Below are 215,612 nucleotides of genomic sequence, written 5' to 3' on the forward strand. Positions count from 1 at the left end.
CGTCCGATGACCCCTTAACCATCCTACATCCCATCAGATGAATTAAACAAATAATGCACTGACATACTGCTGGACAGGGCCACTTGTCACATGGTTTAGAACACTGAGAAGAACCTGGTCTATGCAATAGTTAGATCAGACTGTCAACAGTTGGATGTATATCCTGCAGTACGTATGGCAGTGCCTAGCAAACATCAGAATAGGATGAAGTGGAGAGGAGAGCTGCAGTTCTCACAATATGCAGAAAATTAGAGTGTCATGACATGTACGCAGCAGCAGATTTCTGCACTAGAGTCTGTATTTTGTGCTGTTCTCAAATATACATGTTAGAACGTATTACATACATATTAGAACTTAACATTAGAACTTAAGGGTTTAAACAAACGTTGCCCACATCTAAAATAATCAGCAACATTCCTTTTAGAATGAAAGAAAACTTTATAAAAACATCTTCCTGAAGCATATTCTTCCCAAAACCTTGGTGGTCTGAAAAGAGAGGAAGTGTGAGACATCCTTCCCATGAACACATGCCAGTGAAGTGGGCCTTTTGTGTATAATACACATAGGCAAAAGTGACAGGTGATTGTGCCTAGCAATATCACATCATAGTAGGTCTGCATTAAATGAATCTGAGGTTTACAGGAGTAAAAAGGAGAGTATGTGTTTCAGTTTCTTATTAGCAATGGAAGCATGCAAGATTGTGAATGGACAACGGATTACATACATAGAGAGCAGACTACATGCTGAGCTTTTCCAAATCTCTCTCTTCCCCATGTGCTCTCCTCACAGAAATTCATTTTGAAGAATTTAGAGATAGGCATATCATGCACAGTTTTTGGAGAATGAAATTTTTCATCTTTGACCTTCATAAGAGGTACACTGGCAAAAGTAAAATTAAATTTCTACAATACTCATCATCCGAGATGCTCTCACATGGTCACACAAACCAAAGAGGACTTCTCTCATCATGAAGCAAATTCAAAATCCAGTGGGAACTCTGCATTTACATTTTCTCACTACTCTTATAAGAAATAAATAAGCCTTTGACCAAATGTAAATCACCAAAGATATTAACATAATTATTAATAAAAATAATAAATAATCAAGGAGTTTGGCTATTCAAAAGCTCTTGTGCTTGAAAGAAATTACAGCACAGATGGCACAAAACAAAGAGCTCATTCCTGCTCCAATTAAAAGCTGAACTCTTGACTCACATAACTGCAGACAGAGTCACTCCCAGGTACGTTGACAGAAGATTATTTTCAGCTCATATGGATTTTTGAAGCACTTGGTATAGCACAGTCACGTATCTGACTTTCACAGCTGAACTGGAAATGCTGTCTCTTCTTGACTATGACAGTATTTCTCCTGCATCTTCACAGAAGTGTACACAAAATTAAAGTCAAGTAATTTATGGAAACCAGACAACCTTTTAGTGCTTTCACATTTCAATGAGGCAGGACATTTTAAAATGAGAAAACAGATAAGTATAATGTGTTTGATCCATCAAAGCGTTTTTTGCTTTAGTGGGTGCTCACATGTATTTGCTGGGATTTATTTCTATTTAAAGAAAGGCCACAATCTACTGTTTACATGCAGAAAAGGAAATGCAGTGGGGAAAAAGCTGTTATTTTACCATTAGTGCTAGAGAAAAAGTTGAAAGGCAACTTGCAGCACCAGTAGTTCTTCGCTCATAAAATGCAATGTATGTAGTATTGTTTTAACATCATGTCACATTTTCTAGGATTAGAGATAGTCAGAGGCAGTTCCTAAAGCAGCAGATTGCTAAAGGGCAAGATGGAACAAGAAGGGGTGAAAAATGGCAATGCTCTCACTGCTTCCTTTGCCAGTAACAGAGTCCTGAAAATCAGGTTGGCTCCTGCTGCTGCTGCTGCTGCCGGTGTTACAGACCATCTGGAACTGTGGTGGGAGCTGTTAGTCCCAGCAACAGCAAAAGCTCACCCTTCCCCAGCAAGAAGCTGCAGCTGCTTCTCTCCTGCCCTATTCCTATCCTTTCCCAGCTGTAGCAACTTTTCAAATCTGCTTTCAGTGCAAAGAAGCTAGATTTGATGTTTGCCATAAAGAAATACAAATAAAAGTCTGAAAAACATTTACTACAGCACAGCCCTAAATGGAGAAGCTGACCGTTTAAGACTGATCAATATCTTTTTTTTAATTCCAGAATAAGGACTTTTGCAATGGCAAAATGGAAAATGGTACCATGAATTCTTGGCATAAAACCATGCTGATGAACACAAAAGTGTATATTTACATGCAGAGAATTTTTAATTTATCTGTTTTTCCATAGTTTAGAATACTTAGATCTGACATGAAAAGCATTAGACACACAAACTATATACGATTTATACTTATGATAAATTATAAACCTTGTGGAAAGTGCTGGATTGACAGTCCTAGTAGTACATAGTCCCAGTGAACAGTTTTCTCCTACAGTTTCTAGCTGTATCCTTCAACCATGACCAAAGTGGAGGGTCATCTTGTGATGAAAATAATAAGCTTTCCATGGTGCATTTTGTCACATCAAACACAAACAGTACTGCACTGCCCTCTATGCTAACAGTTCTGTGTTGTATACATGCAGCTGTGGGGAATACATTTATTAAAAATGCTTAAATAAGATCACATGACTACTTCTTAGCTGAGCAGGATTTAAACTGCTGTCCCAGAAATGAAGTTATTTTATTGCAACAGCAGTAGCTTTTAGTGTGGCTTCTGATATGTCATACAGAAAGAGCCTCTGTCCTGAGGTTATAAACTATATGAAGAAAATGCAACAGGTGGATTAAAATAGCATGACCAGTAAACCAGAATAAAAAGGACTGGGATAAAATACATCAGTTGCCCATCCTCTGTGTCATTCAGGCTTCTCTCTAACATATAAGCTTATCTTTCAGTAACTTTCTCATGATACATGTAAGGCATTTGCAATTTTGAAATTTGTTCTGAAGTATTTGGAGGGATTCCATCTTACTTGTTAATGGTAAAGGAAAGGAGATATTTCACATCATGATGCCAGATGAAGGCGTTGCTTTTAAGAAATTAACCAGGTTGCACTCAGGCATCTGAGAACCTCTTCATTCTGCTATTTGTGCTAAGCTGCGGATCTTCAGCACCTCCTTTTCATAACCTCCAGAACACTAAAAATCAAAAAGCAAAGAAAAATATTATATTTTTTTACATACCTTGATTTGCAGCCTTAAACTGCAGTGGAATACTAGAGCATTAAGTTTGCTTAACTAGCATTTTTAACTTAAGCCCATCAGTGCTCTTGTTAAATCTTATTATGTTAAAATTATAAAATTCAATAAAATTTAATGGCAACATTCATTCAGCTGGAGGTTATCACAGCACTTGTGGAATCAAATCTTATCAGTGGACTGGAACAAGCAAAATACAGATTAATGCCAACAACATGCTCTAAAAAAATGCACAAATTGATTGGTGTTACATGGAATTTTAAATATACTTTTGTTAAGGCTGGCCTTATAGTAAAGATAAGGTACTTTACTCTTGATTAGAGTCTGAGATAGGCTAACAGAGTTACAAGACACCTCTGCAATACAAATAAAGTTATTCAGAAATTGTTACCTCCATTTTCAAAGCAGAGAGGAGGTCTCAGTCCTTCATCCTCCCATGTTACTGCTAAGCCATCACTATTACATGTGATATAAGTCTCTGTTATAAAGATCCCTCCAACTGAAAACATAACTTACCATAAGCTTAAGATTCATGGATTTAGAAAGGCATGTGCAAGTGTGAACAAAGCACACAACCAGATGCTGAAGCTGCTCAGACTGGGAGCACCTGAAAAGCAGAATGCTTTATGCTTTACTGTCACAACATACTTCAGACTCGTGCTATCCTACCTAAGCCAGCCCAAAGAGGTGTAGCAAATTACAGCATTTCAGTCCTCCTATTTACATTTAGCAGCTCAAAAGATGACAACATTTGGAATGGTCAACTTCTATGCATGGCTCCAAAGAGAAGCATTTCATAGGGGTAGTATGGAATAATAGATATAGTAGGAATAATGAATGAGAAACTCAAGAACTCAGGTGATCTTTGCCCAGAAAACTCCTCCTTGTGGCATATCTACACAAAAATTGTGCCACGTGCACGAGAGATGTGGGCTGACAGCACAGGTCAGCTGCTTCCAGTAAGATCTGCTTTAATTTCAGCAAGGGCATGGTAGCAATTTAGTCCCCCTTACTCCTCTTTTAGCACCTCAGCATTCCTCTCTTTTCTTCAACATCTTATCTCTTGCTTGTAGTAGTGGAAGGAATAATATTTGCTGTCTGATAGTGATAATTTCTCAATGCTGGCTTGACTGTATGTGAACTATCACTAACTGTAAAACATCCATATATACTAAGCAGCATAACTTGCCCAGTATAATTTGCAATATGAAGAAGTAATAAGTTAAACCACTGGAGCCTAGGCTTTTTTTCCCAAAGAGGATGGGAACAGCAGGGAAAAGCAGAGCCCTAGGTCCAGTTTGGATAAAGGTGCTGATCCGCCCCAGTGCTACCTCCTTTCTCATTTGCAGCTCAGCCAACCAGGGCCCCGCACTAAACTTTTAAGGCAAAGAATATGGGAAAGAAGAACTGGGGAAAGCTCACTGTTTCAGCCTATCTTTTACACAAGCTATTGCTTAGCACAGTGTCACCCACTAGCCAGCTGACAGTTTTCCTTCATTATGCTGTGGGTAAATCCAGCAACACCCTTGTAATTCCTCTTGGTCAGGCACATGATTGGTAGTAGGAGTTAAAGCTGATTACAAAATTCACTCTAGCCCTCCTTCACAATACAGGTGTGATCCTGATGGGTGCTGAGATGCACGCTGCACTGATGCACCAGCACCCTCCCCTCTAAGCAGAAGTGGGAAGTGGCTGTACTCACCACCTGGAGCTGGGGGTCGCCTCGACAGTGGTATGCAAGCTGTGGTGGGTGCCTCTGGGCTGTTGGTCCTGGCTCCATCCAGTGCCAGCTGAAGGCTCTGGAGCTGTGATGCACTCAGATGCTCACGCTGTGATTCTGTAACCATAGCAGCATTTTCAGGGCCCAGGTTTGCTATTTGTTCTGGTGACAATGCCTGGGAGTGAAAAAGCCAGAAAAAATCATTTAGACTGCCAATTACAGACAGGTAAGGAATGAGGAGAAATAGCCTTCAACATTGTATTTCTATAGGAAAACTCAATAAAGCTTAGAAAAAGCTCTTTGCTAATTTATTTCACTGGCCATTTGCTGCTTGGCTGTAACAGCCTGAGAAGCTTTCTTTGATAACACTATATTGGACACTGCTTCAATATGTAAAAGGAGTTTCATTTTCCAGTCACTTTTCTGACTTGTGCAAAGACAAATGACACTGTGCCTCTTCTTGCTTTTTTGTGTATTTCCTCTTACATCTGCTCCCAAGCAACCTCTCTTGCATCTATATTTAACCCTTGATTGGAGGTATCAGTAGGGAAAGCAGTACGTTGAAAAATAATATGTTTTAATCTCATTATTGTTTCCTCTTTTAGACTGCAAATCCTCCAAGTTTGGACATACTGAAGTTTGTGTTTAAAAATGAATATGGAAATTTTAATCTTACAGTACTTATGTTACACAGAAATTAACCTGCCATGCATTGGCCATGCTGGATGGCTTCTATTCCAGCTAACAATCTGCAGTCCCAAGAGTTGCAGCCTTCCTGCACAACATGCCATCTCTGCAGCAACAGTTCTGCATCCAGGTTCTACGTTACAAAGGATTATATTTTCCCCTTCCAGGTAGGTCAGACCACAGAACAAATCCTTCCTAATTTTTCATTGTCTAGCAAATGATATGCTCTTTTAAACCTCATAAACTCATGTAAATGCCTGTCATCCAGAAATGCTGAAACGAGCCACTTTTAAACTAAATTAAGGTCCATTATACAATGTAGTTTTTCAAAAATCAAAATCTGAATAATGTATGTAGCACTAAAATAGCATAAAAGCTATGTAAACAAATTCTGCTTTGAGTCTTTCAAATACAGCAAAATGTTCTGGGAAGATCCCCTGTTGTTTTCTAAGTGCATTTTGTATTATCATTACCACTCTTACTAACAAGAAAATATGCTCTTCGCAAGAAATTCTGTAGGATGCCATAGACCTTCACTTTCGCCTGTGTTCCAGACAGACAGTTTGGCTAAGAACATCTCAAGCTTATCTAAACTATCGGTGGTACTGTGCAAAACAGTAATTGTTCAAGGAGTTATTCTCATTTATGGATCCTGACACAGTTAACTATCTGTTTAGCTCATCTGGCCATAAATACATCATTTGACTGAGCATCTGAAAGAGACCAGACTAGGCAGAATATTAATCTTGTCATTGAGTAAAATAAAGTCTGGGCCGATGACCTCAAGATCCACGTTCTAATTTCTGGTCCACATTCAGAATGGCTGTAATTAGATGTAATTCCTTTCTGATCTGTATCTGCTTGTACAATCTGTTCCTCAGAGCTAACACAGGGAAACGTTGCCAGATTTCAGGATAATAAAAAGGCTCTTACCTAAGTCAGCACAGAAATCTGTAGTTGTGATAGCATCTCTGCAAATGTTAATAAACAGAGAAGAAAACTCAGATCTGAATACAGTGCGAAAAGAAAGAGTCCCTTCTGTGCTTTCTGACCCCAGGTCTTTGCTTTTTCTCTGATATGCATTCCGAGGAAAAAACAAAGCTTGCTTAACATGTTTTATGCTCATCACAAGTACAGATAACACAGTTTAAAGTTAATGTTTTAGATCCCTGACTGTCTCTCAAACCATAGAAAAAATTCTTACTGAAACCTCAAACCAGTTCTGCAGTTTATTTATACCAGAATTAAAACAATAAAAATTCAATTACTTCTTCACTAATAAAGCTCTTACTTGGAAAATTTCAGCAGGTATACTTCTTATTGCTATTGGCTGGAAATACGGCATCAGGTTTTTATCAAAAGCTTTTAATTCATCCTCACTCAATCCACCTGCAAAGGTAATATGTTTTTTTTTATTAGATTGACTTTTAGGGTAACACTTGTGCAAAATATCTAATAAATGTATTTCTTCCATATGTTTCATTGAGGAATACTGGTTCTTAATTTGTTGTTCCTTACATTGTGCTCAAACATTACAAGTCCTTAGCCATTGGTATGGAGCATACTCTATCTGAAGGACCACTAAATAATTCTTGTGCTTGTAAAAGAGACAGTTGAAGGGAGATATGATAAAAATCTATCAAGTCATAAGCAGTGTCATTAGAGAATGCTTCTTCATAGCCTCTTCTAAACCAGGAAGATTTAGGGAGCATTAAGTGAAATTATTGGAAGGCTTTAAAAAAAGCGCAGCGGGAGGTACCTTATGGAGACTACCACAAACCTTTCCTTAGTGCTTAGAAATTGCTGAATGCCCACCCCAGCAGGGTGACTCCTCTCTGGAAAAAATTCATTTTGCCAGTCTAGAAAAACACACCGTTACATGAACCTTTCATTCAACACTTAATAACACTGCCTCACAACTATCACCATCTGCAGTCTGAAATTTGTTACCTGCTATAGTACCAATTTCCTGTAATACAGAGCCATTCCAGCTGGTCGCAGTTCCAAACACAGACTCTGTTATCTTCTTAAACTGCCTTAGAACGGGGGTGCTACACAGCAAGAGGCCAATTCTTGCAACAGCAGCACTGCAAAAGACAAGGTTAACATGAAATGCTGCAATTGCATGCAATACTGAAAGTGCCTGGAATATCGTCTGCAGTAGCAAGAATGTAAACCCATTTCTGAGTTAAAATATATGTACAAACGTTGCAAGCAAATGTTGAATGCTTGGAGCAAAAACCCAGGTTTTACAGAATCATAGAGTTCGGAAGGGACCTCTGGAGATCATCCAGTCCAGCCCCTTGCTAAAGCAGGTTCCCTACGGTAGGTTGCAAGGTCTCTGAGTGCATTACTTGAGTGGTGGGATACAAATGGCAAATTTAAAATGACTGTATTTTAAACAGCCGCTGTATGCTTTCTGTAACAGCTACTGCCTTTCTTAAAGCATTTAGAATGCAAACAAAAAGAGCCATTTAGGCTCTGTAAATCTTCAAGGAAAACAAGTTTGCATTTTATCAGTAGAGATATTAACAATTCTGTTATATTTCAAATGCAGTACCTGAATTCAGCTGTCCTTATGGACATGATTTCTGTGGAGTTCAGAGCACAGAGAATAGCTCCCAATCCAACTAAATCAAAGCTTTTTAGTGTACTCATTGTTTGCCCAGAATCTTCTAGAAAACTTTGCAAAATAGATCTTGCCTGCAGAAATAAGATAAAAGGTGTGAATGGAGTAAATATAATTGAAGATTTTGTTACCAGCAGCCCAAATTCTTACTGGAAGATACAGAGTGTTACAGACGGACCATATGTAATCCTGAGATTTCCAGTGTAATTAATAGGAGTTCTGTCATAGCCTTCAGAAGGAGTGCTGGCATCACCTATTTGAGGTACTTAAGCAGAGCATTTTATACAGCCATTTCCCAAATGCAAGCCAGTTGAAAGAATTCAGTATGTCTTCTCTTGGTCACAAGTAACTACCTCCCTACAAGAAACAGGCATTGAAGTGCCTGACAGAGCTGCCAAATTCAGTTAAATTGCTAGAAAGAAATGCAAATTAATTAATGGGATTGATATGAATTATTTAGGTTTTCTAATATCAGGTTGTCTTGCCTTATATAACTGTCACTTTCTCTCAATTTAATATGAAAATCTATTGATGTAATCAGAAGTTATTCAAAGAAAGGAAGATGAAAGGAACATAGCATCCAAATGGCATACCTGCTATCAGCTTAGGTTTCCAGGGCCATGAATGCTAGGGCTGGGGTGTACACTACCTGTTCAGTGATTACTCTCAGTGAGGAAAGGCCTGCATCTTCCATCAGCAGCATCTCTTCACCAGTGTGAGAGGAGCTGCTGACCTCTTTTATTACTTGGTAGGCAAGAGCTAAGGAATACTGGTCACCACCAGAATTAATACTGTTTGACCACAATTATTACAATTAATAGCGAATGACATCCTCTTGGCCATCTCATTGGCCTGGCAGACATCAGTGCTGACCTACCAGTTCTCATTTGTGGTGACCTCAGCTGAAGGCGACCAGCAGGCAGTGGTAGGGGTTGCTATATTGGTTTCCTAGACAATCCCAGGACTTTAATCCCAAAGGATATATTCAGTGGTAAATTCAGTAACATGCTTACCTGGGCAAGAGTCCATTCTGCTTGTTGACTGAGGACAGAAATGGTGTCAATTGAATGTAAATCTAGCTCTTCAATTTCATTTTCAGTGAGTGCCAGTGCAATACGTCCCAGAGAAACAATATGGTAGCTCTTCCAGCCTAGCAGCGACCCCCAAACCTTTAGAACAGATTCATTAATTTATAACATCTGTTAAATCATTGTGAATCTTTCTCTAGGTATGCCATTCCTCAAACACTTCTTTTTAAAAGTCCCAATACCTGATATATGCTTCTTCACACACAAAAGGCAGAGATTAGATATTGTGAGGGTAGGTACGGAAGTAATAATGGTTACTTTATCTAAAATATCAAAATCAATGTACTCATATTGATGAGTTCCTCTTCTAGCTTTATTTGTGGCACAGTTACAGTACAGATTCAAAAACTGTCACAGACCAGCCCCAAGAAAGTTGTAATTTCAGGAAAAGATCTGCCTGAATAAGGAATAATGAATGGCCATCAAGAGCTAAACCTGCAGAGCTCAGAACTATTGACTGCATTTAGTTGGGAATTACAGAAGATGGGAGTCAGTGGTCAGTATCTCAAAGGCCAATTGCCTTTGAAGAGAAAAGACAGTGGATTTTGGCTGATGGAAGTAATTTGAACAAGACAGCTATATGTTGGGAAAAAAAAAAAAAAAAAAAAAAACGAATTCCCTTGAAAGGTCTCAGACACCTGAGCATCTTTGCCTGATGTCAGTCAGCACAGGAGAGTTTTCTCATATGAGATTGTGTGAACAACTCCATATAGAGAAATGAATGTAAATGCACAGTCCTGGGCTAAGCTGCCCACTCCATGCAAGTATTTTTTCCATTTTCAGAGAGCTGATGTTTGCCGTACAACTCACAGAACACAAAGGGCCACATCTCTGGAGTAAGGTGCTCTTCCCCAGAGTTGGGGGCTGTGTGCTGATTGTGCCACACACACCCTGGAGATGCCCCAGGACTGTGGAGGTGTTCTGTCTCAACTATAACTCTCAGGGTAAGGATTTGTTTAAGACAGTCTTTGCCAGACCCTCACCTTCTGACTGAGTATCCATTAGATCTTTTATGTCAGTTTTACAGTCTCATAAAGAAACAGAAAATAGCCCAAGTCTGGGAAATTTCAGTCTTCTCCAAAGAAAAGACACAGCAAAAAGCATTAGCTCAGTTTAATGCTACTAATTCTCTAGCTTAAGAGATACACAAAACACATACAGTTAAAAATGTTGTGTGCCTGTTTCCTGATATAGGTCATAAAATACAGAATCTGAGCAGTTTCATAAATAGCATTATTCGTGCTGAAGCAATCTCAGACATAATGGTATAAATAACACAGTGTATGAAAACCGAACCTCTCCTTTGTCCTTATTCACCTAGAGACTACAAAACCATACATCTGTTACTATCATGGAGCCTGGAGACCTTCCACTTCCAAGTGAGTTAAGCTGCTTACTTCCATCAAGACCCAATCTGATAACTAGAATTTCTGAATTAGTTTGTAGCCATGAGTAGAATGCAGTTTATTTTAGAGGAAATAAATCAATTTAGGAGAAATCAAATCTGGCTTAATCAAACCTTTAATCATAGATGCTCTTCGGTTAATAATAAAACAGCATCTTCTGCAAGTAATTTCAAAGAGCTGTAGTTCCTTTGCCTGTACTGATTTCTCATGCTTGGTGTTGAGTGTAATAGCATGTTGCATCTGACAGATTAATATACAGTCTGTCCTTGTCTAGCAGTAGTCTGTCGCACCAATACTCACAATGACCAAATATACAAAATTCAGAGCACTACAAATCTGTGCATCTTTGAGTTGAATATAGGAGCATATCAACCTTGCTGACAATTTCTCCAGAGCAGATAACACTCTGCAACCACACTATTATGCTGCACTCTGTAAAATAGTTTCAGTTTCTACCACGTCAGACGAGCATTAGTTTTATCATGCTCTAGAATTATTTTTACTTTTCCTTTTCCCACCCACATGCCTCCATGTTGACAGAGGGAGGCAGATGGACAAATGTATTTGATGCAGTGAGCTGCAGAGACACAGCTGCAGAGTTACAGTCAGACACCTGGCTAGTGCCCCTTCTTTTCACACACCTGTAATTTGGGAGTTTTAAAAGATGTGCTGCTCTGCTAGAAACAACTGCACTTTTGGATTATCTACCCAAAGCTCCACTGCTTTGGCTGCAACTGCCACTGTACAAAGATGCTGTCCAGGCTTACTTAGGCACAGTCTTCAGATCTCCAAGCATCTGCACTTGTCCTACTTGCAGCTAACTGCACTTGTAGACACTTCCTAACCTTGTTCTGTCATAACAATCCAATGGAACCTAAAAATGACTTCTAAAATATTGTATCATTTTGACAGAATGGGATTCAGGAAAAGCTAGCCAGGGAGAGATGGAGGCAGAGAGGAGACAACTTCCATCAGATACTGGTGACATGAAGCTGGAGACAGCCCGGGCACGCTAACCTCTTCATCTCTGGTTCTTCTGAAACCAAAACAATAGCTATGACTGCATCCTAAGGCTTTTCCTGGCTAAAACACGTCTACTTTGGAACAATACCAGCAAGCAGAAAAAGCAGGTGACCTCCAGGAGGAATGCATCGCCAGTCTTAGCAGTGGGTAAGGTCTGGCTTCTAGGAGCCCACAGCTAACCAAGTCAGCACTGCACAGAGCCCACACACTCTGCTGGTGCTTTGCCCCTAACACAGGATACAGTGCTGGCAGCACCCAACTCTGTCCTATGCTCTGGCATGCTCCACTGGCACCACACACGCCCAAGGCCCAGGGCAGAGACCTGTTGCTTACCCTCCAAAGTATCCTCTCTTTCAGTCAGTTTGGTTTTATTACACTGTAAACTGTATTTAACGTGGATGTAGACACTTGAACGCTCTCAGCTGAATTCTCAGCAGGCTAACCAACAACCTACAGTAAAGATTGTTGGTTTTTTTTTTTAATTATAAAAGAAAAGGGAGAAGCAAGCAACTGAAAAGCCACTGAAAAGCAAAACTGCAGCCAGTAGCTCAGAAAAACTTGCCTCCTGACTCTAAAACAAAGCAATAATCTTCTCATGTTATTTTTCTAATGAGCAACATATATTCCTGAAGCAGTAGGGATATCAGCATAGCACAGTTACTTTAGAACTGCATAGTTCAGTAGCAGAAAGATCAATTATGGATTAAGTTTTCTTTTACATACAAGACAGTTACCTGCTTGGCTTTTTCCTTCAAGGCCATAAGTTGGGAGTTGTTAAAACCAGAGACAGTCCCAAGAAGTTCCACATTTTTGTCAAAAGTCCCTGCATCCATGCATTTCAGTTCCTGAGCTGACCAATAGACATTTGCTTCTGCTAACTTGATAATTTCATCTGAAGAAGGGGCTCTGGTTCCCAGGCAATCTGAGGGGGGAAAAAAAAAAAAAAGTCAAATAGTAGGAGTATTTTTCAAAGAGACCAAAATAAAGAAATTTAATAGGAAAATTTAAGAGTTAGCAGGCTCATGGACTACGAATTAACTGCAACCAAGGTAATATTAATTATCTCACAATGAAATAATTTCCTTAAATATTTGCATCATTGATATCTTGGATATAAAACTATAATTTGCCTAGTTTGTGAGGCTTAACTACATTTTTTGTCCTTCAAAGGCAGTGCATGCTGGAAAAGAAAAGTAGTGCGTATTTCAGAGCTGTTACAATACAAGATGCTATAATAAAACTAAAATCTGAAGGCACACAATGCTGAGAGCAGCCGAGATCTTCCAAGTTTTTTTCAAGACCAGTTGCCTAAAGGAATCAAACTCAGATCACTGAGATGGCCTCAGTGGAAGTCTCCATCCAGCTCCAAAGCTGCTCAGAAAAATTAAAATGTATTTATAGATCGTGGGTGAATGAACTCTTCTACATTCAACCAGTTTGTTTCTGAATCCAGTTCAGCAGGAAACTATTGGACACAAGAGATCCCTTCACGCTGAAGTACCCTGACAGAGATATACAGCTTGTAAAACTTGCCTGACATTTAAGCAAGGTGGAGACAGCAACTGGATGTGTCACAGAAGCATGGCGCTTGTTCTCCATGTCAAGCGAGTTGTTAAAATGTCAGGAACGAGAGAAAGAGTCTCACTTACAGCAGAACTGTTTGAACAGTTGACCTGCATTTTAAGATTTGATTTATGGGCAACTTCTGGCCCCATGCATGATCAAATGAGAGATTTTCCACTGTGTGTTTTAACAAATCCTGGTCTTTCTTGGTGTAATCTACCTCTCATTTTGATGGAAAACAGAAATTAGAGTCGTAAGTGCTTGCTTACTGCTCTCACTCTCCTGGCACTAATTTAGGAAAACCTTATTAAACGATTATCTAAACCAAACCTGAAGATATGTAGAGATTATATGGCCATTACCAGTAAAATGCAAGAATTCCACAGATGCTGCATCAGAGCTAAGCTCCCCGAGATAAATAAATTGAAGTGAGGATGTATAAAGTAGATTTGTACTATGAAAGCAGGCAGGAGGGATTTATTTGCATCAAAGGAAGCTGCAGTAGTGGGTAGAACATTGAAAAGACTGAATCTGTTGAGCAAACGAAAACGTTGTTCAGTTTGCACTGTACCAGCTGACGTTCTGCTCTCCCTGTACATGCCTCCTGTGAAGCTGCATTGTTTCACTTTCCCCTTCTGCAAAAGGTCAGCTTTTCTCATCTAAATACTGCTCAGTACAGTTCCTTTCCCCAAATCATAAAAACCTTGCTTTTTTTTCTTGGAAAAATAAAACACTGATTTTATTATTTGCAATGCACAAGATACACTGACACAGTTTACAGAGGGAAATACTAATTAGAGTCCTGGCTTTGCTTCCTGTATCTGATGCTTCTTCATTCTTTCTTCTGCTCTACATAATTATATTTAGTTTGATGAAGAACATATTACATAGATAACATATTATAACATCATCTGTTAGTTAAGCGACCTGAATTCTTTTTCCACTACTGCTGCTGCTTTCTGGTAGCATCTCAGACATGCAATTCCTGAATTTTCCCTCATATGCTCCAATTTGCCTTAAGCATCACCTTTGTTTTTCCCTTGGTATAGGCACAGATGTATGAACTGTCACTAGCAGTTATTGCTGTTATTACTATTTGCTCACAACCAGTAGGAGATGTTAAATAGCAGGTTGGCATCACGCAGAGCATCCATGTTATCCTAGAGCCATTCTTCTAATACTGCATTTTTTAATAATTTAGAAACTAGCCATAAAACTTCATTCCTTACTGAAACTATGATGTGAGCTATGTGGAGATTATGCTTGGCAACAGTACTTCAACACCACGCTTGAAGAGCAGAAATATTTCTTGTTGGACCAGCACAAACAATTCCTTCATTTTCCATCTTCTAGGCCCATTCCAGCTGCACACTCTGAGTGCAGAGTGAGCAGCCTTGGAACCCTATTATCTTTTGACAAAGGCCATTAGCTGGCAGGTTTATATTGGCCTTACAATGCAGATGAGACAGCTCTGCAACTGCACTGGATGTGAGCTTGATCAGAGTGTTTGGGATTAGTGGTGTTGTCATCAAGTTCTAGAGAAACATCTGTAAGGACATAAATGTCTTAATAATTAATGATTTGATGGTTTACTACTTCAGAGAAGAGTGAATTTGATCCATATAGCTGGACTCTGATACTCTATTAGCTTGATCCTGCTTTTTTAGAGCATGATAATTTGTAATTACTCCTCTGCTCAATAGAGGTCATGGTTTTGTTCAGCCCATGCAGAAATACAGCTCTGTAGAACACTATCTCCTGTATATGAATACAGAATTGTAAGGGATTTCACAGCCATCATCCAGAGTTGCTGTTATATAACTGGGAGGATTTCCATGGAGGCACAGGGGCCTGATGAGAGATTGGACCGTTAGGCAGAACTGATAGGTAGGTTTTCAAAGGCAGTCAGTACCAGCCTCCCTGAAACTGCTGGGTGCTAAATGCTAATCAGTGCTTGCAGAAGCTTCCCCCACAGCAAGGTCATTCTCCACAGCACAAGATGATATGGCCTAAAAATTCTGTCTGGGTGAATTTAAGATATGGGAAGGAATTGTTGTAACAGAATATAGTCAAAGTATGCACCTTCTACAAAGAAAATGATCCATTTGTCACCAGAGATTCTAGTAGATTGATTGTTAATAAATTTTAGATTGTAACAAAACAGAGTGCCACAACCAATGTCAGATTTCAGAACAGCTGAGTCAACATATGCTTATGTCTGGCAAAGGATTAACTGTGTGTAATCTTTTGGCACAACAGTAACTTGTCACCTCCACAGCTTTTTAATTCAAGGAGCTTCACTTAGATTGCAAAGAAGCCAAAAAAAGGTAAAAATCAAGAAAAAAACCAATTCAAATAATCTTTTCTTCAGTACAAACATTCCAAGAGATACTTAACCTTGCAATGCAGTACTGAAATCAAGTGTTTCAGCAATTGGTCAGAGCATCAAATGACTATGGGCAACAGAGTAAAGACTCACCATGTATGCAAGTAGACTGTTAAATTACTGAGTGCTTTCATTTTTATTGTCCTTGGAATGCATATGATGATCAAGGCAAAACAAAAAGTCAGTTTGAACTGCAAATCTGGCACTTTGACACTGCACAGACATCAGGTAAAACTCACCTGGTGTGGTGAGATGTGGTTCCATGTTGGCAGTGGCATTGAAGACAGATTCAAATACAGTTGATAGAAGCTCTTCAGCTGAAGAAAGTGGTCCGACTGTCTTTGCTATTCGCAAAATGATATCTGGAAACTTCAAAAGGAAAGAAATAAAATAAGACATCTTTCTCTTTTTTAAAATAAATAATTTTGGAGAGAGATTTGTGCAACCATTTGTGCAGCAAAATGGAAGTTAACAACAGCTCAGCCTCCTTCCACTTTATGCAGATGTTTAGCGAGGTTAACTGAAAGGTTAACAAGCAGGTGTTTAAGAAAAAAAATCAAAGTAAATTCTGAGAGATTCTCCCTCTAACATGCCCTCTCAGACTCTGGCAACATTTGTGCACTGCCTGATAGCTGACTGTATAGCAACAAATTCCTCTGACTGTAATGTGCAGCACGGAAAATACCTTATTTTCTTTGTTTCAAATTTGTCAAATAAATATAAAAATTGAGGATAGGGACCTGTTCATCTTCTTCAGGGTTTTGTGATGCTTTGGTATTTCTTCTCTGCTCTGCTGGAGACCTCCCTTTCAGTTATGAGTCCTATTCTATTTGTCAATTATAAGCATTAATTCCTGAGAAAAAGTTGATGACTGTGGTCACATATTTCTGCAGAATAATGAATTCCTCACTCCAGCATAGTTTACCCTTAAACATAAGGAGTTGTAAGATTATATGAACTAAAGAGGGCAAAGAAACTACAATACACAGTGCTGAGGTTATTAGTTGTTGTTATGTGTGCTAAACTGGCCCTTGGGTAAAGGCCACAGGAGTAAATGCTGATCTGATCAACGTGAGCCCATTATTAACAGGATAAGAAACATAACTTTTCTAGTTGAAAGGCAGAGGAATGGGGGAAATAATGCTATACAGAATACAGTTCTAAAAATATTTGTGTCTGCATAATTTTAAACACAGCATGTTTTTTCCTACATGACACTGTGCAATTATCACTGTATATGTGCAAATAATTGCCTACAACAGAGAAGAAACCTCAGAAATTCTGATAAAGTCAAAAACATGTAAGTGGATAAAAGCATGGTTACTTGCCAAAATTATTATTTACCTAGTTTAACATTCAGGTTACATAATCTAGGCTGCTCTAGCATTCATAAACTCAAATTCAAACGTAATGTTTAATACATTTAAACGTTAAAATAAGAACATACCTTTTCAGCAAGGACATTTAGTTCTCCTTTTGACAACTGAGCTATGAATGGTCCAACATCTAATGTTGTTTCAGCTGTCCAGTTCTTTGGAGAGCTGAAAAAAGTATTTTTGAAAACTTTATTAATGAAGAATGCTTGCAGTCAAAATCACACTGAAACTTCAGAGTTTTTTCTTATACTGTATCATATAGTAAAGACAGATGATCCTACACCAGTGTGATGATTCATGCATATTGAGCAACCTGGTCAGTGGGAGGTATCCCTGCCTACAGCACGGAGGTTGGAACTGGATGATCTTAAAGATCCCTTCCAACTTAAACCACTCTATGATTCTGTAACATCAGACTGCATTTTCTCATCTCTCTCAGACATGTGGAGCAGTAGTGGAATTCTCAGGACATACAGAGAAAGCCTTCAAACATTGCTTTGCCCTCTCTCTCCCTCAATGTTTGTAACAGTCTTAGCACTACAGCGTCCAAACAAGGAGAAACAGTTCTTTTCAGAGCAATTAAAGTTTTCCATTTTCTATCAGATTCATACTGCAATAATATTCTGCTAAATGGAAACCAAATAAGAACCATCGTAACCAAAACTGAAACCATCCTTTTCCCAAATCCCTTATCCTAAGGATCACCTTGGCTAATAGGCAGGCAACACTTACAAGTACTTGCTTCTCTAAGTTAAAACAAAACCAAATCAAAACAACAAACAAAAAATATATTGCAATATTGAACCATTTGCATGTTTACATGCAGTTTTTTCATTGTTGTTGGGCAACTGTAGCTTTCCCTAATGAAAATGGGAGCTGGGGCATTCAACGTTTCTGACAAACAGGCCCATGAACACCTAGGAAAAATGGACAATTTCCCTCTCATTCTATAGAGATCAAATTCACTAAACAAATCAGGAGGGTAACTCAATCTTTTCAAAATGAAGGGACAGAAACAAGAAACAGATGATGACACTGAAAAATTAAATAAGTACCTTATTAGCTCCCTGTTCAGCTGTCAGAGCTACCTCCTTCATCTGTAAGATCCAAGAGTAGATGAAGGCAGCTCTAACACTTTGGAGAGCCAGGTCTAATGACACCTAAGCCATTTCTGTATTAGAAATCCTTTCTATGATAGTTACTATAGCTCCTGAAATAACATGCTAAATTATTCAAAGAAATATGTAAGAATTTCAGTTCTGAGTGATGCAGGGTTTTTCAAAATATATGTTGCTTAGCACTGCGCTTATTTGGGCTGTTTGACACAAAACTGACAAATGTTAGCCAACCTGTTTGGGGGTTAACTTAAGACAGCACTTGGATAAATAATTTTCAGCATGGAAAATTCTGCAGAAGGTAGTTGTATAACCAGCCTGTTAGAAGTCTGTGTTCTCTTAGAAAACTTTGTTGCATTTATTGCCCTGCTATGAGAACATCTGACTAGACATTTATTATATTTATAATAAAGCGAAGTATTATTGACCACAGTGTATCATTATTCATCATACAAATGAATCTGTATCAAGATTGATGCAGGGACAGCATCTGTTGGAAAATACAGCGACAGCATCCCCAGAAAAGTCCTGACAACTAGGAGAAAGCTGAATGAGCACCCAGTGACAGACTTTGGGACTAAAGGGATGCATAGAAACTAAGTGGTTAGTCTCAGCCTTCACAAGCAAGATATCTCTAAGAGAGCATGCAAAAGAGAAACTTCACATTCTTGCCAGAGGACAGCTTTGCTTTTTTTGCATGACTGATACAGCAATGTAGTTCAAACCAGACTCCTAATCTGAGTCATTAACGATATCTAACACACTCTCTCCTTTGTTGCTTCAATATATCCCCCTGCTTCTTCATCTGGCTCTCTTCAGTTACCACAGGTGCCTGCAGTCATCTTTTTCTTCTCAAACCAGTGCACAAGTGTGAGAATTCTTCAGCTCCCTGTGCCATACTTCACCAGTAACCCCCAGCTCTTACTACACCAGAGATTCCTACTGCCTGCCCTTCCTCAACCATTATGCTTTCTCTCTTTTTTCCTCCGGGATTTAACTTGTCCAGGGTGTCCCTTGGGCTGTAGTTTGTTCTGCAGTTATCACATTACACACTTAAACAGAAATGTCATTCTAGTAAACAGAGAGCACTGCCTTAACTGTCAGCAGAAGCAAGGTACTATACCTAATACCTTACCCATATAACTCAAGGAGCTTGTATTTAATTTCAGTCTTCTGCTCATGGCTGAGCTGTCGACAGAGTTTGAATTGATGAAGGGCTGTTGCCATTGCCTTCAGGGACATTCTGCCATGTAGAAAAGCTGGAGGTAAGTGGCAGATTAGATTTCCAAGTAGGTCAACATCATATTCATCAGCAATGGAGCCATTCTGAAACAAGAATTTACTTTGTTGACTGAGCTAATCTTGGCTCTTGTCCTGTATCACTCAGCTGCATCACAACACATTTAAGCTTGGTGACCCTTTAAAGAACAAAGACTCTATAGTTTGCATCAGCAACTTAATCTACAGTTTCTATTGAAGCCAGATTATACTTCTTGCTCTTACCACAACTGGTGATATTTAGTAAGCATTTGTTAAGCTCTAGTGCATTCTTTATTTCATATTGAACCACACATAAAAAATAATGTAAAATGCCTGCCACAGGCTCCAGGTGACCATTCAGCACGTACAGAATCAGTGCAGTTCTGCCTGCCAGGAGAGTCCTCCAATGGCTCTGAGGGGCCAGAAACTCTTGTTACCACAAAACTTCACAGAGTTTCTCTAGTCAAAAGACGAGGGCAGGGCTGGTTCATGTGCACAAGGACATGAATACTCAAAGCTGCATCAAAAACTAGCTTTCCTTAAAAAAAAAGTGAGCAGAAATCACAAAATCTTCCCAGTACAACTGTCTGTGCCACATGCAGGTCTGAAGGAGTGGCAATTGTTGGAGCAAGAGGGAATAATTTCAGCTGCAAATGGGTCAGCAGGGTCAGGCTGTTCCAGCCACTTCACTGCGGTCAAAGACATTTCCTGAGAATATTTTTTAATGCACACAGAGGCAAAGAAAAATGTTTCCTAAGGCAGATAACAACAAAATCAAAACAGTGCATGAAGAAAATATAAGAATACAAACAGGTAAGACAAAAAACTTATGCAAACGGTGACTGGCATCTCTGTATGAAATGCAGTGCAAGCAGAACCACAGGATGGTTGAGTCTCGATGAGCTGTAGAGATCGCCTGGTCCAAACTTTGGGCTCAGTGCAAGCCAGCAACAGCCAGTTGCCTGCGGCCTCATTGGGTTTTGCACATCTCCAAGCATGGAGACTCCCCATGAGCAACCTGTCCCAGTGTTCAAAAACCCTCACAGTAACAGAAGCCTTTTCTTTATATTTACTTGTGATTTCCCATATTTCAGTTTGTGCTCCTGTAATCTTATATTGGTAAGATCCCACCTGAGCCTTCTCTTCTCCAGGAGAACAAATTACAGACAGAGGCATTATTTTGATCTACATGAAAAATACATGAACTCTCTATGTTGATCTATAACAAATCCTCACTGCAGAGCTGTTTCAAAAGCAACTCTGGGTAGCTCTGGCATAATAGGGATCTTTGAACTCTTACAGACACCAGGCTTCTGTTAGGAATAAATTAGGAGTTTGGTAAAACTGCATCACTGCCTATACATAAATACAATCCAGAAAACCACACATTGTTTGCTGTACTTTAAACAAAGACAATAACTGAGTCTTAGGATTCATCTCTACTGGTATTTCCAATGAGTTACATTTGTAATTTTTAAAAAAATATTTAAATTAAATGTGCATTTTTTCCAGTATTTCTAGGCAGCAAACCTAATTTGGAACCCTGTACAAAGGAGTAAGCACAGTTTATCCTAAGCAAGAAAAGCATCTTTGTTGAAATATGAATATTTTTGGAGTTTCTTTAAGTGACCCTACAGTCTTAAATTGCTGCTGCTAGTGATGGTGAAGAAATTGCCATGCTGTGTTACTGCCTATTGGTTTGCCAGGGCCATCAGCTACAGTTTCACTGCACCAACACAGAGCAGGAGAGCCACTATCTCCACCTGATCTCCAGTCTATCTACAGGAGACTGTGAGCATCCTTGTGTACCTGGAGACTACAAGCAGGCAGCATGACTTTGTGATTGACCATATGACAATAAACAAAGCGAAAGCTAATCACACACTCTCACTGAGTTTGGAATTTTCAGCAGGTTCTGTGCAACTCCCCCTCCACCACTGACCCACCTAACCGTGCCTACCAAGCATTCCTGCACTTTCTGCAGCACAGTTTCTTTTTTGTGAAAGCTTGGACTCAAGAGGTCCATCTCAGTCTTCCCAAGGCTTTCAACGAAAGGGAGACACAGAGGGCCTGAAATGTACTCCAGGTACTCAATCCTGCAAAAGAATTAGAATGGTCTCAGAATACAGACCTGACCATCAGATGCCAATATCCACGCCCATAACATCTGTGGAGACAGAAAATCTCAGAGATGAGTCTGAACTGCAAAAATTATAAATTGTAGTTTATAAAAAAAAATGCTCAGAAGAACAACTCAAAATGTGCCGCTACAGATGTGGTAACTTAAGATACAGTAAGATGCAACTTACGGAAGCACCAAGAAGAAGAAGGGAGGAATAGATGCATTGGAGACTTTCCAAAACTTCCAAGCCAAACAATTAACCTAAAAGCAACAAAAATTAAGATCTTAAGCATTTGTTATTTTTGAGGAAAAATGGAAATACAGCTTGTAAATTAGCATATAGAAAACTGTGTGTGTTATCTTCAGTAGTTTAGAGTTTACTTTCTGCAGAAATCAGAGATGAAACATTCTATGTTTGGGCACATGAGAGTGCTAGTATTTTTCCAAAAGCTATTCATACATTTCCAAAAAGATTACTTACAGATTAGCAAGTTGGAATGACTATAAAAACTTCTTGCAATTCTTAAATGCCAAATGAAATTGCCAAAATGAAGTATGATAATGAACAAATTAATGCATATAAGATTTAAATGAAATATGTTAACAGACAAGTTCACAAGTACAAGATTTGGAAAAAAAATCTGACAAAAGTTTGGATATTGAGCACACTTATGCACACAGTCTTTTTCTGGTTTTACCTGATACGGGGAAAGCAGATGAAGATTATTTTCAAAGATTTTGAAATGGTTTAAAAAAGAGGCTGTGCCCATATTTTCAATCAGCTGACAAGTCACTCCTTTCAGAAGCTGTCCTGTACTGATAGGGAAAGCAAAGTTCAATCTTTTCAGTATTTTTAGCAGAATCTAGTCCTTATTCCCCACAACCAAAGGTTAAGTTTCTATGACTACCTCTCCTTTCTTGTAATCTAAAGGCTATCAAAACTTAAAAATAAATAAACAAACATAAAATAATACAAAACAGCCACATGAAGTTTACCTTAAAGTTGCTCTGGTAACAGAACTAGACTATTATCCATACCTTAGGAGGTCAACAGAAGAACTTTTCTTAGACAGTAATTCATACAGATACAAGGCCTGAAATAAAAGCCACCACATTTAAAGTAAAACTTCAGTAATACAGCTGAAAGATACAACCACCACTGCAAGGTTTCTGTATGTTTAATACTATCAGGTGCTCTAAAGACCATTCCAGTGTCCAGAATGGTCAGCCACAAGGTTTGGTACCCAGTGGTGAACCTACTCTTCGCATCAGTGACCGGCACTGTGGGATGATGTTAAACACATTTCTGGCACATGGCCATGGAATAATGAAGGTTTGAAGAGAGCTCTGGAGGTCACATGGTCTAACCTTTCATATCTGGACAGAGCCAAAGGACTGGCTGTGTATGCAAGCATCTAGTACACAGTACTGGAAAGAATGCGTCAGAATCTTGAAGATGTTTAAACTGTGCACATTAACACTTTCTTTTTCACAACATTGTCTCAGAAACCTGCCATGGCTCTAAGTGACTGCTGGCTGCTTCCATGAAAACATGTTTGGGGCAGTTCCTTTCTTCTGCCTCTGTTCTTTCAACACATATGTATTACAACACTTTTCCTGTTCTCCCATCATACTCAACTGCAGTGGACTGGAAAATTCATTGTTATTGTTTTTTTCTTTTTACCTGGCTGCTTCTTAGCTCTTTTTCTTTCATCATTGAAGAATTATATCCATTCTCCTTCCATAAATCAGAAAGAGATATTTCTCTAAAGAAAGCTCCTTGTATATCTGTGACCAGTGAAGAAGAATCTGTAGATGAAGCTATCTAAAAAGTGTGAGAGACAAATACATGACACTTCAGAACTGATGCTTAGATTTACAGGATTTATCTTTCTATTCTGTGTAATATTTCTCTGAAGAGTATAAAAGAAAAACATGTCAGGATTAAAAAAGTCTTGGAAGTAAGCTAGAGAGAGCCTTCAAAACACACTTAGTACTAAAAAAAAAAACAACCAACAAAGCACCAGAAATATTAACCACTGAACTTATTCCAAGTCTTGGTAACATTTTAAATCACACTCTGCATATCTGGTTATTGTGCTTTTGTGCAGAGAGAATCTGCTACACACTGCAGTTTGTAATTACCTTCCTGAGGATCCCCTGCTGTTGTGCAGGAGATAAGTCTGATGAGTACTGGGATGTTGTGCCTCGAATGACCTGAGAAAGCTCTTTCGGGTTCATTCTGTAGAATGACTCAGTGCTAATACCAGTCACCAGTGCACCCATTTGGCTAACATTATAAAATGATAAAACCTGCAGAGATAACAGAGCAAACAAAGTCTTCTGGATTGTACATAAAATACTTATTTAAAATCAAACATTACTAAACCAAAACGATTTTTTTTGAGTACTTAATAGCTTTTCTTGCCTAGGGATGCACTTGCTGCAGACATCTTTCAATTCAGACAAAACAGTTCTGGGGAAACTGTCCCATTTATTCCCTGAGGTTCCTTTTTTTGGAAACTTTAGAGGGGACCCCGACTCATTACAGTATATCAGAATATTTAGTTTGGGATCATGCAAATTCAGCTGTGTGGGGCAGTGATACAAACAAAATAACACACAATTGCCAATTGCAAATATGCATTCTCCCAATTACCAGGAGAATTCAGGAATGTTTTTCTTTGATTTAAACAAATTTTTCAGACCACTAACAGTTCTACAAGTCTCACACCAGCCCTAAACCTTTCAAAAATTACAGTTACTGGGAGGAAAAAGTCTCTGCTTTCAAAAACAGAAGATAAGAAAGCTGTATCAGAGGTACCTTTCCGTAAGAGAGGTATTTACTGGATAAAATCATAACTTGGCTTCTTGCCCACCCAGAGACTTGGTTTAGTGTCGCAATAGCATTATGCACTGCTTCAGGTGACAAAGATTCCAGCTGGCCTGAAGTCAGCCCAACCACAGCATCTGACAGCGATCCAAGGGTATCATTCAATGTCTGGTTCTGCACGGCAATATTCAGGAGCTGAGATTTAAGCTAAAGCAAACAAACAAACAAAAAAATAGATGGGAAACAAATCTGCCAAGAACCAACTTCCAATTACTTCAACTGGAGTTTTTGGAATAGACACTGGCAAGCAATTAGTGGCCACACACTTCATTAAATCCCACAGTAGAATGACAGTTGTCAAAGAAATATGGAAGAAACAGAACAAGAAAAGAATGAGTATGGTGAGGAAAAAAAAGAAAAGCTTTTATATTTTGCTTTAGACACTCAAGAACAATTTCATTATTTCTTAGATCCCAGTAATCTTTCACTCTTATCTTTCTGAATTCAAAAAGAAAGTCCTTTCCCAATCCTGACAACACAGTAAGAGGAAATATGAGCACAGTACCCACCTTCTGAACCTTGGCCTGGAAACCTTTTAATTGATTGCATTTAATCATTTGATGAAGTAAAGCCCGGGCCACAGCAGCATCCATCTGTTCCATGTCATCATAAAAGCAAACCAACAAACCTAGCCTATAGGAAGAAATACATTAGCTGGCTTCTGAGATAACAGCTGTCACTCCCAAGAAAGTGAAGAATGGTATGACATACCCTATGTGCTCAAAACTTGAATGATTTGTTTGTCACTGATGCTTTAAAGCAGCATTTCTAAAACTCCACATGGCCTTAAATTTGGATATGAAGGACATACAATATTCTCTTTATTCATCTAAACTCCACCCAGATTGACTGTGCTGTAAAAAACTTTAAGTTTCACAGTTCCGTTTGACCATGCCTGGATTTTCCCAGCTACCAGATTCCACTGCCTTTGGCAGAACTGGCAGTTATCTCTGCCTGGAAAAGGATAGAGGGCTATTAGGAAGTCTTGAAGTGGCGTCCTGAGTTCTTATCCAGATTTAGCAAATGTTTTGTACTCTTATTTCAAATCCTGTTTAGATTTCATTTGTAAGATTAATATGGTGGAGCAGCAGCAAGAGCATTACATTATAGTCACTCTGTAGTTTCAGGCTTAAACAAAGCCTGCCGCATTTCCCATCAAACACAGTTCTTTATCCCTACAACAGGGCCTTGGCTGGATTCAGTGCTGGTTAGGAGGAATGGTGCTGTGGTTCACCGTCTCAGTTGTGCCAGCACAGCACGGGTGTGGCATGCAGCACTATCACAAAGATGGTAAAAATCTGCTTTGTACATAACCTCTGCTTTTAGTTCCTTTAGTCCCTCAGCAACAAGCAGCTTAATGATATAACAACCTACCACTTTAGCAGCCCATCTAAATTCTTGGGACGTCATCAAACTAACACACAAATCAAAGAAACATCTACAACTGCACTTTTATACCAAATAATTACCTCCTGATGCATTATTCCATAACCACCAAGAGCTCTTCATCTCCTCTGGGATTAGCAGCAATGAATAATGCTACTTCTTAAAAGTAAAAATGCATTCAAACAGTCAGAGTGGTTAAAGTGAGTAATATAAAATAAGTGTGTTGTGAAAATGGAATACATTAAGGACTATGGAGCATGGTATTTCTCTCACTGATTAGAACCTGGCACCTCTCATGAGCGGTAAAATCATTTTTAAGATTTTTAACATTGAAACCTAGAGTGTGGGCATAATTCTGTCACTTACATCCCCAACAATCAACAGTACTTCACAGAAGTCAATGAGTTACATTGCAATAATGATAGAAGCTCCAAAGCCACATTCTTCGTTAGTTTAAAACTCTGAAGCATTCTCTGAGGAAAGTACAAATAACTCCAGACAGTGGTGTCTTAGGACTAAATACATCCACTTACATGACAGTGTAAATGTAAATGTAGAACATGGTGCTTTCCTGCAGGTAGCTCTTGCTCACTACATATTTATGAATAAAAGCAAACTGCATATGTATATATACATATATGTATTTGTTAAAGTCAGTTCATTGCTGATTTGACAGCCCTAGAAGCACAGTTTTCCTCTTGCACACATAAAGTCACAGGCTCCTAACCATAACTCATCTCTGCTGTGCAAGACTACCTGTAAAGAAGACAGCAGGATGGGCTTTAGACCTCTCCACGTTGTGACCACTCTGGTGATGTTATCAGTTGGACACCTTCTGCAGCCCTGATTGACATGAGCTAAAATTTTTTCCTTAAGTCCTAACCATAATGTGATTTTCACTTCTCTTTTCTGCAATTCAAACAGCTAACAGGGCTTGTGTCCTGCTCTCCCAATTTGTTTAGCTGCTGTACTATACAGTTTGATGGAGCTTCGATTGGGTCCCACACACACTGCTGTAGTCCTCTTACTACTGACAACTCCTCACTGCAGAGCCAGAGAGGAAGCATCAGCTAATTAGGCACACCTCCAAAATTCATAAAGCGCAGTTCTTCACCGTTGCTAACCAGGGCTGGATTTCAGCCTGTATTTTTCTGCTGGAAGAAAAAAGCTATGCCAGATCAACAATCTCAGAAGCTACTCATTGGTTAGACTCTCTTTAGTTCTCTTCTTATTTATTCATTCTCCCCATACACAGCAAGAACAAAAAAATCAGTCTTGCCTGTAGACAGTTGAAGTGTTTCTCACATCAAATCCCGATGAGTTTATTCTGTCCAGGAAGGCTTGTGCAAGCTCTGGTGTGATATCATACACTGTGTCCAACTGCTTTGTTGCATTGTCGTAGCTAATGAATAGTCTTATCTGATCAGTGCAAACAAAGTCATTCATTAGGATTAGGGAATAACTGCATCTAATAAAACATGTTTGACACTATAAATTAACTGACTCAGTGTATGCTTTACAGAAAGAAAGAAGATTTGGATAATACAGTATTTTTGAAGGTAATACTATTGAACTGTCCAACAATTTGAGGGTCTTCTTTCACTGGTCCTTTCAATACAAATCACAGAAGCCTGATACAGATAAATAACTACATATCACTGATAAGTCCTTTTGAATTACATAAGAGAGGAATAATTGGTTGACAATGAATTTAAATTCATGTCACATTTAAGAAATTTAAAATATATAAATTCCTCTTTCACGTTTAAATTTGCATTTTGTTTACACCTTTTGTAGAGGACATCATTTGACAATGATACATCCAATGACACTCTTCTACTTACTTCACTGAGACTAATTTTCAGAATTTCTTCCAAAGGCAGATGGACCATGTATCTTCCTAAAATCCATAAATTTTCTGCACTGACCCATGAAGCTGATTCATTGAAATCTGTTTTCAACAAATAGTTAGTTACTACAATGTTTGGAAAGTCATTGTTTTTAAAAAATATCATGCCCAGTATGTTATTATTGGTAAACAATCAAAAAATAGCTGCAAATCAGAAAAATCCTTTGCAGACAGAATCAGATTCCCTCCATTAGCTAGCTCTTAGCACCACATTCTTAAGAACTCATTCACTTTTTAATGAAACTGAAGTATTGCAACTGTCTCAAATTTTCTCATATGAAGACAATCTTTTCTGTTGTAGAAGAGAAATGGATAAAGTACAGGACTGGCAAAACTATACTAATAGTATTAAGTATGAAGCAACATTTTTTAAACTTAGGTTTTCCTAATCAAATATATTATTTGTATTCAAATCAGGAAGGCATAGTATTTTGTAACTCTTGATGTATCTCATATAATATTATTGATAATACCAATTATTTCTGTAATATGGAATACCAATATTAGAGAAAATTGATAATTATTCATATACTCATATGGAAAAAGATTAGAAAAAATACAAAATACTGCCTAACATTTAATAAATGTCATTTATCTGGTAACATTCTCAAAAAGTATTTTAAATGAAATCAGGATCCCTGAGAATAAAGTATTTACAGACCATAATATGATAATAATATTAATAATATAATAATATGGTAATAATATAATAATATGGTAATATGAACTAGAAAGACAGTGTTTTCCCAAAGTGTCCTAACTTGACTACTCAGCATGATATCATATCTTCCCCACACCTGCACTGTTTTGCACGTGCAAGAGCAACAGGACAGAAGAGAGGCATGGCAGTTCCCAGTCCCTCCTGAGCTGGGTGATCTTTCATTAACTGAGGGCTCACTAATGTTCCAGGCATGATGCCTGATGCTGTGGGACCTTCCTAGGATTGCTGAGCACCATGAGGTGAGTCTGCCCACGGTAGAATGCATGACAGCAGAGTGGTGATTTTCCCCTCTACAAGTTTACAATTTATGCAGATATTTTGAAGTAGTTGTGGTCCCAGGAGCCAGATTTTGCTACGCTGAAACGAGGGGGCATTTTGCCTTTCATTTCCAGAGGAACAAGAAGAACACACACTGGGATGTTCAGTGAGACGCAGATGCGGCTTTGATATGTTGGCATTACAGCCCTCTCGTGGAGCATCCCCTGCACTGTCCCAGCGTGGTATTAAAGATATATTAGTCAGGGAAACAGACATAGGAAAATGCATACAAATAGATTGATTTTTTTTTCTTTAAATAATAGGCTCTCAGACAGGTCTATTCTAGTCTCAGCAGGAGTTCAGAAGTAAACAGTACATATCCTATTTAAATCTTAGAGAAGGAATTTGAGAACAGAGGCTTTGAGTACATCTCTGAGCAGAAGAGGTGAACAACAAGCATCTCTGGGGAGCTATTTGCTGTGATTAACAGATCTTCTATGCTTATTGCAGTCCACAGCAAAGGCATTGCAGAGAGCTACTCATAACAGTCCTGTGTTAAACATGAGAAACAACACAATACAAGAGAAGTCTTTTGTTGACTGTTTTTCTCTTATGATAAGCAAGAAGAACAGGTAGTGCATAACATACCACTTCTGTTATAGGGTTTCTGTAGAATCTCCTTCATCCAGCCATACAGAGCTTTCTGTGTATTTGCTGAGGTTCTGTCATAAAGGTCCTTAAATACAGTTGATCTAAGTGATACAGTGGCATATTAATTCACTAATGAGTATGCAAAGAAAAAAGCACCCAAAAAACACATGTACAAATGTTTTTAGAAACAGCAAGATAAAAGTGGAAAGCTGCAGCTGATAAAATAGTGAGACTGGTAATCTACTAGTGAGAACAGTAACTTTTTTCTAAGTATACAAATCCTGAAGAAATACTACATAGTACTAATTGTGATGATTGTGATGACTGGAAAATAAATGGCTTACAAGTTTCTGAAAACGTCTTCCTGCAGATCACTTGGGAGACTCCCAACGACATCAGGTTGGAGATAATTCACTGCTGACATTCGCAAAATCTGGCTTAGGATATCTACACAGTCCATAGCCCTCAGAGCCAGAAAGCATTTCTCCAGTGTTATAAGAAACAAGGTTCTGTTCACTCCTGGAATTTGGAAAATTCGCTCCCGAGTTTTTTCCCAATCAAGAATAACATTTCCAATTTCCTGCAAACAACACAGGGTTAAAATAACGTCTTCCCGATTAATTCCATAAACTGTTCATTTTGAAGCCTCATAGAAAGCACCCCACAAACAATATGGTGCTGTTCTCATGAAAAATAGCTGCAAAACTCTGCCTGGTTGCATTTCTTCAGATAATTCCTGTTTGGTGTTGGCTACAGACCAGCTTGAATCTTTATAAAAAAATCAAAATGAAAAACAGAAAAAGCCAAATGGTTCAAGTTACAACACGTACTCTCACGAAGGAGTTAGTTACTTGGAAAAATGAACAGATACTGGAATAGAATGAGTATTATTTCATATGTAATTTAGTATGTAGGCAACTCTAGAATGGATCTTTTCCCATGCAGTATTTCAACAGCTGTTATTACAAACACCCTCTTCAAGACACCATGCAACATCAAAGAAACAAGCGCAGGTAAAAGACAGTCTGGCAGGGGACAGAGCATTGGGTTGTTCCTTCTCAAATATCAACGTCTCTAGGACAGCAAGGTCAGAGCTGATAGTCCCAGGCTTGGTTATTTGTTACTGTAATTATTACCCATTTCAGAACTACATCCATCACTTGAGAAGACAAAATTTACAGCTTATTGACAGGGTTTATGCTCTATGCACCTCCTCCCAGTACGCACTATACAACCATCTGGTTTGCTTCAGCAACAGAAGCTGCACCGCTGTTCCTCGGGAAGTGCTCTCTGCATTGTCCAGAGTCTGTCCTGGGCAGTTACCTCACATGGCTGGGGAAATGCTCTGCCTTTGTTCCAGGTAATCTGCACCCCTGCAGTGATGCACACGCTGGAAGCCCGCAGGAAGGATGCAAAGTGCTGTCATGTACCAGGATACCATCCCAAACAGGTGGAGGCCATCCCCACTGAGTGGCACTCGCTGGATTTGAGTGAAACATATAAGGTGGGTCACCCACATAACCCATGCAGCACAAAGGCAAGAAAAAACACCATGCTGCTTCCCCTCCGAATTGCCTAATTATTTGCTTGTATGGTGCTTTAACAGGATAATTAATTTCACTTTCTTCAGTCATCTTGCCTCTTTCTAGTCCATGTGAAGAAACAGAAACTCAAAGAGAACAAGTGGTCCTCTTTGAGGACCCACCCCACAGAAGTGTTCTCTGGACATGCATCTTTCTCCAGTGAGTAGACAGAAAATCCTGACTTGGGGCTGTCAACCAACCTCTAGACACCGACCTACAGAAAGGGGCTCCTGCAATCTGCTCCAAGCCAGCCAAGTAACAGCACAGCATGCATGGTGAGAGCCCAAATCTGGTCCTTTTATCTAAGCTTTGAGAGCAGCTCTATTTCTCAGAGACTTACAAGATAGTCCTTTCTGCTGTTGAAGAGATACTTCATTGCAGTCTGGAACTGCTGTTGATCAAGTTGTTGAAATGCAGACAGCAGCTGCCTGGGCTGGTATAAAAGGTTCTTCAAGTAACTCTGTATGGATGTCTGAAGTATTAAAAAAATATGCATTATATACATAAAATTTATGGTATCCCACTAGATGCATCTTTTAGTCCCTGAAAATCACCACATAAGGAGGAATAAGTGTTTAGCTTCCTGTACTGCCCATGTTATCAGTGACCAGAATAACTACAATCAACACAAAATGGAAACAAAAATCATCTAAGTACAATGCTGGAAGACAATAGCTATTAAATCCAATTCCTGGTACCATGAGCAAGTTCTCTTCAGTGAGACGTGTAACAAAAATACCTTTTTTTCCTTTCATAAAAACAAATATACTAGTGTTTTTCTGCTTCATGGCAGAGCTGCACAAGTAAACTCTTTAAAGAGCTCTAAACATCAGGTACTGTGGGCATACAATTATTACTTAAAAAAGGAAGGAAATGTGCAATTAGACAGGAGGCACTAGGTCATAAAGCAAAACTACCCTTTCTCACATCAAACTGCATTAGCAGCTAACAACCTCATGCCTGTTTTAAAACTCCGAGGGGAATTCTAACATAGCAACAGAAAACATGATCAGGTTCATTAGCACTAGACTGGAGAAAATCCCTTCTAATTCCCACCAGAATTATTTCAGAATTGGTTAGGAATTTGAGTTGACACTGCTTTGTTGTCTTTGCATTGCCACCACCACCTATTAACACAGCTAGGTCTTTGTTGTCCAGGGTGTTCAGGGCTGATTACAGCCTTAAAATGTTAAAACTCATTTGTGCAAATGAATTCTGAAGACACTGAGAGCAAACAGAAAGAAGTGGGGTCACTCTCATGCAGGTTTGGAAGAGTGTGGCAGCAAAGCGGGGTTTGAGGAACTGCAGGGCTGTGGGCTTTGGGTCACACGTTTGACGCTCTCAGAGTGCATGCAGGCAGGACTCCAGATTTGGGTTAGTGGCTACAGCTCCACTTCAGTTGGCGAGGCTGTTGGATTTGGCTCCTAACCAGTCATCATGGCACAGGGTAAAGGAAACCAGCTTTTTTCTATGTCACTTCCCCAGTGACAATATAAAAAAGACATCTCAGAGGAGCCTTATAAGGTGAAAGCATTTTTTTAGGATGCTCTGGAGCCTCTCATTCCATCTGAAGTAATGCAAACTACAGCCACAGTCAAAATCTTGAAGAAATCTGCAATTTTATGGTGAAAAAGCATGTGCATATGCTCAATTCAGAAACAAACGGAAAACTGCAAATTTTTGCTTACCATCAAAAGAGGTACAAAAGCACCTTATTGTTTAATCTTTGCATAATGTTACAATCTTTAGGCACAAAAAAAAATAATAAAAAAAAAATCATATTTCCTACATCTCTGCTACACTGCAGAGCTATTAATTACTTCTATTATTGACAACCTAACTTTGGCTACAGACTGAGTAGCTTATTTTAATTGCCTTTTAAATAAAAATTTTGATGCATTTTAAATGACACAAACCTGTAGGCTGCGAAGAGTAAACTTAACCTCTCGGGCATGGAAATATGCCATGACTTTTATAACCATATCTGCTGTCCATACATTAGAACTGCAAGAGAAACCAGGACCAAAAGTGCCAGCAAAATAACATAGCCTATAAAATAGCTGATTTAGTCAAGACAGTAAGAGAAGCAAACACTATCAGTAACAACTAAATGACACAAGTATCTTTTGGCCTAACCAGATTAACAGCCAACACATTGAATGCAATGAATAATTAGAAGAGGAATCTATTAGTAATGTTTTTTTTTTTTGTTTGTTTTGTCTAAATCCATTTCCCCTCCCTAATAATATCAATTTTCTGACATGCTGCCAGTCATGAGATGAGCTGTGTGGTGGCTCCTCGTAATACCTCTTCTGATCTGCTTATCCAAAGTAAGTATGGGGACTAATTTTTACTGCCTTTTCCCCAGCAGAGTTATTAATGTCAGTGTTTCTTCTTTACCCTGCCAGATTTTCTCAAAATACATCAGGGTGGAATTGAGGCTTTTACTCTCTTCCATATTTAGACAAAATTGGCGATAAGTACAAAGTCACCAAGAGCTGGAGATAGAGGGATGGATGGAGAGTGAAGCAGGACTGGAAACTGACTGCACACTGGAACTGCACCAGTAAGAAGCCATGCTGAAATACATGAACTAAGTTAATTGTCAAGGTTTTTGATAACTGTAGCATGCATTCAGATTCTCAGCCTCATCCTATGCTTGCTTTTTGCTTTATCATGAAAAAACAGCTTTTTCCTCATTAGGACAAAACATTCCTCATGGTAGATCTAGACCAAAGTAATCATGTAGCAATTTCATAATGTTTCAGCTTTTGTGGAAATGAAACAGATCAGACGTGAAGTGCACGATGATACAGAAAATCAAGATGGTGAGAGTAATACATTACCTCTGAAAATGAAGCATATCGAGGAGAGCTACATGTAAAAAATGGAACAGAAAGAGTTACAGCGAGATACTGAGTTTTAATTCCTTTTAGCAACGTAAATGGGAACAATTTTGCACGTTACCATTTAGGTATTTCCCAGTCATTACTTCCTCCTTAAGAAAAAAAAATAAAAATGTGTGATAGTTATTTTTAGATTATATTATAAATGTTACTAGAGAGACCAAGTAAAAATACTAACCGCAGCTTTGTGTAATAACAGAGGTAAATCTGTAAAAGATTATCACGTTATTAAAAGTTGGTTTGACATTTTACCATTCAATTGCTGTACAAAAATGTTTCTCATGCAGCTACCACAACTACATACACACTTATAATTTACAGTCACACATTTACTGCAGCTTTGATTAAATGTTTTTACAGAAGAACACTGAAAATAAAAAGCTATTAAATAATAAGTAATTTTGTCTAAATTCTTTGCTGGTATAATCCCTGAGGCCAAGAGAGCAGAGAATAGCCTCCTACTTACTAAACAGCACTGAATCTACCTTGAATCTACTTACTAAACACAGCTTTTTCCATCACATAGAATACATTCCCAACATAGGATTTCTAGTCTTACCTTCAGAATTCTGACTGTGAGTAATCTCTGCAGGATTCATTAATATCAATAAGAAACACATCTTCAGAAGTCTGAGCATTTCTTCTAGCATTTATTAGATTCAGAAGATATTTGGATTGAAAAAGAAAATAAAAAGAGCAGTCAAAAGGCAGCATTTGCCCCAAACTTCCATTGCTGTAAGTCAGAGCCAGTCTAATCTACCAAGCACAGACTGAAATCAGAATGATCTGCAAGTGCTTGCTTCCAAGCTTTCAATTTAGATCTTTTTCCAGGCTAGAGACACACTTTATGCAAATACAAGTCCACCAGGTGTCTGTGCAGCCAGGGATTGTTTTTCCCCCTTTTCAGTAAATACTTTTTCCTTCCTAGCTGCACTTTACTAAGCCACATTCCAACTAAATATGACTTAAATGCCATTTAGCAGTAACAAACAAACAAAAACTGAACTTTTAAACTCGGATAAAATAGAAAAGAAATAGAGAGATTGAAAAAAGAAACTCTAACCAGTCCTTCAGCCTTCCTTAGCTCATGGAGTTGCCTGCACAACCACTGCAGCTGTGCCCTGCCCGGCACTGGGCATGGCCTTCAGCATCAGTTGCTGATGGGTGCCCCAGGCAGGGGGGAGGAGCTCTCCCTTTCCTTCATTTCAAGGGCTTAACTGCACCATGCTTACTTTCCCCATTTCTTTTTGTTGCTGAATTTGGATCTGTGCTTTCCCCCCCCTCCCCCCCCCTGCTGTTTTACTTTGTCATGGATTGAATTACAGATTTGAACATTTGATAATTAGAAACACCTTTTTCAGACTGTTTAATCTCACCTATCTGTTAGGTACCATTTTACAAGAACACCTGTCAACAGCCTCTAGCAATATCTCAGCCTAATGCAAATACATAACTCCAGCCTTGTTACAGGAGTGACTCAAACTGATGGATAACAACACACTGAAACACTGGGCTTTAGGAAACCAGGCCCCATCCTTTCCTTGCACACACTGAAGAGCTTTTCAACTACTCCTCTGGGAGTGCTGCACTACACCTCTCATTCAGATGTATCTGGTTTCCCAGACAATGAACTTTCTTGTGTTTGTTTCTGCTATTGCCCTATTAATTTTGCAGTAAGGTTTGATTACTCTGCATGGTTTAAATCATACTATCAATGTCAACCATGACTTTTTTATTCCAACTCATTCACTTTGATCACAGAGAGTATTTTAATTAAGGCATACCAAATTAATATATAAGGAGATTAAATGCTAAGAGAAGTTCTCTTCTATCCTGACTAACTGCAGCGGACAACTAGCAGGTGTATAAAGGATTTGCAATGAAACAGCCCTGCTTGATAAGAATCTGTGAGATTAAGTATTTCCTTTGTCACTGAAACCAGTCCATTTGCAGAAGTTCCCTGGAGCTTTTAGGCAACCCTAAATCAGCCTGTAGCTCTGCAGCTTCCACCCAGCATCTCCCTGCAGAGTTTTCCTTGCAGTATGGCAGCACGTGCTATGAGCAGATCTCTGAGAAATCTCTTGCTGGACTCTCAGGTTATGAGGAGCTTGCAGATTGTCCCTGCTCTTGCTCCCAAAACACACGCTCTTACATGTCAAGAAATCCTAGATCCTTTATCACCCACCTCTTCGATGCAGCTCGTACCTTATCTGAAGCCTGATAACCAGAAAACTAACCTCATAATCAGAAGTCTTTCTGATAACCTCATGCACGAGTGCTTTCAGCATCTCCACAAAAAAGCCCTAACGTGCAGCAGTGTGGGAACACTCAGGGGGTTCAGGCTGCAGAGGGAGGAGGGAAGAAAGCGGAGGGCAGAGAAGAGAGCTGCTGAGTTCTTGTGGCATCAGTGGGGACAGCCAAGCACTTTACCTGCTTCTGCCACGTGTCTCCTTCTCCGCACTTCACAGTGCAAGGAGCTGGCGGCTGCAGCCAGAACCCCTGAGAGGAGGGTAGAGACTGCCCTACAGCTTCATGTGCCTACCCAGCCTTCAGTCAGAGGGTAGGGGAAAGGTCCTGCTGTGGGAACTCAAGAGGGCGAGAGATCCTACAGCAGGCAGCGAAGGACTCGTCTTCTCATCGAGATGTAAGAGTTTTCAGTAGGATGTGTGAGGGCAACAAACTGGGCCAGGCTGGTATGGCCCAGTACCTCCCACCTCCCCACGCTGAGCTCCTGGCAGCAGGGCTGGAACTGACTGTACCTGGGGCCACCCAGCCAAGGGGGCTGTGACTTCTGTGAGATGATTCTCTGCCAAATTTCTGCTGAAAGCTCCTGACCAAACCATGCTTTTGCACTGTGTCTTTTCTCCTGCGATGCAACACATCCAGTGCTACCCTGACAGAACAGATAGTTCAGTTATTTCCCAAGGCAAAGTACTGCTCACTTTCGTACTGCTAAGAATTGACTTACACATCACCATACCCACAGCAGGACAGGGATAGCAGAGGAACAGTAAATCCAGGGATAAAGTATCAGGACATCAAACTGGCCACACTTGTCCCCTTGGATGAAATCTCAAATAATTTCAGGGAATTTAAACGACTGGACTCAAAATGGTTTCTTCGCATGGGATGTGGAAGCAGTTTGCTGTACACAGAAAGGCTCATGAGGTCATAGAACACATAGAAGTCCCTGAGAAGTAGGGGTATAGGTACCATCCCTCAGGGCTACTCTGCACAACAGGTCTAAGGGGGTTTCTGAGGATAAGTACCAAATGCATAAAATACTTTGGGTTTACCTTAAAACAAAGCAAGGGCAACTGTGCATATTTTCTGCCTAGGCTATTATCTCTACAGGACAAAGTTACTAAGCATTCTTATTCTGCTGTGTGACTGTGTACTTAACAGCTACATTATAGAAAGGAAAACAAGGCAAAACTATCAGAGAATTTTAAGAACAGGATTGCAGTGTTTTGATTAATATCTACACTCAATATATTTGTGGTGCTTTAACTTACTTTAACTATATTGTGTGTTGTTTTAACAACACGACCATACAAGTGTGTGTGTGACAAGTGTCTCAAAGATACCCTGACAGATAGTAAATAAGGAAGCTGTCACAGAGCTTCCAATGCTCCCAAAAACTGGGAGTACTTATGGCCCTCTGAAGACCAACACTGATCCTGCAAGGCTCAGTCCTTTAGACCTTAATCTTTGGTTACAGATTTTCCCTGTCACCATTCACATTTCAATGCTTTAATTTTGCATCTCAAGCTTCACAATACTTGTTTAAATTGAGAAAACAAAATAGGAAATTAAAATACTTTTACACTGTATCTTCTGACTCAAAATATCCCAAAGCTATTACAAACAATTGTCTTAAATTACAAAACTAAAAGATATGAAAGACATGCAAAGTCTCCCACCTGATTATAACCTGTGAGAGCAAAACTTTGAAGTGCCGTTTAAGAATTTGCTAAGTGAAGCTAAATTCATTGCATGAGAATTGTATTTTCCCATTACTGAATAGGTCTCAGTAAAGTAAAAGAAAAGGAAAAAAAAAGGATTCATTCTGAAGTATATAGAGTTCATTTTTCCAAGAGAGAAGTTTCACTGCATGCTGTGCTGAAATTCAGTAACAGATGCTGAAATCAGAATAACGCTGAGCCTGAATTACTGTTGGGAAAAAAAAACCCACCAGTGAAACCTCTCACCCCTTACTACAGAACACTTAATCTTTCACAAAGACTAAGAACAAAAGGCTATTAACTTTGCAAGAGAAATCACTAAACATCAGGAAAAGGAAGTCAAAGATAAATCTAAAAGGACAAGCTGAAAATCATACCTGGCATGAGATCACCAACTGTTAAATAAATACCTTGTTTATACTTGAAAAGCAAAAGATAAGTCAGTTCTTGCTTCACTTACCAGCTGATCTACATGCTGAAGTTTCCCTGCTGTCTTACAACACTTACATCCCAAGCAAGACAAGACATAGGCCTGCCAGTTCTGTACTGCTTCCTGGTGTTGCCGTTTGTAGTTTTAAAGGAAGGTTTTATCCCGACTGCCAGAAACTAGGCATTTTAACAGGGGTTTTTAAAAGAAGACATGTTAAAACAAATACTTTGTGTTCCTGGAGGAAAAAAAAAAGTTCCAAGCTATTTAAACCTTTGAAATCTGGTCCCCTGAGGTCAAAGGCTCAGAGGCAGTTTTACTTACAAAACATCTGCAAGAAACTGCCTGCAAATTCTTTAAGCTTATGGGAACAATTCACTTTGGAAGTTTATTATCAAATCCATCAGTTTAAAGTGTAGTTTTGGCAAGCTCTACCATAACCTCTTTAGCTGGAAAATGGCATATGCAAAAGCAATGAGTATTTATGAGGCATTGAGAAGAACATGAAAGAAACCCAACCAAAAGTGATACAGTTTTTTTGTGGACTGTTATCCCTTTAAGCAATACTTAAATACTGTTTTAATGAACTCAAGGTTGTGTTGCCACTGAGAGCTCAATTCTCAACGCAAAAAGCTGTTGCTGTGAACAAGCATGACTATGGTTACAAAAATGAACACAAAAGTTAATGCAAAAAGTCATCTCAAAAAAGTTTATTAGCATGAATAAAAACGTGAAGAATGACAGTAAGAGAGAAAGTAACTTAGCATGGAAGAATATCCATTTAAACAGTTTATCATCAGCAAGGTTTGAAATAAATGGATAACTTTATTGCCAGATTTCAAGTGATTTCTTGAACAACAATTTGCGTTGCATCAGATTCCTCACTAGAACTATTGCTTCTGTTTGGATCTGATCCCTATTGCAGGTAAGAATTTAAAAAATATCCCCTGTTACTGCTGGACTGCAGAATGCATTGTTGGTTTAAGAGCTGATAAAAAAAAGAAATTCTCATCCGAAGTCTCCGTTTAAAAATTAAAAACAAAATTTTCCTAATCACACTACAAAGAAATACATTAGTATTTTGGCCATTAAAATTCTTACATGGTACTTATTTAGCATGGCAATCCCACAAATTCCCTCCCTTCACGTAACCATAAACCAAATCTCTCTTTCAGAGGCTGCTTCTTGGCTTTGATTCTGGAGATTTACTTCATGTACTTCATGTATGCTTACACCGGCTTCAGGACAAAGACAGCATCATCTAGTACATAGTAGTCATTATACATATCACCTTCACATAGGTATGGCAGTCTGGTGAAAGCCTCTATGGCAAAACCAGCTTTACCGAAAACTTCTGGCAGGCTATTAACCTGTTCTTCCCAAGTATGCCCTTTGATTTCCAAAACTTCTGAGGGCTTTTCCCACTTGCCACCTACTGAGAAAAAAAAACAAGTTTTGTTTCAATTATAAAGTAAACTTAATTGTGTGTTATATTTTCTTTCAGAAATTATACTACATAGACTGCAATCCATTCCATTCAAATACAAGGTTGACAAGCCATTTGTAAAGATGCTGATGGATCAATTCAAGGTTTTTTCAGAAGCAGCTCCTTTTTAAGGTGATCTTATGTTACTTTTTTAACAAGCAGCTCCAAAACTAGCTGAAAAGGACCTTCCATCACTGAGACTGGTGTTCAGCAGCCATGGACAGACAGACAATTTAGCAAAGATCTTTTCCAGCATTGCATTTTTTTCTTTATGCCTACAGTTTGGTCAAAAAATTACCATCAAGTAATTACATACATAGAGATAGCAAGTTGAAAAATCATGATTTGCTGAGAAGTTTTCAGTGGTAAACTATCTTGCTGGATAGATAAGGGATGGCAACAAAATCTGTTGTGGCAATGGACACTTACAAGCTGATGTAACAAAGACAGTTTAAGGCCACGTAAAATTAAGAAACTGAATAAGTGTACTACGCTGAAAAATATGTTACTTGCTATATACAATGAATAAATCTGAAGTATTACAAGCACAACTCTCAGTCTGAAGTTAAGAAGTGTTCACTCACTTTCAAAGTAACGTAGAAATATTTTCTGGTGTGTGCTGTACACTTAGCATGTTTGCTAAATGCAATAGTAAAACCTCTTCTAAACAGGAAGTCCTAAATCTCGTGACTCAGAGCGTTCTGCAACTCCAGATATTTCCTAAGTTCCTCTTCCTTCGAGCAGAATACTTTCCAGAAAGATACAAGAAATGGCATCTGTCAACAAATTCCAAAAAGTGCTAGTGCTGGCACTTGACTGGATTCTGTACAGTGTTGGTAAGACTTTTTTTTTTCTAAGCTTCTTTCTACCTTTTCATGTAACAGAAGATACGGGATTAAAAACTGTGGTTATGATCTGCAGCATAGCTGGAAGTATAGCAGAAACTAAGAGTTGAGTTCTCTATTCATGCAACTTCCAAAACAATCGACTCTTTACAAATGTCTTTTCTTCCAAAAGTCTGAAATGCTTCTGTAATCTACGATTTTCGGGTCAAATCCTACTGTACTTCCCTGCAAGGAATGCTCCAGCAGCAGCAGCATGGTTTCAGTGCTACCGTGCTTGTTTGGGAGGAGGGTTTAGGCAGCCTGGCTACTGAAACTGTGGAGTTCTGCCCTGTAAGGTCAGAGCACAAAAGTAAAAGGAGATGATCAACTGCTGGAGCACAGCATTCTCCTTCACCACACAGAATGTAACTGACGACTTACACCACCACAGTCTTCAGATTGCTGCAGCTGCTGTGGAATGGCTCTGATGTTGATTTGACAGAGAATTTAATTTCATTCCTGTAGAAGTAACAGACACTGAATCTGCTTGAATCTGGTCCATAAAACATTCAGTGAGAGAAATGATAAAGGGACTGTGTTGACTGTCCACAGTAGAGCCTTACAGACGGCATATCAGCATGCTCATTAAGACAGACATCAGTTTATTTTTATTCTAATTTGTTACTTTCTAGAGAACAGGAGAGGATGCTGGTAAGCACTATTTTCATTTTCACTGCCTAAGCTCAATTCCATTTTTTAAATAATTAAACAACGTGAATAAAATGAGATATACCAAAAGTATTTAAATAATGTTTCAAGTTTTTATTGAACTTTAAAACAAAAGTATATCTGCCAGACCAGTCATATTAAGCCTAACATTTCAGTTCCTTAATTAGAATTCGCCCTGATTAATCTTCCTGTTTTCTCTACACATATTCTTAAATGTCAGAACTAACAAGCAATATTGTTGTCCCTAGAAACCCAGAGTCAATATGTGCAACGAAGTGGAATAATGCCTAGGAATTATTAAGAATTCTTTCCAATGTTACAAAAGTGCTAAGTTTTAAATGTCTCAGTTTCTGACATTTCCGCTGCCTCCATCAGGCAGTCTCACTGGACTCCCAGATCGGGGAAAAGAGAGAAACCCTTGATGAAATACATCACTGAGTATTTATGTGTAAGTCACCCACCTCATCTTAAACATTCAAAGTCTGGAATGCGTTTTTCTCCATTTCCACCCACCTCTCTGCATGAGCCATAAGTAGCTCTTTTGTTTGTTTTAAATGATGCTTTGCTATCTCACTGTCCCTCACATGGTTGTTTATTCTCAACAGGTGCTACAGATAACTGCCATGTCACTGTAACACAGCCCGGGTTTCAGGAAGCTGAACACTCTGAGCACACTGCACTCCTAATGTGTGCTTTCTCTGCCCATGGATGCTCCCCATCTCAGCCTCAAGTTCTGTGGTTTCGCGTTTTTACTAACAGACACGAGGATCTGTGCACTCCTGAATGCACGAATCGCCAGAAGTTCCAAGTTTCTGCATCATCAGAAAATAACTATTGGCTTCAAATCAACCACCTGACTGTAAACGACAGTGCTATTTATTTCTGTGGGATAGCATTTGCAGATTCAGGCTCACCCCATTCTAAGCAAACAGGAGATGGAACAGTGCTGACAAAAAGAGGTCAGTTCATTATTCATTCCTAATGAAGCACGGTCAAAAGTACATTTTCTTTCCTACATACTCTATTTAGATGCTTAAAGTAGCATTTAAGATAGAAATACCAACCAAACCGTTGGAGGAGTAGGACTTAATTAAAATACTAATTGTGAGGCTACAGAGGGATTCTACAAATAAGCACTTCAGTGTCATTTACTTACTAGACTGTTCTGTCACATGATGCAAATGACTCTAGAATTCCACTACAGAAAGAAATTTGCTACCTAGCCATACTCTGCACACTCTTACATCAAAACTTTGATGGCTACTACAAGGATGTAGCAAGTGAGAAGTAGAGAAACTGACATTTACTGAAAATACATCCGACAGAGAACAGGATTTCAGGACTGGGGATTCACAGTGCCAGCTCGAGCCAAAAGTTTTAGTCCTATACCTCTGCAATGTTTGCCATCTAGTTAAAAGATGATACGACTTCATTACACTTCAATTTTACATGGTTAAACAAAAGAAAACTAGCAGGATTATTGTTTTTCCCTCTATCCTTCCTTCCCCAGCCTAGTTTTATTTCTAATTCCTAAACAGTTTTATTAAGATGTTCTTTAATTACAGCATAATACTGAGTTTTATTCTCAAACTATCCCCTAAGGAAGTGTTTATAATCAGAAATAACAAGTCTCCATTGTCCTTGCAGGTGATCTTACTAAGAAATTTAGATTGGAAACTAATTTTAAAAAATTACATTGATATGTATTAAGCTTTTTAATTCTACAGTTATATATGCAGAGTTATATATGCAGAGTTATAAGGAAATTATATGACTCATAAAAACTGTTTGTTACTCTTAACACTCACTTCTAACTAAGCAGAGAGGCACAAGACTGAAGAATTCAACTCCATGATCATCATCTCAACATTACTGCTTCTATACAGCATTACTGTATTCACAATCCTTGCAGTCCACAAGGTAGGCTCAAACTGATGTTGTTATTTAACTTTAAGCAGTCCTAGCACCTCCACAAGAATGAATTCCCAGCTTCCATAACATCTGTAGTTAAGTTCTAGCAATGTGGTTGGTTGAATGAAGTTCGTATGTTGCACATCTGTCTGCAATAGCAATCACATTTTCTTTTTTAAATGAAATGCCTTAATTTTTCTTTTTTAAATATAAAGCTAAAGTTTTACTGAGTGCTTTAATCAGCAGGTTGAAGACTATTTATTAATGCACACTCAAAAAGTAGAGCTAGAAATTACCACCGCAAGTCATTAACTCTTTGGATTGGTTTCCATTAGAAGTAAAATAACTTAAATTCAATGCCAAAATATTTGTGAGCTGAAAAGTTAGTAAAGTGACTTTACTCACATAAAGAAATTGTCTTCATCCATTGTGCAAACACAGACATTAGTAAAACTGATGCATATAGGAGCATGACATGTGAATATGGACTTTACAGCTGCATGTGGTACAGCGTGGCTCCTGGCTGTAGTGACAGCTGTCTAACCAAAGGCAGGAAGACAGGAAGCTTGTTGTTGTTGTTTTGTTTTCTTTGCCTGAATACTATAGGGGGGGAAAAAAAATCAATTGCCTTTTTAACCAGGAGAAAAACTGCTATCTTACTTTTGACAACTAGGCCATGCTTCGGGCAGGTTCTGTTGTACACAAAATAAAAATATTTGTATCATCTACTACCAGAAACCAAAAAAGGCTGTATATGTTTGAAAACTCTTGATTTTTTCAACGTTATATAAGCAAATCTATTAAGTTGACTTTTATATATTCTCTGTTGCTAAATCATCCCCTTGTTTTAATCATTTTTTATTCCTTCTCCTTCCAGTTAAAACGAAAGCTGCTAAATAGAAGTGGGAATGAAGGGCAGAGAACAGAGAACTGTGTACGTCATCACCGTCTGCTTTACCCATACCTTATAGAGTAATAAAAAGCCATACTTGCTATTTAAATATCCATTAAGGAAGGTACATATGTTAAGAGATGTAGTATTAATCTAATTTAAACCCTTTGAGCTGCCAAATTGTAAGTTCCTAGAGCATTATTTAGTAACTCTCTCAAATACATGCATAGGGAAAATAATCAGAACTATAAAAATGTAGCAAAAGATGCTTCTCCCAGCTGTAGCACTCAACTGCAGCACTAACCTAACATGTTTTAAATCATTTACAGAAAATCAGAAGTGGCCGAATAATTTTTCGAGCAATAGCCCAAGAACTTCAAAAGAAGCGGTTTGCTGAGCACTGCCACCAGCCTGTAAGTTTTATCTATGTAGGAAAAATAGACACATACATAATCTTTTGTATTTTTATATATAATACATACAAAATGCACATATATGTACATTTTAAATGATGTCTCTATCAGCTTGTATTTTGCCAAGAAGTTGCTCCAGCAAGTTTTCTGGACTTTGATAAAACAAATTTATTAAGGTTCATTCGTGAAAACATTTCATTTGCAGTTCCTCTTTTGCCCTCAGGCCAGGGTGGTTCAATGACAGAACCATAAGAAAATTGTTTCAAAACACCTCTGTAACATTCTTACAGATGTTTCCCCCAAGTCAACATGTAGCCTAAATTAAGCAGGCAGTACCACTGGATAAAGGCACACAACTTACTTCATCACTCCAAATTTCCAGCACTAAGTCTTGAATGGCAATATAACAAAAAAATTTTGCATGTCGTCAAAGTTACGGAAGGCAATTCCAGAAGTCACATGTACTTGCAAAAAAAAAAAAAGGCTTCAAAGTGATCCTTCTTCTGATTCAGCTTCTCTTGAGAAACAATATAAATTCTTCCCTATTCTAAGCTTACACTGAACTATTTCATGCAAAAGAAAAAGGAATGGAACAGCAAGTCAAGCACTTCTCCTCTAAACATTTTCACTTTACCTCTGTACCACCTTAATTGATGTCCTCTGTGATTATCCCTTTAAAGACTTCAAGTCCCTGCTGACTTAATCCTTGGTTTGAGTGTCAGATATGAACATAATGAAAATACATGGTATGTTTTAATGCCTCTGTGCCCTCTGAAGAGTAAGAGAAGGCAAGAGGAAAAAAACGCTTAGAAACCTGTAGGTACCATACAGCCAGATAGGTAACTTGATAAACAGGGAGGGAAGGAGTTTGCTGAAACAGTAAAGGGTGGAATTCACCTCAAAAAGGAAGTTCTGCGTTTTAAAAAAGCCAAAAACATTTGCATCAGTAAGTAAACACTCATACATTTTTCCCTAGGATCATATGGAGGATGACACTGTTTATCAGAACAGATGAGTGTGTGCTGTGTTTCCAATCTGTTGGATGTGTTTGATGCAACCGAAGGGGCTGATGAAGAAGTGAAGCTTTTTCACAGACTTACTTTCCTTTAAAACGCAAGGAGAAAACTGTACAGAGCAGTGTTCTTTGAGAGTGTTTGCTAAACACATCATCAAAACCAACATTATGTCTTCTACACATTACTTCCCATTCCACAAGAACAACAACAGTGGGAGAAGGCTTCATCTTTTAGAAGAGAACTGCTAATGCTTCATAAAAACTTCCCCTTTCAATTTAGATTTAATTCTACACATTTTTACATGAATTTCAATGCATTTCTTATATGTGAATTGTGCATTTGTGTAAGATGTACATTAATCAACAGCAACAAAATAAACTCATTGTGCAGTGACGTTCAGTTTTCAGTCATATTAGTGTGGTAGTTACAATGGATATACAGATGAAAAACTACTGAGTCTTACAGCAGCTTTAACAGCAAAGCAGATGTATTCTGTAGATAGGCAAGCAGGAAAAAAACCCACAACAGATAACATGAATGCACATACTATCATGCTAAAGCTCATTTGGGATGGGAACTTCCCCCTAGCCTACCTAGGAAAGGAAGATGGCAGTCACTGTGAAAAGGCTGCTCTAGCAACTTTAACATTCAATCACCAGCAAGACAGCTCCTTTCGTCCAACCCTACCATCCAAAGGCAGGATTATCTGGAGTGCCAACCTTTGCTCACAACAGATGCTGGCACGAACACAGAAATGCACAGAAGTTACTAACCAGCTAATGTACAAAATCTGCACTTTGAGAAGTGACCTGCTGATGCCAGGCATACTTACTGCTCAGGAACAACTACATCTATCATCATTTAAATGAAGCAGGGACTGAAGTACTACTTCTCATTTCAGCGACATGAGAACTGACAGATCAGACAAAGCAAGGCCCCACCTAGCACAGTACTGTGTTTCCAGATCTACTTAATACCAAATGCTTCAGGAAAATGAAAAATGCACCTTCCTCTTCTTATCCCTATCAAGCAATGAAATAAAAATTAATGTGTTCAACAAGAACATTTCACAATCCCAGGCTGATAGTGTTGATTTTTTTCTGAACTTTGGTGGTGACTTCAACATTTTTATTTTGGAGAAACTTAAACCATTCTAGTCTATTATTTAGAACTGACTTTATACAAATGCAATGTCTGTATTAGGAAATACAAAGCATTTCATAGTCACCCAATGGGATACCTACCAAAATTACCAAGTTAGACTAGTCACACAAGCATGTTTTGTTATGATACCATATAATTCATATAGCTTACTTGACAAATTTATACATGAGCAGGAAGTGCATTACTTGTTCTACATGTTGAAAATAAAACTTTTGTGAAGAGCTTAATTTATGATTTAGCAACTTCAGACTCTAGGTGTCACTGTAATTCCAGAAACAGCACAGACAAAAATGTTACCTCCCACTCTACCTGGCTTTGTTCTCTTTGAGCAGGCTTCGCATTGACAGTTTCTGCAACTGCTGTCAAACTATGCTAAGTGTAGTAACCCAGATATGTTTCATATCTCCAACTCTAAAAACTGATCCTTACCTGACTCATCCCTGCTCCATTTGTTTCCCACTTTAAAATTCAGAAATCTCCCCAAGCAGGTCCAAACTTTTAAATTAGCTGATACAAGGAGCAATCCAAGATCCATACAATTTTTTTTCTTATCATAAAGCCTACGTACACATGTGACATTTAAGGTATCATCTTATAGAACAATTGAATGAAAATCTGAAATCTAAAATCTTTTGTATGTGATGAACACAGAATGGCTCCTTACTGTTTCTTTAGGCTATAGCTGAATAGATCTTAAGTTGGAAAGCTTCAGTGGAATGCCAATAACTTGAGCATTTAGTAATTTGCATTGTCCAGAATGTTTATATAGGCCCATATCCACAACAGAGGTAAACAAAGTAAAGACGTTTTGAAGTTTCAGTAGATATTTACCAACTGGAACGCTGGAAATGGTAATGGCATACTAATCTGTAACGTGTTTTGTGGCTGGCTGTGATCTGCAACATCATCACTGCACTAGCTGAAACTTATGACTAATCATTTACAAGTTGTCAGAATAAACCAAAGTTTGACTTCAGTTTACAGGCTATCTTAGCTGTTCTTGTTCGAAGTTGAAATCCATTCTAAGATCAGCAACCAGAGAACAGGTTTCTAGTCTCTCAGGATTTCCAAATTTAATATCCTATTCTATTCCCAGTATGCTGCAGGCAAATAATGATGGATTATAAACGGGCTTGGAGTATTTTTTTCTTTCTTAATCTATCTACCTCCTGGTGAGTGAGGAAGTTACACGTGGTCTAGCGTGGTTACCCAACAACATGCAGAAGAGTAGATACTGGGCGTAACAGTGATTGCAAAACACAACGACATATAGTTTTTAAGGCACACAAACACACAAATCACTCCTCGATTTCTGCTTCTAATACACTCATGGAAGACTAGTGAGACAATGCTGTTACTTGGAATTTAAAATAATTTTAAGTTGCTCAGGGACATGATTTAGTGGAGGGCTGTTAGTTAGGGTAATATGGTTAGGTTGTGGTTGGACTCGATGATCTTTAAGGTCTTTTCCAACCTGAGCAATTCTATCATCACATGATTCTAAAGAGAGGAAGTGAAACAATCCTACATTATAGGAACACAGCTGCAACCAAATCTGCTTGAAAATATCATACAGATGCATAAGTCAAACTCTTATCTCATTTAAGACATATTACTTTTTAGAACAGCTATCAAACAACATGCTCAAATACCATGCTTTAAGTAGCTCTTCAAATTATCTTATTTTTAGACTTAACTTTCTTTTTTCCTTTGCCTCTCTCAATCCCCCTCCTTCCCCAGTGTTAATGGCATAAAGAAAAATAGATTCCTTTTGATTTATGATTTCCAAAACATTAACATTATTAGCTCTGTACTTTCTAGGAGCACATATACTTCTGCTGACAATTCTTACTAGTTGAGGACAGCCAACGTCCAAAGAATGACTGATGAACACCAGCCTTTAGAACTTAAACTTCCTTTAGCATGCCTCAAGTTGAATCCCCACAATCACAGGCACCTGAAAGAAGCTTCTAGCCTCTTCTGATGTGCAGTCACAGAGAAAGATTCATTTGAAATGATTCTCATGCATTTTTTTAAAATGCAACTACAGAAAATAATGGAATGTCAGCAATAAATTTTACTTCTTATTCCAGTTATTAGTACACTACTAATAATGGTTGGTATTTCACATTAGTACATGGTCTATATTTTACTCCGAGAGCTCGTATTGGACAGCAAACATTATCTCCCTAGTAATTTTTAGGTGTAGTTCATCTGGAACGCTTGAAACATTTTGAGCTAAGCTGCTCTACTCAATACTACAGACAGTTCTGATGGATTTGTTCAACGGTTGCTAGAGACAACTGGGGTTACCTATGTGACAGCAGCAGAGGGCCCTAATCAGAGATCAGTTTTCCCATGTTGCTCCAACACAGCTCAAATGTGGCAACCTGCAGAACAGGATATGTGACTTCAATATCCGAGCTTTTTGTTGGTGCCAACAATGTATGCTGGGGAATTAAGAAAACAGCTCTTACCTCGTGTGTCCTATTTACCTATCATTCCATACTTCTCAACAAGCACACTACAAGTTAGTTATAACTAAGTCAAATAAAAACATGTCAATTATTTTAAAAATGTCTAATTCAGAATATTGCAAACTATAAAAGCTTTTAGCTGCCTAAATAGCTACTGTCCATGTACTTACCATTTTCCACGTATGGGTGAAACGGCAGAACTAATGCTAGAATGACTCTGCCTCTAGTTGGCTCCAGGACACTTCTAATATCTTTTAATACAGTCAGTGGCTGATCACAGCGATCCAGCAAATTCAAACAGCTGATAACATCATACTGAAATCCTGTGTTCTGCCATTCATTTATACCAAGCACCCTACAAAGAGAGAAAGAGATAAAGAACCAAGCTCACAGGGAATCACCGAGCATAAAAATTCCCAGTGAATGTGCTGGTAGCACATTGCCAACCAGGCAATGAGGAAAGGCAGACACTTTTTTCTAGTCTAAGGAATAGAAAACTACTCAACAATAGGCATGGCTATATATTCAGCCACACCTTCATAATGCCATATAAACATCAAGGTATTATTAGTCTAATGTCCTAAATTAAAACTGAACATACTTATCAAGTAACAACAAAGCTGAAATGTGATTAATGGTTTGCAGCATTTTAACCACCCTGACTTAGCAATGTGCAAACCCAGTTGCTATTAATTTTCCACTTATGGATAGGTAAAGAAAAGAAATCCACAGTACCTTCATTCTTTGCGTTGAAGTCTAGGGATACTAACCATTATTCAACAAGACAAGATCTGCTGCCTACAAGAACTTCCAGCCATTGTGACCAGAGCACAACTAAGTTCTGAAAGCGATGAGGTTTTTGTTACTAAGTACTGTTCAATCTTAATAGCAAGAGCTAAATATAATAAAAGATTCTTTACAAAGCAGTCTACAGTCATAACTTTGAGTGATCAGATACAGATACCTGAATAATCTGTGTCTATAACCAGGATCCAGTTTGCTTGCTTTGCAGTCCCATCACTTCCTCTCGTAATTTTAGACTGTTCATTCATCAGCATCCAAATTTTGTCTCTCTAATTGTCTTGTTTAAAGCAATTTACACAAACTATGAAAAAAGAGACTTCAAAACAGTTGCTGCCAATTTTGTCTTAACTGGTAACAGGGGGCATTTGCATAACAAAAGCCCTGGTAACAAGGAACATCAGATGTGTTTACTTTCTTGTTTTTGTATAATTCAATCCTTTCCATAAAGATCAAACAATAGAAAAATTGACTAAAAATACTGGACGTTTATAAAATATTACAAAGATTATTTCGCAGTAATGTCTGGTATTTACAATGTAGGGATCATTCAGAACAATACCTGTATTTTTTCTTCTGTAGCTGCCATATCATAGTTTCAGACAACTCAGTGGCATAGATTTCTTCAAAGTGAGGACTCATGACTTTAGTAACCTCTCCATCTCCAGCTCCTAAATCGAGAAGTCTGTGGGATTTCCACTCTGGATTTATTTTAAGCAGTCTTTGAAATTGTTCTGGGGAAAACACAAACATTGAGCCCCTTCCCAGCAGCCTGAAAGGTAAAGACGAGAAACATTCAATTGCATACAAGCTTGAACAGAAAGGACAATGAAGTAATTTAAAATGTGCTTTGGCAGCAATCAGTCACACAAAATAGATAAGGTCACTACTCAGATAAATTTACAAATCCAGTTCAACTTGCCTTCTACTTGTCAGAGATCACACAAACAGCTACATGCACTTTTAGTGCTAAGACTTCAGGAGGGATTTGATCAGGAAAAGAGCTTGCAGGCTGCAGAGCAAGAAAATGATCACACACAAAAAAGCAGGGAGGGGGAAGATAAAGACTAAGCCTTATTTGTCATGTTTGCAGATCTGAATCTCTCCCACCTACCTAAAAAGGAGAAAGAAGGCAGAGCAAAGGGAACAGCAAAACAGCTGCAGTCAGAAGCATGCACAGAGAATAAGGGATAGAATTTGGAATTAGGAGGGACGGCAGGGAAGAGATTTAAAGAAAGCATGGGGATAACACTGCTGGAGTGGCAAAAGCAAAGACTTCTTAATTGTGTGTTACAATGGCTTTTGCTGCTATCTGCAAACCCTGCATTTAACACGAAGAGCTGTCAATCAGAAAATAGGTAACTCATTAAGGTACTGGGCAGAGGTGACATTTGGATTCTTTATGGATCACGGCAATGGCACACACACCCAGAACTGACTGAAGGCTACACAGTGACAGATTTCTGCTGCCATAGCAGAATTCAGAAGATGAAAGAGTTAAGAGAACAAGCAGAGGAAAAAAGAACGGGTCAATGACAGACTAAAGGTAGTAAAAAATATATATTATTTAAACTCATGTTGGATAGCATGTTAAATTTAAGAAAGAAAATGAACAGAAATCTTACGATCAAGAGGAAAAAAGGTAAACAGATAAAAAGGATGAAAGAATAAAAAAATCTGAAAAATAAGAAATATAGATAGACTATTAAAAACAAACACCACCAACATAAGGATAGGCTGTACAGGTGTGTAGAAGAAACTAAAGTAGGATATTAAATATATTAAAAAACAAACAGAACACAACCAGTTTATGTAGAATCCCTTTGCACCACATTCATATCAGTCTGCACTGTCTAACTGGCTCATGGCTATTATGCAGAACAGCACTACGAGGAGTTACTCAAAGCACTGAAGAGCTTTTGGGGAAAAAAAAAACAAAAAAACAAAAAAGCAAGAGAAAGGATTATGAGAAGACCAACGGAACCTTTATTTGTAAGCCTACAAATACTAATAACACCACAGGAAGCTCAGAGACATCTGGTTAGAAAATAAAGAAAAAGATTATTTTCCTAGCCTTAGTAGCCATCTATTGTCCTCAAATCAGACTGTACTGAAATATGTAAAGATGTGAGGACGGTGGAGAAATGGGGCAAATGCAACAAAATGCATTCTTGATAGAGCCAAAAGTGCTAAGCTGTTACACACGTCTGAGCAAAAGAGAGGTGAGTGAGTAGAAACTTTGACTTTTTGGGGGTAAAACATGAAAGTAGCCACGACCAGCTAATCTCTCCCACAGCCAATCACAGGAGGGACCGATGCAGTGCAACCAGGAGAGTGATGGTTTATAAAATTCTGTGTTCCCACCTCACTGACGTTTCATCAGCCAAACGCACCACACCAGAAGCTACCTGTTCATGTATGGCTCCTACACAAACCATGATGAAATTAAGTTTTAACGGATAAGACAAAGGATAGAATCCCTTTCCACGTAAGTGTTACAAGACTTCACTCAGCAACTTCTGCATCATTTGGAAATCTGCCTAATTTTGCATCAGGTATGTTCATAAACCTTAAATACAGTGCAGAACTAACTGGACACAGCCACCTTCAGTGAGGACAATCACAATGGGAAATGCTACAGATGTGGCAGCAGATAAAGGGCAAGGAGAAAGGAAAAAAAAAGCAGAGAGGAGGACATCATCTAGCACAAAGAAAATACTCTCTTATTTAAGAGAATAATCAGAAGGAAATTAAGTAATGATTACAAAATACAATTAGAATACTCTGCCTCTCTCCTGACTAATTGCTATCACTCCTTCTGCCTTGCTCATACTGGAAATTGTGTTGTTTAATTAAGAGGGTTCAGGGGAAGAGCACAGTAGGGCTTTGCAGATGTTAGTCTGCCAAAGGGGAAAGCACAGAATCTTAAGAAAAGCCGACAGATGAAGAAGTAGGGCTGAACACCTGAAAAACCTACATCCAAAATGTATGTAGTTTACCTAAGATTGACTTTTCACTTACCCATTGATAGATGTTCTAGACATAAAAAGGCTAAAAATTGAGGACACAAAAGAGTGATAGAGCTGGATAAACAGCCAGCCTGATTTTTCAATGCTGTTGTTTAAGAAGATCTGCGTTCCTTGGTCAAGGTAACTCTGGACAAAAATAGGCTGAAGGGATTCAGACAACTGTTCTGTGTTGCAGACATACCACTAGAGAAAGAGACAAAGGATCATTAAAAAGTTCAGCAATATAAAAATAGAATCGTTAAAAAGAAATTGAACACAAAGAGAGCTATTATCAGTTTCTATAAATATAAAACTTTAGCTTTCCCTCAAGACTTTTAAACAGGCTTCAGGATTAATTAACTCAGATATGAACTGCAATCACATGCGGACAGACGACTCTATAAATAACACTTAAAATTTTATCTTAATCACTACATGGTACTTTAAAGAATTTTATAAAACAGCTTCACCAGAAAGCTAACACAAGTGCTATGGAACAGTACCACACTGGTAAAACAGTATGAAGTGGGACAGGGTTGTTTTCTGTCTCTGCTCTTAATTTGTCACTATGTATTCCCTGGAAAGATATCAGGAAGTGCATTTGAAATATTTTTCCCAGGAAGAAATAGAAAATCCCATCAGTACTTTGAAGAACAGCTCATCTGTCATTTTGCACTACTGGCCTACACTTCACTTACTAGTGCCAACAAGAACATCCACAAGCCTTTCACAACCATTTTGTCAATAAAGCTTATCCTCATCATCTCTACTAATAAAATAATCAGGTTCTCACATCTAAGAAATCATCAGTATCAGCTGAAAGACAGTTCTATACCTTCTTATTTGCAGAACGCAAAGCCCAAGTAAAAATGGGCTCATGATTACTTTCAATCTGTGTTACCTGGTAACAACCAGTCCTATACAAACTTATCACCCCCTTAAACCTCACAATAATGTTCCCTAATCTGTCTGCCTGTGTTTATGACGCAGATAAAAAGTCACAAGTATGCTAAAAAGGTGTGTAGATTTTCATCAGAAACTTCTTAAAGTGCAGTGCTAAGGACAGCACATGGCCAGCTGGGCTAACTGCATAATGATTCTCATCTAAAGCAGTGTCTGTAGCCATTATGAAGAATACATCCTCGTCCATTCACATTTGTAGTATGACAGAGAACAGTCAGTTACTGCATGTTTACCGTGTTGAGCAGCACAGTGGAACTTCCAGTCACTAATGTAACACGAATGATAAGGGTACAGGACTCTCATTTCAGTATCCTGCTGTTCCACACTAACAGTGCTGGCAAGCAGAGGGAAGCAGACAGCTGTAACAGGTCCGTGGCACTGGGTTCATTAACAGAGGCTCCACCAAACAGCACCAGCGCAGCAAGGTGTTCCAAGAGCCTCCAACAGAGGAGCAAACATACTCCAGCTTAAGTCTACTCTGAACACTATTTGCACTCTGGCTAAGCTTCTGACTGATCCAAGCCCTCAGCAGTACTTCCAAGCACACGTCATCTTTTCCTCTCAAGCCCAGATTGTATGAAAGCCCGCACCGTACTGCAGAGCCAGGCACAAGGATCCTCAGGACTGCTATCTACCAGTTTGGGTCTTTTCTCGCTGCAGCACAGACTAGTGATTCCCAAAAGGAATCCATAGCAAATAGTGAAAAAGCACTCGAGCAGCAGCCCAAGCATACTTTGCCCATCCATCTGCAGATGGCAGGAGTGGACAGTTTCATGGAGCTGAGGAGCAGGATGGGATGTGTGTCAGCTCCAGCAGTTATTGTGAGGCTGCTGCAGGTGCAGAGCAGTTCCTCACATTGACATTTTCAATGGAGAAGGAAATGCATCCCAGTACCAAAGCTGTGGGAAACACAGACTTTGATCCTCAAAAGATATGAACACCCATATGCAGTACCTGAGCTCACACAGCTGGGTTCTGCACTCACCTCTATTACTGACAGTTTCAGGATCAAACACAGAAACCAACTGCCCTGCAATTCCTGTCCCTAAGACTCCTGAACACTGTCACCAATGCTGGTGACAACTGTGAGAAGAGTTATTTCCAGGATTTAGAGGAGGGCTGTGAACAATGCCCAGTTCCTTCATGGTTAAACTCGCAAATAACAGTACTGGCTAAAACACCTATAACTATATAATGTTAGTGAGTATTAGAAGTGATACCAAATTACAGGGAAAAAAACTGACAAAATCCATCCAAAATTCAAATAAAATCAGTGGTGAAAAACAGCTTAATTCTGGAACTAATTCCTCAAAACAGAACTTGCTTTTGTATTCCTCCATGTTCAATTCCTCAACAGTTCTTTTCATGCCACAAGTTTCGTAACAGAAAGCACATCAATCTGGTACAGCACAATGGCAGAAAAACTACAGCATATCAAAGAAATCTAAAGAGAAGTTTTAAGTTACACAATAAAAAATACTATTGCCTAATACTGAAAGAAAACAAGAATATATGTTTTTAAACTAACTTACGTAAAACTAACAAAATCAGTGAGACTGCTGAGTGCCAGTACCAAGGCCCTCAACATGCTGTCCCAACTCATGAATAATGCCAGGCTGTAACCCTAAATCTTACTAAGCTCACCAAATGATCAATTAATAATCCAATTCAAATCCAGTGAAGCAGAAGCATAGGCTGCTGACAATTTACCTGTGAATGACACCACTGCCTTCACAGCATGTTTTCTTGATCTACTTATCTTTCTAGTACAGTTTTTTAACAGGAAGCACTTGCAAGTTTTCTTTGTTCAGCAGAAGGAAGGTTCTTTTTGTAAGCCCAGCCTCAGTTTCTGTCATTCAACCCATCCACTGAATGACCCAAACGCAGCTGAGCTCCCTCACCCCAGGACCGGGCTCACTGGCAGCAGGGCTCCGGCTGTCACTGCCCACTCAGAGCACGAAAACCCTCCGGTAACGGATCAGCCCGAAGAACCATCATGTACAAGTGCTCGTTCTTCCTTTGTACAGCAATCCTCGAGTACTTACATCACATCTTCTTCACTAGCTCAGCTATGCATATTTGACTTAGATAAAACATCTTCCTTCAGCTCTGCACGAGTTACGGCCGTCCTGAACTCCTGCCGGATTTTCAACAGCAGTTCAGCAAACCGCAGCACGGACCTGAACGTGCCTGAACAGCGATCCCACCTCAGAGCCCCCGAACGGCCTCGGCGCGGCTCCGACTTCCCCGCAGGCTCCCATCGCTGACCTTTCACCGCAGTTCTGTCAGCCCGCAAACTCCACAGTGTCACCTACCGCCACTCAAGGCCTCCGCGCGCTTCGTCGCTTTTCGCACCCACAGGAACGACCTCCCTCCAGGACACACCGGCACTGACACGGCGCCCGCGCGACCGCAACCCCACCGCATCCACCGCAAGGCGCGGACTGGGCTCGGGCTGCGTTCGCTCAGCGGGACGAGCGGCACGGCGGCTCGGGCAGCCCGGCACCGCGACGCGGCTCCCCCGGCCGCCCATCCCCTCCCGCCCGCCGCCTCTCAGCCGAGGAGCGCACGGCAACTTTCTCGCCGGGAGGACGCCGCCGCTGCCGCTCTTTGTCTCGCCCGGGCCCGCGGCCCCTCAGCCGGCACACGGCCGCCCTCCCCCCCCGGTAACTCGGGCCGCCCGGCCGCCGCCTCCCGCGGCGCCGCGCCGCTCCTCCAGGGCCCGGCGGGCGCGAGGAGGGGAAGCGGAGGGGCGGGCAGGGCAGGGCAGGGCAGGGCAGGCGGAGGCCGCTCGGCCGTACCTGGTGGTTCTCCCCGGCGCCCGGAGCGGGTGGACCGTGGGTACCCATCATATTCGCGTAGAGAGACCTGGATAAAGGGCTCCGCAGGTACCTGGCGGGGCCAGCCCACATCCTCCTCCTCAGCGTCCACAGGAGCAGGGTGTAGCAGCCCAGCCAGAACGGCCAGAGTCTCATCGGGGGACGGGGCGCGCAGTCACCCCCTCCCGCGGCCGCCGCCTCCCCTCTCCATGGCAGCGGCGGCGCGCAGCCCGCCGAGCTCGGCGCCCCGCCAGGGCCCGCACGCGACACCTCGGGGCGGAACGCGGCGCCGCGGCGGCGGGGCCCGGCCGGACCGCTTCGCTGCGACACGCCGGGCCCTGGCGCGCACCCGCTCCGTCCCTTTCTCTCGCCGACCGCGGGGCGGGCGGGGCGCCGCTCTCAAACCGCAGAGCGGCGAATGGCGGCGTCCGATCCGCGCCGCTCCCACAAAGGTGGCGGTCCCACCCCGAGGCTCGCACCGCCTCCCTCGGGCGCGCACGTGCGTGGCCCCGCCCCGCCCTGACACCCGCGCGCGCCTGCGCAGAGCAGCCGGAGCGCGAGGCGCTGAGGCGCGAAGGAGCTGAGGGGAAAAAGCGGGGTTCGCATTGCCGGCATTAAATCACCCAATCATTCCTGTTGGAAGAGACCTCTAAGATGGCCATGTCCAACCCCAAACCATCCCCACCGTGCCACTGACCACGTCCCTCAGTGCCACGTCCCCGCTGTTCTTGAACACCTGCAGGGATGGCGACCAGCCCTCTCTGTGCAGCCGGTGCCTCGCTGCTCTTTCTGAGATTTTTCCTAATATCCAACCTCAACCTTCTCTGGTGCAACTTTAGCCATCGCCTCTTGCCATAGCACTGTTACTTGGGAGCAGAGGCCAGCCCACCTCACCACAGCCTCCTTGCAGGGGATTGAAGAAGGCTTTTCATACAGCAGCACGTGCCCTTGCTGGAACAGAAGCCATAGTTCCTGTCGGTTTGGGTTACGTTACACCATTCTTCTCACTTATGTTTAAACAAACTTAGGTTATTTGTACTAAGATAGCGAGGAATACCACATCCAGTTGAAAATAAGTGCAAAGCTAGACAAAGCCTCTCTCGTTAGTTGAAATTCCTTCTGTGAATGGTATCGGGGCTATTGCTTCTGGTCTCTCAGAACGTTCCTTAACAACCTCTAAAAAAAGCAATCTCTTTCCCTTAGGTCCAGTTTGAAAGTCCACCACCCTCATATCCTGATAGAAAGATGTGGGAAGTCAAACCACCACAGGACACAGCATCTACCTGGGAGATCCTCTGATCAAGCACTAATCAAATCCAGCCTTGGAAATCAACTTATTTTTCCCTTCAGGAATAAAACAGCTTTATAATCAAAATCCAAGGTGACAAAAGCTAAATTTGCTGCTTATTTAAACAAATATCTACTTGCAGTGTGTAAATGAATAAATAAAATTACTTCGTACATGTCAGTGACAAGGAAACATTTTATCAATGTAAAATACAGATAATTAATTTCATACTGAATAAGAGATACACTAGCTTTTGCCTTTGCATTGTTAATATAGAAACTGGGTATGTTTTAATAAGACATTTCAAACTTCCTGCTCAGGGTTACATTTGTTATTAATATTCTGCTGCAGTAGCTGGATCCTAAGCATATTTTTCTCTTAGTAGGGCATAAGGAATGCACTATTTGCACACATTTAGGTAGTAATTCTGATATGTTATTTGCACATCTGCTGGTGGAATTGTACCCTGCATCAATTACTGGACAATCTAAGAAAACTACTCATTGTGTAAGTGTATGCATACATCATTCAAAGCAATGAGCATGCTTGGAGAGGATCTTTTTTTTTTAAATAATCACTTCTCCTTTTTCCTTAAGTTTTTAGGTGGTATTTCTTTCTTTCTTTTTTTTTTTCTCTGTAGGTGGAACATTTCTATAACTGATTTAATTAGGGTGCAAAAGGTCCAAGACGCAGAGGTTTTGAATACTTACCTAGAAGGGAGTGTTTTTAAGACATTCTTAAGTATTCCAGGACATAAATCTGCAATTTTCCCAATTAAGCACAGAAATATACAACTTCATCTACTATTACTATTACATGTAAAAAAGTGACTGCTAGAAAGAAGGCTGTAAGAGAATCAAAATTGATACCTTTAGGAGAAAGGATTTTAGATAAGGTAATCTAGGAAATCCAGTTCTTTCACAAATGCCTCTTGGTGTCTGTGGGTCCATCCAACTTTAGACTGGACACAACTGAGACTCCCCCAGTCTTGGCTGTATGTTCCTTTACAAAACCTTCTTCCTGAGCTGATAGGATAGAGCTGATAATTATTTGTGGAGATGTGGCTTATCTTAACTGTTCCTTTCCCTTCCTTCTTGTCTTTCCTGACAGCTCCGATTAAGATACACAACTCTACTCTAATGTAAACATCCCACTAGCCATATCAACCTAATGTATTCATGAATTACTGAGCAGTTTCAAAGTCACAGAAGGATATTAAAAAGGCCATTTTGTACAAAACAAGAACAGAGCCAGCTGTAAGCTCCACAAAAAAAGAATCTGATTTTTTCCTACCTAAATACTTTTTCACATTATTTACTCTTTTTTTCAGATCATAACTAATCACACAGTAACATTTCTTACTATTAAACAATATCACTTTAAATTTGATAGACACCTTTACTTATCAATTTTCAATAGATATTATATTACAGTAATATTGTGTATTATTGTGTCATATTGTCTATTAAGATCAAAATTCTCAGAATTTATAAAGAAATTCTATGAAGTAATGAGATTAAAGCATTACACTTCCAATCCTCTGAACTTATCAAAACACTTCCTATTCTATATTATACATACTTATATTTCCATTATCATTATGAAGCTATTTTAAAAAATGTTAAACTATCGAGAATAAATTGTGGCATTTTTCCAGCAGTAAGACTTCAAACTCAGATACTATGAGCTAATAGGGAGAGAAAGCAGGCAAACCAGCTGTTAAAAGACACTGAACTTTTGAATTGGATCATCCCTTACTTGATTCACAGCCAAAAACAACCATGTTGGTTTAGCAAAGGATAACAAAGTTTAATGAATGACAGAGAAATGGAGAACAAATTATGTCGATCATAAAATACTGTCAACTTCCTATCACTATTTCTTGTAGTAAGACTGCCACCTCAATTAAAGCCAGTTTTTCACTTTTTTTTTAGACTGATTATGGGTGTGATTAAATATGCTTTCTTTCTCCTGCCCTCATAGCAAGAGTATTAGGACAGCATGTGTGAAACAGAGATAGGATTCAGTGTTTCTGAAATTGTATAAAAAACTTTATTCTAGAAAAATCACAGGATCCATTCAAAAACTTGCCTGAAAACATTTTTGTAAGGCTAAATCAGAAATTAACATCAACTGGATGAATCATTAATTAATTAAATTCAACCGTGAGCACATCAAACGAATTTGCCAAACTAAAACTACTAAGCAAGTAGAGTTTGACTTAATGTGTGTACTAAGATTTGAACCAACTAACTGAACACTGCTATATCCATATGCTAACGTTTTTCTTACCACACTGACATTTTGTATAGGCTAACAACGCTGTACCTCAAAACAATTTTCCCATTGAAAAAGCCAGGAACTTCATCTACCTGCCACCAAGTGCAGACATTTTGAAAGCCAAAGAGGAAGTATGGAGCCTTTTCCCTAACACCTAATTGAATAACATTTTAATCTAATTTAGTTTTACAGATTTTTTACAGGACCTCTTCCTGTAGCAGCTGGCAGATTTGAGTCGATACTGGTGAGCTGGACATCAGCTACATCTTCATCTCTCTGCCATCCCTGAGGGATGTCCCTCTGGGCTCTTATGGCCTAACCTCAGAGAGCTGACATTTTATCAGGTATGACAGAATTCATCCTCCACCTTTCAGAACATACATCCCTCAAATTCCAAGTGCTGAGTTGGGATTCTCTCACCTGATCTGCCACATCCATTCTTCAAAGCAGGTAACAGTGACCAGTATATACCAAAAATGACCTTAGTAGTAATTAGGGATAAATCACAATACATTTAAATAACTCAACTCAAAAACCCCTCTATATAGGCTCATCATTAAGGCTGAATGTGAATTGTTATATTACATTACAGAGAAGGGTGCAATATTATTGAAGTGGCTCAAACTATATTTGGTCTAACAGTCCACTTAAGGCAATCTTGCTTTTTCACATTTAAAATATGCTAAGTCTTTTGTGGTATGGTTCATCAGATGATTTAATGACCAACAGTTAAATATTTAGTATGCAGCTGTCATGTGACTATTCTGGATTGAAAAGGGAGTCCACGTCAGGATCTGTAGGACTGCAATGCAAAGTGGAACCAGACAGATCAAATAGAACATGGCATCATGAAGACCTAAAAACAGACTGGTAAAAACATGAAAACATAGCTTTCAAGATGAAGAAGACAAACAATTGATTTCTACGGTCATTTCATAACAAATTATTTTAAAGCATTCATCTTAAACATTCACATACACATTGCTGTGAACAATCAATTCTAAATAGAAGAAATATCTCAGATATCAAATATATTTCAGTTATATTTTCTGATTCTACATACAGATATATATTTTATAGTGTTTACCTCTCATAATAGCTGAGAGGAAATGAGATAACTACTTGACTACACATCTGTGTTATTTAATACAGAAAATAATTTAAAGCAATGTGATTCAATTATAGAACAGAGCATCAGAAAAGGTTTAGTGACACTGAATGTTCTGGAAGAGAAGAAAAACTGTAGTAGAAGCAAACATTTTAATATGAAATTATTTCACATCTGAACTACTAGCTATCCACATAGTATGTTACTACAGTTGCTGAATGCAAGATGGGAATTATGATTAATGCACAAAACTCAGGTATGGTGTGATAAATTGGTTGCTTGAAATAGAAAGACTGATTTCATTTCATTGTTTTGAAATAAATTTTTACAAGATAATGGAAACCACTAACATAATACACAGATTCTCATTCATTTTCCTGAATGAATGGTATTTCTTGATCTAAATCTTCTTAAGGAATAAAAGCATCAATACCTATGAATCAAAAAGGAGAATAAAAGAGATAGATAACTCTTCTTGTGTTATCCAGCATGGTTTGTGACATCTCAAAGCACACATTCTGGCATTCGTCTAGTAACTAGAATCATCTACTGACATTCTGTTCATTATTGAATTTTAATTACTTAAATATCAGGGAAGTCAACTCAAGCTGCGAAACAGGGCCTAAATTATCTTTCAGAAAATCAGTTTTTGTTATTTACTTTTTTCTTAGCATTCAGGGATGAAGATTGGAGACTCAGAACAGCTATGGACATGATGCAAAAAGCCTTGAAATTTGTGAATGAAAGTCTTGTAAAATTGAGCAGGGTTTTGAATAAAATCTAAGCATTTATCTAAATCATAAAAGAATGAACTCATCTCTCACTGTATTTAACAGAAGTATGCTCCCAATCTCCAACATAACCCCAACATAACCTAGATTTATTCCTTAGTACATACATACACACACCCACACCGATCACAGTTTATCTCAAATCATGTACATGCTAATGCTCTATAAGGAAACAAAAAACCACAGGCTCTCAGATGAATTACTTAGTCACTTAGGCAATCACATTTAAGAAATGCAAACTGTTAACTAGCAGGTCACTGGTCCACAGCCAACATTTATTGGCAGTGACAACAATTTACCACTTGGAAGTTGTTTACTGGCCTGAATTCAATTGCATTTTCAGCACAACTAAACAGGGGCCGCATCATGCACACCACCATCACAACTGCCAATGGTTACTGATATCAGCAGTGCTGGCAGGGATGCCTTAGACAGATTTCTTACCCATTGAAGTTGAAGACAGACACAGTTAACAGCATGGTGGGGTTTGTACTCTGCCGGCTCTACACACTAAAGAGGACTGCAGTTTTGAACACTAAATTCTTCCGTGTTTATACAAAAGAAGGGACAAAAAAGAAAGAACATCTGCCAAATTACTGACTTTCACAAGTGCAATCCTGGTCTGGTTTCAGTGGAACAATTCTGGTTTATGAAAATAATAATAATATTGTTGTGTTAAAACCTCAAGTTATGACAAATATCTATAGTAGAGAGAACAATGAATGGGGAAAATATTTCATTAAGGGGTTGGGATAAATCAAGAGCAGAGCTCATGTTTTCTCACAGTAATGAGTTGTACCAGTAACTAACAAAGTTCTCCATCTTCAGTCATTTTTGCACATGCAGGAATAAAACACAGTCTGTCCCTAGGCTTCCCTCGGTCTGAACAGAAAGTGATGCAGTCCAGCAATTCAATACAAATGCATCAACAAAGTGCCGCTAAGAGCCCTTCACTGAAGGACAAATTGAAAAGCAGGTTTGCAGAAGTTAGCTGCTGTTGCAGCAGCTCTCCAGATGAGGGCGTTTTTAAACTACGTATCTTTTTAATTGCATAACAAAATAAAGTGATAATGAGTTTAAAAAAAAAAAAAATCAAGCCATAGGGGATGGGTAATATTTGATGTCACAATGTGGGATTAGAAGTAAAAAACTGGCAACTACAACCACTCTGTCTACAAACTCTTCCTCAAGTTTTGAGGATATCACATTAAAAAACAAAAGCAAAAATAATTCTGAAGCTAATTTTCACTACAAAATGCTCAACTTAAGTGGAGCTACAGCATCCCCTAAGAATGTGGTATAATTAATATATTAATGTAGAATGCATTCAGAATCACAGAACTGGATTTGTCCTAAGGAAGAAGGCATTACTGCTGTCTAGGGTACTGTCATTGAAGCAGAACTGAATACTGGTACAGGTAAGTAAAAAGGTGGTGGTGCTGATGGTCAGCTGAAAGGTTTCAGCACGAGGAAGAGCAGAACGGACTAGGTCTCTGAAATGCTTGGATAAGTGAGCATATAATGACCAGCCCAGAAAGTTATATTTTGTAATATCATATTTTCATTTATTCTTCCCCAGAGAGGTTACAGGATTTGTGAACGAGCTGGTAGAAACGTCCAATTACTAAGATCAAATAGGGATGGACAAATTTGGAGTTCAGGGCTGATGTGCACGTATGCATTGATATATACAGAGAATGCATGCAGACTGCTTCATGCCTGAGAAATTCTTTTTGAGGGGATAGGAATGATGATAGACAGACAATATATTTGTGATGTTCTTTGAATCTCAGCTTTGTACCTGTTTCTTGCACTTAAATAAATCAAATTTCAACATCACTCATTGGAAAATACAGATTTCAGAAAGTGAGCATTCAAAGTATTTTGACTTTATAGTCAATAAATGTATTGTTCTTGTAGTCCAGACTCTACAAATTGGGCAAAAATTTAGAATACTGTGATTTTGAATCATTCCTCTAATTAAGTTGGATCAGATCTGCAGTTTTCATGCTTCAAATCTGAACTTCTCTGAACCTTCCAGATTAATATATTCAGCCCTCTCACAATCTAACATCCACTAACTCACATCGCTCTTCTGCAAAAATCAGTAATCTAATTTGACATTATAATGAGATTCGTGTCCTCTTCACAACTTCTTTCTGGTTGGCTATCTTCAGAATGCATCAAAATCAAAGGAACTGTTCTCAGGCATAGTCTTAAACTTAAGCCTTCTTTATGCAGGATGCTTTTCAGAAGACCACCTGTTGTCCTTTTATGCTGTACTTTTCTTCTTTTTTATTTTAGAAAATTCCTCAAATATAAAACATTTTCCCAACATTAGAGGACACAAAATCAGTCTCCTCTCCTTGGAGACCTACCTTCGCAGAAGTCTGTACACAATTGTCTTCTATGCATTTTTTAAACTCTCTACACAGAACTTAGAGGAGCTATATAGTTCCTAGGATATCTATGTTGTTCTTTCAAGCAAATCCCTATCAGACTGATTTTTGCCTTTTAGTCCTGGCTCCAGATATTCTTTATGTTGTCACTTCTTCTTGTTGGTCATAAAAGTCTATGACCTTTTTAGTGTAAACCCTGATAATTTGTTTTTATAAAAGTCCATGCATTTATAACGTGTTAACTAGCAACCACAGCTTTATGCTCCATATTAAGGTCTCTAGGGAAAGCAATGAAATCATTAGCATTAGAATGGTAAGTAGTACTGAAGTCAAAATGATACTCCTTGATGGAAATTCCCTCCCTTCAGTGATTAAACTGCTTTCTCTCAAATTTAAAAAAAAAAAAAAAAAACAAAATACAGCAGCCAGGACTGCATCTATCTTAATAAGAAATATTTGGTAATCTCAAACATTTCTTTTTATTTTTCACAGAGAACCAAAACTGGCTAAATATTGCAATGTATCCTTTTTTCCCCCCTCAAAATTAGGTAGGTATCCTCAGATGTGTTGCTTGATAGAAGGTTATTCTTAAAAACAAACAAAACAAAAACAACAAACTAGAAAATATTTCTATTTCTACCTAACAACAAAAAATACACACAGAAAACTTTTTATGAAGTGCAGCTGATGAAAATTAACAGCAGATTAATGTGTTTTTTATATGACAGGATTATTTCCCTTTAGTTTCTCTGATTTAAAGTATTCCTTTTGAACTCACCTTGGATCAGGCTGAGCAACTTCATTATTCAAGTTCTCATAACCAAATTGATTCAGTATTGTAACCACAAGCATTGGAGCCAAAGACTGGGCAGGCTTGGTAAATAAAGCATTGGTACCAAAAACCATAGAGGAAAGCGGTGATCTAGATATTTCAGAAAATAAAAATACACAATTATAACAGTGATACTTCAAATCCTGTTAATATGCAAATGCTAGCTTTGTCTTTCATACATTTCATACGCTGACCAGCTATCATAACAAAATTTCATTTTCTGTGGAAATAAAAGGTAAAAAACCTCTGGGCTTCTTACAACGTGGCCCCAGCTCTGAAATGACTTGCACTCAAGTTCAACTGTTAGCTCTGAAATAAAGCTAACCTGAACAGCACCTGGAAAATTAGTTACTCTTTAAGAATACACTTGTGAGGCCAAAAAAGGAAGTGCTGCACCAGTTCTCACCTTGAGGGTGAAGTCCTTTAATACCCTTTCACCGAGATTGAATCTGCACTAATGCAATCATTGATGGAACCAGCAGGAAGTTATTTGCACCTTGATATAAATCCCAGAGATCTATCAGTTGTCATATGCAAGGTCTCTGCAGGTTTTATCTTGGATTTCTTTTCAGAGAGATAACAGCAGCCACTTAGACTTTGAAATTTGCACCCTGAGTAGCACAGGTTAAACTTTCTAAAATCTTTTTCTGTGTCAGAAAGGCGACAATGGATGCACTGGATTACAAAATAATTCAATTTAAGCTGACATGAATAAACACACAAAAAAAAAAAACATGAAGAACTTGGTGTATACAACAGTGCAATTAAAACTAGAAACGGCCTGATAAATTGTTCAAATTACTCTGCTGAAATAACTGCAGGAAACTTCATTCAAGTTCTTTATTTGTGCTACGTTGTTCTCACAGGACGTGCTTCTGTGACAAGCACCCAGATCACTTGCTGCCTCTACTTTGACATAATCCAATTTACTGAAGAGTAGCATGGCAAATATACAGCATCTTTCAAGAAAAACAGTTAAGACTGACATACCTTCGCTTGTGCTTGATTAAATCTGCATCAACAATATCTGCCAAAGGCAAATTGAACAAACTAAACGAAGCTTGTACAATTACCCTAAAGGAAGACAGAACATTTAAAATTTTTTAAAAACACATTTTCATAATACAAAATGGTAATTGATGCCTAATCTGACATGCAGGCACATACACCCAACCACACTAACAGTCCTGCAAACACACAAAGCTGACACTAAAACATGGCAATATGTTTTGAAACAAACTCTGAAAGCAGAATCACAGAATGGCCAGGGTTGGAAGGGACCTCAAGGATCATGAATCTCCAACCTCCCTGCCACATGCAGGGCCACCAACCTCCCCATTTAATACCAGACCAGGCTGCCCAGGGCCCCATCCAACCTGGCCTTGAACACTTCCAGGGATGGGGCATCCACAGCCTCTCTGGGCAGCTGTTCCAGCACCTCACCACTCTCTCTGTAAAGAACTTCCCCCTGATGTCCAACCTAAATCTCCTCTCCCTCAACTTAAAACCATTTCCCCTTGTCCTGCAGTTATCTACCCTTTCAAAGAGTTGATTCCCCTCCCCTCCTGTTTATAGGCTGCCTTAAGGTATTGAAATGCTGCAATGAGGTCACCCTGCAGCCTTCTTTTCTCCAGGCTGAACAAGCCCAGCTCCCTCAGCCTGTCCTCATAGGGGAGGTGCTCCAGTCCCCCGATCATCTTCATGGCCCTCCTCTGGACCCTCTCCAACAGCTCCCTGTCTTTCTTGTACTGGGGGCTTTTTTCTACTGAGGGTTTTTTCACCCCTTCTTTTTCCTGGACACTGATGAAAAAAGTCATAAATACTTGCTGGATGTTATCACCAAACATTATTTAAAATGACACGAAGAAAAGAAATGCTAAAGAAAGAAAAACTGCAAATTTCCTATTGAAGTCTGAGAACAACTGGAGAGGACTGGAAAGATTAGATGTAAGACAAACTTCAAAGTAGAATGAGAACAGTAAAAAAAAAAACTTATATGTATTCCTATACACATTCACATTTTGCATACATATATATGTATGTATGTTCATACATACACAAATCTGATCTTAGTAAAACTGCTGAACTGAAACTATATTCAAATAATAGAATTTCTTCATTTCATTACATTTTGGCTGTGATTAGCTTGTACTTACAAGAGGCTATGAACAATTAGCACTGTCAACAGCCTTTAGGTACCTTATAAGATTTTCCTGGGGAAATCCAAATATATCTTCATCATTTAAAGTACGCAGGTAATGAAATGCAATTTATTGGCCACACAGCTCAGTGTTACAGTAGCCCATGAAATACTGAAAATGAGAATGAAAACAGGGGGAAAAAAAAGGGTAGAAAAGAACATGTAGAAATGCAGCAATGTAACAGGAAACACAGAGAGAAAAATGAACTGATGCATACAAGCAGGTCTTCATTTTTAATTAAATTTTTAATTAAATTTTTGCATATGTAATAATATACTTCCCCACTATCACTGAAAATGCAACTTAGTACTGGTTATCTAATGGATACTTGACTTATTGGTACTTGTTTTGCAGTGCAACCCACAAGTGTTCATTCAGTATCAAATGAGGTCTGAGGCTCTCCAGCAAACACTGTCTGAAGAGAGTTTCTCTACTGAGATCTCTGTTTCTGTGATTGAAAAGAGGTTCTGCTTCTCTTGAATTTGAATTTGCCTCATGTTAAAACAGAGATATGGCTGAAGGGATTTGGCTGCAAACCTTAGTTACTTTTCATGGGTTTGGGTTTTATGTGTTGCTTTGTTTTTTTCTTTGGTTGGATTTTAAGAAGAAATTAAAAGCTGAAGTGAAAGCTGAAAGAAGTTTTCAGTTTCCTGACAGATGAAACAGACCAGAAAGAAAGAAGAAAAAAAAAAGCAGCGTTAAAATCTTTATGCTACAGAAACAGGTGTCCACTCTGTTGAAATTATTTAACTGGTATGTATGAAAAAAGAAGGGTACTTACTTACATGTTTGTTGTGAGATAAAATGCCAAGAGATAATAATGTCCTGGCCCTAGAACAAACATGACAGCAGCAGCTACTCCTTCAAAGTAAAAGGAAAATAAGATGATTCTGTAATAACCAAACTTCTTCAATGAAGCATGACTGAGAAGAACAAGGCACTGAAAAGAAATACAAAATATATGAGGCAAAGACATAGTACAGTATTTCAGCATTAGGAGACCTTTCAAGGACAGAAAGACACAAATAAATCATTACTGCACGTCAAAGGAGAAGGAAAAAAGCTCCCTAAAAAGTACAAACCAAATAAAAACATAAGAATTGAACAAAGGGAAATATCTAGTGGATCACTGTCTGTTAGCCTTACCAGGTATGAATGGTCCTGTCACTCCAGCTAGATAGAAACGATCACATCCCCAGGAAAGTACTACTCCCTACATTGCCTAACTATTATTTAATGCCCACATTAACAGCGAGGGAAAACAAATCTGGGGAGTTGGTATAATAAGAAGATCTGATTGTAAGAAACTAAACATACTGTCCCCCAAGGCTGTTCTCTGGTTTTTGCAGAACTGTGCTCATACGATGCATTCTAAGATGTTGTGTGTTCTTGTAAGAACCACGATCTTCTCTCTGTAACTGAGAAATGGCCTGGTCTCAGGAAGCACCATTTAGCACCCTTCTTACCTGCATATTTCTAAAATAGCACGTTTCTAAGAAAAACAGTAACTTAGTAATGCCTTACATTTAAATTTGTTTGCCTTTGTTTCAGCAACAGGCTGACCCTGAAAGGCAGGTTTTACTCTTTGCACCCACTGCTACAAGGAACCTCAGACAGAAGCTGTAGCCCATCGCAGCACAGAGCTCTGGAGCAGTCTGTAAGAAGGTGCTTTGTTTTACAGGGGTTGGGTGCTCTTCCAGTAAGTGAAGCTCAGGACATTGCCACCAGAGAATTCTCTTATTATATCTTGAACTCAAAGGGACAAAACCTGAGAGAAAAAGGTCACAGCACATACTATGGTTCAGTGACCGCCGAGACAAAGCGTCTCTGGGGAGCAGAGAGAAATGCATCTTCTGAAAGATTGTTTGCTTCACACTGTCACACTGATTTCACCCACACTGGTGACTGCTGTATCTGAGTGTATTTCAGCTTTCCTTACTTCTGAAGTTTCTGATTTACTTTCAAAGTTCGTACTTGTTTGAGCTATAGAGAAAAAAAAAAAGAAAAAAACACCCTAAAACCTGTGGCAAAGATTACAGTTGGGATGATTAATATTCAATTTATAGAACAGAAAAGATATGCATAAGATTCTGAGGGAAAAAAGTCAATGACTCCGTGTTATACATGCAAAAGCCAAAAAAGTAACCGAAATAGAACTGTGAATTCCAATTGCTCCTTCTTCTAAGTTCTTCCTATAGAAAAGCATTACAACTTAAAGAACATTAATTTTCAGAAATTCCCAGCACCATCAGTACCTGTGCTGGACGTCTACATTCTCAGCTTTTGAGAAATCCAGCAAGTAAACACAAGGAAAGTTTTAAAAATCCAGTGCAAGATGTTAGAAGGGAAGAAACAACAATTTTTTTTATTCACTGCAGACAAGAGTGTTTGCACTCTGTGGGACACATTTTTGCTGCCTTTCTTTTGCTCACACGTTACTACTGGTTTGGGTTCTCCTTTCTTTTATGTTTAATTCCTCCTATCCCCATCCCATGCTGGAGTCATGAAACCATCTTTCCCCAAACCCAGTGTACATAGCAAGACAGCAAACAAAAAAAGGAATGGGAATGTATTACCCCCCAAAGCAGCGAGTTTTGTTTTGTTCCTATGACTGAGATACGTATTTCAACAATGCCCTTAATACCCAACAATTTTTCCAGTGCTTTGTTTCAAAAACTTACCAAAGAGATTATTCTTTCATCAGATACTGCAAATCAAAATCAAAGAGAGAAGTACTCCAAATTCTACATATTTTGCTTATAGAAACTTTTTATCTTGGCCACGTTTTTCTTCAGTTACACTTAGGTGTTACGAGCCCCGTAGGACTCGCTGTATGCTCACATTTCACCTTCTTGTAAAATGATTTTCTACTGAGACAAGCCTGCTTGTCCCTTCTCAATAACCCAGCCTTCCACCTGGTTAGACTGTACCTATGGGTATTCTCTTCTTTTAGAGCATTGGTGGACTAGATTTGCTTCTCAGTATGGCCAATCGTTCATGTAGGATACAGCATTTTTTCAACAAGCAGTGTAAACGGATACCTTAATCTAATGAGGACAGACAAAACACCACATTCTTGTATTCTGAAATTCAAAACATGATCCTGCCTACCTGAGGACAAATGAAGCCTGCTCCATACATGATGCTTCTTATAGAAGAAGAAAGGACATCCTGAGGAATGAGACTATCCGCAAAGATCATCATAAAATTGTTGCAGAAGGCTAAGTGGAAAACTTGGAAGAAGTTCATAGTAACAAAAAATAAGAAGTTTTTCTCTGTCATAATCTGTTTGGTTAATGAGATCACCGAGGACCAGGAGAGAGCTCTGTCACCATCTCCTCGATCAGCATTCTCGGCAAGAATTCCTCTCTGCTCATACTGACTGGTACTGTATTTGCCTGTGTAATACATACAAGCTGTTGCTAATGCTGCAATCAAAACAGCAAAAGCCTGAAAATAAGCAAAATTTTCCATATTATCTGATATCAGGCCACAAAAGAGAACGCTTGTTGACCCGATTAATGTTGCTACTTGGTTGTATTTTATAAGCTGAAGCCTGCTTTCATGTCTTGTTGAAATTTCTGCAAAGAGCGCGCACTGTGCGAGCAGCACAAAGGTAAGCAAACCATCAAAAGCACATAATGCAACAATGAGGTGGAGCCCACTCAGCCAGTCACCTTCTTCATAATGTCTCCAAGGAAACCAAGGAAGCAAAAAGGCTAACGCGTACAACGGAGCTCCGTACAGAATTGAAAACTGGCGCCTGGAGCAGCACGGCAACTGGGAGTTGTCTTGAATATAGCCAAAAAGTGGATCATTGATGGCGTTCCATATCATAAATACAACCTGGGACAAACACAGCACAACTTATCAGCAGTGTGTTTTCTGCAGAGGTTATACAAGCAAGAAGTAATAAACACCATTTTATTTACAGAATCTCTATTTAAAGAATAAGAGATGAAAGAGCAAAAACAAACTTGAGATCAAATTATCAAAAGTATTTAAAGGTTTACAGTGATTATGAAATAGAATAAAAAAAGAAAGCATAAGGAGGCAGCGCCCAATGCCAGGTGAACCCCCATGGCTACAACCTCACTCCTCTGAAGCTCCTACTTGCACACTCATTGCAAGTGATGCAGAACATGAGCCAGCTCGTTGCCTTCTGGAATTTACAGCAGGAGCTGCACACCCAGCTAAGGACTTGCAGAACTGGGGCAATATCTAAGTACTTGAACAAGCCATAGGAAAGCACTAGTCAAAAACGTACCTCTGGAGCTGAGATGCAAGATTAGCTTAAAAGATTACTTCAAACTAATCTTCCCAGCAATTAAACTTTGAGATTTTTGTCCGCAGATTGTATACAATGTGTTTCATTTGTACATATACTTGCATATGCAATAACAAAATTTAAAAGGAAGTACTGTATTTGCTTTGCATTCAAAAGGAAGTAATAAATAAAAAAAACCACCACAAAACAAACAAAAAAACTTCACCTTTGTTACAATATCACAGATGCAAACACGCCATGAAAACCAACACATCCATTGTACAATACCTGTGCTTGATGAAACGCTACTTCTGAAATTCTGTATCGGTTTAGGAAAAGCTTGACGTAGTAGAAATTAAAGATACTGTTCATCATCCCAGCACCCAACGTGGTCATGGAGTATGCCAGAGCATTGGGGTGGATTTCCAAAGCCAACTTCATCTTCCCAACTGTGTGAGCCTCTTCTTCCTCAAGGTACAGGAAAGAATTATAATAGTTGGTTAAATAATTTTCCAAAGTCAAATGATGTGGGAGATTCATATCAGAGGTGTGGAAATGGATTCTAGCGGGAAAATCACATCCTCACTTCCTCGTGATAAGACACTGGGCACAAAACCACACAGGTGCAAAATATCAACTCAGTGACATTTCTAAACCTCATCAGTGAAAAGACAATAGAACACATAGGCAAAATTTTAAGGGAATAATTTCTGCACTGGGCACATAAAAATTAGCTGTTGCAAAGATTAATTCTGGTGCAGAGGTCAAAGTAATTGCACACACTTTACATCTTGCTGGCTACGTAGTTTTAAAGCTACGAAGCTCTGTGCAGGAATGAAGTGAGTCAGCCCACAGCCCTACACGTTCCATTGCTGCGAATGTCAAAATGCAGCGAACACTTGGAGAAGCATTCCTTTCAAAACAAAGTTTTGGGTTTGTATTTTTAAATGCTAATAGTTAATGAACATGGAAGCAATACTTACACCTAACAAACAAATCGGACATGAACAGAAACCTCAGAGCCACCCAAACACTTTTTAACAGTCTAAACATTTTCATACTAGAGGAGACAGCATGTAAACAAAATCCAGAAAGTGACTCATGCAGAGCAGTCCAGCATTAAAGTATGTCCAAATAACAGAGATTCTTTAACTCAGAGCTCTCTGATAAATCAAACAGAGCTTCAGCCAACAGCTCTCTGAGTTGCTGACTTCTTCCACGTGTCTCCAGCAAGTAAATGAAATATGACTGCTGCAAAGCACCCTGCGGAGACAGCCAGCTCCAGGGAACCCCCCCTTCTAAAGCAAAGATTCCCTTTATGGTTCTTGACCAGATTTGATTCCAGAATCCCAATACAAAAATGTTTCTCTCGGGTCACTCTTTCTAACCGAGGCTTTATCCATCTTAACATCTCTTTAAGAGCAGCTATTTGCCATTCCTTTGGAGACACTTCAGGCTCACATTTCAGCCTTAATACTTGCTAACTGCAGAGCTGCACAACCTGCTGCCAGCAGTGCACCCCTTCCTCCTCCGCACCACGCTAACAAGTTTATCCAACGTGCAATTTTCAAACAGCCATCCAAAGGTCATTTATTTGTAAGAACATGACTCAATTTTCAGATAATTGAGTGTGACTGTCACGCGTGTCATCAAATTCATTTTCCAGAGAATTTTCCATTTCCAGGTGATTACACTTCGCACCTCTGTAACAAGTTTGGTTTCGTAAACTGAACTGAGGAACCTACGTTACTGGAAAGGTGCCCACGTGAAATGTTTATGCTTAAGAAGAGGGATATCAAAAACTGCGAAAGGTGATTATGGATAACATCGTGTTCTTTTTAAAACTGTGTATCCACATCTTCACAAGTACGCTTAACGATGTCGGTGTGAGACCTCGGGGCTTTTGGAAAGCCACAGCCCAGCTGTAACCCTGTAGGTTTCCAGTGGAGAACTGCGGGCCTCTCCTCGGATTCCGCGAGCACTGAGATAAACGCTCAGCATTAACATTCTCAAGTCGTATTTGACTCAGTTCCTTCCTACGCACAAATAAGAGAGAAATTGCTCCCGTCGCTCCAAAGAACTTACAAGTATCATTTCTTCTACAACAGCCTCCTAACAATGCGCCGACCCGCCTCCAGCGCCATGACTCAGTGCAGCGCAGGATCCGACGCGGCTCCTGCACTAACGCTACGTCTGCTCCCGCGCCTGGCGTACGAATCGGCTCAGCGGGAAGCTGAGGTTTCCCGCTTCCCTTCCCCAAAGATGTGCTCTTTAATTGTGCAACAGTGAAACACGCGTGAGCCTCCCGCAGAGCCGCAGATCGCGCCGCCCGCACCACCTCTCGTGCGGCTCCTCGCTGCAGCGCGGCGCCGAGGGCAGAGCGGAGGAGCGGCGCTTCCCGCGTCCTCAGGGGGAGCGCCGAGGGGAAGCGCCGCCGAAAGGAAACCCTGCGGGTGGCAGACGCTCGCAGCGCTCCCGGAGCTCCCGAACCCGCGGGGATCCGAGCTGCCGCCCGCTCGGAGCTGCCCGGCGCCGAGGGGCGCGGCTCTCCGCCTTGCGGAAGCGCACAGCGAGCGCCCTCCGCTCCGCGCCCCGGCGCAGAGCCTTCCCTCGTTCCCCGGGCAGCGGCGGGAAGGCGGTGAGGGGCTGCGCGCGTGGAGAGCGGGAGCCGGGCACCGCCTCACGGGGCACCGCGGGGACTCCCGGCACGGCCGATGAGGTGCCGCGCCCTTCCCCGCGCCCGGGCGCGCCGTGCCACCTCCGCCGCACCGGAGCCCCCCCACGGCGACCGCTCCCCGCCGCGAGCGCCTCGAGCCCCCGCCACCACCGCCCCTTACGCGGGCACCGACCGACCTCCTCCGCCCGGAGGCTGCGCAGCGGGCCGCTGGGGCGGGGCATGCCGGCCAGGGCCAACCCCTCCTTCTCTCTCATTGGCCGCCTGCCGCGGGCCCGCCTCCTGGTTGGCCGGCGCTCCTTTCGATCTGCCCGGCGGGCGGCTCCCCATTGGCTCTCGGCAGAGGAGGCGAGGGCGTAGTGTTTGAATCGCGGGCCGACGGTGGGCGGGCGGCTGCAGCGTGCCACGTTGTCGCCGGCGGCTCCGCGCAGCCCGACCAGAAGGGGGAGAGGTTCGGCAAAGTCCGGAAACGCTCGGCAATGGCCGGAGGCGGCTTTTAAGGCGAGGAGCGGCTGCCGGCTCGCCCTGCCCCGCTGCCGCCCGGCGCGAGGTGAGCGCTGCGCCCCGTCCGCCAGGGAAGGGCGCGATGCTGGCCGACAGCCTGGTGGAGGAGTTCGAGATCCGCGAGGATGAGCCGTGGTACGACCAGCAGGACCTGCAGCAAGGTGAGCGGCGGGGGGCGTGCGGGGAGGGCGGGCGAGGGAGCGCGGGGCGGCGGGAGCCGGAGCCGCGGCGGGGCGGACCCGGGGGTCGCGCGGGAGGGGCGCGGGGCGGCGGCGGAGCGCGGGGCGCCCGCGGGGCGGGAGGTGGGGACCGCCGGTACCGGCGCCGCGCGGCCGTCTTTGTCTGACGGAGCGGCGGCTGCGGCCGTGGCCGGGCCCCTGCCGGCAGCGGGGCGGCTCCGGGGTGCGCGCCCGGCGGGGCACGGCCGGGTAGGGGCAGCGCGGCCCCGCGGGACGGAGAAATGTTACCGGTGGAGCCGCGGGCGTACAGCGATGTAACTGCGTTAAAAGTCATCTGCGGACGCGGTGACGGAAAGGACGTGCCGTTTCCTTCGGAGCTCGCTGGCGTGCGCGACGGGCGTCCGCTTCGTTTGGGCGCTAACTCGGGATCCGCTGTAAAAGGCAGCAATGAGTCCCGAGCGGCGCTCCGGAGCGGCACGAACCGCCCCGACGGCAGCGCTGGGCGGGCAGGAGCCGCTCCGTGCGTGGGGCGTATATGGGGGTGTGTGGGGTATCTGGGGTGCGTGGGGGGTATGTGGTGCATATGGTGCCTATGGACGGCCCGCAGCGCGCAGGGATGCTGTCGCGGCCACAGGTTTTAAAGAAATCCCTTTAAATGAGATCCTGGAGCCATTGTTTGCTGTCAAAAGGATGAGTTGAACATTTGAAGGCAGGGTTTGGTATTTTTACCGCGTCGGTATTCGTGGTAGAAGAGCTGCAGCGCGGATCCGTGCTGCGCGGTGCCGGACCTTCTGCCCTACTGCTTTAACTCCGCTTCTTCCTCCCGTGAGTGAATGCTCAGCCTCGGCTCCCTGCCGGAGCTGCCCGTGCTCCTTCCAGGGTCGGTGTGCTCAGAGCCCACTGACTGCTCTCCCAGCACCAGAAGCATCTCTTCCTAAGGATGAGCTTCTCACAAACCCACATAGAGCAGCCTGCCAGAAGGGAAAGGAGGAAAATGAGCTGATGGGCGAGCTGAAATGCAGATAAGTTCCTTAAGGGAACATCTGTAAAACGTTCTGTTGGACTTTTACAATCTGGAACATCCTCCTCGTTCTAAAACCAAGCAATACCAGTGCGTGTCAATGGAGCAGTAAGGTTGCTTACTGGGCACAAGTGAAACTTGTCCCAACCCAAACAATCAGAGCACATTTGGAAATCAAGGAGTGTGTTTGTGAGAACACTTTACTGAACAGCCAGGCAGTGCAGTACCACAAACCTGCAGCCTTGCCAGCCTGTCCAGGAGCTCAGGGAGTGCAGCAGCTGGCCAAACTTCCACTGCTTCTGTATGTAGCAAAAGGTTTTGCCTTGGCAAGAGGTGAACATCTCTGGCATGTGTCGGTGAAAACAGTGCTCCTGGAATTCGTGTAAGGATGGGAGCAGCTTTCCCTCCTGCAAGGTCCATCTTTTGCAGCAGCATGCTGACATGTGGAAAAGAGCTGTTCTACATGACTGCTCTTCTCTGCATCTTGCTGCTACCTGCTTTAACAAAGCAGAGTAATCTGAACATGGAGTACGAGATGCGTAGCTCGGTAAAAAACTAAGGGTTTAATTTTACAGTTAAACTTCAACATCCTATACTACTAAGGCATTCTCCTGTTGAAAAGAATAGACTTATTTTTAGAATAAAAATCATCTCATTTGCTTTGCTAGGTGGGTTATGAAAGCATAAAATAAGAGTTTAGTACCACGTTCTGTCTTTTTCTCAACTACAGAAACACTGCTGAAAGGCTGCAGAGAAATGCTTGTAAGTGAGGGCTTAACACATGGAAGATCCATCACCAAAATCATAGTTTGTTTTCTGATGGAGCTGTTAGATGGCACAAGTAAGACTGAACAGGTTTACTAAATTTGACTTCTTGCATTACTAAAAGCCTCTTTGCTTACATCTTCATGGTGCAAAATTGTTGCTTTACATAAAAGTGCTGTGTGCTTCTAGTATCGTACAGTGATTCTAAGACAAATGAAGTTTTCCTTCTGTATCAGGAGAACACATTCTACATTTACTTAAAATTTGTTCTTTGTAGGGAGTGCAGGCACTCTACTGTGCACCCGTTTCTCTACATTGTAAACTGTTAGCTTCAGAACAGGTCAGATTGGTTCAGTTCTTACCTGTTCCAGGGGTAGCAGTTAGGGTTTCATTGCATGTTATTGAACTGTTGTCTTCTCCCTCTCAAAACCAAATTGCCATAATTAGCAAACAGTGGGCTTCTCCCATGGTAATCCATCTGTGCTTCAGTCATTCTAATGAACAGAATGATTATTAAAGTGCAATGAAGTGAATTCTGTTATTTGCACTGTATTCAAAGCACCATGTGGCTGTGCCTCTCGATTTAGTAGGTGTGGGGCATTTAAGAGTGGCACTACCTACTTCTCAATGTATTTAAATGTAAAAAGAAACTTTCCCTTTGGGAAGGGAAATGGCAGCAAGTGATACCATCGCACAGTACGTCTTGAGAAGGATTGAGGATTACATTAAAGCTCTTTAGATTCTACTCTGTTAAAATAAAAGAATGGTCTTGAATGATTCCAATATTGTTGATGGACTTTAAAGATTGTGGGCACTGGTGAAGATTTATGTAGCATGAGAGCTTTGAGTCAGTCCTGGTTCATGGGAGGGCTGGGTGGGTTTGAAGACTCCAGTACTCCATAAAGCAATAGAACAGCGTGGTGTTGGGCTGCTTAGAGGTGATCCATCCACGGATAACCAGTGTATAAGTTCTGTTTTAAAATGGGAAGAACTTAGGGTTTCTTTATCCAAACACTTTAAACCTTGGGAAAAAGCTCTGAAGTAGCTGTGTTTCTTAGCAAGGGGTGTTACAACAAAAAGCTACGTGAGGATAAACTGCTAAGTAAGTGTAAAGCAATGAGCCACGTGGCTCCCAGCTCTAGCAAGAACTTGTGTACAGGGTGACTTGTAAATAAATTCCACAAACACTGTTCAAAGAGTCTGACAGCTACAGCCCGTTGTTTCCTACCTTACAGAATGTGTAATGACTACCACAGCTGTTGTTTGTCCCGAACTGGACATCTACAGCTTACAGAGACAAGTGAACAGGAACATTTGTCTGTTTGGTCTGAATTCAGTCTTTGGTTTATGTATCTGGACCAAGTACTCACTTCAGAGGCTGCCAAACTGAAGGTTAGCACAAAGCAGCCTGGGAACAGCCTTCTGTCTGCTACAGAAACCAGCTGATAAGGGGACTGGGAAAGGGCAGGAAAGAGACAAGAAACACCTTAAAACAAGGGCATCTTAATCACATGAAAATTGAAAATGTTTTCTTGTCTAACTACAACTGCAGGTGATGCAGTATGTCTTGTATTCATTTCAGGCTTCTTGAAGAGAATCTGGGTTTTTCTTGAACTTCCTTCTGCCTCTTTCCTGCTAGTGATGCTATTCCTACCCATATGAGAACTAACAAGGCTGTCCTGCATGCAGGAGAAACCTGGTCAGGCCCAGGTGATGGGAAGGAGGTGAAAAGTAAGATGTTAGTAATCGTGTAATACCTACACAGAGTAATTACTATTTTAGCAATAGCACTGGATTGATTTCATCACGTTACGTTAGATTTTAAATTGCATGCATCTTTAAACATAATAATATGAAACATCTAGCAATACTCCTGTTGCTTCCCTTGAGAAAGGACCCAGGTCTTCAGATTACTTATTTCTTAATTTGAAACAACTACAGTCACTGTACCCCGGAGGTGATTAAGTGAAATAGAGATTAAGTGCCTGTGAACAAATTGCACTTAAAATGGTGTTTTGGAGCACATAGAGCAATTGCTGTCTCCTAGGTTTATGAGCTTGAAAGGCACAATAGCTGCATTTCCTTAAGTTTTGTCTCTGATATTACTAGTTTACCATCAAATGCCTGGACCTTTCACTTTGCTCTTGATCCTGTGCAATCCAACCTCCTTGGTGCAGGGGCAATGGGGAAGAACAGCACAGTAAATGAAGGTGCAGTCAGTTTTGGCCTCAGTCTAACCTGATGAGCACTTAAAGAGTACTTTATGCTTATTCTTCTAAATGTGATTGTTGTAACCACAGTGAAACAGTTAACGGATGCTGTGATGAGAGGTGCATGCAGTACAGGGCAGGAGGAGGGGAACAAAGGGAAGGTGGCTGCCTGCATCTGCCCCAAGACTGCAGCACCCAAGGAGGACCCCAGGAAGGGCCATGAAGTTGGAGCATCTTCTAAGTCTCAGGAATTACTTAAGTCTTTGTCTTACAGACAGTATCTGAATGGCCAATGCATCTATGAGCTAACTTTGCTTTTGGGTACCGCAGTCATTTTAAAAAATAATAATTTGGTTAAAATACTTGAAAAGCAGGTCATGCTTTTGGGTCTGTACCTTATGGGCAAATGACTTCTTTGTTTAGATCTTCACCTTGCTGCTGAGCTTGGGAAGACACTACTGGACCGCAACACCGAACTAGAAGAATCTTTACAGCAAATGTATGCAACAAATCAAGAGCAACTGCAGGAGATAGAGGTAAATATTACAGGAATCCAGTCATGTAGATATGTAGAATAGCACGTAAGTTGAGAGATCTGATTTCTTAACACCTGATTGTTCAGTGTTTCTCTTGAATGTGTCAGCCTTTAGCTGCCTCAGAAACTTACACAGGCTTTGATCCTTGTTAGACCCATTTGTCTCATTAATGGAGTCTTTGTGCCACAGAATTCCTGTTGGATTCGGCTTGTATAATGACATGACTGATGTTTTTTCTTATTATACAGACAAGCTATTTCAGGATTGTTATAGCTAAATTTTGCTGGTCTTGTCGGGTAAAAATGATATGAAAATTATATGATGAATAAATTAACATCTTCATATTATTTTAACTATTAATGATTACTGCACTGAAATTTAAATGCTTGACAAAAAAGCGCAATAAAGATTTAAGTAAAATGGGAGGATATGTACTTCTACTGGGGGTAAAGGGAAATACAGTTCAGTTAAAAAACAAAAATCAACAAGAAAAAACATGTAACTCTGCCTAAATACAGGCTGTGGTGGGTATGTTCTTATGTCTTTTTGGGGGGAGAATCAGAGCTGCACTTTTGGAAACACTCATCTTCGTTACTTCTTGGAAAGCCCTAGCCATTTTTGGCAATTTCTTTAATGGTGCTTATATTCTTGCAGACCGAACATTTGCCAATGTAATGATTTTTTTTTTTTTTTTTTTTAGCTATTTGAGGGCAATGCATGGCCTCTAATAATTAAATTTATTAAATATTCAGTACTTCTCCATTACTCTGGCAGTGTTATGGAAATGCAGTCCAGTGTTTCAGTTTGGCTCTAGTATGAGTCACAGGGAATAGGCTGTGACTGGTGTGTGCTAAATTCTTACAAAATCTGAATTCACTTGTGGAAGCATTACTTACGTGGTTACAGTCAGAGTATTTTTGTACAGCTGCAGCTTAGGACTTAAACCTTCATCATTGTTGTAGCAATAGGCAACTTAAAGAACCTAAACTTGAGGCTTAGAAGTATATAGGTGTTTTCTAAAATAGTCACATTGATATAAATAAGCAGCTTTTTGTTTGTTTTATAAAACACTTCTGTTTTATACCTTGATGTTTTCACTTAATAGTGGAAAGACTCAAACTGTGTGTATTACCACACTTGTTCGATGACACAATGGCTGGAATGGCCTGTATTATTGCCAATGCTATAGCTTTTTTTTTTTCTTTAAGTATTCACTTATGCAGACACTTGACTCATTGAGATGAGTGCTTTTACAGGAAAGATTGATTCTTTAGATCTAGAGAGCACTTTATGGTGTATTGTATAGCACACTTGAAGGTGTGCTGTACAAATACTGTCCTACTTCAGGTTCAACTCCTGTATGACAGCCCTGTTTAAGGAAGCATTTAACACAGTTACAACATATTTTGAAATAACACAGCCTAACTCTGCAGAAGACAACTAACCTGGATCTTTGAGCAGAGCTTCTTAATCACTGGCTGTATTATAATGCCATCTTAAAATATGGAAAAAGACATGATTGCAAGTTGCATTCATTTACAGAAATCGCCTGCTGCTGTTAAGGATGTGGTATCTCGTTTGGTTTTAGACAGTTTATTTGACTAAGATCTTGTTTCATCTTGGTTTGGGTTGTTTTTTGTTTGTTTTTTTTTTTTTTTTAAAGTTCTCTACATAGGAGAGCTCTAGCACAAGGAAGTGGTGAGAAGAGCCCCTTTAGAAGTGATCTGTAGTTGGTGTGTGGCAGGGTCATGTCCTTATATGTTCAGACAGACTTATTTCTCTTAACTTGGCTTAGCCATTGGGAACCAGGAATTCCCCACTGCACAGGATAAAAAATGTGCTATTTCCAGGGTTTATGCTCGATGTTACTAATAAAGTCCTTGTTTCTGCAATACAGGTGTTCTTTCAACTGCTCTTGTAGCTACTTTGCCAGGCTTTGAGCAAGCATTTTCAGTACAAAAAAGCAATGACTTTTTTCCTCCGACTAATTCATATCTTACAGGTAGCAAACTCCCAAACTTAGAATGCTTAAGAAAACCTTTTTGCAATGTGATACTACGTTGTCTGCACTAAAAAAGGAAGGGTCAAAGGCTTTGGGATGCTTAAGATTACAGTTGATATGTTAAAAGTTAACATATTACATGTTTTACTGCCTTGGATCGTTATATGTGACCTCTGTGCTGACACGTGTTCCACAAACTGATCGCTGCAGGTGTAATAAATGCTGGATTGAAAGGGCAGCTTTATCTCTGTCTGCATCTTAGCATTTCTCAAGTTGGAGTGCAGAGAACTGGCTCTCCTTTCATTGTGTGGTACAGTGCCTGAAGTCTCTACTGCTACTTCATGATAGGCACTCAACTGTTGTGCAGGATGAACAAATGTGAACTCCTAGGGTATTATCAGAGCCATACTTTGTTTTGATGTCCTGGTTACACTGGGCCAACTTGATACCAGAACTGAAGATGCTGAAGACACAAGATGAAGAAAATAGCATGTAATGTCTTCATTCAGCTAAAACTTCCACTAAAGCCCACTGTGAAGTGGTGACATCAAATTCTCCCCCCAAAACCTTGGTTTCTGTGTTCAGCCACTCCTGTATTAATGAAGAAAATATGAAGAACTCTCTAGCTCTTTCTGAGAGGACCAGTAGGAAAAGTTAATCTGGAGTGGGTCATGCTGAGATTCTGCAGCTAATCCATGTACTATTTCTGTGTAAATCCTGTCACGTGCACACAGGCTCCAAAAGGATCCAGCCAACTGCTATCCTGCTGATCTTCTGGAAGTCTATGCAGCAGTTACTAGTCTTAGATTAACTTATAATCTGTTCTTAAATTGCCTAAAATATAAACACATCAATCTTTTAAGGAGGTAAAAGGTTAAGCAGAATGTTAGAAGTTTGGAGTATGTAACAGTGTGTACTGAGATGTAGTTCTGCTTGGAAGTCCAGTAGGCGTTCATACATTTAGTATGTGGTAATACACAATTTATTTTATGAACTTCTATGTAACAACTAAGTATTTAACAGTTAAGGGGTTGGGTTTTTTGTTTTCAAGTCTGTTTAATACAAATTCTTGTTGTTTTATTTATTTTTTGAAACTGGCTCAGTCCTACCTAGATGGGACAATATAAGGCACTTGTACTGAGAGTCTTAGGTGATGGTTAACTTCTTGCATGGGGAATTCCAGGCTTTCTGAAATAATTCTAGAAACTTAACAGGTTATTTTGTTAACCATAGAACTAAAGGGAATTAAAATGAGATCACTTTGTGTGGAGCTGTATTTAAAAAAAATAAAAGTGCAGGAGACTTTTGTTCTGTATTACAATGACTGAAATAGTTCCTCGTATGTAATTACAGGCTGAATCTAATAGTTTGGTTTTACTTCCTGACACATAGTAGTCCTCAGAATCTCAGGTGTGACCACATCCTAAAATGTGTTTTGCTGAACCTAATGCTGATTCAAACATAGGCAAGCAGAAAAAAAACAAGATAGTGCTACCCAATACTGCAGTTTAAATGCTAAGAAAATTGTTGGGTCAACATTATTAAAAAAAATTATGATGGCTTTCACTGCAACTTTTAGAAGGACTCTGTGAAGAACTGTGTTGAAATCCAGGTTTGTGTGGTGACTGCAGTACAGACAAACCCAATCCGGATGGGTTTGTGGTAGAACTGGCAGTAGTTTAACTGCAGCAAGGATAGCTGAGCAGATAAACACAGTTTGCACAAAACAACCCAAGTCATCTGGATGAAGGACTGGTTGATCAGCCTTCACTGACCTCAGTGACAAAGGCGAGAGAGGTAGCTAAGATACTGATTACACCTTTTCAGCTGAGTAGTAACCAAAGCAACCACTGGAACCTATACATTTCAAAAACATAGGAGTTATTTAATGAATGTGAACAAAACTGCAGCATAGTAGCCCTATCCTATGTTTCTAATATAAACTTGTAACAGCAGTGCTGTCTTGCAGTATCTCACAAAGCAAGTGGAGCTCTTGCGTCAAATGAATGATCAACATGCAAAAGTTTATGAGCAGTTGGATGTGACAGCAAGAGAACTAGAAGACACTAATCAAAAACTAGTTGCAGAGAGCAGAGCATCACAACAAAAGATACTAAGGTAACAAACCTAAGCTACATCCTCTTTTCTCCCCTCTACTCAACTGATAATACAAAAACCAGTAATCCGAGCGTATACACGCACCTTTTGGTGACTCTTAAACTGAAAGATTTATTTAAAGTGTTTGTGGCTGAAGAGCAATCTTCAGAAGAGGATCTGGAATGTGAGGGGATGGGACCTAATTTGTCCTTGATTAAAAAGTCAAATGTTTTAACATTAATCCTTCCCTTTTAGCTTGACAGAGACTATTGAAAATCTGCAGACACACATAGATGACCTGCAAAGGCAAGTAGAAGAACTGAAAAAGTCTGGACGAGGCCGGATGAACCATGAGAGATCTGACCAGCCAAGATCAATGCACAGCTTCTCATGTTTGAAGGAGCTGTATGACCTTCGCCAGTAAGACTCTTACCTTGCATAACAAACAGAATATTAAAATTATTTTAAGCAAAGTTTCAAAAACCAGATACAAGCATGGGTGTTTAACAGAGTAGCAGAAAAGCATTTTAAGTTTGCAACTAGAAAAATATCTGTACAGTTGTGCAGTGTGTGGTGGTGGTGTTGCTTCTGGTGTGCTCTGGCTGCAGACCGTATTGATCTTTGTGGGAGAACAACAGTATGTTCTACTTAATATCTTAACAGGTTCTCCCACAAAGTCTCCAGCTGTATGAAACTGTAGCCTAGAAAGCCTTCAAGAATGCAAACCTCCCTCTTTTCAGTCAGATAAAGCACAAACACAGATAACTACCAAATAAATTATCCTAAACAATATTTTCTGTAACTTACTTTTTCCTGGGACGTCTGTAGGCACCTTCTTTTCAAGGTGGGCTTGCTGTAGTAGCTTTGAATTTAAGCTGGATAAAACAATGCTTAAGCTGGTAAAAACGGTGCCTCAAGCTTTGGGCTGCTTTCTAATTTAGAGCAGTTCTACCCAGCTGAACTGCATTGTATGCTCATCAGGAATCACCTGGGGTATGGTCCCAGTCTGTCTCTTCTGCTAGAAGCTAATAGAAGAAGTGAAGTACTTCTGCAAACAGGGAGAATGGGATTTGTGTCTGGGCTTCCAGCAGTATATGCAAGTAAGACTGAGGAATTAATCTATGCAAGCGAGGAATTACGTGGTGACAATTCAAAAGATAAATGGATTATTTCAAACTGCGAGAGGTTTGTGGAATCACCACTCTGCAGAACTGCCTTGTCCATTCTGAAGTATCACCACTGATTGTGGAAACAAACAAGTTGTGAGGGATGTGGTACAAATATGAAGGTCAGGGTGTATCACATAATATGTGAAAGCAATATTCTTTAAAACTGAAATTATAGATCTCGTTATTCAGTAAACTTATCTGTAATTTGAGATTGTTAAAAAATCTGCCATCCTGCTTGAGCTGAGAGGCTTGATGGCATGTGAAGTATCTAAGATTCCAATCATGATTATCATCTGAACTGTTAGGTTGGCAAAATGACTGCTATGTATACTTTCAGATATGTTAACATAGTTTAAACTGTCATTAGTTACCAACGACAGAAAACTTTAAGTGTGGTCAGCTGTATTTCCTATTAATAACCTCACTTCTGTTTCCTCAGGTATTTTGTTTATGATCACGTGTTTGCAGAAAAGATTACTTCAATGGATAGTCAGCTAAATCCTCTGGAAGAAGAAAATGAGAACTTGAAGAAGGCAGTTACGGTTCTGCAAGCCCAACTAAACCTAGAAAAAGAGAAGAGGGTAACAATGGAAGAGGAATATAGTCTTGTGGTGAAAGAAAACTGCGACCTTGAACAGAGGCTTGTTGATATTGACTTGTATCGGGCTCGTGCAGAGGAGTTAGAAGTGGAAGTAGCTGAAATGCGACAGATGCTTCAATCTGAAAACACACTCCACAATGCAGAGAAATTGGTGCCAGAATCCTTTTTCATTTCATTTAAAGAATCTTTAGAAAGGGAGCTTGGTCAGAGCCCAGCTGATGATGGGCTTCTGACTGTCCCTGAACTTGAGAAAAAGGCATTGAAACGGAGCAGTAGTGAAAATTTCCTGAGTAGTGCTGCAGGGGGAGACATTCTAAGGGGCCATGAAGAAACGTGCATCAGGAGGGCTGAAGCTGTGAAGCAACGGGGAATCTCTGTACTCAATGAAGTCGATGCTCAGTATAATGCTCTGAAAGTGAAATATGAGGAACTTTTGAAGAAGTGTCAAATGGATGAAGATTCTTTGAAACACAAGGCTGTACAAACACTGAAGCAGTATTCTAAAGACAGTGTGGGAAATACCCAGTATGATCTTTCAGCTAACAATCAAGAATTCATGAATGCAGGAGAATCACTTAGCTCCACAAATACTCTTCCTGAATATAAAGCACTCTTCAAGGAAATCTTTAGCTGTATCAAAAAAACAAAGGAAGAAATAGATGAGCACAGATCTAAGTACAAGTCCCTTTCTTCTCAGCCATAATGTTAGATGTTCTGATGACTGATTTGTTGTTGGGGTGACTAATTTGTTGTCCGGAAAGGGGGAAAAACTTTATACAAATGTCAGAAGACCCCTTGCACAGATGTTTCTTTTAGCACTCAAAAGGAATGTTTTCAATTGGCTCATAGACACGTAGTTAAAAAGCTAGTTAGACTAGCAGTGTCCCTGTACCTACGTAGCAATAGATGTAATGTTTAGCACTGTCACATGAACTAGTGGTTGTAAGGGAAACAAACATTGTAGCTTAATACTACAATGCTACTTAGTACACTTGATTTCTGGCAGAAACTGACCATAGTTTTCCTAGTCCACTTCAAATTAACAGAGCTAAGAAATCTGTACACTACTTCTCACAAAGAACTAGGCAAAAGCTTTTCTTTAATTTGCATGTGATCATCTAACCCTGTAACTATAAAAACAAACAAACAAAAAACCAAAAAACCCCAGGTCAGTATCACAGGCAGCCTCTCCTCGAGTCCTGAGAATGAAGTTAGTGAATCTAGCTGAATTTGCTTTGGCATGGAGGTGGAGAGCTAGCATAGCAGCTTGTGCTGTGCTTGGTAAAGTTAATGCCATGTTTTCACATGAACTAGGCTCTTCTATGGATAAGTATAGATGTCTTTGTACTGAGAAAGAATTTGACAAGTAGTTTGTGTGACTATTTAGGTATGGTTTCTTAATTAGGGACTTTGTCTTATGGTGAGGTACTGTGAATTGATTATATGTTATTTGGAACTGTTTTTGTTTTTTTTTTTTTATGGGAGGCCAACAAAGTACCTACTAGTGTGTATTTGGCAAGACAAAGTTGCAATTTAGTCATTTAACTTTAGCAGTAGAATTGATACAGTGAGATAGTGTTTAAGCTCACATACCACAAACTCCAAGCACTTGAAGGAGATGGGTCAGGTAAAGCCTTATCTTACAGGTTTGCCTATTGCTTCCACTGTCAGCTTCAGTGAATCTGTTCCATGCTGCCTATGGGGTGGTGGGAGGCTGGATGCAAGACTGCTGGAACATATCCTACTGAAAATGTGGGGCTGTGTTCCTGTTCATACTTTCCTTCTCCACTCCCTAATAATAGCTCATAGGTATTCAAATTCTGAAAAACAAACATGCAGAAGTACATTCTTTAGAACTGCTTTGAAGTGTGAAGAATGAAAAACAAAGGCTAAGCAATTAAGGAGAAAGAAGGCACCAGGAAAGGTGACATCCTTCTTACACAGGGTCTCATAGCTTAATTTGGTTAGCTCTTCTTGGGAACTTCCTTATTGCCTGTCTGAGTTGCTGCAATATACCAAACAGCTGGAAGAGTGTTGACAATTTCTCAGCTTTAGTTCAACTGCTGCTATTACAGTTGTCTGCCTTATTTATCCTGTTAAGCTTGTGTATAGTTGTCCTTCATTTGCAGTATTAAGACTCCATATTGTGGGAATTTCTCAAAAATATGTATTGCATTCTTAAGAACTATTTAAAAATGGGAATCCGAATGTTGTAAATATTTTTCTAAGCAAATAAATAAGCCAGTCAAGCTCCACGTGTAACTAGTAATTATGCCTATCTGTGCTTATCTTGAAACAGTAAACTGTGCAGATGGCAGCTGCATTATCTGGTCTATCCTACATAGCTCAGATGGAGTTCCCATTAAATTTTTATTCTAAAAAAGTTACACTAAGTAGAAAAGAATAGGCCTGTCTGTGCTAGAAGGCCAGAGGCAATGAAGTAGTTTCTTGTTTCTCTCTTGTGGTGTTTGTCAGTGTTGTTCCAAAAAGGGTGTTGGAGGGGTGGAAGGCAGGAGAGCTGCTGTTCTGCCATTGTCACTGCTTCCCTAGCAATTGGATTGTCATTATCTAAAGGCTTTCTACTGCAAAGCAGTAACTTTAGATAAGTGTTCTGGCTGTCACAAGCACTCTATTACTAATGCTATTCACTTTGGGGAGTGGGGGATCCACACCCGTGGGACCAGAAGTTGTGTAGAAACAACTTTAGAATTTCTTATTAAATATGTGATCTTCAGTGGTTTAATACTGTTGGTTAACAGGGCACTTTCTATGTATTTTTTACCCTTTAAAATATCCAGAATGTTCTCAGATTTCCACAGAAATCTTCTGTAGCATAACCTGCCTTTGACCACCTGTGCCATTGTTAAGCTCTGGCTGTACTGTAGTGTGCTTTAACACTTAACTGTACATACCCTGTAATAAAAACCTCCAAGGCTCTGCTGTTTTATAACCTCTCTCAGACTGTGGCTTTCTCAGGGATAAGCTTTATGGACACAGCTGTAGGCAATGCTACAGCAACAGGGTCATGCTAGGTGAGCGACAGCAATGGGGACACCCAGCACAAAGGTTGCAAAAGCTGCCTGAACTTGAACACTGCCTGATTACAGTAGTGAATAAACTCAGTGTATGAGTTAAGGTAGAGTTTTAGCAGTTTAGAAATAAGTACTTTCCACAGAAGTTCAAAATGCTCTAAGTATGGCACGCTACTCTTAGGCCAATCTTAATCTGCTTGTTTTAGTAAAAAAAAAAACCAAAAAAAAAACAACAAAAAACCAAAAAAACCCCAGCCCTTTCTAAGCATAAGTAGATGAAATTAATAGAATCTACTTGAGCTTCTCATATGATGGAAATTACAGAAAACAAAACCCATGAACAGTAACTGCTCTAAAGCTGCCAGTGGGGTGTTCCTTACCTCACTGCTGTGAAGCTTGAGTGACAAACATAGAACAGAAGCAGCTCAGTTATCATTTCTTGAGCAACAGGCTGCAGCTTGACAACCGTCCTAAAAAATGTGATGCAAGTAGAAAAGTACAGCAAGTCAAGAGGCAGTTTGTCATCTACCTCAAACATCTGCAAATATTCTTTACCTTTCCTTCCTCTGTAAGCCTTTAGGCTCAAAAAGGAGCAAAGATCATTTCCATTTCTTCCTGGGCAAATACGAGGCAGAGTACAGCAGGATGCCACAGCTGACCTTCAAGATAAAATTTTATTTTTAAAAAAGTTACACAAAATAGAGGTTTTACATTGTTGCCAAGTGTGATAACTGCAGCTGGATGCCTTGGACATGGTGCACTTACCTTTGCACACAGTAAGGCAAAAACTCCATCAACCAAAACCCACATCAATAAGACATCCAGTAGTTGTTCCACATCTATTTCAAGTGTAAGTACTTTTTCAGACAGTTCATTTTACAGACACCAGGTGAGAACAGTTGCTATGTCATACAATGTTTAAAGACAGTGATTTTGTATCCCCCCCTCCCTGCCCTGATGTGCCCATGAACATCACTACCCTTGTTGTAAGGAAGGGCTGTTGTAATGCTCAGACTAATGCATGAGCATCTAGGTATTTAACAAAACCTGGGATGTTTGTAAACAAATTTAATTTATTGGCATCACTTACTTACAAAATAAAATATTAGACCATGATTTTCCATCATGTCTGTGTCAGTATATGGTTTTTATTTTACTATAAGGAAAGAGAAGGAGAAGCAAAATACATTAGAAATCCCAGACTAATCAAACTGCAGACAGGGTCCCGTGTTGTCTTCCTAGTTGCTCTCTGCACCCAGGCGGCCATGCAAACATATGTGTGAGTGTGCTGTGATGTCAGTGACTGTCTGCAATGCCACATGCCCCAAAGTAGGTCAGCTCCTGCCCCACACTCCTGAGGCCACAGCATTACTGTCTGTGCCGCCCACCGCAGGTTTCCTCTTTCATCCAGGAGAGCATTTGAAGCACAGAAACCGCCACAGCTGCCGTCAAGACTGCACAGTCCCTTTAAGATACCACATTCCACCATAGCTCACACAGCAGTCCTGGGGAGAAAGGGAGAGCCCATCAGTGCCTGCAGCACCGCCCCGCGTTTCCAAACCGCAGGGATCACACACTACGAGGTGAGCCCTGCTGGAACCATGATTCGGCTTTGCAACCTTCAGTGTGACCAGAACATCCCTCCTGTGTACAATGAGAGCCAGAGCAGCAGGTTCTCTCTGCCCTGAAGCTTAACACAGCAGACAGAGGGGAAAGGCTGAGAGCACAGGGAGGATACACAATGGGATGGTGGCAGGAAACCAAGGTTTCTGGGAGGAGGAGATGGGAAGAATGGTGAAGCAGGTTAGGACAGGAAAAGAGGTGAGAGCCAAAAGAACTACAGACGTGAAGAGAAGGGAAGACGTGAACAGAAGGGAACAGAAGAAGCACGCAGGCAGCCCCAAGCTGGATCCTTTTCATCAGGGTTCTGTGGCAAGGAAGGGTCAAACCTCAGAACTGTACTCAGGTATTCTGACCGTGTCTGCTACACTCACAGCTGCAAGCTCCACAGCAAAGGAGTTCAGTCTGTGGTTCCTTTTCTTATTTCTATTCAGTGAACACCAAGTCTCATGAATTCTAAGCCTAACAGCTCCTTTAGCTCCAACCTTCCCACTTAGGTAACTCAACAGGAGCTTAAACACTGCTACAGAACTGATGTTGTGGAACTAAAAAGAGAAAAAAAAAGTATCAATAACTATCACTTCTTAACTCTTGGGACTTATTGCTCTACAAAGAAATTAAGTGCAGAGCCTCAAAAGAGAGTTTTCATTCTGGATCTGCAGATGCAAAAATACATTCCCTGTCAGTCTGTTCTTTCCTGTACAGGACAGGAACACATGCAGATGGGGAAATAAGAGTCAATAAATGCTATTTCATTCAAAGTGGAATCAAATCTCTCATGGTTTAAAGAAGCCAGATAATCCTCCTACTTCATTAAATCATACTTTCAACATTTACTTCAGAAACAATGAAAGTTTCACATGCTTCTGTGACAAATACATTCAAGACAAAGTCTGACACAACACAAGGCCACAAGGCTGACTGTGGAATGACTTAGATTTTACAAAAGTAGGACCTGGTTTGCAAGGGACAACGATTCTTTGTTCCCCAGAAATGATTTATTAAACATCAACAACAATGTGCAAACGAATGCCAGTGCATTATCTAGACATCCCCAGAGAGCTGCGATGTGACAAACCTCCTAGCACAGGCAAGCCAAACCAAACACTGCATAGGAGGCAGAAACGTCTCAGTTTATTTTCATACTAAGACCAGGTTCATTCAAGCAAAACCAGTTTGCTTACCGTCACTGCAACAGATGTGTAATTTTTCAAGTAGGTTATTATTCTGCTTACAGATCCCAGAGTAATAAAGTACTTAAGCACTTGTCTCATTGAAGTGGGTGATGGTGAGCAAAGGCTCAGCAACAGTGATTGAAGTACTACATGAGCTGGCAGCTTTCTCCTTTGTCAATCACAACCTGCGTGGTTGGTACTTCATACCTCAAACTTGTTTAGAAAGTAAATGGTTCATCTTCAAAGACAGAGATGAAAGGATTCAAACATTCACTATGAGATGTGCTAAGTAGGACTCTATGCTTGTTTTAGTTGGGGTTTTGCTCACTACACTGCTTTAAGTCCTACTATAGAATATAATGCATTTCCCTCTGAACATGTGGCACCTGTTCTTCAGCATGAAACAACAGCAGGCAGCTCAGTAAACTCAGAACGCTCCCACTGCCTTAATGCTTAACTCCATATTATTTAAAAATAACTCTGAAGTGTGACATTTACTGTGCTCTATTCCTTTCTGGTCCAAGATGAAGAACAAAGATTTGCTGCAATAACACCAAATAACAGGGAAGTAAAAATCACTGCTTTGGAGAGAAACAAGGTAGAATGAGACGAGTGTTACTTGAAAGAAAACAGGCTGGAAAACAAGCCCTGCCTGTTTTCCCACAGCAACTGCTCTACGATCACGATCACTTGTCAACTCAAGGCAATACATGATCCTTCAGTTAAACCAAAACGTTAAAAATTCATGCATTAACTGAATCAAAACCCCAACTGAGCAGAAACTTACCTTTAGCACTCTATCCACCTCCTGCTTGTTGAGGTCTTGACTCAGCTGATTCTGAATGACATTTCTGCGCACTCGATAATTTTTCGAAAAAATTTCAAGCAAAACTTGGCGATGCTTTAGAACAAGAATTATTAATACAAAAACAGTTACTTTTAGCTTTCTATAAAAAAAAGCTATATGTGCATTAGCCTGTACAAAACATTCACTGAGCTGCATTAGAGTATTGCTTCAAAACCCTGAAACTGTCCCATTTCAACATGCTCTCATTATGTGTCCTCCCATTATCTCGCAGCTCTGCAGGGATCTCTCCATACCTCATGAGCACATCTGCCCCATCCTGATCCTGTGACCCCAGGCACCTTCACAGGTACAGACCATACTAAAGAAGGGGCTATGACACATTTCTCTCACATACTTCCCAGGCAGCTCACGTGGTCTGCTCCAGCCAGGAGATCGGATGCTGCTTATTCTCTAGAACAATGCTTAAGACTTTCCTATAAACATTCATTTAGGTCACAGACACAGCACTTGCATTGTCCATCTACATTCTGTTAGGCTGCCTTTCCTTCCACTTCACTTACTGCGATACAAATAAAACTGAGGAGATACTCACATATGCTGTAATCATTTCCTGTTCTAAATATAAAGAGACACACCAGGTCCCATCATCATATAACCACTGGTTAACATTGCATTTCCACTGCATTACCATTAGCAAAAAAAGAAAAATGATTTGACTGGATCCCAACCGAAGATCTGCATTGCAGAATCCTTTCTCTTCATACAATTGATAGTATTTACACCCCACTGAGTTAGTTGCCAATGTCTCAGTTTCTGTTCACACCACCTGGTCCTGATGTGGTATAACCACCCTATGGTCTGAGAGCTTTCTCTCAGCCTGAAGCTGGCTGGTACTGAAACCTGGAGTCTTCCTTAGAGAACGGTGAAAAACTGCTGTACTGCTTCCAGAAACACAAAGTGAAGCAATGCCAAATCCTCACTAACAGCGTATTTGGGACTGTCACTTATTTTTGTCTTTACCTGATCATAAATGTCACCGGCTTCCCAAAGTGCATAAACCTTTAGCTCATCTGGTGAAGCAGCAGTCTGTGGAGGAAACTGAGAACAAGAGGCTGTTAAAAATAACTATCTATTTAATGAGTTCTACTTAATGATTCTATGATACAGTTTCCCCTGACACCTATTACTGAATCAAAATGTTGTGGCCACTTAATGAGAAGTGCTTCTCTCCCACCCCACGCTCAGGAAGGTGACTGTGCTGCAGCAGCCCCTGTGCCTGCATTAGAAACACAAACCCCACCAAACCTGCTCTTCTGGGTGATGCTGCAGCACCCAGACCCTGAGTGAGGGGTAAATATTGCCTGGGGAATGGGACCACTGCTCCAGCAACCTGATGCACACATGGCATGCCCAACAACATTTTAATGATGCTTCTGGTCACACTGGAGTGATGGCAAGCAGTGCCACGGGCACAGCACCAACCACGTCAGAGCTGTACAAGGGGATCCCATGACATTGTATGGGGACTTGGAGGAAGGGAGGACAACCACCAAGTGCCACAATAATCTCAGGATGTGGACTGTGGACAGTATCTCATGGCACAATGTACGGACTGTTCCTGCCTGCAGCTTGTGTCTCCAGACTTCCCAAAGCAGAATTCAATTAAGTATGAAGCGCACTGCAGGGTTTTCTGGATGTTTTGAAGTCTCCAGTGGCAAGTTTTAGATATTTCAATTCTAACCGAATCTGCTTTGCTACACCCAAGGCAGCATGACTGACCAGCACAGTGCTGCTGCTGTGCGTGTGATCCCTGGAGCAGCCCACGGGACTCCTGGAGACTGAACACTGATGGAGAGCAACCACACACCAGCGCATTTCAGGCTCCCAAACTGAAGCAGTTTTTGTTCCTACAAGATCCATGCTAGAGGAACACCATTTGTACTTTCCGAGACAGAGGCTTTGTGCCTCTGCATGCAGGAAGGAATGTAACTGTTCCAAACTCCTACAAAAATAAAATGATGTCCATTTGCCTTAATGCTTTCCCCTGGAGCAACGACTAACAAGTTATGCTGGATACTTCCCCCTCCTGATGTGTGCCTTCCTGTCACCGACCATTCATTCCATGCTAACCACCGACCTGCCAACCTCAATCAATCCTCCACACAAAGCCAAGAGGCCTGTCTGACTGCTGCAGTTCCTCACTGCAGTACACCTCCCACCTTTTTTCCCAGCCTTCCGCACTACACCGAAGGACTGCACTGCAAAGGGCTCAGCCCTTCCTTTCAGGGGCTGCCTCTGATCTCGCAGCAAAGGGAAGCGCTGTGTCCAGCAGGAGCTGCCTGCTGGAATCAGCAGCTTCAGTTCCACCGTGGTGCAAACTGCTGATATATAGCAGGGCTGTGCACCTGCTTTAGAGCCAGGATTCAGGTTTGTTGGGCTGGCGACACCCAATATGCTCCTCTTCTCATGAGGACATGCCACACACAGAGGAACACTCTCCTGAGCTTTCATTCAGCACAGATAACACCAAAGCATCAGCCTCTTTCCTGACAAGCTGCAGCAGGACAGGCAACACAGGGCTGCAGGAGCAGAGCCCCAGTGAGTTTGCTTGGGACAGACCTGAGCACTTGCTGCTGCCTTGGCCACATGCTGAGCACAGCTACACTGCTGGCTCTCAGAGAGGGAACTGCTTCCAAACCAACACAGTGTTATTTGGGAGAGCACAGAGAGCCTCCCTGCATTCACATCACTCTGAAAACTGCCAGGCACCCTGCTCACTACTACACTGCTACAAAGCACAAGCAAAGCACAGCACCCTGCAGGCAGCCCCTGTTCACAGCTGGAGCACCTTCTGAGGCCCCATGAGCACCATTTATCTGCTACCCCAGATGCAGCTGCTCAGCTTTATAAATCTATGCTCCACCAGTAAGGTTTCCACTGCTGTTTTCAGCAACACATTTTCTGTAACAGGGGAACGTGAAAGCCAAGAGTGTCTTCACCCCCCATAGAACATCACTTTAATTACTTCAGATCATTGATTTTTATCACCAAAGCAGTTTCAATTACAGAAAACTAATGAGTAACTATGAAATCTCAGGCAAAACATCCCTCCAGGGTTCCAAGGAGCTCAGGCAGCTTCACTGGGTTCAAATAAAATTGTCCAGAAAAAACAATGAGAGAAAGTGAAGTGTACGAGCTCACACAAAAGGCACAGCTGGCCCACAGCATGAGGCACAGGCCTGGGAGCTGACTTACATTTCTGACAGGCTTATGCAGGCTGCTGCAGAAGATATCAAATTCTGCAGTAAGTTCTAGATCAGCAGAACTCAAACATACAGCAGTCTCCAGCAAACAAGTCCCAGACTCAATTAATACAACAGCAGTGACTTCAGCTATTTACCACCAGCATGGCAAATGCATATTCTACACCACATACAACAAGAGTATTTCCACCACAAAGAAGCAGCTCCAGGCAAACATTTCTCAGGGACTGGAAGCTGTCAGGAGAGAAAGCAAAGAGCACAAAAAGCAGTGGCCTCCTGTGTGGCATCTCACATCTGTCACTCGGCTCCAGGTGCCACAGGACGTACTTTGCACACCACTGAACACGTTATTTCCTGAAATAAGCTCCCTGAAGCCCAGCTAAGGCATGACTATCGCTACACCTCCTGTGCTCCAGACTCTCCCCAGCCTGCCTGCTCTCTGCTCTCCCAAGCAGCTCACACGTCTCTTTGCCTCTCTCTCTAACAGCACCTGACTCTCAAACTCCTGCTGGTTGCAAACCGATCAGCACCAGATGTCTTGTGAAATTATTTTCCTTTTGGGCTACTTTCCATGATGCCAAAATCCCTTTTCTTTCTTAAGCAATCTGCTGGCTCTGACTCACGCATTCACACATATAATTTCCATAAAGACAAATGAAGACATCTCTGATCAGCCCAGGAGGAAAAGGAGTGACCAACAGAACTCTGCAGATATGGTTTGCTGCTTCCCAGAGAGCTCTGCTGGGTGTGCCACACCGGTTCCAGGCAGCAGCCATCGTCTTTATCCCAGCAGCATTCCTGCAAGGAGCTGCACACTGCAAAGCAAGCTGGTGGGACTGCCCCAGGGTAAGTCACTGGAACAGGAGCAAGCAAGCACAATGAGTCCCTGCAGCCCAACAGCCCAGAGGTGGAAAAGGAGCCCCAAGGACAACTTTGAGCACACCACAAGGGCAAAAAGCAGATCACAGGGCCAGCCAGAAGCAGGAAGGCAGACAAGCCTTCAGCAGCTTCAACAGCCCAAACACTCAGAACACAAATGTTCCTCCAGTCCAGCCCAAGGTGTAAACATTTCACAGCTCCGATATTTAACTGCCCCCCTACCTCCCACCCAGATTGTGCCAAAAGGAAAAAAAATACTTACAGGCACCAAAATCTGTTTGCAGCCAATGTCTAACACCATGTCCTGTAACATTTTGTCTGAAATGCCACTGAACAATATATGTCCTGGAGGCAGACTGGCTAAATGAAGGTTAAACAACCGTTTAAGCTCACTCAAGGTGAGCACAAATTGTTTCTTAAACGTTGAGGACACAAATGCCTTCAGTTCTTGGGCTACCCGATCGCTGCAGCCTCCAGGCAAGTGGCCATTTAGGGAGTCTGTGGAGTCCTCCTCTGCGTGGAGGCCGTTGACGATGCCGTTGTTCAGGCCTTCATACACCGAGGTGTCCATGGGCTCCTCATCACTCACAGGCTCCTCTTTAATGTGGATATTGGAAACGTCTATCTTGGATGAAGTGTCATTTGATTTCAGTTCCGCCTTTTGCTTCTGGAACTCCTTCTCTAGCTGCCCATAATTCTGCTTGACTTTTGCTTTTGCCATGTTTACTCTTTGCTCCCCAGAAACCAGCAATGGATGGCCTGATAAGAAATGAAGCGTAGCATAAAATCCCACCATAAACAAGACTCCAGTTTTGCAGAATGTTGCTTGAATTGCTCACAGTGAAATAAAGCCAGGAAACAACATTACTTGTGGAACCTAAGGAATAAACCTGGCTTACTGATTAGATTTTACTTCCCTCCCTGCTACTATAACTTAAAAAAAAAAAAACAAAAAAAAAACAACAAACAACCAATTAAGCATGTTAATAATTGTAAGCCAGGTGCTTGTGGAAAGGTCTTCCAGTCAAGGAACCTGAAGCAAAGACACTGCATTTCTCCAACAGCTAGGGCTGTGCATGAGGTGCACAGTATGGAAATCTGGGACTCTTCTAAGTACTATTACTCAGTGTTGGGGAGAAAGGGGCAGAAGGGAATCCTTTCCCATGCAATCCTGCACCTCAACCCAAAGGCAAAAGGGAAGTGTGTGTTGGCAAAAGAGAAATTCAGTCTCAATCCCATTGGAAGGAATGCTGCATTTAAGGCAAAAGCCCACACAGCACTCATGCTGTTACCTTCTTTACTACCAGGCCCACTAATTCTCTCCGAATAACCCACACCTAATCCTCCCAAGCAGATCAAACACACGGTATTGAAATGGAATTATATGCACATTTGTCAGTTCTGCTTATTCTCCTCAGTGGCTCCAGAGTCTGGCAGTGAGCCAAATGCCTAGCTAAAGCTCTCCGGAATCTCAGGTTTTCACAACCTTTTAGGATTATAGAACAGCTACTTTAATATTCTTTCTGACATCCGTGGTGGAGAGGAATGGCAAAGAGACAACTTCACACCTCCTTGCAGCTCCCCCAGCAAATACTTTCCTCATTAATTGTTTAGCCCTCAACCACACCACAGAGCCCACAGCAAATCAGAGGAAATAAAAAATCCCACCGTTTTATTTGGAACTGAAAAGGGAATGACTCAACCTCATGCATGTCAGCCTGAGAACCGAGAGGTAAGAATCACTCATGCTCTGTCCCTGTCCTCAATTCAGCAGCTGCTTACACCACTACACCTTAAATGAGGAAGTTGTTAACATATCCAGCTGATTTTACACTATCAAATAGAGTCCCCAGTGCCAAGGAGTCCTTCCATGCTCCGCCACAGTAAGCTTGTGTCACCACTAACATCACTGATGTTAGTAAAGACCAAGTTATCTTAAATAATGCAGAAGAAATTACAAGAAAGGGGTAATATCAAATGCAAGACCAATACCCACCACACTCAAAAACAGTGAGAAACAACAAAATATCACCCAGAAATACAGAGATGCATGTGTTTCAAGGTGATCCAAACAATTTCATTTACCTGATTGTGACTCTTGTTTCTTTGGTGTCAAGTGTTCCTTTACAAGATTATAGACTTTTTCTAATCTGAAATACAAAGGAAATCATACCAGTACTGTTTCTGTTGTTATGCTTGCCTGCAGCCACACCAGCTTTAACTTTCAGCCAGAATATTTAATTTCTAGAAAGCTGTCCTCAGGAAGCCAAAGAAAAGGTGTGACTTGAATGATGCATCAACACAATCCCCATACAACCACACCCCCTGAGAGAAGTAAACCTTACAGGCAATATGGATCAAATACAGAAACTTCACACTAGATCATTCTTCATTTTTAGCTTACTCCCCAAAATAAAGCAAGTCATTTACTTGGCCTGAATGCCCATCCACAGCATACGTTGCCTCTGAACTATATCTGGATGCTTCTTAACAAAGTCTTCATCATAAGGGAGCATGAACTCCCAACCTTTGTTTATTCTTGCCACAGACATGTGCTCTAGGAAGTCTTTCACATCTTCAGGGCAAAGCTAAAAGAAAAAGGAAAATGATATGGATGTCAATTCATATAGGGCATCTGCAGCCATGAAGCAATGAACACTGTTCCACGCGACAGGATGAGCAGGACCGATTTGGCGTACATGGGGCACTCCCACAAACACATGCCTAAGTCAGTCAGATATTTATCCTTTGCAACACCAGCTCTTTCACACAATGTTAAAGGCAGAGCACGTCAGAGCGCAGTGATTGATCAGCTGAGAGTCAAATAGCTCATGACATGTTTTGTAAAGAAAAGGGAATTTACTAACTGAGATGAAAAGACTATTGTGCACAGAAGCATGTCCTACAACTTTCTTCTTAGTTCAGAGCTCCAAGTCAGACATGCTGCACCTACACGTGCATGGCTTTTGAACAGCACTGGATCTTAAATTCCAAAAGTAGCCAGTCTGTACATCAACTGATTTGTGCTCTATCATTTTATTTTGTTTTAAACAAATAATTTTTTTCCTTCTGACAGAATATTCATGTGCCTGAGTTGTTTTAAGGCTTTTATTCAATACTGGCAGCTTTGGCAAATGCCATCAGAAGTGTTGTGCTTCTGTAATGCACTCTGCAAAAGCGGAGTATCAGTGTGGACTGCACGAGTTCTCATCTACTTCGGTGCTTTGTAAGCTTAATTCAAAGGATGTTCAGCTTTCCACCAAAACAGAAGAGGGGACAAAGATACATTCCAGTGGCTCAGCTGCAAGGACAGTCATGTCCTGTGGAACTGTAATTGTGGGAGCTGCTTGAAATAATTCTGTAAAGAGAATCTATACCTGTTCCAAAGTGAAGATATGCCTTGGCTAGCAACACTGCAAGTCAGCAGTAATGCAGACACTGTGAACCTGAAAGAAAAGGCTTGCAGCAGCACCTCTTACTGACCTGCAGACAATGCCCACAGTTAGCACCAACCTCTGTGTTAGGAAGAAGTCACTCACTTTTGTAACTGCCGCCACTTCCTTTCGTACAACCCAGCGGTCCTGTGTGAACTTCCACATCTAGGAAGGAAACAAAAGAGAAAACCCTGTTAACTATATTTAGGAGTTGCATTACTGAAGTCATAGAAATAACACTTTTCAATGATGTTACCAGAAAAATGGAAGCTTGACTCCTTTCAAGGATGTGGAAACAGGTCATGCTCACACAGACGGCAGGAAAACAGTTTCTGACTATTCCTTGCTCAAATGGCCACACACACTATCAGAATCTTTGAGAGTCCATGGTTTCCCTTGGTGAACCTTTGACTACAAAAGCTCTTAAGAATCTCTCAAACCTCATCTAGCTTCCAAAAAAGCCCTTCCACAGCGGTGATGCTGGAACTGCAGGAGTCACACCCCATGCCCAGCATTGTTCACTAACCTGAAGAAACTTCCAATTCTTTGGGTGCAGTGCTAGTAGAAGCTGCTGACTGCTGCATTTCTGCAGCTTACAGCCTCCTAGAAAGTGTCTGCTGCCCTTTCCAATGCACATCACCACAGTCACTTACAGTCGTGCAATGATGGCAATTCACTCATGTATTTGTCTCTGGTTAATGGAAAAGCCAGGTACTCTGCTAAGCAGCTCCCAAGGCCTAGCATACTGCGAGGCAGCTGCTGAGAGCTGGCTAATGGGCACAGGAGCAGAACTACCACTGTCCGAAAATAACCTTTGATTTCTTCCCATCTCCATTTAAATAAATTACAATCTCCCTTAATATGTGTTTATTAATAGTGTTGCAAATAATTCAAAAATCTCATTATTGTCAATTTCCTCTTGTGCTTCAATGCCATCCATACTTCCTTCTCTCTGACTCAGCTTCTTTTTTCCTACAAACTCAGAAAATCACCACACTCACCTTACAACACAAGGACAAGAAGCTGCTGCCTAAAGGAAACAGATCTGTCACCTCTCCTTGCACACAACTCTGAGACAGACATTTCTCAATAGGCACTTTATTCTAAACTAGAAACTGAAATTATTATGAAAAAACAGTAGCTTTGAAAAAGGCAAGAATTACTTACCTCCCTTAAAGTACAGCATAGAACAATTGAACACTGAAGCCGCCATTGGTCTTTTAGAGTATTTAAAATAAGGGTAAAATACTTTCCATTATTAAACACTTTATCTTTACATTTTAATCACCAAGCATTAGCACTTACTTAACCAAGCATAATAATTTCTGGTCCCTAGAACTTCACACATGACGTGTCACATAATCTGCTGGGTCCTAAAGACTAATGTCACCGGGTCACACCTGATTGCAGAGCTCCGTATGCCAGTGTCTTGGGCAGACATCAAGACACAGTAAAAAGTCAGTTTCAATCACCATCATTTTATCTTATGCTAGTGCTGCCATATCCTTAAGTTCTCCTTCACGGTGTGCTCCTATTCAGACTAAATCTCATAAACAGGCTTTGCAAACAAGGGGAACTCTTAGATCTAACTGAAAAACATGAAAGCAAGGCACTCGTTAATTTCTTTTCAATGGGGTGGAAGCCATAAACTGGATATGAACTTAGGAAGCACTCAGGAACCTAATTCTTTCCGTGGTTAGCAAAAACAAACACGAAACAAAGCTGTTCCTCCCTTCTGTGGTTATGTGCATGTTTATGAGACCTGTACTCATTTCAACTTCCATACGCAGCTACCACTCACAGAAGGTGCTTAGGAACAAAGTCCTTTCACTGATTAGCAGCTCAGGGGAATAAAATCCTTTTTAAAGATCAACAGTGCATGCTCCGGGAGCACAAGGCTTAACCACACTGCCCTCCTGAGACCTTGCAGTCCTGAGCCCACGGAAATGTATCTGGAGAAACAAACACTTCATTATCCAGTCCTGGCTTCGCTGTCAGCCCTGCATTGTGCAGGCTACGTGATAGCAGCTCTACAAGTTCTATTACAAAGAGATGAATACCACCTACTGTTAATGACCAGCAATCTGAACTTACCAGACAGCCACAATGTCAGTCCACACAAACACTCCCATGCCAGACTTTTAACACCACCACCAGGGTTACAGCGCAAATAATTTCTCTGGAGCAAACATCTTATTGCAGTAGTGGTGGATGTGAAACCAAGTTTGATAATGCCACGGCTCTCAGACAAACTTCAACAATATTTTCCTTTAGCAACAACAAACTCTTTTGTACTTACAACAAAGTCTCTCCCTCTACAAAGCACTTCTGCAGGGACTCCACTATGCGGACTGGAAGTGTCTTTAGGGTAGAGCACGTCGCTGTTAATTAAAAAGGAAGATGGATTAGCTACTTGGTTCTCCAAAATACAGCATTGGTGAAAATTAACATAACAAATGTGCTCCCAGCTCTGCAGTTAATTTACACCTTTATCCAAAGCATCGCTTTCATTAAAGGAACGAATATTAATGCAATTACTCCGCTTCAATTACACTAGTACAAGAAGTGCTTACACCAGCAAAGCCCAGCCTTGTGACTGGTAATGTGTGCAACACAGGTACATGCTCTGCTTTGTTCTTGCAAAGCCTTTCCTTCCTTGCATGAGTGTAAACAAGACCAACACGATCCTAAGAAATGCTGAGACTAACCTAAGCCTTGAAGGTAGCATTTAGCCAAAATGCTGATCTATAGGAATGAGTTTTTGGTGTTGTGCTTTTTTTTAATTCCTTGTCAGCAATCAAAGATTAAAGAGAACAATGCTATGAGCTTTCATGCTCAAACCAATCAGACCCAGGACTACCACCACCATGGTGTCTTGATCTGCTTGCAAGATCAACTAGATGACATTCATTTCTACAGACTCCAAAGCCTTGAGGCAACCCAGGCTCAATCCTCATCTCCTCGGCCTCCTCACTTAAAGCTCTGATGTGCGCAGACACTGCTCTGTGCACAACTATCCCTAACAGGCTACATCTACAGACACACAAAGACTCCTCAGACAAACAGCAAAGAAACACATACAACATAAAAACACCCTGAGTGCTATAACACTTTTAATTTGCACCCCACTGCCTTCTGGAAGGGACAGCAAGGACTGAAGCAGCTCACACAGCTAGCTCAGGCCTGTATCACAACAGCTGACGAATCCTGCTAACAGGCTGGTAACTGGTGCTACACATCTCAGTGCAGAAAACTACTCCACACACTGTAATTCTTTGCACGCAATGCTCCACCCAGGCGAAAAGAAAAAAAAATAAATCATACTGCTCTTCAGACTTAACTCCCAGTGAGATGCTTTGTTCTAATAAACAGGAGAACAACACAGCATCCATTTCATGTGCTACAGTCAGTACCCCACAGGTAGTGCCATTTTATGACAGGTAGTCTCTAGAAGGCAGGTAATGCTTTCAGCAGACAAGAGCAGCATCCCCTGACAAACAGCAAATAGACTGCACAAAGATCTTTCTCTGACTGAATTTAGCTAAGAAATACTAACGGTTGGGATTGTTTCATTGTATGTATTTATATTTGACATTAATCTCTGAAAGGATTCAGGAGTGTCCCCACACAAAAGAACACGAGTGAAGACAACAAATATCTGACAGCTCAAATGCAAATACAGGTTACATCACAGCTCCACCACAATTCTAGCTGGGCTGGGCACGGCTGTGCTGGCATCTGCCATCACCTGTTTGAATTTTTATTATCCTATTGCAGAACAAAGCAAAGAATGTTGAATGAGTATCTCACAGTACTGAGAATTGAGAACACAGATACACAGTGAAAATGACAACATAAAATCCATTGTTCTAATTCTCTTCTTACAGCAGAAAATCACATCTCAGTAACAAAGACAAGGCATACCTCTTCACCACCCAGTTTCCTTGGACCAGCATCGCCACCTGCTGTATGCAGCGGAGAACTGCTGTAGAGTCTGTCCCAGAGCCTAGCAAACTCATCAGATTCGCAAATGGCATCACCTTCACTGAAAGGCAAAAGAAACATTAGATGAAGGGCTTTCTCAGTATGCAAAATAAAAACGGAGTTTCAATTCTAGGATATTGTGATTTATATTTATGTTGAAATTCCAGGTCACAGCTGTATCTGAGGGGAAAATAAAAATTCAAAGCCTGAATTTTAGAAGCCATAGTCAGTATCTGTTGAAAAAATACACATTCATGTTGCAACAAAGTTGATTAGCTTAACTGGCCCTAAATTAATTCATGGATTAAAAAAAAAAATCTACTCCTTTGGCAATATTTGGAAACAGAGATACCTGACAAGACAGGAAGCTCCTAAGGTTCTCAGGATTTGCTCTCATTAGATAGTAACTCAAGAGATAGAATAAAGCTTACAAAACACTCAAGAAGCATATCACTGAAAACTTTCAAGGGAAAAAAATGCCAAAGTGCAGCCTGTTGCATTAACTTTTAAGCCATACTCAGACTTCACATTCCAGGAGATAACTGCAGAAATAAATGCACTCTGAAAGTTATCATCAAGATCAGAAAATATTCTAAGAGTGAGAGCACTGCAAACATACAGAGCAGCTGTCAGTTCCACCTAGTGCTCTTCTCTTTCCCAAAGAGCACTCTCAGCCTTCTCAAGCAAATATTCAGCTTTTAACTGCTTCACAGAATCTGAGATCCAGACACTGTCTGGAAGAGCGACAGAACTGGTACTACTAGGAAAGGTATTTTATCTGAGACAATTAGAAGTCACAAGTGCAAATGGATTACAAACCGTTCTTCATCAGGATCTTGATCTGATCAGCAAGGGGTAAAGTTCTCAGCTGGGCCATAGAAAGCACATTGCTTGGAGCCACCGGTTTGCTACTGCAAATAAACAACAGCTTTGTGAGTTGCAGCTCATGAGAGAGCATCCAGACAATGTCAGTGTTGAACATTCTGTACACTTACTTCTCTTCCTCTACGCTTGGAGACATGAGCATCATTAAATATTCACTACAAGAAAAGAAAACACATCCTTATAATATTTGTCTTGAGATTTCCCAAGTTTAAGTACAGTTATTTTTTTACTTAAAGCAATCCTACTTATTAGAATCTATAAAACAAACACCAGCCTGAAAAGAGAGCCCCTCCTCTTTCCTTTCTCATCTTCCTCCACAAATTCAGTGCTGGTAAAAGCTACTGACATTCATCCATTTAAAGAAAAAGCATGAAATAGACGGGAGTCAGAATCCTTGCTCTCCTGTACTCTCCTGTGTCCAAATAGAGGAACTGCAAGAGTGCAAACATTAAACGTGGTACTTTGACACAGAGCAAGTGGGGCCACACGAAGTCCTGCAGTTAGACCTGCCAATATAACTGCCAGTGTCTGAGAGGAAAGAATCAAATCCAAAAGACTTCTCATCACACCTGGCACTGCTCCACTGAGATGTTAAATGTTACAAAAACACACCCACACCAATAAGGAGAGAGGCAGTCCACCACCTTCCTATTACTCGGACCATGGTCTATATGTTTACAGCAAAACATTATTACTGTCTGCACCACAGAAGATTCCTATACATAGCTGCAGTCAGCAAGAAACAAAACCAAACGTGTTTCAAGTAGTATCAGGTGTCTCTTAAAAATCACCAAAATAAAGTTCTCTAAGAGTTTCTAACAATGGGAGTCGTTGGCTTCAGAGTTCCCATTATTTTAATCAGGAGGAGCTTTTGTTTTACTTCTCCCTTACAATATCTGCAGTCTCAACAACGCTGGGTTGTGATAACACAGACAAGGCTACAATCACAAGTGAAAGCAACTGAAGTTGAAGACCAGTTTGTTTCTATTTTTTAAGCAATTGGACTTCTACCATGGATATCAGTATCAAAGGTATGATTTTAAAAGAACAAATTTGCTTATTACTCTGAAAGCAATCCCAAGAAATTATTGTACCTTCTCTAGAAAAGCATCAAACCTTTACCTGGGAGATTTTATTAATTCCGTATTCTCAGCGAGGCCGTGACCTTGGCTGAATAAATACTGGCGCTCGTGTTCTGAACGGCTATCCTGGAGACATGGAGAAAAGCACAAATCACTGACATTCTGAACACAAAATTTCAGATAGACTCCTTATTCTGAACTGAGACTGCTCCATTCTCCCAGTGCTATTCAAGCATTCCATCTCACTGATGCTGTACTGTAAGCCCTCTTGAATGATGCAGATATGATGTGGAAACGTTTCAGTTGATGTGACTTCAAAAATCTCCTGACATGCATGCTGTGTCACAGAAACAGGATTTATGGCACTTAACTGACTGGCTTCCCTGACTGTTTTACAAAGCTAAGACCTGAGTGACTATTGGACTTAAACACCCCCTGCCTTAAATTTGTCCAATTCTCAATTTTAAAGCTTTTCCAGTGTGGAGATCCCAAAGCACTATCCGGTGGCAGAGGCTCACAGCACTGTGGGGTCATTTCAAGCCTCAGATCAACTTTTCTTCACTGTCTTCTGACGACTCCCCGATTCCCACATACCCAGATTTAATTTGGCTGAGCGATCGCGCCCAACGCTTACCTTCAAGCCATAATAATGGAGATGAACCCAGTGCTCTTCTGCTTGTCTCTTCTGCAGGAATTCATAAGACTGGACACGTCTCTGACGAGCTTGCTCAGTCTCAGGGCGGGAAAACCGTACCTAGAAGATTTGGGTATCATTAAATACAGCTCCAAAACACCTGAAACAAAATACCTCCATTACCTATTTGGCAGAATGAGAACAGAAGCTAGTGGTCCTAGCTCAAATTAATTGTTGTCATCTTTACACTTGTGCAATGCTTTTCCCCTCTGAACCCAGGGTCACCAGAACCAGATGCGGTTTCCTGTTCAATTATTTGGGTGTGAATTGACATGCTTTCTTGTGAACTGTTGCCTGAACTACCACAAAAAGGAAATCTGGACGTACAGTAATTTGCTTAACGTCATCTTCAGCTTCATCCTGGGATGAATCACCACCTGCCAAAAAAAGCCAACAGGATAAGACCACGACTGCAATAAAACAACCAGAGCCAACAAGTAACTGTCTGGAGGCCTATTCTGGAAGAAGGCAGAAATAGGAACTACAGCTTGCTAAAATATGCAGCATATGACAGTGCCACACCACTCATGTAAGAGGAGAAACTGCTTCCATGAACATGGCACTAATGCTTTTCAGTGGCTGTTGTGGCACTTCCTACTGCTGCCCTTTGACACTACCCGCTGTCTCGTATCTCTCTGCCAGTTCCCTACACCTTTCCACAAAAACCTTACCGCAACTACACTGAAAATATGATCAGAGACAAGAACTGGCTGAGAAATGGTTTTATAATCAGTTCATTGTTATATTAAACACCTTTGAATAAAATTATAGAGAGAATTCGTATCCTACCTCTCAAAAGGAAACATAACTCATGCAGTACTTACCTTCATTAGCAGCTTCTCTTTCGCGGTGTTTTGCATCAGCTTTGTCCAAGTAGGTGAAACTTGGCCTCAGCTGAAGAATTCCATGCAGTGGAGTCAGGTGAAGTTCACCTAAAAAAGAGAATTGATATTGGTTAAAAGTATTTGTTTTCTAATGCACAGAGACAGTACTTTCATCACCTTGCTACCTCTGCAACAGCACAGCTTCCAGAGAACACAAATATTTAATACAGTAAAAAGAGATTAAGTGATTCATCCAGTGCATAGAACAACAAAGGAGTATGAAAAAAATCAAGATCTTCTCCTGCTACCTTCTTGATTAATGTTGGAGCCAGATATTACAGAGAGCCCCATTTTGGCTTAGATCTGACCTATCTGTCAGGAGACTACTAGTGAAACAGACATCACTGTAGGCAATCTATAATGATCCTCTCATCAAAACTCTGCAGTAACAGTAGGAAACAAAAGAAGGGCAGGAAGTGTTGAACAGGCAAATAAAACAGCCATGCCTAGACAGAGATAATAATACAGAGTAAGTAAGAAAAATAATTTTTTACTGTAAATGTATGTTTCAGGCCATTGTGGACCGTTAAGATCTTGGAGGCACCTACAGTGCCATGCTATATTATTTAAAACTGCTGGAGCTCCTCGAGGACTCCAGGGACACTCATAAGGAAAGCTTTCGCTTTATTTAGAAAAGCTTCAATTAAATATGAGCCTATGCTATTGGAAACACAGAACAAACAGCTCTTATTTAACCCAGAAATTTATATGTTTCACTGATGTGAGGGGTAACAAAACAAAGTCACCTTTTCTATAAACAGCAGCTGCATAGCGGGAAACATTACTTGCAGCTTGTGAAGAGCAGAAAGTTTGTTTGTCCATCAGCTTCCTGCAAACAGATGAATGCTGTAAGATTATATTCTACAGGCAATGTGGCATATAGATGTTAAAAGGCCTGAAATCACCAATTCCCAAAATAGTCTATCAGCAAATGCTTTAAATACAAAGCTAGTTTTGTTTAACATTTTAATCGACAACCTGCATGAGGGCACTGAGTGCACTCTCATTAAGTTTGCAGACTACATCAAGTAAGGCAAGACTGTTGATCTGCTTGAGGTCAGGAAGGCTCTGCAGATGGACCTAGATTAGATGAATGGGTCAAGCCCAGTTACATGACATGAACTAAGGGCAAGTGCTGGGTCATCAACAACCCCATGCAGCAGCGCAGCCTTGGGGCAGAGTGACTGGAAATCTGCCCAGGAGAGAAGAACCCGAGAGTATTGTGCTGGTCAGCAGGGAGCTAACATGAGCCAGCAGTGTACCCAGGTGGCCTAGGTGGCCAATGGCACCCTAGTCTGCATCAGAAATACTGTGGCCAGCAGGACCGGAATGTGATTGATCCTTTGCATGCAGCGCTGGTGAGGCCACACCTTGAGCACTGCGTTCAGTTTCAGGCCCTCATTACAGGAAGGATATTGACTTGACTGAGCATGTGCAGAGAAGAGCAATAAAGCTGGGGACTACAGAACAACATTAGGAGAAATGACTGAGGGAATTGGGGTTGTTTAGTCTGGAGAAAAGAAGACTAAGGAGAGACATCATCGCTCTCTACAACTGCCTCAAAGGAGGGTGCAGTGAGGAGGTGTTGGTCCCTTTTCTCAGGTGATGAGTGACAGGACACAACAAAACAACCTCAAGTTGTGCCAGGGAGGTTTAGATTGGATATCAGGAAGAATTTTTTCATAGAGAGGGTAGCAAAGCATTGGAATGGGCTGCAGAGGGAAGTGACGGAGCCCTCATTCCTGAAGGTATTTAAGAGAAGAGTGGAAGGACATGGGCCTAATGGACATACACATATCTCTGCCTAGCACAGAAACAAACGAAAGCAAATAGGACACCTACGAGGAATAGGTATTTGTTTCATCTGTACAAGTGCCATCCACATTGAGAGCAATCTGTTCTCCTTTGCTGCGACAGTAGTTCGGATTCAAAGTGTCAATGGCCATTTCCAGTTCAACCTAAAAAATGTGAAGGAAAAGGCAAATAATTACAATGGCAGAACTCCAAATGAATCATCAATCAAACTTATCAATTACAGTCATCACCTCGCTTTTTTCCCCTTCATGTTACTTGTAAACGGAACTAGTGACCAATCCCTGGTTGTGATGGTAGATTTGTGTCTGCACAGGGCCTAAAAACGTAAATGTCTGCTAATTCTAATAAAAAAAATCCTTAACATAACATACACTAACTCCAAAATTCACATAAGCACTCTCCTCAATTATTTCCCAGAAAAATATCCTGCTATCACAGACCTATTTGTGTTCTTTTGTATTTTTTAACGTGAGACATTTTCAAATCACAGCTACAGCTTTGGAATATGTCTGTAGGCAACTGCGACAATTCTGGCTTTGCTTATACTTTCACCACCCCACTGATTCTCAAACAGGACTGTTGATGGTTCATAGACATGCAAGAGAAGAATCAAGACACATGACTCTAAAAGACAAAGCATGCCTTCAAACCTCAACCTTCATCCAAATACTGTGAAAGTCTTTTAAATCAATCTTGTACAGACTGAATAATAGTAGCCAGACTTCCTGAATGATTCTGTTTTTATACTGCTTTTTCCATTGTGTCTTTAATTCCTCTCTTAATAAACCATTCTTCTTTTCAGCCCAAGCACAGAGATCTGGTCCCACAAGCTGCACACTTACAACAGCTTAGCAGCACAGTGTAATGATCTGAAGCACACTGCGGACAGTATAAAACAAGTTTCATAGACTGGACTCAAACGATGACCAACCTTTTGCTGCTTTGGTTTTATCTTCGCTGATAAATGTGTAACATCATCATATGTCATAGAAGCTGGACGAATTGGATACTGGAAAACATATCAATTTTATAAAAATTCTTAATTTAAAGACAACAGAATTTCACAGAAATTAATTAAACCCCGCCTGCCCCTTCACATGTAAAGCCACTTTCCAGATGGTTATAAGATCTCAATAAACGAGTTTTCTAATCTCTGAGATCATCAGATCTCAGAGTATGGTTACAAAGCCTTCCCCTCCACCCTCTGTCACTCACTCTTTTCTATTTCCTGCCTTCAGCACATCACTATGTGCTATAAGACAAGAAAATGGTACAACATATTAATCCAGCTGAAAAAGGATGTGATAGAAGCCATGAGAACCCATTAACTGATATTACCTCTCTGGAGATTTATTTATCTAGAAGTAAAATACATGTGAGTTTTCACCAGTAGTGTTAGCCTACACAACCTGGTCCACACACAGTCACATTTAGCCACATGATCCTCTGTTCTGAACTATTTGGGGATGCTGAGATCACAGTGTGGTGCCCAGATGAAGTCTTCCAGCAGCCTGCTCAGAGCCACCATTTGTCCAGAACGTGCAGAGCAACCCCTCATGAAGCTGCACATGCTGGGCAGAAGACCTGGACAGGAGGCTATGCCAGAGAGCACCACTGGCTTATAATTAATATCTCATCCATCAGCCTCAAAAGACCTACCTAGGAAAAGTGAACCACAAAGATAAAACGATGAGAGAAATTCAGTGAACAGAATGGGAAACAGACCTTCAAATATCAAGCATATTTCCACCTTTAATCACTCATCAGTTTTATCTCCACAGCATAAGGGGGTCTCTCCTGATGACTCACACTGGTTATAAATACTGATGGCATTGTCTTAAACAGGACGGGTCCTAAATAAATGTTCAGTAAAGTTGACAGAAACCAACTTGGCCGTTGGCAGAAAATGGCCAAGAGACTGCAGATTTATCCAAACCACAATAAGGATATTACCTACTAAAATAACTCCCTGAGGGTGGCTATAGGCAGTGATTTAATGACAAGTCAATGCCATAAACAATCACTCCTCTCTTACAAATAGCTTAATACTAAATGTTTCAACTGAGATGCATGCAGGTTTGCCTGTTCCCTGTAAGAGGTAAATAAAGTTATTTCTCTTTCAATTAATTTATTTTAAACAAATTTTCACTAAATAAAAGCTAACTGGAATACCTGAAACAAATACAACTTCTCCAGCAGACTTCTGGCCAGGAACACATCGATCTAAAAAGCAACACAAACAACCTGCATCAGTTAATAGCTATGTTGGATGGAGCCTCAGATGCAAGTTCAATCCCTAGAGCTCAAATACTGTCAAGTTTTGCTTCTAATTATGAATTGTATATAAAGCTCACTCATGACTTTTGATAAAGGTTTCATCTCTGCTGATTTTGACTTGTAATATAGCAGCTGGCCTCTTAGAGAAGAAAAACAGCACAACTATGATGAGGCAGGAGACACTGCTGCATATTTTTGCCTCTGAAATGAAACAAGAAATTTTTTTATCTGTGGGCCTGAAGTGTATCTATCATCACAATCTGAAAAGAAGAGGATGTTCTCTCTTTGGCAGCATGACTGAAAAGTTAACTTCCTTGCTGGTGTTTTGCCATGAAAACTTTCTAAGCTAGACAAAACACACCCACATGCCAAATAGGATTTAATACAAGCACTTTGCCACCAACACCTAAAATCCACGGATGTGTCACAACAATCACACACACACGTTTCCATCTTAGGTACCTTCTGAGACACTTCTGTCAAACCCCACAGGCTTGCCCTTGCTCATACCTCTGGTGCATGAATTCATACACAAAGTGAATGGGACACCAGGCTACTGTTTGGGATGGAACAGATCCTTAAGGAAGTCCAAAACTGGAGTACAACTGCTTGTTTTTAGCAGAAGGTATGAAACCATTTCAGCTTCATGTATAGCAGATATGAATTCATCAAAATTATAATTAGAACAATAGAACAGAAGTTGAATAACACAAAAAAAGCTGCACGTAGAACCACTGCTGACACAAAGCACTTTTACCTCTTGTATAATTGGATCATCTTCTTCATTTGCCATGCTAGGATACAAAAAGCTTTTCCTTGGCTTATTCCTTGGCACAATCTGAAAGAAAACAGATATGTCATATGAGTCACTACATCTGCGCCACGTACCACCTGGAGCCCAGACTATTTGTTCAAGTACACCACTTTCTTTTCAGTGGCAATGCACTCAGTGTGTGCTGTGAAGGAGTGTACGTGTTGGCACAACACGGCCCCTCGCACCTCACCATCTCTACCAACTGCCACCAACTCCAAAAACAAACAGGAGGTTTGTTGAAGGTAACTAAGTTCCCGTAACCTTGATGAAAGTTAGCATCAGAGAGAGCACTAAAGCTGAGCTCTGCAGAGGGAAGGATAGGCCTTCAGTACTTGTGTGAAGCACACCCTTTATACCCTGTGTGACTACTGCGCCCCAGCAGCAGCTGGTTTGCAGACAGCATGCCCGAGCTCTGAAATAGCCACAGCACTTGTCACAGTCACTAAGGATGGTGCCATGCAGTTCACCAGCCTTCTTCCCTTCCCAGAGAAATTTCCTTGAAAGTAGAAATGGAGAAAGCTTCTGGTTTAAGAGCTCGGAGAACAAAAAGCCTGTGTCAGCCCTGTGCTCAGGACTAGACAGCATTTACACCTGCAGTGTGCTGGCCCTGCCTACAGCTATGTAATATATCACAGCCTTGGCTCCTGACTGAGCACAGACCTACTGCTCAGCCAGGATGGCAGCCCTAAGACACTCCTCTGTTTCCCTCAGATCCTTCAAAACAATGAGAACAACAGAGCTTGCTTCAACAGATCTTACTCTCACCACTGACACACACTCACCTCTTAGCTGGGCTTCCTACAGAAAGGAGCCAGTGACAGAGGTTTGTGAGAGGCAGAAGCATCCGTGCTACATCCCTAAATGTGCTGATTTTTTTCAAGTACACAATTCACCTCTTAACCATCCCAGTATATGTCAACACACACCTGTTTTCTCAAATCATCAACATACAGTTATCCGAGAAATGTGTCACTGGGCTCAATAACCACTGGGCACTCTGCAGCTCCCAGAAGCACAACCATGGCTGCATTCTTTTCAAGCAGTGAGATGGGTCAGCTCCAGCTCTGCGCACCCCAGGTGCTCAGTACAATATAGCATGCAGGCAGCTTGGCACAAAATGGGGCCTTTGTTCAGAACAGAGCAGGCCCTGGGAGCACACTCAGCAGGTGTGCACACGGCAGACCCAGAGGTGGGAGCTGCGGGTCTGAGTGCTGTCCTTGTCCTATATGGGGATGGGGAACCTGCTCCTGCCTGGCAGCCCACAGGCCGGGTGCGTGCTCACCTGCTCCTTCCCTCCTGAGAATATTATTTCACTTTCCCAAACAGAAATTCAGATTTCCTGGGCCAAGGTGAGAAAGAGAAACCCAACCTGAAAGACCTGGTTTCTAGTCCTTCACCCAGTGCTGCTCTTTCCATTTTACATGAGATCTTGGGAATCCAGCTCAGTACTTACAGAAAATGTCAGATCACAAAGATTATAATTGTTTTTCACCACTTAAGAGTAAAGAATGACTGCAGGTGCTTTCACTGAAGTACCAGAGCGACAGACCTACACAACATTCATGTGAGGAATCCTCTGATCAGGACGAAGCTTCCACTGAAGGCACACAGACGCAATTCTGCATCTGCAGTTTGCTGTATGCATGGCAGATACAGAAACGAACCCCACAGGAATAACAGAATGGAATTAAGCTCTAGGAGGTAGCAAGCACGGCCACAAGAGCACTTGTTTCACATTTTCTTCTGGCGAGATCGCTTTCTTTGTAAAGGGACTTTCCTGTGCATGTCAGCATCAGTGCAAGTTGTCAGTGTGAGTCATTAGACCTCGGAGCACAGGAGGGCAGGAGATACAAATCTCAGCACGACCGAGGCTGGGCTGCCGTAACCACCCTCCCGCTGCAACGAGAAGAAACACTGGCGAAAAAAGCGTAAAACCGCCACGGAGTAACCGAACCCTTTTCCTCTCGGGTTGAGTCCAGAAGGGCGGCCGGCACCGACCCGCGTGCGCGTCTGCCCGTAACGGACCCCGACCGCCAACACCGGCGCTTCTCACGCAGGACGCGCCGGGTCCCCGCGGTGCGGGCGGGCAGCCGGCAGCCAGCAGCCCCGCTCCCCGCCCCGACGCCCTCCGGCCCGACGCCTCCCAGGGCCGGCCCCGGCAGCGCCGGGCTGCGCCGCGGCATTCAGCAAAACGGAGCCGCAAAAAGAGCGCAGGCACCTTCCAGACGTCCGCGATGACGGCGGTGCTGACCCAATTCCGCGCCGTGCCCCACTGGAGCTTTGCACAGTCATCCGCGGCTCCCCGCGCACCGTGAGGCGGCGCCGCCGGAGCTCCCGCCGGCGCTGAGGAGACGAGGCGCCACGCGCGGCCGCCCTTCGGTACCTCGCGCAGGGCGCGGGCCGGCCGGTCGTGCGGGAACTCCGCCCGGCGGGAGCAGCGGGGGCCTCCCGTGCCGGGAGAGCCGCGCCGGGCAGCGCCGGCCCGACCGAGAGGAGCCGAGATGGCGGGCCCGGGCCGGACCCCCGTCCGCTCCCTCGAAGCCCGCCCGGCGGCTCCTGTCAGCGCCCCGCGCCGCCCCCACCGCCCCACGGTGCGGGCTGAGCCGCGCAGCCCGGGTCGCGCCCCCCTCCGCCCCCTGCCGTACGCCGCTCCCGCGCAGCCCCGAAAGCGGCGAGAGGGGCACCGCGGCCGCTCACCTGGCGGAGGCGCCGCGCGGACGGCGGGGCCGCCGGTCCCCGGTGGCGGTGCGCGGCGCGGCGGGCGGCGCTCAGGCGGCGGCCATGTTGGTGTCACTGCGGCCGGCACGTGGGACCGCGGCCCTCCTCCTACCCACAATGCTCTACCGGCGTGGCGGGGAGCGGCCGCCAGAGGGCGCTGCGGCAACGGCGGAGCAAAAGGGAAAAAGGACTTCTGGCAGCGGTGGGATTCGAACCCACGCCCCCGAAGAGACTGGAGCCTTAATCCAGCGCCTTAGACCGCTCGGCCACGCTACCGCCGTACCAGCGCTTCCTTCGGCGCCCTCTTTCACTACGCAGAGCACCGCGCTGGCAGCAGCTCCGCCCGATCTGCCCGGAGCCGAGGCGGCACCGCGACCGCTGAGCTGCCACGTGGGCGCCTGCAGGAGCCGGGGCTGCGAGTCCGGCAAAGCGTGACACGCATTTCAGTTCTCTGTTGCAAAACTAAAACTCGGTTAATTTTAAGAGTGAGAAAGCAGACTTCATGTTAACTGGGCTGTTTTTCTTCCCGCTCCCTTGCGGCAGTGTGAAGGACTGAAAGTTGTTCAGTGCGGCCCCGATGTCCCTTCCCTGTGCAGAACGCAGGCATGGAGGTGTGCAGGGGATCTTTGCCACGACTGTAAGGTGATAACGACGGGACTTTTCCCATTAAATTAAAGGTGAACCTTCTGGAAAACTCAAGCTGCCTCATTATATTGCTTTGCATTATACTGACACAGGAGTTGGGCAAGGCAGGCAAGGTCCCACCCCTCGTATTAATGATGTCCAGCCCGAGGGCCTGGCCCCGGTGTTCTGGTCCCCAAGGGTGGATCTCTGTGCTTACCCTGCAACCAGCCCCACTCACCGCTGCAATCCAGCCGAGGGCTGGATCCAAATCCTCCCTTTTACAACACGGGCGAGAAGTCCCGGTTCAGCTCAGCTCAGCCCACCTGCACTACCTGTGTCTTGGCTGTCCTGCTGCTCTCAGAAGGGAATGCAGGTCTGCAGGGAGAAGAGTGAGGTTCGTGTCAGTCAATTCCTTCAATTCCTACAGTGTGCTGGCTGTGTCCATAAGCTCTAACCGTTGTGCTTTCCTGTTTCAGTTACCCAGCACCAGACTTGCTGGCTGAACTTCACCATTTTCATCTCTGTAAGAATGAAGAGGCATCCCAGGGCTTGGTTGTTCTGTTCTTTCAAGGTATACTGGAGAACAATTTCATATTGTATAACCTATTGTAGCCACATCATTTAAACCTTTCCTGTTAAAAAGTAGGAATGTTTGTCCCGAGCTGTATCTCTCTTCCCCCTGTTTGCCTGCCTTGCTCAGGATGACCTTTGCCCTGTATTGAGTATCAATCAGCCAGCAAGTTAGCAGCCATGCAGGAACAACAATTGTTTCCTCACACAGCAGGAAACTTGCATACCATAAAAGGGAAACCACCAGTTGGGGTTAAGGAGAGGGTATGAGGCCCATACGACCACCAGAAGGCAGGATAAGATAAGACCCCCTAGCAACAGCCAGATCATGCGCAGAGTACGCCACAATAGGAATGCGGGGGAGGACGCGAATACTGAAGATGAACTGCATAAAAGGACCGCGTACGGGTTAAAACTTTGCGGCAGTTGGTGGAACGCAGAGTCCCCTGTCGCCCAGCGCTGCATTGCCTCTTTGTTCTTTGCTCATTATAATCAATAAATTCAATTATTGGCTCCTTAACCTTTGGTCCATTATTTTATCGATAACAATTGGTGCCGTGACTCGGATAGGAATAGTGGCAGGATTCTGAGAGTTGGGGAGGCGCCCCGCCAGAACTGGCGGCCCCGCTCCTGATTCCCTGCCTTACTCCTACCGACGATCCGAAATTTAAGAGCAAAGAGGCAAGGAAGGACCGGTCGACCCCTTAAATTTTGTGCACAAAAGTCCGGACGAAGACGCAGGATGCGTAAGTAATTGCCGTTTTGGCAAGGGTTTTCCGTTCGGTCGGGGTCGGGTTTCCCGGAGTGTGACGAGTGGTGTGTGTGTGAGAGGGGGCCGGTAGCTCGGACTAACCCAAGCGAGTGTGGACCCTCTAGTAGTGCGGTTCTCATTGCCTGCGAAGGCGTGAGCCACAAACGAGGGGAAGTGAGTGAAACGCACACACGATTGAGTGAAGGCACTCCGGAAGATGGGACAGGGAAAGAGTAAGGACCCTGTGACCATGAAACGTTCCCCTCTAGCATTCAGGTTAGAAATGTGGAGGAAGACTAAGATGATTCACTATTGCATGAAAGTATGGGGAGATAAGGAGATTGGCCCCAATGTCCGGTGGCCAAAATTTGAGTCCAGTGAAGATTGGGTATAGCAACAATTAAACTTTTGTGTTAATGCTAAGACACCCTTTAGTCAGGAAGAGGGTGAATATGCAGCTGTCTGGGTTACACGCCCAGGGGGACTAGCAATCCCGATCCTTAAACTATCCCAGGCAGACAGAAAGACTGAGAAACAGAAACCTAGGAAGGAGGAGGATAGCCCCATGGGACCCCCACCATATATTCCACCACCACCGACAGCTCCTCCCCCTCCACAGCCCGAGGTAGATAACCAGGATAATTCAGATAATCAGGAAATAGACCCTAACTCGGGTCCCTAAACCAGGAGAAGGGCTCGTCAACAAAATCTATATCCATTGTGAGAAGTACCTATGGGGGGTTCCAATCCACAGATGGGATTTATGTCGGTACCTTTAAGTTCGGGGGATGTTAGGGAATTTAAGAAAGAAATGATTAAGGTACTTTTGCAGTTTTGTAAAGAGCACTGCGGTAAAAATACTCCTTCACGGAAGGAGATCGCCGCGGTGCTGTCGCTTTTAGAAGGAAAAAAAAAAAAAAAAAAAAAAAAAGGGGAGCTGGACTCTTCCCAACAAGTGTTAGATTCATGCAGGTGGGATTCACTCACCTCGGCACTGTGCCAGCGTGCCATGAACAACCAGAAAGCCACGGAACTTAAAACGTGGGGTTTGATACTTGGAGCCCTTAAGGCGGCTAAGGGGGAGGGGCCGCGGGGAGCGGGACTTTGGAATCTTGCAGGTCTGGCGAACAAAGGACGGCGAGCGGGGTGGCGAACGGGGGCGGAGACATGAAGAAAGGATTAACCCTGAAGTATGGTATACAACCGAAAGTGTAGGGCGTCTAGAAATACCCCCCTTCTCCATTAAGCTCAGGGATCCTGAGATCCCTATAAAAATAAAACAGTATCCCATCTCGCTGGAAGGGAGGAGAGGCCTAAAGCCAGAAATAGAAAGACTCATAAAGCAAGGGTTATTGGAACCCTGTATGTCCCCATTCAATACTCCCATATTGCCGGTTAAAAAGCCTAATGGCACGTATTGCCTGGTACATGACTTGCGAGAAATAAATAAAAGAACTATTTCTCGCTTCCCTGTAGTTGCTAATCCTTACACCCTGTTGAGCAAATTAGGCCCTGAAAATTTATGGTATAGTGTGATTGATTTAAAAGATGCATTCTGAGCCTGCCCTCTAGATGAGTCTTGCCGGGATTATTTTGCCTTTGAATGGGAAGACCCGGACACAGGGAGGAAACAACAGTTGAGGTGGACAGTATTACCACAGGGCTTTACCGAATCCCCAAATTTATTCGGACAAGCCCTAGAACAGATTTTACAAGAATATCAACCAGCTCCAGAAATCACCCTTATCCAGTATGTGGATGACTTGCTAATCGCAGGAAAAGAGGAGGAAAAAGGGTTAAAGAGAAAGAGAGTTAATCCTTGCTGGTGTGAGAGCAACCCCTGCACCGTTCCTCCGCGAGCAGTACTTGGTGTGAGAGAGAGAGCCGGGACGGAGACTGCTGTTATTTGTGAAGGGGGAAGTGAGAATAGCCTCTGTAGAGGTCTGGGAAACCCGAAATCCCAGTGTTAGCACTGGAAGCCTCTGGAGAGGAGGAGGTAAAACTGAAATATGATGGTAGTAGTTTATGTAATGATGAGAGTTTGGAAAGTGAAAAGTTTGGGAAGGACACAGGCTGAGGAAGGCAAGGATGAGCAGGGTGTGACAGGGATGTAGAGGTGAGCGATATGAAGGAAAAACAAACAAACAAAAACTGATTGAGAAACAGAGATAGTAAGGAAATTGGGAATAACAGCAGCTGTTACTGTCGCAGCACTAGAGTAGGGCGTAGGACCCAGGAATCCACTCAGAGAGAGAGGGAAGGGGGGGGCTGGAAGAGCCCAGGGAGGGCTCCGCCCCACTGCAATGAAAGTAATGTGTGAATTACTGAGAAAGAGGGAACCGCCTCTGGTTGCAAAAATGAAGGATGGGAATTTGGGAAGTTTACCCTAGCAGATCCACTGGTTAAATTACAGCTAGGGAAGCAGAATAAAGAGGTAAAGAGATTAAATTCAGTAGAGACCCATAGAAGTTAGGTAAATCCTAAATCAGGCATACACAGGATTGCAGGCATCAGAAATGCCTGGCAGAGCCAAAATGCAGCCCAATAAAAGTTAAGTTAAAGACAGGAGCCAGCCCAACCAGGGTAAAGCAGTGCCCTTTGAGGATACAAGACTGTAGGAGGATAAAAGAAATAATAGATAACTTTATGAATTTTGGATTATTAATTGGATAGAAATCCAAATAGAACACCCTGATCTTGCAAATGAAAAATTGGATGGCAAGAGTTATAATTTGGTACAAGATTTGAGGGCAATTAATAGAAATGTTGAACCAAGTTAAGGAATAAGTAGGTGGGGTTTACCGTTCTGGATTTGAAGTACACCTTTTTCTGCCTGGTTTTGCCAAAGAAAGTCTACAGTATGTGGAACAAAGGAGGACTGTGTACAGTGGACTGAGTTTGCTGAATTTCTTGACTTAAATGGCTATCAAGCTTCTCAACAGAAAGCAGAACTGATCAAAGAGAAGGAAGCAGTTTGCTGAACACCCAGAACACCAACGCAGAGCTACCTCCAAGCCAGCAGTGTGCACTGCATGGAGACTGTTTATGCCAATTGCTCAGACCTACAGGAGGAACCACTGGATGATGCTGAGGACGGAAGCAGCTTTGTGAAACTGTAAGCAGGACATGCAGTAACTGCTACTGACAAGGTAATTGAAGCAAAACCATTACCTGTGGGGACTTCTGCTCAGAAGGCTAAAATAACTGCCTTGACAAGAACTAAATATGTTTTTGGGGTGGTACCTACTCATGGTACCATCTGGAAAGAGCGAGGTTTTCTTACACACATGGAAAACAAACTCAGTATGATGAAAATCTCCCAAAGAGCGGCGTGGCTATTATACATTGTAAAGGACATCAGAAGAGAGACACTGTACAGGCAACCAGGAATATGATGGTGGATCAGGTGGCAAAACAGGCAGCTGAAGGAAAAGAAATTGGTGAACTGGCTTTAATTCCAGACGGTAAACTTAAAATATTTGAACCTTAATCAGAACCTATAAGGTATTATGGACAGGATAGGAATTTATTGATTTAAAAGGGAAGAGAGCAAACTGACAGGTGGGTGCATACCCAGATGGACACATTATTGTGCCCTTTATTATTTTATAGAAATTGGTTCTAAGGGAACATAATAAAACATATGTGGGTACAGACATCAGAAAGTAACTGTACAGTCCTAGTACCAGGAACAGGGTACAAGTGGGGCTTGTTGGGAAAGGGAATCTTTTAGGACAACAATTGTAAATTGATTTTTTTCAGAACTGTCAGGAAAAAGGTGGGTTTCAGTATATGCTGGTTCTAAGAAATACCCTTTTCAGGGTGACCAGAATCATTTCCTTGCAGGACCAATCAAGCCAAAGAAATAACCAAGGTATTGCTGCAGGAGATTATACCAAGGTTTGGGTGTCCTGCAGCAATACCCTTCAACCAGGGAACTCACTTGATTGCAGAGATGGTCCAATAGGTCAGTAAGCATTGGGAATACATTGGAATTAAATCACAGGTTGTAAAACTGGCCCAGGAAGCTGGACTATCCTGGCCACAGTTGTTACCTTTGGCTCTCCTTAGGAAACCTAGAGCCAAAGAGGGGTTAATTCTTTCAAAAGACTCTACAAAAGGCCTTATCTCTACCCAGGTAGGGAGTGAAATACTGAGTATGTGGTAAATCTACAAGAATAGCTTCAGGAAATAGAGAAACTGGTTCTAGGAACTAGAGCCCAAGGCCTTGGCTTGATCCCTCAAATACAATGGGAACTGAAGCCAGCTGGACCCTTAAAATTGTGAATCCAAAAACAGTAATATGGGCTCTTATAATTGTTAGAAATGTTAATTTGATTAAGTGCGGCATTTGATGTAAATGCTTATATATCTCTTCTGGAAAACATCATTGCAAAGTATACTTATATCAGTAATTGTTTGGTATGTGGGCTCTGTACATAGGTGTATATATGTATATTTTGTCATACACGTTGCAAGAAGATCCTGCACAAGATCAAACCAGAGAACAAGGCATGGCATGCCCGAGGAACCGCCTGAAGAAGACGGTCCGACCACAGTGGATTGCGAGGAGAAAGGACCCCTCCAACTAACAATTAAGAGAAATGTATAAACTATGCATTGTAATTAACCTTATAAGATTTGCTTTAGCCTGGGAAGGTAATAGCTACTCGGGCAGTGGCCCAAAATTTTAACCTAACAAATTGTTGGATATGTACGGCCCTCCCCAGAGCAGGGGGGTTGCCAGTCTATGGGGTAGTAGCACTTAATTGGACAATTCCAAATTGGGTGGAACACAAGGAACGAAATTTAACTGAGAGAATTTACTTTACCACAGGAATTTCCACCAAGGCAATAATGTAAAACAGATAAAAAGGAATGACTAATATAGTCCCTCCGGAGAAGCCACCTCAGTTCTGCTAAAGAAGCTAAATGGTCGGGGCATGGTTTGAACACCTACCTTTTGCTGTACAGTGCTTAATAGGATTTATAATAGCATTAATCTTGTCATTAATTTTGTATTTTTTGTGGAAGGTTGTCAAGTGCGGAAAGGGGGTTTGCGTTCACGAATAAAAGAGAGGTACTAAGTGAGATCAGCCTACCAAGTTTGCCCTGAATACAATGGGTGCACGGCTGTAAGGGTTGGCCGATTGTTGAAAAGGCTCCGGGATTAAACTCCAGAGACACTCTGTGGACAAGGGCCTGGATTACCCCAGGGGATTCAGTAGTGAATAAAACAGGCTGTGATGGGGAAAAGTCCACCTTCGAGTAGGTCCTCTGCTGCCGAGAAGATAAAGACCCCTGTAGCTGGCTGCAACCCAGTTGACAGGCGAGGCAGAGACGGACCTCAGGTGAAGGGACGATACTTGACCCCAAAGACAGTCATTTTGGTCTGTGCATCTGTTCTACTTCCAGGGGTACAGGCCAGCAATCCACATGAGCCCATGATATGGGAATTATTCAACATACAGCAAACTGACCAACCCTTGAAAAGCTGTTAAAACTGAACCTCTGTAAAAACCAAGCCCTGGAGTGGGACGAAAGGCAAATCAGGGAGGCCAGATAGGCATCAACTGCCTATCCTGTGGCTATTATGGCTAACATGTATAATGATTGTTGCTTTGGCATCACGGGCTGAGGGAGCACACCTCCTGCCCCAGCCAGGGAATGTGTGGGTCACCTGGGCAAACAGGACGGGGCAGAAGGATTTTTGCCTTAGCCTACAATCAGCAACCTCCCCTTTCCGCACCTGCCTAGTGGGCATCCCTCAATATACGTTAGGAGCTTTTGCGGGATACACCACGAACCATTCCAGTTGCCGTAATGACGGCGATCTAGCAAGCCAAACGGCATGTTTGATAAAATCTCTGAATGTATCTCTTCCATGGGATCCGTAGGAATTAGATATCTTGGGGTCGCCGCAGCAAAGAGTTCGCAGCAGATTGAACGACTAGCGTGTTGGTCAGTCAAGCAAGCAAACCTGACAACGTTAGTGTTAAATGCGATGCTAGAAGACACAAACAGTATTCGGCATGCTGTGTTACAGAATAGGGCGGCCATCGATTTCCTACTTTTAGCACAAGGGCATGGATGTGAGGATTTGGAAGGGATGTGCTGTTTCAACCTCAGTGACCATAGTGTGTCTATCCATAAGGCGTTGAAAGACCTACAAAACCATTCGCAAAAGGTTCGGGTGGAAGATGATCCTATTGGGAACTGGTTTAAGAATGTGTTTGGTAGTTTTGGGGGATGGATTGCTAAAGTTGTTAAAGTGATTGCGCTAGTATTGCTTGTAATAATTTGCATTGCGGCCATTCTGCCTTGTATAATTATGTATTTCCAGAATTGTCTTTCCAGAATCATGTGGCAAGCAATGGATCAACGGATTCTGTATCATAAGGCGCAAGATCAGTTATGAGGAAGAAGAAATGTAATAGGTGTGGCGAGGAAGGCGGAATGTGACGGGGTCAGGCTTCAAAATAACGAACATATAGGGGAAAGGAATAAAACAAGCCTGGACAAACATTCAACGATAAAAGAAAAAGGGGGGAAATTGTTAAAAAGTAGGAATGTTTGTCCCGAGCTGTATCTCTCTTCCCCCTGTTTGCCTGCCTTGCTCAGGATGACCTTTGCCCTGTATTGAGTATCAATCAGCCAGCAAGTTAGCAGCCATGCAGGAACAACAATTGTTTCCTCACACAGCAGGAAACTTGCATACCATAAAAGGGAAACCACCAGTTGGGGTTAAGGAGAGGGTATGAGGCCCATACGACCACCAGAAGGCAGGATAAGATAAGACCCCCTAGCAACAGCCAGATCATGCGCAGAGTACGCCACAATAGGAATGCGGGGGAGGACGCGAATACTGAAGATGAACTGCATAAAAGGACCGCGTACGGGTTAAAACTTTGCGGCAGTTGGTGGAACGCAGAGTCCCCTGTCGCCCAGCGCTGCATTGCCTCTTTGTTCTTTGCTCATTATAATCAATAAATTCAATTATTGGCTCCTTAACCTTTGGTCCATTATTTTATCGATAACATTTCCCATTAAACCCATACAAAGGCAAAAAAGCAAAAAGGCAAAAGCAATATAAAGGCTCCAGCTTTCATAGTTTAAAAGGGCTCCTATAAGTTCATTCTTGAAGAGAATGGGGAACAAGCCATACTGAGGATGATAGTGCATCATGAGCTACTGCACCTGTCACAAAAAACTCTTCCTCCTATCATCCAGGCCAAATATTTCCATTCTTTTCTCAACATTGAGCCATAAAGATGGGTCTGTAAGCATTGAACTGCTCCCTTGTTACATCTTATCATGTACTCATTATAGACACAGCAGAGTAACTCAACACAAAGACAACAGCACATCACCCTTTCACCTTTCCTGAAAAAAAGAAACAGAGTTCCTCGTTACACGTTCAGTAACATTCTCCCAGCTATTTCCACTGTTGGAAGTGCAAGAAAACACAGATTGAACAGGAAAAACAACACGATTTCTGGAATCTTCTAAGAGTAAAACTGAACTTTGGAACATTTTAAAAACTCTACTGAGAAAACTGACAGAACAACTTCAGTGACCAGTCAGAACGAAACCAGACGACGCGAGAGGGCAGGGAGTGATGCAGTAACTGGTATTTTCATGTCTGCTGTACTAAGAAGGGATTCCATTGTGTTGTCCTTACCCAAGCTGTGCTCTCACTGACATTCAGAAGCACTGCACCCAGATAAATTTCACCAGGCCCAGCCTTGAGATTTATTCTCACATTTTTAAAAAATACAGATCTTTATTTATTCATTGTGAATAGATTAAAAATACAGCATAGAGCAGTATCATTCAAAAAGTCTGTCAATACAGTTTTCTTTATCTTCAAAAGAACCTCGTAGAATAAATTGTGCATATTTCTGTAAACGATTTTAATTTTCAAATTCCTGTCAGCCCTCCCTACTGTATAGCTAAATAACATGATACCACCTTAGGACTGAAGGTTGTCTACGTTAACTAGTATTGGCAAACAAATTATTGATCATGGTATTTTTTAACTGAGCTATGTGGACATTTACATATCAGATCTACAGAGAACTGTCAGCAGTTACTGAATGTAGCAAATTAAACTACATCAAAAAGTGTCAGTAATTATTCTCTATCCTTTACTTACACATTTTGGACAGTCGCATTCAATCTCCTCTCCTCCCTGCATGGTTGGTGGGGTTGTTGCTTCCTTCTCAAGGAAAACCTCAAACTCTTGACACCAACACCTTACAGGGAAAACAAAACCTTTTGTCTCCACTTGTTACAATGCCTACACTGTAAGTTTTGCACAAAACACTCACTATTCAACCACCTGCAGAGGTGAATGGCACATCCACCCTTCATCACCAAGTAATAATTAAACAATATGAAAGAGCAAAAAGGCCACATCCAAGAGGCTTTAGGCACTCAAAGCACAACTTGGATAGGCACTTAAAGCATCCACAGATGGTTGCAGTTATTAGCATCATGCTTTGACATTGTTTAACAACAATTCAAGATCCATTTGCCAGAAAGAGTAAATGGGGAGTGCAGCTTTGGGGTCCAGTGACAAGCACACTCATAAAGAAAAGGAAGAATGAATTTCTCTATCCTGACCAGTTTCTAAATTTTACAATAGTCCTTGTATATGCACGCAAGGAGCTCCACTGAAATCAACTGCATCAACATGCAGCCTGTTCAGTTCTACAGCTCAAAAGCTTTGCTAAAGTGAGGCTGGCTATGCATTACAGACACTCAGCAATTCCTAAGGGCTGCCCTTTCTCCATCCCAGGAAATGTCCTCAGGAGACTGCTGCACCAACAAGCCATAAAGCTTTTGTGTTTATCTCCTGCAAAATGACTGTTAGCCAAGATAAGAAACAGCAAGAGCTGCTATATTCTCTGTATAGCACTGCAGTTTTTAGAATAAAATACTGGATTTGGGGAAGAAAAAAAATAAATCTCCATGCCATGATAATGCAACCACCACCATGTATGGTTTAAGATTATGCCGACAAGATATAGGAATTCAAGTGTTTGGGGATTATAATGTTTTCTCCTTATAATGAGCAATTTTCTGTAACTTACACTTTAAACCATTAAACCATTTTTGATCTCTTCTGAAGAACAGAGGCCTTCTAGAAAGTTCAGTTGTAAATTACAGGAGATGATGCTAAAAGTCAGGTGAAAACTCCCCTGTGCTAATACTATGGAAAATAAGCTCTGTACCATATGGTAGTATTTAATAAATTACCCAACATAATCTGGAAATTTACATACATATTTGCATATATCCTTCATCAGTCAGCTCAAATCTATCAAAGCATCATGTGAAGTTATTATATGAATCATAAGAGAGCAGGTAAAACACACAAAGCCATTTAAACCAGATAAATTATTTTCTAAACATAGACATAGGTAAATCAACATTGCCTAAGTTTTACAAATATCCCTCTGGAAATGCTGGAAAGTGTATTCTCATTTGAAGTGAGATGTTCTCTCTTTGCTGAGAACTGAGATGTCTCTGTAAAATTAACTATATATTACCCATATAGTACAGATCATGCTACTGTAAATCACTGGGCAAATACTACTACATGAGATCAGTAGAATTCTACACAATGAGGTTGTTATACTGTACAAAGTGTGAAAATGAGAGAGGTAGCTGGATGCCTCACCTCCTTAGGATCACTGGTGTTTTTCTGATAGTAAAATGTGCAGTGGTGGCAATAACACATATTCCACTCTGAATAACCTCACCTGAAACCTTTTTTCCTCCCCCTCTCCAAACTCTAAGGATTCTGTCTAGAATTAATCTGAGAATAAACCAGTGCCCACTGAAAGAATGGGACGAGTTACTAAGAGGAGCTGCAGGCTTCACGTGCTTATATTGCACATTTACATTCACATGCAAGTTTGGTGAGATACACCAACAATGAAGAAATGCTGTGAATGTAGGAAAGGTTATTTATTCTGTATGTGGGGGGAGAAGAAAAATGTAAACACACTGATCAGTTGCTGAGTATAAAGCAGGACATGTGAAACCCAAGCAGTCTTCGGCTTCACTTTTCATTAAAAAAAAAAAAGTTAAAAAAAATCAGCCTCCTCTGTTCTAACAGTTAAAATATAGCTATATAAAAGGTCAAGAGTGTCTGTTCTACAGCTTTAAAACACTTGACAGAAATACGCTATAGTAACCTACATCCTAGCTGCATTTGTATTTCAAAAGACGTTAGAAAACTGAAGTACAAAAAACTGCTAACGCCACAAAAATATATCTTTTTAGCTGCAAACATAGTAAGTCTTTAAAAAAAGTTTATATACAAGAACTGCTTAATTGCAATTCATTCTTCCATCATCGCCCAAGCCTCTTCTGCTTTCTGGTAGTACTGATTTGCCAGTCTGCCCTTCATTGCTTCCATTGCTGCTTCTGCTGCTTCTGTGTAGAGATCACCTAAGGCAGGAAACAGTATCAGTCACATCGACAAGGTAAAAGCTTCTCTCTTTATCATGAAGCAATTAAAGGACAAAAAGAGAAACTGGGTTCAAAATACAGGGCCAGATCTATGGGTGCAACTGTGTATTTTACTACTGTTAGCAGAGTTACATCAGCTGGGAAATCTGGCTTTAACTCTTTAAGTTCAGAGTTACATGTCTGGCTGCTGATGGCTCTTCAAAGTATTTACAATGACCATAAAAAAGTTGGTATAGATTTATATGCTTAATGTACAGCTTACATAATACTAAGACAGTGTGCATAGGGCCTGAAGTTATGGGTGTAACTTAAAATACAAGCAGCAACCTGCAGTTCATTGGCCTCACAGGGAGTGAAGGATAACGTTAGCTTCTTGGTGTGTCACAAGACTGGAGCAGGCACCACCCACTACTCCTGTCATCAGCAAAATCGCTTCCCACCCCCTCCCCCCAGGATTTTCAGCCTTACATCACTCACTGTCATTACAATTTAAGGGTACCAAACCTCTGAATGCTTTATAGCAGCTGAACAATGCAACAAAACACATTTTTTAGGTATGTGAAAAAAAATTAAGCAGAATTAGTGATTATAGAAAAAAATGTGGACTCACCTGATCTCTGTGGGTCCTTGTCCAGGTGGAACCCTCCTGTCATTAGCATCTCTGCTTCCCTGGCCAGGAGCAGATACCGGGGCTCATCCTGAGTGCCATCATATTCACCTCCCTCATCATAGTCAGTCATGTTCAGGGCAGCGTTGTACCAGTACAGAGCTTCCTTCCAATCCTGTGCTCTGATGTTAAAACACATTTAAAAGGTTACCTTAGGAAACAAATATACCTTGCACTGCAGATTCAGAATTCAATTTTGCACTAGACTTTCAGAGCCTTGATGGTCTCCAAAAACACAAGAGTTTTCATAGAGGCTCAACAACTCTGCACTGTAGCACCAGATCACTATACCAGGTAAGGCTGGGGTCACTTTATGGAGAAGTTATCAAGCTAAAGTGTCTTGATGAACTCCTAAGTCAGCTTTCATTACTGGTTGCATGCTTTTGGTCTTATGGCTTAATAACTCTTCATGTGAATGGAAGATGTGCAGAAATTATAATATACAAATATACTGACTATAAGTTAGATCACTCAGTCATGCACAGTACCTGTCTGAACCTAGATTGACACCTGTATCGTATGCTCTTGCTACCAGAATCATGGAAGGTCGGTCTCCAGCTTCTGCTGCTCTCAGCAAGTAATCAAATCCTTTCTTTCTGTTCTCCTTTGTGTCCTAGTAAAATAAAGAAAACCTCTAAAATGAATGTTTTTAAGTACAACCACTCCTTCCTTTCTCTAACACCAAATGCCTATTCTTCTGTAGGTTACCAATAGCTGCAAATGTTGAACATGTCTGAAAACCAGGCTCCAAATTGCTGAGTAGATGAATAATAAAAATACTTTAAAAACTTCCTAACGATACACAACGATTTGCTGGCAATATCAACAGGCAGTGGTTTTGGTGCTTTGTCCAAGTCCTTAACTACAAAGTCATTCATTTTCTCTGAAGAGACTACAGAACACCTAACCATCACCTTGCCTCCATTTCCTCCTACTCTCATACTATTTTTCCATGTGAACACAAATTTGGATTTTGAAATTTTCTTTCCTTTTTCTTGTTTACCTCTAAAGTGACCTCAGAAAGAATGTGATGTGGCAGCTGAGAGCACATGAGTCCTAACCCCACAATGGCTTCCAGCTCCCCGCAGTCTGCAGCGTGCTCCAGGTGGAACAGAGCTGACTCACGATCCCAGTCCTTGTCCTTCTCACAGAAACGCCCAGCCTCATGGTAACGAACCATGGCCAGATGAACCTGGAACACAGTAATGCAGGAAAGATACACAAGTTTAAGTATAGATATGATTCTTCAGAAGCCATGTGCCCATACTTTGCTGAGGCACAAGAAATACCTCACTGAGGTGATTACTTAAAGTTGTGTAAGTTCCTGCAGAATCAAGAATCCCTCCCAAAGGAGCCCAACTATTGCAAGTCCAAAGGCAGATGGAATGCATGGAACTTAGACATTCCTTATGAAATATGATTAGGTGACAGAAAGCATTACACACTTGCCATTTATTTTCACCTGCACGATTAACTCATGCAGGGAAGCACCCATAAATAAATAAAAATACAAGATCACTTTTTCCATCTGGAAAGAATAGTTACCAAATCCATCCTACCTTCCCAAGGATTGACTTCCCAATTTTCTTTTCAAGTTCTAGCGCATTGAGCCTCTGAATTTCTTGAGCAACACAGGATGGTCTGTGGATGTGGACTCTGGAAGAATTGTAGAGATTCCATTTCTCCACACTTATCTGAAATATGGAATATAATACCAAATTACAACTTCTATACTATTCATGTTGATTGCCATTCAGAAATCAAAGCCTCTATTGATAGTATCCCTGATCCGTAACTTATTATTCCAGAAACCAGTTACGACAGGCTGTATTTTACAGAAGCATACAAACAGGTCTGATCTTCTCTAGTTCAATTACATATACAGTGGTGAGAGGCACTTAAAATGCCACAAGCTTTAAAAATCTTACCCAGCTATGTATATGACACAATTTGAAAATAAAATGCAGAAATGAGATATCAAGTTAGGCAGAAAAACATCCATAGAACTATGATTCCTTTTTAAGTTAGAAACCCAGGCAGTCACTAATTTACATTAGGTACCAGTTAAAGAGGTGACAATTTACTTATGATGGTATTTGTTTAAGTGAAAAATAAAGACAAAAACAAAAAGGAAAGAACACAGAGGGGTAAGTTATTATTAGCAGAAATTCTGTAGCTGAAAAGGAAGGAAAACTGGTATCTGATTTAGTGATGTAAAGCTAAATGGTAGATGAGTGGAACAAAGGACAAGCAGAGTGGTAAACTCATTGTCTATGAACATTTCTGCTTTGTTTACCCTTGCAGAGCTTCCCAAACTGTCTTCATCAGATTCATGTCTTCGGTTGTTGTTTGAATGGCCCTATGTTAATGTAAAGATTTGCAACATTTAATTTAAAGCAACCAATGTCTGCAAGTTACTCCCTTATATTACTCCTATCCAGGAAAACAGGGACAACAATCAAAATAGTTTCCAATGAATTCTCTTCACTCAGTGATACTGCAATATAAGATAAAAAGCTGAAATGATAAGGAATATAGCACCACCAAGCTTTAATCCTGTAAACTAGATATTCTGTGACAAATATCCTGAGACTTCAAAAGGTGACAAACCCTGAGTGCTACCCTTTGAAACAATATTCTCTTTCCTATCTGCAAATTAAGTATCTAGTTAAGATGTTCATGTCAAAAAGCATTTCTTTGTAAGTTTTTATTTTAAGGGAGTAACCACCTATCCCACAGGAATTCTACTGTTGCATATCATTAACTGAGAACACTATTAAATACTGTGATACCTCAAGCCATAATAAGTAATAGAAAGTAGAGAAGGTAAAGTCTGAAAGCAGTCAGATTCACAGGTTCAATATGACTTGAGACATTAAGGAATGTTTCTCAAGTTCAAAATACACTATGCTTGAAAAAAAAAAACAACCCAAACCAACAATATGCAATCAAATGTGATGTTTGAAATTAAACTCCTCGTTACAAATAGTGTAAAGGTATCATTAATATTCCCAAGATGAGTAAGTAATTTTGCAGCGTGAGGAAGTTTCTTTCCAACTGTTTCCTCTGTTCACAAAGTCTAGATCAGGAGGGATGAAAATGGGATTCTTGTATAGAATCACTTCAAGTATGAACAAAAGGCTTAATTCTGCTAAGCCAACAGTCAGGTTATTACCTTCTCCCTATGATCCAGATCTTCTAGCTCACTTCTCTTCTCACTGGGATATCCACTGTCTCCACCATTTTCAAAATCCTACAGAAGATGAAAAGAAAGCATCACTAAATTAGCATTATGCTTTGTAAGGATCTCAGCTTGACACTTTCACAGAGGAAAACTTCTGCTTGGTTTAATGAGGCATGTTGTGCAACCTCTGACAGACAGAACAAGACTTAATGACTCAGAAGGTACAGCTCGAGTCCATGTTTCCTCCAAGATACATTATAAATAAATAAATAAAAATCAAGGATGCAAATTTGATCAAGCCATGAGTTCATTTAATGTAGTTTTGAGTCTTAGGCAGTTGAAAGATAAAATAATTAACGGACAGCCCTGCGATGGTGGCCCTGATGTAGGAAAATTCCTTTCACAAACTTACTGCAGAGAATCTCAACTGAGGAGACTAACATCCCTCAGTATGGATATTTGCAGAGACCTAGTCAATGGGGATTCTGTTTAGATGTCACACCACAGCTGCTGGCAAAAGTGCCAGAGGCACACACAGCATGCACGCAGAGGAACAGATACATACTTTAATTATCTGTTAAAATATACCAGATGTAAATAAATTTCTGAAGAAGAAGAAAACATTATTTCAAAATAAAATATTCTTCCTTTATAAGAAACAACAAATTCACACAGGTAATGCAGCACTGAGAGCAGGCTGAGAGCCTTCATGTACTCTTACTGAGCAAAGCCGTCTGATAGTTCTTTGAAGAGATATTCATTAAGGAACTGCAATCTCACTTTCCATTGGAAAGACACTCACCCTTTGGTTATCAAGCTGATCACAGTCTTTGTGAACCAAGTTATCTACTTCATTGAACACGGGCCAATCTAGGACAAAAAAAATGTGCATCTTATTCTAAGGATAACATGCCCAAGGAGAAAATTCTAGATGTTATCTTACTTCAATCAGTTTTTTCATAAAAGCATCCTTAAGAAACGAAAACATTAATTGTCTACAGAAGTACTTTGACTAAATACAACATACTGTGTATTTAAAACCAACCAAATGACACAATATTTAAGAACCCTCAGGGAAGATACATGTAAAGAGCACTCACGAAGCACGTCCATCTTTTGGCTGTGGGGGGTTGCAGAAGAAGGAGAGCAGGGCAGAGAGTCAAATGCCACATCACTCATGCTTTCATCTCCAGAGTTCTCAGACAGGCGGGAGAGCAGGGGTGGCCGACTACCAGAGATGGTTCTCACCCTGCTGCTGCCACATTTCTCCTCTGTGCCACGCAGAATTGTCTGAGCTGATTCCTTGGCAAATTAACAAGAAAATCCCATGAGTAATGCTTCACTGTGTTCTGAATATGATACATAAATCAACATGACTGCTCCTCCACAGAAGTAGGGGGAAAGTAAGCATGTGTACATAACGATTCCCTTTGCAAAGTTCTAGACCTCAACAAAATACCAAGTGCTGGCATCATTACAGACAGAGGAAATTCTGGTTAGGAATGAATTCCATTCAATACATATCCCCAAGTTCCAGACTTGCAAACATCAATTGAAGCTGAGATCAGTTAAAGATGAGCAGTTCTATTCTTTTTTAGTTTCCAAATTAGTTTTGTGACCTAAAAAACCCCCCCACCCTACTAACGATTTCAGCATTCAAAGCATTCAGATTTGGTCCTAAATGTTTGCTTATTAATTAAAGTTATTGCATGAATTCAGAGACAAGGACAGGTAAGTAAATTTTAAGCTGTTGTATTTTAAACTGCAACATTAGTAATTAATGTGGTTTTATCTGTCACATAAATCATATATTTGAGTTTTATTAACGGTGCTTTTAAAATTAGAATAAATCAGCTATTTTGCTTAGCTACACTTTTCATTTATTTCCATCAGCACTTACAAGCAATTTGTTACTATGATCCAATGCATCTTTTTCTTTGGATGAAAGGTCAAACAGTGCAAGGCCCATGCTTTTGCAAATCTTGTTACAGGAATGAGAATGAAAGAATAAAGCCATACCTCGAACACCTGTAACATTGAAAAAAAAAACATGAAGAGTTTAATCAAAAGTTTACATGATGGATTACTTATTAAAAGCTAGAAGTTCTGAAGAGTTTTCTAAGAAGCCAAAAGAAGACGAAGGAAACAAACAAACGTAAAGTTTTTTGTTTGTTACTTTCAAATCTTCATCAACTATATATGCATGGAATATAATAAATAAACAAAATTGGAGAGAACACCTAAACTTGATCCTGCTTACAAGACTTGCTGTGTTCTATGAATAAATTCACGTATGGAGCTTTAACAACATGCAAGACTTACCTCTCTATATTCATCAGTGCCCATTTCTGCAATGTGGCAAGGAAATTAAAGAACCATAATTATTGCTTTCACGTTGTAGGAAACTACTTCATTTCATTACTCGTTTGGCCTAAGAGTGGGCCAGCAGACATAAACCACAATCAGCTCCTGTTTTAAATCTGCCTGTGATAAAATCTACTAGCAACAGCTGTCCTGTGCAAGGACTGTTTACAACAGAGGTTCCCCAGCTGTTTCCAAGGTCTTCAGAGAAGTACCTGCTTGCTCAGCCATGTAGCTGCTACTCAGCAGGCAGCAAGAAGAAAAAAAACGTACACCCTCTAGATCAAAAAACAAGATGTTAGTTTTACCTAGGTTGCCATCTCCAAAATCTGTACCACTTTCTGTATGGATTTGAGGGTCTGTGTAAAGATCTCCGACTCCTTGGATATCGACAATAATGAGTTGATGTCCTGAGCGCTCAAATGTGAAGTGACTGAAGGCCTGCAAAGAACACAGATGTCTGAGAAAACTCACCCGTGAACTGCCAAAACTAGCAACACTTCCTGTGACTGCTCAGAAATTATAGATACCTGTACTAGTGAAACAGACCTGGTAGGAACATCATGATGAAAGCAGTAAGAGACTAAGAGGATATCAGAGAGTTTTGTCCCTGCATAAGCCTGGAGTCACACATATTACACTTGGGTATAAATTCTGGCTGACTGGCTAAGTCAGTCAAGCAGGATTTTGCCCCGATCTTAACCTCGAGGGCATAACAGAAACACTAGCAGTCCCTCATAAATTGTTTTACTAATTATTGCCACTCAGGCTGCATCAAAATACCCAATATCCTATGGAGTGGCTAACTAAACTCAAAATTATTTGTTGGGGAAGAACCAGGGTCCAAATGTGGATGAAAATTTCAGACATCTGCTGAATGCAAAGAAGTATCAGCTGCTTCTGTGACACTGCTTCTCCAACCTGGCCCAACTCAAAGACAGGCTAACAGGGGTAGGGGTGAAAAGCAGAAAGAGAACACGCTTTATTCCTCTTTCCAGTACAGGAAATTCTGTTTCCCATACAGTCTTGTCCCTCAGAGCTGCTAGGCAGAGAGAATAACCAGCAGCTAGCAGAGCCTATGCAGAATCACCTCTGTATAAACATTCTGGCAGTGCCAGTGGATCTCCAAACTCTGCAGCTCTCGGACACTGCTTCTGCCACCAGGAAAAGCCCCACCACATTATGCAAAAGGAAAACATGAGCACCCCCTGGAATTCTCCTTCCACTACTGTGCCCACTGGGAGGCCCTCCAGAATAGCTGATCTGGCTCTACGTTCATGTATCAGACAGTGAAATGTACATTTGTATGCTTTAAATACTGTGTTCCAAGAATGAGGTATAAAAAGCCCTTTGGCAGAAAGCTGAGCCATTAGGATCTTCCGGGAAGGCCTCCAAAAAAGCACTGCCAGGCCTGGGGGAGGTGACTGGTGGTGATAAACAAACACTTTCACTGCAGCAAATCTCACAGAACACTTTGTTCCCAAACTATGAAAACACAGCACTGAACATAAAACGTCCTGCTTGCATTGAGCATCACATAAATACCTTAAAAACAGGGAAAAATGAAACTAACATAACTCTCAACTCCCCATAAAACACTAATTTGATATGCTGATCACTTTGCATTCTTTGCAAAGTATTTTAAAAGCTCTGTGAACTACAGGAATTCCAATCACTTGTAATCCGTAGCTGTGTTTTTATAAGCAATCTCAGATTCACCTACTCAGACACTGCAGCTGATAAAAACATGTTCTTAAGCACAAATGCAGACAATGTTTATTTGGATGAATTAGATATCTGCCACCTCCTTTTGTGTATTACTCTGAGGTAATAGCAGACTACTTACTACAAATTAAAGCCTGCCTTAGCTCAAAGAGACTTTAATTACAATTACAGGCATCAAAATTCTTAGAGGCAAAAGGCTTATGGTTCCCAAAAAGCATTAACCACGTTCAACTCCACTAAAAATCAACAGACAGTGAAAAGCAAAAAAGAACTGCTCAGCACCGAAAAAGCAGGCCCCAAGTGAGGGGAGGACATACTGCAAAAAGAGAAATTCATCTGGCATTGTACTGTAACGCCCGCAGTTTCCTTTCTTGGCAGTAACACTTCTGGACACAGCCAACAAACTGCTCCCAGCAGACTCTATGGAAAGTGTTACACAAAGCCTCACTTGCGGAGTAAGACGAATGTTGTCATCCCGCACAAATCCAGAATTTGAATTGTATTTGATGTATTTGCCCTCAATGTAATGTTCCAGATGAAAGAGAGGCTTTCCGGGTCTGTCCTTCATTTCGATTATACAGGTCTGTACTATATCCACCTAGGGAGGGAAGGAAAATAAACAGTGACTAACAGAACTGTCTTCAGATCAATGTGCGTGTGAATGCTCCAGCTGTGAACACTTTGCCAGAAAAAGCAGCCAAATAATTGCCAAGATCCATCTGTTTAACAGAGGGATGGAGAATAAGCCATTTGCTGCTTTAGCTATTGAGGGAATTTCATAAATTAAAAGCAGCCACTTCAAAACAGTTTGTTTCTGTAAAAAAAATCTTACTGAAAAATTCTTAGCAAATGTTGGCTATTTTATTTCTTTGGAGACTTTAGGAATGTGCTGCAAAGAGTCTGTACCCAGACAGCAAAATACACAGTAACTACTGCACAACTTGTAGATGTGCTTCTTCAAAGAAGGACTGAAGACTTTCTGCCATTCAGATACTTCTGAATCTGCCCCACCTTATCCCTCTGCACCAGACACATACTTGAAGGAGAAACCAGCATAACTCTCACTGTGATTACATCTCTCTCCCATAGCATTTAAAACTTGACTAGATTCTTCTCTGTGCCCTTCAACCTTTACCTCCTTTTGGTACTGCCAGACAGACAGTTATTAACCACCCCCTTTACGGAATGCAACACACACAGTCCATGTATTCAGAAGCGCTCACTAGTTTTTAGCTATTAAATTGTGAAAGCCCCCATAACGAGGCACACATTTTGATCCAAGCTTCCTGTCCAACGTCACATCACAAGCAGCCTGTGGTAGAACCAAAAGCAGGATTCAAAGTCCCACAGAGCAAGCACAGTGCCTTTCCAATCCTTTCTTCCACTCAGTTGAAGCCACAGTAGCAGATTAAAGCTACAGCAGCAGCAGATTAAAGCACACTGATGCATACCACAGATGCACAGATACCAACAAACAGCAGCTATTGCCTGGGAATGCAGGACAGTGCAGCCCTTCATCCTTGCATCGTAATTCTTGACTTTTAAAAAGCAGATTGCTGCTGGAGGTGCTTTTGTCCAGGAACAAAAGACCAGCTTTGAATCTTATGTGTTTGTGCACATTCCTTGCAAAGAGGACAAAAGCTTCTCTCAATACCCTGAGCCTGGTCTGACGCTCCATCCACCTGGGAGTTGCACACAACTTAATGCTTTGCCCTTTACATACTGTGTTGAGACACATAAAGGAGAAAGAGTCACAGCATCTAAATTATTTGACCAGTCCTTGGGTCCAGGAAGATTTGTATTTCAACAGCTCCAGGTTCTCACTTCTTCTTGATATCAGTGCTAGAGAGGTATCCAACTAAGTGCACAAGACTTAAGCATCTACTTTAATGGAGCACTAACAGTTAAGTGCCTGCTGAAACTGATACTGTGACATCTGGTTATCTGAAAAGCAGCTGGGTAAACACCAAAAAGAGCAAAGCAAACACCATTTGATTTTGGTGTTCAGTCAACACCAGAGAAAAGTCTGACATTCACAAAGTGCCTAATTTTGGACAGTGGAAGGCAATTTTTGCAATATTTCATTAAAACACAACTACCATAATGATAAAAGACAGCAGAGCAAAAGACTACTCAGCAATTAAACATAACAGAATATGAACAACTAATCCCCTCTAAATACATTTGCAAACTATCTAATAGAAGAGCAGGACTGAATTACTGCATAGCAAGACCTCTGAACGTACCTGTTTGGGTGGTTTGTGCCGGTTGTACTCTTCTCCCCAAAGCTTTGCTTCCATCTGAAGTCGGACATCCTCAAAATACACCTCCCTGCCTACACTCTCTATGTACCTCTTGGCAACATAGTTATAGGCAGCTTTCCAGTTCTGAGTGTGTAAGAAGTTGGATAGCTTTTTCCTGAAAAATAAATCATTGTTGAATTTTTTAAAAAGTCATTTTAATTCAATCTTCCCCATTTCTTTGTCTCCACTGACAAAGTCAGGCCATGAGATCAGGATTACTCTCAGTCTGGAGTAAATCTTACATCATGTAGCAGATAGATTATCTGAAAAGCAAAGCACAGGCAGGAAAAAAGGAAAAGTGTTCCATATGAATGGCTGGGAGTCCTCAAAGCACTTGTTTCATGTGCCTGCTGCTACTTCTAATCTGAACTGACACCCTTCCTGACTTTTCTCTCGCTGCTCTCTCCCCTCTCCCCCCCCCAAAAAAAAAAAAATCCACAAAACAGAGTATGAAGGAGTTTTACAACCAACAATTATTTTATGTAGAAATGAACAAGGAGTGGCTTTTCAAACAAGAAATGAGAGAAGACAAACCTCTCCTAAGAGAAGAGCAAAGTGCTGCTTTCTCAGCACACAAGGGTGAGAACTACTCAGTAACCTCGTTCTCCAAGAAGGAAAACTGTAGATGACTGTTTTTACTCTGATTCTAGCTTCTGTTGAAGTGCAAATCTCTAATCCACAGGTCCCTCAAGAGTGAAGAAAAAGACTTCCTGTAGGATCATACAGTCACTGTGACACTTGGAAGGCCTTGGAAGGAAGGAGCAAGTGAGCTAAGAATTACAGACAGAATTTGAAACCTGTCCAGATCTCTTAAGAAACAAACTTCGCTATATAAAACATTTCATGTGCTCTTCTAAAGCCAACACTCCCTGAAGTTTATTGAACTAAGCACAGCTAATTCCATCACTGTAATGATGAAAGACCTGCATAAATCTACAGAACTCCAGATGGGAATCAGTGCACCACTGAAATTTATAGAAGATTTAAGACTAGGAAAATGACACATAAATTACATTTTCTTTGTACAATAGATTAAGCTGCAAAGATAAATCTGTTTCTATCTCTACTCAAGATATTCCCTAATGTGAAACTTGGTCATTCAGAAATAAAAACTAAAAGCAGTGTCAGCAGATTAAGATTTGTTACTTCCTAGGCTTCTCTACTGCTTATCTATGTGGCTCTGCAAGCATGGAGCCACCAGCATGAATCCATTCCAAAAGAATAAAGAACTGAATGACTGAGGGGTTACTCTGCCCCCTTTTTCCTCAAGTTCAAAACAGCATGTTTTTGATACTCAGGAATTTCTCTTCCCAGAAATGAAACCAGACATGAAATGCAATCTCTTTACATTCTGCAGCTGGAAGGCTGGGAGAAGAACCTAAAAGTGCACATGTACGTTTTCCAGGAAAGTCATATCCAGAACCTGAAAGAACAGGGTACTTTTCTAGAACAGACTCATTTACAGGTAGATGCTGATGCCCACAGACATATTTCCTAATATTCAGAAGGCAACAAAATAGTTCCTCTTGCCTTCCCTCACTTCACTGTTCTGGAATGAATAACTGCTAATGTTCAAGCTCTGTCTTACCCAGAACAAGAGGTCTGGTACATGTGATCCAAAGGAAACTTTGGGAGGACAGCCTTCTTTACTAAGGAAGGCCTTTTGAGTTGAGATCACATGAACTCAGCTATTCTTCCCCTTTTATCTGTGCCCAAATATGGGCCTGGAGATGGCCTTCAGACTGCACACAAAGCCTCACACCAAATTTAGAGATACTGTGGCACACTTAGAACCCAAAAAAAATGAAACAAAGCTGCTGCTTCTGTATTTATATTTTGCCTCCAAGAGATAGTGAAAATAGCATGAATTTACGAACTGCTAACTGACAGTATAACTTGCTGGAGCCAGGCACAACTGCATGTTATCCATGCCATTGTGGTTCCAAAGGCTGTGGGTTGGCTTTCCAAAGCAAGCTCAGTGGATGCATGCATTACACTTACTTGCATTTTCCTCAAAAGAATGATCTGCTTTCTGAATCCCACTCTGTGTGCTGTGGTTGGAGTTGCATAAATAGGAGTAAACTCCTCAGCTACACCTTTTAGAAATGCAAAGCGGGGAGCTGCGCTTCACTTAGATGCCACATCTGTGAGAAACTCCAGTCACCACAGAAGAAAATGCAATAAAAATAAAACTAGCAAACACTTACGTTCTGAAACATTCTCGCATTGCTCCACGGCCAAAGGGCTAGGGAAAAGAAAAAAACAAACCCAACACTGTCATTTTCACAAAGTTAATTTCTAACCAGTAAGAGACACAAAAATGCCCTCCCCCTTATACCCTGGAAAAAGTAGTTCTCAGATAGGCTCTATAGCATATCCATACCCACAAGGAAAACTGAAAACCCACCGTCCACTTGAAGCAGTAATTTGGGGAAAAGAAACACAGAGCAAGGTGATTCCAACTCATCGCTAATCATATGATTTAACTGCCAAGTGACAGTAGCTTCTACCCCCACATACTGAACATAAGTAGGCCTACTGCCAGGCAGAGATGAGGCCAGCAGGAAATGGGAGGGCTGAAATGGGAGAGATCTCTGGGAAAGAAACAAATGCCTCATACAGAGCTGATGGGGAAGGTCTGATTTCATGTTCTACTGTTCTGGGGAGAAAAGTGTGCTGGGATACCAAAACATAATGGATGATCCAGAATAGAAAAGAAAGGAGAAAAGAAGAATCGAAGTTTTTATGTAAAAAAAAAAAATAAATCCTGCTGCCATTAGTCAGTAATAAGAAGGAAACAGTAGATTTGAGTGCTAATAAACATGAAGGGCAGCGTGATCTTACTTGTGAAGCCATCTTGATGAGAACTTCATCTTCAACCCAGTCCCCAGTAACTGCATTGTACCTGCAAAACCAGAAGTTGTGCTTCTTAAAAGTAATGCAGAACAAACCAAAATCCTCCCATTTTCACCACCTACACTTTCTCATCTCTAATTAATTGCTTGAAAGGCCTGCTGCCACCCAATACAACTTCCAGTCTTCCTACCATGCTTCTGCTCTCCTTACATAGTTAGTCCTTCAGGTGAGAAAGAAGAAATTTAACCCTCTGCAAATGGACACCAAATCCTATGGATGATAAACAGACTCTGCTACCAAAGCTTGAGTTTTGCAGCGATGGAAAATAGGCCTCATCTGCTTTGGTAATAAATCTCCTCTTTGATGCCTAGGCAGCTCACTGGGGGCACAAAGAGCCCTACCAACCTCTACAAATTATGGCTGTGACAAGCAGAGGGGCATAACACTGCATCACGAGAGAAGCAAGTCTCTGCAAAATCCCATGGTAATATGAACCATGACTCCAGTTTCTCCTCACCCCCTTAACTCCCAATACAGTAAAACCCAAACTGAAAACCAAAGGAGCTGAGTCACCATCACAAGATTATTTCCAGCCTGACTCCCCAGCCCTGCACCAAGCATTTCATGCATGTATACACTTCAGTTCCCCCTTACATATTCTGTACCACCCCCGTTTGCAGCAGGCAAGAGAGTTGGGAATAGAAATACTCGAGTCATCTCTTTTACATGGGATATTTGAGCAGCCCTAAACCTGTATGCAAACTGTTTCAGGACTGAAATAGTGTGGCAGATCAGGACCAGATGCAGTCTGTGGAGAAGGACAGTGCAGAGTGATAGCATCATGTGATGAGAAGGGAGGCCTCCCCATACACTGATGCTCAGGGGTAATTAACTGGCCTCTAACTCCTAGCCATTCCTCCTAGAAACCCGTGGGGTAAATGTTTTGGCAAAGCCTGTGCTAAAGCACTGAGAATAGCTTCCAAGGCCAGACTGGGTTTCAGCACGTACACCATGCTGAGCTATTCTGGGCTTTGTAAGGATGTAAATTCCAGCCACATGCAGCAATACTGCACGGATAAGCAACAATGAAACTGTTATTTTGGGAAAGGCACGGAGTGTAGTTTTTTTCCTAAGTTATTTAAATACATGCAATATAGATATAAAATACTATGAAAAAACTCTCCTTCTTTACTGGAATTTATTTCCTTATTAGATTAAGTTTAAAGAATTAATAAGGCAGTCAGAAAATACTTGTTTCCTATCTGTACGGTGAAACTGCTTAGGTGGTAGAGGGAAAAGAACAAGATAGTGATTTGCTGAAAGGTTTAATTTCCTGATTGTATGCAGTATTTATGTACTCCTAGGAGATTCAGTTAAGACACACTCACTGTGGACACTACTAAAAGGTCTTCAGCCATGTAATTACATGCACTCTATACCACAGAAACACAGCCCTTGCTTAAGACATCAGATTCTGTTTCATTTCAGCATTAAGAGCAAAAAACCCCCAGACCTGTAGCGAGTGGCGTGTTCTGTCTCGATGTCCTCAAGATGAAATTCTGCCCAAGGATCAGGCATGTGCTTAGCTTTCTCAATAGCATGTTTCCAGGTTTCCTGAAGGAGTTGCAAACCAGTAAATTATTTACAGTGAGCAGCAGCCCATGAGAAGGGCATTTTCTAGAGCACACAGGGATCTCAGTGTTACAAGGAGGTGTAGCTGCACAGCTCCCCAGAGCACTGGTGAAAGTGGGAGCAGGATATGGCAGACTTCCTCCATTATTTTATTTCCCTTTTTCTGTATTTGGTACAGAAGATCACTCTGATATTTTATAGTTTCAACTATAATGAAGTAGGTCAGAAATATACTGCATCAGGTTTCATTTCAATTCCTACCATCAGAAAGTTACTGAGAACAGAATCTGGTATAGTACACACCAAATATAATTAGCAAAAATTGTAACTGGCAAACATCCCTCATATACAATATAAATAAAAATGTCACACCTAAATGACACAAATTCCCTTCTACTGTTCTATCTTTTTGTAACTTTTTCTATCTTTTAGTAACAGCATTTGCTGGCAGTATAAGCACAAAAAGAGCATTAGCAATAGAGCAGTATGAAGGAGGAAAAATAGTTTGATAATCACCAAAGCTCGCAAACTGTGCTCAGTGTAAGAAACTAGAAATTGGCATGTTGTAAAAAATAGATTATTGTAACAATTCCAGACTAGTAACTATTTCAATCCCCACCAAGTCACCTGCAAAAGCTGAAAGGAGTTTGCTGGAATTTAACATCTTGCTCTGCCAGCTCTATCAAATTAATTTCTCTCAACACTTTTATTATTCTTTTTATATTGTAATGCTCCTAAAGAACTGGAGCCATGATTCTGTAACGCCTTCTGTAAGGTGAGCAGGAGAAAGGCTCTGCTGCTCCCTCAGTCAAACAGCACCTCTGTGAGTAAGGAAATAACAGCCCCAAAGACTTTGCTACTGCCTCTGAGACCCGATTTCAAACATTCAGAAACAGTAACAATGACAATTTTTACAATTTTATTTTTCCACTTCGTATTTAAATCTCAGCCAAAACGTTAAAAAAATGCAGTATAAAATTATTTCAGCAATGACATCAAGAAGTTTTTGAAGAAGCCAAGTTTTTAAATGGCCGTGTTTATTCCTATCTTGGCAGTAAATCAGCACACTCTAACAATTTAAACATGTCCTTTTCCACCAAGAAAACCATGAAATGAACACAAAACGATAGTAAATAAAGTAACGTTAAGAGACACAATGAGAAAAAAGTCTTTCTGCATGTTTTTAACAAAAATGCTGTTGCCTCAGATCATGTGATGATGCACATTTCATACAAGTCTGGGCACACCTAACCATGTATGCAAAGAATAGGCAGGGACAGAAACAAGAAGAATTAGGTGGTCCCTTACCTACCTCAAACCATTTTCAAGTAGGGTGCCTCTCTAAAAGGTGATGTGTCCGTGATACATAGAAATGATTTAAATAAATGAGTTTTGTGCTTGATCTTGTGAGGTGCTCTGCATACAGCTCTGGTTTAATCTTCAAATGAACAGCAAGTTGGATGTTGTGTAAATGTACTGAGCGCTATTTTCCTCCAGCATATGGCTGCCATACAGACCAAGCAGACACCTTGCTACCATCCTGTTGCTGCCCACAGTAGGAAATACGGTGAAGAAACAATTGCAGAGGCATGCTTTAAAGGAAGTGCTATTTCAGGGCAGAGAACAACAGGTGAGTATTGTTTCAGTGAACAGCTATCTTGATCACATATGGGCTGAGGCAAGCAGTTCTTTCAGAAAAAAAACAAACAAACATGAACTAAAACAGTCACAGAAGATGAAAAAAGGAAAAAAAAAAACATTATGCATCTGTTAGAGATGGTGTTCACGTTGTTTTAACCTACCCGACTACGGTCAACCACAGAGCCGTGCTTAGAGCGATGCTGTGTGTCATTCTATAGGGCGCATAGAAACATGAAAGTAGGAAAACACAGGTGATAAGTCAATTGATTGACAAATAGTCTCTTCTCTGTTCATTAAAAAGAAGTTTTTTCCACTTAGAAGCCACTCTTAGACTGAATCCCTCATTTAAGTTAATTCTTAGAACATCTGTCAACAAACTGTTCAAGTTGGCAATTTTTTCATATAGGAGTTCAAAGGGTCTTGCTGTGTAACTAGCAAATTAATCACTGCTGAGGGCTGTCTAAAGGCACAGCATTGTCTGTAACTGTTCCACCTCTGCAGTTCCATAGCAGTGCCCCACACTGCCAGCAGCTCTGGGGTCTGCAGGCAGATTCTAAGGCTGTGGTGGGTTAAGGTGCTGTCAGCTCTGGCTGGCTGCTTCATTCTGTGTCAGAAGCCACCATTTCTGTGACTTCAGCAATGTTTGGAGAGCTGCCTGCTCCACATCTGATCATGTTTTATCTGTGCTAGGAGCCAAGATACCAAAGCAGGCCTTGCAAAGCCCAAAGCACAGCACACATATTCTGCTCTCCCTATTGCAGGACGTAAGCTTACAGCAGAAGCAGCATGATAGCTTAGGAAAGAGGAAATTAATGCAGTTTAAGTCCTTATCAGTTTTATCTCTGGCCACATGACTCAGAACTCCCACACATATGCAAACCCAGGGGCAGGTTTTTACTACGAAACTAATTACAGACCAATCTCCCCACAGGTCTTAACTTGTCTAGCCCAGTACAGATCTGTCCCATTGTCTATACTGAATGTTTTACTTCTCATATTCTTTAGAAAATGTACGTTTTAACGCTTCTCCTAACTAGCTTTGGCAAAAACCTTACTGCAGACAAAATGGTTTCACTTTTGATGGATTATTTGTTAGCTGACTTACATAAAACCTCTGGTATGTCTGCAGAAACAAAGCATGCATTAGGCATAACTGAGATTTCAGAGTATCTACTAAATAAACAACGTTAACATTTTAATAATGGACGCATTAATAAAACTCTAAACCTTAGTCTGACGGCCGTTCCAGTTGAGCACAAGCAGTGCATGCTATGGGTACCCAACCATGCAGTGCCTATCACTTCTGGTATTGAGGCTTTGTCCCCTGGGGATTCTCCTCCTGTCCTAAGAGGGACAGTCTGCAGTTCAGTGGCAGTGGCAGACCACTGACTTCACGGAATTAACTGCAGGTCTGGAGACAACAGACTTATATGTTTTACTGAAAAGCATTAGTTTAAAGAAACAAAGCAGTTGCAGAACATTTCCCTCTCATGCCAAGTATGCAAAATCCAAACCTTACTGAAGGCTGCAGCCAGTACTTACCTTGTAGTTAAAGGAGTTTCTAGGAGAAGAGCTGGAACTGTACTGCTCGGTTTTGGCTAGGTTGCTATAATAATTGTCAACTTTACTACCGGCAGACTTGTTAGAAACTGGATCATCAGTTATTGGGCAGATATAATAATTGTCTTCATCATCACTGTCTGCATCCAGATAATTTCCAGAGGTCACTTGGGTCAATCTAGCATTATCAATCCCTTCCATACGGAAGATAAGGTCCTCGTCGGCCATGTCTGCGGGAGGGCACTTCAACTCCTGCACTGAGGGAAGCAGCCACTGTTCCAACACACATGCAGGAAGAGGGGAGAAGCTGGGTGAGAGAGAGAAGGAAAAAAAAAAATGGAATGAGCCATTATTCAAAGAACAAACCCTACATGGAACTGCTCACTGGCCAATAAATAAATACTGTATAGAAGTGAGCCCTGAGAACCTCCATGAGGTTTTCAACTCCTCAGTGCTGGGTTTACAGAAGGTAAAGGCTTCTGGGAAGGCTGTTTTAAAATGGCTACAGGACTGCCAAAGTAAGATCAGCAGGCAGAGGAACCCAGTGAGACCGCAGGGACTGCACACGCCGCCCGCTGCTGCCGTGTGCTCACATTCCCAGCTCATCCCCTGTGTGTTCTTACCCTCCACCATCTGACAAGTGGAGTTTCACAGCACTGATCTTCGGAACTCGAGGGAGCTGTGCCTCACACATTACATGGCTGAGTCCTCAATTTTTTAAGACAACTCTTACTAAGGATATTGAATATAAAATTAACATACAAAATTAATAGCCAAAGGAGTTTGAAAGCATTACTAGGATAAGACAGAAAATTGCCCATGGCACTGCCAAGACTTAAGCAGGCATTATCCACCAAATGGCCTGAAGGGCAAAGCACACTGCCAGGACAGGACATCCCTGGGAGGACAAAGCACAGAGGAGGCCAGGGTGGGCGGCCTGGCATCAAACCCCACTGCTGCCAAATGCAGTGCAGGTCTGGCAGTCTTCTGTGCAACCCACCATAGCATCCCTGTGTACACATATATCCATTCACCAAAATAAGGGCTTCCAAATGACAATATAGGAGCAAAGGGTAAAAGGAAAAGAGTAACTTACTCATGAAAGCCTACAAGAACAGATCCTGCTGCATTTTCTTTTATTTGAAAGGTACAGATAAATCCAGCTGCTTACATGATGATCAACAGCAATTGGTATATGGCAAAAAATGTATTACATTTTGAAGGCTTACAACATCCTCCCACTGATTTAAATTCACCACAGCAATGCAATTACCCTATCAGTGCTCCCAACACCTCCACAGCTCCCTACCACAACATCAGACCACTCCTCTCCACTTGGCTCGATCCTTTCTAATGATTTCCATTATTTCAACAACCCAGATAACTGCAGTCAGTGGAGCAGAAGATTGTTTGAAGCACATTTCCAAAAACCCTGTGGGGTGAGCAGAGCCCATTGCCACTGGAGCTGGGCACCTGCCTGCAGCAAATGCCACGGTCCTAAAGTTCATCCTCTGCCTCGTGCAGGTCAGGCAGCAGATAGAATTACAACTGGGCTATTTCCATCACATAGAGCTTAAATGAAAAAACGTTGTCCTGGATTAATGTTCTTGTGCTTAACAAAAAGAGACAGCTCGGTAACCTCAGCTTTTTAGTAGCTCCCTGGACTGTAAGGGAACAGAACAGAGAAGGTTTGGCTTCCCCTGGGGCCAAAATGAACTAAGCAAAATGAAAGTTTAAAAGATAAAAAATAAAATCAGATATGCAACAATGGCAGAACACACTAAAATAAGCTCTATTTTTTTTAAGTCCAGGAGGTGACGTTCTTGGTGTATTTTGATAAGGCCTTTTGACACATTAGGCAGTGTTCGAGACCGCAGGGAGTTCCAAAGCAGTACCAGAGGAGCCGCCCTGCAGCACAGCCCACCTTCCCACACAGCCCTTCCAAATTACTGACGTCGCTTTCAGTGAGACAGAGCACTTGGGATGCACAGCTCCACTGGTGCAACAGCCACTCAATATAAAAAAGGCGAGGTGAGTCATGAACGTGTTTTTTCCTGGAGCTCAGGTTCCACCCCAGCCATCTCACCACGGCACCGTGCCCAGCAGCCTCTGCCCATGCAGCGGCGATGATTCAGCAGGACCGAACACAGGCGCTGCCCTGCAGCTCACACGCTGCCGGCCACACCGATGTGCATGGCACCATTCTGTGGAAGGAGGAGTTTGCCACTTTGCAGACCCGTCACATCTTCCCTTCCACCTCACAGCAAGGCTTCAGCCAGGCAGACTCCAGCACACAGAGGTGGTGGCTGCAGGCCCTGCAGTACTGCAGCAGAGCACCTTCCGTGGAAGGGCTCATTTCTGTCCATCTCCTGCAGCACAGGAGATGCTGGTTCACGTGCTGGTATAGGTACCCTGCTTCCCAGGGAGTACGGTGCCCAGGCTTTGCACTGCTTCTCTTCACCCCAGGTGATCTCAATACAAATGCCCTTTTGCCTTCACTCCTGGTCTTTTCCACTCATGCTACCAAGCACATATCCTTGGGGCTGTTGAGATACTGAGAACAGCATGAACAGCCAGACTGGGCCACTGCCATGGTTCATCTAATGCCAGTGACACCATCCCTCTGCCATGCACATTTGCTATTTGTATCTTCAGTCGAGAGTGCAACATACAGCTGATTTCTTCTGGACCCCTTCCTGGTCTCTCCACTGCCATTCAGCACTGAGGTCGCAGCCAAACTGACCACAGCTGAACCGACAGGCGAGAACAACCAGCTCATGGGAGCGCTGGAGGCCTGGCCAGGAGCCTGTGGGCACAGCACAGCGCTGCTGCCTCCACACAGCAAGGCCCTGCAGGAGGGCTGGGCGCTGCTTGACTCCACTGAGCATCTTCCTCCTTAAAAAGAACAGCGCAGATTTACAAACGTCAGCATAGCTGTTAAACCGCCATCAGGGATTAAGGGTGCTCCCTGTAAAGTGACCAGAGCCCAGCAGCACGCAATGCCAGGCCCCTGTATCAGTGACCACATCCTCTGCCTCCTACACTGCCACAGCTGTCTCAGCACTTCAGCTTTAATTACTCACATCTCTTTGCTGCATGAGGAAGGGTGGGATGACTGCAATAATCACACAAACTTTTATACAAATTTAGCTCAGTTTACGCAAATATTTGCTGGCTCTTCAGATATATACTGTGCATATACTGCAGTCAGGCCTGCCTGTTTTGTTGTCAATTTGAGGGCAAAAGTAAACTGCACAGAGCAGCACATCCTGATTTGCTGCACACAATGCGCAGCTTGAAGTCCTGGAGCTCTGAAAATGATGGCCTTCTGCACTTCCAGCACATGGCACCTGCCGTGTTCTCAGCACCATGCAGATATCAGCCTTCCTGCCAGCACCCAGCCAACAGGAATAACACGTTTTACGTGCTGGAAAAAACAGGGCAGGAAAAATCAAAGCCCCTGGAAGAGATGGAAGGTTGCCTGGACACTCAGAAAACACACCCACATGTTCATTAGCACTTCCAAAATCAAGCCCTGAAGCACACAACTTCACGCAGACATACCTACTGCCTGGTTCTGGAGCAGCTGCACCCAACCAGCTCCACCAACCAGCCCAGAAAGGACAACTGCAGAACAAGGTGTTCACTCTATCTCAGTGCTGCTCCCCAGCTCTATGTACACTCTGCCCTTCTCCAGCAGCAGCAGACAAACCCCAGGTCCTGCAGGGCTTGCAGCCGCAGGAGGTGCAACATAGCTGCCAACAGATGGTTGCTGTGGGACAGGTTGGCTGCTGCAGGCAGTCACACACAGCAGGTGCTTCAGGCTCAGGGTGCTGGAGCAGCAGCAGCAACAGGAATGCTGCCACTTGCTTTGTAAATTGAACACTATTGCAGAAATCACTTCATCTTTTGTCTCTCTGTTATTCTTGCAACTGTGCTTCTTGTAAAGGGCTCAGGTTTACCTTGAAAGTGTAGTCACTATATGCTGTCCACATGTAAAATGCTCTTTAAAACAGAATTCAATAATCAAACTTTAACCACACAAGCACTGCTCTAAACTTAACAGGCTTTTTTTGACCAAAAGCCTTACAAAAAAGCCTGAGCTCCATTCCAAGGCTTATATTCTGCACTGCTGGATTACAGCACAAATCCAAAACATGCAGCAGCTGTTACTGCTGCTGTGCTTCCATCATTCAGCCTGTGATGTCCATGGCAGAAGCTTTCCTCGGGCTAAGCAGCAAAGAAGAGCACGCCAACCCACTTTTTTTTTTTTTTTTTTAAATCAGCCTTGTGCTATGTGATTAAAGAACAAAATGTAAAATACAATCGACTATTAAATCTGATCACATTTCTATTAATTTCAGGCTTTTCCAGTGATTGTCTCAACTATTTTTTCTTTCTCTCAGCATTATAACCAAGAGCCACGCCACCAGCACAGGAAGGTGAGTTGCAAGGACAATGCTCAATGTTATCAAACATAGTGCATGTGCAAATACACAACCAGAGGGGAGAATTCACATCAGAGCGCTGACAAAACACTGCTTACTTCTGCAGGGTGCCTGTTGTGATGAAACAGGCGGTACGGCTTAATCCCTGAGCGAGATCCCAGCAGCCTACGGACAAGCTTTGATTCGTCCCAAAGAGCCCCGAGGGCTCCAGACAGCAGAAGGGACCTCGGATATCTTTTCAGGGCTGTCCCAGCTCTGACACTCCTTCAGCGCAGGACGCGGGACAGGGGCTGCCCTGGAACAGCCCAAACGTCTGCAGGGAACGCTCCGCTCCCTCTCCCCTTACAAAATCCCTTCGGTTTAACGCATCCGCCAAAGCCACCAAGCAGGAGTCCTGTAACAGCACCGAGCCGGTTTTGTGGAAGGAGAAACGGGCTCTTAGAGATCTGAGATGTAACCGAACGACCCCAAAGGCCGCGCACCGTACGAGGCGCGGACACAGAGCAGCAGCGTGCCGAGGAACTGCAGCGCACAGCCCGCAGCGCCCAGCAGCCTGCAGCCGATCCCACTGAGGGAACGAGTCGAGCTGACCGCCCCGACAGGAGCCGGGCGAAAGAGGCAGGCTTGCGAACGGCCTTCCGCTGCCGTGAGCGGCTCTGTTTCTTTCTAGGCTTTCCGTTCTGGGCTGAGCGGCGCCGAGGAAACAACCATGACTGATTCCTCTGCGGGCACCCAGCCGGCGCTCCGGCCCCGCGCTGGGCCGCTCCGCGCTCAGGGATTCCCGACGGGATCCGCTGCCGTTCCGGGCGCCCCGAGAGCTCCCGCCCAGGACGGCTGCCCTGACGGCCCCGCCGCGGTCCCGCCCGGCCGCCGAGCACCTACCGCGAGCCGCAGAGCCCGACGCCGCAGCGGAGCGGTCCCGGCAGCCTGTGGAGCGGAGCGGAGCGGAGCGGAGCGGGGCAGGGCAGACCGGCCCTCAGCTCCCGCCCATCGCGCTGCCTGAGCCGCCCCGCGGCGCTCTGAGGGCTGCGCACCGGCCGGCGGGAGGAGCTTCCCTCGGGTTGTGGGTGTGCGTGCGTGAGGGAAAGCAGCTCCAAGCGCAGGTTGGAAGCTGTGGAGGCTGCGGCCGGGAGCGGCTGCACGGGCTGTCAGGGGAGCGCGTTGCACTGCCCTGCATTGCTCTCCACTGCCCTGCATTGCTCTCCACTGCCCCGTGAGAAACACCGGCGTTGCGCAGCGCGTTTCCAACGCCACACTCCACACCTGCTCAGCGCTCCCTCCGCGAGACACATCGGTGCTGAGCTCTTCCTCGAGGTAGGAGCTGTGGAAATATTGAAGCAGGCTCCTTTTCCTTTTATGGATGATATGGAAATTAACGTGAGTAAGTTCTGGGTTAAAGAAAAAGGTGTATTAAGATTAAATACGAGGTACCGGTCCACACACAGCGCCCCTCTCCGTTCAGTTTCCCGCCCGCCCTGAGGCGCGGCGCACGAGCGGCGCGGCCCGCACCGCCCAGCCCGGCAGCGGCGCGCGCAGCTGCGCTGCAGGTCAGAGGTCAGAGGTCAGAGGTCGGACCGGGCGGCACGGGAGCCGCGCGTGCAGCCGCCGCGTGCCGCTGACGCCTGGCCGGGGTGCTGGCGCCACCTGCCGGGAGCGCGGGGTCGCGACAGCGCCCTCGGCAGCGCCGAGCCTCTACGCCTGAGGGCGGGGAGGCCGCGTCTGCAGCGCTTCCCGCGGAGAGGAGCGGGGCAGATGCGCACCGCCGCACCCGAGCACGGAACGGCGGCGCAGACGGCGCTCCGCAGGCAGAAGTGCGGCTCAGCGTGCTGAAAGCGGCCTCGCAGGCCGCACAACCACCAGGCGGTAGCGTGGCCGAGTGGTCTAAGGCGCTGGATTTAGGCTCCAGTCATTTCGATGGCGTGGGTTCGAATCCCACCGCTGCCAAGAAGTTTTGTCTCGCCTCGGCGGCGGCTCCTTTTCGCGGCCGGCAGCCGCCCGGCGGGGCGCGGGGCTCCCGAGCATCACCTCGCAGGGCGCCGTGCCGCGCCGGACACAGCGGCGCTCACCGCCGCCCTCTGGCTTCGGAATGCAGGCGGGGAGGCGGAGTGCGGCGCTCGCTACGCGGCCACGCGTCTCCCCGTGCCCTCACCGCCCCCCGGTCACAGCCGTCTGTGTGTCCCCGGCTCCGCGCCGCCTCCTTCCCGCCCATTCTCGCACTGCGCTCCCGACTGTTCCCTCCCAGCGTCCCGGGGGAAGGGAAGGCGGTGCGTGGGAGCGCTTTGAGGCGAGACAGCCCAGCCCTGGGAGACGTGGCGGTGCAGAGCCGCAGGGAGGCACCGCACCGGGTTCACGGAGCTTCACGTTCCCTTTTATTTTCCCTCATATGCAGTGACAGCCAATTCACAAAGGAAGTTCACGCCGTGTGAGCTCCGTGCAGCCCACAGGTGTGATTCACAGCCGGGAGCGCTCGGCGTGCTTCCTCAGCACGTTGCTCAGCTCCCCGCTGCTGCACTGACTCCATCTGCTTTCCGCCGCTGTTCTCCATCGGGCTGTGCCCCGTGTTCCTTTTGCAGCTCCTCGTGCACTCCAGCAGTCAGTTTGGAAAGATGTGTGACTTAAACGTGTCTTGGTGATGGACTTTGGCTGTAATTGTTTACACTGTTGGTGGTGTTCAGACTTGTTCTGTTTTTAATCTAAAATAAGCGCCTACGTATTCACTGGGGCCTGTCTGTCGTGGAGCTGATGTTCCATGGGAGCAATTCTGCAGAGGGCACGTGCAGTCTGTGTGAGTCAGTGCTGTGTTTCCTTAAAAAAGTGCAAAACTGAAAGGTCATCAAATCTTAAAGAAAGAAAAATCAAACTTAAAATCACAAAGAACAAAAGCATCACTTTGGGGAAGACGTGCTCGTTCCGGGCCTCTGCTCTGGTTTTGATGTAATGCTCCACAGAATCAGCGAATGCAAACTTCTCCGGGCTGTAGCCCAGCTGCCTGCGGGCCTTGTCGATGCTGAAGGTGTGCGTTGTGGAGATGTTCTGCACCTGTCGGCAAAGGAGCCAACACACCAAGTGTGAGCGCACAGCGGAGCTGAACAAAGGCTGTGCACGGTGGCAAAGACCCACTAAAACAGAATGTAAAATTGTATTTAAAAATATGCATCCAAATCCTGTTGACTACTGACATATGTCATGTAGTCTTTTTGTTCACCCAACAGGAGTGTGCTGAGAGTCCAAAGAAGCAGTACAGGCTGCACAGCACAACCTACTCCTGAAAACAAACACAAAGTGTTCTGCACTCTTATTTATGTAAGGACACCGTACAGGTCATCCCTAGGGTGCCTGAAGGGTCTTCAAATGTTAGGTCCCAGCTGTACTCACATGGTATGTGTGCATCCTGAGGGAACAAGGGAGCTTACAAACAAACCTGTACCTCATTTCTGGTCAGCAGAGGTGACAGCTCAACCAATGGTTTCAGAATCAGATGAAGATGCTCCATGACTGTGGCTGCAGAACAAAAGATTTCTACTTGAGGTAAGAATAGCCAGTTGCTGTACCATTATGATTGTGGCATATCAAATACCATATTTGATAATGAAGGATAATCCTGTGCCTAAGAGCTCAGGGCACCATTAAGGCTGGCAAGGAGCTGGGTTTCAACTTTCTTGCTCCAGCCTGATTTTAGGGTGTGTGTCTCACAGGGGTTTGAAGGCTGTAACTGGGCTGGCACAAAGAATTTGAAGCTGCACATCTGGTAAGCCCTATAAACAACAACCAACTCAAACCATCTGTTTTAGTGTGACTTAACTCACAGGTCATTCTGGTTTCAGCACAATCAGCTGAACTTCACGCAGAACTGTTGCATACAAGATGAGTTCACAGCATATTTTATATGTGAAAACAAGAACTGTGGCCACATTAAGAAAAAAGAACAGCCCACAATATCATATTACAACTGGGAAGAGGGTTGCTTGACTGGACAGAGAAACACTGATAAAATATTTTTACCTGATGCATAAACTAAAGGAGTAGGAATAGGTATCCATGGCTTACTGCAACCTAATCTTTCAAACTGAAAGAGATTAAAAAAAAAAAAAAAAAAAAAAAACAGTAAAAAAACAGTAGAGGAGATGGAAATATTTACTGATAAAGCAGAAAATTTAATAATTGCTGTTACTACTTGATTTTTCATTTTTAGGGGATTCCAGTTACGTGTCAAGCAGACACTGTGATTTTCAAGTGGCAGTCTTTAGAAAATTAAAAAACAGGTTTATGATAATTGAGTTAAATATCATGGTGTGCTGTGCTGATACAAAATTTAATATCCTGACATACTTATGGTTTTAAGCACATCATTAGCAGCAAAATGAATTTCTGAAAATACTGGATATTAGAGTTATTCTGTATTTTCAGAGTCATAATTTGAATTTATATTTTTTGTCCACCTAGGATAGCCACTATTAATAGACAAATGCCCAAGAAATGAGGATGATGGCTATCCAAAGGAGGATACTGCTTCAGAAGATCCTTTTATCTCAGTGAGTACAGTTGCTTTCAAGTGATATTTCAAGTAGGCTTTGTTACAGCACTAATCAAAATGAAATTCAAGCAAGAATTGAATGCACATTGAACCCAAATTTTGCACTCAAAGCCAGAGTTGTGTATAGTAAAATAAATTAATATATTTAGAGATAAAGCATACAGTGTACGTACAAGTGGAGCTAACCATTCAAAAAGGTTGAATTTTTCACCATCGTGAATGAAATACACCTGACCACTCTGTTAAACAGATAGAGGAGAGACAGGTTAGTAAAAATAACACTGCATATATGTTGACTTCTTTACCTTACTCCTTATGAATAGCTCAAAGACTATGTAGGAAGAATAGCTTAAAGATTATATAGAAATATACAATATACATGGATGTACATACAAGCCAACAAACTGCACTATTTCCATCATTTTTTCTTCTGTGTGTGATGAAATTCACTGTCAAATGGACAAGCAGTTTGTATGACTAACATACTTTGGTCTTACAGATTTACATATACAGAAAGACTGGACAGACTATATAGATTACCAAATGCACTGAAAGTAGTGCTATAGATAACTTTTGCTGTTGACACATATTTAGAAGATGGTAGGACGTGTTCTGGCCCCAGTCTAGCTAAGAGTCACTGAAACCCATACGGTTACATCTGTGTAACAAAGCTGCAAATTATCTCTTAGCAATTTGTTTTCAGAGTTTTAGAAAAAGTAGTTTAATCTACTTTTCCTTTCCTAATCTACTTTTCTGACATCAAATATTCTTTTCTCATCTTCCAGAAATGGCAAATGAGTATCATAAAAACACAAAGATGTAGCTATTCTTGGAGAACTGAATATTCCAGCTCAACACACTGCACAGCCAGTGCTGCCACTGCTCACACTGTTCATGGCACATTTGTCAGTTAAAAAACACAGACAACACAAGCCAAAGGATCACAGTATTGCTACAGTAGTTACTGCAGTGCAGGATACAGTGGCAGGATCCACAAATGAAAACTACGGTGTTTTCATTGTTTACTTACAGCTATGTAGTTCTTCTCAGGAGTGAGAGCTTCAGCAGCCAGAATTTGAGCTTGTACAAGGTTCTCTACATGCACCCAGTTCATTTTAGCAGAAGGATCCCCAAACTTGAAATTAAGTAACCCTCTTTCAATATTCTTCTGTAGACATAAAACAAACGTGAAACCAAAGCAAGAAATAAGACTGGAAATAAGATATGTTGCTCTATCTCCTTTCATCAGTATTTTGGTTTAAGTTGTATGCAAGCAGGCATTTGAAATATCATAGAATGGCCTGACTTTTATAATTATAGTAAGCATTACACTATAAAGCTGGACTTTTATGTGTTTGTATTAAAAAAGAGGCTTTAAGTATTATGCATTCCTTATAGATGTCATACAGCGTCTGACAAAAAAGTGACAATATCATCAACAGACAGTCGAACTGTTAGACTGATGCCAGATAAGAAGGTTGGTCAGTCTGTAATACAGATAAGTGAAGTGATGACAGAAAATTCTGTTGATTAACAAATGGAAGTACATACTGCTAGCCTTGGCAGATGTCTTTGCTCTTCTGGTCCATAAATTCCTGGTGGGCGAAGAACACATGTGTGGAGTACTCCACCTCCTGAGAAAATTGGTAAAACAATTCAAGTTTCACATGACTTATGTTATCAATGCATGAGCTAAAGAATGCTGTAGCATAACTTACTCTAAATAAATTTGCTTCATCAGCTTAAAAATACCACACACCAGAAGGTGCTGAACTAGTAGATGGATATTGCTGGCAAATCAAAACATGCAAAATAGCAAGACAGGATTCAGAAAAATCCTGCCAGCAATACTTCATGGGGACATGGGGAGACTCAGTGGTCTCTAAAGGTTCCTTCCAACCCAAACCATTCTAAGAGTTCTCAAAGCACTGGCATAGCTAAATTCCTAGAAATTACTAGATATTTCCAAACTTCTAACTAACCAGTCCTTTATCTCTGTGCCAAAGCAGTCGCTGAGAGTGCCAACTGTGGGGATGAATTTGCTGAAGTGAGCAAGTCATTAGTAAGAAAGTGGAATGAAACCAAACTGATCTCTTAGAAAATTATTGCAGGGAAACAGTGTCTCACTGTGTGTGCAAGATAGAGCTGAAAGGCTCTTAGTAGTAGGCACATCCTTCTCCTGCTAGAACTGCTGTGTAACTTCTTTGATAACCTCAGTGGGAGAAAGTAAGGGCCACTGTAAAAATCCAGTCATTCCCAAGTGTAGCAGTTGACTGGTTTGTCATGTGCTGTTCTTAATAACTCTTCTTAATATTACTTGAAAACCTGCTAATTCATGCTGATAGCACAGGATCTAATTGAGATGTTTGGAACAGTGGCTGGCTAAAACCCCACTGAATCACTTTGCTCCTTTGCACAGGTAAATTAATGTGAGTTTCACTGAGAAACACACAGCTGTATATACTGCTCCCAAAATCAGAGCATCTTTGATATGTTGTGCTGCTAAGAAAAAATAAGAAAAAAAAGCTTTTTGACAAAATAATTCTATTGGTGTGAAATGCCAATCAATGACTTGATATCTGTTTATAGCTCTCTGCAAGTATCAGGTGCAGAAAGTCTTTTTTCTAAGTTGCCCACAGCTAAATTTAGCTCTGTATCACTTGTTGGCATGGCATCATGTTGCACTTTACATTAATTTGCTTTGTGCTGGCAGTTATAGTATCTCACAGGTGAGCTTCAGTATTCAAGTGTACAACTGCCTTCCTCAACACGGAAAACTTTGGGAAGCACTAATAAATAATTCTAGGCTGTAGTATCAAGTGCCTTATTCAGCTTTTAATATATAGCTATAAGGGAAGGGGAGAACAATTTCATCAGCATTCATGTTCTACTTATACTGCATATTGCAGCGACATAAACACATTATTGTTTAATTTATTGCTGTCTATCTTTTCAATGAAGATACTGAGCTCACTGCTGCCATGCCAAGACCTTTTGTTGGCGCTGTGAGAACTACAGTTAAAAGTGATTTTTAAGAGAAAATCCTTCAGTTTGTGAGAAGGGTAGGTAACTTGATTTCATAGCTGCTGGACACTCTTGTCTAATGAAGGACTGATACAGGATGCAGGATGTTAGTGAGGCACGGGAAGAGGAGGAGCACATTTCACTATGAATTCATGCTAACAGAACAGTACCTGCTAGTGGAGTTCCATTAGCTGCTAGTACCATTTGTTCTGCAATTGATTTGGTTCTGGAATAATGATCAACATGCTACAGAGAAAAAGCAAACAGGTTTGTATCTATTCTTGAAATGGCAGAACAGAGAGGCAGTGCTTCTCTGCTCCCTTTTACATAGCAGATGGCAACAAACACCTCAAAATACAGAAGTTTTGGGATGCTGGTTTAGGATAAAATATATATGCAGATTGCTAAGGCAAGTAAGTGTTTTTGTTTATGCAAACCCAGTTAATTAATTTCAGCCCATTTGAGAAGTAATAAATATATGTATGCTTTGAATGCTGCCAAGAATGTAATTGATCACTGCTTAGTAATCTGGATTTCTTTTTCAGGTAACGGAAAAGTCAGGAGCCAAGTTTTTAAGGCATCATGATTGGTCTGTATTCTAGAGTTTGTTCTCTTGTGGCACTGCCTCAGAGAAAATATTATTCAATATATTATATTATTCAAAATGCCAGGCTTTTTTGTGGATAGAAGAATGTAAACAAAGAGGAAAAGTGAAAAAATAGTACAACCCAAATACCTTTTCTATAGGAAAATATGGCACAGTTTCCTCATCACCATCTTCAATAGGAAGCCCTCCAAACACCACATTTACTGTACTGGTGTATATCAATCTAGAGATGTTCCTTTGTTTGCAAGCTGCACCAATATATAAAGTAAAGTAGTTCAGTGGAAGCTTGAACAAAATAGAAAAAAACCTGTACGAAGGGGAGATGTGCTTCTTGAGAGAAACTTGTTAGATTTTCTGGCAAATCTTAGAAGAGCAAATCCTTCCATTTTATTATTGGGTTATTTAAGACACAAAGTATATGGAAGACAACAGTTAAATGGAAAATATCAGTTCAGAACCAAGTGCTTTATTATTCTGCATCTCCTAATTTAGATAATGTAAGGCAAAGGATGCCTTTGGGGTGGCTGCTACCAGACTGGTGAGAGGGCTTCAGCCCCAGCCGGGTTGGTAGCTAGAAGACTTTCTGTTCCAAGGGCTGCCCACGACCTGTGCACATGCTGTAATACAGCAGTGAGGCTTACAGCTACAAAATATGCATGGAAACTGTTAATGTCTTACATGCATACAGATTCTGCCATAATGTCAAACATGATTATGACAAGCTGAAGTGGTTGAACTGTAGTGCTGACTCTCATATCTCACCCCATAGCAGAATCAGGTGTGAAAAGACCCCTGACATGTTTTCTCATCTCCTGTCAAAACTGTGATGTATTTGGTAAAAAAAAGCAGTTTATGACAACCAAGTAGTTTTTTTTCTTAAATGGCATGATACTTTGATATGCCATACCAACACCTACGGCAGGGTTAGATACATACCATCAATGATGAATCTTGTCCCATTGATGTTTACTGTTTCAATCTCTTCTTTGTGCAACTGGGAAAATAAAGAAATGGTGCCCTTTTAAGTAATGATACATTTTAAATTCCATAGGTGGACACTGTAAGTGTCCATAGATAAAAGTAGTGAGTGCTTTGATTAAAAAAATATATATATAGACTGCTGTTTGAGACATCAAGAAGTCAATTATTATTATTTTTAAGGTGTACCTGTATCTTTCTTACATTTTTTACAGACTAGCTTGCTTGAAGGAAAGAGAATCATGGTGTTTCTTCCTATTTCCAATGATTATAAAACTGTAAACAGTGTGTTAAATTATCCACATTTCAGTAGTACTCATTGACCAGCTGGCTCTACCCAGAGGAATTCCAAGTACACATTGCCCAGTTGAAAACATTTTTTAATAAGCTCTTTTATACAGCTAAGATAATTACTGAAGTTCATTTTAATTAAATAATGTAAGGAGTGTGTGTGTTTTTAACTTCAATCATAAAAACTGTGGATCCCACATCAAGTACATCATTACAGCTTTTTACCTACCAGTGGCAAACAATTAGGACTTGAAATAAAGCAGTTATTTTAATTTAGTTACATAAAATAACTTACAATTTAGTTCAGATTTCACTGCTCCCAGTGACCTTACATGTCGGGGTTCCATTTAAAAGGTTTAAGGAAAGGGTTTTAGAGTGAACCTGCCATCCCTTTTCTGTCCCTTTGTTCTTGCAATGTTCCAAACCAACAGCCCTCCCAGACTGCAGTTAGTGCCTCTAATGATGGGGAAATCATTTCACTACTAGGAAAAGGGTACTGTAAGCAGCCTACTTGTTTGCACAGAGCAGTTGACCAGAACAGCATCATCTGAAGTCAACAGCATCATCTGAAGTGAAAAAATCTAACATGCAATGTTACAAAATCAGGCCTCCCATCCTTAGTGTGGGCAGTCACACAGAAACATACAAAACAATTTGGACTCACTTGCTCTCTTCCTGACATTCCATATGAAGCTACATGAAACACACAGTCAGCCCCTTCACAGGCTGCAAATATGGCATCATAATCCCTGACATCTGCCTGTAATACATATGAAAAGATATTTGGAGCTGAAATCAAAACGATAGGTTAGCATTTGTCATATAACAGGTTAGCACAGAGGGAACACGTGTATGTAATTGCACATACTGTACATCCTGGGACTGAACACTAGATCAATTTCAATACATGCTGATAATCACACATTTCTTCCGTAGAACTCAAAGAACTTTAAAAATGTTCATTAACCTCTTAACACCTCTATGAATTAAGAAGTGCACTACTCATTGCACAGGTGAATAAACTAAGGCCCAGCTGTGGGGAGTGATGGTCTTGAGGAGTACCTTCAGAGACAGGAGATGAAGCAGTACTCTGTGCTGCATATTACAGTTTTCATCGCTCTTCTTATCCAATGTGAATATTATATTCTTGTTGATAAAAAATTGTGTGGGATATTCACACAGTTAAAAATGTCCTTAAAATTTCCAATTATTTGCAGTTGGGTATTTGGATTCTGCGAATACTAGTAAAATGTTATGGAAAAGGCAAATAAACTAATTGACTGTTGTGAGCATGTATTTTGTCATACCTGGATGCACACTACTCCATTAGGAATTTCCCAGATAGGCTTGTGAATATCATACAGAACAACTGAAGCTCCTGAGTTGGCAAGAGCACATCCAAGCTTGTATCCAAAGTAGCCTCCACCTCCCGTCACCACTGCTCTCATGGTTTTATCCTTCAGTGCTCCAGCATTTCCCTTCACTCCAGAGCTAGGGGGTCGGTGCCAGGAATTTGCTGCCCCACTCACTGGAAGTTTTCTGTTGTTGAAATAATGTCCTCTGTGACCAGATGCACACAACAGTTTCTCCTCCATGTTGAAAATTGCTCCATAGTGTTCCCTGATGCAGACAATGCCGGCAAGCTTCATGGTAACCAGCTCTATTTGCAGCAGCAGGGTCTTATTTCAGTGCAACCTAAAGACAAAGCAAAACACTTGGTTCCAAATGTCCAAAGATTCGTCTTTAGAAGACCAAGCTACATTTGGTTGTCTCATGTTATAAAAGATTGGGGATGGCCTTTAGGGGTCATACATGAAACAGGGCCGTACCTAAATCCTGAACTGTCAGGAAAACACTCAACAAATTGCATTTAAGTCTCTATACTTTAAAACCAAGCAATCAAGGCCCAGTGGAACAATGGAACAAAACTGGCCCTGGTGCAAATGAATTTAGTGCTTCGTTTACCTGTCCATTGGTTTATTGCAAAGCCATCTGAGCACGCTGATGTTTTCAACGCCATTCTAAGAATCAGCTGAATGTAAATTAAAATACACTGCACTTTTATTATTGGCAGCGGTTGGAGCTGAGTACTTCAGACAGAAAGAAATGCCTGCTACTTATCTGATGTCCTTACAAGGCGGATCAGCCCATCTGACCCCTCACTTTCCAGCACAACTAAAGCACAACAGTTGCAAAGTGACAGAAAAGGAAAAACCCGGTGCACTGAGCAAAAAGTAGCAGCAAACGATCGGTTTTTAAACAAGAAGAGTCTTTTCCATTCATAAAACAACAGTCGAGGGTACCCGCTGCCCGACACGGCGTGTCAGAGGCCGCAGGTACTGAGGCAACGTTACCGCATCCCCTCCCCGCGCCTCCATAAAAGATTAAAGGCCACCCGAGCTGCCGCCGCTATTCTCTGCATCTCACTTGCAAATTCGCCCCGGAGAGCGGCGTCGCCGCCACGGAAACCGCTGCTCCCCCGGGCGACCTCCGGGGCCGGGAGCCGGAGCCCGGCCATGGCCCGGCGGCCGGGGCCACCTCTGGGCGCCCGCTGGGGCCGCTGCGCAGCGGAACGTCCCCAGAGGCGCGGGCCGGCCCCGCGCATAACGCCCGGCTGCCCAGCGGGCACCACTCGCCGCGGCGAGTCCCGCAGCAGCCCGGGGTCGCGCTCGTCTCGCAGCGCCTTTGGGACCCCCGGCCCCTGGGGTCCCGCGGCCTCCAGCAGTATTCCCTGAACCCCGCGGCATCTCCGGGACCCCGCGGCAGCAGCTGCCGGTGGTTCTCACCTGCGCACGTTTCCAGCCCGCTGCGGGAAGGCGCTCCGTCCGCCCCGAGCTTCCTGCTGGACGGGATGCTCAGGAATAAAACGGCATCTCTCGGGACATGGCTCGGAGAGACGCACAGCATCGGCGACACCTGCGGAACAGCGGCAAATCCCGAAGAGGAAACAATCGCACAGAAGCGGGTCGCGGGGTCCCTGCCCTGCCCTGCCCTGTGGGCAGCGTGTCGGGGGGTCGGGAGCTGCAGGCGGTACAGTTATCTGCTCCAGGCAAAAACAAACTGAACTTGGAGCACTCTTACCTTTTCCATCACAGCTGTGCCATGGCTGAATGTTCATATTAAATTTTAATCCTTTAAAGACACACTTGCAGTTACGGTAGGGCACAAGTAACTCTAACAATAGCCAGCATAAACAGGCTCGGTAAAGACTGACAGAAGTGTGACAGCTGTTCCAGAGCGATACAAAAAGTTGTCTTAAAATTCAAACGCTGGATTTGTATTAACAGGAAATTGATGAAACCAGTTAGCATTAATCAGCAGTACTATAGTACAGATGTAAAAAGCATCTTACCTGAAGTAACAGTTCAGAGGTTTGGCATTCCAGGAGCAGAGCAGCAGGGCTCCCCGCAAACTGCAGCCACGGAGCCAGCGAGTTTCTTGGTTACTCCCTGCTGAGGAACACCAAAACCAAGAGCCCATGGAAGCTCCTCTCACTGGGCTTCAGCCAGCTGGCTGAGCTCTGCTCTGCAAAGTGTCGGTGTCACCTGGGATGCAGTCCTGAGCCATCAGTCTAATAAAAGTGATATATGCAAGATTCATAAATAACTAGTTTAAAGGCAAATTAAATATGTTTGCATGTAGTTAAAACACTTTCGCTGTGAAGTAACTTTATACACGTGGGTTTTATTCTGCATTTCAAAGGAAGCAAGGTTTATGCAGCACCTGCTACAGTGCTTGTCTGTCAGCCAGCTGCATTCCTTCATATGTAACTGGGCTTATCCACACTTGATTAAAGGTGTCATATATACTGAGTTCCTTTCCATTTCCTGAAGGGAGTAGGAGAGAGGGCTGATGAGTGCCACCGCCACAGTTCTGTTTGTAGAGTTCTATGTGTATGGACAAGAAGTCTTACAATGCCAGTCCCTCAGAGATCAGGCTTTCTGCCTGCACTGCACAGAGAACTAGTTCTTTGTTTTAATAAACAAACAAACAAACAAACAAACAAATAAGGTAAAACACATCTTTGCTTACATGCATTGCAGAGTTAACTTGTAGTTGCTCATGTTTTCCTGTCATTGGGTATTATTCAAGATAGGAACAGTTTATGGTAGGGATGCTGTTAGCACTCCTGCGTACCCTGCAGATTTAAAGATACAATGAGAGAGTTTCCATGAACTTATCAGTCTTAAAACTCCTACAGAATGCTAATGCAAAGGCAAGATAAATACAGAGTGCAGATAATCGGGCGGCAGAGCTTTTCCATCACTCCCCTCTGTGACTCACCCTGGCAAGGGCACCTCTCCTGATCCAGAGTAACCTCATGAAAATTCATCTGGGAAACACATTATATGTATACATGTAGAACACATGGACCTGATGTAGCACAGTCCATCCTGGAAGCAACTCTTAATCTTAAGGAGATCTTAAGGATCTTAAGGAAATCTTAAGGAGAAAGGCAGAGGTTGGACCCAAACTCAGGGCTGAGTTCTTGGTCTGCCTGCTAACACCACAATGGCAGTTCACTGAATGAGCAGCATCCCAGCACAGGGACAGCAGTAAGACAGCGTGACCTGGCTGCACTTTAAGCAGAGAGACAACAGTAGCTCCTTGCTAAATTCCAGTTACGTGCCATTCCCCTCCCTTTCTACAGACTCCTTAAAACCAATATTTGGTTCAGTTGAGATTTATTATTGCATCTAAAAATTATTTTATATATACATTTTATTACAGCTTTTACACTGCTTTTGAACAACAGGACTGTTTCACATAAATACGACTTTTGTCCTCTCAGCACCTGTCATTTATAAATTTTCACTTATTTCTGTAATATTTCCCAGGTCTTCGTAATTCCTGGCACTAACATGCTGTAGCTGTAGCAGCAGCTTCATCAGAGGAATTATTGAGACAGTCTTCTCTTCATTGGAGCCACAGGTCTTGTTACAGCACTGCACTTCTACGGCGGCTCCTCCTCTTCCAAATCCTCGCCCTTCTGGATGATTGTTTTTAGAAAATCATTCTCAGTATGAAGTAATCCAGTAGTGAAGATGCATTCAAACTCCTCCTTCACCCATCAGTGGTGAGTTCCTTTGGTTCTGTGTCACTGCATTGTCCTTTGGGAACATTTCCTGGTGTGCTTTGTGTTTTCACTTTTTTATTTTTGGTAAGATCAGGGAGAAGTCATCATGATAAGAATAATGAATAAGAACAATAAATTTCATACTGACTGAGGAATACAGAACGACCAGGTCATTCATCCCCAGAAACAAAACTAGTTTTTCAGGAACAGGTGAATAGCTGTTTGATGTTAGAAGAAGGAAAGAATGATCAAACTTAACAAAAGACCAAACACAAAGAGCTTTTTAAGGAACGTGTGACCTTCCTGGCAAACAGGTCTTGTTTTAAGATAATGATCCACCGAATCTCCAAATGAGAATTTCTTTGGTTTGTAACCAAGCTGATTTCGTGCCTTGTCTATTCGGAAAGTGTGAGTTACAGTAACGTTCCAGACCTAAAATCCAAAAGGACAGTTATGGAAGTGACTTCAACATCTGGTTTTATAGAACATCAACATGCATATGTCAAGTGATATTACATGGAACTAAAAACATGAATAAAGATAGACACTCAAAAACATACATATTTCAGATTCTGATTCTCTCCACAGCTAATAGAATAAGTTTATATTGCTGACAAAGAATCAAAGTGCAACAACACCCTTGGTGGACTGAGTGGAAAAGGAGTTTATGCCACTGATTTCTCAATTGTGACTGATAAGCTCTACAAGAAAGAACTAAGGAAATCCCCCACAACAAATCAACACACTTCCCCCAAACACTCATGTGTACAGATAAATATATAATGGAATTGTATGTATGTATGTATTGTGGTGGTGTGGCTTCCCAGTTTTGCAGAAATGCACATCTAGAACTGGAAAACATTCACTTCTGCATGGATATATCCTCCATGTTTGAAAGCAGGGTACCTGTGAAAGCCAGTTGCACAGCCTCTCTCATTTCTGCTTCAGATATAGAACTAAGGTAGAAATATAAAAACTGATACACGAATGTGGAATGACTGAAAAACTATAGCATCAGTTACTAAGGTCCATTCAATCCCTTCCGTTTCCTATTATGTTACATGCTAAAATACAGTGAGAAAAACTGTAGATGATAGATTGAAGCATTTTGATTTATACTATAAATCATAACATAATATAAAACCATAAGTTAGACAAAAATGAATTTGTCCAGATTTGTCCAAATTTTTGCTTGCAGGAAATTGACTTTTCATTCCAATTTATAATTATTTTGATAAGCTTTCTAATTATTGGCTAACCTTACAGTATGATGATTGCTACCACATTGACCTGAGATTGTACACCTTCCTTTAACAGCCAGTTCTATGGCATAGGACTGCTCTTTGGAAATGTTTTCTTCTTGTGCCAGCACCACGTTACTCGCTCTGTCTTGCATCCCTACGTGGTCACTCTGGACTATCTAGTCTTCAAGTGAGGATTAGTTTCTGATCATATTATAAGAGGTGGCCAGGGTGGCATGGAAAAATGAGGCCATAAATTGATTGCCTTAGCCCTGAATGGACTAACCCTTGAGCAGAAAGACAGAGCTTTAACAACATCAGTATTCAGAGGGCATATCACACATTTCATGAGAACTCTGATCAGAAATACATAAATATTCTCTCATGTTATATACTTACCTCATTCCTTGTCAAGAAAGGTGTGAAGCTGAAAAATGGCTTTAATGCCAGATGCAGATATTCCATCACAGCGGCTGTGAGACACAAAGTTACTTAATAAGACAGCTTGATAACAATAAACAGATAACATTGACATTACACATCCTATAATTCCTACTGACCACAGCATTCAATTAAGGATTCAATTAAGATACTGGAAGGCAGTGTTTAATTTATTAAGTACATGATGAATTCAGATTATTAATAGCCTTTAAACTGTATCTGGGTATTATTAATATCAAATGGCAGAAGTGAATTTTATAAAAACACTATATATATATAAAAACAAAACAAATCTAAATAATAGCACAGTAACCAAATATGTAGTTTATTATATTTACCTGATATATGAACCAGGAGAACAGGAATATGTATCCAGGGTTTACTGTATCCTAATTTTTCAAACTAGAAGGGACATAAAAGGAAAGAATAACAGAGAATTTGTATTGAATTGAGGATGGTAATGAAGCATGAAAATGGAAAAATGAATCTAAACTTTTCCCAATTAATCTTCCTATCAGTACATGAGAACACAGTACCACTCCCTCTTTGGTGTTCATCTTATACTCTATAAATTAAATTGTATGGCAAATGTGAAACAATGCTATTTCGAAGGGACAAGTGACCAAGCCAGAAACTGTATTTAGTCAGAGGCCCATAGTTCAGCTGAATTAATTTCCTTGCAAGTCTTTTCTGTGTAGGCACTGAAAGACAAGAACTTTAACATATTCCTAACATCCCAGCCTTTTGATTATAATGTTATCTCTTTTTAACTCTTATGATAGGGTTCTAAATAACTTTCCTTTTTGTGCTGCAGCTGACAACAGAGAATTAGCTAATAGCTGTAAAAGGCCTCCCAGGTACTAATAGTAGCTTTCATGCACTTAGCTAAACTCTCATAAAACAGTAAGAGCCAAACTCCACAGCAATGCATATACAAAACTTTGAGATATGCTAGGAGAAAAGGACAGACTTAAGTTTTATCTTCAATAATTCAGTAATTAATGTGCATTGAACTTTATTTAGTTAGTATGGTCTTTTAGTTAACCACATGATTGGGGCCCATACATTCCATCAGAGCTATGAGTGTATGTAATACATACTAATGGAACTATCCATTCAGAAAATACGACGTTTTCACCATCATGTATGTAATATGCCTGTCCACTCTGTTAAAGAAGCAGAGAAAAACAGTCACAAAAACACAATTTTCTTTCTCTCACATAGCCACCTATCTTTGTTGATTTGCTGAATAGCATACCAGCAAACATACAATGAATTGACACACACCAGCTCAACAAATTACCTTCACTGGACTTCACTGTGATTTCAAACAGCGCTCACATTCTTTAGTATGTTTCAAAACCAGGAAAAAAAAAAGTCAAAATATCAACAGAATGTGCATGCATTTGCACTGCCTGTGTGCTTGTGGATCCACACAAGAGTTTTGAGAATTTAGCACACAATCTTTCGGAAAACCTTTGATCTCAAAGCATCAAAAGTGAAACTTATTTGGGAGCTAAGTCTATTGGGACAGGATGCTTATTTTGTTTACTTACAGCTACATAATCCTTCTCAGAGGTGAGAGCCTCAGCAGCTAGTAAGTGAGCTTGTACCAGGTTTCCTACGTGAACCCAGTTCATCAGAACTTTGTGATTCCCAAACTTGAAGTTAAACAGTCTCCGTTGGATATTTACCTATAGGAAAAAAAAGAAAAAGAAATAACTATATGAAGAGTGTTTATTACACAGTATAATTATTGTCATTTTGTCTCAGCCTGAATGCTTAGGATTTGCTGTATGTGTGCACAATTACAGCACGAGGATTGCACTGCAAGGAAAAAGAACAAACAAGGAGGGTTTTACAGATTCAGGACTGTTGCCCCGATATGCAGCAGTGAAACAGGATGGCATGATGGTGTTTGGATGAGAACGTACTGTTCTGAAAATGAAAAGCGCATTTCAAAAACCACTCTTTTCATTAAATGACCAGGAATGTAAAGCTAGCTCTTCTACCACGGTGTTTCTGCTGTGCAATTTTTTTTCACCTAAAACTACAGCTTGGTCCTTGCCATTTCTCAGCGCTCACATCATGCTATTTGTGATCTCGCGAATCGCCACCAAGCTTTCCCCGCTTATTAAGGTGGAACTGTAGAGCCTTGGCTTTCCTTGCTCCGACGTCCCGCCCTCACAGCCCCCTGCGGCGCCGCGCAGTGCTGACCCGTGCCTTACAGCTACCGTGCCTTACCGCTACCCGTGCCTTACCGCTACCCGTGCCTTACCGCTACCCATGACTTACAGCTACCCATGACTTACCGCTACCCGCGGCAGGTGGCGCTGCTCCCCGGGCCCATAAATGCCTGGCGGACGGAGCACGCAGGTGCGGAGCTTGGCGCCTCCTTGGAAAGAACAGAGTGCGATTATCGGATAGCTTGGACGTCAGCATGCGACAGGAAAATCACATATACTGTTTGAATTATACATTCTGAAAGTAAAGGATCAGTCTGACCGTTCTACGTGATTGTGCTTCCCGTTGTTTTCATCTCTGTATAAAACTGAATTCGGTAGCAGTGGAAGATCCTTCCTTTGCAGCCTGGGAAATGAAATCCCTCTCACACACAACCTCCCTGTGCCTATGCCTCGTGCTTGAATGAATTTTCCTTTCTTCGTTATAGACAGAAGTTTACAGAATACTTCTGTCTCCATAATTGCAGACACGTAATGCAGGAAGAAAAACATTCCATTCACTGTATTTAGACACTTTGCTTGCTTGAGGCTCAATGGCATTGCAAAAGAATGGAAGAGGTCTCTTAAACAGAGGCTTTCAGATTAGTCAGAATACTCTAAACTAAAATGAATACTTCAAGCTCTACACGTGAATCAGTACGCAGACTGGGAAGAGGCACAATTCCAGCTCTGATGTGGGAAGGTTTAGCAGGTGGTAGGCATTTGCTCAGTACGTAATCAGAGATGCTAAAGCTGCATCCCCTTCTAATGTTTATTTATGACATTTCAGTTCAGAGAAATTGGCAAGAGTAGAACAACATGAATACAAAAGCAAGGCTAAATATTTCTCTTGCCACACACACATCGATTTTCTGTCACAGTTATTCATACATATGGAATGTTAGAAGTCAACATGATCCTGATATTGCCAATCTGTTTAAGAAGCAGCAATTATTTTTGCAAGACGACAGCAAGCTCTTGGGGATTATGAGAATGATTTATCAGACAGTGCTGAGATGTTCAAAGTGACAGAAAGAATGGGCAATAAAAGCACAAATCCTGTAAAGTTGGTAATGTTTTAAAATGATTTGAAGAAGTAAGGCAACATAGGCTGGATTTTCCGATCTGTTTGTACACAATTTCCTGTCTGGCTCGGTATGAACATACAAAAGTTAGTCATCCACTGAAGGCAGGTTTATTTCAGCTCATTTTACGTATACTATTTATTGATAAGCCAGTAAACAGAGAAAGGAATAGCACTACTAGTGGTAGTTAAAACCCAAATGTTTTAGAAGTACCTTTTAGCAAAGTCCCATTAGCAGCAAGAACCATTTGGTCTGCAATTGCCTTCGTTCTAGAGTAATGATTAAAATGCTATAAAGAAAGGCAGAATATGATCAACATTTTAATCACATTATTGTATCTGTGAAGGCAGACAATGTTTATACCTGATAACAGCTAAATCTAGCCAGTCTGTAGACATCTGCTTTTAATATAATTAAAGCTTTACATAGTTAAGTTAAATATGAAATAAAACAAACTAGACTTTCCAAAAATGTTTCCATTTCCTACTGAAACTATTTATATATTTCTAAATAAATATATTTGATATAACTATAACTATATAATCATAAACACTTATCTCTCACTTTTATCTTTTACTATTAACTTAGTAAAATGCATCCAAGTGTATTAATTGGGATTCTGGACACAGCCCATGCTGGCTTGGTGGTTACTTCTCCACACTAGGTGACTTAGACATCTCTTGAATTTTGTATTGCTATAATTTATACTGAAAATTATAGCTAAAAGTTACAGTACAGTTGCACCTTCCTTCCTGCACCATCTACCTCTGCTGCTTGCTATTTCATGGTCATCATCAAAGAAAACATATAATTAAGGCTCAGAAACATGCAACTAATTGTGAATGCCTCAAATGCTGTATTAGAAGCCTGAAGTACTGTGCAGGCTTTGCACTGACATTTCCAACTAACTATTTCAGGAGGCTTCAACAGAGCAGTAGTCAGTGCTGTTAGGATTCTTGGACAGTCTGAAATTACAGCTTTCCACTGCAGGCAGGCTGCTGGGAGCAGGAAAGAACAAATGACAAGCACAGAAGAGGCCAGAATGCATTGAACTCCAGATTTCAGCTAGAAAACATTCCTCAAAGGTTATAGCAAAGAAGGCAACTATTTCAGAGCAACCATGAGGTGATGTAAGAAAGCATCAAGAAAGCAAGTTTTGGAAATACCAAAGAGGCAATAATGAGTGTGCATAAAGATGTGGAATTTGATATTTAACAATATTTTTCAGTGCAGTGGCTCACAGGGGCCGTGATATTCAGCATTTACAGAGCAGCTGGTTCCCTGAAAGCCCTTCCTCTAAAAATCTTCCCAGGAAATGTCAGATTCCATCTTCTTTAATCATCTTAGATATTTTAACATTCTCAATCTGGCTACTTATAGTATATAAAAGTAACAATGATTTGAGTATCTCTTCATTGATACGGGTCAATTTTTATTAATGAAAAATAACTCCATAGAATTTAATCTAACTTAATACTTCCAGATCAACCTTCACTTAATCTGCTCTTCAGAGTACAGCAGATGTCATACCATCACCTGAACAAAGTACCTTTTCCAGCGGAAAATACGGCACAGTTTCTTCATCTCCTTCTTCAATAGGGTTCCCTCCAAATACCACGTTCACTGTACTGGTATAGATCAGTCTGGGGATATTTCTTTGTTTGCAGACTATAATGTTATAAAAAATGCATTGTTTATAACAAAAATAAAGAGTGAGAAACAATATATGAGCTGGAAAACGCTTTTTGAAAACAAGTGTTACACTTACAGAAAAATAATTTTTTAAAACACAATGGTGTCTTTCATTCAGGTGGAATTTTTCATCTCAAATGCATGCTGTTCAAATATTTTATACTGCAATCATGAAATGCTTCAAATATTCACAGCTATTATGTCTCCACTGCTGTCATCTCCTGGACAGAGGAAATCTCTTGGCAGGGAAAATAAAGCCTGCTTTCTTTTAAAAACATGTATTTTAAAATGTTGATTTTACAAGCTGAATAAGGAGGAAATGAGTACAAATGTTTCTGGTGATCTAGCAGCTCTGAAAACCTCTGCGTCTTTGCAGGGGTAGGAATTTGGGACAGCAGCCTGTCTGCAGACCATCATTTTTGTCCTGCAGAGTGCAGCAAGCAGTTCTGCTTCTCGCACCACAGTTACACGGATATCCACATAGGCCAGCAGTCATATCAGAAAATGTATTAGCTCTCTCCAGTGTGTATGACAAAACTCTGTGTCAATCTTTTCGTAAGTGACAAACGGCCAACAAATGTTAGCAAGAAACACACACTGTCAATATATAACCAGTGGTACACTAAATACAAATGAAACTGGTATAATTTCCAAAACAAAGTCTTAATTAAGGATTCCAGCTGAGAGTAAGATGTCTAAAATCTGCTGCATATGTCATTGCAAACGTCAATAACACACATTTCCTTTTGATTTACCAATGCTTCTAAAGTTTAAGTGAATTAATATTAACAAAGTTACAATTTTTGGAATCTACACAGCAGTCAGTCCAGTTGGCTCGCTGGCTATTTTGAAAATAATAAAAGTAATTATTTGATGTAAATGTTTGGAAGAAAATACGATAATAAAATGTGTTATTAAAAAGTAGATTAACAGGGAGCCACAAGGTTCATACTCCTCCCAGATTCTTGCATTGTTAGGAGCCTACAGAAATATGACGGGACACGTTTCTGTGGGTTCAGATGTTGGAGTAAGGTAAGATGTTGTAACCTTTTCCCTCCAGCTTATTTAGACCTTTACTTGCCTGCCACTTCATGTAATTATTCTGTTGGTTTTTTTTTTGTTGTTTGTTTGTTTGTTTTAGTAATAGCCCACAGTAATCCCCAGGCAGAATGGAAATGGGTCTATATTAAAACTATTTTTGTCATTTTGCTTTTGGATTGTTGTTGTTTTTGTTGTTTGGGTTTTGATGAAAAAGCAAAGAGAAGGTAGCTTTGGAATTTACAATATACTTTGAAATGTTCTTTTCTGGAGTTGAATATACAGGAGGAAATCTGACATTTGTTAGCAGATATTAGTTAAAAATCAATATATAATAGAAAAGGGTCAGATTAGATAGGGTAAACAGGGATAGATATAGTAAAGTGGTAACATAACAGCTAAGTACACTTAGGACATTTATGGCACCTAAATGTTTACAACACAACAAAGTTTAATATCTCTCATGATATTTCTATGAAGAAAAAAGATCATTCTTCTTCATCACATAGTGAAAAGATAAACCATTACATGCTGGAGAGTTTAAGTTGGTCTGCCTTGGGATGAAGTCCAGGTTGAAAACTCCTCAGTCCAATCCAGTGGCAAATCTCCTACATGTTGTAAAGGAATCTGTTTCACTCCATCCAAAAAGTTAATTTTCTGCATTAGAAGGATGAAATATTTTAAATCTGTTGTAGATTATCTTACATTAGGGCCCTGTTCTGTACACCTAGCTTTATATCATACTCTGAGATTAAGAGGGGAAGAGCCTCTTTTAAATGCCATACCAACACAGAAAATATCCAGTTGGAAGCTTTTTAAATGCACTTGGTTTGGGTCAGATGCAAATAAAGTCTAGGTACATACCATCAATTATGACTTCAGTGCCACCAACATTTATGGATTCAATCTGCTCTTTCTTTTGAAGCTATAAAAAATTTTTGCATAAAATCTAATTAATTTATCAAGTCACATTCACAATAAAATCATTGCAACTGACATCTAGAAGACCTATGGCTTTGTTCTCTGTAGGTGTCACAATGTCCTGACATACAGAGATTTCTAGTAGTTCTCATTTTTAATTGCCTTGCTTTGTTTTGAGTAGTGCATTACTTTCATGCTTTAACATTTATTACCATAAGGAGTGCCTCCCTTGTTGCCTGCATGGATCACCTGACCTTCATAATCAATTTCTGTCTCACCTAAATACCACTTAACCATGTTCTCTGACTTCTGTATGCAGACAGATCTTTTCTTTCACAAGAATTAAGAGAGAAAATGTTAGGAAAATTGTACTTGCTTGTTCTAATCCTGACATTCCACAAGCAGCCACATGAAAAACACAGTCAGCCCCTTCACATGCTTTGAGCACTGCTTCATAATCCCTCACATCACCCTGTAAAATGAGAAAAAAAATGGATTTTGACTCATAGAGCTCGTTGCATTCTCCATACCATCAATATTCAACTATTGACGCTATTAACAAAAATTTAAAGTCATTCTGATCTATTTCTCATATCAGCAACTATCATTAAATTTCACAAACATGGAGAAAAATCCATGACTAAGACTTTTCTTAATATTGTATTACAAAACAATCATGACTCTTGATAGCCTCAATTACAACACATATTTTCACACTTAGTCCTGCAGGCTGGCAAAACTTGTTTGACTTGAATGGGAGCAGCATATGTTTGAGGGCAGGAGAATCAAGTCCAAATGATGCTAAAACATAGCAAGGAGAGTTCAGCTGTTTGCCAAGGAATCACCAAATTTGAGAACTCATTTTCTGATGCAATTACACCTTAAGATCTGGCTTCTGCCATCTGAACAAGTCATCTAAGCTTGTCTATCTAAGCTTTATTTTAAGTACTCAGACACACAAGTTTTGTTCAAGGTTAAAACGGAAGAGTATACACTACATGAATTTTAAACTGTATCAGTGTAAGTTAGTGTGGTATTTCAATGTATTCTATTCAGAAGATTTCCTGAGTCTGATTTAACTTACCTATTTAGCAAACTCAATGGAAGCAAACTTTTGGCAAGGCTTTGTATATGCATTTTTTTCTCACTGCATGAGAAAACAATCTATTTTGTTTATACTGGTCTGACTCCTCATTTCATTTAATGACTCTTCTTTCTTGTACTGGAAAGAACAGTGAACAGTCAAACTCTGTGCCTTTCCATGCCTCTTACAGTCTGAAGATCTTCCACTCTCAAATCATCTATTTCCAAGTCTGGAAAGCCCTGGTTTCCTTAATCATGCTTTGTACTGAAGTTATGCTACATATGTGATCGTTATTTCCCTGTTGTGCTCTCACATTTTTACTCCAAATAACTAGCTAGAGAAATAAACGTTACCACTTCCTTGCTCACTCCTTCATCTAGGTTAAGTATGAATGGTGCATAACAAAACAGGACTCTTCAGAACTTCACTGGTGACACTGAGAGAACTGACCACTTGGACTCCTTCTGCTTGCTGTCTTTTAATCAGTTACTTATGCATGCAAAGACCTTTTACAATGACTTCTTACTGTCTTTAAAACCATTTACAGAAAAAAATTTATTAAAAATTCCTAAAAGGAAAACTTGCTAATGTGCATAGAAGTAGTATGACTTATTTCACTGCTGTTAAATATGCAGTTTCAACATACCTTGAAAAAATCTGCACCATTTGGAATTTCCCATTTAGGTTTTTGTACGTCAAACAGAACAACAGCAACTCCTGCCTTGACAAGAGCACATCCCAGATTGTATCCCAGGTAGCCTCCACCTCCTGTCACCACTGTCCTTCTGCTTCTAACCAGTGGTCCGGTGTCCTCAGTTAGTTTGCTCTCACATAGGAGGTCCCTGTGAAGCTCCTCTGTAGACCCTTCTTGCATCACGGCTGCAAGATAAAAAGTCTCTTGAAAATTCTTGCATGGTACTCTGGAATTTAGAGAATTTCAGTAAATTTCATGTTATAATGATCCTTTTGTAACTATACTATTTTTATTTATATCTATTATCTTAATATGCTTAAGTTATGCATATTCATAATTTTGGTGACAGTACTTTTATGTAAAATTTGTAATGAATCTGGATACTTTTACATTCCAATAAAATCTTTTCCTCTTATCTATTAGTTTTGTGTTATATAGAAATGAAGAGAAACTACAGGATTCTAGAGATACCACTTCTTACCAACTTCTGTTGATATTTCTTTTCATCTGGTCATTCGTATACAGCTGTTTTATGTACTTCTGAAGACTGATTTGAGTATCATAGATTGATCATTTGAGTATCCAATAGATTGGATATTAAGAAGAATTTCTTCTCAGAAAGAGCGGTTAGGCATTGCAGCAGGTTGCCCAGAGAAACAGTGGAGTCATAGTCCCCAAAGGTGTTTAAGGAAAGGGTAGATGTAGCACTCAGGAACGTGGTTTAGTGGACAGTACTGGTGGTGGATGGATGGTTGGATCAGATTATCTTAGAAGTCTTTCCCAAACAATAATGATTCTGTGATTTTATGGTTATTCCGTGATACACGATTCCACGGGAGTTATCAGTCTATACACTTTCTTCTGGATGAAAAGTGAGTTTATTCTACAAGAATCGTTTCTCTTTAGGTAGGCACTCATATTCAGCAATTAAAATTAACAATATTCCAAATCATGGTATACTCACAAGAAATTAATTTTAACAAGTTAATTAACAAATTAATTTTCCTGCATCAGACAGCCCTATTGTCTTGATTCCCTCGTGTCCCCAGATAGAAATCCAGAGTATATACACCTGAAAACATTCAAATTAAGTACCAGTAAAGTGGGAGGCAAGCTGTGTGCCTGCCACTTTAGATTAAAAAGTATGGACCCAATTCATGCAAATTACTGTGGTTCTCTCATATTCAGGAATGGGTCCAGATAGCAACATCCCCACACATTCCTCAAGAGTATTTGTACAGCAGTAGGGCATAGGTTTTACTCTCAGTCATTTACATTGGAGTTCAGCACAGATTATGCAGAACTGGTCATGTCTGGTAACTGACAGCTGCATCACTTCCAGAGTGACAAAGAAATACTAAAAAAAAAACAGAAAGTGCATCCCACAGTCTGTAACCCTGCAGTTACAGGCTATTTTGTCATCACTTCTTTACATTTTTAAAATTTTGTTTTTCATATTTTTCTTTTTTTTCTTTCTGCTCTGCTTTTCTGATTTCAGACACAGGGAAATCTGTAGCAGTCTCCATACTGGTATACTGTTTCATCACCAGTATCAGCCCACTAAATTCAAAAGCTTGTCTCATATGCCATAAAAAAACATACTGTTAAATGGCATATATTTGAATGCTGACACCTGATTAATATTTCCTCATATTTTAAGTTAGCTGTAGATCAAAATGCAAAAAGCATTCTATCACATAAGTTTGAAAATTCTGCTAGAAATCTCCTTCCTAAAAGGCACTGATAGAACATGAACACGCATCAGCCTTAGGTGAACTAGAAATTGACAAATTTTCAATATATACAATTGCATAAGAAAGTATTTCCAGAATCAGTAATGCCCTTGTTTCTGAAGATTATATAGAAGTTTATTTCTGCATTCTGCGTATTATGCATAGTTACGTCTTAAGCAGTATGTGTATGAGTTCTTAGCTCCACTGCTGCCATTTCAAATTAATAAATGCTGAAATTACTCCCCCCTAGAAAGTTAGATTCAAACATTTCAGGTTTTTAAAAATAGCTAAAGAAATAGTAAATACCCTTGGTAGAATCCTGGATGTCAGCGTTCTCCCTGTGCTTCCTGTCCAAGTAAGACGATGAGACTTGTCTTGCTGAACAATTAGTAACACAAGGTGCTCAGGCAAACAGAGATGTTCAGGTGTGCTCAGGTCCTTTTGTTGTTCCTGTTTCTTTGTAGTTGGTGGCTGGGCTGGGAGCCAAAAATGGGCAGGGCTTAATTTGTACATAATTTACATTCCTTTTCAGGAAAAAAAAAAAAATCTCCACATCAGATCCTTCTAAATATCTTAATGTTACCTTGTAAAAGGATTGCTAAGACACTAGATAACACAAATATATTATTGTTACATCATTCTGTAGATAAATGGCGCTAGATTACTAAAACATCTCACCTGGGGTTTACAAAAAGTACAGAGAAAAAGGTTCTTATGAAAAACTGGAAAGAAAATCTTAACACTAATGCTTGAAAACAAATTTATCTCTCACAGTTGTGTGGCAGCCAGTCACTAGTGGTATTCCCCAGGGGTCAGTATTGGGGTGGTCCTGTATAACTTCTTTATTGATGATCTGGATGAGGGGACTGAGTGCACCTTCGGTATGTTCACAAATGACACCAAGCTGGCAGGAAGAGTTCATCTGAGGCCAACTGTACGAGCTTTAACAAGATCAAGTCCTGGGTTCTCACTTGGGTCACAATAACCCCAGGCAACGCTACAGGCTTGGGGCAGAGTGCAAAGCTGCAGGGAGAAAAGGGATCTGAGGCTATTAGTGAACAGATGGCTGAGCATGAGCTAGCAGTGTGCCCAGGTGGCCAAGAAAGCCAGTGGCATCCTGGCTTGTATCAGAAATAGTGCAGCCAGCAGATGCTGGAGGTGAGGCCACACCTTGAGAACTGTATTCAGTTTTGGGCCCCTTACTACAAGACAGTGAAGCCCTGGAGCATGTCCAGAGAAGGGCAACAGAGCTGTGAAGAGTCTAAAGCACAGGAGGAGTGGTTGAGGGAACTAGGATGGTTTGGTCTGGAAAAGAGGAGGCTCAGGAGAGACCACAAGGTTCTCTACAGCTCCCTGAAAGGAGGCTGTGGCGAGGTGGGATTGTCCTCTTCTCCCAGATAATATGGATATGACAAGAGGTAATGGCCTTAAGTTGCACAGGGAAGGTTTAGGTTGGATGTTAGGAAAAACTACATCCCAGAAAGAGTGGTCAGGCACTGGCACAGGCTGCACAGGGAAGTGGTGGAGTCACTGTCCCTGGAGGTGTTCAAGAAAAAGACAGATGTGGTGCTGAGGAACGTAGGTTAGTGGACATGGTGGGGGTGCATTGACTGTTGGACTAGATGATATTAGTGGTCTTTTTGAACTTCAGTGATTCTATGAAATGTTGGTAGGATATCTCTCAACCAGTAGCAGATTGAAATGAAGTACATTTCCCTTCTACCTACACTTTTCAATCTAAATTTGGGTAGAGAGAAGAAATAAAAATCTTGTTTGGCTGATACTTAACTCTTTCATCTTGATTTTTCTACATTCATCTCCAATCCAATTTTTTAGGCACAAGAGTTATTCTCCCATTTCCAAGTGAAGTATAGGCAGCAAACTACCTGGTACACAATGGAAGAGGAAAAGGAGATTTACTCTTAAATTTAAAATTAATAATAAATTAAATAATTAATTATTACAGAAGTTCTCTGATTCTGAGATTTTAAAGTACTTTTAAAGCACACAACCTTTTAGAAGTTAAACAATGAGAAATCAAAACCAACATTTTAAAATAGGTGTATCTAAAACTAGGCTTCTGTAGTTAAGATGCTAAAGGAACACTCCCAAATCTAAATATAAATTACTTCTATTTTAAATGTTGGCATATTAGGAATATCTCGTAGGTGACTTTGTAATTTAAATACAATTTAATGGTCATGTGTTGACAAGCACACAGACCGACACCTAGACAAACATGTTTTAGTACAACATATATGCATTTCAGTCCTTACAGTCTGCATTAGAATCTTCTAACCTGTCAAGTAAATTTGCACTTCTCAGATTGCAAAACCCAGATCAGTAAAATCCTCAGGAATACTAAATTCTCTCTGTTGAGCTAGCTACAGCACTGATAGGTTTCACCATTTTATCTGAGAAAGTTAATCTGTCAATTCTGGGACCACTAAAGAACAACTCCACAAGTCACAGCACCTGGTCAGTACTGCTCAGTGAAAATCAACAAGGGGTGCTTTAATTTGACTTTGGGTTTCCCTTTGGCCATAAGGAGCCAATTCAGAAGAGCTTCCAGAACTGCTATTTTGTACCTCACTCTTAATTAAGAATACAGGTAGTCGTACTTTATTCCCTAAATCCTGCTATGCCTTGTTGAAAGAAATAGAAGCTAAAGTTACAACAAGAAATACTGCTGCATTAATACTTTGGGTCTGGAATGACAGCTCATACAGAGCTTCCACCTTTTCTCCTGTGACCATCTGCAGTTCATACAGGCAGACAGAAATAAGCAAACAGGCAGCACTTTTAGGAGATGGCTGCTGAAAATTCAACAGGAAGAAACACAGCAGAAAGGTGTCAGAAAGTTTGTTACGTTGTTTACAGAGACAGTTCACATTTCTGAAGTGTCATGATGGTTTATCAAAACATTACTCACATCCAGTCTGTAAAGCAATGTTGAAAAGTAATTGCAATGTTTCATAGAGGAATCTAGTACACTTACACAAGTTGATTTTAAATTGTATGCTGATAGGACCACTGATATGTCTGAATTGAGTGAGTAGGATCCAGAGCCTGGTTGAGACAAGATGCTGCATGTCTGCAGGACACAAAGGAACACACGTTCCCACCTAGTGCTGTGGGCACCAGTGCTGAATCACAGAGTCACGGAATCACAGAATGGCCAGGGTTGGAAGGGACCTCAAGGATCATGAATCTCCAACCCCCCTGCCACATGCAGGGCCACCAACCTCCACGTTCAATACTAGACCAGAATGCTGGACCACAGAGGGATGTGGTATTGCTAAAAGGATAATATAGTTTATTTTCTTTATAATGCTCAAGTTTTCAGCCCACCCTGTCATCAAAATGAGAAGGAAATAATGCAACAGGTCACTTTAAAAGAATCTTAGAAATAGAAAGCCAGACTAGAGAGGATGAGCTAAGAGTTGTCTTTGTATTCTACCTTGAGGCCCAGGCATTTTTGTTTTTGAGTCTACTGCCAAATTGTCTTCCTTTGGAGAGTCATCTCTCAGGCCATTATTGTTTCTTATCACAGTTCTGACTACATAAAACAAGTCAACTTATAAAGTTACAAATCCACTCCAGTCTCCAGTTCATCACTGGAGGCACAAGAAAAGACAAATAATAAAGACAGAAATGAATAATAATTTAAAAAAAGGAAATAAAATATTCATAAGCTTAAAAAGGAAGATGAACCTCACACACAATCTCACAGCTATCAGATTGAAAATGGTTGTATTATGGATACAATTGCACATTATTTCTTTTAGTTTAAAAGATAAATCACAAAGGACATATGCTCTGGCAACTCCTTCAGAAATAAATACATCCCTCATCAGTGAACCTATTTTTTAATGATATAAGAAGAGATGCTAGAGAGAGGAGAGAGCCTAGTGGTTGTCAGAGTTGACAATGGTCTTTGTCTATGTCTCTACTGTAGGATTTGCAATGGAGTTTTAAGGTGATGACTTGGATGATGGTCCATTCGCCATCTGGAATGGCATGTATCAGCAATTAAGACACATCAGAAAAGTGGAAGCAATAGAAGTCATCAAAAAGATATATAAAGAGAGTGACAGGACAGGAGAACAACAGTTAGCTATGAGCAAGGCAGGACTGCATTTTCAGGCTACAGGAAGGGAGTAGAGCTCTGGCTCTGGCTGTGAAATAACAAGAACCCGAGTAAGAGCTTTTAATTGTGTGGAAGTTGTTATACAGAAAGGAGCCTTTAGCAGAGATGTAACCTAAGCATGAAGAACTAGACATAAGTCTGAGTTAACTTGACAACCGGATGTTTGTCCTGAGTCATAGGCAGGATTACATGTTCTGAAGTGCCCAAGGGCAGAAGAACAGCAGAAAAGCTTAAGAGACTGAGCTCTCTCCTGAAGTTACACTGAGCTGAGAATGTCCACGCTAAGGCAAGAAAACAGGAGTGAGACATGAAAGACTGAAGTGGCAAGTGAGTTGCTCACATAAAATGGTTATTGAGATTGTCCAGAAAAAGGAGAGCTTGATAGAATTATAAAAAAGGGTGGGGATCTTCCTTAGGTCATGTTCTGAAAAATCTAAAGAGACAGAAAGGAGAAAAAGGAGATAACATGATTGAAACAAGAGAGAACAATATTTTAAGATGAACATGGGGCACTATACTGAAACCAGATGCAGACCTGATCTTCTCTGCCCATGTCCTAATATGTATGAGAACGATGAACAAGGGACACATTGCCATCTCACCATGAGACAGCCTCAGAAGTCTCACCAGTTAAAAGAGTGGTCAGAAAACCACACTGTTGTTCTTTTCCATCCTATTTCTTTTTACTGTAATCAGATCAAAAGCTGTGATGACCAAAGAGGATAGACGGCAGAAGTATGTATAGTGAGGTAAAGGCTGATTGCATCAGGAGTGACCTATGAAACTGAGTGTTTGTGGTCATCACTGGTACTATAAATTGCTATCTGGTTTAAATGCTCCACCACTGACTTTGGTTGAGTTCAAGTGACTCAAGTTCTTTGTGGCAAACAGGGCATGAGGATATTATACCTGTCTCACTCTTCTCCCAGCGTGAAATCAGCATGAAATGATGGTGTTTACTCAGGCCAGAGAGCTAGGAGACCTACACAGCCTCTGTGACTTTACAGAGCGATGAGGGACCAAAACATGGAAGTACTAAGAGACCAACATTAAAGGACTGCAGTGAATCTATAGAAGTTGCTCATTGCTTTGGTATACTAAGCCTTGAGATATGAGATAAGCCACTTTGAGGGCTTCTTTTTATGAGCTGTAGTGCCGTTTGTTTACATGTAAAACTAAAATGAAGAGGTGCTCCTGTCTGAGCTAGAAAGGAGATGAGTTTAGAAACAGCCTGGATACTGTGGCTTACAGAAAGCATTTGGAAGCAATAGTTCATTTCAGTTGGCTGAGAGGTAATCAAAGAAAAAGGTACAACACTTCAAGACTAGTGCTTGGTAACATCTTTCACATCACTTCCTTTAGTTTCAGATACTAGTCTTTAGATATGTGACATTATACAATGTAGTATAAACAAAGTATATTAATACCGACTGCTGTTCTAGTCTAGTTTTAATTGACCACTTAAAAATCTATGCCATTTGACCTTAAATTCTTTCTATATAATAAAGAATAAAAAGTCCTTATGCAGAGTTTGAAGAATCTGAAAGATTCAGGTAACTTAAAGGTATGGACACTCTTCTTCAATTTTATGTACTGCAAATAGGAGATAAAGCACTTGTTTTTCAGCCCTTACTAATACTGTTAGGAAAACTGTCATTTTCAAAAGGAAGAAAAAACATTTGTATGCACTGTTTCTAAAGCACTTGAAACAGACACAGTATTAATGCAACAACAGATGTTGATGCATACTGAAAGTATGCATCATTCAAATGACACATTAAGTACTGTAGGATAGCACAACATTCTTCACAGCCCTTGCTAATTTAGAAAAGTGAGATACAGAGGCTAACACCTTACCTGTGGTCATGCTGTAATTTCATCAGAGAAATATGCAGATTCTCATTCCCATTATTAACAGAAGGCGTATTTTCTGTACCTAACACAGCAAGAGAACAATGATATGCTAGGATTAAATTAAGAACCTTTGGGCAGCAAGTTCCTTCTGATTTTTTGTTAGGCAAAAAGATATAAGCATTCACCACTGTGCTTTTCAATCACTTGCCTTTGTAAAGACATTTTTTCTGTATAAGAAGAGAACAATGCAATTAAAAATTTCTGTATAACAACTCAATTCAGTCACACATGTACTGATTAAAGATATAATACTATGCTCTGTTTTTTTCATCTCTCATTTGGCTTTTTCTTTTTAATACCATCAGATACAGTACTTCTAGGAAGAAGCATATCTAATACTTTAAACATCTTTATCTTAAAGCCTGAAAAATTAAGGTTTTTTAGTTTAAGTGTCAGACAGCTAGCTGTAACCCTGAGTTCTCAGATTCCTTTGAAATCCCTCTGTTCTTCTTTAACATACATGAGCATTCTCACACTGTCTCCTCCTTTTTCCTGTGTCCGTGTATTTACTTGTATCGTGATTCTACATATTTCACCATTTCCTCTTGGACGGAATAAAGCATGCATAAATACTACAAAATACAACCTTGGAACATGCCACAGAAAGTGCTTTTCAAGTTAGGCTCCCATTTAGTTTGCATTTGTGGTTGTTTTGCATGCTACAGAGATGGACTGATTTACGGGCCAAATGAAATGGCATCTGAGACCACACTGCCAAGTTAAGGTGAAATTACAGAAAAAAAACAAGCATCTTGTAATAGCAATAATGAACATGCCCCTTATGATCTCTAAGGTGTTAAAAAGGGGATAGGTTGTACAATATTTGAAGGAAAGCAGTACAAAATAAATCATAAATAAAAATTCTTCGTTCTGCTGAACACAGGCATGTTTCCATCTAAAGAACAGGGATGACATCTTCGCTTCTTAGATGCAGAAGTCACAGAAAAAAAACTGAAAAACAAAGGAAATATGTATATATGCAGAAAAAAAAAGATAAGGTTTCCTTTTAGTTCAAAAGCTCTCTGTCAGATACAGCCTGTTTTCCCCTGAGGCAGGTATGGCTGAAACACACACAAAGAGTTCCAGAATTGCCAGTAAATAGTAAGTTAATATGAACATCTGTACTCACACAGAGATTACCAATTCTTACTGCAGTCTTCTGATGGGTGGTTGAGAACATCAAGGTAGCAACTGGTTTAATTCACTTTAATTCACTGCACATAAATCAGAATATTTAGTGAATCACAGAAAATACATGACTTACAAAGAAGATGGCAGAAAAGTATGCAGCTTTGTCAATTATAAAACTCCTCTTTTATTGTATCTTGAATACAGTAAATCGCATTCCAGAAAGCATAAACCAGGAAAGCAAATAACATGTATGTGACAAATCAACATAGAAAGCTCATTAACAGAGCACTTGATTAATCTAGTCATCACTGCTGACCCAGGTAGGCAATAGGTGGGAGACAGAAACTGTATTTTGAAGGACCGAGCTGTTCTAAGTAGGCAGCAGGACTGGTCAACCTGCAACGGCTCAGAAGTATGGAAAGAGGCTGGATGAAAACCCTCAGAAAACAAAAAGGATGGAATACAATGGCTACATACTGCAACATCTGACTCTTTTAGATACACAAATTTTAATATAAACATCTGTTCTTTCCTTTTCTGTTGCATTTTTCTTGAACAGAAACTCTTAGCTCACAGCACCAGCAAGCAGAAGATACCTGAATTCCTACATATTTAAGTTTACAGCCTGAACATGGAAGCATTTCAAGATAAAAAGAGTTATGAACAATGCAAACAAATGAGCAATGTTTTTAGTACATGTAATTTTAGAATGTTATATACAGTGCAGTGAACTCGGGATTATATAGATTCATTTATGATCAGTCTATGATATGAGACTTTGGATAAACTGAGTTGTTTCAAATGAGTAAAATCTACAAAAACCAAATACCATACAGAAAAAAAAAAAGGCTGTAAATTAGAGGTTTGCCAGACTGCAATCTAACACAACACACTAAAATGTTTTAATTCTTATTTCATAGAGAGTCTATGATATCACTGAATGTACCACAGTCAGTGGTACCTCCTAAGGACCTCTATAACAATATCAAAATATACACTATAGCATTGAGACATTTCTTAAATCTGTCAAGGAATAAATAAGCATCTCTTGTTGGCAATACACAAACCTTGTCTCTTCTGCCTGGATTTACTTTTTCAACAAATTCACTCCTTTTGTCAGTAATCAGCATCTATTATGTATATACATCCAATAAAAATGCAATTAATCCTATTGATTTACAGTCAAGATTTTATACCAAAGCATCTCGGCAGTGATACACATACTAAAACATAGAAAATATGCTGAAATATACTATTAAGAAACACAGAAAATGATGCTTAGCACAATGTGGCAGAGTGCAGATAAAAAGGCACAGTAGGCTGGAGCTAACATGGAAGGCAGGAGTAAGATGGTACAAAACATACAACACTAAAAAGATACTTCTGTGATGGAAAAAAAAAGTTTTAATTATTTATGGAGATAAAACAGAAGAAGGAAAAGAAAAGAGACTATCTCCCATATCAAATTATTGAATCATTCCCATCAGTTGGCACTCAGGAGAAGTGAATGGCTCCTGAAAAAACTTAGACCATGTATCTGAATTTTGCAGTCTGGATCAATTTTCATTAAAATTACATATACTAAAAACATGAATTTCTAGCCCTCTGAAAGACAAAAGTAAACACCTACAAAATGCTAATGAGCTGTCACCACTGAGTTCCTCATTAGAAAAATGTGTATTTCATAAACTAGAAAAAAATGTGCCTCAATACTGGATTTTCTTAAATGGCACTGGAAACATTTTTAATCTTTCTAGGAAAGGAAGTGCACAAGAACTTAACAGAATTGCTTTGAAGATTAGCAGCGTGTGGTTATACAAACATAACCAGGTGTTAATCAGTATCAGGATATTCCTTATTCCCATGCCTGATGATTTCTGAATCATCCACTCTGATCCTTCTCTACTGCCACATAACACAGAAAGAGTAAAAATAATTATTAGCATATTTCTTTCAGCAAAGTCATTCCAAGCTTTGTTTTCTGCACTAGGGTTATTTCTTGGATTTCTTATTCAAAACTGAAGAAAAGAATTCTCTTTCTAGTATCACAGCCATCTGTCACATCTGTTAGTGATGAGAGCACCAGCAAACAAGTCTCAAACCAACTGCCAAAAAAATACACCTTTGACATACCATCAACTGATTGAAGCAATTATTAATGTGATGTGGTGAAATAATTTTTCCCAGCCTGTGGAGAAACAGGGGTATGGTTCTTGTACAACTACTATTACATTATAAAACCACTACATTCTCTAAAATTTATATTCATTACATTAAAAACTATCCATTGTTTATGTTTAGACTTTGGAGAGTTCAAGTCTTGATTTACTTTGAGTTCTGCAACACCTGTAAATGCAGTAAGATGGCAACAGTTATCATTTGTAAGCTCTCCTCTGCCAGAAGTTTAGAGGAAAAAAAAAAGAGTACATCCTTCCCTCTTTATACTTGAAGCTGGAAGCTTTAAATATGCAATGAAGTGAAGCAGGCTAGTGGTACCACTCCGAACATCTTCAACATCCTTTGTTGGCCTAAATTTTAATCCTACAAGTCAAACATATGAATAATTTTTTAAATACATCAAAATATATAAATCACATAAGTTCACAGACACAATTGAAAAAAGAATACTGGAGAAACTATATAAAGTAACCTGAGTAACTAACAATTTACCTTATGTGTTCAACTACGCTACAACATTATGTACTTCCTGAAGTACATTAACAGGAATGTCTTCTAATGTGCTTTACAGTCAGTAGTTCACTTTAGAAGTATCAAAGACAGAGATGGTTGTGAAACAATAGCCTCTGTCTCTACGTGCCTGTAACAACTTGCTTACTACACAGGATGGTTATCCTGTTTCTTCTCCAAACATCCCTTCATAGTGGCCAGGCCTTATACTGTGAATTCTGCCCATATTTGAACATGCTCCAGATTTTATTTTCTGTGAAGCAGCAAGTCTGACTGGACTTTTTTCTTCTCTTTGAATGACTGGGCAATGTTTGTAAACCAAAATAGAAACTACAGCTGTAGAAACAAGGATTTTAAACACAGTCTGAAAATATATCTGCCTCACCCAATCCTTGATGAACAACCTGATAGGCTCGAGTTCTCTACTGCAGCTCTCTCTGTGGTTGTCTCCCTTTTTTCCCCTCAAATAGCTCTTTGACAAATGCTTGCCAGTTCTTGCCTTTCTCATTTAACTCCAAGAAAGTATTGTTACATTCACACCCAGGATTTTTTTTTTTAATTTGCTAATTAAGAAGTAGCACGTTGACTCTGTGAGACGTTTGGTTTGTCCAGCTACTTCTCCCACTATCTTGTAAAAATAGTACAGCGTTTACTGAGTCTGTCTTTACTATTAATAGCATCTTTTCCCAATCAGTATTATTCATTTGAATGATAAATCATGCAGCCCATGTAGCATTTTTTATTACAGCCACTACATCACATACTGACCCTCCAATGTGCTTAGCCATTTGCTCTTAGAAGAAACAAAGCCATTCATAAAACACATGTGCCTAGCTTCTTTAATCCCAAACAACATAGTTCTCTTTAAACTGTTTTCTGTGTATATTAGGTTATATTGTGGAACCAGCTCAGCTAAGCACTAAAATCATTGCAAAATTTTCAGGTTTGAAAAATGTCACTCCTATTAATAATCTTCACAGTAAGCTTATGACATGTTACCCTTCTAATGAAATTTTTAAGCTATGTATAAAATATGATTTATGGTGACTATTTACCTGAGCACTGTTTTTAAAGACAGAACTGTCCTTTTGGTTTATATTCCATTTTTGTAGTAATAGCCTGTTTGAAAGAAAAAAAAAAAATCACACAATTACAGTAGCTTTTCAGGAAGATATAAAGTAGCTTTTTAAGTCTGTTTAGCCATGTCTTTGTATCACAGAAAATCTTTTTATTGCAGAGGTATAATGCATTTTGAATCTCTCTACAAGCACTTCTGCCTGCTATTACTAAAAAAATGGCACTTTCTGCTTCTGGCAGTTAGGAAGTGTAACCATGAAAGAACATAACGATCAACACAACTTTACTGTCCTTTCCTTTGGTTCTAGGCAGGTACCAAACACAGCTCTGAATGACACTAGATGCAGCAGGAAACAGTGTGCCACCTGAGCCAGTTCAGTTGGCTGAGATACAGATGGCATGCAGTGCTAACAATTATATTGCTCTCAGGAACTGACTCAGTACATTTTGAGTCCACTGGGATACCTCTGTTTGGCATCACATGTTACCTGTTAAATAACTGTTAACAGAAAAGGCAAGGAGAAACTTTGTGGTATGTGAGGATGCTAAAAAGAAAAGGAAAACTAAGGGAGAAAAAACCTGAACATGCAGAGAGATAAGGTAATTGAAAAGAACTGAAAGGAAAGAGGGGAAGATAGGACAAAATCTGGCAGGCCCAAGACTTGAAGGGAAAAGGAAAAAGGTACAGAGTCATACTAACTAGGAAAACAGAAAAAGACCTAGATTGAGAGATGAGATTTTGGTCAAATCCTTTGGTAAATCAAAACATGAAAGAATAATGAAGAGGAAGGCTTAGGTAATCCTCAGAGGAAAAAAGACTGTTGACATTTTAGAGGTCTTTAAAGAAAAAGGGAGATGGATGGTAACTTGAAAAGCAGATGGGTTGATGACGAACAGATCTCACATTATTCCACGTGACAATGTAATTCCAGCAGACAGAGTGCATGATGGGTTGGTTAGAGAAATCAGGTGAGGTAGATAGAAGGAAACTATGTTGATTTTGCAAAATAAATATAATATGCATTTCAGGGTAAGAAGTCAGCCTAAAGAAAGACGTACTATAAAAGACATTTTATTTTTTCATAATCTATACATAGAGAAATATAATGATTTGGCATATGATATGATTACAACCTAATGTAATTTCTCCTTGATATAAGTGTTGGAGGGACCACAATGGTATGATGGTAGCTAATAGTATAAGACTTTAAAATTAAATCCATCTAAAGCAGAGAAATCATTTGCATGCCATTTTCCAAGCCTCAAAAAAAACTACAATTGGTAGTACAAGGAAGAAACAGCAATGCTATTGCAAGTAGTAGACACTGGAATTCAGATCTCCTTTTTACTTCATGAAATAAAAATTATTGGAAGATTCTTGATACTCACCTCAAAGATTTTGCCTGCTTTAAAAAACCTCTTGCTTTTGCTACTTCCTCAGTAAGTTTCCTTAAATCATCTCCTTCGAAGTATGGGAAAACTGGATCCTGAAAACAGAATTAAAATAATCCACTTTAACCTGCATCTACTTCCTATTTTCAGTTTCTACATATTTAATGAACTGAACCAAAGCTGCACATCTCCTTACCCCTATCTGTTTGCAGAGGCCTTGGAATTACAAACAGAGAGCAGAGAAACTCTGTTTTAAATAAGATTCTGCTCATTAATGAATTTTCTACTGTGGCAATCATTAAGATCTCCTGTTATAACATTAATGTGCTAAACACTGTATGAGGATTTTACAGTGACAAATGTAATTGAAGATGATGTTGATTAAAAAAAAAGTGTCCAGATACAGGATGTTTCTGCTTCTCTTTCAAAAATATACATTGCATTATGCACTTTGTTCAAAGTTTTGGTCACCTGGTCAAGGCAGCGCGCAGACACACCAAGCCAGAAATTAGGATTTCTCCTTTTGATTTCAATATGAAGCACTGTAAGAGTCCTGTCTTAGTCTTCTAGTGATTTTTCTTTTAAATGCAGTTTGACTACAGATGAAGAGCTAAGTCAGAATGAAACAAAACCAAATCCAACAAGAACCAAACCATTTAACATACATCCTCATCATCGAATCCTTCTGTCAGCATTCGGTGTGCTGCTAATTGTCCATCCATGTCTCCAAAATTGCAGTGGTAGCGCCCTCCTGTCTGGGAGGCAAGCTTCTTCAGAAATTCATTCGCTTCTCTGTTAATAATAAAGTAATGTCACTAATGAAAATTATTTATCTGAAAGCAAGAATAGAAAAATAATTTCTGAGAATTCCTCAAGAAAATATTAAATCAAAACAAGCAGTTTGGAGGACTTGGTTTTCTGTATCTGTATCATTTCTAACCTTGAAGAGCTAAGGAAGAATATACACTGCTTAGTTATCATAACCTCTGTAGACAGGTAGTTTTTTTTAACAAGAGGTTCATTGTACCAACAGAACTAAAATAAGAAGCTAAACCAAAAAAATCAAAGATCTGGTTGGCAAGGAAAGGCAATAATATTTCACAAAGGGTAAGAAAACCAAAAGGTAGATGTAGGAGATGCAGGCCACACAGCAACTACGTGTCAGAACAGCCTGCCCCACTCCTGGTATGAATGTCTGCCTAGCTCAATCCTGTTGTTCAGTGAACTGAGCATATGGCATGCACAGAGAACTCTGCCTTCTGACAACAAATAATCATTTTAAGGATTGTCTTTTTTTTGTTCTTGCTATGTGTCACATACCTGTCTACACAGCTAAAAGAAATGGTGTGGATTTTAATATCTCGTTGCTTTCTCAATCTTTCAATTTCTTTCAAAATCAGATTGCAACTGGTATCTGGTTTTCCATCAGTCAATATATACAATGCCTCTACACCCTGGAAAGTGAGAGCTTTCTAAAAAGCAGAAAACAAATAATTAGAATATTTAAATGAAAAGTAATACTTTAAAATGAAAACATTCAAGTCCAATAATTTAAGACAGCTTCATTATCAAGTTAGTTCTGTCTTTTCCTTTTCACTAAAATGAACTAAATCAAATATATATAATATACCTTTATAAAAATAAACAAGCAGATAATTTGTAGCATGAGGTACAATACACACAAGCAGAGCACCATCAAAAACTGAGTTACTGAAATAAGTGAAGATGAGCAGATCCCCTTAACTAGTTCTGTAGAACTGCTGACAGAAGACTTTCATCACACTTTAGAGGAGTAAAAATGCTTAATATCTGAAAATCAGGCTAATTAGAATTTGGCCTTTCTATATCATGAAAACTTGCTACAATAATTGGCTCAGCAAATTTAACCTCTGTGTAGACATTTCTTACAATTCTACTGCACTTGATCTCCCACGAAATCCAGAAAATGTATATAAATAGTCTTTAAAAGTACCAATAAAAAGAATCACTAATTTAGGCTAAAATTTCTATGCAGATTTAAATTTTAAATCTCATGAAGTTGCAAGTTCTCTCAGTTCCTCTTTTAAGCTGTTATTGCCAGTTAATTTCTGTGTTAAGAATTTTTAAAAGAGAAGTTTCTTTCCCTGCTTCTGAACTTCAGGAATCACACTCAATACCCATGTGATTCCAACCATCACTGCTTCTTCAAGATCCCTGTTTGTCTTATGCTAAATATCCCATAGTCACAGCTGTACATAAGCAGTACTGGCTGTTTTCTCTCTCTGGGACTGTTTGAACACAAGGTCTGATGCAACTATTGACATTTTTCCTAAACTGAGAATGAGGAATGCATGTTTCTATTTGTGAGCCTTGTGGAGACAAACTGCGGCTTGATTCCGGATCCATTAAATGTTTTCAGTATAAGAGGTGTTTCATGTTGTGACCAAATACTTTTCCTAAAATATTATCAGTCAGATGGAAGTGCTTTATCACTGCAAAACACCTTTTCTTCTCCGAAATACTATTGTAGGACTGGGATAAAATGTTGTTTCTGCATTGGATATTGAAAAGGGCAGTTGATCTAAAGAAGTAAGCTGTAGCATATCCTTAGCAATAGCTGATTGAAAAGTAGAAATACCATATACATATTAGTAACATATTTTAGAAAGATAGTTACCGAATTATGTGACAAATTCTTTCTCACAAAGCTGCAGTAGACTTTAAATGTTCTAAATAATGTGGGTATAGTATTCTGAACTAGGAAACATACTGTAAGGTTGTTCATTAGGCCAGCAGAAGTGAAATACATTTAACAAGCTTTCAAGGAGTCAGGGCCTTTACACAAAGCAGAACTATCCCACTCTGTGGGAATGTTAGGATGCCACAGGCAGGCTCCAAGATACTCCCCTCTATCCTCCTTCCAAGCTTATCTCTTTGCAAGGACAGATGGAAGACCAGAACAATGACCCAGTGTAAAGGGCACAAATGCTAGGGGGTAATCAAACAACTAAGAGGTTATGTTTATGTTGTAAAGCATACATCTGAAATTTATGACCAGATGTTTGTTAAGAAAGCAACTGTTAGAAGGCAGTTAACCAATTAAGATATTTGTTTTGCAAGGATCTGTGTTTACTTGGTATTTGTATGATTAGTGAAGCGTCACGAAAGAGTGTGAGCCTGCAGTACTCAGCCAATGAGGAACCAGGGGAGAAAGAGATAAGCATTGGGCAATAGGGGATTAAAGATGTAACACTATTGTCTGTGTGCACTCCTGCTTGCAGGAGGCCCACCACTGCAATTGCAAATAAAATTTGCTTTATCAGAGATACCATCCTGGAAAATTATTTGGATATTTATTAACACTATACACAATTTACTAACCTGTAAAGCCATAAGGATACAGGTATTACCATGAGCATGGAATTTGGACACCCACTGCACAGCATCGTGACATGTTTTATCAGTTGCCTCTACAAGATGCTCCCTCCAACTCTCTATATTTTCTGCAAATCTCAGCAGGTTAAACCTTGGGAGAAAGATGGCCCACAACATTTAAATCTAACCAGTCTTAGTAGTCACATTGTATAAGACACTTTTGAAACAGAAAACAAAAACAAATGAACAAAACCAACCACCTATTATTGGAATAAAGGGTAAGAAAAAGGGTAAGTTATTCCGTGTCAACTGAAAGACCCATGGTCTTTTCCAGTCCAACCATCCACTAATCACCAACAGTTCTCACTAAACCATGTCCCTCAACACAATGTCCAAACGTTCCTTGAACACCTCCAGGGTTGGTGACTCCACCACCTCCCTAGGCAGCCCATTCCAGTGCCTGTCCACTCTTTCAGAGAAGTAGTATTTCCTAACATATTATTATGTATTGTTTCTTAATTACAGAAGTAGTGCAGAAGCAGTGCAGTGTTTATCAGCAGTTTATTATACCTGATTTCATTTTTTCTCAGCTGCTCCCAGATAAGGGAGGTAAGTTCCTTCATGATATGTGGCAAATATGGGTCCATGGAACCAGATGTATCAATCAAAACACAGACATTTGCTTCTAAAATGGTACCAAAAAATCTTCGACTTCCTGCATCAGAATTATTAAAACTAAGTGTTATTACACAGACTTATTATGTTAAACATATGATTTTACTGAGCCTATGGTAAAATCTTCCATCTTTAGGAGTTATTCTGGACGCATTTCTACATAACAAATTCTAATATGAGTGGAAACTAGGTTGTTCAAGGATTAGTGATAGGAATGTCTTCCACCATTTCTAGTACTAACAAGCATTAGTTACTAGCCAATTATTACAACTTGCACTAAAAACAGGTTGAACTTTGCAATACAGAAAAAAAAAGTAAACATTTCTTCACAAAATTATTTATGAGTAACAAATTAAAACAGTTTTTGAAAGCAATGATTCTATGTTAAAAGAGGCAGCTGCTACCACTTTAATAATTTCAAAACGTGTCCCAAGCACACAGTTCATTAACGGGTTTGTCTACAAACAAAAGCTTATTGCTAAAACAAGATATATATGTTTTTTGAAAGAAAAATGAAAACTGGGTTTCCAGAGCAGAGTTTGAAACAAAAAGCAATCAAGAAATGGAATTCTACAATTATGCTGCTCCAAATCACAGGGCAGACATGACAGGTCATGCTTTATGGGAAAGATGCACAGCAATACCTGAGAGAAGCCACTGTATTCTCTGCAGATAGCGTAGCAACACCTTCTCCATTTGTTCAATGTAGATTTCCATTTCTTTAGATTGAACCTGCAGATGTCTCACAACTCCCTGAAAAATTGTTCATACAAAAGCATCTTATATTAACAATTGCTGTGAATGTAGTACCTGCATTAGGATTTTTTTAATCTTTAACTCTATGAAAAAGCATAAAAAAACTTATATGACTCAGCTGCTACTAAACATCTGCTTTACCCAAATTAGGAAAACCTAGTTCTTATTTCAGCCTGTTGTTTCAAGCAACAAAATTAAATAACTTGTCTGGAGAGATGCATCTGTTGCACTCCTTCTGACACTTTTATAGATAAAATAAACCAGTAATATCCTAGCCGTAACCTCCTATGTTTTTCTGGTCACTGCACAAACCACATCAATCAATATACAACATTCTTGTAGTTTCCCCTCACATATGATTTCCCAAAGCTCTCCCTAAAAATAAACTTTTATGTTACTATTCATACTGGATGAATAGAGGAGAAGCCATACATTCTAAAGATCCCATGCTGTTCACATTTCAAATATACTAATTATCTTTTGTGGAGAATAGGAGACCTTCTCTAGTTTTCTACTAGCATGTTTGTTTAGAATGAGAAACAAGGAACAGTAGAGGGGACATAAGACTAGCATCTCACAAACACTGATTAATATGCACTGCTTTAGCAAATACAAAGCCTCTCGATGTAGGTACATAAAATCTACAAAAGCTTACATTGATTTCTACACTAGGGAAGATAGTGCAGTACTTTGCTGACACTTCCTTGTGCAGGGACTCCACAATTTTCTTTTGGTGAGTGCAGCTTGGACCAAACATCAGTCTGGGCAATTCCAGTTTAAGCTTTTTAATACTGTACTTTGTCAGCCACTTGTAAGACAAACAAAAGGTGCAACTGGTTGTTAGTAAATTTTAGAACTATTCAAGTAATAATACATTGTACAGAATCACAATTTAAATGTTCACATTAATTCCTATTAAGAATTCTAAAATGGCTATTTATTGGTAAGAAGCAAAATACCTCTTTGCTTGAACAGATTTCCTCTATTTTTGGCAATCTGACAGAGGGAACATGCTTTCTTATGCAAACAGTCTTTGGATAACTTCGGTATACTGCACCTAGCAAGAAATACTTGGAAACATTAGGTTACCTCTTCATAGCTCTGCACACATGACCTCATAGCCCTTTTGGAGCCATATGAAAATATTCCTGTTGGTAAAATAAAACCAACAAACCAAACAACAATAAAAAACGCCAAGCATTTCACACATGATTTTTCATTTGACAAGAATTCAAAATTTCTATATGAAGGAGTACACAATAAGTCATTTTATCTCCAACATTATCTTTAAAAAATCCAAACAATATCTTCTCGTCATCTAAGGCATGACAGTGTTTTTTCCTTGAAACATCTTTGACCAGAAGATTGCAAAGCACTTAACCAAAAGTCAAATTAAAAAACCCCAAATCCACCCCTATTTGATAAATTACACTCACTTCCACTCATTATTTACAGCTGATTATGTGTGACTTAGTATCCAAACAGTTTTATATTATAATAACTGCCAGTAAAAAGGCTTTACCCATTACATCTTGGTAACACATACCCACATTTCTTCCTCTGTCAGTATAAAATACTGACACAGAACACTCTGGCTGTTTCCTTTGTTTGTATTTTCTTCTATTCTCAGCCTGAGGCCATTGTTTTATTGTTTGTACTACAAAGAAAAAAAAAAAACTAGCAACACCATAAATGATGACTTCATTCAGCTGAGGATAAAACTCCAACATGCAATCCAGTTCTTCAGTTGTCACAGTTACACATACTTAATTTTCTTGGATACCAATTAAGAAGAATCCATGTTATTGAATTTGTCACATACAAATCAAACCATAATCTTTACAATTTATAAATTACCATCAGTAAGAACGTCATACTGGATAACCTGAAAAGATTAGGGGTTTAGAACAAGCAAAGCATTTGTTGCAACATTCAGTTATCATGGCACACAACACCTCATATGGAAATATGAACCCAGATTTGTAAAAGTTACTGAATATCAAGTATTTGGTATCAATCAATCAGTATTAAAGGCCAAAATTTAATGCAAAAATTCAACAAATAAACAAAACAAAAACCAAAACCCTGCAGATGTTAGCAAAGAGATAAGAACAAAACAGGAAAATTATGAAAATGGAAGAACTGACCACCAGGGGTTGGAATCAATTTAAGAGCTGTTCCATGCACCCGCAGTAGCTGCAGGACGCAGCACTTCAGATAACTTGACATTTGTGTTACAGTTTTCCTTTGTTACTGGATCATAAATAAGTGGAAGAGCATAATAAGAACAACTGCTTACAAGAATATTAACAAAAAACCATGATATATTAAACTAATAACAAATCTCTAAATTGTTGTGACTTCAAAAAAAATGTATAAATTGTAAACAAAGACAGGTGAGGTTTTAATTATGTTTTCAGGCATGACAAAGGAAGGCTCTTCTTTCCACTACATATATCTATGTTTTCTGATACAGGATGGATATTCAATCAAATGACATGGAAACAGACATACAGCTGGGCAGCATTCTTCCTCTCCTAATCTAGATAGATTACAACTACAACTCATTTAGAGGTATTTCACAAAGTGCAATGTTCCCTATCGCTCTGTCTTCAGATAAATATTGCTAGTGTTTCTAAAAACTTAAATCCTTCAGTTCTAATTTAATACTTTATTTTTAGCATCTCCCAAACAAACTGAAGACAAGAAGCCCCTCATCCATGCAGACCTGGTGGAATTTCTGCTTTTGCACTGGTGGGACGCCACGCCGGTACTCTTACGGAGGTGCTTCTCTCCGCACAGTGTTTGTCTTTGATGTGCTATAAGCACAGAGAGTAAAAAAATTAAGAAGTATTTTAACCATACAGTATCATAATTGCCCAACTTATTCAAAACTGGAACTATCTTCCATTATTCTCTAATTCCTGTTTTACTCTGGCTCTTCTAGCCAGCAGGTTGCCATTATGACACATTAATTTGTAATTTCTTGCTAGGTTAATAAGTCTAATTGCTCTGTTTTAATTTTCTTGCAGACCTTCTGCTGCCATTAAACTGAAGGCTAATATTTAAAATCAGATGAGGTTGGAGCATTTTTGTGACATGAAGGAGAGTATATTATGGTAATTTATGGACTTGCTAAATAAAAGCAACTTCATAAAGCATGTTTCTGCTTTGCCTTTGCTTCTATTAAACACTGAATTTTTAAGGTCAGAGGAGGGGCAATTTAGACAATTTTAGATACTACAATGTTATTTAATTACTACAGTTATATTTAATTACTTCACAGGATTTAGTAAGGTGTACTTTTTTATGTAGCAATTTGAATGCAGATTAAGATGTAAATTCATAGTAGAGTCACAGTACTGTTATTACTTCCTTCAAATTTTCAGCCTGAGCACTTCTCTCACAAAGACCAGCATATGATAGCCAGTTAATATCACTAATCAAAACAGACTGTATCTTAAAATGGAACCGTGAAGGATTTCAAACCATTCTAGCCAGACTCAGAGCTGTAGGTTTTGGGGATGACAACTTCTGTGGCCTTCTTTTCTCTTTTGTGACAACCACGGTTGCGCCTGCTTCTGCTGTGAATGGATTAGCAGGCTGATCTCCTGAACGTGGCTTTAAGGATTCCACTAAGAACGCACACTGAAATGGAAGTTCACACTGCTTAGTAATTCATAAACATGACACTTCAAAGACAGACATCCTGTATTTAATAAAACTGGTATTCATTTTATTTATTATAAAAATGATAACCAGGTGATGCTTAACAACTCATAACCTCTTTGTGTTGTACTTGCTAAAACACATGGGAAGCAAATCCTCCCTGCTCTGAGCAAACATTCTAAAAGAAAAAGGAACACTATATGCACAAAGCCCAGGAAAAATGAGCAGAAGGTGAACCAAATACATTCAGCCATTAAACAGTGCTATCAAATAACTTAAGATCCTATTGAATATTCACCAGCTGTTTTTTACAAAACAAATCAAACAAAACACATCATCACCAACAAAAAGTTCCGTCTCAGACTTGCTCTGATCTCTGGCCAGATATCTCACTGCACATAGCCTTCCATTCACACTTCAGAAAGAAACAGCTTTCATACAGCCAGGCTGGACACTGCCCAAGCAAATGTATTACATATCTTGGGGAAAAAAGTTAAATGAATGTAATATGGAGAGAGAGACTGTCTAGTTCTATACCCTTACTATGCTTCAGGAAACCTTTTTTTTTTTTTAATATTAGAGAAATGTATTGTGCAACTGACAACCTTTTCCTACGCTGTGATTTAAAGGAGTATACAAATCATTCTACTTGGGAAGAACTTATCATAGGATTGGCAACAAGCAGGAAAATCACTTCAACTGTGAACTCTTTATATTTGATAGGAAATCATGGACACTCTAACAGCCATGACTGCAGTGCTATTGTATCACTGCTTTCCAGTCTGTGTTTACTCTAAGTGGCCATTCTCACATTCTCGAGTTTTCCTCCCTGTCTTAGAAGAAATTTCATGCTGTCCAATTTTCTGCACTTCCAGTTGAACAAACACTATTCAATTTTTTTCTGATGAAAAGCGTAATTTCAAAAGATATATATAATTCATACCTTTTGGGAGTAGTTCTTTGCTTTTTCCATTTCAGATACAATAACAGTGATATCATCACTTTCAAAAATACCTGATAATCAAATATATGCTAATCATTATTTTTAAGTATACAGAAAAGTGTAGAGTATGTCAAATATCAACAACAAAAAATAAAAATAAAAAAGCCCTGTTTCCCATTTGTTATGCAGACTTTGCCTACTACACTAGTAAACAAATTTTAAATGTGTATCTTTAAAATATAAAAAATATGAAATATAAAATATAAAAAATATATAAAATATAAAATAGCAAAAAATAGTGAATTTGAATAGAAAAACTCAAATTAATGCTGCATTATAATATTCTTAGATAGCCAAAAGCCTTAATTAAACTAAGACTTATGTTTATATCTCAGTGCTAAACTAAACTTAAAACTAAACTTAATTAGAGGTAAAAAATGCAATAATAGATATTATTTAACGAATGATAAAGAACTAAGAGCTGACTCTCCTTTTCACATACCTGCTTCTCCAAACCAATGAAATCTCCCATTGGCAGCCTGTACTATTTCTTTAAAAGCAATGGCAGTTTCTGTTGGGGTAGCATAGCGAGCTGGAATAATCCCACAGGAGTCAGCATCCTCCATTACACTGAACAGACAGACATGAAGCTGCAAGTCAAAACCTCTGCAAGCCTCAGCCACGTAGGCACTGATTGTGTGCTATAAGGCAAAAATAAATCAAAATCAGAAGTCTCTCTGTACCATAGATGAGTTTCCATCTGCTTCAGTTTTTCCTGAATTGATGAGCAAGCACTCCTAACCTGCATAACTCAGCACAGGACTATAACCTGAAGAGCTGAATGCCACCTCAACTAATGCATGTACTCCAAACCTACTGTCTTTGTTATTACTAGTAGCAATGCCGCAGCCTACAAGTGAGATGGAGGGAGTTATGAGAATCAAAAACACAGGGTTGTGGACTTCAAACTGGAAATGTGCTGTTGCAAAGAAGTAGAGATGAAAATAATTCATTTGGAATTTTTTTATGCATCTTTCTTTTTCATGTTTTCTACATCAGTTCTTAATGATTTCTTAGAGTTGTGAAGAATTTCCAGTTTAGCAACATGGGCAAGACAGACCTATTGTAAATGCACGGCTACTCCAATTGGATTACTGCATGTTCAGACATTCTAGGCAATGGAAGTGGCTTAACAGCCACAGAGCATGTGCACTACAAAAATATACCCAAGCAGTGGATTACTGTTATTAAAAATAGGTGCTGTTTCTATATAGTGTACTATGAAGTTTCACTGTACAGTTATCTGTGGCTTTGATCCTGTAAGGAAATGATATAATACGAGGAATGTGAGTGGGTTTCTTCACATTCAGAAATATGTAGAGAAATGATGGTCAGAGTTGGAGTGAGATCTTAGAAATACTACTAGAATTTTCTGATTTGCGCACTATTAATAATTAGAACTTCTAACACACAGTAAGTGCAGAAACAAAAATCTGAGATTCTGACATTTGTATGGTCATAGATATGTAATGGAGAAGTATTCTGCCAACAAGTTATGACAAATAGCCAAAAGGATAAAAGAGAGGAAAAAATAAAGTTGAGATTAATTCTGATGGGAATTTACAGAAGAACTGTAAAACCTGTAAAGATACTCACTGTTTCCTGATCAGGTATTCCAGTAGTCAGCAGGTAAATTCCTTGTGATTTGTGTTTATCCTTTTCTTTGAAGTCTACTTCCACAGCTCTTCTGAGAGCACTCATGAAATTCCTACTCCCACTGCACTGCAACCTCAATACCCACCTGAGAAGTTTACATTTCAAAGAGTGAATTGAGAAAAGCTTTTGTTTCTGCTAAAAGCAGTAAGGGAATTCTGAGTCTTAAATAACAATGCTCTGGGATCTATAGTTTTTTTGACAACAACAGCCACCAAAACCACATTATACAAGGATTCAAAACATTTGTTCTAGTTTCTGTATTTTCACCGTAGCAAACTATTTTTTAAGGTAAGTTTCAGAGCATAGAGGTGAAAGAATTTCCTCCTAATTTTATGTGGAAAAAAACTGTAATGGCAGAACTGACAGGAATAAAAGAAAACCACAGAGGTATAATGAAACTACTGAGGATATAACTCCACGAAGAGGAACATGAGATTTAGTTTCAGTGTATATGGGGAAAAACAGTTTAGTTTCCAGATCTCAGCTGCATTTGAAGTAATTTTAAATTCCTTATGTGACCTGTGCATTTCTTAAAAACCTTTATATTTGTGTACAGACATACTCTACATACACATGAAATACAAAGACACTAGGACTTACTGAACTTTATGAGAGTTTTCACTACAAACCATCTATAACAATCACTATAGAACAGTTCATGGCGAAGCTTTTTTGTGATATTATAAACTTGTGAATTGTCTAAACTATTCAGAATGCTGATTCATTTTATTTCTTTGTGATGTCTGTTTTACAGTATCTATGCTCACTTAATTCCTAAGTATGGGAAAGGAATTTGATCCTACCTCCAAGCTTTTTGTAAACTTTCAGGCTGGGAAGGAACTAGTTCCAGCTGCCAAGGCACAATGTGGCTCCCAAATCTTTTAGAGAAAGAAAACAGCAATTTATATTTATTATAAATTAACAAAATAGAATATAAATTAAATATAACAGCAAGTTATATTTATTTTACAACAACCATAAGTAGCTGCTTACGCTATAATATTGAAGCAATCCTTATTTAACATTTGTTCTTCAAGTAAAAGTCGCAAAGAATGTTGGATATGGATGATGCACGTAGAGTTTGGCACTGATATATCAACAAGTATAACCACCCTATACAAGAAACACGTTATTCGTAAAGAGAAAAGAAAATTAATTGCATATTATCATCTTCACTGCATTCTTGAGCTCACCAAAGAAAACATCTAGCTATGTATAAAAATGTATAAACACTATCTATATAAAAACAATAATCTGTACAATCTAAAGTGAGATTCTTAAAATATATTAACAGAAATTTCTATCTTCCTTAAGCTATGCAATAATCAGTGTAGTGACACATGTAGGCACATATTGGCTACTGAACCCTCATCAGTCCTCTTTTCTTCTCTGTACTTGAATATCCAGAACATGGCTGAAACTTGGCTGTTATCCAACAAGAAGAGCTGTTGGATAGTTCATTGTACTTTCTCCAATCATCATTCCAGGAAGCTACACAGTATCATTCCAAAGATAAATGGTAAATTATCTCCCAGCAAGTCACTGACAAACATTGCTGCTCAGGCATCGACTGATTGATTTAACCTGGAAGAGATATTAATTATTTGGGAAAAATGAAGTATTAATGATGATCTTCAGTATGGTCTCATATCAAGCTGTGCTTGTAAAGACAATGCAGGATGGTCACCGTGGATGGAAAGAGGGTATCTTGGGAGCAATGCTTATGAAAAGTATCACAGATGTTACGGACAGTCAATGGAACAGGTGTTCCCAACACAATTCAGTCCTTGATGAATGAACAAAGAGTTCCCTAGTAACAGTGGCCGAGGCTATCTTCTCTGAAACTTCATATTCAGTGTTTACAAGCAACACAATAAGAGCAATTATGCAACTGAAGATGGGTGGGAGAACCTCTGCTAAAGATTCAGACACATTGTTAATAAACATTATCATTATTGTTATTATTGAAGATGATCCTCAAACAAAATCAGTTAAAGAGCTCAATTCTCATGCAGGGAAAAAATCTGAAGTTTTCTGGTAAATCTGCATTGACATTTGTCATCTGGCACTGCAAAGCAATTCAGTTGAAGGCAGAAATTTGAAACTAGGTTGAAACTTATCTTTCTGATATGAATCCATAAGAGGCTGTACAGAAATACTCTGGGTATCAATACTAATAGGATGGGGTAGGAGAGTTGACATAAACACCACCTTTGGCCAGAAACACCAGGTATAGACATGACTTAAGACAGACCACTCCCCAAAGGATTACTTGCTGGCTAACTGAAATTTAAGAGTCTTGTCTTATTGGATGGAAATTGCAGTTTTTTGTAGACGGATAATAACCGTAAATTCACTAGATTAGTAAATAAATGAATATCAGTATCTGTTGTCAAAAGCGGATTGCTTGCACTGGTCCTATCTGCAACTGCTGTCTCTACATCTGACTGTTTTGTGCCCTCTGATCCTTAGTGCTCATTTACACATAAAACAGGGTTTGACAAAATCACCACCAATACACAAAACCAGGACTGTCAGAATACAATACCTCTTCTCACAAACACTTCCCCAAATTCTTCTGCTAGCAACAGACAGCCAGTTAATTCGTTTCTCATAGATTCTTACCATTTTAGCAAGGAGTTTCTGTGGATAAAATAAAGAAAATTTAAGATAAAAATAAAAAATTTTCAAGTATTTTGTAACCAAATGTTTAATTCAGAAGTAACATTAAAACATAGTAATGATTCTCATTCATTTTAATGATACCATTTTATTATTAGTAAGGATAGCAGAATACAATCCATGGGATGAACATAAAATGACAAAACCCAACACAGGGTCTAAAATATTCTCTTCATCTTCACTTGTTAGCATGATTCAAAATAATGGCCAGAAAAAATAAAACAACCAACCACCTTCAGGTAACATTTGTAATAAAATATAATACTTAAAACAAAAACTTAAAATATTTTCAAACACATACCATTTTTTTTAACATCATATTGACTTGAAGGCATTAAGGCCATTTGTCCAAACTCTACAGAATACCACCTTTGCAAGCATATGTATGCATTACATGCATGAGGACAAATCAAGGTAGAAAAGGGACATGGAACTCAGAAAGAAACTATAAGATGTACTACCAGAGACTTACCTAGTGCCACTGCAATGTAGATGCTGCTGCATATGCTACCCAAAAGGAAACAACCTGACCTACTCTGCATCTTTCTTATTTATCACCATCTTTCTATCTCTAAGGTGAGACAGTAGCTGGATGCTTTTCTACTTTTTGTCTTGTAAAATTTTCTTCACTGATCCCTTCAGTCTTACAATGCAAACACTGCACTGCTTGCTATGGAAATCACACCATCAAGGCTTAAAGACTATTGTGAAACAATGTTTAAACACACAGTTGCAGACTGGAAGGCAAGGAGTAAGAATTGTATTGCCCAGATTTGTCAAACTAAATGTGGCAATTAGTATCATCAGATAAATCAGCTTTATTGGCTGAACTCTATCCAGCTTTCCTAGCCGACACGGCAGGGTGTGCTCAACATTCTTATACTCTTTCATAAAAGCTTCCCACTAATTTCCTGCTAACAAATAGCACAACAAGGCTTTGTGATTACAACGTTTTGCCCCAGGTTGAGGACAGTTCTTGTCTTGTCCATATTGCAAGCTGTGAAATTCTAGATCTGAAAGCACTGTGAGCCTCTGCTCATCAAATCATGTTGCACAATCCTCCTGTTTTTCCCAGGATTCAAATCCCTCCACCATATTTCACCGTTCACATTAAACTGCAGAACATTCACTGCTCACACATGCCCAGCAATGCCTGAAGACTGCAGCTGCTCCTCCTAACACATTCACTTTAGAAGAAGAAAGAAAAAAACTTCACGCAAGCTGTCACTAGAAGGATTTAGAACCCAGGTTCTGGTGCCATGGTTTCCCAAGAATCAGGTGGCATCTACTGCAGTGTCCCTGTCACACATTGTCTGCATTCTCCTCACAGGAGGCACACCAGCAAAAGGTGTATTCATCAAACACACAAAATAATTTTTACTAATAGAGACCAAGACTCTGCAGAGACAAGTGCAGCTCAGTATTCAACTAATACAAATGATGTGATTTGCAGCAACATGCTGTCACAATATTCAGAATTCATTCTAAGTATAAAGAATAGTTGAGCATATGCTAAAACATTAAGTACAAATGCCCAACTCGTACATATTACTGATACCTTACTGTAAAGTAGAAGTATGAGAGCCTTCTATAAAGAACTTGAAAATAATTTCTGCTTTCCAATGCTGAAAATGCTGAAAACACACCTAAATCATTTTCCCTCAACACTCACATTAGGAAAGATAAATTGCCCACGTGCATGTTAAGAGTGTTAGAGGAACGCAGTAAAGGCTAAAATGCTGCTCTTGCAAGCAATACAGAAAAATTAGATGGTAATTGACCCTGATAAGGTTGTGTCCCTACTAAAACCCACCTGATACTTGTATAATATCGGCAGGTCAACATGAATATTTTTCACAGTTCCATCATGCCATTCAAACTGCATCATAGCTTTCTAGAAGGATAAATAGGAGTTATGTGCTTACAGAAGCCTATATGTTACAAGAGCATGGAATTTCTTCCTGGATTATTCTTAAGAATAATATAAGTTTCTGATCTGAATGCACAACTCAAATTTCAGTCAAAACCCACAGAATGTCATTATCTTATAAAGCACCAATTTTAATCAGAAAAAGTAGCAGTAGAAAGAAATGCATACAAACAAAAAAAACCCAAACCAAACAAACAAAAAACCCAACAAGAGAAAAGGAGCAGGTCCCCATCACTTGCCTCGTGTAGAGTTGATGATACTGTTTTTTGAAGAATAGGTACAAATTCTTCCACAGGAGAAAAAGCATTGGGAGCCAAAACTTGATAAAGGTTTAACTTCTTAGCTATAGCAAGGAACAAAAAAATTAAGTAAAACATATTCTCTTTATTTCCTGTTTCATATCTGTTATGCTTTTCCTCCTGTGCTACCTTTCAATCCATTTGTTTTTAACCAGTCTGTTGAAGTTCTGGCCAGGAAGTGTGGTGTTTGAATAATTAATGGTCCTTCATGCTTTGGAGGCTTTGATAGGAAGCAAGGAATTGCTGTATTTGCAACTTCTGTGGAAACCTAAAATGGATTTTAAGAAAACATCTTGCAAGTTTTAGCATATTTTCACTCCCTCACGCTCAATCTAAAGATTCAGCATAAAATTTTAGTTTTACTGATATTCAGAGTGCTGGTCCTCCCAGAAATAGATTTTGTAGGACAGTGTTCCATTAACTTCACTCCATTAGCCACAGGCAAAAATCCACAGGGAAAATGAAAACATCATAGTTGTACATGGGAAAACACAGTTATTTTGCTAAAAAAGGTAGGCAAACCATCAGCATTATACACAAACCAAATCTTGACTTCTCCATTTCCTACCTGTACTGATCCCAAAATCAAAATGAAACACGTTCTCCATTCATTCACAACAATGCAATCAAGTCAACAAACTCCTATGGGACATTAGAACTCTTTTACTTAGAAAAAACGTGTAAGAGACCTGTCTTTTGTAAATGAATGGAAATCTGTGGAGACACTTTTTCATACAAAAGATTTAATTAATACATCTCTGAAATGACATGCTTTTATTTAGGGATATAGGACAGTCAACATTTTTTCAGGGTGACTTCTGCTTCCTATGTAGTCTGAATGGTTCTTAATATTTATGAGGTTGGATGAGAGAAAAAAAAAGTATGTATTACTATGTATTACATACACACAACACAAAGAATGAGGAGAAACAGAGCTAGAAATACTATTCACAGATGACCATTTTACCTCTAGCCTGGAATGTCTCAGGTCAGATAACCAGATGTGCAAAGACACCTGATGGAAAATTTTACTGCCACTTTAAAAGCATCTTATCCACTTCACACAACTGCCTACAGTAGTTGTGACAGGGAACATTTTGTTAATACAAAAGTTCCTCCAGAGCCACAGATTTATAGAACAGCACTGACAAACTTTGAGCATGAAAGATCAGCAATTACAGGTGAACTCAGCAAACTTCAAAGCTTCCAGGCTCCAGGGAAGTACAGAAATGACAGTACGACAAAAGAGAGAGATATATTTCCATTTCTGACTATCTGCAGAGGCTGAAAGAAAGATATGAGAAAATAATCTCTCTATCGGGCCAAAGCAGAACTAGAATTTCTCCAAACACTCCACAGAAGGAGTGTTTGGAGATGTATTTACTTTCTCATCCAAATTTCATCAAGAGCACTCAGAATTTATTTTCTTGCAGAAAAGACGTTTTGGAAAATTTGCTGGTTTTGGCCTTACTTTGCTCTTATGACAAATGGCCAATATATAATACTCAGACTTCACTTATCAAAGTACCTTAACAGTCATATGCTTTTTTTTCATACCGTGAACACTAAGAACTTCTACCTCTGATACTTCAAAGTACATGTGGGAATACACACACACACACACACACACACACACACACACTTACACCTGCTATTCCACTGATAAATGAGCCATCAACACGCCTTTGAAAAGTCTGCTTGATACTCTTGAGTAGGTCCTTAGCCTTGCAGGATTCCTGAAGCAGCAGATTAACATCACTACTATCAGAATTCTGTACATACAGAAACAAGGGGAAAAAAGTTACCTGCCATTCACAGCTTTACTATTTGATGTGTGTGCATCTCTATAGAACTGCCTGGTGTGGTAAAATAGAGTGTAAATGTACCTAAGACAGTACATAAAGAAGTTTATTAAAAATACATTATTTTTTACTATTTTGAATCAGTCTACAATAAACCCATCATTACTTTCATCCTAATTGTCAGCTTTGAGTCACTGAGAAATATCTGCAAAACTTCCTGCGCTTTTTAGGAAAATATTTGCAGTTGCAGAAACAATAAACAGGTGAACTTGCCACATCCTCAGCAGTTCTGTGACCAATGCACTCAGCGCCAGGCGCTGCTATAAACTTCTGCTCAGATGATAAGCAATTTGTCTTCTAAAAGTGAAGAGTCACCAAACATAGGAGAGAAAATTCATTTGCCTCTCTAGCTGTCACCTACCTCTCCCGTTGAAGAGTAGCAATGATAACGGCCACTGACAACTTCTGCAAGGTTTTTTACAGTTGCCTACATATTTAAATAGGAAGATAAAGAATTACTTTGGTTTGGTAATCTCTGTGGTTAATATGGGTTGTTAGTATTCAATTCTTAATTCTTACACACAGATAAAGAATCTTTAAGGTACATGTAGAGAAAGCCAAAGAGATTATAATATATTTCCATTGCTTTCTTCCCACTCCTGTTCTAAGGACATGTTCAAAATCTCAGTAAAGTCATTTACAAAATAGGAAATAAGTGACAGGAGACTTAAGGAAGTGAGTATTCACAGTTACTTACAATAGCAGCAGGACTGCCACAATCATATGTAACAGCATGAACCAGAAGTTTTCTCCCTAGCATACACTGCTGAGCATAGTCTGCCAGTATTTCCAAAGACTGATCAGGGCTGATTTCAATAAGTAAGTAAATATGGAAAAGAGAAAGAAAAATATCTTAGCAATGGCAGTAACCAAATGAGGGGAGAAAAAGCCATACTGAAGAAGACAGAAAAGAAAACATTAAATGGAAAAGAAATAACAAATCATGGGAATTAAATCCAATCATTTAGCATAATTTTACCTCCTCTCTTTCAACAATTACTGAGTTTCTACTACTGGCGTTTGAATGTGTTCAGAAATGATAATAAAAGCACTGAAATTTTGTTTTGGTTCACAGTGACTGGTGGATGAAATGAGCTCATTACTAAGTAAGTAGGTCATTACTATTTTTGTAACAAGTTCAGATTCTTGTACCAATTCTGTATCCAACTTAAAGCTGGTTGTTAGAACAGGTAATGGACTTACCAGTTTCGTATTATAATCACCAGAGAATTCAGCTCTTTCATTGTAAGAATATGTTTTAAGGCTTTCAGCAAATTGCAGCCTCCTGCTGGTGCCAGCTGCTGTACCCACTGTCTTGCTTCACTTAGACTAGGGAAAAAAAGGAACACATGCACTCAATGTGCAGGTGCTGAATAAAATTGACCTTGAAGATTACTGCAAGGCACAGGGGCAACAGATGAAGAACACTAATTATTATCTCCAGATTGCTCTAATTAAATGGAGACCTGGTCTGAAATACCTTTACAGAGAAACTAACTTACTTACACATGAACACCAACGTTTTTTGGACTCTCCCACAGAGGTGAAGTTTCTGTACCAAATGAGAGGCAGTACAATTGCTTCTTATAACATAGCTGTTCATCTATTAAGAACTAACAAATAAAAAGTCTGTTAATGCATTACTATCCACGTGCTACTAGTAGAGTTACTACATAAAAGAACAAAGCCAGAAATATGCTACAAATAGCTGACAGCAATGTTTTCAGCTACCACAGAGAAATGCTTCCAAAACAAGTCACAAGTGACTAAATTAAGGAGTACAGAAACAAGGCAGGCAAACTTACAGTAATCCCATCAGTTTGTTAACAGAGACACGGAATATTTTTCTTCTCTTCAGTTGATGTGCATACAAAACAGAACGTACTGTTCCACAAAGGGCATATTCATTCACCAAGTAATTACTAAAATTTTTAATATATATTCATGGATAGGACTAAACAACAGGTTAGGCATTAGGGCTAAGTGAAACCTGAGTTTTCTTTTTCATTGTTTTATTTAAAATGCACAAATGAGGAATTTAATAATACAAATCCACTTGAAATGCCTAAATTCAGGAAATGAAATTGTACTCTATATATGGCTTGGTTCTAGCTCTTAAGTTGCTTCTGTTAGACAAGCTTAGAATCAAAGAGAATGCTGGTACAAGCATTGAAAAACCTGCTGTTATTACTATGGTAGGTTACAGTAGTTTATTTGGATCTACACAAAGATTATAATTTCAAAGTCATTTAAAGAATAACTTTCTACAACAGAAAACCTTATTGCACATTATGAATTCAAAAGGATTTTTCCTCCCTTTTGCTATGAGTCTTGATTAACGTGTTACAATAGCCAAAGTCTGCTCTATTATTACTTACCAAGAGATCTTTCTGAAAACCCTCTAGTCTAGGTCTGTCACTCAGACCAGACACATCAACCACAAGTCCAACTTTGGTTCCTTTTACAAGGCCAAACACCTTAAAAAAGAAGTCACTGTAAATATTAAGCTTAAGTAAAGTTTAAAAATGTTCCTGTATACTTTATATGATAGCATTTTAAATTCGGGCATCACAAATTTATTTTCACTTTAAGCTTTCAAGCGTAAAGATGAGGCAGTGACAGACTGTCAAGAAAACAAGAGTATTACCACACTCCTTGTTTCTCCTTTTCAGTGAGTCACACTGCTTCCCTTTCAAGACTATCTATTAATCATTTGGGACAATAAAATGTAGCTTTGGGCACAGCATCTCCTTCAGGTAAAATCAATAAGACAGATTTTGGGATGCATCTTGTTTCCCACCTGAACTAGAGTTATGTCCTTTCCCATTGCTGGCCATGGGCACTGCTAGGCACAGTGAGTCATTAACCAGCTGTGGCAGAGGGCTACAGCTTTTGAGTTCCAGCCAAAAGTTAAGCTTGGCTTTGGCTACTCCTCTTTAAGGGTCCTGGGAGGTCCCTATTAAAATTGCTAAGAGAAATAAAAAGACAACATCTAGAAAGCAAAAATTCCAGGTACCAATGTAAGAGCAAGAAAAATAATTTTTCTTCTTTCTGAATGCCTCTTTTCACCAGTATTCCAAGGTTAACTTATTCTTTAATACTGTATAGAACTGTCTTCTGAACACATACTGAAAAGTTCAAGTTACCTTTCTGCTGTCCTTCAACAGCCACTGAATTCGTTGTTGATAAAGTTCAACCACCCTGACAAAAGCCATAGCACAGCTTTAGATAAGGCATTCTTTTGCATGTAATCAACAATTTGCCTTCATCATGTCAAATCACCTTTTAAAAATACTGTTTTCAGTGTTCTCATACAACCAACAATTACAGGGCTAGCCATTTTAATACTTTTCCCCCCAAAGATGTTTAACTGACTAGAGAAGGAGCAGGCTGAAAAACCAGATTATTGAAATGTTTTCTCACTAGTTGCTGACTTAATCAAGTGAGAGGAAGGAGAGGGATGCGTGCCATGTGTTGAAGCACCAGGCAAAACTAAGTTAGATCATCACACAGATCTTATTGACAGGAGATGCGTTTAAAACGATCTGTATAATTATTAAAGATACTCATGAAATACAGCTTTAGGATTGGAAGGCAGCACACACAGAATCTCTAGAATGAGTTTAAGCAAGTGATTTTTAAAATATATGTAAACTGAGGCAAAACAAAGTACTTGTTTTCCCCAAACATTGTTCTATGTCAACCAAATTATTTTTATCACCTACTGCATAGGTTTTACAACTTGAAGAATAGCACTACAAAGTGAGAAAAATCTTTTGCCTTTTCAAAAAAATCAAAGATACTTCTATTTTAAACCAGATTTGCAGACAGTTTGGTTGGATGGCACAGGTACAGTTATGCATCAAAACCATGAACAAGATCAAAACTTACTCAGAAACTCTGGCCTCAAAATTGGTAACAGCCTCTTCTGCCAACGCTATCTCCTCAGCACCACTCCTTGAATCCCTGGAACACTACGTGCAATTAACATCACAGATGCACACAGATCAGGACTAATTAAAGGAAGTGCAACATCGTACTTACAAAATAATAGTGCCTTCATTCACCAGATGCTCTAATGTTAATTGCAAGGATTCTAAACTGTAGTTTCTTAGCCATTCTTCTGTGGTTTGCACCTTTTTAGGCAGTATTTTCTTCATTTCTGTTGTCTACAGATCAATTAAGAAAAAAATAAATACAGTACAAAAAATGAAATGTGTCATTCAAATGGGACAAAACTATAAGGATGGCTGCAGGTAGACTGTATATAGTGAAAAACAAAATAATGTTAGGTACTGGTATACATCTACATCTGATGGCCAGTAAGTTTTAGGACAAGGGATAGTAAAAATGCTTTGCAGTTGAAACAGGCTTACTGCTTTATTTGTATGAACTGCACCATAAGAAAAAAAGCCTGGAAAACTCAGTATGACCAGCAAGACTGAGTCAACATAGTACAGAACCACACAGGTAATGAATTTCCAATTGAATTTCAGATACAAAGTTAAAAGGTTTCACAACAATCCCCACTGTGAGCTAAAGGAAGGGAAGGAAGAGCTCAGTTTGGGGGAGGTAGGTAGGAAGACAAGAAACAGTTCGGTAAAAAATATAAAGGTATACACTTGTGAATTACCAGCAAAGAAGAAAAATTAAGCATCTCCAAAACCTGCCTCACAGATTTTGAAGGGGTATATATCGTCTTCCACTTTTCTAAAGAAAAAACACAGCATCAACTTTCAATCTACTTTATAATTTTTGTCTGATACGTTCACAGACTGATGCATCTTTCCAACGAAACCCCACGCAGCTTCATGACTTTTGTGATTTTATCAATCGCATTATCTGTATGCATATGCAAATATACCTAAGAAACAAATCAACTGTTTTTCAGCTTATTTTCCATGCTGTGTACCCATGTAGTGGGTATCTGTTACTTCTCTAGTTGTTCCATTTAGCAGGAAAACTCGCCCACCAGCAGATCCCGTGTCTCATTAGCATACATTACCAGCAATCCATTGTCTGATTCTACATCAGACATAGTCAAATCCTGCTTGTGCACTGGCTTTGGCGGCCATCCTATAAGACACCAAATTTTATGGGGTGACTTTATCAAGAATATTCCTATATTATCATAAAGCCTTTTTAAAGTTCTTCATGTGAGAAATGTTAGGCCCTGGAGCATGTCCAGAGAAGGGCAACAGAGCTGTGAAGCTTTTGGAGCACAAGCCTTATGGGAAGCAGCTGAGAAAACTGGGGCAGTTCAGTCTGGGGGAGGCTCAGGGAAGACCTCACACCCCTCTACAGCTCCCTGCAAGGAGGTTGTGGTGAGGTGGGGTTGGCCTCTGCTCCCAGGTAACAGCGATAGGACAAGAAGGAATGGCCTTAAGTTGCACAAGGGAGGTTGAGGTTGGATATTAAGAAAAACAGCTTCTCTGTAAGCGTGGTGAGTCACTGTCCCTGAGGTGTTCATGAGCCGCACAGACATGGCACAGAGGAATGTTGTTCAGTGGGTGGTGGGGATGGCTTGCGGTTGGACGAGAAGATCTTAGTGATCTTTTTAACTATTCTATGATTCTGAGTTTTCTATTTTGTCACTTATTTACATGTCCCATTAGATCTCTGATAAACTTTTTAAGGGACATACTAAAAAGTTACACAAGCTGCAGTTACTGACTCTCTACCCATTCTTAAAGTCCCAGCAGGATTTCCTAACGCTGACCTTACCCAATTTTGCCAACAAGTGACCACTGTCCAACAACCGCGCTGTCTTCCTGCTGTGTGCATCCATTACATGAACAAACTCAGCATTAAAAAAAGAAAACAAGACACCATCGCAGCAAAACGCCTCATACCTCAAGGATATACGTTTCAATAAGCTGTAAAATTGGTGGGAGCTTATAAATCATGATTACACAGCATGCAGGACAACGGCAAATCAGAAAGCAGTTTCAACGAGGAATTAGTTATCCACCTATAGAAAACACTCTGGAAGCCATCTGATGAGGGTTTTTAGGCAGTTTATTAGTTGTACGTGCAACTGGTGCAGCTCAAACGGAAAAAAAGGCAAAAGCAACCCTCGGGGCTCAGCAGAGACCCCGCCCGCCCCTCACCTCACTGAGGAAGGAGCCCCTCCGCTTGCCGCGCCGTCCCGCCCCACACTCACCTCAGCGGGAAACGGCTCTCAGCTCCTCTTCCTCCTCACGCCCCGGCAGCCTGGGCGACCGCCCCGCCGCCCCGACCCCCACTCAGCACCGCCAGCCCGAGCCGCTTCCCGCCCCTCCACGAGCCGGCCGCGTGCGCGCTGTGTTACGGCGTTGCCGATGGAGACGGAGCGGCGCCGCTTCCCGCCGCCAGCGGGCGCTGAGGAGGGCACGGCACCGGCCGCGCGGCTCCCCTCAGTCAGCGCAGGCACGGCCGGGGTTTTAGTAGACAATTTATTTTGATAAACTTGCTCAATAACAAAAATACAAGTGTGAAGAAAATTATGTTCATTTTTATACAGTTTGTATTAACATTTGTTCAGAAATCATCGATTAAAAAAAAAAATAAAAAAAGAAATGTTGTAAGCACTTAGAAAACACTCCTCAGTAAAGGCGGGCGGACGGACGCAGGCAGCCAGGCCTGGGGCAGGGAGCGACGGGACGCCCGGGCCGCAGAGCCGCTGGCAGACACCGTTTCCTTCATTATTTTCATCCTTCACACAGTTTTTAAAGGACAATTTTATTATCTACAGGTGTGTTCTGAAGTGGTTAAGTAACAGCTCTGAAACACAGGCATTATATGCAGGGGCCAGCTGGCGTGGCCAGAGGGTCAGGCTCAGGAGCACAGCCCTGCCCGGCTCTGGTACAGCGGGTGTCCCTGCCAGCAAAGCACCGTGAGTGCTGAACGTGACGGGCTGTGCACTCAAGGAAGCACGTTCTACTCACCCCCGGGACAAATGGCTCTGAGGGGATCGTGTCTCAACCGTAAGATTTACAGAAACACATCAAACAGTTTTCATTCTGAAGGTATCTCAAGCTTCTGATCTCACACTTTGTTAGCCGAATAAACAACGTGCACATAGCAATAACCCTCTGGAGAATTTGGAAGCAGAAGACTGAAGAATTTCTAGTGATGCATAAAATGCGCTGTCCTTCAAAAAACCAATGGCAGAAATAGAAAAGTTTATGTAAACACTCAACATAAATACGGGATTACCTTTGGAGAAGACTTGTATGGGAACTTTTCCTTTTCATGAACTGAAAAAGTCTACAGATGTTTAGGCATGTTCAATACGAACTTTCTGTAGTTTAAACCTTGTGCAAATAGAACCTATAAATAATATTCAGCAGATTTTACAGTGATGCTCTTAGGTATTGAAGAATAATGTACACATCTTTCAAACAAAAGTAACAGACAAAAGTTTGACAAATGATTGCACCATAAAACAGTGTTTTATATACAGTTTAGAAGATATGATTTTCTGCTATAAATTAATACTGTACTATTCAGTACTTAGTGACAGTTATTAAAAGCAACTGTTGACAGCTGTCTCTTCATTTACTGATGGAATCATTTTATTTTTAATGCAGATGGCTGTATCTATTTCTGGACTTTAAATGCTCCAATTATGAATAAAAACAGCTGGCTGGTTACATCTGTTATTTAATAATTCATAGCAACAGCATTGGCAGATCAGATCAATTTTCAGCCAGCCTACCACATTCTGGCTATGCTTCAAGAACAATATTTGTATTTTTTAATTATATGATGATCCATTAACTGAAGCCAAAATCCACTGCATACACAATATTACTATACCTGAAATAAGTAGGCGAGGGGTGGCATCTTGGCAGCCAAGAAACTCTTCCACCCTCTACGTTCCAGTTACAAGAAGCTAGAACTATTTTCAAAAGTGATATTTCTGAAAACAGAAGAGCTTTCCTTTGTCACAATTTAAGTCTAAGTTCGAGCAAATACTTCAGCTTTGGTTAAACACACAGTAATGCTGAAAATTTAGACATATGGAGCAACTTAACCTGACATTTTATCTTTCATTAATATATCTATCTTCATAATTTATCTTCATTTATATATCTATTCTATGATCTTTCCACCAATATCACTGGAAGAAATTAGAACATTCGTACTGATAAAGGCTTAAGTTAGGAACCAAATCATTTACAAATAGCTGGGGCCTGACTGTATTTACAGGTTAGAGTACTTCAGAAAAATTTAGTATTCTATGAACACTTCTACTTGTAAGGGAAAAAAAAACTCAGTCATAGACTGTTAGAATGACAAGTTTGTTCAAGAACATCAAAATATGAACTATGAACTGTTTAATTCAGCAGAATCAGGGAGAAGTACTAGAAGGGGAATTCTGCAGGAATTGAATGGTACACAGTTTAAAAGAATTGAACAGAATGTCTTATTTTCAAACCCTTAAGCTTATCTGATAAGTGATTATTTTGGTAAATCATGGATTAACTGGAAAGCAGATACTGAGAGCACAAGCAGCATTCCTGGGACACTAACAGAAATGTTACTTTCTGCTAGGTAGATTGAGTAGTAAAGTATGATAACAGTAACAGAGCCAAAGATTTTTTTCTGTGTTGAAAAGTAAAACTGCTTTTTTGTAAGGAACATTTACTTTAAATCTGGTTGGCCCATAAATCTACATTTATAATCACTTTAGTAAATGAGGCATATGCTGTTTATACAACAATATTGCTTTTTTTTTTTTTCTTTTTTTCTTTTTGTAAAGGTGAATAAGTCCATCCATCTTTGCAGTGAAATAGTGTTTGCATTACTTTAAACATTATATTTTACCTGTGCTAAAGAAA

At 40.5% G+C, this 215,612-nt stretch overlaps 10 protein-coding genes, 1 long non-coding RNA gene and 2 other non-coding genes across 34 annotated transcripts; 4 read left to right on the forward strand and 9 right to left on the reverse strand.

Moving 5' to 3' along the window:
- Positions 1-1,119: 1,119 nt before the first annotated feature.
- Positions 1,120-35,160, reverse strand: OTOA (otoancorin). 3 transcript variants are annotated; one of them, XM_031606625.2, is made up of 29 exons: positions 34,460-35,160; positions 34,079-34,107; positions 33,962-33,992; positions 33,841-33,868; positions 32,911-32,998; positions 31,335-31,466; positions 29,756-29,991; positions 29,409-29,512; positions 27,717-27,823; positions 27,152-27,291; positions 24,996-25,119; positions 24,418-24,633; positions 23,739-23,906; positions 23,278-23,418; positions 22,632-22,687; positions 22,292-22,409; positions 21,781-21,854; positions 21,432-21,567; positions 19,347-19,537; positions 17,168-17,261; positions 15,960-16,089; positions 12,506-12,693; positions 9,268-9,423; positions 8,186-8,328; positions 7,576-7,712; positions 6,917-7,014; positions 4,921-5,113; positions 3,735-3,825; positions 2,148-3,158 (listed from the first exon to the last, which is right to left on the reverse strand). In XM_031606625.2, exons 1-28 carry the CDS (start codon positions 34,548-34,550, stop codon positions 3,749-3,751), a joined length of 3,426 nt encoding a protein of 1,141 aa, XP_031462485.2. In that variant the 5' UTR covers positions 34,551-35,160; the 3' UTR covers positions 2,148-3,158; positions 3,735-3,748. The 3 variants fall into 3 exon arrangements, 2 of the variants coding, with proteins under 2 accessions (XP_031462485.2, XP_090007616.1); XR_016471640.1 differs by lacking the exons at positions 34,079-34,107; positions 34,460-35,160 and adding an exon at positions 1,120-1,374 and having other exon boundaries at positions 2,993-3,158; positions 33,962-33,994; XM_090151490.1 differs by lacking the exons at positions 3,735-3,825; positions 34,079-34,107; positions 34,460-35,160 and having other exon boundaries at positions 33,962-33,994.
- Positions 35,161-38,987: 3,827 nt separating this feature from the next.
- METTL9 (methyltransferase 9, His-X-His N1(pi)-histidine) lies at positions 38,988-57,295 on the reverse strand. Of its 5 annotated transcripts, XR_016471756.1 has the most exons (6): positions 56,778-57,295; positions 53,027-53,217; positions 50,568-50,777; positions 49,375-49,559; positions 49,041-49,117; positions 39,656-39,727 (listed from the first exon to the last, which is right to left on the reverse strand). XR_016471756.1 is itself a non-coding variant. In XM_031606687.2 (5 exons), the coding sequence occupies exons 1-5, from the start codon at positions 56,949-56,951 to the stop codon at positions 39,522-39,524; spliced, it is 966 nt and encodes a 321-aa protein (XP_031462547.1). In that variant the 5' UTR covers positions 56,952-57,291; the 3' UTR covers positions 38,988-39,521. The 5 variants fall into 5 exon arrangements, 4 of the variants coding, with proteins under 4 accessions (XP_031462547.1, XP_090007870.1, XP_090007869.1 ...); XM_031606687.2 differs by lacking the exon at positions 49,041-49,117 and having other exon boundaries at positions 38,988-39,727; positions 56,778-57,291; XM_090151744.1 differs by lacking the exons at positions 49,041-49,117; positions 56,778-57,295 and adding an exon at positions 56,184-56,321 and having other exon boundaries at positions 38,988-39,727.
- On the forward strand, positions 39,860-47,743 carry IGSF6 (immunoglobulin superfamily member 6). The gene is made up of 6 exons (XM_031606689.2): positions 39,860-40,614; positions 41,937-42,290; positions 43,154-43,251; positions 44,120-44,176; positions 44,464-44,547; positions 45,524-47,743. Exons 1-6 carry the CDS (start codon positions 40,548-40,550, stop codon positions 45,560-45,562), a joined length of 699 nt encoding a protein of 232 aa, XP_031462549.1. The 5' UTR covers positions 39,860-40,547; the 3' UTR covers positions 45,563-47,743.
- Positions 56,511-58,647, forward strand: LOC149915750 (uncharacterized). Its single transcript, XR_016471757.1, has 2 exons — positions 56,511-56,642; positions 57,999-58,647. It is a non-coding gene; the product is annotated as an uncharacterized LOC149915750 (long non-coding RNA).
- Positions 58,648-60,112: 1,465 nt separating this feature from the next.
- On the reverse strand, positions 60,113-74,951 carry LOC116237485 (solute carrier family 68 member 1-like). Of its 4 annotated transcripts, none has more exons than XM_090151739.1 (7): positions 74,815-74,951; positions 72,250-72,429; positions 70,806-71,540; positions 68,480-68,634; positions 66,484-66,567; positions 65,440-65,583; positions 60,113-61,165 (listed from the first exon to the last, which is right to left on the reverse strand). In XM_090151739.1, the coding sequence occupies exons 1-7, from the start codon at positions 74,890-74,892 to the stop codon at positions 61,123-61,125; spliced, it is 1,419 nt and encodes a 472-aa protein (XP_090007865.1). In that variant the 5' UTR covers positions 74,893-74,951; the 3' UTR covers positions 60,113-61,122. The 4 variants fall into 4 exon arrangements, with proteins under 4 accessions (XP_090007865.1, XP_090007864.1, XP_090007866.1 ...); XM_090151738.1 differs by having other exon boundaries at positions 60,113-61,230; XM_090151740.1 differs by having other exon boundaries at positions 60,113-61,230; positions 72,250-72,425; positions 74,047-74,852.
- A 121-nt stretch (positions 74,952-75,072) lies between these two features.
- Positions 75,073-88,933, forward strand: CDR2 (cerebellar degeneration related protein 2). Of its 2 annotated transcripts, none has more exons than XM_031606686.2 (5): positions 75,073-75,300; positions 79,738-79,850; positions 83,822-83,970; positions 84,205-84,369; positions 85,558-88,926. In XM_031606686.2, the coding sequence occupies exons 1-5, from the start codon at positions 75,222-75,224 to the stop codon at positions 86,420-86,422; spliced, it is 1,371 nt and encodes a 456-aa protein (XP_031462546.1). In that variant the 5' UTR covers positions 75,073-75,221; the 3' UTR covers positions 86,423-88,926. The 2 variants fall into 2 exon arrangements, with proteins under 2 accessions (XP_031462546.1, XP_090007868.1); XM_090151742.1 differs by lacking the exon at positions 75,073-75,300 and adding an exon at positions 78,021-78,835 and having other exon boundaries at positions 85,558-88,933.
- A 130-nt stretch (positions 88,934-89,063) lies between these two features.
- POLR3E (RNA polymerase III subunit E) lies at positions 89,064-115,191 on the reverse strand. 2 transcript variants are annotated; one of them, XM_031606681.2, is made up of 21 exons: positions 114,584-114,719; positions 112,309-112,389; positions 111,447-111,497; positions 110,206-110,283; positions 109,302-109,417; positions 108,206-108,288; positions 107,400-107,507; positions 106,903-106,952; positions 106,516-106,635; positions 105,922-106,007; positions 104,910-104,954; positions 104,734-104,825; positions 103,855-103,975; positions 102,230-102,311; positions 100,036-100,095; positions 98,927-99,084; positions 98,582-98,646; positions 96,759-97,255; positions 93,375-93,452; positions 92,334-92,447; positions 89,064-90,256 (listed from the first exon to the last, which is right to left on the reverse strand). In XM_031606681.2, exons 2-21 carry the CDS (start codon positions 112,342-112,344, stop codon positions 90,200-90,202), a joined length of 2,097 nt encoding a protein of 698 aa, XP_031462541.2. In that variant the 5' UTR covers positions 112,345-112,389; positions 114,584-114,719; the 3' UTR covers positions 89,064-90,199. The 2 variants fall into 2 exon arrangements, with proteins under 2 accessions (XP_031462541.2, XP_031462542.2); XM_031606682.2 differs by lacking the exon at positions 114,584-114,719 and adding an exon at positions 115,063-115,191 and having other exon boundaries at positions 89,065-90,256.
- An 86-nt stretch (positions 115,192-115,277) lies between these two features.
- TRNAL-AAG (transfer RNA leucine (anticodon AAG)) lies at positions 115,278-115,359 on the reverse strand. The gene has a single exon. It is a non-coding gene; the product is annotated as a tRNA-Leu (tRNA).
- Positions 115,360-124,755: 9,396 nt separating this feature from the next.
- EEF2K (eukaryotic elongation factor 2 kinase) lies at positions 124,756-151,314 on the reverse strand. 5 transcript variants are annotated; one of them, XM_031606500.2, is made up of 19 exons: positions 151,151-151,314; positions 145,422-145,746; positions 144,041-144,091; positions 142,120-142,220; positions 140,595-140,655; positions 139,958-139,995; positions 137,694-137,865; positions 135,896-136,045; positions 134,031-134,163; positions 133,262-133,389; positions 132,462-132,663; positions 132,164-132,231; positions 131,353-131,430; positions 130,474-130,536; positions 129,737-129,871; positions 129,181-129,369; positions 128,666-128,790; positions 128,121-128,299; positions 124,756-127,489 (listed from the first exon to the last, which is right to left on the reverse strand). In XM_031606500.2, the coding sequence occupies exons 1-19, from the start codon at positions 151,177-151,179 to the stop codon at positions 127,380-127,382; spliced, it is 2,337 nt and encodes a 778-aa protein (XP_031462360.1). In that variant the 5' UTR covers positions 151,180-151,314; the 3' UTR covers positions 124,756-127,379. The 5 variants fall into 5 exon arrangements, with proteins under 5 accessions (XP_031462360.1, XP_031462363.1, XP_090007300.1 ...); XM_031606503.2 differs by lacking the exon at positions 151,151-151,314 and adding an exon at positions 150,770-150,920; XM_090151174.1 differs by lacking the exon at positions 151,151-151,314 and adding an exon at positions 150,777-150,859.
- A 435-nt stretch (positions 151,315-151,749) lies between these two features.
- Positions 151,750-151,831, forward strand: TRNAL-UAG (transfer RNA leucine (anticodon UAG)). Its single transcript has one exon. It is a non-coding gene; the product is annotated as a tRNA-Leu (tRNA).
- A 402-nt stretch (positions 151,832-152,233) lies between these two features.
- Positions 152,234-162,201, reverse strand: LOC116237436 (putative short-chain dehydrogenase/reductase family 42E member 2). Of its 3 annotated transcripts, none has more exons than XM_090151662.1 (12): positions 162,108-162,201; positions 160,629-161,016; positions 159,986-160,081; positions 158,989-159,046; positions 158,182-158,300; positions 157,616-157,691; positions 155,973-156,055; positions 155,452-155,589; positions 154,595-154,660; positions 153,890-153,953; positions 153,309-153,388; positions 152,234-152,926 (listed from the first exon to the last, which is right to left on the reverse strand). In XM_090151662.1, exons 2-12 carry the CDS (start codon positions 160,968-160,970, stop codon positions 152,678-152,680), a joined length of 1,371 nt encoding a protein of 456 aa, XP_090007788.1. In that variant the 5' UTR covers positions 160,971-161,016; positions 162,108-162,201; the 3' UTR covers positions 152,234-152,677. The 3 variants fall into 3 exon arrangements, with proteins under 3 accessions (XP_090007788.1, XP_031462469.2, XP_031462470.2); XM_031606609.2 differs by lacking the exon at positions 162,108-162,201 and adding an exon at positions 161,749-161,900; XM_031606610.2 differs by lacking the exon at positions 162,108-162,201 and adding an exon at positions 161,749-161,899 and having other exon boundaries at positions 153,315-153,388.
- Positions 162,176-177,039, reverse strand: LOC116237437 (putative short-chain dehydrogenase/reductase family 42E member 2). 3 transcript variants are annotated; one of them, XM_090151660.1, is made up of 13 exons: positions 174,769-175,001; positions 173,415-173,510; positions 172,982-173,042; positions 170,937-171,055; positions 169,601-169,676; positions 168,393-168,475; positions 167,637-167,774; positions 167,181-167,246; positions 166,419-166,482; positions 166,039-166,112; positions 163,354-164,830; positions 162,674-162,892; positions 162,176-162,237 (listed from the first exon to the last, which is right to left on the reverse strand). In XM_090151660.1, the coding sequence occupies exons 1-11, from the start codon at positions 174,994-174,996 to the stop codon at positions 164,627-164,629; spliced, it is 1,209 nt and encodes a 402-aa protein (XP_090007786.1). In that variant the 5' UTR covers positions 174,997-175,001; the 3' UTR covers positions 162,176-162,237; positions 162,674-162,892; positions 163,354-164,626. The 3 variants fall into 3 exon arrangements, with proteins under 3 accessions (XP_090007786.1, XP_090007787.1, XP_031462471.2); XM_090151661.1 differs by lacking the exon at positions 162,176-162,237 and adding an exon at positions 176,856-177,039 and having other exon boundaries at positions 162,796-162,892; positions 163,354-163,459; XM_031606611.2 differs by lacking the exon at positions 162,176-162,237 and adding an exon at positions 176,856-177,039 and having other exon boundaries at positions 162,796-162,892.
- Positions 177,040-177,077: 38 nt separating this feature from the next.
- VWA3A (von Willebrand factor A domain containing 3A) lies at positions 177,078-213,158 on the reverse strand. 3 transcript variants are annotated; one of them, XM_090151644.1, is made up of 34 exons: positions 212,951-213,158; positions 210,832-210,956; positions 210,679-210,753; positions 209,934-209,988; positions 209,166-209,264; positions 208,294-208,400; positions 207,991-208,116; positions 207,485-207,593; positions 207,149-207,214; positions 206,572-206,697; positions 205,055-205,193; positions 204,866-204,969; positions 204,510-204,590; positions 202,563-202,657; positions 201,008-201,127; positions 200,818-200,892; positions 199,955-200,099; positions 198,801-198,999; positions 198,299-198,369; positions 197,176-197,334; positions 196,415-196,505; positions 195,233-195,343; positions 194,646-194,743; positions 194,342-194,494; positions 193,575-193,683; positions 192,826-192,970; positions 192,262-192,406; positions 190,222-190,373; positions 189,567-189,693; positions 188,899-188,996; positions 187,488-187,551; positions 183,743-186,285; positions 182,557-182,635; positions 177,078-178,431 (listed from the first exon to the last, which is right to left on the reverse strand). In XM_090151644.1, exons 2-32 carry the CDS (start codon positions 210,945-210,947, stop codon positions 186,280-186,282), a joined length of 3,366 nt encoding a protein of 1,121 aa, XP_090007770.1. In that variant the 5' UTR covers positions 210,948-210,956; positions 212,951-213,158; the 3' UTR covers positions 177,078-178,431; positions 182,557-182,635; positions 183,743-186,279. The 3 variants fall into 3 exon arrangements, with proteins under 3 accessions (XP_090007770.1, XP_090007769.1, XP_090007771.1); XM_090151643.1 differs by having other exon boundaries at positions 177,078-178,435; XM_090151645.1 differs by lacking the exons at positions 204,866-204,969; positions 205,055-205,193 and having other exon boundaries at positions 177,078-178,435.
- Between the last annotated feature and the right edge of the window lie 2,454 nt (positions 213,159-215,612).

The sequence above is a fragment of the Phasianus colchicus genome, chromosome 16 (genome assembly GCF_987193195.1).
Source record: "Phasianus colchicus chromosome 16, bPhaCol1.hap1.1, whole genome shotgun sequence".
In the NCBI taxonomy this organism is placed as follows: Eukaryota; Metazoa; Chordata; class Aves; order Galliformes; family Phasianidae; genus Phasianus; species Phasianus colchicus.

Bases quoted from the DNA above. Each gene is read 5' to 3' on its own strand.
- CDR2 (XM_031606686.2), top strand. From the start codon at position 75,222: ATGCTGGCCGACAGCCTGGTGGAGGAGTTCGAGATCCGCGAGGATGAG. The intron at 75,301-79,737 runs GTGAGCGGCGGG...TTCTTTGTTTAG, and splicing joins CCAGCAGGACCTGCAGCAAG to ATCTTCACCTTGCTGCTGAG. The intron at 83,971-84,204 runs GTAACAAACCTA...CTTCCCTTTTAG, and splicing joins TCACAACAAAAGATACTAAG to CTTGACAGAGACTATTGAAA.
- VWA3A (XM_090151644.1), bottom strand. From the start codon at position 210,947: ATGAAGAAAATACTGCCTAAAAAGGTGCAAACCACAGAAGAATGGCTA. The intron at 205,194-206,571 runs GTAAGTGTGTGT...AATCCATTTTAG, and splicing joins TTATCAGTGGAATAGCAGGT to GTTTCCACAGAAGTTGCAAA. The intron at 200,100-200,817 runs GTAGGATCAAAT...TAAACTTCTCAG, and splicing joins AGTTTACAAAAAGCTTGGAG to GTGGGTATTGAGGTTGCAGT.
- IGSF6 (XM_031606689.2), top strand. From the start codon at position 40,548: ATGGCATCTGTCAACAAATTCCAAAAAGTGCTAGTGCTGGCACTTGAC. The intron at 40,615-41,936 runs GTAAGACTTTTT...TATTCTCAACAG, and splicing joins CTGGATTCTGTACAGTGTTG to GTGCTACAGATAACTGCCAT. The intron at 44,548-45,523 runs GTAAGTTTTATC...ATTTTTCCCTAG, and splicing joins CTGAGCACTGCCACCAGCCT to GATCATATGGAGGATGACAC.
- OTOA (XM_031606625.2), bottom strand. From the start codon at position 34,550: ATGCTAGAAGAAATGCTCAGACTTCTGAAGATGTGTTTCTTATTGATA. The intron at 34,108-34,459 runs GTAAGACTAGAA...AATCTTTTACAG, and splicing joins TCACAGTCAGAATTCTGAAG to ATTTACCTCTGTTATTACAC. The intron at 27,292-27,716 runs GTAAGTAGAAGA...TGCACTGATCAG, and splicing joins TGAAAATTAGTCTCAGTGAA to ATAAGACTATTCATTAGCTA.
- LOC116237485 (XM_090151738.1), bottom strand. From the start codon at position 74,892: ATGAGAGAGAAGGAGGGGTTGGCCCTGGCCGGCATGCCCCGCCCCAGC. The intron at 71,541-72,249 runs GTATTGTACAAT...TGTTTGTCCCAG, and splicing joins TAGCGTTTCATCAAGCACAG to GTTGTATTTATGATATGGAA. The intron at 65,584-66,483 runs GTATGTCAGTCT...TGAAATATCTAG, and splicing joins TTAATCAAGCACAAGCGAAG to ATCACCGCTTTCCTCTATGG.
- METTL9 (XM_031606687.2), bottom strand. From the start codon at position 56,951: ATGAGACTCTGGCCGTTCTGGCTGGGCTGCTACACCCTGCTCCTGTGG. The intron at 50,778-53,026 runs GTAAGTGAAAAG...TTTACCTTTCAG, and splicing joins TCTAGAACATCTATCAATGG to GCTGCTGGGAAGGGGCTCAA. The intron at 39,728-49,374 runs GTAAGTACATGG...TTTTTTTCTCAG, and splicing joins TCACCCATACGTGGAAAATG to TAGGTGGCAAGTGGGAAAAG.
- LOC116237436 (XM_090151662.1), bottom strand. From the start codon at position 160,970: ATGAAGCTTGCCGGCATTGTCTGCATCAGGGAACACTATGGAGCAATT. The intron at 160,082-160,628 runs GTATGACAAAAT...TATGTATTACAG, and splicing joins ATGGAGTAGTGTGCATCCAG to GCAGATGTCAGGGATTATGA. The intron at 158,301-158,988 runs GTATGTATCTAA...ATATTGGTGCAG, and splicing joins GACAAGATTCATCATTGATG to CTTGCAAACAAAGGAACATC.
- EEF2K (XM_031606500.2), bottom strand. From the start codon at position 151,179: ATGTGTCTCGCGGAGGGAGCGCTGAGCAG. The intron at 134,164-135,895 runs GTGAGGCTTTGT...TGTTCTTTGCAG, and splicing joins ACATTCGTCTTACTCCGCAA to GCCTTCAGTCACTTCACATT. The intron at 132,664-133,261 runs GTAAGTGCTGAT...TAATTTGCCAAG, and splicing joins ATCATAGTAACAAATTGCTT to GAATCAGCTCAGACAATTCT.
- POLR3E (XM_031606681.2), bottom strand. From the start codon at position 112,344: ATGGCAAATGAAGAAGATGATCCAATTATACAAGAG. The intron at 106,953-107,399 runs GTAAGTACTGCA...TTTTTTTGGCAG, and splicing joins AAGAGAAGCTGCTAATGAAG to GTGGTGATTCATCCCAGGAT. The intron at 104,955-105,921 runs GTAAAGGTTTGA...CTTTTCTTGTAG, and splicing joins GAATTAATAAAATCTCCCAG to TGAATATTTAATGATGCTCA.
- LOC116237437 (XM_090151660.1), bottom strand. From the start codon at position 174,996: ATGCAAGAAGGGTCTACAGAGGAGCTTCACAGGGACCTCCTATGTGAG. The intron at 168,476-169,600 runs GTACTTCTAAAA...GTTCTTTCCAAG, and splicing joins TAATGGGACTTTGCTAAAAG to GAGGCGCCAAGCTCCGCACC. The intron at 166,483-167,180 runs GTATGTATTACA...TGTCCCTTCTAG, and splicing joins CTGAATGGATAGTTCCATTA to TTTGAAAAATTAGGATACAG.